This window comes from Mesoplodon mirus (assembly GCF_964341445.2).
Source record: "Mesoplodon mirus genome assembly, chromosome: 1".
NCBI lineage: Eukaryota > Metazoa > Chordata > Mammalia > Artiodactyla > Ziphiidae > Mesoplodon > Mesoplodon mirus.
In genome coordinates this window covers 220,108,729-220,397,086 of record NC_138976.1, presented here as the reverse complement: position 1 = coordinate 220,397,086, position 288,358 = coordinate 220,108,729, and the positions used below count along the sequence as shown (strand labels likewise).

The following is a 288,358-nucleotide window of genomic DNA, read 5'->3' as shown; positions in this document are numbered from 1 at the left end:
AATATGAAAACTGTAGAGTCCCTGTTGATGCTTGGTTTTAGGCTATAGCAGTAGATGGGTGTCCGGGGCAGCTATAAAAGGGTACAGCTAATTAGAGTCTCAAACAGCGACAGCCTCGCAATGTCCCTCAACTGTTGCTCCCCCAAAACCAGCCTCCTGGTGTCCTGCAGCTCAGACACAGCTTATCTCATCCACTGGGACAAGCTCCTTCGTCACCAAATCCCCCCTTCCCCTCCCCCTTCCCCACAAACACTTAAAGAAAAAATATACATATATCCCACCAAAAAAAACTGTCCGCTCCACAATTATTGAGGGGATGGGTCTTAACTACATCCAACTTGGCAAAGACGAAGAAGTGGCATGTGGGCGAGAGTGAAAATACAGGAGAAAGTATTCTTCAAGGTAAGGTCAACACTCCTGCAACTCATTTGTCAAAGGACACATGGTAACTGACTTCAGGAAATACAGGAACTGGTTGAAAAGAAGAAAAGACTATTCATTTCCAGATTTTGCTAGGAAAGGTCATTTGAAAACCCATGAGCCAGAAGGAACAGGCGTATGTAAACAAGAGACTGAATTGTATTCTAGATTCATTCATTATTGCTGTTTATCTTAAGAGTAACCCTCAGCCTCTTTGTAGCTCTCAGTATTTGTTTCTGAATATCCCAGGGAACAAAATGAACTAATAGTCTCTTTCTTCATTGCCAGATTAAGAAATCGAAGGGTTTTCTTTTTTTTTTAATAAAAATCTGTGAGGGCACAGAAAGCTTTGAAAATCTAATTTAGAGCCATTTAGACTTCAGGCTTTACAGCACTTATTTAATTAACATTTATTGGACACCTATTAGGCAGAGGGCACTGTAGAAGGATCAAAAGATGGTTAAGATACATTCCCCACCCTCCAGGAATTTTGCGGTCCAGTAGGGCAACAGTCTGGTAGGACCACTGGGGCACAGAGGGAAGAGTGTGGCCCAGTGAGCTTGCAGAGACCCCCATCTCCACATCTGCCTCCCCTCCCACTCACAATGGTCCAGTTCTGTTACCACTCAAGGCCTTGGTTTTGTCAGCTGTAAAACAGAACTGAGAATCTATACCCTACCTCCTTTCATGGGACTGTGATGGGGGGCAAATGAGATTCTGAGTTGCCTGAAAAAAGCTTACAGAGCTATACAAATAGAAGACGGTAACATTATCACTGTGAGATTCCTGATACCTACCACTCTTCAAAAATGTTGTAAAAGGGCTCTTATTTTTTTCCTTGTGGACATCATCTTCCTCTCAGGATGCTACTGAATGTAAGACTGTCACACCTGTGTGAAGAAGAGAATAAATGACATTTTACCTGTGACTATTTTCCCTCCTGAGTAGGTGTTGGTGTGTCCATCACCTTCTCTTTTATGAAAATGTCTTTTATTTTAAGAGTAAAGGAATTTACAAATCATCGACTTTGGTCCCTGGAGAAACTTCAACAAGGTGATTTAAGGAAGAAATTTTTGTGTCAGTTTCTTCTAAATGTCTCTTTCTGAAACTGAAAGGACTCAGTTCAAGGACATAACAGTGAAGTATTGACTGTTTACACAATTCAAAAATTGTTTGAAGATGGAGAAAAGTAGACTTATTAATTCAGTGGCTTATTGAAATTCCTCAAACATTCTATTTCACCTTACTGAAATCTGTAAGCTTAACTTTTTTCTTTGGGAACTTTGTGGTTGTTTTTAATAAAAATGCAGGATTGGGCTACATCAAGACAACCCAATTTCAACTTTCGTTTTTGGCTGTTCTGGTTTCTTTGTTTATGACTTGATTAGCATGTGGCTTGAGCTGATCAAGAAGAGATATGGCAATGTGAAAGGAAAATAGGGCTTTGGCCAGGTCTTGTTAAGGTTTGTATTCCTTAGCAGGACATTCTAAGCCCCGAACGTCAATCTCCCGTATCTCTCCGTCGTGGCCCCCATACAAACCCCACCACCAGCACCAACCCACCACTGGTCAGCAAATATGGCAGACGTTTTCTCTACCCCTGTGCATCCGCTTATTCTACCCTCTCTGCTTGTAACACCATTCTCCGCCACATTCACCTGTCAAAATCCTGCTGCAAGTCAAGGGCCAGCACAAATATCGCCTCCCCCATCTGGTCTTCCCAGATTACTCCAGATTATATGCCCTAAACTGTGTTCCCATCGCGCTTTCTCTGTAATTCTCGTATTAGTTATTGCATTCTGCCTAGTTTTAATTATTTCTTAATATGTGTAGCAGACCGTCCTGCTGAAGATATAACCTATGTTTTGCTTTTCACTACTTTAGCAAGAAGGGACCTCGAGATTATTCCTGCTCATTCTTTGGGGAGTGACTCATCCTGCAATAGAGAAGGCATTTCCCTCAAGTGAAAGGGAGCAGTGGTTTTGTGGTTCTGAGGTCTAGGAACATCTTAGAGGCAAGTCATCGATTAAAGGGCAATGGGGAGTGGGTGGAGAGATTAAGAACCTCCAGTGTTTTGGGGGTTGAAAAGAAAAGCAAGTGGAGTGAGTCCCCAGGACTGGAAAAAGGAAGGGTCTATGAGCCCAGCAGTATCTGAGTCCTGAACTTTCCTGGCAAAGGTCCTCTGAGGTGGGGAGGAGGACCGTGTAAAAAACCCAAAGGACTGGGCAGTGAGGCCTGTCAGCTAGAAACCCAATGAGGAGAAGAGGCCACAAGACATAACGCTTGAGAAGTGGAATCATCTGGGAATGACCCTCCTGAAAAAAGCCACTCTCGCCTCTGCCAGCACTCAACAGTGGCACCATGTGGCAGCAAGAAGCCATGGCTGGGGCAGGAACAGTAGCAAACCACGAACAGACCCGGGGGTCTTAGCTACCTACAGTAGGTGTCAGGAGGGCCTCCTTCGTTGGAGTAGTTTTCGATGCTTTCCAGGGACAGTGGGACCCTTCAGGGGATGATACTGGAGAATGTCAGTCAGGAATGGAGGGAAAGGGCAAGAGACAATTTTAATATAATTGGAAAAACGAACAGATGATGGGAGAGTCTTAAGTCCCCTACTAAACTGCAAGCTCCTTGAGGACAGACACCATTTTCCTCTCAGTGCTTTGGGTACCACAAGGCACTGAGTTGAGTATGTTACATAAAAATGTTTACTTTGCATATATTTGAAGACCAAATAAATGAGACCGTGAACCCCAGAGAGATGAAACAACTGACTTACTTAACCATTTTCAGCATGGGCTCTCCCAAAACTTGTCTACTTGCTTGAAAGTGACTGTTGGGCACGTCCTTGGATGAGCACCAAAAGGAAAAGTGTTTAATCAAAATATTAGCTAGTTGGTCTACACTGCTATTTTCCATGATCTTCTAGGATTTAACCTTCATAGAATTCTCTGGTGTTTACCCAAGACATAATTGTCATTTTTTGAAAACCTTCCCTGCAAAGTCATCCCTGACCCAGTACAGGTATCAAAGCAGAACCCACTCAGACTGCCTCAGGTCACAGGCAAGACAAGTCCCTGGATTTCTGGCACCTGCCATCCCTCACATATACTGTGTCAGACTCAACAGGACTCCCTTCTTCTTTATAAGGTACATCGATACGTACACTGGTACACACATCCACAGTCTTTCATAGTTACTTTTCACCCAGGATGGCATCCTTTTAGGCCATAATCCCCTCCTTCATTCTGCACTGCATACACTATTCCCCCTTAATTCATGGTCTCAAAACTATTTTCAAGTAGACGAGAGAAGTGGGGCTTGAAATATAGAATAGATCGTCATCTCCTCTCTCATGATAAATAGCTGTTATGATCATTTATTGTTCCCATGTTCCAAAATCTAAAACTGCTTTACAGATGTTCTTTGCCTAGCTTCCCAACATCTGTGTAAGGAAGGCAGGGCGCAGAGTTACCAGCTCCATTTTGCAGATGAGAATAGTTACGGGAGGCCCGAGGGACAACAGCTTGACATTTTTAGGACGCTGTGATTATAGTTTATTAGCTTTCCTCATAACAGGCTGAAACAGCCGGCGAACAGCATGTGTCAATGTCCAGCCCGAGGTCCTTCTATAAAGTCAAAAAGAGCTGGAAACAGAACCCAAGATGTGGGGACTTCCTAGCTCAAGTTGCAGTCGCTATTTTCCTATGTTAAAGAGGTATGTATAAATACACACACACAGACCCAGAAACAAGAACACATGTCATTCAATGCAACAGAGTGGTTCACTTTACTTTCAAGAAGCAAAGCAGCCCACTCTACCTCCCTGGACCCCTTCATGACAGCTGACCTCAATCCAGTGGGCCACCCAAAAGACATGGTCCCTAAGTAGGGACTATTTGTCTTTTGAGCTCCTAACGTCTCTAATGAGTATCAAGTAGGACTGCACTCCTGCCGCCTGTCATTGGAGTCTCTCCAAATAAGAATCAAGAGGAAAAAAAAAAAGGTAATAGAGCATTACACTGGGATTTCCACATCAACACTTCAGAGATAGTTAGACGTTCTCTCAATTTTTTCCTAAATGAGGTCTATTACCTCGAGGTATTTCCCGAGGTGCCAATATCTATTGCCTATGTGAGTACTGAGTACTTTAAAAAAAAGCCAGGGTTTGGGTTGCACTTAGCAGCTGGTTGGAAACTGCATTAACCTGTGTCCCCAGGTGAAAACAGCAAAGCTCCCTGGAAGCATTTGGGAAAAAGCCGCAGATCTAATGATTTCACCCTTCCTTCCTTCCTTGGTGGGGATACTCATACCACACACCGACTGAAGAAGCATTTCCAGCGAGGCATGGCTACCTCTGCCCACCCCACGTCCTAAACCTACCCAGCCTGGGACAGTTCTGCAGAGCAGGCCCCAGACATTCTCGTCTCCACAGGTTAGAGGCAGGGTACCAGCTGCAGCCTTGAGAAAATGCCCAAGTCCTTTATCCCCTCCTTAGTACCCTAATTTTAGATGTCGTGTTGCTGGTCTTCGGCACGGCAATAAGCTTATTAAGTTCTGGGTCTGTGACACTGCTTCCGAATCATCACTTTGGATTTGGAATTAAAGAAGCTACGTATTTCGTCCTTGATGGTTTGCCTGCAGCTAGGGTGTATGTCACCAAGTGAGCGGGGATGCCTTTTGTTACCCCGTAATCTGAATAGCGGACTTACTTTAAGCATGTTACACCCGACGTGAAAATATGAACATACGGGTCCACTCATGAGTCCCACTTTCCAGCTGTTACTAGAGCTCTCCAGTGTAGCCACGCTGAGGAATAAGATGCTTTAAAAGGACTTAAATGCATAAAGTGAGAACCACCCAGGTATAATGTGGCTCCTTTTCACACTTCCTTAACCATTCTCGGTGATTTAATCTCATCTTAATTTATCTACAGTTTCCATTAAAACGCTTATTTCCTGTCTTACCATAAAATGTTCTCTCCTAATGAAATCATGTCTAGGAAAGAAATGTATCAGGCTATGTGGTATCAAAGCCCTACGTGGTGCATGACGGCTACTGTCCGAGGTGTTCTCTGCCTCGCCCACGGTCCCCCGCTACCCGCTCAGCTGTTGAGAAAGTCAGTTTTGCCTGAGAGGATGGGCCCTGCCCTTGTGCCAGGGGCACTGTCACCTCCTGCAGGTGAGGAAGCAGAAGGACATGACCTTGCCTACCTGTGACATTATGAAAGTCTTCCTTTTTTTTTTTTTTTTTAAATAATCAAAAGGAGGTATTTTTCTGCTCTCAGGTTGAACAGATTTTCTAAGAGAACCCGACAGCGGTCCCCTGAAGCAAACATTTCAGAAAAGTTCCCTCTGGTTCTTTGTTAGTTGCAAAGCAAATGCCAGAGGTCGATTGCTTCTTCCTCTGGCAACCTCAGCACACAGATGCTCTTGGCCGGCACTTACCCACAAGGCTTTGGATGCGCGGGAGACTTCTGCGGTGGATCCTGTGAGTAGCCATCTTTGACTTTGCACAGGGGGGTGGTTTAAGAAGATTTCTATGTTACCTAAAAAAAAAAAAAAACAGCTTCATAAATCTATTTATCCTCTGTCGGGGAGAAAAACCTTCTGCTCCATAGCACTCAGAGAGAAGCCCTATTTCAAGCGTACAGCGGGGACCCAGGAATGTGATTCTGGGTCAGCTCCCATGTTCCCACGGTGTCCACACATCATACTCATTCACCCCAATCAGGCACGGCCCGTGGAGCACAGAGGGACGTGTAAGAAATGCTCCCGGTCATGAGGAAAAAACCTGGCACAGGAGAACCCAGTCTTCATACGATACAAATAACTGAGACACAAAATTATGCTGCCAAAATGTCCTTAATCCATTAAGATATTCGGTATCTTGGCAAAATGGCGGGGAGGGAAGGTCTCTAAGTGTCCTTGCTGTGCTGTCTGGTATTCCATTAGAAAGCAAAGATTGATTAGAGTCCTTGGTGTGAAAGAGATTAACATGGGGAAAAAAATAAAACAAAATAAAAGGGACTTCCCAGGGTCCTGTGATAAAAATGCTGTTGATTCTGTGTGAAAAACTGTTAAACTTAAGAGCCGAAAATGTTTCCCTCCGATTAGAAAAGATAACGCATCCAGCTCCCTCTTCTGTCTCACCCTACAGCCGCCAGGCAGGCTGGGGATCTGGGGACAACGCGGGGGCCAGGCAGAGCTCAACCTGGGCTTCAGGAGTCTGTGGAAGGAGATCTGACTTTGTCTTAAAGGGAAAAACTGTCCCACAGAACAAGGTCAAATTCTCCCTGTCATCCTTAGACATCTGCCCCATGGACGGATGATGTTCTACCCTCGGGTGTGGCCCTAAAGCATCGCTCTGGCCAGAAATGACATGAGAGAAGAGGGAGGGAACGAGACACATGGAAGGCACCAGGGTCTAATCTGAGGACTCCTAGATTTCCAAAAATAAATCCACTGTCCAGCCCAGATGGTGGAAGGGCTCTCAGTTAGAACACTGACACAATTTAGCTACTTCCCACCAAACAGCAGTAATGCAAGCATAGAGGTTTGCAAAATAAGTGTGAACAGACTCCTGGCTTCTTCTCTTGGAAACTTCTCTTTATCCAAGGGAAGGCCAAGCACTCCTGAAGGCAGCCTGCTGATTACCTCCTCTCTTCACAATTCTTTTTCTTTTTCCCTCTCCTTTTTCAATTTTTCTTCTACACTTCTCCCAATTCCCCTCTAAGCTTTGAGCTTCAGAGCCAGGAGAGAAGTCTGATAAGGTTTGGGAAGAAAACCTTTCCAATCTCTGGTCCTGGCCATGGAGCCTGAAGAATTTTTGAGGCATTAAGTCATTAACCTCTCAGCACCTTTGAGTGTTTAGAGACACGTGCTACCATTATCTCCCATTTTATAGCAGGCACAACAGAGGCTGACCACAGTTTAAAGACTTGCCCAAAATATCGGAGTCAATAAACTAGCGAGAGACGCACACACCCTTCCACACTCACTACTCACTTCCAATCGACTCATTTATTGTCAAACGCTCACTTGCTTTTAGTTTTAATCCCCCTGCCATTAACATGGGAGCCTGGAACATGCTGACTTCGTAGCAGCTGGCAGAACCACAATCATTTAGGATGGAAAGTAAACACCATCTTATCCTCAGAAGGGGAGACAGGAGGTCAGCGGAGAGGGAAACCGCAGTCGTGAACCGGCCAGCGTGAGGCGGGCTGAATGCAGCCCTGGGCACAGTCTAGGGCTCTGGTCTGAGATGCTCTGACTGATCTTTACATTATCTCCGTTCTCCAGGTCATCTCCTGGTACCAACGAGGGAGGTGTTGCTCAGACCCCAAGTCTCTAACTGTTCCTCATTTTTGCCATCGGGCAAACTCCCCTATGCCTCTTCTTTTTTTTTTTTTTTTTTTTTGCGGTACGCGGGCCTCTCACTGTTGTGGTCTCTCCCGTTGTGGAGCACAGGCTCCGGACACGCAGGCTCAGCGGCCATGGCTCACGGGCCCAGCCGCTGCGCGGCATGTGGGATCTTCCCGGACCAGGGCATGAACCCGTGTCCCCTGCATCGGCAGGCGGACTCTCAACCACTGCGCCACCAGGGAAACCCCCCTATGCCTCTTCTTAAATACCTATCTCCTATATTCCAAATGCTGGCCAAAGCTAACGCTTAATTGGGGGGGGGGGGCGGGGAAAGAATGCAACCAAGAAAAGACCGGATTTGGAGTTAGGCAGACCTGTCTGCAAATTCTGACTCCAGCACTCACTGTAGCTATACAGCTAGACGGAAAGTCACGGAGACTCTCAAAGACTCACTTCCTTGTCTGCCATGTGGGCATAGCAATGCCTAGCACAGAAAACCGCCCTATAGAAGAAAGGCTGAAAGGCGTGCGTAGAGTGGCTACCACATGCCTGGCACAGTCCAGGGACCCAGAGTTCCTTTTTATTTTTCTAGCTTGCACTGAAAACTCAAACATGATTAATTTTATCCAATGTCCCTGATACTTCACCGTGTTAACAGCTAAGACACAATATTCTACAAAAATAAAATTATAGAAAAGGAAGGAAGGATGGAAGGAAGGAAGGAGGGAAGGAGGGGAGGGAGGGAGAGAATGAGGGAGGAAAGGGGAAGGAAAGAATGGAGGGAGGGAAGGAGGGAGAAAGCTGCCAACCAGTACAGCCTCGAGCAGCAAAGCATGCTAGGATTGGGCGTGGAGTATGAAAACAGAGCTGGAAATCTTGTTTCCTTATACACACTACCTTGGTGACCTTGGGCAAGGTACTTGCCTTCTCTTTGGCTTTCTTCTCTTTAAAATAGGTTTATAATAATAATTCCTACCTCATAAGATTATTTTGAGCATTCATTGTAATAATGGACACAAAGGCATCTAGCACAGTATCTGGCACTTGACAAATGCAAAAAAAAAAAAGTGCTGATTGAATTTAAATGTCAATTCTAAGATTATTCACATCAGCCCTCCTAGGGAGGATAACTCAGTTTCCTCACCCGAAATAATCAGAAGAGCCGTGCTAGCTCCGAGTGCGTAGTGCAGAATGTCCTAGAGGGACACGAAAGCCTCACTGTATAGTTACAATGTTAAGTTGTTCTTATTAAAATAAGCTCACCAGACTGCGTGGGGACGGAATCAAATCCAATCCACCTACAGCAGGGCAAGAAGCAATGAGTCCGCTCCTCAGCAAGAAATGATAAATAATTCAACAAGATGGAGATGCTAGGAGTCTTCCAATTTTTCTTCTGCTGGTAACGAATCCTGCTCATATTTCCCCAAACAGTAATAGAATATAATCTCACAAACTGAGGGGGAAATAAAGCATGCTGGAAATGCAAGGACGTATGACAATTCTTTTCCTAATATCAGTCTTTGATCATCTTTTCCTTGATTTGAATTCCTTTAGCGTTGGGTTTACAATCTGCACAACATCATTACTGAATGAATTATCAAACGCCTTGGAATGATTCTCTTTCTCCCTTGAAATTGTTCTCTTAACAATTATAATGGTTACCATTTATTGAGCACTTACTCGGTGCCAGGCATCATTTTACCATTTCATTGTCACAGCAACCCTCTAAATCAGTGCTATCATTATGCTCATTTCAAGGGTAAGGACCGAGACCCAGAAAGGTTAAGCAGCTTGTCCAGTGCCACACGGCTAACAGTGACATGGCGAAGATCTGAATCCAGACAGTCTGATTCCAGTGCACAGACTCTTCATCCTGGTCTGGTGCATATTCCCAGGGTACAAGCATCTCGAGGACCAAGGGTGCACCTTCCACCGAATTTGCTTCCCCATACTTCCTACAATAGCTCTGATAATTAAAAGGTGCTGAGTAGATGACTGGAAAATCGAATTCCAAAAGCACATTCGGAGGCCTCCACTAAAAGACTTCACATGCACAAATCACCATCTAGGACCACTGCATACAACTACACTGGCCGCGCCCTGCACAACCCCAGGGGGCACCCTTCACAAAGACTGCAATACAAAGGAGCCTGCTAGAACCAGGAGCCATTTGTCTCTCGCCATTTCAAGCCAGAACCATTTCCCAAGCCCTCTTCAGTGCACTCTGGCCCAGACTCATCCCCGCGACCAAACAGGAACATTTAGATTTCTGGAAGTAAGCAGTGGTGTTGTGTGTATCTTTTATCCCTCAATGCTTTGCACGCAGAAGACACGTGATGAATATGTACTGCAGAAAACAAAAAAGGAACTTCTGGCTACTTCTCATTTTCTATATCAGAAAATAAGTTGAAGCTTTGAATGTGTCCTCCTGTGATCAGACATAAACACTATACTGATCAGGATCATGGATTTATTTTTATTCACATCAAACTTATCTAATTAGGTCATAATACTCGGTACCAGTACAAATGAGAGCTTTAAATCAGGACCACAGGTACACAACCCACTGTAGTGTGGAGTGGTGTGCCAGCACGTCTAGCGGGTAGGGACACAGGAAGGTTAGGTCACGTTGCATGACTGGCCAAAGCCTCTTCAGCATAACCACAAGAGATCAGGATTCCACCAAATACCAACTTAACTCTGTGGGTCAGGGTAGCCCAGGTGTGGGACTACCCCTGAGTAGACTTTAGGTAGTACTTGAGTGGTTTAAAAACACAGATGCACATGATAGGAAAAGTCTCATCCCCTTGGTTGCCTTTTAATAATTCTGATTAAATCAAGTGGGAAATCTGCTTTTACAACTTCTCCACCACTTGTTAATCAACTTTTTTCTAACAAAAAATAAATAAAATAAAAAACAGCAGGGCTCAACTTTAGAGCTTTCAGCACTCAAGTGAATCGGGCGAGAATTTAACAACGTTCTTTTTGTTAATAGTTACCTTCTATGTTGGCCAATGATACTGGTTACCAATATACGGTAGTGCTACAAAGGTTTTAAATAAATGTATGTAAGTTTAAAAAATTAGTTGATTTAAAGAAAATATAGCTGTATATAGCTATGGGGAAAAAATGTCAAAGTGGCAAATTAATGAATGAAGATGGGGAATCACAGCCAACAGCTTGTGAAGACAGAAGATGTTAATCCAGGCGACCCAAGGAGCTATGGAGAGTGGAGGAAGAGATAGGGACGCCAGCGCCCAAGCTTGGAGGATTAGTGACGTAAACAACTGCCCTGACCTCCTGCAGGTGAAATCTGGGCTCCTGGGTCAAGTGATTACAGGAGGGACAACTACAGAGTGTGAGCATTACCTGCAAACCTCGCGGGAGACAAGAGCTTCAGGTGCCCCAAGAGATGGCAGGAAAGTGGGGGAAAGATCCAATGTCTCGAGAAGTATAAAAACCCGGGGGCTCAGTTTCAGACAAGCGCGGTGTGAAGGTAATAAACACACAGAGGAAAAGCCCCAGGGCACCATCGCAAGACCACTAAACTGGGAACCAAGAGGACTGGTTTTAGTTCCAACCATGCTGTCTCTAACTGTGTGGCCAAGGCAGACCCCCTTTCTGGGCCTCAGTATCTTCAACTGTGAAACATTCCCACCCCCGCCAGTGCCTCCATCCTCTGGCTCTGTGTCCTTCCATAAGTACACGACCAACATTTCCAATCTGGTATCAGGGGACACCATTTAAAAGAGACAATATATTTGCTTTGAGAATACTCTCTCTTCCCCAACCAACCTCCCCCTGATGCGTGTACACACACACACACACACACACAATCACATTTAGAGTTATAATCATTTGACTGTTAATATAATCACTGGCAAATGTCGGTCATAAATACTCAGTACTAACGGTGTCGGATTCCCTGGTGGACGTTGAGGAATGCGCCTGGTGGGTGGTGGAGGGGAGCCACTTTTCCAGGGAAGTTCAGGAGGATTCACCACCCACCTAAACCTCCGTGGCCTTTCAAACAACACCAACACTCTCTTCTGGCCGGACTGGACAAGTCCCACTTTCCTTCAACTGGAATTTACCACTTACTATAGCCTCTTGGCAAAAGTACTCCGACTTGTAACGTTGGGAGATGCACAAGGCACAAAAAAATCATAACGCTTCTGTCTTGGGAATTAAGAAAGCAGGAAGGCAAAGGATGGACTTTTGTCGTGGTAAATTGAGGTTTCGATATTGCTTTCATGAGACCCAACCAGAATTCTCCCTCTGTTTACTGCCCACTGCAGGGCTACTGCACTGCCATAAGGTGTTGAAATGGCAAACTAAAAAGGAAGCAGCATAAAAATAAAATGAAACGACCACAAGTATTTACTGGGCATCTACTATCAACTGTGCACAGAGGGAAAAAATACGCTTCCTGGAATCAAGATGCTTGTAACTGGGCCGAAGAGTAAAGGCTAATAAATACAGAACAATGAAAGAGAGAAACGGTACACGACTGAGCACAAAATTAGGTGACTTCCATTGAAGACAACCTTCACTTTCACTGCTTGCTCCCTCATCCATTCTCCACATCTCGGGCACAGCCACTGTTCCAAATCATAAGTCTAACCGTGTTACTTCCTGTTTAAAGCATTTCAGCAGCTCCTCCTGCAGATGAAGTCCATATTCCTCACCTTGGTTTTAAAGGCCATTCAGGATTGGGCCTCTGCTTACCCTTGAGGTCTCGTTTCTCACCACTCTCCTTTCTCCCTGGTCCTCCATCTGTGCCTGGAAGTTTGCACGGCTCCCAAAACATTCGGGGATTACACATCACTCCCCATGCTTTGTTCCTTTCCCAGCATGCCTCTCTACTCACGCTGCTTCCTCTGCCTGGAATATGGACACACACACCCATCTTGCTGACCACTGCCCGTCCTTCAAGTCTTAGCTCGAACATCACTTACCCACTGGGGCCTCTCCCACTGTTCCCACAGCCTCCGATCCTCGTACACGCAGGATTTAGTGTGCCGTATTGTATTTGTTTAACTGGCTATTGCCACCATTCTGCTTTAAGATCTACAAGGCCAGGAACCATGATTGTCTTAATCAACATGGTAATCCCTCCTCAGCACAATGCACATTTTAGGACTTCCCTGACCGTCCAGTGGTTAAGACTCCATGCTTCTAATGCAGGGGGAGCGTGTTCAATCTCTGGTCGGGGAACTAAGATCCCACATGCCGTGTGGCACGGCCACAAAAAAAAGAAATAATGCACATTTTAAGTGTTCACTCAATATGTTTGAATGAATGAACGTGTGCCATTGATAGAGAAAATGAAGATTAATAAGGACCAGAATGCAAAGAAAGGAAGATGCCATGGAAAAGGCACTACTTAACTTGGACCTTATGGGTGCGTAGGATTTTGGACAGGGAGAAAGGAGATTAAATTATGGTCAATAGTATAGGTGAACTACTTTGAACTATATCCAACACATGGAGGGTGTTCAACTAATTGTCAACTAATGAATTTAAAAAATGAGTAAACAAATGGCTGTCTTTTTTTTTTTTTTTTATAAATTTTCTAATTTATTATTAGTTTTTGTCATTTATCTCTTACTGTTCCTAATTTATAAATTAAGCTTTATCATTAGGTAGGTATATAATGGAAGAAAACATTCTGCATATAAGATTCCATACTAAATGCAGATTCAGATATCCACAGGGGGTCTTTTTTTTTTTTTAATTTTATTTTTATTTTTTTTTTAAATTTTTTGCCTTATAACAAATTTAATCAGTTATACATATACATATGTTTCCATATCCCCTCCCTTTTGCGTCTCCCTCCCACCCTCCCTATCCCACCCCTCCAGGCGGTCACAAAGCACCAAGCTGATCTCCCTGTGCTATGCGGCTGCTTCCCACTAGCTATCTACCTTACGTTTGGTAGTGTATATATGTCCATGCCGCTCTTTCACTTTGTCACAGCTTGCCCTTCCCCCTCCCCATATCCTCAAGTCCATTCTCTAGTAGGTCTGTGTCTTTATTCCTGTCTTACCAAATGGCTGTCTTGATGAAAGGAACAAAAAATAACATGAATTAAAGTGTTTTTCTGAAAACATGCAACTAGTGCCCTTTATCAACATCCCCAAACATATGGGAACAGAGTATGTGAACGGAGGTGGAAGAGTTATCAAGAGATCACAAATAACCAGCACCTGTCATGTCCCATGTCATTTCTGACATCCTCCAACCCTACTCCACCTGGATGTTTCGTTACTATTTTTAAGAGGGCCAGGAATCTAGAAAAATGTCTTCTAGTTGCCTTTGGACTTTAACTGTATACGTTCGATGAGTTTTTTTCCATAATTCTCACCTTACAACAAAAAGAAATGCAGTCTTTCTAGAAAAAGTATATCCAGCACAGAGTACACTGACAGTTACTTCAAAGCCGATCTCGAGAACATTTGTCAGATGTGATAGGTTCCGAGCTTTACCCTCTTCTCAAATGCTGTGGATTATCCTGGAATTTTTTATTTGGTTTGCAGTTCTCCTGACCGCAAGTCCTGATTAATAGGGAACATGAAGCCCTGTTTAGAAAAATTCAATACATTATGCTCTAGTCTAATACCTCCTGAGCAACTCTTTTGCAAACCCACATTGCAGCGTTCACGTTGACTCTCTCCTCTGAGGGTTTGAGGGGCCAGGAGGCGGGGGACGTGAAGAGAAAGAAACCAGTTTCTTGGCAGTTTCTCAACAATAGCTCCAGCTCCCCATCCCCTCCAAAAAAAAATCTTTTACATAGTTGCTCTAACCAAGAAAATATGCACAGCTTCCTGACAGATTGGATAATGTGGAGATTTGAGAAAATTGTGCAATTCGCCTTATTTTCATTTCACCCCTAAATGCTTTCGGTGCAAGTACAACTTCCATCCACACATAATAGTAGTTTCATTTTCTTAAACTGACAAGTGGGGTCAGGGAGCAGTAGTCGAGCAGGGGCACTTTTTTTAAGGCAGGGGACATCACAATGACGCCCAATCTTGTTTGGGGCTGCCTCTCTTGGTCACTGCTCAACTGCAGTCCGATCTCTCTCAGCAGGAGCACCAGCTGACCCAGCTTCATTGAGATTAGATATTCCTGGACAACACAAGGAAACCTTCCAACTTGCACGTTGGAGAATCAGAAGGAACCAGAATCCTAGCTCATGGTTGCCAAGAAACTCTATATGATGCAGGTGCAAATCATTTTTCCCCCTTTTAAATTCAGACTCATTAAAATATGTATTTTGCAAGGGGATTAAATTCAAACATCTGGGAAAGGGGGAAAAGAATATCCACAACTCTTGAAATACTTTTTTTTACTTGGTTTCAGATTTTGATTGTCTCGTTTCTTTTAGGTTGCGGCTAAGAGGCTGCTTGCTGGTGGGATGACAGAAAAGGGCAAGGAGAGAGTTAGAAAATGACTTCGAAGGGCCCCCAACTTCATCAGCAGCCATAATTGTGGGAAAGTAACCCGAAGATGCCAAACAACAGGAAATTACCAGAAGAATCTGTCAGCACAATCAGCTGCTATTTTCATTGTTCTTTGGCAAATTTATACACAGTCGGGAACACCTGGGCTGGCCTGAAGCCCAGGTTTGACTAATTGCCAGGGGAGAGGAGTCGTCATTTGTCTTCCGAGGGATTTCCTCCGTTCGCTCCTCAAAACATGTGGTTTCACTTTTCCCCTCTCTCTGCAGGAAATGGCAGGACAGTGAGACGCAAAATAAATGAGTTCACTTCCAAGAGGTTGCCTCCTAAGAGGCCACTCCAAAAATAACTGTCTTGTGAGAGGCTGTTAATAACCAAGATTCTATATACTGTCCTCAGAAAACAACATTTCAAAGGCACAATGATTTCCACCCCCAGCCCCTTTCCTTCCAAATGCAGTGCACATTAAAAATAAAAGCCATGGGAGACTAGAGCAGTAATCAAGTGCTCCGTCTTCTGGAGTTTGCAAAGCCCCTCTCCTTGGAGTATAACTGCACCCGAAGCCTCTTCCCTGACAAGTGAAAGGTGACACTGGAATAGGAAGGGACGTCAGCCTCCCTGGGTCTTCCTTGCTGCCCATCACCCACTTCCCTGTGACACCCAGCATCTCAACCTCCCACTGGGGACCCAGGGAGATTCCTCTAAGGCATGGACTGAGCCCTGCTCACCTTGGCTGCCCTGTGCCTGGCAAGGGGTTGGTGCTAGGTCGGTATTTGTTGAATGAAGAATACTCAGGGGGTTGCACGAATCACCTGCTTTGCGGCAAGCTTCCTAGGAGTGGGTGGAGCTCTTTTTAAATTTCTTGAACTTCAAGAGATCACCTTTTTACGAGAACCACCTGCCAGAGAGACAGCCTTCTCCCCTAACCTCTCTCCATATTTTTATAGGTTAACATACCACTACACACACACACACACACACACACGCAACTTCTACCTCATACCCCTCACTTTATTACAAGCTCTGGCCAAGATATCCTACTTGGGTAGCAAAGTCATCTTTTATATTCCTTCTTGAAGCCAACAGAGCTTTCTAACTTAATTGCCTAGTATTTTAAATGTGCTGATTGGGAAATGTCACAGTGACAGTATGTTTCGCATTGAAATGTACATCCGCCTTTGGTATGGTTTCACCTGCGTTGTGTTCAACCTCTCCAGTGATTTAGGGGTTCTGGCAACACATCAGCAAAGAATCAACTGCTTTTCCTTTCTTCCCTTCTTTCTTTTTTAAGGCATTTAGAGCATGCGGCAGATCATTACTACCCTCAGTGAAGCCAGCAACATTTGGGTTTGATTTGGTTTCAGCCGCAGACCCCTTTCTCAAAGTCGAGCGGCACTGTAATTCTAAACTGACCCACCTTCCCCCTAGCAAAGGTGAAAAAATGTTATGGAGCGTTTTACAACCCACAGCCCATCATTTACGCCGAAACACTGGGAGAGTTCAGACTTGGCTTATTTTCGCTAACTCAGAGCTGTTTTGACATGTTTATTTGTTTAATTTGTTTATTTTGACTAGCTCTGATTATAATTGGCAGCAGTGTGTAGCATTAACATTAGACAGTGTCTTAGACTTGTCTGTTACAATAATGCAGAAAGAATGTGAAGGAAAATCGACCCACTGCATAACAATGGCAGGCATGCAGGAAAACTACAAGAGATTTCTTCCACAGAAAAAAACGCAACTTCAGTTTTCAACGTTGTTTAAAAATTTACACAACTGTGCAAATGATACTTGAACACTAATTATTTCCTTTATTCAATGAATCTGCCCCTCTGCTAAGATACTTGTACAACAGTTACTAAACGTGGAATTTAAAATAATCTAACCTTTGGAATTTATTTTTTGAGATTTTTAAATTCTTCTCTGGACTCTTTACAAATCAAGGTACAAGAATTACTCGGTAACATTGCACGGATGTTGGGAGGTTCACATGGTATCCGATGCAGTTTGTGGTTGAAAATGTACTTTCTGAATTCTTTGACTCAAAATCCCTGAACCATGATATCTGCACCACAAACAGACAAGTTTATCTGAGTTAGGTAACTTCCCCTGGATTTTTGTCATGTTTGCCAAAACAAGGGTCTATCACCTTAGCTTTCTTCTTGGTGCTTGCAAGGGTCTACATAAAGTCTGTTTCACAGGGTGGATCCACACTCCATATATATAAAAAATATATAATCCATTTTTATTTTTATTTTATTTTATTTTATTTATTTATTTTTTTGTGGTACGCGGGCCTCTCACTGTTGTGGCCTCTCCCGTTGCGGAGCACAGGCTCCGGACGCGCAGGCTCAGCGGCCATGGCTCACGGGCCCAGCCGCTCCGTGGCATGTGGGATCTTCCCGGACCGGGGCACGAACCCGTGTCCCCTGCATCGGCAGGCGGACTCTCAACCACTGCAGCCACCAGGGGAGCCCTATAATCCATTTTTAAAGGAAAAAAAAAAAATCTGTGTTCATTGTTCAGCCAGACCACACATGGAAGTCCCGGTGTCCTTTACAAGCATTAGTCCTAAGCCAGTTAACGCTGTCCTGTTCCCCCAGCCTCATCCCTTGCCCTGGAGCTGAGAACTGTTTGTGCTCCTAGGTGTGTGTGAAGGGGCATCTGGCCGCAGCTCCTTAAACAGGGAAAGAAGAAATCAGTTCATCTGCATGTTCTACTGGCGATTATGCACCGAGCACAAACACGGTTTGCTCACATTTATTATCCCATAAATATTTTCCCCATGTGCAGTATGGTATATTGCTGTGTGTGATCCTGACATGGAACGCCATATGTGCTCTGAGATGGGGGCCAAGTTCAGGTTGCCGAATCTGCGCCAAGCAGCCCAGAGGTCTCTGCTATGGAATATTTGCTCTAAGAAGCCTGGAGTCTCTGGACAATTGATCCCTCAGCTTCTATTTCCCTTTAGCTTAAATCAGACTTCTTTGGGGCAAGGAAACCTACCCTGAGAGCACAGGAACGGCCAGTTACACCGCGCTTTCCCTGAGGAGTTCCCTGTTGGGCTGTGTTTGAGGAACCAGCTCATGCTGTTGAAGGGAACTGGGAAGCCAGATTTCTCTTAGGAGGCACCAGAGTGTTCTTTTTAGGAGACTGAAAATGTTATTATTTTCCCCCCCAACTTCAATGACAAATAAAGGAATAGTGCAGGGCACAGGCTATGAGATCAGGCATCAGAATCAGTTTAAAAAATAAAATATGGATATAAACATCCAACTTGCTAAGAGACTAGATCTTAATTCTTCCCACCACAAAAAAGAACTGATAATTATGTGATGTGACAGAGGTGTTAGCTAACGCTCCAACGGCAATCATACTGCAATACATGAATGTGTCAGATCAACATGTTGTACGCCCTCAACTTATGCAATGTTATATGTCAAATATATTTCAATTAAAAGAGAAATGGAGAAAGAGCAAAGCGAAGTTCTGCCTTTCCCGAACTGCATTCTGAGTTTTCGCAGGAGGAGAACAGAGGGGGATACAGGAAGGACAGACATCCCAGATTTCTGAAGCACCCACCGCACTCTCAGACACAGTCCCCACCCCCCACGTGCCTCTCCACTATGCTGAACCCTTGTGGGATGAGAAGCCACCCAGCCAAGCCTCTGGAAGAACTGGATTCAGGGGAAGAGAGAAGAGGGGTCAAGGGACAGGTAAATATCAAACGCACAACGTTTCTCCAACATTTGGTGACGATACAGCCCAGGGGTACATAATGGAGATCAGAACATGGTCGTTCCTGCTTCTCAGGTTTGATGTATCAGCAAGTCTGACAAGGAAGAGCCACTATCTGGACGAAGAACTCGGAGAGCCTGCATCATCAAGGGGAGACTCAACCAGGGGCTCCCCACTTCAGAAGAACAGATAACAAGCATTGAAAAGGGAAGGGTTGGGCTTCCCTGGTGGCGCAGTGGTTGAGAGTCCGCCTGCCGATGCAGGGGACACGGGTTCGTGTCCCGGTCCGGGAAGATCCCACATGCCGCGGAGCGGCTGGGCCCGTGAGCCATGGCCGTTGAGCCTGAGCGTCCGGAGCCTGTGCTCCACAACGGGAGAGGCCACAACAGTGAGAGGCCTGCTTACCACAAAAAAAAAAAAAAAAAGGGAAGGGTTTACAATGTAACATTCACTTAGCTACTTGATTCAACAACTAAAACGCCTAACTCCCCACCACTGCCACGACCCCAAGTACTGGGTTAACTGGGACTTCACTACATATCATGTTTTGCCCTGTCTGCCAACATCTTAGGAGAATCAGCCAGGACATAAAGATTTCAACCTCACACCCAGACACAGAGGCAAGAGTGGGAGATTCTTCCAAGTAGATACGGATGTTTAGTCAAGAAAAAAACGAAACGGCCCAAGATTTGTAACAAGGAATAACAAAAGAAAGTCCCCTTCCACTTTTTAAAAATTTACCATCACCATACTTGTCACCAGTGTTAACGGAAGGGTAACGGGCGAGTCAGATATTCTATCTCTGATTTCCACTCTGCCCCCATTTTACTGGGTTACTTAAGACCAAGCACTTGCCTTACCTGTTCTTTATTTTCTCTGGTAGTTCAGTTGCTCAAATTACTTCAAGCTTCTTGGAAGAGAAATGTGTCATGCAGGCAAAGTGCTATTCCTATTACCTATCTCAAAGGGAGCACTTAAATTTGTTAATATGAAGTGGGGTGACTTTCTTTTTGGTTAAACTAAGTCATGAAGCATGGGCTTCATAAGTGTTTTTAAGCTCCTTAGATATAGACGTTATATAAATACAAAGCAATATTGAAATGAAACTTCTTTAGGGTGTTTGCCAAGGGACCCAGCGTTAGGAATATCTTACAGGAGAAGATTAAATGAGGGATAGTGTAATGAAGTCTTACTGCTGGAGGTTCCATTAGGGCCAGTTCCAAATCCCACTGGATGTCTGGGTGATTTAGAATACAGAGAGCAACCAAAGTGGCGAACTTGAAGAAGACTTTTAAAACCATTTCACGGGCCTCCCTGGTGGCGCAGTGGTTGAGAGTCCGCCTGCCGATGCAGGGGATACGGGTTCGTGCCCCGGTCTGGGAGGATCCCATATGCCGCGGAGCGGCTGGGCCCGTGAGCCATGGCCGCTGAGCCTGCGCGTCCGGAGCCTGCGCGTCCGGAGCCTGTGCTCCGCAACGGGAGAGGCCACAGCAGTGAGAGGCCCGCATACCGCAAAAAAAAAAAAAAAGAAAAAAAAAAAACCATTTCACTGTCTGCCAGTGTAGTTCTATGGCTTGGGAGATTTCCCAAACTCATTACACTGAAAATTATCAAAACGTAATCAAAGAAACCTTCAGAATGATAATACCTTATATATTTTCACCTTAAAAAAGTATCCCCTCTTCTAATCATCAGGTAAAAACCTCTCACTATGAGAAATCAGATTCCTTCGCTTGAGCAGAAGTTCTTTGAGTTCTTGAGTCATTTTAAGATACACAAAAGTTGTATCCAAGAGAAATAAACAATTCTCCTAGTAGAAGGAAAATAGCAAATACACACTGGCAAGGACTGTGAATGTTAAAGGGCTTGTTCCAGAACTCAGAGGATGGGGTCACCCTACAGTTTTCCCTTTGCCAAACTCCAGCCCTAAAATCTTCCCCACTCTCTACCTATCCCCTGCCACGCACACAGCCAAGGAAGGTAATGAGACATTATGATGCTTTTCCTGATATGTTCTGTTGTATGTTCTGTTGTCACTTTATAAAGAAAGTTGAGACTAGCGATGAAACCAACAAAGAAAAGAAAAATAAAGATATACTTAATAAAGCATCTTATAAACATAACTATAATATCTTATAAAATATTTTAAAAGAAAAATAACTGTCAAGCTAAAAAGTAAAACAAACACTAGATTGGGAGACCAGAAACCTGACTTGCACCCCATGCTTTTAGCACCTTACAGGTGGCCATAGATAAGTCACTTAATTCTTTCTGGGCTAAAACATCTGCACCTGGTGGATTAGGACTACTCCTCATGCCCTCCCTACCTCACAATTGCTATGTGGAGCAAAGCAGGTAGTGGACATGACCGTGCTTTGAAATATGTGAAGTCCCGTACGTATATATAGTCTTGTTTTTCCCAAGGGTTGAAGCCAACAAAAACAATTCAACAATCAAGTCAGAACTTTCAATTGGTCTGAGAAACTCAGTGTACATCCATACCCTGACCTCAATGTTGCTAGACATGAAATGAAGATGTTTTGGCAGCTAAACATTCAGGAAATCTAAAACGCTGCAAACATGATAGATGGGCATACACAGGCTTTGAAATAGAAAAATGGTTTCTTGTTTTAGCCAAGAGCAGAACCAAATGCTGTCACCTCTCAAGAGAAGGTCCCTCTCCCCTCTTTCCAATGTCCTGTTCGCCAAGAACCATCCTCTTTTGTATATTATATAAGGCTGTATCAGTACAACGTAGTGTTATTTGATTCAGGAGGAGATTACATTCAATGGGATTCACCAGATGTCACAGACAAGTCCAAGCCTGGAAGGATCTGGGCGTCCCCACCTAAGGGTCTCCTGAATAGTCACACTCCGGTGGTCAGGCAGCCTCCCTCAGCATCTTCTTTCTCCTTTTCTCTGTCCTTCACACAGGCCTCTTTGGCCCAGCCCCTCTGCAACTTGCACAATCCTGTTCAAGTTCTCCGCTAAACAGACACTGCCCTGGGGCGTGCTTTCTCTGACTCCCACTCTGAGCCACGGCCCAGGGGATCTGCCAGCTGTGCATCCATCAGCCTGTGGCCACCTTGCCTTCCCAGGGGTCAGAATCTGGCTCCTGATATGCCCTACACACGACCTGGGCAGAGAGCCGAGTGGGTGGCTGCTGACCCCAAAGCAGCAAGGCTCTGGGGGTTCCAGCGGGGGTTGTCTCAAACGGCGACCTACATCACAAGAATGTTCCATCAGTCTTCCTCCCTCTTCTTTCTAGTCTTCTTCTTCTAACTGAATTCTCTCTTCCCTTCTTTCCTTCCCCTAAGTGACAGGCAAGCCAGTGGCACCTACACATACCCACTGCGCTCACAGCCAAAGAGCTTTCTGACTATTTCAAACTTGCTACATGGCTACAGCAAGAAGCTGCTGTTTTCTCTCTTCCCCACACCCCGTCACGACTCCTCCTTGGCAATTTTTTTGTTCTTACAACACCGCCATTGATTGAGCCCCAGGAGAGCATCAGCCCCCGCAGGCCTTGGTGCTGGCCCTGTATAACCGAGGGTCTGTCTCCCGTGAGCAGGAAGCCCCTTGACCTTCCTCACTCTTCTCTCACACCTCCCACAAGACCTCACACTGCCCCCTTGCTGGTCAAACCAAGCCAGGAGGCAGTGACTTTCCCAAGGCCAGGGGACCAGGTCAAATTGTTGTTTGCAAGTAGGTGGGGAACAATTTCATACCCAGCAAGGCTGGCTACTTAGTTCTTCTCCATTTGAAGCAAACCAACACAAAAAGACTTTCAAAGAGCAGCAAACCCTCTCACATAAAAGAGAAAGGGGAAAATGTTGCTTGGCAGTCTTCCCCAGAGGCTAAAACATGAGTGACAGTATATACCCAAATCTCTGCTCCTTATAAGGAAAAATACAATTGGACTTGAAGATATAGGATAAGGGCAAAGGGTGAGAAGGTAGGGTCTAAACAGCCAACAATCAGACAGCTCTTAAGCAAAGTTCTTGGTATTGTTCCATGCAATAAAGAGAGGGGATTTTAAACTTCAGCAGCACGGAGGTGAAGTTCAGCCAGGAGCCGGGACAAAGGCATAGACGGCTCTCTGTTGCCATCCAGTGGATTAGCCCTGCGTGATCTCCAGACTCTTCGCTGAGCCAGTGCAGAAACTTCAGCCTGCATGAGATCATGTTATCTCCTCCAAAAAATTACTAAAGCTTCCAGAATGTCCCTCTCCTTCCTCCAGTCCTCCCACCTCCCTCATTAGCTGCCTTTGTTTATCTTTGAGATAAAGGGATCTTGGCTGGCCTCTCCTTGTTGACTGAAAAACTCAATACTCAAAAAAAACAAAAAAACAAAACAAAAAAAAACCCAGCTTTTGTGGCACTTGAACCGAATCTGCAGTTCCCCTAATTGGTTTAAAAGATGGGAAAGAGGAGCGTGGAGAGAGAATAAATGAGAACCAGGGAGAAAGTGTGAGACTGGCTTCAGCTGAGCGCCAAACGGTAAATAAGCCCTTTTATGGACTCATTTGGTCTCAGCCCTACAAAGGCTTCTAATTGAGGGAGGAAGCAGACAAAAAGGCAGTTTTAAGTGACATTCGATTCTTCCTGAGTAATGCTAAGGTTTGTCGTTGATCTGGAGAGAAGATAATAAGGATTCTCAAGTCACTCTTTAAACCAGGAATGAAGTGTTTAGTTCAAATTGTGCTGGAATTTTTGTTTCCAACACATACCTGGTTTTTCCCTCAGTGGGTCTCCCATCCTCCAGTTTATGCTCTGATGCAGCTGGTACAAGCCCAGGGGCCAGGGGTCTCTCTTTCTAAACTGACAGGTCCCCTGGAGGCGTGAGAGCCTCAGTATATATTTCAGGTCGTTTCAAACTGCATACCTGAACGCTAGGTTTCACTGGGGTCCCACAAATGTTTGATTCAAGTATCTTTAAAAATTACCTTTACCTAAAAAAACAGTAAAATACACTGTCAAATGCCTCAATATTAAATGTTAACACATCAGGACACCAATAAGTTAACTTGTGTGTCTGGACTTTTTACAAAACCTAGGCCCACGCGCATCTCCTCATGTACGGCTGTGCACTAATGTTCCTTTTGCATGCGTTGGCCGGCTCAGGCCGAGTCGGCCCAGGCTCACGCACATCTGCTGGGAGGATGAGCTCTCCCAGTGTGTGATAAGTTGTAGAGTAACCAGTAAAGAGATGACAAGACATGTGATAACAGCACATTACAAACAGTCTCAGCATTTATTCTACATTTTGGATGCTTTTTATTTAACATCTCTTTGTGATAAATGATATTAACAGATGTTAAATATTGGTAGTCATTCAACTTTTTTTTTTTTTTTAAGAATCCAACTATTCCTCTTTTGGGCTTTGAATCAATTTGTTTGCAGAGTATCTAGAGACTGCTGTATGAGCTCATTTAAAACTGTTACCATTTGCAAATACTTATCTGTATGAATTAGAATTTTCCCATTACTGTTCTACTCGAATAAAACAAATATTATATTAATAAAGCCAGGATAACATTTATCAGATTTCATTAACAAATACAACAGGAGACTTCTATTGTCTGAAAAGTGTATACAAAAGAACATAAGCTTTGGAGTCTGTTATGAGCTGAATTATATTCCCCAAAATTCACATGTTGAAGTGATAATACCCAGTAGCTTAGGCTATAACCATATTTGGAGATAAAGTCTCTAAAGAAGTGATTAAATTAAAATGAGATGATTAAGGTGGGTCTTAATCCAATCGGACCTGTGACTCTCTAAGAAGAGGGGATTTGCACACACAAGGAGACACCAGGGATGTGTATGAATAGAGGAGAGTCAGTGTTAAAACAGCCGCAGGAGAAGGCAGCCATCTACAAGCCAAGGAGAGAGGCCTCAGAAGAAACCAAACCTGCCAACACCTTGATCTCAGACTTCTAACCTCCACATCCGTGAGAAGATAAACACCTATTGTTTAATACCCAGTCTGTGGTATTTTGTTATGGCAGCCCTAGCAAACTAATACAGAGTCTAAAACAATCTGAAATTTCCCATTCTACCACATAATACCTGTGTGGTCTTTAAAAAAAAAAAAACTAATAGAAATATAATTTACATATCCTAGAATGTATCTATTTTAAGTACACAATTCAATGACCGTTTAGTATATTTACAGAGTTGTGCAACCATCACCACAATATGTGTGTAATCATGAGAAAGAGAGCTAACGTCTCTGGGCCTTAATTTCTTCATCTGTAAAATGGGGCTAATACCTTTTGCATGGCTGTTTCAAGAATTTAATGACACAACAAAAACACTGGGCACGTGTGTTTGTTTTCTTCCTTCTTTGATCATTCTTAAGACTTGGTGCCCTTCCACCCTAACTCAACTGAGTCTCAAATCCTTGTTGCCTGCCGGACCCAACTTTCTTGTCAAGGCTCCAGGACTTGCAAAACTTGGCACATAACACCCCTCACACCTACTTACTACCTCCTACCCTATGGGTATAATAGTTAACTTTGGGTCCCTAAATAGAGTCTTCCCCTGTGTGGTAGGCAGCCACTAAGACAGCCACCAATGATCCCCGCCTCCTGGTATTCACGTCCTTGTGCAGTTTCCTCCCCTTGAGTTTTAATGGCCCTAGTGACTCACTCCTCATGAACGGAATACAGCAGAAATGATGGGATGTCACTTCTGAGATGAGGTGACAAAAAAGCCTGTGGCATCCTCTCTGGCTCTCTCGTTTACCCACTCATTCTGAGGGAGGTGAGCTGCCATGTTGAGAATTGCAGAATAGAGACCATGGGACAGGGAACTTGTGCCTCTGGCAGCAGCCAGTGGGGACCCGAGCCCTGCCAACAGCCATGGACATGAGCTTGGATGCCGACCCTTCCCCAGGCAAGCCTTGATAACCACAGCCGTGACCAACAGCTTCACTGCAGCCTTCTGAGACACCCCGAGTCAGAGGTCCCCAGCTAAGCTGCGCCAGGATTCCTGACTCACAGAAACTTCGAGATGATAAATGTTTGATGTTTTAAGCTGCTTAAAGGGATAATGTGTTACACAGCAATAGATAACCAATACACCCATCTTCCAGTACTCCAGAAGAAAGAGAGCCAAGATCAGGCTGACCACTTCGGAACAGCCCCTCCTCTGCTCAGGGCCCAACACACTGTCAATGGCCAAGTAACTAACAATTAACATCAGCCCACACTTGGCCTCTAAAACTTTGCTAAAATAGCAGTTGCCTCTGGCCATTACCTCTTCTTCCCCTGCTCTGCGAAAAGCACAGCAGTTCCTCTGTGCCCGTCTCCTGGAAGTGCCTTACTACCCTTCCTACCCTGGAATTCCGCTGGGGTTGCCTTGTGACCTCAGCCTTCTCATGGGCTGAAAAAAAAGTTATGATTTTAGCGGTTACCCAGCTTTTTCTCATTGTTAGGGCAGAAGCAGTGTTCTCTTGTGGTTTTCTACGTCTTGAGTAGAAGTGGAATCCCAGACCGGATTTGAATTTTGATCTCTCTCTTCCTTTCCTTCTGATCAGATGCTGTGTCACAGGCTCCAGAAAGCCCACATGACCAAGACAAGGAGGCCTGGATTTATTCTTTGAGTCCCAGGTCTGCAGCTGACTGGACCCACGTATTCCATTAACCCCTAAGAGCAGATATGCCTACTGACCTGGAGGCAAGAGAAGAGGCTACCCTAGCAATGGGATTTTAAGACCTTCATTCATGGCTTGAATTTCCCACCATCAAAGCCATTGATGAGTTTGATAACAAATCTGTCGAAGGTAGGCTAACACAGCAAAAAACAGTAAACCTGGGGATTCGAGATTTGAGCTTTTTGCCCAGTTATTCACCAATTGGGCAATCTGCCTTGGGCAATTCACTTCAATTAAATGTGAATCCGTTTTCTTATCTATTAAAGAAGAACCTAAATGATATTCTTATGACAATATAAAAATGAAATTCCAAATGATCAGAAAGAGACTTCTTTTCTCTGACGTGCATTTGTATTACTCTGGGCTTCTTCAGAAGCGCCCACTGTTACGTTGGGCTCTAAGCAAACCAATTAAGCTTTAGGGAAGGTTAAGGAGAACTGCAGTAACTATTATTCTTAGCACGTTTCCCATGCCCTTTTTTTTTTTTTTTAATCTTTTATCATTCACATCCCCTAGAGTGGAGACATCCCGATGAGGGTCAGGATGGTCTTCAGACCACAAGTGACGCCCAGGAGGATGCCTGTGTCCAGGCGACCACCTACCATGACGGTGCGCTCCTGGTGGATGCCATACTCCTGGGACCCGCAGTGGCGGATGAAGCGGCCGGGCTTGGTGCTGGGCGGCGTCTCCACGGCTCAGACGAGACAGCCCAGCCGGTACCCGCGAGGAAGCGGCCGTTCTCAAGTGGGAGCCGGTGGTCCAGGTCGGTGCTCACGAGCAGGCGGCCGGGCTGCTGCAGGACGCGAACGGCCTTGGGGAGCTTCATGGAGCTGAAGGGCTGGTCGAAGCCCATCTCAACGGCACACACCTTGGGCTCGGGCGGCGCGTACAGCCAGGCACCGGGGCGGTTCACCCTGCAGCGGCTCGGGCCCCACGGCCTCGGCCTCCAGCTCCGAGCCCAGGGTCGCGCTGCCCAGCATGTAGGCCTTCGGCCCGGCGCTCTAGCAGGTGGAGCGCGGTGCAGTAGGCCGGGCTGACTCAGACCTTGCGGCTGCTGCCAGGCCCGCAAGGCGGCCAAAGCCCAGGCGCCGCAGCTCCGCGGCACAGGCCTCGCGGGTCTCACTGCTGTTGTTGGTGAGGAAGCCAAGACGCTCGCCCGCCTGCAGCGCCGTCAGGAGGCTCGGCGCGCAGGACTCCGCACTCTCGCTGCGCCCGAGCGCGCCGTCGCCGTTCCACGTCAGCCAGCGACGCCTGAGCCAGCTCGGCGCTCAGCACCACGCAGCGTGCGTCGCCGCCGCCGACCTCTACTTCCGGCTTCCCTGACACACCGGCTGCAGGAGTGGGCACGTGACCTAGACCTGGCCAATGCCAGTGCTTTAATCCTCAGAAAGCAATCCTTGAGACCTAGGAGAGCCCTTCTCTTCGATTATCGTAAAGATTCTGGAGCAGGTAGTGATCCTCGGTTTTTCCTAAGCTAGGAGGATGTGCGTTGGGGAATTCTGGCCACCACGTGGAGAAAAGCTTTCTGCAGGATGAAGCCAAGACAAGGAAAGGGGGAAGGGAGAGAGGGCGAGGTCGCTGGGAGGGCCTTGTTCCCGTTCCAGTTTCTCAGACTCTGATCCCTGCAGCTATTCTTTAGATTCTGTGAGCAAACCTAGCACCCTTCCCAGGTATGTGAATGCACGAAAAGAGCGGCTTTGAGTTGAGTTTCAATTACTTGCAACTCGAACAATCCTGATAAATACAGGGACGGTGTGGAGGTAATGAAAACAACCCCTACACGACGGGGCACAGAACAAAGGGCTTGGGGCTAAGGTGATGGGACTCTTCAACGCAGAGAATCCAGGGGATGCAGGTAGAACATCCAACTCGATTCCTTTCCAAATGTACATACTGGAGATTGCCAGCTACTCCTTAGAAAGTGGAGAAAGAATGGAGGCTTGTTTTTTGCAAGATCCTAGTCAGACTCTTAGGCAACAGGGTATCCTGGGCATGCTTTCTTTCAAGCTGTATTTGTCTGTGAAAATCAGTTGGTGGCACAACCTGTACCCATTGAAAGGACTAACAGAGCAGCCTATGCTGTCTCTAATGCAGGCAGCCTCTACTTTTTAAATGCAGTGAGGCTCTGGAGACAATGTCATTGATTAGATTGTCATCTTACAAAATTCCAACTGCCAGTGCACTCAGAGCAGAAGCACTGTGTTAGAGCGGAAAGCAGGGGTGTTGGAAAAGCTTTGAAAGTGGAGTCAGACATCATACTCTCTCACCCACACCCTGTGTGCAAGGGTGAAGGGTGTCACCTCGGTTCTGGAGCCATGAGATGCTAACAGCTCCTTTGAGGATAGAGCCAACAGCCTTGGCCTTGGTCTCATTAGTACCAAACTCTAGCCAGCTGAATTAATCATAGAAAGAACACTTGTCTATGTAACACATGTATTCCCAGGGCAATTAAGCTCTGGGTTTAAAGGGAAGTTACATTTATGGTAGCAATCCATATTTTGCTGAGTTTTTCCACCCTGCTTGCTGTCATGGAATAGCCAGCCCCCCTAACAAGTTTCCCCAAATTACGTCTTGCAACCTCGGGGTTAGGTGGGGAGTTTACAATGCACACACAAAAAAAGCCCTGACAATCACAGTATGGTCTCCACTTCCATACTCTTTTTACCATCCTCTCTTTCTCTGCCCCTTTACTGTCACCAAAAAAAGGACTGCCATTGTGTCCTTCAGACACCAGCAATGCACCAACACCATATTGCACTGACATAAGGAAAAATTCTCTTCTAATTCTTAATGCCCACCTATAAGAACCACCAACCACAAGCATTGCACCCTGTGAGCACGCAGAAACACACACACACACACACACACACACACCCCTTAGTGACAAGGTCTACCACAATGTTCCCAAAGAAATGGTGTGTTATACCCCAAATCTTAAAAGGATGTGTTGTACAAAGCTCCCTTTTCCATTCCCATTCTTTTCTTTTCCCGTGGCCCCAGATGTGAATCCAGGATGCTGACAGGTAACCAGCCTCCAAGACAACTAACTCCAAAGCTATCCTCCAGCCAGAGCCCCCCAGAGCCCAAGCACTTATTCCTGTCATCCAAAACATCCTGGGGTTCCAGAACCAATCCTTGTGCTTCACTTTGATGTTTTGGTTGCATGTGCATAATTTCTACTTCTGTGTCACATAATAGAACATACAACGGTTGCTGTTGAATCCAGGAATCTTGAGAAGGAAGGCTCGCCCCCCAGCTTGCCTCATAGAAGGAGAGTCACGCTGTAGTGCGCTTCACAGTATAGTGAAGAAGATGAATGTGATCAGGATCATCTGAAAATGACAGGCTGGAAGTTTTCTCTCTGTTCCTTGCCTGACATCTTTTTTTTTTTTAATTTACTTTATACAGCAGGTTCTTATTAGTTATCTATTTTATACATATTAGTGTATATATGTCAATCCCAGTCTCTCAATTCATCCCACCATTCCCCACCCCCGCTTTCCCCCTTTGGTGTCCATACGTTTGTTCTTTACATCTGTGACTCTATTTCTGCCTTGCAAACCAGTTCACCTGTACCATTTTTCTAGGTTCCACATATACGCATTAGTATACGATATTTGTTTTTCTCTTTCTGACTTACTTCACTCTGTATGACAGTTTTTAGGTCCATCCACGTCTCTACAAATGACCCAATTTCGTTCCTTTTTATGGCTGAGTAATATTCCATTGTATATATGTACCACATCTTCTTTATCCATCCGTCTGTCGATGGGCATTTAGGTTGCTTCCATGACCTAGCTATGTAAATAGTGCTGCAATGAACATTGGGGTGCATGTGTCTTTTTGAATTATGGTTTTCTCAGGGTATATGCCCAGTAGTGGGACTGCTGGATCATATGGTAATTCTATTTTTAGTTTTTTAAGGAACCTCCATACTGTTCTCCATAGTGACTGTATCAATTTACATTCCCACCAACAGTGCAAGAGTGTTTGTTCCCTTTTCTCCACACCCTCTCCAGCATTTATTGTTTGTTGATTTTCTGATGATGCCCATTCTAACCCATGTGAGGTGATACCTCATTGTAGTTTTGATTTGCATTTCTCTAATAACTAATGATGTTGAGCAGCTTTTCATGTGCCTCTTGGCCATCTGTATGTCTTGGAAAAATGTCTATTTAGTTTTTCTGCCCATTTTTTGATTGGGTTGTTTGTTTTTTTGATATCGAGCTGCATGAGCGGTTTGTATATTTTGGAGATTAATCCTTTGTCCGATGATTCATTTGCAAATATTTTCTCCCCTTCTGAGAGCTGTCTTTTCATCTTGTTTATAGTTTCCTTTGCTGTGCAAAACCTTTTAAGTTTCATTAGGTCCCATTTGTTTATTTTTGTTTTTATTTCCATTACTCTAGGAGGTGGATCAAAAAAGATCTTGCTGTGATTTATGTCAAAGAGTGTTCTTCCTATGTTTTCCTCTAAGAGTTTTATAGTGTCTGGCCTTACATTTAGGTCTCCAATCCATTTTGAGTTTATTTTTGTGTACGGTGTTAGGGAGTGTTCTAATTTCATTCTTTTACATGTAGCTGTCCAGTTTTCCCAGCACCACTTTTGAAGAGACTGTCTTTTCTCCATTGTATATCCTTGCCTCCTTTATCATAGATTAGTTGACCATACCTTGCCTGACATATTATGGAGAGATGTATGAGCCATTAAAATCGAAAGTCAAACTACAAAACAAAAGAAAGAGAGAGTGAGTTGGGACTCAGACAATCCACCAACTAGGTGAGTCTATCTTCTTTAATCCAGAGTGCTACAAGTTTGCAGACCACGTGGTAATTTTTTAGATTCAAATTCAAATCCTAGGTACCAAGGCCCCCTCATCTTTCTAATCCTGTGTTAGGGACTTTCTTATGTATTATCCCACTTAATCTCCACGATGAAACTGTGCTATCTATGATATTGGAAAAAATATATGTACTTTATCTTTTGTTCTCCAAGTAACACATATTTACTCTAGAAGAAAAAAATCTGATAAAAAGAGACATTTAAAAATCATCCATAATTCCCATGCCTAAAGAAAAGTATTTTAACATTTTGACATGTATGATATATATTATTCTACCATCTTTCCCTATGCATATATAACATATAATTTATAATATTACAACTTTTACATTTTTTCTGAACAAGATAATAGTGAATTTTATTCCATGACATGAAATGTAATTTTCTTCTACAACATGTTAAGGTTACATAAAGTTCCATCATACACCACACACCATGATATATTTAATGGATTCCCTTTTGTTGGAGATTTAAGCTGTTTCCAATTTTTAGTTATCATAAAAATGCTTTGATCAACATTCTAGTAGCGAAATCTTTGCATGTAACCATGATTATTTCTTTTGGATTGGTTCTTACAAGTAGAATTTTGGAGTCATAGTGCCTGTCAAATTTTAAAGGTTTGCTTCTGTTGTACCAAATGTCCCTCTAAGTAAGTTAGAGCACTTTAACGGCCACAAGTAGTATAAAAAAGTACTAATTTCCCTGCAGCACTGCCAGCATTTTTACTTTTATCTTTGCTGATTTTTTGGAAGAAAAATTAACTTTCATTTGTTTAAAATGTGCAATTCTTGACATTTACCAGGGAGGCTAAATAAATTTTTCATGGGTTTACTGGCCATTTACACTCCTTCTTATGTAAAGTGATGTTCATTTCTTCTGTGTCTTTGAATTTATTCCTCTTTTTCTTGTCAATTTCTAAATGCTTTATTATTAAGTATTCCATAAGCACCATAAATATCTTGTGATTAACTCTTCCATAAGGACCAAAAATAATGTCTCCCAGTTTGCCTTTTAATACATTTAGTATTTGGTATACCTAAGTTTTCATGATAAATTTTTATGGAGTCAAATTATTTCATATTTTTCTTTATAGTTTTTATATTTTCATGCATTGTTAGAAAAGCTTTCCAAGATTGTTATTTTTAAATTACTTCATTATCTTTTAGAACTATAAAGTTTTGTTTTCACAGGAACGTCTTTACTTTGGGTGTGGTCTGAAGGAGAAATCTACCTTTATTAAATGGCTAGCCATTATTAGGTAATCCTTTCTCTTCTCACTGAGTTGAAATGCCAGTCTTACCACATAAAAAAATTTTTCTGTTATTTTGAGTCGATTTTGGTTCCATTTCATTGATTTAGCACAGAGTGACTCTCCTCATTTTGTGACCTGCCTTTTCCATGTATCCTGCTCTACCACTGAGAAACTGATTCCTTTTCTACACAAAATGAACACTAGGCATCTGTTTTTAGACTTCCTTGAAAAGCAAAGAGTGAAAATAATGATTAGCCATGGATAGCTTTAAATCAAAGAGTGTCATTCAAAGCAAATCATTCCTAAAGTAATGGGCTTTACTCCTAGTGTTTTTGTTACTATTAGCCATTAGCAAGTGAAAGAGAAAAAAAAAAAAGTCCTGTTAAAACACTTGTTGCTCCCTTTATTAACCCTTGAATTACATGGAGATCCAGTTAAAGTCAGGTAGGAGTTGGCCAGAGTAGCTGTGCTTTACAATCCACATATATGAAGCGGAGAGCTGTGACCCATCCACATGGCCATTCTTCTCAGCCGCTGTTCCTTTAACATGCTAGAGTAAGAAGCCACTTATGATACTGGGTAGTGTAAATAGGCCTTTGACCCTGCACCAAAGACCTCTATCACTCACTGTTTTGAATCTGTTTCTGGTCAATTCAGTTGGCCCGAATGCAGCTCTAATGAGGCTGAGGTCACGGGTTCAATACCAGTGTGGTCTAATTACCAATAAGTCAACTGTTTCAGCGTCTCAGCTTGTACTTCTAAACCAAGCCAGCCACTTTTGCATAGTCCCAGGTTTGGACACACAGGGGACAAGGTGAGAGAGCAGAGATAAATCAGAACAAATCTCCCATCATACTGGGACGTGCACTCAATGCCCTGCTGTTGGCAGGTCAGTAGCAGGGTTTTGGAGACAAGCAATTGGAGCACGTTTTTCTATTGGCACCACGGCTGTCAGTAATTGGCATCTAATCCACCCCCACCCCCATCCTGCAGAAAGGCTGCCGAACTCCCCTCTCCAAGGACTCACTATTCTAATTTAGAGAATAGAGTTTGGGGAGGTGGCAGTGTGTCCGGCGCTTTAATGGGATTGTTTGCAGTAACCATGGATGCCTAGGGGAAACTCAGTCGAAAACTAAATGAAGATATAAGCTTTCTTTTTAATTTCATTAGGAAGTAAGTAAAACATGTTAAAGATAATTTGGAAAATAAGCAAGGAAGGAAAACATCCAGCCTCGCCAACATAACACATATACAATTAGAAACTTTAGACCCATTGTTTTACTTGTTCATCACCATTTTAAGGCATTACACAAATAACATTTTATAGGAGGAACAAACATTTTTCGAGAAAATGGAAATTACCTACTATCCGTTAACAAGGTGACTATTGAAAATTTTCCCAGAGATGCTCGGCGCTCACCCACGGAAGCCCTGTGTTTGGAGTGACTTCTCATAAATGCTGAGTCCTCAAAGATGCCGACCCACCAACCCCACAAAAGGCCCATCAGTTAAATTTCCCAGGAAATAGAAGATGCCTCAGTAATCTTGATACCACCTAACGCTTCAAACACTAAAGAAGTTTCTAATCACAAGTATTCAGCACAGTATCATTTGGAAAACATCAAGAGAGGAGGAAAAAGGCCTCCTACCTAATGTGAATGCAGCAGAACTGGCACTCTCCTTTAGAACGTACTGTAATTTCTCATGGAAACACTTTGTGAAAAGCCAGTCATATATCGTAGCCCCTAAGTATGAAACCACGGGTCCCTCTAACCACACAAAACAGCTGTGCCCTCGGAGGAAAGGTCATCTGCTGCAGTCATGTTTCTTTCTACTTTTAAAGAAATGTCAGACCATGTTTTATGCGGTCCTTATGACAGGGTGCTGTTTATTGTATCACCAAGCTGCCATAACTTCAGGACGAGGAAACTGCCATTATTTGGAGAGTATATATCTTTCTGACTTGCAGGAAAGATGAAAATTAAGAACGGCCCTCTTTTGGAGTGGGTCTAAGTATTCTTTGACAGTCACCTACAATATTTCAAACGTCTTCGTCAGGCCCATAAAACCCAACGCTCACCTCACTTGGCCCAGCTGAAGCTGTGGAGGAGTTAGGACATTTATCGCAAGTGTGGTGTGAATTCTGCCACTCGGCAGATGTTTCTGACTGAGAACTTGCAACCAGCTTGCTTGGTGCCCCCAAGGACAATGAAATGTACATAAAGAGATTGTACGACAGTAGGAAATAATAATGATAGCTAATGTTGATCAAGTGCCAGGTTTCTGTGCTAAGCCTTCTACACACATGACCTCAATTTGTCCTCATTTCTCTGGGGACACAATGAGACCCCTATGACACAAGACAAGAAAACTAAGATAGAAAGAAATCAAGGGACTTGCCTCAAGGTCATACTACTGCAAAGCAAGCGTGCCAGGGTTCAAACCTGGGTCTTGTCACCCAGAGCCACACATGTAATCAACATGTAATCAACATGTGTTGACCGCGTGATTTTCCCAGGCAGTGTGGTCCCACAGAATGATAAGGACCTTCTTCCCAGTGCTCATATGCTCCTATTACGATCTAAGTTGGAACTGAGAGAATAAGTTCCCTCCGCATGGTAACAACTGTGTGACAGCTTTCACTTGAAATCAGATCTGTATGACCTCCAACTCTATACTCAAGATGCCAAAGTTCTTGACCTGGAGAGTTTTCTAGAGATGAGAAGTAAAGGGAATGTGAAACATTTTCAAAAACCTGCTCCAGGTCTTAATTATCTAGGATCAACAGGGGAGGTGCTTTGATAAAGTCACTCGAATATTCTATTTAAACTCCTCATCGAATTCTGTTTCAAAGTGTGTTTCTGCTCTAGTGTAGGTGAAATTTTAGGAACACCAAGCTGCTTCAGAAATGAGTTTGGATCTGGACCAAGATTATGAGAGACAAGCGATTCACTAAACTAAGTGCAAGCTGAGTAAGTTAGTCAACCAGTACCTCGCTCGGGGTCACCAGCTAGTTGTGGCATTCGTACAGTCTAGGCAAGGTCCCTGCTGATTAGAGCTCGCCCTGGGGATGGGGAAACCACGAGGTTCAGACTGAGTAGGTGACGTGGCCAGGAAACATTTTTCTGCTTAAAGAAAAAATCACAAGGGAGGCTGACAGCTAATACACTAATTTACTTTCTCTCCTTCCCCCTGGCTTGCTTCCCACCCCGCATTCCCCTCCTTGCTCTTCTCCCTGGGGCTGCAGGAGGGGTGGTCCGAGCCTGTGGTGGGAAATCATGGGATAGGTGGGCTGGCTTCTAGCCCCTGCTCCGACACTCACTAGCTTTGTAACTCTAGACACTTCGCTTAACCTATGTCTTTTGACCTCAATTGCTTCATTTTTTTTTTCAGCAGATTTGTATTAAATGCCAAATGAAATGTCCATATTTCATTGGTGACATGAGGAGCTAGGCTAAATGGACCCTAGATCCTTTCGCATTTTAAAATGCTGGACTCTCTCCCTCTTATGTGATGCTCCTTTTTTTTTTACTTCCTTCCTTCCCTCCCTACTTCCTTCCTCTGGCACCTGCATTCCAGCCCACCTCTAAGTCTCTCTCTGACCCGGAAGCAGAGAAATAAAGATGGAGGAGAGAGATTCGGTAGGTACCTGTGGAATCTTTCTTCCTTTCTCTTTCTTTCCTCTCTTCTTTCTTTCTCTCTCGCTCTCTTTCTTTTCTTTCTTTCCTTCCTTCCTGACGCCATGGTACCTTTCTTTGACTTTTCAAGAACAGGTTTCAGGGACTAAAGAGACCACTCTTCGTTCATTTCCTCATTCAAGCAAACCTTTTGAGTGTCTGCAAGTGCCAGCATTTTGTGGAGCATGATCATTACAATGACCCTCAATGGGATCTGGGAAATACTCACTGCCATTCATTTGCAAACTGTGGTTCCTTGAAGAGCAAAGGAACTGATGTGCATTGTAATCACTTGCCTTTGCAGGAGTGTCTAAACCAAGCACCTAGACTACGTTAAAGGGGCAGCCGTAGGAGTCCACTGCCATAAAGCCCTCCGGACAAGGACCGTCAGTACGTGCCAACTCTGTCGAATGCATCCAGCCTTGCTGCTTGAGAAGAACTTCAGAGGGCTTGAGGAATAGCTAGACCAGGATTGTCCAAGAGAACTTTTATGATCAGGGAAATATTCTGTATCTGCATTGTCTGATATGGAAGCCACTAGCCACAGGGTTATTGAGCACTGGAAATGTCACGAGTGTGACTGAGGAACTAGATTTTAAATTTTGTTCTACTTTAAGTATTTAAATTTAGATAGCCACATGTGACTAGTGGTGACCACACAGGGCAGCTCAGAAATACAATATTAGACACATATGAAAGGACATAGGTCTCCTAGACAGGATACAGCAAACTATGTAAAATGGAAGTCAGGTAATATTGTATAAGATGATGAGATTAAGGGTAATCAAATCCTGAATCATGGGATTGTTAAGAGGAAAAATGCCAAAACAAGGAGAAGAGAGGGCTCTTACTCTTGGACAGTTTCAGGTGTCCCTGGTACATAGTAGCTCTCCAGAACTTCATTGGATGGATGAATGGTTCTGGTTAGGCTTGTTTGGTTATTATAAAGAAAGGGGACTCACCCACATTAGCTTAAGCAAATGATGGCAGTAACTGTAAGAAAACTGTACTTGTTCTACACAGGGGTTAGGATCTTTCAGACCTCCAAAATCAGGAGCTAAATAGAGCTAGGTCTCATGATGATTGGGTGGCTCTGGAATTTCAACCATTATGAAAAAAAAAAGCATGATATCAGACACCTATAAATACTGTATAAGCACATTTCTGGGTTTAGCTCTGTTAAGTGCCAGTGATAACAACAAAAAAGTCTTTTAAAGAGTATATCAAGAAAAAGAAAGATAAGTAAGTCTTCATGCTTGGGACAGAGGTTGCTATTAATTGATCATGGATAGAAATAGAACTACTTGGGTCCAGTTTATTTTTTTCCTCCTAGCTTATCTCAAGAAGATTGATCTTCATATTAGAAGAGATAATGCAAACATTTCAAGAGGGAAACCAGGGTTGGTTATAATACACCCCATTGCTCTCAGAAAGTTCAGGTCTCCAGATCTGCACAGATTATACTACCAGAGTCTTGTAGAACTAATGAAAGCTGAAATGCTATGGATACTTTCTGAACAACTACGAAGAATGAGAGAAGTCTTGGTAGGCTGGAGAGGATTGAATGTTTTCCCAGTTTTCAAGAAAGGGAAGAAAAAAGGTTCTATAAACTAAAGACCAAATAGACTTGATGATCATCTTGAGAGCAATTTCAAAGTGGGCTTTAACAGAAATGCTTTGTGGACATACTTTGAAAGGACAGCAGTGACCACCAAGAGTCAGTACAGGTTCACTCAGAATAAATCATGCCAGTCTAACCTTCATTCTGCTTTTGGCACAGAGAATTGCAAGACATATAAATCACACTTCAGCAAGGCATGTGACAGTGTCTCTCATTAGAACCTTATGGACAAGATGGAGAAATAAATGTAAGCTAAATATTGGAATTGTTAGATAGATTAATAAGCACTTGGATGGTTATCCTCACAGAGTTGTGTTTAATAGATGGTTGTCACCTGAAGGGAGGACTTTATACTGTGCCACAGAACTATTTGTCCTTGGCCTGCTCTGCTAAACATTTGCATGACTTAGATGAGGACAGTGATGGCATGTTTATTAAATCAGCAGATGACAGGAAACTAAGAGGGAGAGAGAACAGATTTCAGGCCCCAAATCTTCTTGGTCTGAGACAGACAATGGGCCAACTTTAATCAATTTCCACTGTGAGGACCCGCCCTAGTTCACTGACAAACACCCCCTCTGGCTTCTTGAAAGACCAGAAGAGGTGAAGCCATGAAAACCTTGCCTGAGTGATTAATAACTCAGCTTCCACCATCTTCCATGATCAGACCACCGGAAACAATTTGCCTTCCAGTCTTTTGGTCTGTTTTGTTTTGTGGTCAGTATAACAGGCACAACATCTCTTATCTCATCCCTTGGCTCTTGATAGGACTGACCCCTGGAATGACTCCTCAGTCCCTTGTCTTGGTGCCTTGCTCTCCAGGAAGAAATTTCCAAGTTTCAACGGACAGTTATGGCTCCCGGTGCTTGATTTCTCTTCCTGGTGAGGAACTTGCAAAGCCAAGTCTTGCAATTTGCCTTGTGATGGGGCTTCTGTCCAGAGAGTGACCATCCTGGGCTTGTTGTACAAAGCTGCACTATCCTGTGTCCAGAAGGCTCTGCTTGATCTCTGATGTCAGTAAAAGCTCCAGCCAACCCTGCTTTACCCCTTAACACTTTGGGACTACAGCCACTGTGACATATGATGGACAATTGAAGTTGGTTGTGTTCAAAAACCAGTTTTACAAGGGGCACAGTAGCTTGTGCTCAGTTGATGATGAACCCAAAAGCCAGTGTGATTCCAAGCTCTGCTATCAGAGATAATGAGTCCATCATAAGAGAAGTGAACATCTTTCTTCCCCTTGTGCTAATTAGACCATGATGGGTACCACATGGAGAAACATTAACAAATGGAAACTTCCTTGGAGAAGAATATCTAGGAGAGTTAAGAGGCTTGAAACTGACTAAATAAGCCAAAAGTTGGAAACTTTGGATGTTAACTTTGAAAAGACCATAATAGAAGCCAAGTTTTGGGTCTGGCAAGTGAAGAAGGATTGGAGTTATTCTACCAGACAAAGCAAGCATGATAGGTAAAAACTACAGAAAATCAGGTTTCTTACAACAATCTCTAACAACCAGAACTGTCCAAGACTGGCCCAGGCTATTTTAGGAAGTTTTGAGTTCCCTGTTGCTAGAAGTGCTCAAAAAGAGACAGTATGTTATCTGTAATGTTGCAGTCAAAATGCATGATCTCATATGTAGTTAACTAGAAAATATTCAAAGCCCCTTACACCCTAGGTCTATGATTTTATAACTATATATCTGATTTTAACTTGGGCTATTTTTTCCCAATTTTCCTTGTCTACTATTCTAAGAATATATTACAGAGAAGATATATGGCCTCTCTTTTTAAGTTTGCAAGGCCAGGCAGAGGGAAATTGGGGAAGACCAAGATTAATCCTTCTTTGAGGATACAGCTGGTAAATATCTGGTCTCCAAAATTCTCCTCGCCATTTGTGACAATCCTTGCCCCCACCCTAGCTCCCTTGGGTCCTTTGAAATATGACTTCAATCCCATCTTGTTATCAGACTCTGGACAGCAGGTCAGTTTCCCTCCCAAGCCTTCCTTGTCACAGATGGGAACCATTCCAGGACACTGTGGCCAAGCCTGATGGAGGGGGCCTTGCTTACTCAGTCATTGAAACCCACACAATGACCTGATTGGCTCCTTCTCATACCATGATAAGGAAGGGAACAGAGAAAGGAGGGAGTGATAATGTAGAAGAAGCTGACTAGGCTCATCCATTTTCCTGTGTCAACCCATGGCCATTCCATTTCTGGGACTCTTTCCATCCTGGACCTGTTTCTCCAGCTAAACAGCCTCAAGGTGACTCCCCAACTCTCTCCCATGCCTCTGGACCACCCTTCCCAGATGCGTGTCCTGTCTGCATCACTACCAGTCTCTGTCCAAACCCACACATCTTTCACATGGAAGAGGAAGATCTGGCTCAATTGCCTTCAGACAGGGAAGGTATAATTATTTTAAGTGTTATTGTTATCATCTCTATTTCCTGAAAACTTACGATGTCAATGCTGGAAGGTACTTCCTTTAACAGATAATGAAACAAGACAAGATAAAGAATATTGAATAATTGACTAGTATCAGAGCATGCTGTAGATGGAATCTAAAACATGTGGATGGGAAGAGAAACTAGGTGACAATAAGATAATCTTTTCAAATCTAATTGGAGAGAAAGGAAGAAAGAAAGAAAGGAAGGAAGGAAGGAAGAAAGGAAAGAAGGAAAGAAAGGAAGAAAGAAAGAAAGAAAGAAAAGGAAAGAAAGGAAGAAAGAAGGGAAGAAAGAGAAAGGAGCAAGGGAGGAGGAGGGAGGAAGGAGGAGGGAGGGACAGAGAAGAATGGTAGTGATTGCCAGGGGGTACGGAGTCATGGGGAGTTATTGTTTAATGGGTATAGAGTTTCAGATTGAGAAGATGAAGAGTTCTGCAGATGGATGGGGATGACAGCTGTACAAGAATGTGAGTGTATTTAATAACACTGAACTGTACACTTTAAAATGGTTACCATAGTAAATTTTATGTTAAGTGTATTTTAGCACAAGAAAAAAAATGGGAAAAGATTTTTTTCAAATAGATATGACTGTGATTTTCAATGAGAATGTCTAAGAATCAGCACATAGATAATATGGTAACAGCCTACAGGAACCTGAGACATGATGCCAAAGTAGGTGAGAAATACATCTAAGCTAGAAAGTCATAGTTCTCATGGACAAGAGAATGAATGTCCTCACTCAGAAATTTACCAACACTGAAGCCTTGGTGTTCTGGATTCCCAGCCAACAATAGATTCTGAGTAGCACATTCGAAGAGAAGAAGATGTGGCAGGGAAGAGATATTAGGGAAAGACACTGAGTCTAGAAAAGATATTGAATAATGATTAAGAGCATATACAAAACTAATAAAAGTCAACAGACTGAGGCCATTTAGTGTTGGAGCAAACAGCTCTTCACAGCTCAGTAGGCCCTGAGGGCCTGGAACAGTGACTGATGCACATAGTAAAGACATCAAGGCATCATTATAACAGTTAAATAACATTCAGTGTTCTTAGTTAATGAAAGAAGAAAAGTATCAAATACACTTTAGAAATACAGTCGGCCCTCCATATCTGTGTGTTCTACATCATGCATTCAACCAACTGCAGGTGGAAAATATTCAGAAAAAAAAATTCCAGAAAGTTCCAAAAAGCAAAACTTGAGTTTGCTGCATGCCCAGCAACTATTTACATTGTATGAGGTATTAAAAGTAATCTAGAGACGACTTAAAGTATACAGGAGTATACAAGCCTTGGTTCCGCTCTTAAGGCCTTTTGACTGATTGAATCAGTATCTAAGTATCTAAGATAATCTCCCTTACTTAAAGTCAACTGATTATGGGCTTTAATCACATCTACAAAATACCTCTAACACCTAGATTGGTGTTTGATTGGATAACTGGGAATGATAGCTTAGTCAAGTTGACACGTAAACTGACCATCACAGACGGGTCTGAGATTCAGCCAGCAGGCAGATGTGGCTGGACAGATGTGAACAAGCAAGAGAGTAGTAGGAGGTGAGTTCAGAGAAATAACGGAGGGCCTGAAATGTAGTGGGCTGAAGGCCACTGAGAAGAATACAAAATTTTGAAATCCTTAATTCAGAGAATCAGAGGGCCTAGTTAAGGCTGAAGAACATCAGTTCAGAGTACACCAACCTCTAGGATAATGTTAGTTTCTGTAGCCATGAAGCAGTTCAGGTTCAGGCAAGTTGAAGTCAGATGCTCAAAATGATCCAGGGTTTTCCAGTGGACATAACAGAAGAAGGAAATGGGGGCAAGAAAGTTAAGTGGCAAGAGAAATGTAGAAACCACAAACCATGAAGCCTAAACTGGGTAGGAAAGAAAGTGAACACTGGATTGGGGAAGAGCTGGGCTTCAAGAGGCTCAAGGAAGATGATAAAAACAAGGCCATGGGGCTTCCCTGGTGGCACAGTGGTTGAGAGTCTGCCTGCCGATGCAGGGGACACAGGTTCCTGCCCCGGTCCGGGAAGATCCCACATGCCGCGGAGCGGCTGGGTCCGTGAGCCATGGCCGCTGAGCCTGCGCGTCCGGAGCCTGTGCTCCACAACGGGAGAGGCCACAACAGTGAGAGGCCCGCGTACCGCAAAAAAAAACCAAAAAAAAACAAGGCCATGATCCAGCAATCCCACTCCTGCATATTCCCAGAAAAAAACGCTAATTCGAAAAGATACACGCACCCCTATGTTCACAGCAGCACTATTTACAATAACCAAGACACAGAAACACCTAAATGTCCATTGACAGATGAAAGGATAAAGAAGATGTGGTATTAGCAGATGCAAACTATTCTGTAAAGAATGGATAAACAAGGTCCTACTGTAGAGCACAGGGAACTATATTCAATATCCTATGATAAACCATAATGGAAAAGAGTATGGAAAAGAATATATATACACATAACTGAGTCACTTTGCTGTACAGCAGAAATGAACACAACATCGTAAATCAACTATACTCCAATAAAATTTTTAAAAACAAACAAAACCAAGACCATATGACCAAGGGACATGTATACTGGGTGTAAGTCCTACTGTCCTGCAGTGGTAGAGTTGAAGAAGATGTGGAACCCTATACACATGGCGGACCACTTGGAAATGATACTGTGAGTCCCTCAGGGATGAAGGTCAATGGAAAGAAAAGTCCAGCAGGCAGGTAAACCGTAGGACAAAGAGCCATAGTGATAGATACATACATACATTTAGATTTTTCTCATTGAATACTGTCAGTATTAGCATATAAATGAAAATTGAAGCTATGGATATAGAGGAGGACAAGGGCCATCTAGGGATGCGGTTAATCATCACAGTGACAATAATGATAGCAAACATTTATTGAGCACTGTCCCCATGCCAGCCACCACCCTAGCACATGCCATGTATCAGCTCAGTTAATCGTCTAAACTGCCCTATGAGTAGGTATTAATATTTTCCCCATTCTAAGAGATGGTGCCACAAAATTTATAATGATAACCCTAGGATTCAAACCTGGAGCCCACACTCTTAATCCCAATCTTATCCTATCAGAAAAAGAGAAAAGAACTGAAAGCATATCCCTGGAGAACATCAATAATTAAGAATATACTATATATAATATAAGCTATTATATAGAGAATGGAGAAACAAGGTCCTCCTGTATAGCACAGGGAACTATATTTAATATCCTGTGATAAACCATAATGGAAAAGAATATCCAAAAAAAGAATGTATAGATATGTATAACTGCATCACTTTGCTGTACAGCAGAAGTTTACACAACATTGTAAGACAACTATATTTCGATCTAAAAATATATATATATACTGCAGAGAACATGTAGAAAGTGTATGTGGTTGAGATATGTAAGGGACCCTACATTTGGTATTGAAAGGTGATTTTAGGATAAGCTCCTGACATGACAACATCATGTTTTCTTTGACTCTTTTTTTCTCCAAAGCGGAATGCGGCGGGGGGTGGGGGGCGGGGGGTGGAAAGGGAGGGAAGCGAGTTGAATGTAGTTGAGTTTCAATTAATGAAAGTTTTGTAGTATCTGCTTAGTAGCTTAATAAAAGCAGCTTTAGCCCTGGGAAAATTTCCTCCGGCCTTCCCGCATTCCCACAAGAAATTTTTATTTAAAAAATAATAATCACCAGAATAATAATACTTTTTTCTTGTTTTCTAAAGGGGACTCCTTGGACTCCACTAGCTACAGCAGTTACTGAGGAAGGATCAAGGGTTAATTTTAGTTCTCCTGGGTTATGAACACTGGCATGGGACTTAAGAAAAACCTTCATCCAATTTTTTTCCAAATTAAATCAAGAGCATTGATAATTAGTTTCTATCAAAGACATCTAGTGGGAAATGAAAGAACTGAAAAAGCCATAAGCTGCCTTTACTTCTTCATTAATATTTGCTCCCCAATGCAGGTCAAATAAACCACACTCACAGTTTTAAATGAATTGCTTTAAAGTTGATGAATTATTTTTCTCTTTGGATTTCTACCACCCATCGCGGCTAATTATTCCCACTACATTCCCTTCTCTGACTGGAGGTTTCAGTCGAACAAAGAAAACAAAGCGAGGCTCCCTAGAAATTGAACTCCGTTTTGCTTTAAAAATTTCTTTCACCACACATGCAATCCCACTTATGAATACTGAGAGGATTGTTCTCACAATCAAAACTCCTCCTGGCTCTCCCTGAGAGTTTGTGAGGTCAGCTGATTTTATGGCTTTTAGAATCCCCTGAACAGAAACATGATTTAGGAGACTGAAGCCCGCAGGAGGGGCAAGTGTAAATCCCACCAGGACCACCACCACCACGCCAGTTTTCCTTGGTTGAAGCTTTCTTTCACTCTCCTGTGCCTTCGTTTGCTCATCTCCAAGATAAGGACACTGGGGCAGAGACACCAAAATGCATGCTTCCCCTCTCCTGCAGAACTGTTGCTGGGAAGTAATCATTCAGCCGGAGACCACATCTCCCCAACCCCACTGTATCCAGGTGGAGCCGTAGGACCAGTTTTCACCAAGAGAAAGTCCGTGGGGGTGTGTGGGCCTAGGCTTTAAGAGAATGGCACTCTCCCACTTCTGGCAAAGATAGAGTAATGGGGACGAGATTTACCCTCGTGCCTGAAACCATGTACAAGCCCCTGTGTCCTTGGCTTTTGAAGTAAAACGCTGACTCAGGAGTAAAGATTGGGAAATGTGAAGATGGAGAAACAGAGAATAGCCGTTGGGCTGGGGAACCGGTAACAATTTAGACTGTAATTCTGCCACATCACAGAATCACCAAACTCCCAGTTCCCTGAAAATACAGAAAAAGGCCTGACTCACATTCCTCAGTTGTTTGTACAGGAAGCTGACCCACCAGATGAAGACTGCTGACCACAGGAGCATGGACCCCTAGACTGGTTGAAACCAGAAGGTTGATGATGCTTGAAATTTCACCTTGATGCCAACCAATCCGAGAATGGTCCACGAGCTGATCACGCCCTGCTCCTTGAACACTATAAAACTCCTCACTAACCCCCTCCAGGTGGGGGGTGGGGCACCGTTTTTGAGGCGCTAGCCTGCTGTGTTCCCTCTTTGCCTGGCAAAGAAATCAATCTAATCTTTCTCTTTCCTCCAAAACTCTGTCTCCGTAATTCTATTCGGCACTGGTGTATAGAGGACAAGATTTTGGCAACATGCCTGAAACAATCTATATGAAGCAATGATTCTCAAGACGTAAGACATCAGAAAATAAAGGGCAGAGAACCCTGAGTGGTGAGGAACAAATGAGGTGAGCCCACACTTATTGCCTGGAGAAAGCTTCCTGTCTGCAGGACGGAGAGGGGGAATCCAGGCAGAGCGCTGCAGTCTCCCAGAACTGAGGCTATGTTGCTGGGTGTCCGGGGAAGCCGAGCTAGCTAGAGTTCACAGGCCAGAGGAGGGGAAACAGAGAGAGGGGACTGCACAGTGAGAGAACCCTGGAGCTCTGCAGAGGGTCTCCATTGATGACTCAGTTCAATATTACTCCGTACCTGTGTGAGTAAACTACCTGAGGCCAGGAAAAGAACCAGTCAAAAAGGATCAGAGGGAACAAGGCCCAGAGCACACACAGGGCTGGAATAGTGCCTGTTCAGCCAGAGCGGAGCCTCTCACAGTACATGAGGCACCAGAGTACCTCACTACTGGAGACCGTTTAATCTTAGAATAAACACTGCTCTGGTCTCACCTAAAAAGGCTTGAAAGCAAGATCCAAAAGGATTGAACTGTTTTTAAGCAATTTAACTGCATCCCAGAACAAAGCTCAAGGCTATCTGTGAGCATACAAAAATATCCAGCTGACCACCAGAACATGTAAAACTCACAATGTCTGGCATCCAACAAAAATTGCCAGGCATACAAAGAAGGAGAAATATACAGCCCATAATGAGAAGAAAAAATCCATAGAAACTGACCCAGAAGTGACACAGATCATAGCATCAGTAGAAAAGGACACTGAAAGTTTCTATAACTGTATTCCACACATTCAAGATGCTAGAGGAAAAACAGAACAAGCTAAACAGAGACATGGGAGATATTTTAAAAGAACCAGGGCTTCCCTGGTGGCGCAGTGGTTGAGAGTCCGCCTGCCGATGCAGGGGATACGGGTTCGTGCCCCGATCCGGGAAGATCCCACATGCCGCGGAGAGGCTGGGCCCATGAGCCATGGCCACTGAGCCTGCGCGTCCGGAGCCTGTGCTCCGCAATGGGAGAGGCCACAACAGTGAGAGGCCCGCATACCGCAAAAAAAAAAAAAAATAAAATAAAATAAAAGAACCAAAGTGAGACAGTTATTAGAACAAATGCAAGAAAACTACTAGAACTGGTAAGTGATTTGGGCAAGGTTTCAGGATGAAAAATTAATATACAAAAATCAATTGTGGGGCTTCCTTGGTGGCGCAGTGGTTGAGAGTCCGCCTGCCGATGCAGGGGACGCGGGATCGTGCCCCGGTCCGGGAAGATCCCACATGCCGCAGAGCGGCTGGGCCCGTGAGCCATGGCCGCTGAGCCTATGCGTCCGGAGCCTGTGCTCCGCAGTGGGAGAGGCCACAGCAGTGAGAGGCCCGCGTACCGCAAAAAAAAAAAAAAAAAATCAATTGTGTATCTATACAGTAGCATGGGAAAAATCAAAACTTGAAATTAAAAACAATACCATTTATAATAGCAACAAAAGATATGCAACACTTAGGGGTAAATCTAACAAAATATATGCAAGACTTGTACAATGAAAAGAACTCTCAGAACATACTCATTGGGAATTCCCAGGCGGTTCAGTGGTTAGGACTCCACGCTTCCATTACAGGGGGCATGGGTTTGATCCCTAGTCAGGGAACTAAGATCCCACAAGCTAAAAAAACAAATACCCAATGACCAACTCAGTCAGCAGAAACATCTCCCCTGGACAGTCTCTCTCTTTCAATTCCCCCACTACTCCCTGATCTCATTGGGTCTTTGCTCTCCCGCAGCCCCCATCTCTTGTCTCCCAGCCTGAAGCCTCAAGGTCCCACCTCCTTTTGAGTCCTCTCCCACCACTGGAGCTAGAGGGGCCTCCAGCATCCCTCTCTCCCTGAAAACTCATGTCTTCAAAACCCCATCTCCTTTACACCCCAATGCCACCCCCGTCTTCTTTTTCCACCCCAAGATCTGTCTACTTGCTGCGTGATTGAAGATAGGAATTTTCACTTTCGGGGGAAACTCAGTCCCCTGGTCTCAAGGTAGCTTACCCTAAATCTCTCCCATCCGTCAGAGCCCAGTGATCCACTGTCATCACGGTGTGCGGGGCTGGATTACTTAGCTTGGAATGACATTCCTGCGGGCCTTCACATGTTGAGTTTTAAGCACCTGGTCTGGTCTCATTTCAGGGTCCCTCTATCAGCTCACCTGGAGCTTGTCCCTGATCTCCTGTGTGAGGAATGGCTTTATCAAGAACTAACAATCCTTTTTAGCTGAGGACTATCAAAATCCATATAGTGGGGCAAATGTTTCCTAAAAAAGAAAATAATCTGAGGAGGTACAACAACTTTGCCCACAAAGACATCCTTTTACATTACTCTGCAGAACAGTTTGTTCCCTTTAGAGACTCTAATTTATTTGTAAACGCTCCTTTCCAAGAAGGAAAGGATCTTTTATGTTTGCAAAAGCAAGGTTCCACTGAGTCGGTCTTCCTGCAACCAAGAAATATTTGTCCTAAAGTTCTTCAGGACCCAATCTTTTAAATATATTTTTCCCCAAAGTTTCCAAAATCCCAGGACTAATTCTGGCAGGGCTCAAGTTCATAGTATCTGTACTTGTCCTTTCCCAGCTGACACCCCAGCAGCTCATGCAAGAAGGAAATATTTCTACAACAGCAGCCTAAGATGGGAAGCTGGCCACTGACAGCAAACCCCAGGGATCGCAGCCTGTATCTTCTTATAGGACACACACACACACACACACACACACACACATAATATAGCAAATATACCTATATTACAGATAATATAGGATGTAACACCTATGTATTATGTTTGTTGACCTACAGCAGCCTATGCCTATGAATGGCTGCCCTTGCCTGTTCTCTGTACACTCAAGATTTCCCTCCAGAGACTCCGCTCCTAACAGTGAAACAAGGGCCCCTCTCCCCTACATTCATATTAGCAGATAAAATAGGATTTAAACAGATAGAGGGAAGAGTGAACCTACACCATCTGAATTAAAAGCATGTGTACATCTATCAGCATTGTAACACTGAAGAATAAGTCATTACCTGCATCCCACATTGCAAAAGATTTTCTGCAGGAAAATTCATTTTGCGTTCTAAACAAGTAACTTTGAACACAATTCTCTGTTCCTTTTCACATGCTTATAATATACTACATCCTATAACGTTCCAAAAATATGTTTTCTCTCTATACTTTCCTATGAAATAAATATTAATAACTAGCAGGCAACTTGCTAGCTCCATTTTACAGAAGGAAAGTTCAGAGGCTAGAGAGCTGATAAAACACAACAAATCTGCCTGAGGTCCAGAGCATATTTCCCTTCTACTAAGCAAGATTGCTTTGCCACCACAAATCGATCACCCAGATACATAAGTGAAGAACTGGAAAAGATAGAAAGAGGAGAGGAAGAGGGAACCTTGCCCAAAAGACAGCATTTTGACACCGGAGTTGAGCCCTGCAGGCCTAGGCATCTAAACTTTTTGAAATCTTCTGTTTTGGCCAATTGGAAAACTCAGTTATTATATTACGGCAGAGGAATAAAACAAACGCAAAGCCCAAAGGGATGTTTTGACTGTGCTTTGCTCCTATCCATCAACCAAGAACTTGCTAGCTGGAAACACAGTATCCCAAACCCTAAATTTTCCTTCCTGCCTCCCCACCCTGCCAGCTCTACAGAGAGGCCACCATGTTCCCTGGACGTGTTCCCTCCAGTGTCCTCTCACTGGGTAACATTTCGTTAGAACTCCAAAGAAATTGTTACTTCCACCCAATGGATTCCATTCCATTCTTTCATCATAATGCATCCCAGGCGGTGCATTTCAGGCTAGTATTTACGTGGCTATGTGGGCTATTTCCAGGCTCAGCTATTACCAGTGAATGCGGTGACATTAATATGAGTAAATGCAGGAAAAGGGATGAAATAAAACATATCCTATTGAAGGAAATGAGAGCTCCTTAAGCAAGGAAAACACACATAGGAAAAGACATGGGCATATCAGAATACAAATAGAGCCCTTGGGACCAGTGGATTCCACAGGCATGATGTTATTGAAGTATCTGATACTAGAGTAAAGCACCTGCAGATATGAATTACATCCTTGTTCAGACGACTAACGTTAGGGTACTGACATCTCCGGAAGCGCTTATGTTATATTTCAAATCCCCCTGCCCGCTGCACAAATATCCAATAAATCAATCACTGATCAAGGACACCAGCTAAAAGGGCTTAAAATGCTGAACAAGTCACCTCTCCCTCCTCAGAGACGCTGCCACCTGGGGGTTTCCCTAGTCACTCACACCTCAGCCTTGGGACGCAGGCGGGTGAGATGGGCTATTAACACCTTCCTGCTGGGATTGGGGAAACAGCAATTGGCTGGACATCTGGGGATGTTTCCCGAGGTGGGCATCGTCTGGGAGAGGGCGGCTGGAATTCCCTGATGTCCTTCAGGAATTGCTAACACCTCCCCCTACCCCAGCCCCACCCCCTTAACTTAGCCGCCAACTTCTCCCACCTCGGGGTGAGACCTAGGGTGGTAGGCCATGCTCATTTTATTTGCTTATAATAACAGTGTCTTTTATATATTCAAGGCAGTTTTTCTAATAATAACCATTATATAAGTGCAAAACCAGAGGCATAATGGACATTTTAGATAATTCCCTAAGGAAATCAGAAAAGAGACAACATGAAATCTCTAGTCCAATAGAACAGACGATTAAAAAATTGATCTTTGGTTCATTTACAAAAAAGATTAGAAAGAAACGTGTCAAAACTCTAATAATGGTTATCTTTGGGTGGCAGAATTTGGAGAGTTTTTTTTTCTTCCCTTCTTTCCTGCATTTCCCAAATATTCTATAATACTAATGCAATGGTTGATTTTATGTGTCAGCTTGACCAGCTGTTTGGTCAAATATTATTCTGGGTGTGTCTGTGAGGGTGTTTCTGGATGAGATTGATATTTGAATTGGTTGACTGAGTAAAGGAGATTGCCCATCTTAATGTGGGTGGGCCTTGTCCAATCAGGTGAAGGCCTGAATAGGATAACAAGGCTGGTGAGAGAGAGCCTCTCTGTCTTCAAGGTGGGACATTGGTTTTCTCCTGTCTTCAGACATAGACTCAAACTGGAACTACACCACTGGCTGTCCTGGGTCTCCAGCTTGCTAACTGGAGATCATGGGATTTCTCAGTTTCCATAATTGCATGAGCCAGTTCCTTATAATAAACCTCTTTATATATATAAAATATATATATATATATATATATACACATACATACATATATATGATATATCAGTTTAATATGTATACACATATATCCTATTAGTTATGTTTCTCTAAAGAACTCTAATATAACTAGTTTTGCATTTATACTTTTGCTATCTTCTATAATATTATTTCTATAATTAGAAAATAACTTTTAAAATTTATCTATGCAAATTTCAGAAGAACTGTGTACTGTGCAAAGATAGCCTAACAGAATTAATCCCACTGAGAGCATTAGTATTTCATTTCAGGTTTAATTTTGATATTTATTCTAACCACATACATCTGAAGGCACCTAGAGAGTATTCACCTCAATATTATTTACATAACATTACTCAAAGCCTTTACTGGTTTTTTTTTTTTTTTTTTTTTTCTTTTCGGTACTCGGGCCTCTCACTGCTGTGGCCTCTCTCGCTGTGGAGCACAGGCTCCGGACGCGCAGGCTCAGCGGCCATGGCTCACGGGCCCAGCCGCTCGGTGGCATGTGGGATCTTCCCAGACCGGGGCACGAACCCGTGTCCCCCGCATCGGCAGGCGGACTCTCAACCACTGCGCCACCAGGGAAGCCCCCTTTACTGGTTTTGAAAGCATTTTTGGTGTGTTTAAAATTGTGCATCGGAAATGAAATCAGTTTTAATTATATACCAGTAATCCTCTTCTTCAGTGCTTTTAAAATTGGTAATAGCAAAAGTCTTAGCTTTGTTCTGAAAACAGTCGGCATGCAGCAAAAACTTATTTAAGGTTGCATAGTGGCAAGGCTCTGGGGCAACACAATTAACAGTAATGAACATCCTTTTAAAATTTATCAAGTGCTGTGTTAATGATTATTTTCTTTAGTCCTCACAGTGACCCTGTATTTTGGGTACATCAGCCAGCTTTATGGTGGAGGAAAGCGTGGAGGGCAGAGATGCAGTGGCTCACCAAAGGTCACATGAGCTGGCAGGGCACAGAGCTGGGGCTTGAACCCAGGGCTCCTACTTCTAAATTTTATGCCCTTTCCTATGGAGTGTGACACTGTCCCCCTGCTTGAAGAGCTTGCTGTCAAGATGAGATGGATACACAGGAAAAGACATAAGAGTATACAATTAAGCATTAAATCTGAGTGGTATGTTCATCGACTTCCATCAATTATAGCAAGTCTCGCCTGACTTGTTCCATTTTAAAAACTGAAGTTCAAAGTTGGAAAATAATTCACCCACATAGTTAGTGGCAGCTCCAGAAAAAGAATCCTGGAATGATGGCTTATGCTTCAAATGAGGCATAAACATAGACATAACTACAGCCCAAGAAGCAGGGTTTTGAGGAGGCCCAAGTGAAGACAGAATTCCCCTCTGCCCAGATGTTCAGGAACAAGAGAATGTAATGATTCAGAGGGGAAAAACTTGTGTTTGATTGTTGACTTTTTGTTAAGCCTTTACAAAATCAGTGATTCTCTTTAGGGTCCTCAAAATCATGGATTTCTTCTACACAGAATGCCAAGAACCGGATGTTCTTTCATAATTAACATCTTCCTTCAGATCATCCAGAATAGGTCTGGGGGTGGGGGGGAGGGAGGGAGGAGGAATGGGGAGGGTGTGGGAAGAAGGAGGGAAAGAACAGGAAGCGAGAAAACAGCAGAGGAGAGAAAAAAACCAAAAACCAAAAAAAACTGGGTTTTGCCTCGCTCAAGTTTATTGTTATAGTCACCATTTTTTGATAATTTTTTAAGGGCCAGGGTCTAAACGAGGTGTTGTATTTACATTGTCTCACAAGAACATTTGAAAGGTAGATATTCCCATCATTTTAGACAATGAATTTGAGATTAACTTGCTCAGGGTCACGCGGAGCTGGGATCTGAATCCAGGTCAATCTGACTCATGAGTTCTCAACCTCTCGAAAGAATTGCTCCCCCATTTCCAAGCTCTATCGGCAGAGACCCCAAATATTTCCAGATGCTCTCTTTCAACTTGGCCAGACAATGGCTAACCAGTTGTTCCCAAGCTACTTGGAGTTCTTTGTCTATTAAGGTGCATGGTCTGGGAATTAAGATTTTTTTCCCATTGAGTTTTTAATGCAATTGAGAGCCAGGACTGCTGATTAAAGCACAGGATTTTATTTGAAGTAGAATTAATGCTGGTACCAGAAGGGTCCAGTCAGAGTCCCTCAGAACTAAACATCTCTAACGGATACGTCACCCCAGTGGATTGTGTCGTTATTATTTTTCTCTATGTTAAGGCGTAAGAGGGTTGAGCCAGACTGATAAGCTCCATGTCGCTGGGGAGTGAGAGAACAAATCCAGCTTTTGATTGCTTCTAGAGAGAGTCTCTGACCAGAGCAAAAGGCAAGCCCATAGATACATCTCCAGTTTCTCAAGTCCTATCCATTCAAACACATTAACAATATCATCTGCACTCCCTGGGAAAATAAATTTTCATTTCAGAAATTAACCTAACCAAAGGTATCTGGAGATAAAAGAGTTGGTTCCCAGCAAATCTGTACAAAAGGATTATGACCATTTTGAAGTCAAGTTCTGGAGCGCTCATCAGAGTGAGAGAGAACTGTAAAAACAAAACCCCTACAGCTTAGGCCACAGAAGCGTATGACAGCTGAGTGGAGACAGGAACACACACTGACCCAGGGGCCCCGGTAGAGTTGCTTCTTGTTTAGTTTTCTAATTTTTACAAAATTAGAATGTGGCCAGCCATCTAGAACAAAAACACCATTTTTTGTTAAGAGTGTTATTTTGGAAAGAACCCAGGATGTAAGATCTGGGTTCAAATCCCAGTTCTACCACTATCTAAGGTCCTTTGGGCAATTTACTAAGCACCTTGATTCTTAGTTACTAACTGGCCAATTTACTAACTAATAATACCTACTTCACGATGCTGATAAGAGAATTTATTGGAATGTTTTTCAAAGCATCCAGCATTATGCCTGGCACATAATCTGTGCTCCGTAAAAGTTGGTTGGATCATGATCTGAATTTGAGTCAGAGAAACACTGTGGAAGTACTTCAAACACTTCCATTACGATATCTTAATAAATACAGTCATCCTCCAAATCCTTGGTTCCAGGCCCCTCCACGGTTCCAAAATCTGCAGAAACTCAAGTCGCATATGTGTGATTCTGCATCTGCGAATTCAACCAACCACAAATCTTCCAGTGCTGTAGTTCATACTTACTGGAAAAAAAATCTGCTTATAAGTGTACCCAGGTAATTCAAACCTATGTTGTTGAACTGTAATCACTGTGATAAGTTGTTTTGTGTTCTTAGGAAATATACACTGAAGAATTTAGGGGTAAAGAGATATCATATCTGCAACTTTAATTATGTGTTGCAGAAAAAAATTTATATATATATATATATATATATATATATATATATATATATATACTTTATCTTTCTACATAGATATGCCTGTATCGATCTATCTCTATGGAGAGAAAGCAAGTACAATAAAATGCCAACATTAGGGGGATCTTAATGAAGTTATTCCTACTACTGCTGTTACTTTTCTGTAAGTCTGAAATTATGTCAAAATCAAAAGTAACATGTGGGACTTTGGTGGTGCAGTGGTTAAGTCTCCGTGCTCCCAATGCAGGGGGCCCAGGTTCGATCCCTGGTCAGGGAAATAGATCCCAGATGTGTGCCGCAACTAAGAGTTCACATGCCACAACTAAGGAGTCAGCGAGCCACAACTAAGACCCGGTGCAACCCCAAAAATAAATAATTTAAAAAAAAATAGCCCAAACACTCAACAGGAACTTTACACACATTATCACTGCCTAATTCAATGCCACCTCACACAATTGTAAGAGGCAACTACTACTATTATTCTCATTTTACAGATGTGGCAACTGAGAGAGGTTCAGAGAGGCGAAGTAATTTAGCCAACAGTGCAGTGATTGGGACACCAAGTTTCAAACTCAAGCCTGACTTCAGATTCTTTGCTCTTGACTCAGTCATCCCACTGGCTATGGGCATCAAAAGAACTAAGCAATTGACTGGGACTGACATATACACACTACCCTACATAAAACAGGTAACAAATAAGGACCTACTGTAGAGCACAGGGAACTCTACTCAATACTCTGTAATGGCCTACATGGGGAAAAAAATCTTAAAAAGAGTGGATATATGTATATGTATAACTGATTCACCTTGCTGTACACCTGAAATGAACACAACGTTAGTTAGTTTCATTGGAGTATAGTACAGTAACTATACTCCAATAAAAGTTACAAATTAAAAAAAAAAAGAACGAAGCAAAGTTGACAAAAGGATTAGGAAGCAGAGAGTTTTAAATGCTTGGGATCCATGTGTACCCAGGTCTAGGGGCTGCTTGAGGCAGTGGGTCAATGGGGGCACTGTCTTCAGGTAAAATGCTGACCTCAAAATGGGATAAGATTCTTGTCACCTGCCTTTTTTTTTTTTTCCTGGTACACGGGCCTCTCACCGCTGCGGCCTCTCCCGTTGCAGAGCACAGGCTCCAGACGCGCAGGCTCAGCGGCCATGGCTCACGGGCCCAGCTGCTCCGTGGCATGTGGGATCCTCCAGGACCGGGGCACGAACCCGTGTCCCCTGCATCGGCAGGCGGACTCTCAACCACTGCGCCACCAGGGAAGCACTCACCTGCATTTTTAGAAAGCTCCTTGACCAGTTTAAAGGGGATCACACTTCGAACAATACCGGAGTGATTGCCTGAGACTCCTTATCCAGCCCCTCCCCCTGAGTGCCCATCCCAAGGGTGTAGAATGCATTTGGATCATGGGCTTTTCCGATAGAAACAATGGTCACAGCACCGAACGCAGGTATATTACAGCATCGCACAGCTCCCTCATCCCCTCAGCAAGCATTTATTAAATAAGTTCTGTGTCCAGCAATGAGATGGTTGGTGTTGTTGCTACACAATAAATAGAAAGCCCAGCTGGCTGCCATTTCCAGGTTGGCAGCTGGTTAGGTGGTAGAATATCACATATCCCACACAAATAGCATGCAGAGGGGAGAGACAGAGGCCCTGCGATCACAAGACCTGGTCGTAGCCTTGCCTTTAGAAGCTGTGTGACCTCAGGCAAGTTACTCCAGCTCCCAGGCTGTCAGTTTCCTCACCTGCCAAGTGAGAAGTTTGGAAAAATAGTCCCTGACTTTTTTTGTCTTTTATCTCCCTCATTTTGTGATTTTATACATTGCTTTATACAATTGTATATCAAAAGTCTTCCAAATGACAAGTGCCAAATAACATACCCACAAATTTTATAATTGACATTTTACAGCATCCATGTCTGTGGCATAGAAACATGTTACAGGTAAAATGGGGTCATCATGACATATACGATACATCTTTTAGGGTACTCCCTGGTGGTCCAGTGGTTAGGACTTGGCACTTTCATTGCCTTAGGGCCCAGGTTCAATCCCTGGTCGGGGAAGAAAGATCCCTAAAGCCGCGCGGCAAGGCCAAAAACAATGACAACAACAATGTTATATATATGTATATAAATATATATATATATATATATATTTTTTTTTTTCGGTACATGGCCCTCTCACTGCTGTGGCCTCTCCCATTGCGGAGCACAGGCTCTGGACGTGCAGGCCCAGCGGCCATGGCTCACGGGCCCAGCCACTCCGCGGCACGTGGGATCTTCCCGGACCGGGTCATGAACCCGTGTCCCCTGCATCGGCAGGCGGACACTCAACCACTGCACCACCAGGGAAGCCCACGATGTTATATTTTTAAAAAGACCAATTCCCAGTGTTTTTTGCAGAAGCTATTGGGGAAAGTGGGGAAAGATTCCCCACATTTAGGCGCTAACTTCTTTAGAAGGGAGCTCCCATGCTCACCCCGAAATTTGTTGGTACCACTGTCTGAGCTAGAACCAGGAGCTGGCGGGACCCCTTAACTTTACCCAGCCTCTCAACGCTAGCACACCAACTAAATTTATGCTCGACTTTCTGGTAATTAATGATCATTTAATAAACATTTCTTTTGTCTCACAGAAGACCTGTGCCAGTTCTACCTCCTGGACCTCCAGAGAGAAACGGCAACAGCTGACCACAACTCAGATGGATTTCTTCCTGTGCTTGAGGTGCCTGTCAAGACGGAGAGGTGCCTAGCTCGAAATATCCCCAGAATTAGATTTAGGATGGACAAAAAAACCCTGATGGAGACTCTGCTCTTTTGCCAGACTCCCGTGAGAAGATTCTGGTAAGCTTCCCCAGTCCTTGGCTAATGTGTACACCCGTCCCCTTGCTGCAAAACTACAGGTGGATACATGTTGGGTGATGAAAAGATCCATATATTTGATTTCCATGGATAGGAAAACACTAGAGCAAGACTAACAGTTTTGAATAAGATGATATAAAACGTAGGCAAAAGCGAGTGTGCTCAGTAGAGGATGACACCACCAGTCACCTCACTGGTCACACATACGCCCCCATAATTTGTTAGAAATCCAACTAGGAGGGAGGAGTATAGTAGGTTGTACTGCGCTTGAGATTTACATACTGATGGGACTGATCTCCTTCTGGAGACAAGCAGGACGAGGCTACAGGCTAAGGACGTTGAAGCAAGACTAGAAGTGGGGAGATGCCCCCCAAAATGGAGCAAAGGAGCCGTTGTGTCTGGAATCAGGAGATAGAGGGCCGTAGCTCTCCATCAAGGGCATTTCTGAGGACAGTGGCAAGTCTCGCACAGAAGAAATCCTCATGTTCCCTGCATAACTTTATTTTCCTCTTTCCACAACCCCCAAATCTTTGCCTCTCTAGTTACAGCATTTTCATCAAAGGAAAATGGACTCTTAGAGTAGGACAGTCTCCTGATTCCAGCTCTACCATGTACCAGCTATCTGATCTCTTTTTTTCTTTTTTAATATTTATTTATTTATTTGGCTGTGCCGGGTCTTTAGTTGCAGCATGTGGGCTCTTAGTTGAGGATGCGGGATCTAGTTCCCTGACCAGGGATCGAACCCAGGCCCCCTGCATTGGGATCTTGGAGTCTTAACCGCTGGACCACCAGGGAAGTCCCCCAACTATCTGATCTTGAACGAGTCACATTACCTCTTAAAGGCTCAGCTTCCTTGTCTGTAATATGGACATAATAATGCGATCACATAAAATGAGGGCACATGGGAAAACGCCTACCACCGTGATTACACTGTAGATAAACGGTACCTGAGAAAGGAAATAGGCTTCTGTCACAAAGTGCAGAAGGATGCAGGTCTGTGAAAACAAGAGGCACCACATCTGTATTATCTGATTTTTCATAGCTGCGACACGTAAAGTAGGTATCACTAATATCCTTACTTGACAGACAAGGTAGCTGAGAATCACAGAGACTTTTATTGTTCTAAGCACTTTAGTTTCTTAAACTTTTTATTTTAAAATCATAATAGAGTCACAAGCAATTGCAAAAATAGTAGAGGTGTCCTGGTCCCTTTCGCCCAACGTCCCCCACGCTCGCATTTGACTGACTGTCCGACAGGCTGTTGCCATTTCCTGAGATGCACGCCTCAGAAGTAGAGCTGAACCCTCTGAGGCTGACAGTCGGGGGCATGATTGGGGCCACTGGAGGGCTTTTCTTGGGATAAGGAATACAGGAATCGGTTTCAGTGCCCTGGGGAGACCGTACTCATCCTCTGATGGGAGACTTATGAGATGAGACAATAATTGGGGCTCGCTGACGTGGTTAGAACACTTCTGCCTCAGAAATGGGAAGTGGCCCTGCCAATCCAGTTGTCAGAGATCCTGTCAGTGGAGATTGCCAACTCACTCCATGGTCCTCTACTGTTAACTAGGCCTTGGATACCAACCAGCTGGGCATTGGGTGACGAAACCTGGCTCTTTTATTACCAATTCCTCCGGTTCATTAGTCCTTCCATCCACTCTGCTCACCCTTCCAAGTTTGAAGTGTGAATCCAGCCAACGTATATACTGTCTGAATCCAGGCAACATATATACTGGCAACGTATATACTGCCAGTTCCACCCGCCCCTTCTCTACTCCAACGTGCGAACTTGGAAAAGAAAAGAGCTCCCACGTTTCTTACTGCACTCTCCATTGGGTGGGAGTTATTTCCTCGATCACTAACATCCTGCTTGGACAACGGGTTCCCAGGAAAGAGGAAACTTGAACCTTTTCTTCAGCGCACATGTTGCTTACAGGGGCCACTCTATCCTCGGGACAGACCGTGGTGATGTCTCCCAAATACTCCACAAGTGTGGCCTTCTGCTCTGTCAGCCACGATGCTCCAAAGGCCAAAAAACCCTAATGGAAAATTAACTACATCGAGCAGTTCCCCCAACCCACCTGTCCCCATTCTCACGGCCCAAGGGGAGGCCACACTTGTCCACTGAATGGGGAACACCCTTCAGCGGTGGCTGCATCCTAACCTGGTCTAGGGTCTGGGGGCAGCTCATGAAGCTGAGGAAGTCTGGGTAATGGTAAAAACAAAGAATACTTGTATTCCTTAAAAAAATAAAGGAGAAATGTTCTCTCTGACCCCCACCAAAACAAAAACCTTTGCTGCAAAAAAGCGCCCTGCTCAGCTGCAGTAAGGTGAAAGGTTAAATGTGGACAGAGTAGTCATATATAAGCAGTTTCTTAGTTTTCTGGTGGGAATACTTAACAACCTAAGTATGCTTCCCCAGGAGGTAATCTATTATATTTTGTCCAATTTCTTCCTCCAAAAACTGAATCAATTCATGATGTAATGCCCAGGGGAGAACAATCTTCTGGAAACTGAGTATCTTTCTGGGGACAAGGTTGAGGAAAACATCTTAATATTGTTACAGCTTTGGCCTGGCAGTAACAGCTCTTTGCTTGTGGCGATGGCAGGACAAGAACCGGGAAGGCAGCAAAATGTCAAAGGACACACGCCTCCAAACTGTTTGAGATTTGCCTAGAACTGTTTTCTCTCTTGGAGAAATACAGGCAATAAATCCGTTTGGACATTTACAGGACAGCTGCAGGACCCTGGGCACGCACTTCAGGGCCTGAGTTGAGAACGCTGCTTGTTCAAAGTGTTGGCATCTAAATGTAGATGTTGTCCTGATTTCTAGCTGAAGATGTATTTCTTCTGACTTCTTTCCTGCTCCCAATCCTCTCTCCCCCCAAAAATTAAATTAGAGAACAAAGGGTAAATCAACACTCATCATTCACTTCGTTTTAAGGAAATAGAGGCAACTTCTATTTGTGAGAGGTTCTGGATGACTTCAAAACCCCAAGTAGCTATTGACTTTAAGGGCTCCTCCAACTAAACTTTTACAAGAACAGCCAGCAAACACCCATATGGCCTGGGCTTCTTAGGCACCTCGGTGCTGGAGGGTAGATGGGGCAGCTGAAGCAAGTGAAATAAACAAAAGGCCCCCAGTCTCTTCCAGGCTTTATCGTTGCTGGCTGCCAAGCAGAGAAAATCACTTCCCTCTTGCTCATCTTATTTATAAGATAGAAATAATAGTATGTCTTGCTCTGTATGAGATATATGAGATATACATGACAGAGACATGAAAATACATGACAATAACATAGAAGGGTGTTTTGGATGTTTTCCTATCGTGCGGCTTGCCAAGACAAACAAAACAAAAAATCGGAGGGTCTGGGACTTCCCTGGTGGCGCAGTGGTCAAGAATCCGCCTGCCAATGCAGGGAACACGGGTTCGAGCCCTGGTCCGGGAAGATCCCACATGCCGTGAAGCAAAGAAGCCCCCACGTCACAACTACTGAGCCTGCACTCTAGAGCCCACGAGCCACAACTAGTGACCCATGTGCCACAACTACTGAAGCCCGTGTGCCTAGAGCCCGTGCTCCACAACAAGAGAATCCACTGCAATGAGAAGCCCGCACATCGCAATGAAGAGTAGCCCACACTCGCCGCAACTAGAGAAAGCCCGCACAGAGAAACAAAGACCCAATGCAGCCAAAAATAAATAAATAAATAAATAAATAAATTTATTTATAAAGGAAAAAAGAATTGGAGGGTCCAAGGCTAGATTAAGGGTTATGAGTATAGGTAGGTGGGCCTGGATTAGCTATTTAAAGGAAAGCTGGGCTGTTTGTCTCTATCTGAGGGGAAAGGCAGCCTCACTGGGAATTGAGAGACTCCAACTGGTTTGGGGAAGGTACGTTAGTTTTATTTTTTTTTATTTATTTTTTTTTTTCTTTTTGCGGTATGCGGGCCTCTCACTGTTGTGGCCTCTCCCGTTGCGGAGCACAGGCTCCGGATGCGCAGGCCCAGCGGCCATGGCTCATGGGCCCAGCCGCTCCGCGGCATATGGGATCCTCCCAGACCGGGGCACGAACCCGCGTCCCCTGCATCGGCAGGCGGACTCTCAACCACTGCGCCACCAGGGAGGCCCGGTACGTTAGTTTTAAATCTAAAAATAAATTTATTTAGGTAAAAAAAAGGAACCCTTCAGCACTCGCACAGGGTTAAAAAAAATGGGAAGAATTTAGATAAACCAGAGGGTCCAAAAATTCCTACCCTACCCAATGCAAGAAACTCAGGCACCCACCATATTTAAGTTTAAATACTAAGAAATTGGAAAACAGCATCTAAAATTGAAAAAATAAGAGCCTGCTTTTTTCTAAGAAGTTTGTTTCCGCCCCCATCTCCCCTCCCCTCTTGAACCTCACATTCACGTTTGCCCCTTGACAGCCTGAGAGCCATGGACCTCAGCAACACCCACCTACCCACTCACGGAGGTCTTCCTATTTCTCACCATCCAGACAGACTGCAAAAAACTAAGCATCTACTCCTTAAAATGATTTATACGTCCAGGACGTGCCAGTCATTCTAGTTGATAGGAGTATAACTGGACCTTGCAATGCTTGGGAAGTAGAAATCTTTGCGGTAACGTGCAATATTTCTAACTAAAATGCAAGATGCAGGCAGTGTTTTATCTGTAGTGTTTATTATATGAAAGGTTAACAGCCAATGAAATGATCCAATGGCTCATTTCCGTTCACACGGATGTCTGATATTGTTCAACAGGGCGGTCCATGAAAGTTAGAATTTTATATTTCGAAAGGAGGACCTGAAATGTGGATTGAAGTCAGCTCTACCATTCTGAGAGGCAGATTGCCTGGCTTAACAATTTACGTTTTCAGTATTTCTCAAGTAAGGCACAAACCAAGGGCCTGTTGGTCGTAGGTGACCATAAATTTAACGTTATTATTGTGACTAGTAAAAAATATATTTTGCCCGGGTCATGAAGCACAATGCGCATTACAAAATGAATTATCTTGATTGTGCAGAGTGATTCTCCCCACAGATCCAAAGGGTGGGAATACGTAACAACCTGGATGGGGGTGGCTGGAGCCAGTAAACAGTGTTGGAGGCATCATCATAAAGGAGTCGTTGATAACACTAGAGTGGGTGCTTTGGGGGGCCAGAGAAGGCTGCCATCAAGGGAGTTTTATGGCATATTTGCTGGGTCTGATATTCCTAGAATTATCAGATTCTTAATGGCCTTTCTAAATGTTTAAATACTTAAATTCAAGCATTTATCACTCTTCAGGGACTTCTGTAGAGTTTATTCACATTAGGACTTATTATTATTGAAGAGTTCATTTTAAAAATACTAGCCAAAAAAAGTAGTCCATTTAAAAGTATTACCACAAATGCAATTCTTTAAGACAAATATCTAACGTTTCAGAACAAATGCCACCTGCAAGCTGTAAATATGTGTATTAATTTTTCCCCACAGTATTTGCTTTGGCTGTGACCTCTCCTCACATTCAGTTGAACAAGGGCTAAAAATTGTCAAACCAAATTCTTGTTTGAGAGCTGAGCTCTAACTACTGCCAGTTTGAGAGAAACACACATCCAGGTTTAGGGAATATGTTTTGTTTGTTTTGGCTGTGACATAGGGCAGAACAGTTTCCATCCCATTCGAATGCATTCAAGAGAGTTTGAAATATTGCACAATAAAAGTCATTCATTATATCTGTCTCCTTTCCCTTCCAAAAACAAAAATGGCTGCCCAGTTCCAAGTCTACACAGGGGGCAGGAAGAAGGGGGTCACAGGGTCACTGGAAATCACCCAAGACTAACACCAGGTTTTTCAGGTTTGAGTTAGGGAATCCTTCTGAAATCTTCATTCCCCATGTACACTTCAAATAAGAAAAGACTAGTCACATTGGATTATTGCTTTGTTATGAACAATTGGAAAATGGACACATTGTACGTGTTCTCACATTAGGCATAGCAACATCCAAGAGCCTGGCAGCCAAACTAAACTTACTTGAACTGAAAAATCTTTTTACTCATTTTCCCTAGGAAGTTTCAACTGTTTGACACCAAATTTATACTCAAAAAAAAAAATTATTTCACTGTTTGGACCATACATTTGAAAGGACCTAGTTTTTCAAACGTCTGATGCTCCTTAGCAGTTACTTGATGTGTCTAAATAGAGAAAAAACTGACATTTACTTTGTGTTTACCAGCAAGCATCCGGGACATCAGAACACTGGAAATGCAGTTTGTTTTTAAATGTCAAAAATAAAGATGCCACTAACAGATCACTACACTTGACAGGACAAGACGCTGCCGAAGTGAATTTGTTTTTAAAAAGCAAATTTTAAGTGGGTGAATAAAGCTGTGAGAATAAAGAAATTATTAGATGTAATTGGATGTTAACTGTTATCTTTACATTTTGGAGCTTAAAAAACTCACATGCAAATAGAGTTAGAAATTTGGAACTTAGAACAAAATGATAAAATCTGAATTTTCTTGAATTACATCTAAAACCAAAAGCCAGCTGTTTGCTCCCCAGCAGGCTACTTGTATAATAGAGAAGTCAATTAAACCATTTAGTCAGACAACATTGTGCCATGGACAAATGAGAAAAGGGAAGATTTAAGAAGGCTGCTTTCAAACTGGTCATTGAAATTTTGGAACTCCCAAGCTACTCCTTAGAAAATGCAAACTTGTATTTGTTTTTTAATGTGCATGCTCATTTATTTTTCCTTTTCATATAAGTGATATAATGCTTAAAGTATCAAAAAATAGAAGCAGTTCCAAAAAATACTTGCTTCCCAATATCCTAAAATTTTCCAAAAACCTTTCTAATAAATCTTAAAAGTAAGGTCATAGCCAGGCTAAGTACGATCTTGGTTGAAGATGTAGGACAAAAATATGTATCACGAGAATGGCAGTAATTACTTATCTTCTTACTAAAGATTATTAGGTTATTCGTATCACGATTTCATAAAAAAACAGAAAAGCATCAAAGAATGCACAGAATTGAACACACCAGTGAAAAATCACACACACTTGAAATTGTTAGGCCACAGTACAACGAGTCCTTCTAGAGCCAAGTCAAGGCTCTAAGAATAATCTTCAAATAAATCTAAGACCAAGAAAAAAAAATTCACTATCTTTTTGTATGTGCAATTATTTATCGTAATTTAACTTCATCCTCTAAAGTCTGCTTACTTGATCTAAGAATCTAAGTCCAGAGTCAACCTTTCAGACATACTACAAAGAAATCTGGTAGCACAAAAGATAGAAATGCAGAAGGATTTAAGGAGAGAGATTTCTTTAAAACTTTGTTATGGACAATTCACAATCTTTAGTTGTTGCTTTTTTTTTTTTTTTTTTTTTTTTTTTTTTTTGTGGTACGCAGGTCTCTCACTGTTGTGGCCTCTCCCGTTGCGGAGCACAGGCTCCGGACGCGCAGGATCAGCGGCCATGACTCACGGGCCCAGCCGCTCCGCGGCATGTGGGATCTTCCCGGACCGGGGCACGAACCTGTGTCCCCTGCATCGGCAGGCGGACTCTCAACCACTGCGCCACCGGGGAAGCCCCACAATCTCTAGGTTTTGAATCAATGCTTCATCCAGATGTATTCATAGGTTAGAATATAATGGGAAGAAAGATACTTAAAAATGTCTATGAGATGAAGCCAACTTAACACTGCCTAGTCTCAGTAAATAATAAGGAAAAGACATTTGGAATAGGATGTTGCTTTGGGATCCCCATTTCTCTAAAACTCCTATAAGTGAACTCTGTTCAAGCATCACTTCTTCCAGAAAGAAACAAAACAAACTTACCTGAGCTGAAGTTGGTGCCACCTTGAGGGTGGTGTGGTCCAGGGCATTCCTTTATAATCATACCCTGTATTGTAATTCTGTACTCCCCCCCCCACCCCAAACCTTTAGAGAAAATTGAGCATCTTTAAGGCAGTGATCACATTTAGAAATTAATGCCTGGCACATGTACTAATGAATCTACGATCTGCTCACCTGGGATGACCTGGTGCAGGGAAGTTTTCCCATGTTAAGAAATAATTCTCAAATGCTAAGGCTACTTTCCAAGTAAGGATAGCAACAATTTTTATACTAAACCAAACTATAATAAAAATCTTAATTTATGAGAAGAATTGAATCAGACTTATTAGACAATTTAATTTTTAGCAAACAACTTTGAACCTTATTTTAATTCAACTCATTTCATTTTCTTACTGGTATATATTACACAGTGGTCAAGAGGAGAATTCTTTCTCAATGACTAAATCTTAGCATCTCAGGGTGACAATTTTAAATCATGAACTGTAGCAAAGCCGTTTATATGAGAAGATTGGGCTGAGTGTATAGGTACCCTAAGAAAGTTGGTTTCCTGCCCATATTTCTGATAGCTTATTATTACTGACTTCTTGCCCTAAATGATAATGCATGTCTGGGTGTAACTGTAGGCTCCACATAGAATTGGTTGGTCAATCTTTTGCTTCTACTGGCCTCCTCCTTCACAAAAAGAACTTTAAACAAAAACTACGGCACAGATTCACAGTAAAGGGGAAGACAAGCTTTCTTATAGTAATCAAGATGGTGTGATGCTGGTTTAAGAACAGACATAGAGATCAATAGAGCAGAATCAAGTCCAGAAATAGACCTACACATACAAGGTCGACTGATTTCAACACAGGTGCCACTGTAATTCAATAAGGAATGCAAAATCTTTTCAACAAATGGTGCTGAATGACTTCCACTAAAAAACCCAAAACAGGGCTTCCCTGGTGGCGCAGTGGTTGAGAGTCCGCCTGCCGATGCAGGGGACGCGGGTTTGTGCCCCGGTCCGAGAGGATCCCACGTGCTGCGGAGCGGCTGGGCCCGTGAGCCATGGCCGCTGAGCCTGCGCGTCCGGAGCCTGTGCTCCGCAACGGGAGAGGCCACAACAGTGAGAGGCCCGCGTAGCGCAAACCCCCCCCCCCCAAACCCAAAACAACTTCATCTCATACACTGTACAAAACTTAACTCAAAGTGGATCTAACACCTGAGAGCTAAAACTCTAAAACTTCTAGAAGAAATTCAGGAGAAAATCTTTGTACCCTAGAGTTAGTCAAAGATTTCTTAGGACACAAAAGTATGATCCATTAAAAAAAAAAGGATAGATTAGACTACATCAAAATTAAAATCTGCTTTTCAAAAGACACTCTAGGAAAAAACACAAGCCACAGACTGGGAAAAAATATTTGCAAGATACATATCCAATAAAGGCCTATATCCAAATATATACAGAACTCTTTCATCTCAAAAACAAGACAACAATATCAACAGAAGGAAACATAGGCAAGAGGTTTAAATGGATGCTTCAATGAAGAGGATATAAGAATGGCAAATAAGCACAGGAAAAAAAAAGATGTTCAACATCACTCGTCATTAGGGAAATACACACCAAAATCACGAGATACCACTGCACACCTACCAGAATGCCTACAAGGAACAAGGCTGACAACACCTTGTGATGATGAAATTGTGGAGCAACTGAAACAATATGTTGCAGGTGAGGATGCAAACTGGTGCAGCTGCTATGGAAAAGCTTGGCAGTTTCTTAAAAACTTAAACAGACCCCAGCCATACGTCCCAGGAATCCCACTTCTAGGTATTTACCCAAGATAAAGGAAAACATGTGTCTATAAAAAAGATCCATATGTGAATGTTTATAGCAGCTTTATTTATAATAGCCCCAAAACAGAAACAATCCAAATATCCATCAATTGGTGAATGGATACATCCATAAAATGGAATACTACTTAGCAACAAACAGGAACCAATTACTTATACAACATGGATGAACCTCAAAACCATTATGCGAAGTTTAAAAAGGCAGACACCAAAGGATACCCACTGTATGATTCCATTTATAGGACATTCTGGAAAAGGCAAGACTATAAGGATAGAACTCAGATGAGTGATTGTGAGGGGCTGGGGTTGGGGGAGAGGGACGGACTGCAAAGAGGCAGGAGGAAACTTCTTTCCGGATGATGAGGATGTTCTACTCCTTGACTGGGGGGCGGGGGTGTCATGGTTACATTCAAACTGCTAGGCTTAAAAGGGTAAACTTTACTGTAGGTGAATGACACCTCAATAAACCTGACTTTAAAAAGGAAAAGGAAAACAACAGCTCTTTCAATACAAATCAGGCATTATTAAGTATTTCCTCCTTGTTATGCCAGGTCTACAGCTGAAGTCTGGGCATTGGGGGGTGGAGGCAGTCAGTGAGAGAAAATGGAAGCAACGTGTTTGCCAGGTCAGATCCAGAGAAAAGAACCGAATAACCATTTAATTTTAATTTCAAGGAATTTATCTTACATCGTCACGCAAGCCCAGTGTGGCATAATTTTCAATTACAAAAAACTGGAGGCAACTAGCATCCATCAGTAGGGAGATGGCTAACTACATTATAGATATCCAAATTATATCATTCTATGCAGGGGTTAAAAAGACTGCAATGGCACCAGGGCTCTCCAAAATGGTATTATGTTGAATAAAAATTTTAACTTGCAAAATGGAACATCGAGTGATCCCATTAGAAAACAACAAAACCTATGTTTACACAGGCAAAGGGTCTGGAAGAGGTTTGCCTGCTGTTACTGGTGTTGACACCTAGAAAGGTGGGGAGAGAAAGGTGTAGCTGCAGGATGCTTGCATTAGGTGGGGGGAAGACACTTTTTCATTATGCACAGTTCTCTACATTTTTCAGTAGACACATAGTACTTTTGTAATAAAAATGAGTGAAAATAAAAGTTAAGGGGAAGCACCCTTAGCAACAGTGAAAAGCTGCCCTGGTTTAAGGTAGTGCACACAGGATGAGAACTTCAGATGTCATGCTGCCATCTTCTGGAACAAGCAAGAATCTATGGGAGCAGGAAAAGATACAAGTAGAAGCCATTCTAAGGCAAAATGTCAAGGGTTACTGCGGTAGAAATGATAAGGCAAATTTTTGATTTAGCCATTAATGAAAAGAAACAGTTAAAAACACACAAGCATGATGACATACAGAAATCATTGACTTTCCACAAATTTTATGATACAAGTGAGACGGTGGATCAAACTACCTCCAAGTTGTTTTGATTTCTCAAGACTTCTTTTTAGGAAAACAGCCCATTTGTTATTTACAGATAGCAATAAAATATTCATAGTGAAATACTTTAAAACGAGTAGAACTTGTAAAGTGTTTATCTTTCTAACTACAGATACTTGAAAATGAGAACAATTTTACATTTGAAAAACCAAGCCAAAAAAATCACAACCAAAAAAATCACAGACCAAAATGTCTCCTTCATCCTCACTAGCACTTTTTGGGAAATAAAACAAAGCACGTGAAATTCTGAAAATTCAAATACAATTGAGATCATATATCATACAGTAAAAATGGTAGAAAATCACAGTAATTTTAACCTTCCTATGAACAAACAACAAAAAATTTTAAAAAAACAAAACCCTCTAACATTGTATGTTTCTGAAAGTTTTTTTTTTTAATGACCAAAACCAAAAAGCTTCATAAGAAGTGTTTTTTGTTTGTTTTCAGTGGTAGACATTTGCCAACCGTACCAAACTATAAATGGGGGGAAAAGCCCATAAATAATTTACGTGTAAAGATAAAAGAATTTTTGAAACAATCCACCCTTTAGCAGGAGAAATTGGGGATCACTTTGAGTGTTAATGTAAAATACATTAGTCTTTAGCAGCAGGAGTTCCAGACCTATTGGTGCCAAGAAGGTAACAAATAGTCTCTATCTAAGGCAGGGGAAATGGGCGCCCAGCAGGAGCTTTCTTCCCTGTTGTGTTATTTATAGAGAGGCCTATTTGTTAACATGTTTCTGCTATCACAGGAGTAGGAGAGTTTAATGATTTAAAGGATTTCAAAGACAATGGTTTAATGATACAATGATTAACTTGCATTCACAAATTCTAAAAATACAGCAATTTAGATTTTCAAACCGCTGTCATCAAAATTGTGATAGGATACACTGCTGGAGCTTAACGGGACAAACCAAAACAAGTACTAGCTCTTGGTATGGTGAAATAAAAAGTCAGAAAGGCTGGAAAATGCCATGTTAAAAAAGAAATCAGCAACCTACCACCATGCTTCATGTTAGTAAACCAATTTTTTAGGGTCTTTTAAGTGAGTTTCTGGATTTTTTTTTTTAATGGAAAACCATGAATTCAATCCCAAATTACCTGTGACTAATCTGAATGATCTGGGAGATGAGTCTTCAACTAGACTGCTTATATTTTCACCAAAAACCAAACCCCTACTTCCTACCCCACAAAGCATACAAGAGTGTGGTGTGAAGGTCAAAATGCTTTCATGTTAGTTATTTCTAAATTATATATTCACTTTATAATGACAGATTTGCAATATTCTGGTTATTGAAAGAATTTTCCAAAATCCCATGTCTAAGATTTGATTTTAATCTATTAAAATAAAATTTTTATTTGAGACAAAGTAAATTATTAAAGCTTCTCTTAACTTGAACCCCAAAGGGAAAAAACCAAATTTTATCATTTCCATCTTTCCTAATTGTTAAAATTTTTAACCCGTTTTTTGGGGGCAATCTTTTAAAATAAAAACATACCTCACCCCACCTTCTTTAACACTTTCAACCTTATATTACCTTCAATTTTCATAAAGTTACATTAATTCTATCAATTTGTTAAAGACCAAAACAAAACACTCTTCTCATCCAGATATAACAAGTCAATTCTAAAAGATGCTTTTTTTTTTTTTTACAACAGAAACTCTAAACCTTCAGTGGTAAATATGTACTAACATGAAATAAAACTTAAGAGACATGCTGTTAGGTCTAAAAGCAATCCTTTTGAACAGAATACCAATAAAGCATTTATCATTTGGGGGGAGAACATGTTTAATACAATGCTTTCAGTTTGAAAGATGGAGAAATTCACTTATTTCTACTTATAAGTAGGTTCTACTCAATTTTATTTGAAACTTTTAAAACACTGAGGTTGAACAAAGGATGGGAACTGGGATGAAAGAATCTTTCAGGCATGAATGGTTGGTTACCTTCTCTCTTGCCAGAACGTTCTGCAGGGGAATGTCAGTTACTGCTTTAGTTCTCTGATATGTCTGATTCTCTCCAAGTTACTTGGAGAGCTTCCTTCTGGTTGAGAAAGGTGGTTCTTTTGTAGCCTCTCGACTGGGTGGTGTTTTTAGGATCTGTAAGTGTAGATGTACAAAAGCTCTTGCGTCTCCTCCCAGGTAAACTGGCAGCAGCAGCGGCAAAGCCCTCACTGTTTTCTTCACCTGGTGTGGAGGGCAGCACACAAGGATTTTGCCCGGAGGACCCGTTCTCAAAGCTTCTCCTGTCAAATGTACCTATTGTTCTCCTCTTGGTTCTCTGGGAAATGCCAGAAGCGGGAGGCAATGGAAGGGAAATCCACACAAGCCCTTCACTTTCCAAACCTTTTTGTAGCCTTGTGCTGCGTCTTACTTTGGTTTCACTCTTTGCTCTCTGAAAGGTTTGCTCAATGGAGTCAGATAAATCTTTATACAGTTGGGAATTTTCTAAACTAATTTCTACAGAGCTGCTCACACTGTTGGAAGGCTTGGGATTCTCGATTTTTTCCAAATGCAAACTTTGCCCATCAGAAAAAGTCATGGACTGTCTTCTGTATTTCCTTTCTCTGTGACTCACACCACGACTACTTGCTATGGAGTTTCTTCCCAAATCCTCACCTTGACTTTTACTTTCTTTCGTGTGGTCAATTAAGACATCTTCTGAACGATCACATTCTTTTTGTGAGTCGGGCACGAAATGCTTGGTCTGCAGTTTTCCTTCTGGAACGACTAAGAAGTCATCCTGGTTTTCACATTTGATGTTTATATCTTCTGAGATTTTAAAGATTTGAAAAAGGTTTTCCATATTTTGACCAGCGGCAGAAAGTTCTTGGGACCGCACGGTAAAATCAGGTTTTGGATTGTCTGATACGATGGGTGCTTCAGTCACAGAAGGACAAGAGATATGGCTGTTTGCATTCTCAGTCTCAGTTTTTAGTTCGTTTTCACTTTCCAACTTAATGGCTGCTTTTGGAGTATTTTTGTTTTCATTAGTTTCTATAGTACTTGTATTTGAACCTTGCTCAAAAGTAGCACTAATAAGTGATGAGGAACTTTTCATGTCAGAGCTGCAGAATTCAGACACATCGTATTTATTAAAGCCTTGAATCATCTGCCAATCCTCTGGGTTCTGAGGCAAAATATTGTTTCTCTTCGGAAGCTTCACTTCTTCAAGTTCATCATTTGAGTTGAAATCATCTATGGGCATGTAAATTAAGTTTAAATCGAATTAAGAAGTAACAGTGGAAATAAACGTTCACAAATCAAACAGGTGTCAAATTGTATTGTGAGTCAAGCTTTCAAAAAAATTGCAAGACCTACCAATGCTACCCTGTACGTGTCCCCACCTGTCATTGTTCTTTCTCTTTCAGTTCTTCCTCACCCCACAGGTTAAGAAAATATGTACTTAATGCATGAATCAATAAAGCATATAACCTGAGACCACGGAAATGAGAACTGTATCTGAAACTGCTTCCTCTATTCTAATGTGCTTCCCATTCTACAAGGTCAATTAGCATGAGGCAGACACACTTCCTATCTCCCGAAAAATGAATTACTGAAAATCGGCAACATCATGCTTCTGAAACTTTTCCATCAATGTTCCCCCTTGAAATAGAAGAGAGAAAACTTGGAATTCTGGGGGATTTGAGGACTTAGCTAAAAGGGTACTTCTGAAGACACTCAAGTCTTATGCCCAGTGTTTTAAAAATTAACATTAAACTGCACCAAACTCTCAAATAGAGCCCCGGTTGTTTCAATATTCTAGAAATCTCTCCCCTTCCATGCCAATCTCTGAATATAATTCACCCTCCAGGAAGACACGCTATGTGCGCCCTGCCATGTGTTTCTGGCACACGGTGTCACATCACAGGTGAAAAACACATCATCAAGGTTTTAAAGTCACATAACACAGCCTAAGTGAATCTAGGCTTTACGAGTTCTAAATCTCAGTACTATTAGAAGCCATCTCTCTGGTTATCTCACATAATAAAGTTTTTAATTGGTCAGTCAAAGGAGTATAAAAAATGTTTTAAACAAAATGAAAACTGGAAGATAAAACATAAGCTGAGCCAAAAATCTACAAAAAACATTTCAGTGTGAAAAGATATATATACATCTGGGATTTGGGTACCTACAATCATGTCACAGAAAGCTAGAGATTAACATAGGGCAGGGGCCCCTTGGTATCAACCAACCAATATGTCAACTGGGCTCTTTATACAACTTTAAAAATTGATATTCGTGTATTTTTCATGAAATTAACATACTAGAAAAGGAAGGTAGGGGAAAGGGATGGAGGGAGGAAGAGAGAGAGAAATAGAGAGGAAAGAAGGGAGAGAGAGAGAGAACGGCTTTAGACCCTCATAGCAGATGAAACCACTGGTTACTGATAAAAAGTGTTTCATGTATTTTTGAAAAGAAATTCTCTAATAAGACGCAAGATGGAAAATATACACTAACAGTCATTGTCCAAGTATCTTTGGAAAAAAAGGAAACCGTTAGGAACTACGGATATAACGAAAATAAGTCTCAAGGGAAAGGCAACTTGCAGGGTAGGGAGGTGGACAGATCATTATAAACCAGGTGGTAAAGGTGTAAGGTGAACAAAGAGTTTTCCTGGAAAGGCAGCCAGCATGGCTAAATCCTAAAGGCTAAGCAGCATCAGGCCAGATTTAAAAGAGGTGGGGTGGCTGACGTCCTGTCCCACGATGTAGCATAGAAAGCGGCTAGGGCAGAACAGCTCCGCCTCTGCTGGTGCCCCGGGGCCGGAGGAATATGTCTATGTGGGGTGGCTGTGTGTTTGTTTAAACTTTTGGGCTTTCCTGAAATAACAAGTAGGCAGAGGCCAAGAGTCTAAAATGGCATGTACCATATTCGTCCTTGAATCATATAGATCCTACATGCTACGCTGCGAATGGGACGCAGGCTATAAATATGTGGTGGTTGACAAAGGCAGCTATCTTAAGAATGATTACATACAAAATTCACACACGAAATGAACACATACTCCAGCTTTTCAGCATGATTTAGTCAATTTAAACTCAAGCATTACCAGCCAGATGCAACTCCAATCCAATTTTTATCTAATCAGGATACCAAAAGACTTAATCTTCCTTTTAAACAAAATTTTCCAAGTAATCAAGTTCAATTTATAAATGTTATTTCTAGAAGATGCTTAGCAGTGCCAACTCCTACTGAAACATCAGAGGGCGAGGTTTTTTTGTTTTAATTTTTATTCTTAATCCATGGAAGATATACCTATTACTGAGCCATCACCTTGTTGACTTTTAGTGATGGATTACAACACCAAACAATTCATTTTACTTTACCAAGACACTTTAAAAAGCAAAAAGAAACAGGGTGAAAGGAAATTCTTTCCCCTAAAATTATATGTAATATTTTGTGCCTGAGTTTTTCTGGGGGGGAGGATCCACAGTGTCCAACAGGTTCTGAAAAGGGTCTAGGTGACCTGAAAGTTACAAACCACAGATTCTTTTTTTTTTTTTTTGCGGTACGCAGGCCTCTCACTGTTGTGGCCTCTCCCGTTGCGGAGCACAGGCTCCGGACGCGCAGGCTCAGTGGCCACGGCTCACGGGCCCAGTCGCTCTGCGGCATGTGGGATCTTCCCAGACTGGGGCACGAACCCGTGTCCCCTGCATCAGCAGACGGACTCTCAACCACTGCGCCACCAGGGAAGCCCCCACAGCTTCTTTAACTTAAAATTCTTGTGGGAATAGGAGGGAAAGTTGCTATTTTAAATTTACGTACTCTTTACACAATGAATGAGAAGAAGGGAAAAAAGAGAATGAAACAGCAACAAAGAGGGAGGAGAGAAGAGATACAATATCGACAACAGGAAAAGGCCAGGCTACCTGAACACATCCTCCAGATGCCTGGAACCAGCGGCATCTCAGATACCTCGGGCAGCTCAGGAATAGGGCTCAGGAGCGGCTTCTTAGACGCAATGTCTCTTTCCCCATATAAAGACTTCTGAACGCTTTTTTTCTTTCCCTTTGCTTTCTTCCTTCTGCAACTTTTTGAAACCTGAGAAAATGTATTAAAACACTGTAACTGAGAAAGATGTAGCGCCATGTACAATGTTGACTCAAACTAATTTTTACAAAAAAACCTTAAGGACTAGTTATTCCATTCAAAATTGTAGGAATCTCAGTCAAGAGCTAAAGGGCTAGGTAGCTTACACAAAGTCAAATAAAATATGAAACAGAACTCAGTTTACAAATTGTAGAGTAATGGTCTATATTTCCACAAAGCATTTGCCAAAATAAGTTCTGGATAAGTGAAAATTAGGTGAGATGTTGTAGAACTGGACAGACTTAAGACATGAGGAATTTGTAACTAGGATGTGGTTACGATGACTCAGGGTTAACCTAGAATGACTTATCTATTGGAAACGATGGGAGACTGTTTTCTGTTCCTAGATCTGGATGAAGAAACCACAGGTGTGTACATAAAATTTGAAGATAACCCAAAGCTGCTTCAAACAACAGGTGATCTAATCAAGATGAAAATTACTAGGTCAAAATAAGATGGAGTTTAATAAGCACAAGTAGAAGATGAGGGACAGAGGTTTGGTAATAACTGATGGAAAACGTAGGTTTCTATAAAAATTAAAACTTTTAATAACATCTGGAATGCAGTATTCAATTCAATTCTGACTGCATGTCAGTAACTGAGCACTCATGTTCTATGTTAAAAAAAAGTTTCATATGGAGAAGCCTTGAGGGAAACTCAAACACTGTATTGAAATAATAGGTTGTTATGAGCAAAAATGAAATATACTCAAAGTCATAATATTGGAAAGAACCAGATTTTAGGTCAACATAAGGAACACAGTTAACAATTATAGCTTCTGGAAAATGGCATCCATTCAAAGATTTACTGAGAAACTGCTATGTGCAGGTAATAATTTGCTAGGCATGAGATATAAAAACAAACAGGAAGTGGTCTTTAGGGAACTCTTGGTCTAATTTTAATACATACAGACCAGGACAGGCTCTACACAGATTGAGAAAACGGAGACCTGGCCTATGGGAGGTTTTTAAGACAGGCTCTACAGGAAATGGAATGTCTAGGCCAAGTCTTCAACAAGTGAGAATTGTTTCTGTTGAGGATGGGAGTGGCACAGAAGGGCTTTTCAAAGGAAAGAGAATGGCATAAGGAACAGGTCTAAGGGAGGCGGCACAGAGCAAAGGGGGAACTGCAATTAGCTGCACGTGGTCAGTGAACCCACAGAGAAGTGGCAGAAGCGGCCAACAAAGCAAGCAGGGCCCTTCTCTGCAATAAGTATGAGCCTGACAGCCACGAGGGTTCACCGCACGGTGATTTAGAGAGTGACATCTGAGTTTGCATTTAAGAAAGACCGTTTGGGTGACAGCACAGAAACTAATGGTGTGGAAGATACTCAAGAGCACAGAAGTGGCACAAAACTGTAAGTTCCTTGAGATATTTATAGATATCCTGTAAAAACAAAACAAGAAAAAACATTCCATGGAAAAATAACTTTAGAACTCTACAAGATAAATGTTCCTCTTAGTGATTTACAATATACACTTAACGTTAAATCCTCTAAGAAGTCCTCGGTATAAATAACCTCTATATATGTTAGAAAAATGCTGGGTTAAATATTTTTCCATGAAACATTTTTTTCTGGGAACATCTGTTGACTTCCAAGAAACAGTTGGGAAAATAACAGCATGGACAATGGAAATGGAAGCAGAGAGAAAAATCTTGACTTGGGCTCCACAGATGAATTGCAAGAGAGAAACATTTGGCTTCGTGTTAGTCACCTTTGGTTCAAATCCTGACCCTGCCACTTTACGGCTTTATAATCTTAGGCAAGTTACCTCACCTCTCTGTACCTCATTCTTCTCATCTGCAAAATGGGAACCACAAAAGCACATACCACAGAAAGTTGTGGTGAGTATTAAATATGTTAATATATGTGAAATGAGTAAAGTATGGCTTGATTCATGGTAAGGGCTATGTGTTAGCTATTCTTTTTCTTTTAAATTCCTTCTTACTATTGAGTATTGATATGGAGAAAAATATTTTTAATACTAAATTATGCTCTTAGTATTACTGTGTGACCCAGGCCCTAGTAGGTTGGTTAACATACTATGATCAACGTCATCAGGTTATAGCCTCCAGAACAGTTTCTGATTCACAGCTCAGGTAAATCCCCTTTTAGCAGGATTTTGGAAACCTCTGTTTACATTAACTGCAAAAGCACTTGCAACAGCGCCTGGCACTTAGTGGCTTCTCAACAAACATACATGAACAAATGAATGAATGATTGTGAAACAAAAGGTACAGTTAAAACTTCATAAAATTTGCTAACCATGATGAAAGACTAATATTATTTTTTCATGGTCATGGGCCAGGAGGACACCACCCAAAAAGAAAAGAGTAAAGATGAAAGCACCTGTGGTCTGTCATGAAAATATATCTAGCAACACTCATCTTATCCACGAGAAGGTTTCATCTGCAAAGGCTAGAACCTTATCAACCTTACTGGAGTAAAATTTGAATTTACTCCAATACAAAAAGCCTTGCTTACACTGTAATAAACAAGAGAAGCCACATGTGACTGGAATCCTCGGGGAGCCCCGTGATCTAGAAATAATGAGACTGGTTTATGACTTGGAGGAGACAAAGGACAACTGAAGATATTATACCTAAAAGGATTCTATTTACTCCCAAATCACCAGTATTTCTTCTCACACAGTGGAGGAGGTCATGCAACAGAAGTAAATGCTTACTTCTCATGTTATTTGCACAATTAAGTCAAACTGTTTTCTGAGAGTAGCTTTAAAATTATTTAAAATAATTCATGTACATGGCAACACATCAAATTGAACAGGAAAGCTTCTGGTGAAAAGCAAACATTTCCCTGTCCCTGCCATTCACTTATTTAATGGTCCGTTTTTAGTTCTTGTGGCTGGCTCCATCTCTCCAAATAAGGGGCTGAGATTGTTGTATTTTTTAAAAATATATATATATAAACTTATTTATTTATTTTTGGCTGCATTGGGTCTTCGTTGCTGCGCATGGGCTTTTTCTAGCTGCGGTGAGTGGGGGCTACTCTTTGTTGCGGTGCGCGGGCTTCTCATTGCAGTGGCTTCTGTTGTTGTCGAGCACGGGCTCTAGGCGCGCAGGCTGCAGTAGTCGTGGCTCACGGGCTCTAGAGTGCAGGCTCAGTAGTTGTGGTGCACAGGCTCAGCTGCTCTGAGGCATGTGGGATCTTCCCAGACCAGGGCTCGAACCTGTGTCCCCTGCATTGGCAGGTGGATTCCCAACCAATGCGTCACCAGGGAAGTCCCAGATTGCTGTGTTTTTAATGTTTAATAATGGGAAATTTCCAAAACCCCAAAAACAGAGAGAATAGTATCTTGAACCCCACATACACAACAATTAGCTCTTATAATTACTAACACATGGAAACCATGATTCATTTATAACCCCCTTCCCTCAGATTTTTTTTTTTTTTTTTTTTTTCCGGTATGTGGGCCTCTCACTTTTGTGGCCTCTCCCGCTGCGGAGCACAGGCTCCGGATGCACAGGCTCAACGGCCATGGCTCACGGGCCCAGCCGCTCCGCGGCATGTGGGATCTTCCCGGACCGGGGCATGAATCCGTGTCCCCTGCATTGGCAGGCGGACTCCCAACCACTGCGCCACAAGGGAAGCCCCCTCAGATTATTTTAAAGCAAATCGCAGACATTACATCATCTCATCTGAAGATCCTACAGTATTTCTAAGAGATAAGGACTTTTTTTTTTCCACCAAAAAAATGAAACATTTTATTACCTGGCATTGTATTTTGTTGATTTTTTTCCTCTTTTACAATGGAGTTTTATTTCTTTTCCAGCTTTGAGATATAATTGACATATAACAGCATGTAAGTTTAAGGTACACAAGGTAATGACTTGGGATAGATAGATAGATAGTGAAATGATTACTTTTTTCTTTTTATAACAGTGACAAATACTAGTCAGCAATAAAAGGAACTACTGATACACACAAATCTGGGCACATCTCCAGAGAATGATGCTGAGTGAAAAAAGCCAGTCCCAAAAGGTTACACAGTGTGTGATTCCACTTACAAAATATTCTTGAAATGACAAAATGAAAGAAATGGAGAACAGATTAGTGATTGCCATGGGTTAAGGTGGGGGGTGACAGTGGGAAGTGGACACAGCTACAGACCAGAAGAGATCTTTGCAGCACTGGAAATGTCCTGCATCTCGACTGTATTTTGATATTGTACTAGTGATACTGTAGAATGGTTTTACAAGATGTCACCATTGTGGGGAGCTGGGCAAAGGGCGTCTGGGATCTTTCTAATTCTTCTTGCAATAGCATGCATCTTGAAAACGATCTCAAAATAAAAATTTAGATGCAAAAAAAAAAAAACAATGATAGGCAGTTTTCCCTAATATTTCCTCAGAGTTCAAACTTCTCTAATTGGTCCCTAAGTGTCTTTTTACAATTGTTCAAATCAGGATCCCAAAAAGGTCTCCACACATGCCATTTGGTTGATAAATTTCCTTTGATCTATGGTTCCTTTGTTCCCCCTTGTTATTTGGTGAATGTTCTGAGGCATTTATCCTGTAGTAGCTGGGAAGCTCTGGATTTGGGTAACTGCAATCATGTGTGGTTTTACGTTCTTCCACCCCCTGGTAGTTCCTACCCACTGGTCATTAGATCCAGGCGTGATTCAATTCAGCTTTCATGCTTGTTGGAAAGAGCATCTCATGGAAGGTTATCGACATCCTCACTGCACCAGGAGGCTCATATTCTCTCCTTGTGTGGTGTTATTAATGGCCAGTGCTCTCAGGTGTCCAGTCCCATCCATCCATTACCTTTGGCTCCACCATTGGCTTCCACCTAACATCCAACAGCTTTTGTGAACAGGTCTTTTTGATTAGTGAAAATTCTTCGATAAAGAATCTCCCCTTATCAGTTATTTGTTTACTTGAAATAGAGCTCAAATTTTATTTTCCACTTTCCGAGAAAAACAAAAACCCTGAAAATAAAAGAGTTGATGCCCTAGACAGCTTCTAAGGTGGCCTTTAAGTTTTGCTGTTAGTTTTTAATTATGAGGAAATTGTTTTTTCATATTTGATGCCAGTGTTTTAATCCATTGCAATCGTTATCTCTGATGGTCACACTGTCCTATCTTTGGTCAGCGGAAGCCCCTTTGGAATGATTTTGTGTCCTTTAACATGGCTTCCTTGCTTGCATACTGGCCCAGACCTGGGCTCATTTTCTACATTTGCCGTTGTAAATCTGAAAGCAGCCATTTCACTAAGGTAACGCTGATCCCTTTTAGTTGAAATGGTAGAGATGGTAACATAGGTACGAAGGATGCTCAGTGCTTCTATGCCTTACCAACTAGACAGAGCTAGGAAATTATTTTAAATGGGTAAAAGCACGTGTTCATGACATTTCCAATTCAAATTTAGCCTAACAAGGTTTTGAATTTGATTTCAATTTTATCTTGTCTCTAGTGAAGAGTCTTGATTCCTAATGACAGTAAAAAACATCCCCACAAAACCCTGCTTATTTGCTTCATTCTAGATTGAATTCTTCTATCAGTGAGTATTTCATAACTGTTTAAACTTTTTGTGCAGTTATTTTTGTCCTTAGGACACATCCCATTTGGACTTTGTAAACTTCTGATTTGAAAAAACTCTTTATGAGGTTAAGCCACCGACTTGATACAGTTACATGTTTCATTTTGTTTTCAGTTTTTTTAAATTGAGCTGTAATTGTTCCATAGTCATGCAGGACATTTACACAGTTCAAAGTCAAAAGTCAAAAACACATTCAAGGAAATCTAGCCTTCATTCCTTCCTGTTCCCTCCTCTGTCTCTTCTCCAGACAGGTAACCAGGTTTTATTTTGTCTTTGGCCTATTCTCCCTTTTTTGTAGTTGTTTAAGATTATACATATGTGTATTGATATATACATTTTTTAAAACGCTCCCTACTTCCTTAGATAAAAGGTAACAGATGTTTGCCATATTAGCTGCCATAACAAAACACCAGAGGCTGGGTGGCTTAAACAATATTCATTTATCTTCTCACAATTCTGGAGGCAGTTAAGTCCAAGATGGAGGTGCTGACAGGGTTGGTCTCCCCTGAGGCCTCTCCCATGCACAGACAGATGGCCACTCTCCTGAAGCCTCTTCTCCCTGTCTGTGCACCCCCCCAGGCGTCACCCTTTGTGTCCAAATTTCCTCTTATAAGGACACCAATCAGATTGGATTGGGGTTAGGAACCACCTAAGGGCCTCATGTATTAACCTAATCACCTCTGAAGAGGCCCTATCTCCAAACACAGTCACATTCTGAGATACTGGGGTGGCGGCTTCAACATACGCATTCTGAGAGAACACAATTTATCCCACACCAGGTAGCTTGCAACTTGTTTTTTTTCACTTAACAGTAAATACATCCTAGCATCACTGCATAGCGGTTTGGATCGTTTCTCTGCTATTTTCTACATCTACAAAAGGCTCATTTTGTGAACACACCAGCTTATTCAACAAGTCTCATGGACTTCTGATGGACATTTGGTTTGTTAATCTTTTGCATTACGGAGTGCTGCAATAACTAACTTTGTACATATGCCTTTTTGGTTTTTTGTCATTAGATCTTTGTGATAGATTCCTAGAAATGGAATTGCTGGGTCAAAGGGTAAATGAAAATATTTAATTTGGCTTGATATTGCCAAATTGCCCTCCACAGAGATTCACACTACCAGAAAATGTACAAGCGTGCCTATCTCTCCCCAGCCTCGCCAGCAAAGTATGCTGTCAAACTTCTGGATTTTTGCTAATCAAAAATGGTAAGAAACGGTATCTCAATGCATGTTAGACTTGCAGTTCTCTTATGATGAGTGAGTCTGAACATGTTTTCCATGTTTAAGGGCCCTTTCATTTCAATTTTGTGAACAAAAATCTCTTGTAGATTTTGATACGAACGGCAAAAACATTTTTCCAAGTTTGTCCTTTGTCTTTTAAATTTTCATAAGGAGCTTTTTCCCCATGCATGTTCCATGCTGTTTGGGTCAAATGGAGCAAAATTTATCAATCTTTGACCTCACTGTTTCTGGTTTTTGAGTCATATTTTGTAAACTTTTTCCATTTCTAGGTTATAAAGGAATTCATGCTTATGAATTCTACTGCTACTTCCAAGTTAGCAATTTTATTTTCAAAACTTTTCCAGCTTTATTATGACTGACAAATAAAAATTGTACTTATTTAGGTTTCACATGACTTAAGGTGCACATGATGACTTAATATATGTATACATTATAAAATGATTATCACAGTCAAGTTAATAAACACATCCATCACCTCACATAGTGACCACTTACTATGTGTGTGTGTGTGTGTCTGTGTGTGTGTGTGTGGTGAGAACACTGAAGATCTACTCTCTCAGCACATTTCAGCCTACGATACAGTACAGATCTCTGCTGCCTCCTTACCATAAACCATGAGGCTATCGCTTACTTAAACTAAACCTTCCTCTTCCCTATGTTAGTTTTGCTCCTTCTCTTGGTTACCTTTGAATTTACATTTCTATTTCTTTTTAAGAACTTAAAAAAAGTATATCTTGAACCCCTAATTTGCAAGATGATAATTTTAAAAACAGCCATAGTGCTTACTTACTTACCAGGCATTGTTTTAAGCATTTTACATGTATTAAAACTCGTTTAATATTTCCAGTAAGCTTAGAGAATAAGTACCATTGCTACCTCCATTTTAAAATCAATAGAGAAATGAAGAATCCTGCCCACCATTTTACTGCTGGAAGTGGCCAGACTAGGATTTAGACAGGGTGTCTGGCTCCAGCGCCTGAACTTTTTAAACCACCATACTGTTAGTTGTTAATACCCTCGCCTTTCACCTTTTACATTATTAGGTCCCTGTAAACATTTTTCACTGCTCTGCCAAGGACAGAGCTCTGATTCCTTCTCTTTCTTCTGGCGCCTCCTCTAGATGATTCCTAATACTACAAAATATCCTTTTACTTACACCCCATTGTTGCTTGAAATCACACTTACTAAAGTTTGCTTCACATTCGCTCCAAAACTCTTGCATTCAGACTTTTCTTTGGAATGGTATAGAATGACCTTTCTTTTTCTTCTGTTTTTTTTTTTTAATTAATTTATTTATTTGGCTGTGACGGGTCTTAGTTGCAGCACGCGGGATCTTTGTTGCTGCGTGCAGGATCTTTAGTTGCGGCATTCAAACTCTTAGTTGCAGCACGTGGGATCTAGTTCCCTGACCAGGGATCGAACCTGGGCCCCTGCATTGGGAGCATGGAGTCTTAGCCACTGGACCACCAGGGAAGTCCCTCTTTTTCTTCTCATATGGCACAACTTCCATTTGCTCAATCACAGGTCTTTTTGTTTTTCCCTCCAGAGACCTCCTCCCTGGAGCACCCTTCTCTTGCTCAAATTTGGCCTGATTGCTCTTCTAGGCTGACTGAACAGCTATAATCAGAGATTTCTGCAGCACTCCTCTCCGATGCTATTCGACCCACTGTGTCCTGGATTCTCAAGCTTACTTCCTCATTTTGCTAGAGTGTCTCTCCCTCCAGTAATATTAAAAAACAAAAAAACCAAAAAACACCTGTCTTGAGTGTCTTTCACAGTAACTGAATTTGGCTGGATAGAGAATATCGGGCTTAAATTAAGTTTCTTTCAAAGCTTTAAATGTCCTGTTGAATTCTCTTTCAGCATTCAGACTGCTGTTAAACTCGATACCACTCCGATCCTCGTTTCCTGGTAGGAGAAGTCCACTGTTCTCAGTATCCTTATTGTTCAGTTTCACACTGACATGTCGAAGTGGTGGTCTTTTCTCTTGGTCCTAGGAATTCAGTAGGACCTTTTAACTTGAAGACTCTTTTCTTCAGCTCTGGGAAACCCTCCCTTTTATTCTGATAACTTCCTTCCATTCCATTTTCTCGTTATGAGACTCCAATGAAGTCTCCTAGATCGGTCTTCTGTGTCTGTTCTTACTCGTCTGTCTTTCTCTTGTCCTTCCTTAACTTTATTCTCTAGTCCAACTACCAAGTTTTATATATTTTTACAAACCTTTCTTTCGCTGCTCTTTTTTCATAGCATCCCCCGCTTCTTAGTTTTCTGCAGATAATAGTTTCTGAAATCTGAGTATATCAGAATATTTACTTTCATGACGTTTCCTTCCATTTTCTGAATAACCTTTCTCTCTGGGGGTCAGTTTTTCAAACTTACTAACATTGGTCTTTGATGCTCTTGGTTCTACTCAGTTATCTGACTCTTACTTGAGAAGATACTGGCTAAACTGGCAATGGGTTTCCTCTGCTTTCCAGCTCAGCCTCTTTCTTGCATGGAAATTCTACCAGGAACTCTGTGCAATGCAGGGCAGGGCAGACGGAGAGGGTCAACTGCAGGCTTTGCTTTAGGGAAACGAGCTGGCTGTCCAGACTGTGGGACCTTCCAAATGCCAGAATGAGAACATTCAGGTGACAACCCGTTCTGAGCTTCAGGATGGGAGAGGGAGTGGGGGGCAAACTGGCGCAAATTGTTTCACATACAGGACTTCAGTTAATCCGTTTCCACTACCACTTCTCACTCTCAGCACCACTGGACCTGCCAATACTGGGCCCAGAGTTCCTCAGGATTCCCATAAGCAGGCTGGCTCTCCCTCCCTCCCAGTATATTCTGGGCTGCAAATCTTTCCCCCTCTTTTATCTGTCAACCTGCTCCCGTCTGCTTGTCTTCCAGAAATTCACGGAAGGCTGTTGTCGGTTGCTGAATACCCCTCCTCACTCCCTTCCTCTTCTCATCACTATTCTAAGCCTATTCCTTCTATTACATCAATTATTTTGGCTCAGTGGGGTCCTGGGAAGGGTTGGGGCAAAACTTAATGGTCAACCCTTCTTGAACTTTCTGGCTATTAGTTTCATGTGAAGAAGTAAGTGGATCTTCTTCATAACAGTGTTTTGTAGAGAGTAGGAAGGAACCCAGTCTCTAATGCCATGACCTAAGATGTATGCATATTTTCAACTGATGTGTATTCTTTTTCAGCAAGGGGATCTTTCAAAGGAGTGTGTGACCTAAAGAAGAAACTGAACCAGGACAATATCCGGTTTCTTCCGGCTCTGCCGACTTGGGGATGTTTGTGCAGTGTTTAAACCAAGTGAGGCCACACTTTTTGGTTCATGGATCAGGAGGGAAATTTGCTGTTTTGTGTGTGTGTGTGTGTGTGTGCTGGGGTGAAATGGATAAATTTGGTTTTGGAAATGTTGAGTTTTGAGATGTTTGCAGGGTGGTCTAAGAAAAGATGTCTAGTAGGTAGATGAACCCATGTTAACAGATGGGAAAGATTTGGGAGTTGTCAACCGTGCTGCATATGAAACCACCCAGAAAACAAAGCCATTTCGAAAGGCAAAGAGTAGAACTCTGGGTAACATAAACATTTAGAAATGGGCAGAAGAAAACAAACCTTTAACAGAGACCACATAGGACAATTCTCAGTTATGTCAAATGCTGCGAACAAGACCTCTAAGGATGCACTGGATTTTAGCCACCAGGTTATTAAATGCCTTGGAAAAATAATGAAAGTGAAGTGGCAAACTGGTGGCGAATGAGGCCAGACCTCTAATAGTATTTGAAACAGTGACTCTGTAGAAGCCTCTGTGGGTCTCTCCAGCAACAGTGTTGGATGGGAAAGGGGATAATGGTGCATTAATCCAGGGTGGGAGCAGAATGAAAGGGATGAAGACCCAAGATTATGGACAAGAGTGTTGAAAGCAGCTGAAGACAGCTTAGGATGAACAAGGAAACACAGGAGGTTAAAGGATCTCTGAAAGCTGAAGAGTTAATACTAGAAGGGGCATGAGTAAGATGGCATGAGACCACTGGATGGATAGGACGCTGGGGTCGGAGAGTGGGGGGACATATAAATGCGTATTATTAAAACTGGGAAGCTCTTGGATACCAACAAGCTGTAGGGTATGGCAGGGGAGGGTCCAGCTCAGTGAAGCGAAGGGCAACGCCAGGACCTGGGTCAAGGTGCTAGATCTGCTATCCACAAAGAGGCGGTGACGTCATGAGCCGGCACAGGCCTCTGAGTGTGGAGAAAGACAGAGCTAGTTTCTAAATTCTTCCTGCAATACGGGGAGATCATCCAACCAGCCACTGGCAGTAGCAAAGTCAAACACAGATGGCACATGCATCCCTAAGAAATCAGAGGATTCCCCAAAGAGGGTGAGGTTAGATTAGATCAGATTCAAAGATAAGAATCAATTCCACATTTGAGTGCCCATGATTCCCTGTGCTGGGTATATGTAACCCAATGAAGAAAATGCAAAAATGGCCCTCGGGTAATTCATAATTGAGTATATAATCTCTTATGGCCCTTTCGATTCTATGATAAGATGATTTTAATACTCTTGGTCCAAGGCCAACTAGGAAAAATTTTGTTTCTGGGTTTTCCTAACCATACAACAAAGAAATGCACCATTTCTACTCTTTATTACATCTTTAAACACACACTCACCTGATTCTTTCTAGGAAGTGCTCTGTCTGTGCGCTTGCTTTCTTGAGACTTCCTCCTATTAATTTTCTTTTCTTTACAAGGCTGCGCTTCTGTATTAAATAAGTTGCAAACACTCTCTTCTGAAAAACTGATCAACTGCTATAAAGAAAATTAAAAGCAGGGCTACCATAAAACACAGTCAGTTACATTTTCATGAGTGTCTCTCACATTTCTTTTCCCGTCCCTGCGGATTCTACCATTTTACAACCCATTTCCACTAATTCACAAATTCCATTAGAAGTATTTTAACCAAGTCCCATTCAAAAGAGGGAAATAGTAATTACTGATTTCTGATCAAACACTGACCCAGAAGCATATGTACTCTGTCCTGCTATTTTATGGAAGAGAAAAAAACAACTTAAGAATCGTTGTTTTAGGGGCAAACTATTATATATAGGATGGATAAACAACAAGGTCTTACTGTATAGCACAGGCAACTATATTCAATATCCTGAGATCAACCATAATGGAAAAGAATATGAAAAAATATACATATGTATAACTGAATCACTTTGCTGTACGTTGTAAATCAACTATACTTCAATAAAATTTTTGAAAATAAAAAATAAAAAAGAATCACTGTCTTATTCATTCATCAAATATTTATTGAATATCTACAATGTAGCACCTAACTACTGATGGGTTATGTGGGGAAAAATCATGAACCGTCAGATTATCTAAGTTTGACTTCTGGGTTTATCATCAACAGTATCAGTGAAAAACAATATCAGTATGCTATACGTTTATGCACTGTGATGCTACAGATAAAAATCCAAGTTCATCCAATTTAATAAAATCGCAAAAGACATTCATTCGATGGGAGTTATGCTCACACTGAAAACAAGTGAAGGTAGTTTTTGAAAAAGTTATATTTATGCCATTTTCTGACTGTTCATACATGTGACTCTAGAGAACAAATGTATGGACACCAAGGGGGGAAAGCCAGGGGGTGGTGGTGGAGGGGGTTGGGATGAATTGGGAGATTGGGATTGACATATATACACTAATATGTATAAAATAGATAACTAATAAGAACCTGCTGTATAAAAAAATAAAATTTAATTTAAAAATTTTTTAAAAAATGCAACTCTTCTCCACTTTGCACTTTGATATAACTCATAAAACCAAACAGATCCCAAATAAACTTCCTAAACAGATTACCTTCCACGTGAACACACACTCTGAAAGCACCTCGTTTATTATATTTTTCTTCTAACAGAATTAATTAAAATCAAATCAGGAAAACAGCATTATCCTGGCTTACATGATAGGTAGGATATGGTATTAGTTCTTAACACATTGATTAAACCAAGATTTAACTGATAAATCATTTGATCATGAAAACAGAGAAAAATCTAGTGCAAGATTTAAAAACAGATACACTGTGCCAAATACAAACACTTACACTTCTTCTGTTAGAGGTCCGCGTTGCTCTACCAACTTTACAGGAGGCTATTTTCTCGTGGTTATTTGAAGAGGCAAAGGTATCAGTGCCTGATGAGCAAGACACAGCAAAATTAGGGTAGCTAACAAGAAGTTGTAATATCCATCATCTATTGGACACACTGGATGCTCTTTTGGATACCAATTTTGCTTTTAGTATCCTACCATATCTGAACATAAATATTACCAGGAGAAATAAATTTTGAGATTCAAAACATTTTTAAAAACATGAAAATACTTTAATTTCACAAAGTTCAAAAAATTTTAATTTGGTCACTTTGAACGGTATAAATAAAAGGCAGTATAACCTGTCAAAGAGCATAAGCTCTGGAAGATGACAGGCTATGCTTCCAATTTAGCTCTAACTTAACACTCCATGTCTTGGATTCTGTGCTAATGGGCTTGGTTTGTGTCCTAGAGCCAACAAGAGGTGTTGGTGATCCATTAAAGGATTTCGACCAGGGGAGAAACGTGAATAATGGTTCCATTGTAAGTGCTTTGCCCATGACATTTGCTGGCCAAGTCCTGGTTTGTCAGGAAAGCACAGAGAGATCTTTGTTGCCTTGTCATGATCATAAAAAAAAACCTAGAGACCTCAGAAAGTACATATGCACAAAATGCCATGTTGATGTTGATGAACAATTTTATGTATTTAAAAATGACCCTTAGGATCCATATCATTTCAATTGTGCAACCTGAAAAGGAGCCTACTGTCAATCCTTAAGTGTTGAGAGGGCAACTCCACTACTTGTAGTGACTTGAAAAATGCGGCTACCCATCAGAGGAAGTTAAATGTGGGTGATTATAAAGTATGGACTTGGAATGGAAAGGGATGGATAAGAGACTTCTTGTAAGCTTTTCTACATGATTTGAGTTTTTGAAAAATCAAGTATGATCATAATAAAAATAAAAATTTTAAAATAAGGTGATTTTCATATATACACATATTTAAAATGACATTTATGATTTTTAGATAAGCCAAAGTTACTACCTGAAAGAGTCTCAGAGATTGAAGACTTACTAAGAGGACTGAGACCTGCAAATGATACCTGAAGAGGTTCTATGTTTTCCTAAACAAAGAAAAAAGTAGAAATTAGATATCTTTAAATCCAGTGGACATAGAAATGATGTACCCAAAAGAAAATAATACGTATTTATTTTTGTAGGAGGAACTGTAATAAGCATAAAGATGGGAAATAAAAGATTAACCAAAAAAAGTCAGAGCAAAAACAAGATACTGGATATAAAAATAAATGTTTTATAATATTTACCAATCATATTTAAGGAAACCATGCTTAATAACTACAACCTACCAAAATAATAATTAAAAATATAATAATACGGCTTCCCTGGTGGCGCAGTGGTTGAGAGTCCACCTGCCGATGCAGGGGACACGGGTTCGTGCCCCGGTCCGGGAAGATCCCACATGCCGCGGAGCAGCTGGGCCCGTGAGCCATGGCCGCTGAGCCTGCGCATCCGGAGCCTGTGCTCCGCAACAGGAGAGGCCACAACAGTGAGAGGCCCGCGTACCGCAAAAAAAAAAAATATATATATATATATATATATATATATATAAAATTTTTAAAAAGTGAAAGTAGTCATGATGATCCACTAATAAGTTACTTTTTGGTTTATTTAAAATCCCATACCCTGGGCTTCCCTGGTGGCGCAGTGATTGAGAATCCGCCTGCCGAGCAGGGGACACGGGTTCGTGCCCCGGTCCGGGAAGATCCCACATGCCGCGGAGCAGCTAGGCTCGTGAGCCATGGCCGCTGAGCCTGTGCGTCCAGAGCCTGTGCTCCGCAACGGGAGAGGCCACGACAGTGAGAGGCCCGCATACCACAAAAAAATAATAATAATAATAAAATAATAATAAAAAAAATAAAATCCCATACCCTAACCCAATAAAGTAAGAAAATTCATTAATAAACACAACCAAACATTACAGTATTATTCAGGAGGCCTTAAGGGTAAATATAAATGCAGATGTCAAATCTTTTCTTTCCCACAGCCAGTGTAATGGTAGCTGTTAATTTCTCATAGACAAAATCTGTCAGGTTGAAGAAATTCTTTTTTCTCACCAATTTGCTCAGAATTTTTATCCGAAATGAATGCTGGATTTTGTCAAATGCTTTTTCTCCATCTGCTGAGATGACCATAGAGTTTCTCTGTTTTACTCTGTTAATACGGTGAACTCTGCAGATTGTCTTTCAAATAAACCAACCTTGCATTTTGGGGGTAAAATCTCACTTGGTCATAATGTATTCTCTTTTTATATGTTAGTATGTTTGTGAGGATACTGCACTGTAGTTTTCTTCCCTCATAATGTCTGATTATGGTATCAGGCTACTGCTGACATTGATGAACTGGGAAGCATTCCCAACTCAATTTGTTTGCAAGAATGTATGCAGAATTAGTATTGTATCTTCCTTAAATGTTTGGTAGAATTCATTAGTAAAATCATCTGCACATGCAGTTTTCTTTGTGGGAAGGTTTAAACTACAATTTAAATTTCCTTAGTTGATATAGAGCGAATGAGACCACCTATTTCTTCTTGAGTGAGATTGATAGCTTGTGTCTTTCAAGGAATGTAGCTTAAGTTGTTGAATTTATTGGCATAAAATAGTTGTTCATAATATTCTTTTATGATCCTTTTAGTATTATTAAGATATGTAATTATATCACCTCCCTTATTCCTTATATTGCTAATGAGTATCCTCTCCTTTTATCCTGAACAGTCTGTTTAGAAGTTTACTATTATTTTCTGCAGCAAAACCTTCTGATTTCGGGACTTCCCTGGTGGCACAGTGGTTAAGAATCTGTCTGCCAATGCAGGGGACACAGGTTCGAGCCCTGGTCCGGGAAGATCCCACATGCCATGGAGCAACTAAGCCCGTGAGCCACAACTACTGAGCCCGCATGCCTAGAGCCCGTGAGCCACAACAGGAGAAGCCATCGCAATGAGAAGCCCACACACAGCAGTGCAACTAGAGAAAGCCCGCGCGCAGCAACGAAGACCCAACGCAGCCAAAAATAAATAAATTTATAAAAAAAACCCAAAAAACAAACCTTCTGATTTCAATGATTTGTCTCTATTGTTTTTCTGTTTTCTATTTCATTGATTCTTACACTTATCTTTATTACTTCCTTTCCTCTTCTTAGTTTGGTTTCAATTTGCTTTTCTTTTTCTAGTTGCTTAAAGTGGAAGCTGAGATCATTAATTGGAGACCTCTATTATTTTCAAATACAGGCTTTAATTTTTAAAAATTTTCCTCTAAGCACTGCTTTACCTGCATCCCACGCATCTTTTGTTACTTTATAGTGGCTTAGGGTTTACAGTACACATCTTTTAACTTATTCCACTTTGTTTATAGCCTAAGAACCCCTCCCAACCTTTATGCCATGTTAATTTGGTTGTATATTTTATTTACCTAGGTTATAAACCAAACAGAATATTGTTGTTACTCTTGCTTTGAATAATTATCCTTTATGGAGACTAATTAAAAAGAAGTCTGTTACATTTGCCCATATATTTAGCATTTTCAGTGCTCCTCATTCCTCTGTGTAGATGCAGATTTTCATGCAGAACTATTTTCCTTTTGACTAAAGGGCTTCCTTTTCAACACTTCTTCTAATGCTAACTTGTTATGGTAATGAATTATTTCAACTTCCATTATGTCTGAAAAAGCCTTTATTTCCACCTTTTCTTTTGAAAGATGGTCTCACTAGATAGAGAATTCTAGTTTGACAGGTATTTTGGGGTTTTTTTGCTCCAAGTACTTAAATACATCTTTAAAAGATGTTGTTGCTGCACTGTCTTCTGACTCGTTCGCAGAGTTTCCAACCAGAAATCTGCTTCCTCTCTTATATTTCTTTTTCTTATGTCACATGTCTTTTTCTCTCTGGCTCCTTTTAGGCCATTCATTGTTGATTTTAAGCTTTGTGTATTTTTCTTTATGTTTCTTGTGCTGGGAATGTGTTGACCTTTAGGATCAGTGGGTTAATAATTCTATCAAATTTGGACATTTTTCAGCCATTATTTTGCAAATATTTTTTTTCCTGTTCCTTCCAATCTCTCCTCTCCTTTGGGAACCCTAATTACAAGCACTTTTTACCACATGAAGTTGTCCCAGATCACGAATTGTCTGCTCATTCTTGTTCAGTCTTTTTCCTGTGTCATTGAGAATAATTTCTATTGCTACATCTTCAAAGTCACTAATCTTTTCTCTTGCATTCTCTAATATGCTATTAATCTCATCCAACATGTTTTTATTCCTGGAGATTATAATGTACAGAGTTTGATTTGGGTCTTTTCTTTATCTTCCATGTCCTTAAGAAGCTCAATCTTTTCTCACATTCTTGAACATATATGAAATATAGTTAAAATAACTCTTTCAATGTCTCTCTAGAAATTCTATCATATGTGTCATTTCTGGGTCTATTTCTATTGATTGATTTTTCTCTTCATTATGGGGCATCTTTTCCTACACAAGTATTAATTTTTAATTGAATGCCAGACATTTTGAGTTTAACATTATTTGTTGCTAGATTGTTTTGTTTTGGTTTGGTGGGAAGGATAAAACCATTTTACTGAGGGCCTTCAGGGGAGGGTTGAAGGGCTGGGAGGACAATGAGATCTAATGCCTTGGCCTCCCTGGGATCTCCCCACCTTCACAGCTGCCAAAAGCAGTTTTGATATTCTTGAAGTTCATTATGCAATGCAGTTACATGGGTATAAGTTAGATCCTTTCAAGACTTGCTTTTAAGCTTTGCCAGGCTTTTAGTTTAATTCTGCTCCATTAATGAAGCAATACTCTTCTGAGTACCTGACACCCTCTGAATTACAAAGTTTTTCTACGTGAGTTGGTGGGAACACAATTTCTGCCCTGTGTGAGCTCTAGGCATTTCCCTCTGCTCCATTTGGGCAGTTCCTCGCTGGCCTGGGGCAGTTTACTCATAAGGACATGGTGACCAGCACTCAGCTAGAGACGTGAGGAGACCCTTTGCAGATCTCCAGAGTTCTCCCTCCCTGCAGGTCTTTTCTCTCTGGTATTTTACCCTGTGAACTCCAGTCTCCTTCACTTTTCCAGACCCCAAATCCATCTTCTCAATTCATGGAGACTGCCAGGCTCCACCAACATAACCCCTCCCTGTGCTGCAGCCTGGAAATTCAGCCCAGGCAGTAAGTTGGGGCTCTCATAAGGCTTACCTCATTTGTTACCCCCCTCAGAGATTACTGTCTGTGCTTCCAGACAGTCGACGCCGGTGAACCACTGTTTCATATCTTTTTCTCTGGCTTTTTAGTTGTTTCTCATGGCAATGTAAATTAGGTCCCTCTTATTCCATCTCGGCCAAAAGCAGAATATTCTTATTTCAAAGTATAACAGCAAGAGAGAGATTGAATGATGGTCCCAATATAAAAATGGGTAAGTAAAATTAAGAGGCAGTTCTCAAGAGAAGAAATTCAAATAGCCTATAAACATGTGATAATGTTCAAACCTCACTAACAAACAATATTTTCCAGTCACCTTTTTCTCCTATTAAGCTGTTTAAAAAAAAAGTACCATTAAAACCCAGGGTTTAGGGGTTTCCCTGGTGGCGCAGTGGTTGAGAGTCTGCCTGCTGATGCAGGGGGCATGGGTTCGTGCCCCGGTCCGGGAAGAGCCCACATACCACAGAGCGGCTGGGCCCGTGAGCCACGGTCACTGGGCCTGCACGTCCGGAGCCTGTGCTCCGCAACGGGAGAGGCCACAACAGTGAGAGGCCCGCGTACCGCAAAAAAAAAAAAAAAAAAAAACCACCCAGGGTTTACAAAGGTATAATAGAATAAAATCATTTATAGTGCTGTGAGTTCAAATTAGTACATACTTTCTGAATAATTTAGCAGTATGTATCAAAAAGTTCAAAAAATGTTCATGTTCCTTAATCCAGTAATCCCACCTGCAGAAATTCATCTTAGGAGGAAGAACCATTTATATTTATAATATATCAATTCTAAGACTGCTGCTCTTTCAACATTTTAACACCTCTGAAATCTGAGTACATGGTGTGTATCAGTTTAACTTTCAGCATTTTTTCTTAGTGATAGATAAAACAATGGCACATCTTACAATCAATAGCAGTTAGGTTCCAGAAAATATGCTATGTACAAGGAGTCACGGAAGTATTGTTTTTAATAGGAGAAAACTGGTAATCATCTAGCTAGAAAATGCATTAATTTATACCATGACATATTGTTCAGTCCATCTCATTTCAAAGCACAATTATTGCTCATGCTAAATAGGTGAGGTCTGATGAAAATATAAACAAGATTGTTCCACACTTTTCACACTTACAAGATCCTCTCCCTTGTCATCAAAATTTGGTTGAAGTAACCCCTCAGGAGACGGGGACTGTTCAAGTAGCAGGGGACTGACGGTACTTAAATCCTTTTTACGAACCGGTGTTTCTCCTTTACGCAACGGAGTGTTTGCTGGCAAAGATTCATCAAACACTTCAGGGCTTAGGTCCTCTCCGAAAGTAACTCTCTTCCTCTTCCTCATATTTAGAGAGTCTGGTACTTTACAATTTTCTTGACCTTCTAGTAGATAATAAATGGGAATATATTTAAAAATTAAACTACATTTCTTATCTAAAAGACATACCCTAGAATCTTTTAACATGATTGGATCTGGCTTTTGTATAACACAAAACATAGTTTGTACAGAAAAAAAGTTCAAAGTGGAAAAGATAAGCAATATTTCTAATTAAAATATGGTCATGGATTTTAAAGTAAATTCTGCATGCCTGTCTTAAAAGATTACAAAATTGAATACCAATTTCCTTACAAGTTTCACCATTAAGCAAAAAGGGACAGATGATAGGGGTAGAACCAATTCTGAAACTTCGACAGAGAGTTCATCCCTCCCGACTCTTCTTCATTCCCATGTAATTTCAGAAGCATCAGGCATCAGTAGATCATTGAAGATACTACATACTACCTCAGATGTTTTTAATAACAAGCAAATGATATCTCAGGCTTCAAAATAAATCTGAATTTCTTACCTGCTTTTTGTTCTTTGCAACAGTTTGCAAGATTCAAGATTAAGTTTGGATGAGTCCCACCATCACAGAGGTTGTCACGGTGTTCCTAAATAAAATAAACACTGATGAATAATTTTACATAAATACATACACACAGACATTAAGAACGACAACTTCGAATTTTTTTCCTGCCAAGGGTAGACGCTACGTAGTATTGCAGATTACCTTTACTTTCATAGTTGATCTGACTTAAAATATCATGATATTAGCCACAACGAAAAACTGGGTTCCTTAGCTATCATAATACTTTAGTAAATAGTTTTAGGCTGAAATTAAAGAACAGAAATCCATAATGTGGGCTAAATTCATTCCCTCATTTTTGACCTGGCAAATGACTTTAAGGAAAATGAGAATGGCCAGAATTACAGTGTACTCTGGATGGTGTCAAATGAGATAGACTATACAAATGGTCTAAAGTATAAGAATTCCACTAAAACAAGAAAAAAACAAATATGTAAATGGCATAATAGGGTGTTTTGTCTTTTAGACATGGGAACCACACCTTTTAGAAGTGTATAAATCTCCAGTCTACGATACTATATTCCTGAGTTAGAACAAGGAAAGAAAGTAGCATTTGTCCTCCTGTGCTTCTCCAGAAGATTATAGAGTAGGCAAGTTGGTGAGGAAGGGACAATGTGAATCCCAAAGAACAGGAGGGGCAAGCCCAAACACAGGGCCAATGGAGCAAAGTGGGCAAAAGCCAGGGTTGTGGGTGGCTGAGAGGCACCTCCAAATCACCATCTGTTTGTCCCGTCTCATCCTAAGCCCTGACCAGCCCTTGTTCTCTAGAGCTGTTCATTTTCTCCAGCACATCCATCCCAAGAGCAGCACCTTCTCTAAGAAACAGTCCTGCCCTAAACAAACCTCTTTCATCAAGAATCTCCTGAGACTCAGCTTCATTTTCCCAACCAGGAAAATGCTCACATCAGTATTTGTGAAATAAGTGAACTTATACAACAAAGTTCATGTTAATGTTTAGATTTACTTTTCATTATTACCATGAAAGTTATCCAACAACTCAAACAGAATACACTTGCAAGCTTTGGGCAGTTTGGCAAGAAGACCATTAGTTGTGAAAGTATTAATATGATTTTAGTGGCAGGACTTGATGTTTCTGCTACATTAACACTGTTAAGTGATAAGAGTTACACAGATCAGGGCCTCCCTGGTGGCGCAGTGGTTGAGAGTCCGCCTGCCGATGCAGGGGATACGGGTTCGTGCCCCGGTCTGGGGGGATCCCATATGCCGCGGAGCGGCTGGGCCCGTGAGCCATGGCCGCTGGGCCTGCGCATCCGGAGCCTGTGCTCCGCAACGGGGGAGGCCACAGCAGTGAGAGGCCCGCATACCGCAAAAAGAGAAAAAAAAAAAAAAAAAAAAGAGTTACACAGATCATTAAGATGCTAAGTCTCTTCTTTGAGGAGAAGATAAAACAAATAAAAGATAAAAATGAGCAGTGCTGTATAGAAACCCAAATCAAGCTCTTTAACCAGAAAAATTGTTAAAACATTTAAAAATAACAACTGACCATATATCCATGTAGATAGAAGGTAGCCTAGTTCACTTTGGCTTTAAAGACAGATTTATAGGTATAGCCGTATGGCCAAGAACAACAACAAAAAAACAATGTGCACTTCTCATTTGCCAGGCACTGGCGCTAACTGCACGTTATTATTCTACTTTATGCTCAGAGTACCCTGTAAGGAAGTGACTGATATTGTCCTTTTATAGACAAGGAAACCAGGGTACAAAAAGGTTAACTAACCTACCTAGTTCTTAAACTTCAGCGTCAGCGTATGAAACCGGGCACTGTGACCCCAGAGCCGTCCTCTGAACCTCTCAGAGTGTTTACAGCCTGTCATGGATGTTTAACATCAGATTCGTCTGGGTTCACAGCTTCAAGCCTGAGTTTATGTCAAATGGGGCTAATACCTTTCTTGGATACTGCTGCTGCACGTACATCATATATTCCAGAACCTTCACTGGAAGTACTCAATAAATTCCAGCTAGTTCCCATCAACCTACTCTCTTCTCATACTAGCTCAACTTAAAGAGGCACGCCTGTAAGAGGTATCTTGAAGAGCAGATATTTTTGGTGGAAATAATCAACAAACTCACACATTAATAACTTATGAAACTCTTATAAAATATGGTCTACCTATATTAAATTCAACATACTATATTCCAAACTGAGTTAAAAAAAAAAAAGACATTTCCTGTTAGGCCAGTATTACATAACATTTCAGAGGTATTTCTTTGAACCAAAATGAATTTTTATTCATCTTGCTTTAGGAAATGTAGCTCTATACTGACCTGCAGGCTGTCTAGACACAGCTTTGCAGAAGGTTTCTTCAGCACAGAACGAAGTACAAAGGTCTCAGAGGATGGAACGTCCCTCTGGCACAGTGGAGTAACCAGTGACCTGGCTTCAGGAGCCATGTCTGTACTCACTTGTGTAAATTTGTCAACTGAAACGGCATCGCTGGATCTTTTGCCCTCTACAGAGTCAGCAACCTGGATTCCTTCAACATAGAGATGTAAACATGAGAGGTGGCAGACATCTGAGTCAGTCTGTTCTACAACAAAAGTAGTAAGTATTTACAAAAGGAATAACAACCTATTCAGAAATTCAACCCTAAGATATCCTGCTGGAGGAGTAGCATCTGGGATTTCACTTGGAGACATAAAACAAAGAGAAGCGGCACTGGCCACAGCTTTTATTTCAAATCTGACTACTGAGGGCAACAGTAAGTAAGGTGTCTTGGCTCCACGGAAATCTAAGGAGGCCCCCACGGCTCAGCTATTAACTGTTAATCTGCTTCCACTCACGACACCTACGGTTTACACCATGAAACTAACTTGAGCCAGACAATGAATCATGACTGATTTTATTGGTGGAGTCAGAGGCATTTTCAGCATGCAAGGGTAGTGGGAGGGAAAGGACAGAATGCTGAGGAGAACGACTGTCCAATAAAAAAATGAACATATTGTACGTGCCCCCAAGCAAGGCAAGGCTCCCCCCTGCAAATTCTCAGCATTGCCTGATGATTGACATTTAACAAATACATACTGGGTGCTTAAGGTGTGACAGGCACTTTGCGAGAGACATAAACACCACAGATAAAGCCCCCATGGCCTCAGAGGACAAACAGACAACATAAAATATAGTAACTGGGGGGCACAGAAGGAAGGAGGTAGCTGTGCCTGTGTAAAACGGTAGCATGAGGGACCGGGTGATGGGACTGTGATATATCTTGACTGTAGTGTGGTTATGTGAGTCTACACCTGTGATAAAATCATGGAACTAAATATACACACAAACGTCTGCATGTAACAGTGGTGAAATCTGGCCAAAAAGGTCAGTGGATTGTATCAGTGTTGATTTCCTGGTCGTGCACTGTATTACAGCTATGCAAGACGTCACCACTGGGGAAACTGGGGGGAAGGGTGGATAGGCTTTCTTCCTCTGGATTCATGCTTACACCTGCATGTGAATCTACAGTCATCTTAAAATAAAAAGTTAAAGAAATGTATATATAATAACAAGCAGTAACCCATGCCATTAAGGAGAATAAAGTAGAGATAGGGTTAGGGTATGGGAGGGGTGGGGGTGAGTTCAAGGACAGCCTCCTGAGCAGGCATCTGAACACAGTGAGGAAGCGAGCCGCACATGTGTCTAGGGAAGATTATACATGTGCTCAAAGCCAAGTGCAAAGACCAGTGACAGGAGTGACCCTGGCGTATAAGAGGTGGGGCAAGGCCAGAGTGACTGGAACAGAGCGAGCAAGAAGACAGCTAAGCCACAAGCTCAGAGTCAAGGCTAAGGACCAGGTCAGGTGCGGCCTAGTAGGAAGTGGATGGACTGGATTCTATCCTAAGTATGCTGGGAGGCCAGTGAGAGATTTTGAGGGGAGTGACATAGTGTGACTTGCATTTTATTTATTCTTTTGTTGTTGTTTCTGTTTGAAGGGGAACAGGTTTTTTTAATAGCCGTCAGTATTTAGAGGGGTTATTTTTCTTTCCTCCAGTTTTATTGAGATACAGGGTGTACAGCATAACGATCTGACTTACAGACACCATGAGGTGAGGACCACAATCAGTTTAGAGAACATCCATCACCTCATACAGATACAACATGAAAGAGAAAAAAAATTTTTCCCTTGTGATGAAGACCCCTAGGATTTGCTCTCGTAACACCTTTCATATATACCATACAGCAGTGTTCATTATATTTATCATGTTGTGCATGACATCCCTAGTACTTATTTATTTTATAACTGGAAGTCTTTACCTTTTACCTGCCTTCCTCCAATTCCCTATCCCCGGCCTCTGGTAGCCAGAAATCTGAGCTCTTTTTCTATGTGTGTGTTTGTTTTTGAAGTATCCCACTTTATAAGACCTCTTCCCTCTTCCTAAAGGTGCACCGTCTGAAATATAATAACCTCTGGGGTGCCACCAGATAACCAGTTTAAAATAAAACACTGGAATCAGCACTGGAGTCCTTTAATCAAGGCCCCACCGCCTACAGGAGATTTGTCTTTGCCTGCCTTATACAATGTTCCTGCTTAGGGCCTAGAGGGGCATTAAAATGGGATACGCTGGCCCTTGTTGGTATGTTCCCAAGAAGACAGATTGTACAGGGAGGTGTTAGGTATGATGACAGTTTTTAATGACCATACTTCATACATTCTATAACCACTGTCAAAGAATATGTCACTCCTAAGACAAAGTCCCATGAGAGTAAAGCAAGAGAATTGGTAAGAATTGCTGAAGGCAAAAGCATCCTATTTCATCCAGGTAACAAACTCATAACCCTGCTCTCTGCCCCATCTATCCATCCATCCATCCATCGCATGATTAAAATTAAGAAGTCAGAGCACATGTGCACCACAAGAAATGCTGAAGGAAGTTCTTTTTCAGGTTGAAAGGAAATGATACCAGACAGAAACTTAGATCTTCAGCAAGGAATGAAAAGCACCAGAAATGGTACCTATCTGGGTAACTATAAAAGGCTATTTCCAATATACACATATTTCCCAATACACATGGTTGTTTAAATCAAAAAAACCTTATCTTGTGGGGTTTAAAATGAATATAAATATAGTACAGATGACATCTATAGTGTAAAAGGACCATAAAAGACATGGGTGGGAGGAGAGGAAGTAGATCTATACAGTTTGTAAAATTTCTGTATTTCACCTGAAGTTGTACATTATTAGCTCTAAGAAGGCTGTGAAAATCTAAGGATGTATATACCAGTCCTTAGAGTAACCATTAAAAAAAAAGATGCAATGAGGTATAGTTTAGAAGGTAATGGATAAATAGATTTCTAAAATTTCAAATAAGCCCAGTAGACGAGAGGAGGGAAAACAAAAAATAGAACAGAAAATACATGAAAGAAACGGCAGATTTAGGGAATTCTCTGGTGGTCCAGTGGTTAGGACTTCACACTTTCACTGCTGAGGGAGTGGGTTCAATCCCTGGTCAGGGAACGAAGATTCTGCAAACCGTGTGGATAAAATATTTTTTAAATGGCAGATTTAAATAAAACTAGTTCAATAATGACTTGAAAGGTTAATGCACCAAATACGCCCATTAAAAGGCAGAAATTCTCAGGACTGACAAAAAAGCAAGGGCCAGCTATACATATACAAGAGTTTTACTTAAAGATAAAGACACAGGTATGTTGAAAGTAAACCTAATACCTTATGGTGACTTTCATTCAATACAAGCATATTGAATGCCAGTCCCTTTTCACATACTTAAAAACCAAAAAAATCATGTGTAGTGTTTTCTCTAACAAAATAAACTTGTTAAATGTTTAGAGATCCTATTCTTTCTTTTTATATTGAATGTAGCTCCCTGTGCTATACAGTAGGACCCCGTTGTTTCTCTATTTTATATATAGTACTGCATATCTGTTAATCCCATGCTCCTAATTTATCCCTCCTCCCACCCCTTTACACTTTGGTAACCATACATTTGTTTTCTATGACTGTGAATTTGTTTCTTTTTTGTTAATAAGTTCATTTGTATCCGTTTTTAGATTCCACATGTAAGTGATATTACATGGTATTTGTCTTTCTCTTTCTGACTTTATGATAATCTCTAGGCCCATCCACGTTGCTGCAAATGGCATTATTTCATTCTTTTTTATGGTTGAGTAATATTTCATTGTATACATATACCACATCTTTATCCATTCATCTGTTGATGGACATTTAGGTTGCTTCCATGTCTTGGCTATTATAAATAGTGCTGCTATGAACACTGGGGTGCCTGTATCTTTTCAAATTACAGTTTTTATGTTTTCTGGATATATGTCCAGGAGTGTCCAGGAGTGCAATTGCTGGATCACATGGTAGCTCTATTTTTAGTTTTTTAAGGAACCTCCATACTGTTCTCCATAGCTGCACCAATTTACATTCCCACCAACAATGTAGGAGGGTTCCCTTTTATCCACACCCTCTCCAGCATTTATTGTTTGTAAACTTTTTGATGATGGCCACTCTGACTGCTGTGAGGTGATACCTCATTGTAGTTCTGATTTGCATTTCTCTACTAATTAGCGATGCTGAGCATCTTTTCATGTACCTACTGGCCATCTGTATGTCTTCTTTGGAGAACTGTCTATTTAGGTCTTCTACCCATTTTTTGATAGGGTTGTTGTTTTTTTTGATGTTGAGCTGCATGAGCTATTGGTATAATCCTATCCTTTATAATAGATTCTATCAGCTTGGAAATATTTCACTAATTCTTATTGGTAGTATTTCAAAAAAGAAAATGTCATCTCTCACATAACAAGAATTCTAAAACATTTCTAATATACCATGAGTTCATAAAATGTAAGGAACGGTTTTAGTTTTCCCAAATATTAGCACATAGGTAAACCAAGCATAAATGTCTATTGAACAAACATTTCAATGGGTGAATGGGCACATGTACTAAGGAAAAATGAAATACTTACCACTTGAAGCCTCTGTGAGCTCTGAAAGTAGAGGATACTCTCCAACTAAACATCCAGACTGCAGATTTAAACCAGATTCAGAAGATTTCTTGGAGAAAAAAAAAGAGTAAAGAAGTATTAAATTTTATTACTTATAGGATTACTGATATTTTTATAAAGATTTCAGTAAGCATTATAGATTATCTGGAAATCTGATATTAAATCAATCAATCCATCGCCTTCATTATCTAGTTAATTCTTACAGAAGTATATAGGAATCCTGTATTAGGAACCTCCAAAACATCCTACCCAACAATTTTCAGTTCCCTAGGAAACATTTATAGGGCACATTTTTGCTGTCTTATTGTTTGAAGTCTAGAAAACTATGTTAACTGCTTTCTTTTTTTTCCTCTCTCTCTCTCTCTCTCTCTTTTTAAAGGCTAGTCAAGTGAAGCAGTGGGAGTGAAGAAGGAACAAAGAAATCTGCAACTGGCTGTGATCAATTAATTGTAAGCACCACTGCATTCGGACTAGCCAACGCTTTCTTTAAAGAGGAAATTCTCAAAATAACGAAAAATATAATGACTAATCAAACAACAGAAGGTATCAATAGTTAGAAAAGGAAAACCATCAATGGTCAGAATAGAAAACACACTCATATTAATGTAAAAACCACTTGTAAATCATGGTGTATGGCCAAAAATTAATGGAAGTTCTGATAAGAAAAATTACTGTCAGATGATGATTCCATATCTACTAGAATAGAGCAGAGGGAGTGGAGATTATAAGCGACTCTGAGATATACATGAAACCCACGGGGGCCCTGATGGTCAACCCTAATGACCATCAGGCATTTATTAAGCCAGTCCAGATACGGTCAACAGGACACGTACTGGATCTACATGACAGAGAATGTGCAGGAAAAAAGCTTCCACTCTACCGGCATTAGGTGTCTTCTCTCACTAAAAAAACAGAAACCTGCCATATCAAACCAGAACTAAAGCTCGTGCGAGAACTAGATCCCCGTTTACATTTGTGTGAAGGTCAAGGATCCTCAACAGTATGATTATTATTATTATTATTATATATATTTTTTTGGCCGTTCCGTGCAGCACGCAGGATCTTAGTTCCCCATCTAGGGATCGAACAAGCGCGCCCTGCAGTGGAAGCGAGGAGTCTTTTTTGTTTGTTTGTTTGTTTTTTTGCAGGCCTCTCACTGCCGTGGCCTCTCCCGTTGCGGAGCACAGGCTCTGGACGCGCAGGCTCAGCAGCCATGGCTCACAGGCCCAGCCGCTCCGCGGCATGTGGGATCTTCCCGGACCGGGGCACGAACCCGTGTCCCCTGCATCGGCAGGCGGACTCTCAACCACTGCACCACCAGGGAAGCCCGGAAGCAAGGAGTCTTAACCACTGGACCACCAGGGAGGTCACTTAACAGTATTATTTAGTTCACGTTGGTTATCATCTTTTGATGATGTTGACAGCCTCTAGGTAGTTATAAGGAACAAAAGAATCCCTACAGCTACTTGAACGCAGTGGGGAGAGCAAGGGAGAAATTGCTAAATGGCACCATGCCTTCCAGCCGGTATTAAACCAGTGAGGGGCAGCAAGGCAGAAATGCCAGACCTCCAGACCTGAGGGGTACAGCCCAGGTATAATCTTCACCTCATTTACCAGTTCTGTGTAAATTAGGTGCTCATATCTGTCTCCCCCAGCAGACAAAAAGCTGTTCAAGGGCAGGACTGTGACTTTCTCACCATTGGACCATTGGTATCTACAAAAATACCTCAAAAATAGAAGACCAGAGGGCTTCATCTTTTCATAAAGTCTTTTTCATATCAAAAGCAACATATTAATCAAAACTGTCTCTAATAACCAATAAGCTAACCAACCACAAAAAAAATTGAACAAGTAGGAAATCTCTCTCTCTCTCTCTCTCCCTCTCTCTCACACACACACACACACAATTTAAAACCCAGCTAAAATACCACAATACAATATACATAAGTACTATAATTGCAAAAGGGCCTTGACAGTCAGTCCTAAAACTGACTAGCCAGAAATCCAAAGCTTCACTTTCCTATGTTTCCAGTAAGTGAATTACCTCAGAGAGATATGCAGAAGTTTCAACAGCACACTGTCTATCTGTATTGGGAAAAGCAGCAACATTGTGTATCTGGAGACCGAAGGCAGCAGTTAGGTTTCCATCAGAGCTGCTCGGAGAGGATATTCTCTGTCGCTTGGATGACAAGTTTGCAGGGAACTCAAACTGTTGACATTCACCAAGATTTTCCTTTTTGGCTAGGTACACAAAACAAAATAAAAACAAAACAACACAGGCTTCAATATTTTATTTTACAGCATCATTTGAAAACTGTGTACATCCTAATTTTAGTAAAATTTAATGCTTGAGCCTGAATACTTTATCAATGAAAACTCTAGTAGTACATTTTTTATTCAAAAAAGGAAATCTAACTGAAAAGTAAAAGAACATGACTGCTAAAAAAGATAAAAATTTAATTATTAGAATTGACTTTTTTCAGACTTTAAAATGTACAAAGATACGCCAAGATACATTTGCAATTTTGATATAGTATCTCATTCTATTTTTAAGTTTAGAATGAACCTTTTCTTTTGAACATTTTAAAGGATGTGGTTATGTTCTAATATTGGTTCTGCTTTGACCGTGTATGATTTTATGAAAAATACAGCCACAGTTCTTCCTAGGTACAAAAAGGGAATTTAATTGTCTACAGAACTTTAGTAATGATGTAAATAAAGTATTTAAAAGCTCAGATAAAAACTGAAAAATAGGGGCTTCCCTGGTGGCACAGTGGTTGAGAGTCCGCCTGCCGATGCAGGGGACACAGGTTCGTGCCCCGGTCTGGGAAGATCCCACAGGCCGCGGAGCGGCTGTGCCCGTGAGCCATGGCTGCTAAGCCTGCGCGTCCGGAGCCTGTGCTCCCCAACGGGAGAGGCCGCAATAGTGACAGGCCCGCGTACCGCAAAAAAACAAAACAAACAAACAAAAAAACTGAAAAATAGGTAAGTTACAAATTACAGATAAAAATGAGTACATCGGAGCAGGTGATGCACTGCAGAGGTAGATGAACTGGATTTATCTTGAGTAATGATGCCCTGCACCCAAGGAGGTGTTGAAATGTACTTGAAGATAGTTCAAGGAATCAAACAAAACCATTTGGAACCTTAGGGTTATGGTGGTTACAGCAAGACCAAGATTTTGTCTAGTTCTGGTGTTTGAAATGCTTTGTGATTGGAAAATCAAAAGTGACCAAAAAAATTACCAAATAAATTACAATCTAAAAGTTATGGTAAAGAATATGGCAGGCTATTAAGATGTCAGACTGAACATATCTGTTTATACTATCAGGGTTGGAAGTTTGGTATTCATTTAAATGCTTGCCAAACAATAACAATCCTCTAAAAAATCAAGGTTTATGCACTCAAATCTGCCACATGCCTTATTCTAAAGATGAAATGAGCCCACTGGCTTTGACATTATAACACTTAGCACTTAATTGTGGCCACATGGATACGTAAGACGTAGGCTCAGGAATGCTTGATATCATATTTTTTCAAGAGAAACCAGAAATCCAGATTTTTGCGTGAAATGTCCCAAATTTTAAATGGTAGGCCCTATTGAAAAATACAGCTCTACTCAGAAAAGACTGTAGAACTAAATCTTTACACTGAGCATGGTCTGAATAAATACTAAAGCCCTTCTTTCTACTCACTTGAGCCTGTGGTCTTGAACTCTCCTTCCGTCTCTGACAATTCAGGGCAGTCAGTCATTTTCTCGTTTTCCTTTATGGAGTGAAAAGCTGACTGGAAGGCAGACATTTGTTCTCTTAAAGAATGAACATTTCGATACAAAACAGGGCTGCCCTGTTAAAATACAGAAGCACAGAGGACATTATAAATCAAACCAAAGATAGGCTTTTCGAAGAGCAGAGGTAATACGTTGATAGAGCAGAGCCTCTCCCGCCGTGAACCACACACTCTTAGTCTGAATATTCGGTGTACGGCCATCATCTTCGTTTCTCCTCTCTCCTCCTTAATCTGAGCAAAGAGCAATAGCTACATGGGAAGTATAAACGTGGAGCTATAGGCTGGCCAGTACTGATACTGACAAGCCCATGGACCAGACAGGAGAAGTCTGGAGGAGATGGAAAGCACTTTAAAAAGGTACCCAGGCAGGGCCTCCCTGGTGGCGCAGTGGTTGAGGGTCCGCCTGCCGATGCAGGGGATACGGGTTCGTGCCCCGGTCTGGGAGGATCCCATGTGCCGCGGAGCGGCTGGGCCCGTGAGCCATGGCCGCTGGGCCTGCGCGTCCGGAGCCTGTGCTCCGCGGCGGGAGAGGCCACAGCAGTGAGAGGCCCGCATACCGCAAAAAGAAAAAAAAAAAAAAAAAAAGGTACCCAGGCAAAACACATCCCAATTATCTGAGGGCTTGACAATCTTTAAAAGGATTCTTTCTGGGGGCAGGGGAGGGGTGGTTAAGGACGCTCTTTTATAACTGAGAGTCCATAACCTGAGATAGCCTCAGAGAATCAAATGTGAAAGGGAAAGAGGTTCCGCACAAAATGTTTGAGAGGCCAGTTTAAGAGACTATATGGGGCTTCCCTGGTGGTGCAGTGGTTGAGAGTCTGCCTGCCGATGCAGGGGACACAGGTTCGTGCCCCGGTCTGGGAAGATCCCACACACTGCGGAGTGGCTGGGCCTGTGAGCCATGGCCGCTGAGCCTGTGCTCCGCAACGGGAGAGGCCACAACAGTGAGAGGCCCGCGTACCGAGAAAAAAAAAAAAAAAAAAAAAAGAGACTATATGGATGTTGAGCTGTACGAGTTGTTTACATATGTTGGATATTAATCCCTTAAAAAATGGGCAGAAGAACTGAACAGACATTTTTCCAAAGAAGAAATGCAGATGGCCAGTAGGCACGTGAAAAGATGCTCAACATCGCTAATCATCAGGGAAACGCAAATCAGAACCACAATGAGATATCACCTCACAACTGTCAGGATGCTATCACCAAAAAGACCACAAATAGGGACTTCCCTGGTGGTCCAGTGGTTAAGACCCTGGACTTCCAACACAGGGGGTGCGGGTTCAATCCCTGATCTGGGAACTAAGATCCTGCATGCCCTGTGGCGTGGCCAAAAAAAAAAAAAAAAAAAAAAAAAAAAGACCACAAATAACAAACATTGGCGAGGATGTGGAGAAAAGGGAACCCTCGTACACTGTTGATGGGAATGTAAATTGGTGCAGTCACTGTGGAAAACAGTATGGAGGTTTCTCAAAAAACTAAAAATAGAACTACCATATGACCCAGCAATTCCACTCCTGGATATACACCTAAAAAAAACAAAAACACTAATTCAAAAAGATACACGCACCCACCAATGTTCATAGCAGTATTTATAATTGCCAAGATACGGAAGCAACCTAAGTGCCCATCAACAGATAAAGAAGATGTGGTATATGTATACAATGGAATACTACTCAGCCATAAAAAAGAATGACATTTTGCCATTTGCAGCAACACAGATGGACTTGGAGGGCATTATGCTAAGTGAAATAAGTCAGACAGAGAAAGACAAATACTGTATAACATCACTTATATGTGGAATCTGAAAAACACAATAAACTAGTGAATATAACACAAAAGAAACAGACTCACAGATATAGAGAACAAACTAGCTGTTACGGGGCTGGGGTGGGGCAATATAGGGGTGGGGGAATGGGAGGTACAAACTATTGGATGTAAGACACGTTACAAGGATGTACTGAACAAAACAGGGAATATAGCCAATATTTTGTAATAACTAAATGGAGTGTAACCTTTAAAAATTGTATACAACATAAAAATTAAAATCAGTAGTAAGAATTTTATGTCCGTACAGTTGGCAAAGAGTTTACCCAATAAGAACAAAAAAAAAAAAAAAAAAGAGAGAGAGAGAGAGAGACAGACTATACGGAGGTCACAAGAAAGCATCAAATCCTGGAGACGGCTAAGGAAGAAGGGATAGGAAGAACTTGTCTATTTGGAAATTTTACCAAAGTTTTCCAAAAACATCCTTAGAAAATGATCTGCATGGCACCTTTGTCACATGTAGGTCTCAGCATAACTAGTTCCATCCAACCTAGTCTCTATTCATTTCCATCCAGACACACCCTCTCCCCAGGCGCCAGAAAAATATACAGACGTTCTGAAGTAGCTTAGGCACCCACCCACATATACCCTCTCCCCTCTGGCACCACCCAGCTAAATCTTCCTGATGTCATGGGAGCTTACTTCCTTAGAGCTAAAAGCTAGCCATTCACTGAAACTACAAAGCCAAATAGTTAAAATGGTCTAAGCACAGGAGCTCTCTGGAAACTCTGCTAACAGGATTTCAACCAAAGAGTCATCAAATTAAATTGGTATTAGCAGGGATAGAAGTGCCAGACAAGTGTAAGCAATATACAGTTTAATAGTTCTGTGACCTATAAAATAAATTACTGGTTAGGTTCTCTAGGTTCTTTCCCCCTCCCCCTTTATTATTTAGACTAACATATTTCCACTGATGTGGAGCTTATACCAATTTAAAAAATTATGCTAACAGGCGAAAGTAAAGTAAAAAAAATTACCTCCCGGGCTTCCCTGGTGGCGCAGTGGTTGAGAGTCCGCCTGCCGATGCAGGGGACACAGGGTTCGTGCCCTGGTCCGGGAAGATCCCACATGCAGCGGAGCGGCTGGGCCCGTGAGCCATGGCCGCTGAGCCTGCGCATCCGGAGCCTGTGCTCCGCAACGGGAGAGGCCATGACAGTGAGAGGCCCGCGTACCGCAAAAAAAAAAAATTAAATAAAAAAATAAAAAAAATTACCTCCCTTTAAGATATCATATGGAGAAAAATCAGTTAAAATCTTGAAGCCATGTTTGATGGTGAATCTGCTCACACACTGGATTCTATTCCCAGTTAAATACCTTCATAAAGCAAACTCTGTTGCATAATAACACAACATTTAAAATTCAAATACGGTTGATGATGTAAACCTTTATGACATAAACAGCACATAACATTTATAAAAAGCTGGTGGTCAACTCTTAACCTAACTGAGATATAGAGAAAGAAAGGGTTTATCCCAAAGTCATACAATTTACGTTGAATGTACATTTTTTGTACTTATATTTGAACATGGGAGGGTTACGTTTAATGTGCTAGGAGTTTGGAGCATTTTGAAATACTGCTTTAAACAAATTAAAGGTTCCCCAGTCAAAATTGTTGTTTCTGGGCTTCCCTGGTGGCGCAGTGGTTGAGAATCTGCCTGCTAATGCAGGGGACATGGGTTCGAGCCCTGGTCTGGGAGGATCCCACAGGCCGCGGAGCAATTGGGCCCGTGAGCCACAGCTACTGAGCCTGCACGTCTGGAGCCTGTGCTCCGCAACAAGAGAGGCCGCGACAGTGAGAGGCCCGCGCACCGCGATGAAGAGTGGTCCCCACTTGCCCCAACTAGAGAAAGCCCTCGCACAGAAACGAAGACCCAACACAGCCATAAATAAATAAATAAATAAATGTATTTTTAAAAATTGTTGTTTCTCTGTTTCCTGACGGAGAAAGAGAACAATGTTCACATACAAAAAGTAAAGGAAGCATTCAAAAACGTACTGCTTTTTTGATGCTTTTGTCTTAGGAATTCTATCGGTCAGTCAACATTCTTTCCATGTACCAGAAACTATTCAAGGGGCTCCGGCTACAGGGGGAAATTACATTCTAGAATGAAACTCTGAAAACATATTAATATAGTCTCAGGTACAAGAGGTGCCACTGAGAAGGTAAAGAAGGAGTGAGATTCAGTAATAACTGTGCTGCTTTACTTGAGTCAGGAGTAACATCTGAGCTGGAACTGAAAAAGAAAGTGGTAGTTGAGGGAAGATACTGGGGGGGGGAGGCATTCGGCAAGAACGAGGCGCAACAAGAGCAAAGGCCCTGAGAAAGAAGGCCCGCGTGCCCAGAAAATGGCAGGAGGTAGGGAGCTGAGAATAGGGGTAGGCGGGGCTCAGATCAGGGAGGGCTCTCAAGGCTTCAAGATGGGGTTTGAGTTTAATTCAAGGCGTAACAGGAAGCCACGGGAAGGTTTTAAGAGGCAGAGTGAATGATCTGATTCATTCTTTAAAAGTATCTCTTTGACTGCTCTGTGGGATGGTGGACGGACCAGGGAAGGAGGGAAATAAGGAGATCAGTTATGAAGAAGCACTTGGTGATTCAGGTAGAAATCACATTGGGGTTGGAGCAGTGGAGCTGGGGGACATGAGGAATTACAGGTAGGTTTTTGAAATGAAGCCAAAAGGTAATAATGGGTTGGATGTGGGAGATGAAAAGGGAAAAAAAAGGAAGGAACTGAGGAAGACTGGTAGGTCGTTGGCCTGAGCGACTGGATGACAGCGTGTACTGAGATGAGGAAGTGGACCTGAGGATCTCGTGGGGAATGGAAACCTGGAGTTTGGCTGTGGCCATGTAACACTCGAAATGCTTACTGGAACACCTAAAGGGAGATGTTGAATAGGCAACTGGGTATCTAAATCTGGAGCTCTACAGAACTCTGGGCCAATGTTAGACATTTCAGTCATCAGCCTACAGATGATGTTCAAAGCCATGGGAAAGGATTAGTTTACCTAAGGAAAGCAAAGAAAAGGGGGCAGAGGAGAGCCCTGGGGAGCTCAAGCATTTGTGAGGGGAAAACTGGAAGGGCTGGAATAAGCAAATGAAACACAGGAACGGATGAGTGACACAGGAAGAAAATCAGGTCAGTGTGGTATCCCAGAAACAAAGCAAAGAAAGCGCTTCAAGGAGGGAGTAGCTAAACTCAGTCAAAAGCTGAGGCAAGGTTGCGTAGGATGCAAACTTAGACTTAATCTTTGTCTTGGCCAAGATGCGGGCCATTTGTGATCAACGGTGACAAGAGTCTTCTCAATGGAGTGGCAGAAACAAAAGTCCGATTGGAGTGGCTACAGCAGAGAGAATGGGAAGGAAGGAAGTGGAGCAAGACAGGACAGATGGCTGTTCAAGGAGCTTTGCTGTGATGGACAGGCATAGGAATGGGATGCCATGGGGGTCTAGGAAGAGTTAAAGGGACAGAGTAAGACAAATGCATAAGGAAAAACAGGTCAGAATAACATACATGGTCGTAATAATGTAAACATTTGAATATTGATGTAACCAATCTATTGGGAAGTTATAGAGGATGGGAAGTGCATACATACATTTACGATAAAAGGTATGAGGAAGAAAGAGGGCTAACTTTCCACTGAATACAACGGGAAGTCAATAACTAATGCCATAACACTTAAAGATCAACAAGTAGCAATTAGGCAAAAAAAAAAAAAAAAGAAAGAAAGAAAGAAAGAAAAAGAAAAGAAAAGGCATGCAAACTGGAAAGGGAAAAGTAAAACTGTCACTATTTGCAGATACATATTATATATAGAAAATGACTACCCCAAAAAACTGCTAGAATAAACAAATTCAGTAAAATTGCAGAATACAAAACAAGCAGACAAAAATGTTGTGTTTCTACACCCAAATAAAGAATTATCAGAAGGAGAAATTAAGAGAACAATCCCATTTACAACTTCATCAAAAAGAATAAAACACTTAGGAATAAATTTAACCAAGGAACTGAAAGACGTGCATCCTGAAAACTGTAAGACACTGATGAAAGGAACTGAAAAAGACACAAATAAATGGAAAGATATTTTGTGCTCATGGACTGGAAGAAATAGTATTGTTAAAATGTCCATACTACCCAAAGCAATCTACAGATTCACTGCAATCCCTGTCTAAATTCCAACAGTATTTATCACAGAAATGAAACAAACAATCCTAAAGCTTGTATGGAACCACAGAAGGCCCTGAATAGCCAAAGCAATTCTGAGAAAGAACAACACAGCCGGGGGCATCATGCACCCTGATTTCAAACTATAATACTGCAGTCATCAAAACAGAAAAAGATGCATAGATCAATGGAAGAGGATAGGGAGCCCAGAAATAAGCCAACCCATAGATGGTCAATTAATTTACAACAAAGGAATCAAGAATCTACAGGCATAACTTGGAGATACTGTGGGTTAGGTTCCAGGTCACCACAATAAAGTGAATATTGCAGTAAAGCAAGTCACAAATGTTTCGGTTTCCCAGTGCATATACAAGTTATGTTCACACCATACTGTATTCTATTAAGTGCACAACAGCATTATGTCTAACAGCGTACATACCTTAATTAAAAAACCTTATTGCTAAAAAATGCTAACCATCATCTGAGCCTTCAGTGAGCAGCAATCTTTTTGCTGGTGGAGGGTCTTGCCTCAAAGACTGATCAGGGTGGTGGCCGCTCAAAGTTAGGGTGTCTGTGGCAATTTCCTAAAATAAGACAACAATGAAGTTTGCCACAAAGACTGACTTTCTTTCACAAACGATTTCTCTGTAGCATGCAATGCTGTCTGACACCATTTTACCCACAGGAGAAATTCTTTCAGAATTAGAGCCAATCTTCTCAAACCCTGCAGCTGATTTATCAACTATGTTTATGTAATATTCTAAATCCTTTGTCATCATTTCAACAGTCTTCAAAGCATCTTTACCAGGAATAGATTTCATCTCAAGAAACCACTTTCTCTGCTCATTCATAAAAAGCAACTCCTCATCCATTAAAGTTTTATCATAAGATGGCAGCAATTCAGTCACATCTTCAGGCTCCACTTCTAATTCTCTATTTCTACCACATCTGCAGTTACTTCCTTGAACCCCTCAAATTCTTGGGCCCCACAAAGTCATCCATGAGGGTTGGAATCAACTTCTTCCAAACTCTTATTAATGTTGATATTTTGATCTCTGATCCCTTTCCATGAATCATGGATGTCCTTAATGGCATGTAGAACAATGAATCCTTTCCAGAATGTTTTCAATTTACTCTGCCCAGATCCAGAGGAACCACCATATATGGCAGCTATAGGCTTACAAAATGTATATCTTAAATAGTAAGACTTGAAAATCAAAATTATTCCTTGATCCATGGGCTGCAGAAGAGATGTTGTGTTAGCACGCGTGAAAACAACGTGAATCACATCGTACATCTCTATCAAAGCTCTTGGGTGACCAAGTGCACTGTCAATGAGCAGTAATATTTTGAAAGGAATCTTTTTACTGAGCAGTAGGTCTCAACAGAGGGCTTAAAATATTCAGTAAACCATACTGTAATCAGATATGCTGTCATCCAGACTTTGTTGTTCCATTTTTAGAGCACAGGCAGAATAGATTTAGCACAACTCTTAAGGGCCCTAGGATTTTCAGAATGGTAAATAAACTTTGAATTCAACTTCGAGTCACCAGCAGCATTAGCCCTTAACAAGAGAGGCAGCCCGTCCTTGAAGCTTTGAAGCCAGGCATTGACTTCTACTCTTTAGTTATGGAAGCCCTAGATGGCATCTTCTTCCAATGTAAAGCTGTTTCATCTATACTGAAAATCTGTTGTTTAGTGTAGCCGCTTTCATTAATTTTCTTAGCTAGATCTTTCGCCTGGATAACGTGCTGCTTCACCTTGCTTTTATGTTATGGAGACGGCTTCTTTCCTTAAACCTCATGAGCCAACCTCTGCTAGCTTCAAACTTTTCTTCTGCAGCTTCCTCATCTCTCTCAGGTTTCACAGAACTGAAGAGAATTAGGGCCCTCCTCTTGATTAGGCCCTGGCTTAAGTGAATGTCGTGGCTGGTTTGATCTTCTATCCAGACCACTGAAACTTTCTCCACATCTGCAGTAAGACTGTTCTGCTCTCTCATCATTCGTGTGTTCACTAGCGGAGAACTTTTAATTTCATTCGAGAGCTTTTCCTTTGCATTCACAACTTGGCTAACTGTTTGGTTAAGAGGCCTAGCTTTCAGCCTGTCTTAGCTTTTGACATGCCTTCCCCACTAAGCTTAATCATTTCTTGCTTTTGATTTAAAGTGAGAGATGTGCAACTCTTCCTTTCACTTGAACAGTTAGAGGCCTAATTTCAATAGTGTTATTCTCAGGGAATAGGAAGGCCTAAGGAGAGAGAGAGAGAGAGATGGGGGAACGGCAGGTGGGTGGAGCAGTTTGAACACACACACACACACACACACACACACACTGCATTTATCAATTAAGTTCGCCATCTTATATGGGTGCAGTTCGTGATGCCCTAAAATAATTACAATAGTAATATCAAATATCACTGATCACCCTAATAGTAATGATATGATATAATATAATAATAAAAGGTAATAATGAAAAAGTTTGAAATATTGCAAGAATTACCAAAATGTGACACAGAGATACAAAGTGAGCAAATACTGTTGGAAAAATGGTGCCAGTAGACTTGCTTGACTTAGAGTAGCCACAAACCTTCAATTTGTTAAAAAAAAAAAAAAGGGGGGTCTTTCCTGGTGGCGCAGTAGTTAAGAATCCGCCTGCTAATGCAGGGGACACGGGTTCGAGCCCTGGTCTGGGAAGATCCCACATGCTGTGGAGCAACTAAGCCCATGTGCGACAACTGCTGAGCCTGCGCTCTAGAGCCTGTGGAACACAACTACTGAAGCCCTTGAGCCTAGAGCCCGTGCTCCACGACAAGAGAGGCCGCTGCAGTGAGAGGCCCGCACGCACCGCAGCGAAGAGCGGCCCCCGCCTGCCCCAACTAGAGAAAGCCCGCGCGCAGAAACGAAGACCCAATGTGGCCAAAAATAAATAAATAAATTTATTTTTTAAAAATGCAAAGCACAATAAAAGGGGGTATGCCTATACAGTGAGAAAAGGACAGTCTCTTCTATAAACGGTGTTGGGAAAACTGAACAGATACAAGAAAGAATGAAACTGGACCACTATCTTACACCATACACAAAATGGATTAAAGATTTGAACATAAGACCTGAAACTGTAAAACTCCTAGATGAAAACAGGTGGTAAGCAACTTGACATAAGTCTTGATGATGATTTTTTGGATTTGACACCAAAAGCAAGAACGAACAAGTGCGACTGTATCAAACTAAAAAGCTTCTGCACAACAGAGAATCATCAACAAAATGAAAAGGCAACCTACCAAACGGGAGCAAATTTGCAAATCATATGTCTCATAAGGGGTTAATGTCCAAAATATAAAAAGAATTCATTTCAACTCAACAGCAGAAAACCAACCTGATTAAAAAATGGGCAGAGGATCTGAATACGCATTTTTCCAAAGACATACAGATGGTCAACAGGTACACGAAAAGGTGCTCAGCATTACTAATCAGCTGGAAAATACAAATCAAAACCGCAATGACATATCACCTCATACCTGTCAGAATGGTTATTATTGAAAACACACGAGAGAACAAGTGTTGGTGAAGATGTGGAGAAAAGGGAACCCTTGTGCACTGTTGGTCAGAATGCAAATTGGTGCAGCCACTGTGGAGAACGGTATGGAGGTTCCTCAAAAAATTAAGAAGTACTATATGATCCAGAAACTCTACTTCTGGGTACTTAATCAAAGGAAAACAGTAACTCAAAAAGATATATGTACGCCCATGTTCAACACAGTATTATTTACAACAGCCAAGATATGGAAACAACCTAATTGTTGCTTGATGAATGAATGGATAAAGAAATTGTGGTATATACACAATGGAATATTCTTCGGCCATAAGAATGAAACCTTGCCATTTGCAACAACATGTATGGATTTCGAGGGCCTTACGCTAAGTCAGTCAATCAGAGAAAGACAAATACCATATGATCTCACTTATCTGTGGAATCTAAGACAAACACACAAAAGAAAACAAAAAAATCAAACCGAACTCATAAATACAGAGAACAGATTGGTGGCTGGTTGTTGGGAGTGTGTAAAAAAATAGGTGAAGGGGGTCAAGAGGTATAAACTCTCAGTTATAAAATAAATAAGTCATGGATATAATGTACAGCATGGTGACTATAATTAATAATACTGTATTGCATATTTGAAAGTTGCTAAAAGAGTAGATCTTAAAAGTTCTCATCACAGGGGAAAAAAGAATTTGTAACTATGTGTGGTGATCATTTTGCAATATACATCCCTCACCTTTCCTCCACTACTCTTGTTTTCATTCTTGAATATCTCAAAGCTAGATACTACAACTATATATTCCAGCAATTCTTTTAATAAGTACAGTCATATGATATGTGTGGGGATGTGTTTATGTACATATGTGTATGTATATCCTTAAGAAAAAAAAAGAGAAAAATCAACAGCAGATATGGAATGTCACCAAACAAAAACTGACTTAGTCCAGAGAAAGCTGAAATGGACAGGGGCTCCTTAGGGTGGTCTGATAACAGGAAACAAGCAGACTTGCTAGAGACCCCCAGAAAGGCTCAGGTTATCTAAAGCATCAGATATTCAATATGTCTGAAACAAGGGTCCAGGGCAATGTTGAAGCTGTATCAGTAGCACTTGAACCCACAGGTATCTCCACAAATAGAAAAGAACCTTTATGTTTTGGAGGGAACACAGAGGTTTAGGACTCTATGAGATCGAAACAGCTAAGGATAGGAGGCCCTGTACTGAAAACAGTTTGTCTAAGTCTTCTCAATGACTTCCAGCCTCTTTCCACATTTGCCTTCCACGGTTCTAGGGCTCAGGTTTACAACCCCAGGAATTCCCTCAAAGAAAACAGATCTGCCAAAGAGAAAGTACCCACAGGATTCTAATATTTGGGAGTTCCTTCACTGAAAAAGTATCCCTGTTGTCCTACATGGAAATCCACCAGCCAACAGAGCCAGACCACACACAGTTAGCTCCCAGTCAGTTTTTAAAGTGTCACACCTTCAAATGTGAACAGAGTCAAGGATCACTAGGCATCTGAAGAAAGATTTGAGCATGAGCCAGAACCTAAAATAATTAGGTAGCAAAATGAGACCCCATGAAACAAGGAAGAAAACTTCAACAAAACTATAATGTCCTCGGGCTTCCCTGGTGGTGCGGTGGTTGAAAGTCCGCCTGCCGATGCAGGGGACACGGGTTCGTGCCCCGGTCTGGGAAGATCCCACATGCCGCGGAGTGGCTGGGCCCGTGAGCCACGGCCGCTGAGCCTGCGCGTCCGGAACCTGTGCTCCGCAGCGGGAGAGGCCACAACAGTGAGGCCCGCGTACCACAAAAAACAAACAAACAAACAAAAAACAAAACTATAATGTCCTCAACAATGCACAGTGAATGATAGTCCATCATGATAAATTAAAAGACTAAACCAAAAAAAAAAAAAAAAGGTACTTATTAATCACAGGAATAACAAAAGTCACGCAACAAAGGAAATATGGCCCTAACACACCATATGGCAATTCATGAAAAATATCTATAGGGTTAGATAATACATACTAAACCCTAATTTAAACACAAATTGTAACTGGTTGTACTGGTAGGAAGGCAGGAAGGGGAAAGTGTCAGGACAGCTATGGCTAGGAGATGTGAGAGCAAAATCCTCATTTTTCACAGAAATAACGATAGCATAAAACATACCATGTTCCAGGCACAGTTGTAAGTACTTCATATCTATTAATTTATTCAACCTCATAAAACCCTTGCTACTATTATCACCCCTGTTTTATACATGAGGAAACTGGAACAGAAAATTCAAGGAATTTGTCAAAAGTCACAATTAACTAATAATAAAGCCTAGACTCAAACGCCAACAATACAACTCCACAGGCCATGTTCCCATGTACTCTAACACAGTTCTCAATAAGTTTTTACACCCTAAAAAATTATTGAGCACACCAAAGCCTCTTAGCTCACGTTCGTTATATCTATGAAGAACATTTCAACAGCTTTTCCAGAATTGTGGATATCCTTTAATGCAACACAAAATTCAATGAAGATTTCTTAAACGTTAGTTGCAATGTCAAATATGAAATCTTATCAATGAACTTTTCATATTCTGTTATGTTAAAATCCATGGGCCTATCCTGCAACTTGAGGGTATAATTTGCAGGCACTGGTCACATAGAAAATACTGGTTCACTCAGTTATGTGTATCTTCCAAATGTTAACATATTTTACTGTGCAATATCCAAACGTCACATTAATATCCCCACTGATCCATCAGAAAAGTGCAGCCATTGGGAAGCTGTCAAGCAAGATCACAGTCGTGAATACAAGTTTTCCACAATCCTAATTTTCTCTCAAAAACTCGAATTTTTTTCATTGGTAAGAAATATCTGGCTTTCCTTGAAGTGGCAGGTTCACTGTTCATTTCTGAAAAAACGCCGGCCACATTCCCAAGTCTGACTAACCATGTCTGTCAGTCATTCTTTCAAATAAACACGATGTTCCATGAAAAAGTGGCGAGTTCAACTCACAGCTCAAACAATCATAACCATGACTTTTCTGGAAACATCCACCACACTTCGGTATATACTTTGGAAATGCCTGGTGTCTACTTCCCATTTCATCACACATAATATTCCAGGGTTAAAAATTAATAAAATGCATAATTTTTATTGCTTCATCAAGGATGTTAAGGGAAACTGGCCTTATTATTGTTTTCTGTAAACGATGAACAGGGTTGAAGGTAAAATGATTGCTTGATGCCATCAGTTTTAACCACCAGTGCTCTTACACCATGAGAGCAAACATCAACGCAGTGAAAAAGGGCAAATAACACCTTAGTGCTGTTTCAACAAATAGTTTGACCTCATGGACCTCTTGGATGGGACTCAGGGATTCCCAGGAATCTGCAGATAACTTCTGAGAAGCCCTGCACTGCACTAAACAGCCTCATGTATACACAGGGTCTAAAATGAAAAATAAAGAAGTGGCAATAAAAGTACCTTTTAAAGTAGGAAGGCCCATACCAGAAGAGCCAAACGAGCCAAAGAAGGGCAAGCCTGGGACTGTCTTTCATAGCAAGTCTTGTACTATTTGACTTTTTTAGAAGCATGTATTATTCTGATAAAAATCTGCAAAAATATCTAAATACTTCCCCATCAACAAACACTTCGCTCCTTTCCACAAGGTTATCCCAAATACATTTTGGCGGGGGTGCGGGCATCTCTTGCCCCTACATGCCAACACACAGTAGTCACAAAAGTATTAGACACTTACAGACAAAATATTAAAAGAAAAAGGTCGGAAAACACTGCCTCACCTCATTAGAGAAAAACAGACATGAACTAGACAAAAATGTGCAAAATAAAACAGAAAGCGCCTCCAGAACACCATTTCTATCCAGGATCTCATAACCTTTAAGAGATCCATGCTCAACATCAACATTTAAACTAAGCGCACAATCTCTGTAAGACACAGAGAAAATATTCTCTCTCCGGATCCAAAACAGATGAGGTGCACTGGAGAGTACCAACACTGTACACAAGCTTTCTAACAGAGCAAAACATACTCCTAGAAGAATTCATGACGGAGCTTAAAAAAGAAAACCATACCTGACAAGGGGAATTCTTGGTCAAAGAAGCATTCTTTAAATTCCGCTGCTGGGCAATGAAACGAATTAGATGGTTTGTTTCAGGAGAGCCCCGAACACCAACTGTAGAGCGTCGTCTGGATTTTTTAAGGTAGGATGATGACTTTCCTATAATGAAAACTCTCTTGTAAGTTGGAACAAAACAAGGCAATCAGTAATCAATCATGCCCTGAATACCCGTGATCCACCAGCCTGAGAGAGAATATGATGAACGCGTCGTACAGGGATCTAAGTGGAAAAGTACAGGCAAAATTGTGCACACATCATCAGATTGGGTAGGTACCTTTGTTTTGTCTATTGATTTATTCCATGCCACTGGAGCAGTGCTTGGCACATAGCAGGCGTTTATCGAAAAGTTGTGGAGCAAATGCATGAATACATTTGAATTAACAGGTCTCATTTTTGTTTCTTATTTCCTGCACAGAGTTGGTAATGGATTGCTTTGGACTAAAAATTTCTCTTTTTCTGATCCCCAAGGACGATCTCCCCCCAGGCACACACTCTCATGTCCTCTATTGTTCAAAATAATTTCTTTCTCTTAGATACCTGTCTACCTCCAGCACACTACCCTGAATTCCAACCAGTCTAGCTTTTTAAAGGTCTAAGAATGATGTTCTTGAGAAGGGAACACAGGTTGGCATCCACTTCCGTCTTGTCTCCATCAGGTATTACTAGTCTAGTGCCCTCTGACTTTCAAGTGCCCCATTACCCTCCATTTCTAAATTCTATTCTCTAATTCCATTCCCATTATTTGTTTCTTCAGCTAAATCAGACTTCACTGGTGAATTTCATTTCTACTCCATAAAGGAGATTAGCCTGAGTCACTTTTCTGTTTGAGATTTTGAAAGAGGTATACCCCAGTCTTTCAATGTCATATTTTCTTAATTGCCCTTCTACTTTCTCTCATTTTTACCATACATGACCATAAAATGTATTACTATTTTCACATACACACTCCTGTATCCCATGTGTCGGGTCAAAAAGTGCCTTGCACCCATGTCCTTTTCCAGTTTGGGCCTGGAGCGTAGCTGTGACTTAGGAACACTATCATGCTGGGTGCCCTGGGACCCTGATCTCCCTGATCCAGCAAGTCTGAGAGTCAATCAATTTAGATAAAGTAATAAGATAGACAGGGTAAGTGAACAAAATAGAGTCTAATTTTTCAACCTTTAAAGGCACTGCAATAGAAGAACAACATCTCTTACCTGAAGAGTTCTTTACAAAACTTTCAGGTGTAATTCCCAATTGCTCCACAGTTACTGTGGAAAAGTTCAAAGGTGACTGAAAAGCATCTGACATGCAACGATTAGGAGTCACTTCAGCTGCAGGCTTGTGAGGAGTTACAAGTTTCCCATTTCCCAAAATGAAAGAGGTATTTTCTGAAACAGACAACATGTAGGGTCTAAACATCATTATCAAGATAAACACCTAAACCTTAAATTTCACAAAGAAACAACAGGTCACTACATACCAGCGTTATTAATAGCAGACTCCTTGGTTTCAAGGGGCCTGCTGTCTTTTGAACTATCATCCATCTAAAAAAGAGAAGAAAAAAAAAGAAAAATAACCCCACCTCCAAAATTAATGTGATTTGATCGAGATCCTCTTTCAAGACTGAATTCTAATACAACCTATACTGGCACGAAAACAGATGACAAGAGACTACTTTTGAAGCTCAAATTAAATAGAAATGGAGGAAACTGCTGTTCGGGATGAAACAAAGCAGATCCCGTACTATAAAGCCAAGGCTTTCCAACCTTAGCGAACATCAGAATCATCTAGGCACCCTGTTGGAGAAGCAGCTTTGCGGATTCCCAAAAATTCTAATTCAGGAGGTCTGGCTAGGCCCCAGAAATCTGCGTTTCAAAAAGCACGCGGGTGACCCAGTAGAACACACTTCTGAGAAACACGTCGAAGAAACAGCTCTGCGGCACTACAGTCTCGGAAATCCCAACCAGGCCGCTTGCCTTACCTCCCTCTCGGGTTTATTTTGAACACTCCGCCGATGAGTGTCGTGGCTGTCGTGCCTTCTAGACCTCGGCTCTCTGGTCCTGATGGGCTCGCTCGAGAAAGTAACTGTCGGCCGCCAAGCCAGCCGCGGGGGGCTACCTGGTCCCGGGCCGCCGACCCCCAGACCCCACAGCCGGCGTTACCTACACCCTCCCCTCCGCCCGGCCGCGGCCCGCCGCCCGATTCAAATCGCCGGCCCCGCCTCCTCGGCGTCCCGGCGTTACTCTGCGAATCTCTACGCCCACGCCACTCGCACGTGTGCGCGCGCGCACCGAACCCTCCCAAACCTCTACCTCGCCTTCCCAGGAACAGGAGTGGCTTCGTGGGCTCGGAGAAACACCACCGCTAGCCGCAGTTGACACACTGTCCAGAGAGACCCACTGCTGACCTGCATCCGCGGGAACTATTTTTCGTGAGAGCCTCGCGGAGGAATCTTTTGGTTAGCCCTTTGGTTCCGTACCCGGCCTTTCGATTGGGTGCTGCGAACTTCGAAAAGAATCATTGAGCCAATCCTGACAGAACGACGGGCTGGCTCTTACCCAATCAGCCAGTCCCGACCGCAGCCGTTTCCTCGGTGGGTTGAGCGCGTGGGAGGGGTTAAAGTTGGGAGGCTCTGACTGGTTGTGGATCACTCCCAGCGCTCTGCCTCTTCACTCAAGCCCCGCCTCCGTATGCAGATGAGCCCTACCTGGTGTTGGCTACGCGCCTGCTCAGTAACGCTTTGAGCAGCCGTTCGGCTCCAGGTTCAGCTCTGATTGGCTGATAACCCTTCCCCGTCGGCTAGACAGCAGCCTCTCTTCCCTCCTTCCACCTGGGCTGGGTTAGTTAGAGCCCACCCAGTGCAGGGCGATGATTGGCTGAATTTTGGCCGGCACTGCCGGTGATTGGCGGAGCTTAGAGTCAGTCTGGGAGAGGTGGGGGAAGGGCCCCAGGCTGACTGAGGAGCCCAGGGGCGGGGTGGGAAGGAGGACCCGCCAACCTTGGGGTGTGGGTAGGAGAGTGCGTGCTTGTGTGTGTGCGTGTGCGTGTGCCTGTAAGGGAAGGAAGGTGGCGAAGGGAGGAGAGTCCGAGTGGGTGGAGGGAGGGGAAGGGCGGGAAAAGAAAAAGGTGGGAGGAGAGCCAGGTGGGAGGGTGGCGACTCACTCAGGACCCAGTGGGGGCAGCGCGATGAGGCGGGTGACCCTGTTCCTTAACGGCAGCCCCAAGAATGGAAAGGTAAGGGGGTCGGGAGGAGGCGAGGTGGGCCCGGCTGCTGGGGGCGAGGGCAGCGGAGTGCGGAGCGGGCGCACAGGGCTGAGGGCTGAAGTTGGGGAGAGGGGCTGGGAGCGGGGAGGTGGGCGTGCGCCGGGGTGGGGGGCGTCCAGGAGGAGGCGAACGTCGGGTCCCCGCGGCCTCCTCCCCACCCCTGGGATCCCTAGCCCGAGCCTGCTCTGGGACTCCCCAGCTGCTTTGGGGACCAGCGCGCAGGTCAACTTGTGCTCAGTCGTTCCCAAGTCCAGGTGTGGGTCCTGGAGAACAGAGGACTCGGAGGGCGTGGGGAGGGCCGCTGTCACCTGATGCTTCTGTTCCTCTTCCCACTTTCCCCAAGACCCCGCTGCCCCCCACCCCTGGCTACAGAAGGCGCCGGTTCCCACCTTCGTGCTGAGTAATGGTCTGCTCCAGAAAGTGGCTGTAACGAGTAAGGCGTGTAAGGTTGATCAGGTGAAAAGAATTTCAACTCTTTCTCTCCGTGGATGAGTAAAACACTCTCCCATCCTAGGGCCAATAGACGGATGGAAAATGAGTGACATTTTCTTGATGGTCCCCCTCCCTCCCCCACTTTAGGAGCCCCAAGCCCCGCCGCCGTCAAACTTTTGTACTCGCTTTAGTCTTTCGCCGTATTTTAGTTCTTTAGAGGACTAGGACAATAGACCAAAATGGGTTGATTGAACATTGCTCTTTGCTGTGTTAGGCCTTTGTTGAGTGTGTGGTGCTAAATATTTTTCCAACGCTGGAGTAAGCCAACATGAATCCTGTTCCTTCTCAGCCTCTTGCCCCACCCATGAAAGTTCGGCTTCTTTGGAAAATTTGACTGTTCAAGGCAGACGTTTATGGTGTGGCTAAATGACATTTAGAAATAATTAAGCCTTGTGAGTCTGAGATGAAGATAGATTGGGCTCCCTGTTTCATTTGCCGGACTGGTTTGTTTCCTGCATCTTTCGGAAACATTGTACATTTTTAAATAGCGTAATTGTGCCACGGTTTAAAAAAATGGCTTTCCAGCTACTCTGCAGTTTTGAGTAAACGTGCTGTAAAAATTTGAACTGCACTGTAGTGTGTTGACTAGCATGTTGCGTTTTTCTGGTTTTAGAGATTTAATACTCATATAAAAACAGAACTGGCATAAATTCAAGTTCTTGAATTTTCACAAATGCTGCCTCAAAATAGGCTTCCCAAGATTCACATTATTTCTGACCCTTACTAACTTTTTCTGTACCTGTTTTGTCTGTTGATTACTACTCATAATCTAAAACATACGTTGTTACGGGAAGAAAGATTTAGTAGATCCAAAGTTACAATTGCAGTACGTTCTCAAAAACAGATCTCTCACTGACCCTTTTATTTAACATCTCTGCTATGTTATTCCATGGAAGACAAGATGTTTAGACCCAGCCATAAACATTTAACTGTTTCTTCTGAAACTACTGAATTTTGTTCTTGTCAAAAGTTGGCTGGCTTAGTCTTGCCATATTTTTAATAAGGTGGCTTTTTTCTGAAAGCTACTTACTTTTTTTTTTTTTTTTTTTTTGCGGTATGCGGGCCTCTCACCGCTGTGGCCTCCCCCGTTGCGGAGCACAGGCTCCGGACGCGCAGGCCCAGCGGCCATGGCTCACGGGCCCAGCCGCTCCGCGGCATATGGGATCCTCCCAGACCGGGGCACGAACCCGTATCCCCTGCATCGGCAGGCGGACTCTCAACCACTGCGCCACCAGGGAGGCCCGAAAGCTACTTACTTTTGACTAGGTTTTTGGATTTGATTTTATTTACTTTAAAAATATTTTGCTAGAGAATCTTAGAGAATTGGAAAAAACTCATCTCAAATAGTTAAATGTGTTTATGTTACAAAGATTATAAAAACCCAAACTAGAGAATACGAGTATGATTCAATATTAAAAATAAGTCATGCCATAATCCTTGCTACTTAACTGGAAAACATTCTGTGCCAAACTTGTCAGTGTTTCCTCTCCTCTCCTTTAAGCTGATTAAAAAAAATAATATAATAATTACTCTTATTTGACCAAAGAGAGCAGAATAATACATAACAGCCTGCATTTTCTGTATAAATAAAGTGACTGTATTTTGTCAGGGTTGGCATTATCTTGACATGATTTTTCCTGGAGCTGAAACAAAGCACTACAGGAGATAGAGTTTGGTTTCCTATCCCCAGGTTGGAATGTCTGTGTCACTTTCATCATCTCCTTGTTTACCTAGCCTCTGTTTTTGTTCCCTGGCCATAAGAGTAATGCCTGTCTTTTTCAAATAAGTTTCCCTCCTTTAAAGCTTGTTCAGTGGTTGCCAGCCTGGGCCGTGAAGCCTGGGGTTAGGAAGACACAGAGTCACCGCAGGGGACTACATCATAGACTTTTGACTTTTCCGTACACTGAGTCAACATAAGTGTGACTACTAAATGTTTTGAAGAGGGTGCTGTGCCTTCTCTACAACAGTGCTTTCCAGAGTGAGAGGGTCCACCACAGGGGGCGTGCAAGAGGATCCAGTAGAGTTTAAGAAGAAATAGTACACCTTTTATTTATATCTTTTACTTAAAGATAGAAAATTATATTAAGACTTGGTTTGTCCAATCAGGAAAGACACAGGTGCTTTTAATGACTGAGAATGTCAGCTGGTCTCAGGTCTTCTGAGAGGAGGCCGGACGTTCACATGGGGTAAAGCTGACAGTCGCTTCTTCACCGCTTGGTTCCCTTTGGCATATTGTGATATGGTGAAGCTTACATGTGCCAGGTTAAGATGTGTATTATACCGTTTTCACTAAATTAACCCTCACCAAAATGCCAAGTGGCTTGACAAGATTCCTTCAAACAAGATGCAGATGGAAGACAGTACTAACTAGGCAAGCACAAGTAAGCCATGAGAAATGGCAGTGCTGCCATTTCTAATATAAACTCTCAGATTAAAAAAAAAAAACAAAAAAACAGGGACTGACGTGGTGGCGCAAAGGGGTTAAGAATCCTCCTGCCAATGCAGGGGACACGGGTTCGAGCCCTGGTCAGGGAAGATCCCGCTATTTGAAGTCCTATTTAATAACTGCTATTAACAGTAAACTGCTCCCCAAGTGTATATCATTCTTTGAGATATTAGCCAGTAATAGGATGAGGTCATCCCAATTAGCAAGACATTTCAAAATACTTTCCAGCACACAAAGACAGTTTCAGAGTTTTTTTTTTTCTTTTTCTGTATAAAGAAAAATGAACTATAATGTATAAAGTCAACCTTGAATTTGGCAGGAGTTCATTAAATTTAATGATAAATATTTACGGGGTTTTTACTGGTTGACTCATCGTCTTAAGTCAGTAAAAGTCCTCATCATTTGGGAAATTATATTCTTCCTGACAGTGGTATATACTTTATAAATAAGTAAATAAGTATACAAATGTTTGAGGCCATGCCCAAAAACGTTTTGCTTCAGGGGTACGTAGTGAAAAACATTTGAAGGCCATATTTCTAAAAAAAACGGGATCTTTACATTTTAGTTTAAGTTGCTCCAGAAGAGTCGGGTTTGAACCTTTTCATCCTCTCTCCCTATGCCTCAGAATTCCCGTTGTTCTCCTTTTAATATTCTGTGTAATAGTTGGCATCGAGGAATATGAAATGAGAACTTAGATCTCTGAATGTAGTGAGTGGCTTTTGAGCAACCCGATGTAAATTCAAAGTTTCTGTGCATCTTGGGCGAAGTTGCTTTTTTTTTAAATTGAGAATATTCAGTAATGCGCTGTGCCAGTTGGAGGCCTTTTGTATACCTTATTCATTCATTCAGTCAAGACTTAGACTGAGTTCCGTCTTGGAGGAGGAACCATGCCAGGCACTGCAGATATAGTGGGATATGAAATAGATTTTAATTCTGTACTGATGTTCACAGTCTTGGTCCCGGACCTGTTTTTTTCTGGCTTTGATATTAGGTCAGAAATGTGTTGTTGGTATTAACAGAGTTTCCAGAGTTGAATTCATTGTGTTGAGTTGAAGAAAGGTGAAAATCTATGTAAAGCTTTGTCTACTGAAATCTAAACATTAATAAGAAACTTGCTCTTCAAGTTTAAACGTTTTTAAAATGTATTTGATACATATAAAAGAATACAATAAAGAATATTAATATGCATACAAATTAAAAGGAAAATAATATAATGAATATCAGTAAACTTACCACACAGCTTAAGAAATAGCATATTATCAAAACTTAATGTGCTTGTCTACTTTCCGATATCCCATGAAGGCAGCCAATTTCATGAATTCTTTTTCAGTAAATAGTTTCGCCACGTATGTATGTATAAGTAAACTATATGTTTTGTCAGCTTTGGAATATATCATATCCTACATTGGTATCACATTGTACATAGTCTTTTTGGACGTGAGTTTTTCATTCAGTATAATATTTCTAAGATTTCATCTATATTGTCCCACATACTGATAGTTTAGTCATTTTCACTGCTTTATAATAATTATACAAAGTATATACAAATACAATCACAATTTATCCATTCTCCTCTGTCAGTGGACAGTTGGGTTGTTTATTTTCTTTATATTTTGCCATGAAATTGACAGTACTGCCATGAGTATTACTGTATATCCTGGTGCACACAAGTGCAGGCATCTTTCTAGGGCAAACTTTAGCATGCATTGGAATCACCTGGAGGAATTGAGCAACTATTGCTGGGCCTCATTCCCCAGAGCTTTAGATTCACTAGGTCTGGGGTGAGGCTAGGAGTCTGAATTTCTAATCTACTTCCAGGTGATCCTAATGGTGCTGGTCTAGAGACCCCACTTTTGAGAACCACTGCTCTAGGATATATATGGAAGTTGTAATTATTTGGGTATTAAGGTATGTGAATGTTTAACTTTTTAAAATAATGGCAAATTGTTTTTGAAAGTCATTGTGGTAATTTATATCCCACCAGCCTTGTATAAACCCTCTCATTGATCCATAACCTCTTCAACATTTGCTGTTGTCAGACTTTAAAATTTTTAAATATTTTAATATTTGTCTTCTTGATATAGTCATCTTTTTTAGGAATAAAATAATGTTAATTTTTTAAATGTATTAAACTAAAAGTGTAGGCAGAGTAAATTGATTCTACATTTAGTTATTTTGATTGGTGGGTCGGTTGGGTAAATTGGCCTGCATAAATTCAATGATTATTGATTGATTGTTTATTATGTAATAGTTATGGTGGGCATATTAAAAAATGTTTTAAATACATGTGCAGGTTTTACTTTTTAAATTTGAATAACATAGATTACAATTTGAAAACAGTGTTTAAAGACAGATTAAAACTTCATTAAACTGATATGTCCTGGTAGGCATAGTGTACCATTTACTTTCCCAATTGGCAGATAGCTTTCATTTGTCGTGGGATCTGAAATTTAGAAAGAATTAAGTTAAATAGTAGTATAACATAGTGGCCATAAACTTTATTTATTTATTTTTTGGCCATAAACTTTAATAGACATGCTTCTCAGTTTATTCCATAGAATGCTTCCATTCTAAGTATAGTGCTTAGGTTATTAAAATGGATAATCACAGTGGCATGGAAACTTCAAGTCCACACTAGAAAGTAGAACACACGTGAAGCAAATAGCCATTGTAAGTGTGATCATTTCGTAAATGCCTGGCCTCTCTGAGGACTAAAGTAAGCTTAGTAAATAATGGTTAGAGCTCACATCCATGATATACAAGATTTCCAATGTTGCTTTTTCCCAGCAGAGTTGATATATAATGAAGGGTACACGTGCCAGTCTGTTTGAGACTTTCTCACAAACTTAAAATCTTTTACAGGTATATCACATTTTAAAATCTGATATTCTCATTGGTTTATATCAAAGAGATTTAAAATATTAGGTCTGCAGTCTTATTTGTGAGTTATTTGTTAGTATGCTCAAGAGAGTCAGCTAAAGTGATCTTGTTGAAAACATGCTAAAAATGCCTTTCGAATGAAAAACAAGTATGTTGGCCCACCTTAAGGTAATTCAGATTTTCAGTGCTATAAGATTCTTTGCAGTAATTTCAGCGCTGTTTTCTCGAATTGATGGCCCTTTGGTTATTTCATTTAAAGAAAATTGTCCATTACCAGATTACTTGTCAACTGCTAAAATAATTCTTATTTGTAAATCTAGTATCTAGAGCTATGGAAACCCTAAGTTAAAACTTTTTTCCTTTAGTGCATGAATAATAGAAGTTCATTGTAACAAATCTGGAGGACAAAACAAACACTCATAAGTGAACCTTAATTCTATCCAGAGAGCCACTTACCGTACTCATATGAACTATATGAGCCTCACTTGAGAACTGCATTTCTACTGTGTACTTTGTTTTTTAACTTAATGTCAGTGGAAAAGACAAATATAACTGACTCACACACAGAAAAGGCATGTCCTCGTTTTACACTCTGAAAGCAATGAAAATTTCATCTGACATTCAAGAGACATTTATCCGAGACCTACTCTAAACCAGACACTGTGACACTTAAGAGGATCCTTCTTTTTTTTTTTTTTTTTTCTTTTTGCGGTATGCGGGCCTCTCACTGTTGTGGCCTCTCCCGTTGCGGAGCACAGGCTCCGGACGCGCAGGCCCAGCGGCCATGGCTCACGGGCCCAGCCGCTCCGCGGCACGTGGGATCCTCCCAGACCGGGGCACGAACCCGTATCCCCTGCATCGGCAGGCGGACTCTCAACCACTGCGCCACCAGGGAGGCCCGAGGATCCTTCTTTTTAAAATAGCTGCAGTTCTTTTCTGGATGTTAGAGGTTTGGGTAGTACAGGGATGTACTTCAGTGCTGCTCGTCAGCATTACAAGGGATTATTGGTTACCTAAATTCACCGAATGAATAACCACTTTGTACAAATTAAAAATTTATGATTAAACCTTTACAGTCTAGATAGGAAGTCAGGTTAGAAAATATTTGGGGTAGTGATAAATTGGGTTCAATACTATGTGAGGGCTTATTGAAGTGATAATAAAATAAAGGTGAACTCAATTTGTATCTAGAATGTGCGCCTTAGTATGGCAGCCTACAAGGAAACACCTGTTGTACTTTGATTGCCCTGAAATTGCCAAACTGTGTGATGTGTGGCTTTGTTTTTGTTTTTAATCTTATAATCAAATTTGACTTCAATGGGGAGAAAAGAAAGATGGTAACTACTCAACCTTCCATACAAAACAACAGGGTTTGAGTTGGACTCTACTACTTGGTTACTGTGAGTTGCTATGACATGGTCAAGCCTAACAGAATTAAAATAGTTGTTTCCTTGTTCCTGACTTTATTCCGCTCTTTGAAGCAGCAGTGTCCAATTGAATGCTCTGTGAGGAAGGAAATACTCCATATCTGTGCTGTGCAATATGGTAACTACTAGCCATTCTGGCTGTTGAGCAGTTCATATATGACTGTTGTAACTGATGAACTGACTTTTATTTTAATTAACAGCAATACATTAAAACTTAAATAGCCTCTTGTAGCTAGTAGCTTCCAAATTGGACAGCGCGGCTTTCGAACATGGCAGGTGGCCTGTATTTTCATTAGGAAACAACTGACCCACAGGAAAAATCAAGTCAATCGAATGGAAGTAGAAAACAATTTAATTTGATGTATTTTTGAAAAATAAGTTAGATAAAGTGGTATGCTCTAATATTTAAATTCAGGAGCATAATATAGAGAGATACATTGAATTTCCAACCATTTTATGATGCTTGAGGGAGAGAAGTGAAAAGAAATGGGGTGGAGAAAGTTAATGTTAGGGCAAGGAGCGGGTAATGTCAGACGAAAGAAAAGCATGTGACGCTATGCAAGAAGCAAAGAGCCAAGCGACTGACCAAAGCAAATGCAAAACACCTTTTACAGTCTGGGAACCGGGAGGGGAGAGTAAGAAGATCCTCCTTTCTAACAGCAGCGTTCTTGTCATAGTTGCTATCATACTAAGAATTTTCTAAATCTTTCTCCTCTGGAACTCGTATCTGCAGTAATGGTTAGAATTCCAGGCTCTGTTACAAAGGTGAAAACGATAGGGGACACATGTTCTTCAAGCTTCAATCATTTATGGCAGTGTCTGCTGGGTGTAAGACACTCTGCCGGTGCTTTGTGCTGTTATCTTTTTTATCATATGGTAAAATATACACAACATAAAAGTTACCCTTTTAGCCATTTTAAGTGTACATTTCGTTGGCATTAAGTACATTCACGTGTGTAACCTCACCACTTTTCATTTCCAAAACTTTTTCATCATCCCAAACAGGAACTCTGTACCCATTAGGCAGTAATTCTCCATTACACCTTCTGCCCCGGTAACCTTTCTTCTACTTTCTATCTCTATGAATTTGCCTGTTCTAAGTACCTCATACAAGTGGAATCACATGATATTTGTCCTTTTTTATGTCTGGCTAATTTCACTTAGCATAATGTTTTCAAGATTCATGCATGTTGTAGCATGTATCAGAATTGTATTCCTTTTTAGAGCTGAATGATATTGCATTGTATGGATATGCCACATTTTGTTTATCCATTCACACGTTTATGAGCACTTGGGTTGTGCATTATCTTTAATAATCCACGTAGTTCCCTTTAAACTCTGCTTGCCTACGCCTCTTCCCCAAAATGCCCCAGCTTGCAACACTTCTCACAGGTCATGATCCAAGAGAAAAGAGTTGGAATCTCTGTACTGTGCTGTTGAAACACTACACACTCCTATTGGCAAACAACTCGCTCCACACTTGACTGTTCACTTCATTTACTTAACGAAAAATTCTCTGTCTGCTGTACTCCAGTGACCAGTGAACAAAGGACTAGCCCCGGTTCCATTTCATATGGCACCTTTATCCAGTATCCTGTGGGAAGTCAGCTGGCTGCTCATGCTTCAGGTTCAGCTCCTCACCTGCTTTTTTATTCATAATTTTCAGAGATCTGACTGATAATGATACAACTATACACAGTTACAGTTATGGCTGGAGCAAAAAATTCACTACATGTACAGAGTCTCTACCCCTATCTAAGCAACTGCATGTATGTTGCACAAGTGTCAGACTGTGCCTGATTTAAAGCAGGACGGAGCAATTCATTGTAACCCAGGTCTACGCTGTACTTAGAATGTTAGCCAGAATCTGGCTTTTATACAGTATATAAATAGTTATTGAAGTTACATGAGGTGGGAAGTCGTTAACTGCTCATATGGTAGTTGACATGGTAAATGTTATAATAAACAGTAGATTTTTCCTGTTTAGAAAAATAAACCATTCCTTTAAGAAAGGAATAATGTAAAAGCAACATCTTAAAGACTTAATAGGTCTCAGGCACTTTGCGAAGCTCTTATCGTGCATTAACTCATTTCATCCTTGTGACAACCTTCTGGTACAGGTGTAACTGTTTTCCTCATTTCCAGTTAAAGCCACAGAATCATAAAGAGGTTAAATAATTTGTCTTGAGCTGACAGCTAGAAAATGCCAGAATCTAAATTCAAGTGCAGGTCTCTTTTGTATCAGAACTGGAGCACTATTTAACATACTGTAAGATTGTAGTTTGTTTTTAGAGATGATTTCTCTAGTCTTGGATTTCATCAGTGTTAGGCACTAAGTAAATATTTCAGTCATAAAAGAAAAAGAGAAACATTTAAGAACCTCTCAAAATCTCTTTTTATGTGATAATCTGATTTTTTAGACCTGTTTATAGTGTGGTGGTTTTTAATTTGTGAGTGACGAAATTGATTATGTAAGTTGTTCAAATTAATCTGGTGTGTTTACAGGTGGTCGCTGTATATGGAACTTTATCTGATTTGCTTTCTGTGGCCAGCAATAAACTCGGCATAAAAGCCACCAGTGTGTATAATGGGAAAGGTGGACTGATTGATGATATTGCTTTGATCAGGTAACCTTCACCTTTTTATAAGCTGTCTACAGTGTGCCCTCAGCTTCTTGGTGCTATACTGTTTCCCTTAAGCAGTATTTTATCACTGTTAAGAATACAGGATTTTGGCAAATGATTGCCTAGAATTTGCTCTTTGGAATTTAAGTAATTTGCACTTATGATGCATTGATCAGATAGAAAACCCTGAATACATTCCAATATATTCATAGTCTTTCTGCAGAGTTCATATATGGCTATGAGGAATCTCTACGTTACTAGAAACCGATCTAATAAGACATGAATTTTTAATACTAGAAACTTAATTGATCTCTTTTATATGCTACTGCTTATTGTTCAGTTCATTTCCTAAGAATGCTTTGAATTTTATAAGTGTTTACAGAGACCTACTTTGGTGAAAACTTGCTAAGTAAGATAGCATTTTAACTAGAGTTAACTCACCAGTGATCCACCACAGTAGTGGTTTTGGTTTGTTTGTTTGGGGTTTTGTTTTTTAAGTATGCCAGGCATATTTTAAAACCCATGTCCAGTTCACCTCATTCCATCCTCTTGGGATCATAGAATTTTGGAGCAGGAGGGGGCTCAAAGAAGATGGAATGGGAACACAAACTAAGTACTGACTCTGTGCCAGTTAAGTTGTATTTGCTTTGCCCAAGTTACCTCATTTAATCGGCAAAGCATGGACTTTTTTTTTTTTTTTTTTGCGGTATGCGGGCCTCTCACTGTTGTGGCCTCTCCCGTTGCGGAGCACAGGCTCCGGATGCGCAGGCTCAGCGGCCATGGCTCACGGGCCCAGCCGCTCCGCGGCATATGGGATCCTCCCGGACCGGGGCACGAACCCGTATCCCCTGCATCGGCAGGCGGACTCTCAACCACTGCGCCACCAGGGAGGCCCAAAGCATGGACTTTTTATTTATTTTTTTGGCCGCAAGGCATGTGGGATCTTAGTTCCCTGACCAGGGATCGAACCCACACCCCCTGCGTTGGAAGCGTGGAGTCTTAGCCACTGGACTGCCAGGGAAGTCCCTGCATGGGTTTTCTAAAATTGATGTTGTGAAGATAATGATGTTCTAAATTATGGTAGTATACAAAGTTTAATATTCACTTAAACCCAGGTCAGAATAACCTTTCAATATAACATACTGCCTTTAAACACTTCTAGTCCCTTTGTTTTATAAATGAGGAAACTAAACATCTGAGAAGTTAAATGACTTACCCAGGTCATACTTTTTTTTTTTTTTTTTTTTTTTTTTTTGCTGTACGCGGGCCTCTCACTGTTGTGGCCTCTCCCGTTGCGGAGCACAGGCTCCGGACGCACAGGCTCAGCGGCCATGGCTCACGGGCCCAGCCGCTCCGCGGCATATGGGATCCTCCCAGACCGGGGCACGAACCCGTATCCCCTGCATCGGCAGGCGGACTCTCAACCACTGCGCCACCAGGGAGGCCCCAGGTCATACATTTCATAGTTGATTTTTGTTAATTAGAGGAAAACAAATTTTCATATTAGTCTTAAAAAGTTAACTGGCATGGTGAACAAGTAGAAAAGATTATAGACATAAAAGATAAAGATTTTAATTCCAAATAAATTAGAAGAGTTTCTTAGTTTTTCAATATCTATCTCCCAGCTTCTATGTGTCTCTATGGATAATTGAATGATTTATATCAACCTAAATTTCTCCTTAACAAACACAGACTCTGCTTCCAAGAAAAATTCTATGTGTTCCTATGATGTCTTACAGAAATATAATTTATATTCTTATAGAAATAAAATTTTCTAGGGCTTCCCTGGTGGCGCAGTGGTTGAGAGTCCGCCTGCCGATGCAGGGGACACAGGTTCGTGCCCCGGTCCGGGAAGATCCCACATGCCGCAGAGCGGCTGGGCCAGTGAGCCATGGCCACTGAGCCTGTGCATCCAGAGCCTGTGCTCCGCAATGCGAGAGGCCACAGCGGTGAGAGGCCCGCATACCGCAAAAAAAAAAAAAAAGAAATAAAAATTTCTACAACATAGGCCATAATTGAAGAAGGTCATAACTGAAGCCTTCTGAACTACAAAATATCTACCTATTTAGAACTCAAACTGGTGGTTGCCAGAGGGGAGGGGACTGGCGGGGTTGGGTGAAATAGGTGAAGGGGCTTAAAGAGGTACAGACTTCCAGTTATAAAATGGATAATGAAGGGGCTTAAGAGGTACAGACTTCCGGGCTTCCCTGGTGGCACAGTGGTTGAGAGTCTGCCTGCCGATGCAGGGTACACGGGTTCATGCCCCGGTCCGGGAGGATCCCACATGCTGCAGAACGGCTAGGCCCGTGAGCTGTGGCCACTGAGCCTGAGCGTCTGGAGCCTGTGCTCCGTGGCGGGAGAGGCCACAACAGTGAGAGGCCCGCATATTGGGAAAAAAAAAAAAAAAAAGAGGTACAGACTTCCAGTTATAAAATAGATAAGTCACAGGAATGTAATTGGCAGCACAAAAAATACAATCAGTCACACTGTAATAATTTTGTATGGTGACAGATGGTTACTAGACTTATCGTGGTAATCATTTCATGTATTTTGATTGTCAAATCACTATGTTGTACACTTGAAACTAACATAATATTGTGTGTCAACTGTACTTCAATTAAAAAAGAGCTAGGACAAGAAATAGTATATATTTATATTATATCTAGCTATTTAATAATTTGTGGTTCACAGTACAAGCTCTGATCATTTATACTAATCGTGCAGTGGGGTGGAGCAGGGAAGGAGGATAATCCAGATTTTTGAATTATGGGTATTCATTGACATTTAGGTGAGTATAGTGGGTGAGTGTTTACAGCAGAGTTATGTCCAATTATATTCTTCTTAGATTTAATATGAAAATTTATTTTCATTTCCAAAGCACAAAAAGCAGCTGATGATGTGGCAGAAAACCCTAATAAATTACTTAGGGTTATAGAATTAAAGTGAAAAAAAAGAGTTGGCTATAGCTTTAATCATATCCTTTGAACATAACATTCTTCAGTAGTATATTCTTCAATTGATAAGAAAGCTGAATTCACATAGTTTGTATAGTGGGTTTCGTTTTTTTTTTTTCCATTTCAAAAGTACTTTCATGTGCAGGATCGTCTTTGAATTTAAATCCAGAGGCAGTTAAGTCAGGGGTTTAAGCACTTTGAATTTTATAAACGTCACAGAGACCTGCTTTGGTGAAAACTTGCTAAATAAAATAGAATGTTAAGTAGAGTTAATTCATCAGTGATCTACCACAATAGTGATTTTGGTGGGGTTTTTTTGGTTTTGGTTTTTACGTACCCTCGGCAGATTTATCTCTTTAAGACAAGTGTCTAGTTCACCTCATTCCATTCTCATCAGATCATAGAATTTTGGAGCAGGAAGAGGCTTAAACAACCTGGGTTTAAACAAAACACACTGGAACTTGGTCAACTTCTTTGCCACATAGATAGCAAAACGGATCTTCTACATTATTCTAAGGATTAGTTCCTCTAGTCAACAGATAATTAATGTGATTTCTGGATTTTGATGGTGGCTTTTTAAATTTTGATTTCCCCAGGGATGATGATGTTTTGTTTGTGTGTGAAGGAGAACCATTTATTGGTAAGTGACTTCCTTAAAAGCCAATTTTGTCTGCCGAAATAAAGATGAAATGGCAAATATTTTACATGGCTTTACTAAGCTTAACATTAAAAAGTGTCTTATAGCAGTATTCAGCTCTTCATACCTTTTTTGATTCTGCATTGGGGGTGGGTGTGAAAGTAAATTTCTAACTTGAATTAGATGATCATATTTTAGTATGGATACCTCATCTTTTACGTGCTGTTAAAAGGCTCTGGATGTGCACATATTCATTAATTATGACATGATAGGGTGGTTTTGATTTTAGAACTATAACTTTTGTTTTGAAATTTTCTCTTTGATAGTAGTTATCAAAATCTCTTATGTTACATATTTTTTAAGCATATATTGCTTGAAAAAGTAATGTTTGCCAGTCATTCACAGCAGTTAAATCAAATCAGTCAAAAATGACCTGGTAGCAACCACATACACGTGTGCACACCCACACACACACACACTACCCTTCAGTTTCGAAGAAAGCTTATACAGTGTATATCTCAAAAGAAAGAGCCTGAGGCTTAAATAAATGTTCTTTAACGAATATTTGATATATTTAGTTCCAGACAATCACACCCTGAATATTTAAGTATTTCTTTAAGCCTTCGCAATAATTGTATTTGGTGAGTGAAGGTAGTACTCAGGATCATCACACAGCAACTTAGAAGTAAATGCATATTCTCTGTTTCTGCCTTAAGACTGAACAAAAAATTTTTCTCATCTTTTCTTATCCATTAGCCTAACAGTGGGTTGGCAGGCAGTGGTCACTTAATTGGTTCATTGCATACATACAAACAACAAAACAAAAAGTGATTGATTAGTGTTTTTTGTTTTATCGTTATGAACTTTCAGAGTTAAAAATACTTGGTACGTTTTCATCCTCTGCATTTATCGATACCTAGATTATTTTACTTTTGGCCAGTGGAAGTCCCTTCATGTCCTTCTTTTAACACAACCCCATTAGTCTTTTCATTACTATCTGGAATAACAAAGTGTTCATCATATACTTCTCTTGTCCTAAACCCAAATCAGTGGTTTTTTTCTTGGAAGCCTTGATTTCTTTTAGTGGAAAATGTCATTTCAAGACCCATCCTGGGTGCTGGGGAGGCTTGCTGCTAATGGGTTCGTCATGATTACTAGGCTTTTTGGTGAATAGAGTTGGAAATACATAGCTAGCTAGAGGATAAAATTCATATATAATAAATATTATATAAAGCTTTATATCACATATAACATATAAATAGATAAAATATCTCATGGATTCATACTAATACTTTGGTTTATATTAGTATTATAAGATTTTTATTTAACATCTTCTATCTTACATCTTTGTCTCCTTTCTTGCATATCAGTAATCCTGGTTTCCAAGGACATAGGGAGTGAAGGAATTGTAATGTCACATAATTACTCATTTCCTTCATCCTACACAAAATACACATAAAAGTTTCAATAATAGGGCCTCCCTGGTGGCGCAGTGGTTGAGAGTCTGCCTGCCGATGCAGGGGACACAGGTTCGTGCCCTGGTCCGGGAAGATCCCACATGCTGCGGAGCGGCTGGGCCCGTGAGCCATGGCCACTGAGCCTGCGCGTCCGGAGCCTGTGCTCCACAACAGGAGAGGCCACAACAGTGAGAGGCCTGCGTACCCCAAAAAAAAAAAAAAAAAAAAAGTTTCAATAATAATCCCAATACTTTGAATACCAATGTGACTACTAAAGGCAGTTAAACATTTTTTAAATATGTTCATTCCTTTCTTTCCTTAAAAAATAGTCGTACTGTTTATCCATTGTCAAATATTATTATTATATACTATATACATACACACATATACACACATACCACTGTATACTATACTCTCTCCCTTAAAACCATCACTTAGTTTTACTCCTCCAGTCCTTAAACGGATGCCTTGAGTGGTTGTCTGAAACTTGTTCTCTAGTAGATTCTTTATAAAGAACTTGTGAGAACTATATTCTCTGACATCTTGCATGTGGCTTCTATACCTGAAAGTCAGTTTGACTGGTCATAAAATCATGTCAGAACTGAACAAATTGCAAACTTTAATGATATGTAGTTTATTGTATTTCAGTTATACCTCAATTAAGTTGTTAAAAAATCCTTGGTTCACATTATTTTTCTTTAAATATCTTGAATATGTTACTGCATTTTTTTCTGACATAGAGTTTTGGTGTCAAAAAAAATCTGATCTTTCTTAAGTGATTATTTTTCTCAGCTCGCCCAAAGGATTATTCTTTTTCTTTAAAGTACAGTAATTTTAGTATACTATTTCTGGGTGTTCTGAGCTGTTCTGGGTTGAATCTCTCAGATATGTGGTGGGCCCTTTCAATATGTAGTTTCACATCTTTTTTTTTTTTTAATTCAGAATAAGTTTTCTTGAACTTTATGTATTTATTTTGTTACCATGCTTTGATTTTCTCCTTTCAGGACTCCTATTGTATATGTGTTGGATCTTCTACACTTGTCTTCTATATTTGAAATCTTCTGTTAAATCCTTTTCATCTCTTTCTTCATTTCTTCTTGATTTTTAAAGCTTTCCTCTTTTCAATTTTTGTTTTCCTTAAGGCATTATCTGTGGTGTTCTTTCACTCCTGTGTTTCTTCTAGTTTAATCTTCATTTCTGAAATGGTTTTTATTTCTAATTCTCTCCTTAGTTCTCTTGCCTCATTTCTGAATTTTGTGATTCTGGTTTATGTTGCTTTTTCATACCTTGTATTATTTACTTCTTTTAGCACATTTGGAATATTATAGTTTACCTATTTTGTGGCCATTTCTTTCTGGAACATTTTCATTATCTGGCACATTTTCATTATCTATAGGGATGTAATTCTTCCTATTCTTTTAATAATCTTGTATGGGATTTTCTGTTGCTCATTTTTACATGAAATTAGTTTTCCTTAACTTGAGAAGGGAGCTGACTTAGGAAAGGTTTTGTAATTTCATGGCTCTAGGTGACCCTTTCATGTTGTTTTTATGAAATATTAAAAAAAATATGGAAGTCACCTTCTAATATATTTTGGTTCTGCTTGACCTTTTTTGACTTTTCTCTGGACTCCTTTTCCTTTTGTCTCTGTTGTCTCTGTTCTGTTCGACTTGGATTCTTTTCCCAACATCTTATCCTCAGTGTGGGACTTTGTCCTAGGTGGGAGCTTTGGCTGGGTGGGTTTTGAGAGTTCATTTTCAGCCTCTTCAGATCTTACTGCAGACTGCTTGAATCACCCATGGTTGGAGTGGGCACACCCCTCCCACTTCCATTTGGCTGTTCTCAAGTAGACTTGCTGAGTTTTGAAGTGAGTATTTATGGGTTACTTTGCAATTCTTAGGATCATCACATACCCTGTTGTTTCTGTCAAGGATGCTTCTTCTGTCAAGGATGCTTCTTCTGTCAAGGATGCTTCTTCCGTCAAGGATGCTTCTTCTGTCAAGGATGCTGATGCCATGCTGCTCTTCTAGTTGTCGGTGTTGGCGGGATACCTTATCACCTAGTTTTGTTTTAGATACTGTCTGTGGGTATAGAGCTTGCTCTCCTAGTAGCTCTGGCATGCTTTTATGTGTGTGTTTTAGTTAAAATATTATACTATTGTCATCTTCCCCAAACCCCCCCAACTTAATGTTTATTTTTTCTGCATGTCATCTCTAGACCCTCAGACAGATTCTAAAGTACCGGAAGGGTTGTCAGGATCTCACACAGACTGGCTAACATTAAATGTTGGAGGGCGGTACTTTACAACCACACGGTAGGTGCACATGTATGTGTGTGTTGAGTGGGTACTATGTACTGTTTGTTCTTTCCTTCAGTTTGCTGATTTCCTTAGAAGATATTCCAATGCTGCTTAAATATACTATGTGATTTGAAGCCAATATTTAGAAAATTTTTTCTAAGAGTAGAAAATGGTTCACAAGTCGTTCCAGAGAAGGCATGAAAAGCATGAATTTACTGTTTTTAGAATATGCTTTTAAAATATTGAGTAATATACATGCAACACAAGTAAAAAATTAACAGTATTGAAATTTTTAGACTACAACTGCTTATACTAAAGGCATAAGAAAAATGTAAATTTCGATCAAGAAAATTGTGATACAGTAGCTTGCTAGAAGGATAGATCAGCATTGAAATTAAAGGCAACGAAACCAATATTTAAATCAAAGGAAGTGCCAGATTAGAAGAGATTTTGATAAATGGCAACTTACTGCACATTTTTGTTTCCCAGCATCACTCCTCCCAGGTTAGAGCATGCATCTTTTTGAGAGAGCAGCTGGGATCAAGTATACTCTTGATTTAAATATGTTTGTTTATAAAGACAAATGGAGAAATCAATTTTTTTCCCTGAATTCTTAGGAGCACTTTAGTGAATAAAGAACCTGACAGTATGCTGGCCCACATGTTTAAGGACAAAGGTGAGTGCAGTGAGATCACATTTTGTGTGATGTGTTTGTAGTTGTATTGACTTTATAACTCCTGTCGTTCTGTACTTTTTAATGGAATCAGTAATAATTTTTACAAGAGTAAAAACTTACTGGTATGTTACGCAATTTTCCTTCTATAAATTTCTAACTTTGTTTTTTGTTTATGGGGGGCTTCCTTCATTTTAATGGTCCCACAGGTGTATGGGGAAATAAGCAAGATCATAGAGGAGCTTTCTTAATTGACCGAAGTCCTGAGTACTTTGAACCCATTTTGAACTACTTGCGTCACGGACAGCTCATTGTAAACGATGGGATTAATTTGTTGGGTGAGTTTTCAGTGTAATTCCTCACACTTTTTAGGATTTGTATTTTCTTTTCACTTGCTTAGTAATGTATATTTTCATAAAGTAAAAGTATCTTTTCCATTTTTAAAACTAAATGTTTTTACATGCATATGAGTGTAAATATACACTCATATATCTACACAGGTAGATAGTCTTTCAGGTATATATCTGCCCCATACATTCCAATTTTAGATTCTAAATAGATTTAGATTTCATCAGTAAGGACGCTAAGGGATTTTGTTGTTTGTTTGTTTGTTTGTTGTTTTTATAATTTTTTTTAATTTATTTTATTTATTTATTTTTGGCTGCTCTGGGTCTTCGTTGCTGCGTGTGGGCTTTCTCTAGTTGCGGCGAGCGGGGGTTACTCTTTGTTGTGGTGCACGGGCTTCTCATTGCGGTGGCTTCTCTTGTTGCGGAGCATGGGCTCTAGGTGCGCGGGCTTCAGTAGTTGTGGCACGTGGGCTCAGTAGTTGTGATGCACAGGTTTAGTTGCTCTGCAGCATGTGGAATCTTCCCGGGCCAGGGCTTGAACCTGTGTCCCCTGCATTAGCAGGCAGATTCTTAACCGCAGTGCCACCAGGGAAGCCCCACTGGAAGATTTTTAATTACAGTTTCATAATTACTTGTGATAGGTGTGTTTATATTTTCTGATTCTACCTGGTTCAGTCTTGGAAAATTTTACCTTCCAAGAATTTGCCCATTTCTTTGTGGTTGTCCATTTTGTTGGCGTATAACTGTTTGTAGTAGTCTCTTACAATCCTTTGTATTTCTGCAGTGTCAGTTGTGATTTCTCCTTTTTCATTTCTAATTTTACTGATTTGCATCCTCTCCCTTTTTTTTGCTTGATGAGTCTGGCTAAGGGTTAATCAATTTTGTTTATCTTCTCAAAGAACCAACTTTTAGTTTTATTTATTGTTGCTATTGTTTTCTTTTTTTCTATTTCATTTATTTCTGCTCTGATCTTTATGGTTTCTTTCCTTCTACTGACTGGGTTTTCTTTGTTCTTCTTTCTCTAGTTGCTTTAGGTGTAAGGTTAGATAGTTTGTTTTTTTTCTTTCTTTAGGTGAGATTGAATTGCTATAAACTTCCCTCTTAGAACTGCTTTTCTGCATCCCACAGGTTTTGGGCCATCATGTTTTCGTTGTCATTTGTTTCTATGCATTTGTTTATTTCTTCTTGGATTTCTTCAGTGATCTCTTGGTTATTTAGTAGCACACTGTTTAGTCTCCATGTATTTGTGTTTTTTACAGTTTTTTCCATGTAATTGATTTCCAGTCTCATAGCATGTGGTCAGAAAAGACGCTTGATATGATTTCAGTTTTCTTAAATTTTCCTAGGCTTGATTTGTGACCCAAGGTGTGATCTGTCCTGGAGAATGTTCCATGTGCACTTGAGAAGAAAGTGTATTCTGCCACTTTCAGGTGGAAAGCCCTATAGATGTCAATCAAATCTATCCAGTGTGTTGTGTCATTTAAAGCTTGTTTTTCCTTATTTATTTTCATTTGCATTGATCTGTCCATTTGTGAAAGTGGGTGTTAAAGTCTCCTACAATTATTGTGTTACTGTCGATTTCCTCTTTTATGGCTGTTAGCATTTGTCTTATGTATTGAGGTGCTCCTATGTTGGGTGCATAAGTGTTTATAATTGTTATATCTTCTTGGATTGATCCCTTGGTCATTATGTAGTGTCTTATCTCTTGTAACAGTCTTTATTTTAAAGTCTATTGTATCTGATAGAAGTATTGCTACTCCGGCTTTCTTTTGATTTCCATTTGCATGGAGTACCTTTTTCCATCCCTTCACCTTCAGTCTGTATGTGTCCCTAGGTCTGAAGTGGGTCTCTTGTAGACAGCATATAGATGGGTCTTGTTTTTGTATCCATTCCATTCAGCCAGTCTCTGTCTTTTTGTTTGGGCATTTAATCCATTTACATTCAAGGTTACTATGAATATGTATGTTCCTATTACCATTTTCTTAATTGTTTTGGGTTTGTTTTTGTGGGTCTTTTTCTTCTCTTGTGTTTCCACCTAGAGAATTTTCTTTAGCATTTGTTGTAAAGCTGGTTTGGTGGTGCTGAATTCTCTTAGCTTTTGCTTGTCTGTAAAACTTTTGATTTCTCTGTCAAATTTGAATGAGATGCTTGCTAGGTAAAGTAATCTTGGTTTTAGGTTTTTCTCTTTCATCATTTTAAGTATATCCTGCCACTCCTTCCTGGTCTGCAGAGTTTCTGCTGAAAAATCAGCTCGTAACCTTATGGGGATTCCTTTGCATGTTGTTTTTTGTTTTTCCCTTGCTGCTTTTAATATTTTTTCTTTGAATTTAATTTTTGTTAGTTTGATTAATATGTGTCTTGGTGTGTTTCTTCTCTGGTTTTTCCTGTATGGGAGTCTCTGCACTACCTGGACTTTGGTGACTCTTTCCTTTCCCATGTTAAGGAATTTTTCAACTATAATCTCTTCAAATGTTTTCTCAGACCCTTTCTTTTTCTCTTCTTCATCTGGGAGCCCTATAATTTGAATGTTGGTGTGTTTAGTGTTGTCCCACAGGTTTCTAATATTGTCTTCAATTCTTTTCATTCTTTTTTCTTCATTCTGCTCCTCCGCAGTTATTGCCACCATTCCATCTTCCAGCTCACTTATCCATTCTTCTGCCTCAGTTATTCTGCTGTTGATTCCTTCTAGTGTATTTTTCATTTCAGTTATTGCATTGTTCATCTATGTTTGTTTGTACTTTAGTTCTTCTGGATCTTTGTTAAACATTTTTTTTTTTTTTTTTACATCTTTACTGGAGTATAATTGCTTTACAGTGGTGTGTTAGTTTCTGCTTTATAACAAAGTGAATCAGTTATACATGTACATCTGTTCCCATATCCCTTCCCTCTTGCATCTCCCTCTCTCCCACCCTCCCTATCCCACCCCTCTAGGTGGTCACAAAGCACCAAGCTGATCTCCCTCTGCTATGCGGCTGCTTCCCACTAGCTATCTACCTTACATTTGGTAGTGTATATATGTCCACGCCTCTCTCTTGCTTTGTCACAGCTTACCCTTCTCCCTCCCCATATCCTCAAGTCCATTCTCTAGTAGGTCTGTGTCTTTATTCCTGTCTTACCCCTAGGTTCTTCATAACATTTTTTTTCTTAAATTCCATATATATGTGTTGGCATACGGTATTTGTCTTTCTCTTTCTGACTTACTTCACTCTGTATGACAGACTCTAGGTCTATCCACCTCATTACAAATAGCTCAATTTCGTTTCCTTTTATGGCCGAGTAATATTCCATTGTATATATGTGCCACATCTTCTTTATCCATTCATCCGATGATGGACACTTAGGTTGTTTCCAGCTCCGGGCTATTGTGAATAGAGCTGCAATGAACATTTTGGTACATGACTCTTTTTGAGTTATGGTTTTCTCAGGGTATATGCCCAGTAGTGGGATTGCTGGGTCATATGGTAGTTCTATTTGTAGTTTTTTTTTTTTTTTTTTTCTTTTTGCGGTATGCGGGCCTCTCACTGTTGTGGCCTCCCCCGTTGCGGAGCACAGGCTCCGGATGCGCAGGCCCAGCGGCCATGGCTCACGGGCCCAGCCGCTCCGCAGAATATGGGATCCTCCCAGACCGGGCCACGAACCCGTATCCCCTGCATCGGCAGGCGGACTCTCAACCACTGCGCCACCAGGGAGGCCCCTATTTATAGTTTTTTAAGGAACCTCCATACTGTTCTCCATAGTGGCTGTACCAATTCACATTCCCACCAGCAGTGCAAGAGTGTTCCCTATTCTCCACAGCCTCTCCAGCATTTATTGTTTCTAGATTTTTTGATGATGGCCATTCTGACTGGTGTGAGATGATATCTCATTGTAGTTTTGATTTGCATTTCTCTAATGATTAAAGATGTTGAGCATTCTTTCATGTGTTTGTTGGCACTCTGTATATCTTCTTTGGAGAAATGTCTATTTAGGTCTTCTGCCCATTTTTGGATTGGGTTGTTTGTTTTTTTGCTATTGAGCTGCATGAGCTGCTTATAAATTTTGGAGATTAATCTTTGTCAGTTGCTTCATTTGCAAATATTTTCTCCCATTCTGAGGGTTGTGTTGGTCTTGTTTATGGTTTCCTTTGCTGTGCAAAGGCTTTGAAGTTTCATTAGGTCCCACTTGTTTATTTTTGTTTTTATTTCCATTTCTCTAGGAGGTGGGTCCAAAAGGATCCTGCTGTGATTTATGTCATAGAGTGTTCTGCCTATGTTTTCCTCTAAGAGTTTGATAGTTTCTGGCCTTACATTTAGGTCCTTAATCCATTTTGAGCTTATGTTTGTGTGTGGTGTTAGGGAGTGATCTAATCTCCTACTTTTACATGTACCTGTCCAGTTTTCCCAGCAGCACTTATTGAAGAGGCTGTCCTTTCTCCACTGTACATTCTTGCCTCCTTTATCAAAAATAAGGTGACCATATGTGTGTGGGTTTATCTCTGGGCTTTCTATCCTGTTCCATTGATCTATCTTTCTGTTTTTGTGCCAGTACCATACTGTCTTGATTACTGTAGCTTTGTAGTATAGTCTGAAATCAGGGAGCCTGATTCCTCCAGATCCGTTTTTTGTTCTCAAGATGGCATTGGCTATCCGGGGTGTTTTGTGTTTCCATACAAATTGTGAAATTTTTTGTTCTAGTTCTGTGAAAAATGCCAGTGGTAGTTTGATAAGGATTGCATTGAATCTGTAGATTGCTTTGGGTAGTAGAGTCATTTTCACAATGTTGATTCTTCCAATCCAAGAACATGGTATATCTCTCCATCTATTTGTATCATCTTTAATTTCTTTCATCAGTGTCTTACAATTTTCTGCATACAGGTCTTTTGTCTCCTTAGGTAGGTTTATTCCTAGATATTTTATTCTTTTTGTTGCAATGGTAAATGGGAGTGTTTTCTTGATTTCACTTTCAGCTTTTTCATCATTAGTGTATAGGAATGCCAGAGATTTCTGTGCATTAATTTTGTATCCTGCAACTTTACCAGATTCATTGATTAGCTCTAGTAGTTTTCTGGTAGCATCTTTAGGATTCTGTATGTATAGTATCATGTCATCTGCAAACAGTGACAGCTTTACTTCTTCTTTTCCGATTTGGATTTCTTTTATTTCCTTTTCTTCTCTGATTGCTGTGGCTAAAACTTCCAAAACTAGGTTGAATAAGAGTGGTGAGAGTGGGCAACCTTGTCTTGTTCCTGATCTTAGTGGAAATGGTTTCAGTTTTTCACCATTGAGGACGATGTTGGCTGTGGGTTTGTCATATATGGTTTTTATTCTGTTGAGGAAAGTTCCCTCTGTGCCTACTTTCTGCACGGTTTTTATTATAAATGGGTGTTGAATTTTGTTGAAAGCTTTCTCTGCATCTATTGAGATGATCATATGGTTTTTCTCCTTCCATTTGTTAATATGGTGTATCACGTTGATTGATTTGTGTATCTTGAAGAATCCTTGCATTCCTGGAATAAACCCCACTTGATCATGGTGTATGATCCTTTTAATGTGCTGTTGGATTCTGTTTGCTAGTATTTTGTTGAGGATTTTTGCATCTATGTTCATCAGTGATATTGGCCTGTAGTTTTCTTTCTTTGTGACATCCTTGTCTGGTTTTGGTATCCAGGTGATGGTGGCCTCATAGAATGAGTTTGGGAGGGTTCCTCCCTCTGCTATATTTTGGAAGTGTTTGAGAATGATAGGTGTTAGCTCTTCTCTAAATGTTTGATAGAGTTCACCTGTGAAGCCATCTGGTCCTGGGCTTTTGTTTGTTGGAAGATTTTTAATCACAGTTTCAATTTCAGTGCTTGTGATTGGTCTGTTCATATTTTCTATTTCTTCCTGGTTCAGTCTTGGCAGGTTGTGCATTTCTATGAATTTGTCCATTTCTTCCAGGTTGTTCATTTTATTGGCATAGCGTTGCTTGTAATAATCTCTCATGATGTTTTGTATTTCTGCAGTGTCAGTTGTTACTTCTCCTTTTTCATTTCTAATTCTGTTGATTTGAGTCTTCTCCCTTTTTTACTTGATGAATCTGGCTAATGGTTTATCAATTTTGTTTATCTTCTCAAAGAACCAGCTCTTAGTTTTATTGATCTTCGCTATCGTTTCTTTCATTTCTTTTTCATTTATTTCTGGTCTGAGGCTTATGATTTCTTTCTTTCTGCTAACTTTGCGGTTTTTTTGTTTTTCTTTCTCTAACTGCTTTAGGTGCAAGGTTAGGTTGTTTATTCGAGATGTTTCCTTTTTCTTAAGGTAGGATTATATTCCTATAAACTTCCCTCTTAGAACTGCTTTTGCTGCATCCCATAGCTTTTGGGTCGTCGTGTCTCCATTGTCATTTATTTCTAGGTATTTTTTGATTTCCTCTTTGATTTCTTCAGTGATCACTTCATTATTAAGTAGTGTATTGTTTAGCCTCCATTTGTTTGTATTTTTTACAGGTCTTTTCCTGTAATTGGTATCTAGTCTCATACCACTGTGGTCGGATAAGATACTTGATACGATTTCAGTTTTCTTAAATTTACCAAGGCTTGATTTGTGACACAAGATATGTCCTATCCTGGAGAATGTTCCATGAGCACTTGAGAAAAATGTGTATTCTGTTGTTTTTGGATGGAATGTCCTATAAATATCAGTTAAGTCCATCTTGTTTAATGTATCATTTAAAGCTTGTGTTTCCTTATTTATTTTCATTTTGGATGATCTGTCCATTGGTGAAAGTGTTAAAGTCCCGTACTTTGAATGTGTTACTGTCAATTTCCCCTTTTATGGCTGTTACTATTTGCCTTATGTATTGAGGTGCTCCTATGTTGGGTGCATAAATATTTACAATTGTTATATCTTCTTCCTGGATGGATCCCTTGATCATTATGTAGTGTCCTTCTTTGTCCCTTCTGTTAGTCTTTATTTTAAAGTCTATTTTGTCTGATATGAGAATTGCTACTCCAGCTTTCTTTTGGTTTCCATTTGCATGGAATATCTTTTTCCATCCCCTTACTTTCAGTCTGTATGTGTCTCTAGGTCTGAAGTGGGTCTCTTGTAGACAGCATATATATGGGTCATGTTTTTGTATCCATTCAGCCAATCTGTGTCTTTTGGTGGGAGCATTTAGTCCATTTACATTTCAGGTAATTAGTGATATGTATGTTCCTATTCCCATTTTCTTAATTGTTTTGGGTTCGTTATTGTAGGTCTTTTCCTTCTCTTGTGTTTCTTGCCTTGAGAAGTTCCTTTAGCATTTGTTGTAAAGCTGGTTTGGTGGTGCTGAACTCTCAGCTTTTGCTTGTCTGTAAAGGTTTTAATTTCTCCATCAAATCTGAATGAGATCCTTGCTGGGTAGAGTAATCTTGGTTGCAGGTTTTTCTCCTTCATCACTTTAAATATGTCCTGCCAGTCCCTTCTGGCTTGCAGAGTTTCTGCTGAAAGATCAGCTCTTAACCTTATGGGGATTCCCTTGTGTGTTATTTGTTGTTTTTCCCTTGCTGCTTTTAATATGTTTTCTTTGTATTTGATTTTTGACAGTTTGATTAATATGTGTCTTGGTGTATATTTCTCCTTGGATTTATCCTGTATGGGACTCTCTGTGCTTCCTGGACTTGATTAACTATTTCCTTTCCCATATTAGGGAAGTTTTCAACTATAATCTCTTCAAATATTTTCTCAGTCCCTTTCTTTTTCTCTTCTTCTTCTGGAACCCCTATAATTCGAATGTTGGTGCATTTAATATTGTCCCACAGGTCTCTGAGACTGTTCTCAGTTCTTTTCATTCTTTTTTCTTTATTCTGCTCTGTAGCAGTTATTTCCACTATTTTATCTTCCAGGTCACTTATCCGTTCTTCTGCCTCAGTTATTCTGCTATTGATCCCTTCTAGAGTATTTTTAATTTCATTTATTGTGTTGTTCATTGTTGCTTGTTTCATCTTTAGTTCTTCTGGGTCCTTGTTGAATTTTTCTTGCATTTTGTCTCTTCTATTTCCAAGATTTTGGATCATCTTTACTATGATTATTCTGAATTCTTTTTCAGGTAGACTGCCTATTTCCTCTTCATTTGTTAGGTCTGGTGGGTTTTTATCTTGCTCCTTCTCCTGCTGTGTGTTTTTTTGTCTTCTCATTTTGCTTATCTTACTGTGTTTGGGGTCTCCTTTTTGCAGGCTGCAGGTTCGTAGTTCCCGTTGTTTTTGGTGTCTGTCCCCAGTGGCTAAGGTTGGTTCAGTGGGTTCTGTAGGTAGGCTTCCTGGTGGAGGGGACTAGTGCCTGTGTTCTGGTGGATGAGGCTGGATCTTGTCTTTCTGGTGGGCAGGTCCACGTCTGGTGTTGTGTTTTGGGTTGTCTTTGGACTTATTATGATTTTCGGCAGTGTCTCTGCTAATGGTTGTGTTCCTGTCTTGCTAGTTGTTTGGCATAGGGTGTCCAGCACTGTAGCCTGCTGGTCATTGAGTGAAGCTGGGTGCTGGTGTTGAGATGGAGATCTCCGGGAGATTTTTGCCCTTTGATATTATGTGGAGCTGGGAGGTCTCTTGTGGACTAGTGTCCTGAAGTTGGCTCTCTCACCTCAGAGGCACAGCACTGACTCCTGGCTGCAGCACAAAGAGCCTTTCATCCACATGGCTCAGAATAAAAGGGAGAAAAAGTAGAAAAAAATAATTAGTAGAAGAGAGAGAGAGAGGGAGGGAGGGAGGGAATGAGGGAGAGGGAGAGAGAGAGAGAGAGGGAGGGAGGGAGGGAAGGAAGGAAGAAAAGAAAGAAAGAAGATAAAGTAATATAAAGTAAGATAAAATAAATAAAGTTATTAAAATATAAATTAATTATTAAGAAAAAAAAAAAAGGATGGATAGACCCCTAGGAGAAATGGTGGAAGCAAAGCTATACAGACAGAATCACACACAGAAGCATACACATACAGACTCACAAAAAGAGGAAAAGGGGAAAAAAATCATAGATCTTGCTCTCAAAGTCCACCTCCTCAATTTGGGATGATTCGTTGTCTGTTCATGTATTCCACACATGCAGGGTACATCAAGTTGATTGTGGAGCTTTAATCTGCTGCTCCTGAGGCTGCTGGGAGAGATTTCCCTTTCTCTTCTTTGTTCTTACAGCTCCTGGGTCTCAGTTTTGGATTTGGCCCCACCTCTGTGTGTAGGTCGCCAGAGGGCATCTGTTCTTCACTCAGACAGGACGGGGTTAAAGGAGCAGCTGCTTCGGGGGCTCTGGCTCACTGAGGCCAGGGGGAGGGAAGGGTACGAGTGCGGGGTGAGCCTGCGGCGGCAGAGGCTGGCGTGACGTTGCACCAGCCTGAGGCTCGCCGTGCGCTCTTCCGGGGAAGTTGTCCCTGGATTCCGGGACCCTGGCAGTGGTGGGCTGCACAGGCTCCCCGGAAGCGGGATGTGGATAGTGACCTGTGCTCGCACACAGGCTTCTTGGTAGCGGCAGCAGCAGCCTTAGCGTCTTATGCCCGACTCTGGGGTCCGCACTTTTAGCCGCGGCTCGCACCCCCTCTGGAGCTCCTTTAAGCAGTGCTCTTTTTTTTTTTTTTTTTTTGCGGTACGCGGGCCTCTCACTGTCGTGGCCTCTCCCGCCGCGGAGCACAGGACCCGGACGTGCAGGCTTAGTGGCCATGGCTCACAGGCCCAGCCGCTCCGCGGCATGTGGGATCCTCCCCGACCGGGGCACAAACCCGCGTCCCCTGCATCGGCAGGCGGACTCTTCAACCACTGCGCCACCAGGGAAGGCCCTAAGCAGTGCTCTTAATCCCCTCTTCTCGCGCACCAGGAAGCAAAGAGGGAAGAAAAAGTCTCGTGCCTCTTCGGCAGGTCCAGACTTTTCCCCAGACTCCCTCCCGGCTAGCCGTGGCGCACTAACCCCCTGCAGGCTGTGTTCACACCGCCAGCCCCAGTCCTCTCCCTGCGCTCCGACTGAAGCCCGAGCCTCAGCTTCCAGCCCCGCCCGCCCTGGCGGGTGAGCAGACAAGCCTCTCGGGCTGGTGAGTGCCGGTCGGCCCCGATCCTCTCTGCGGGGATCTCTTCACTTTGCCCTCTGCATCCCTGTGGCTGCGCTGTCCTCCGCGGCGCCGAAGCTCCCCGCTCCGCCACCCATAGTCTCCGCCCGCGAAGGGGCTTCCTAGTGTGTGGAAACCTTTCCTCCTTCACGGCTCCCTCCCACTGGTGCAGGTCCCATCCCTATCCTTTTGTCTCTGTTTATTCTTTTCTCTTTTGCCCTACCCCGGTACATGGGGAGTTTCTTGCCTCTTGGGAGGTCTGAGGTCTTCTGCCAGCGTTCAGTAGGTGTTCTGTAGGAGTTGTTCTATGTGTGGATGTATTTCTGATGTATCTGTGGAGAGGAAGATGATCTCCACGTCTTACTCTTCCGCCATCTTCCCCTCATTCTCTATCTCTAGCTAAACATTTCTTGTATTTTCTCAGTGTGTGCCTCCAACTCTATTTCCGAGATTCTGGATCATCTTTACTATCATTACTGTGAATTCTTTTTCAGGTAGGTTGCATATTTCTTCTTCACTTATTTGGTCTTGTAGGTTTTTACCTTCTTCATCTGTGACATAATTTTTTGTCAACTCATTTTGTTTTTTGGGGTTTTTTTGATGGGTGGGATTGTGTTCCCATCCTACTGGTTGTTTGGCCTGAGGCTTCCAGCACTGGCATTTGTAGGCTGTTGGGTAGAGCTGAGTCTTGGTCCCGAGATGAGGACCTCTGGGAGACCTCACTCCTATGAATATTCCCTGGGGTCTGAGGTTCTCTGTTAGTCCAGTGGTTCAGACTCGGAGGTCCCACTACAGGATCTCTGGCCCGACCCCCAGCTCATGAACCAAGATCTTGCAAGCCGTGCGAGGCGCCAAAAAGACAAAAGAAAAGAAGGAGCAGAACAGTAAGAAAGAGTAAATAACAAGATTAGAAAACTAACAGCCATCTTAGAAAGAATTAAAAAATAAAGGGGCTTCCCTGGTGGTGCTGTGGTTGAGAGTCCGCCTGCCGATGCAGGGGACACGGGTTCGTGCCCCGGTCCGGGAAGATCCCACATGCCTCGGAGCGGCTGGGCCCGTGAGCCATGGCCACTGAGCCTGTGTGTCCGGACCTTGTGCTCCGCAATGGGAAAGGGCATAACAGAGGCCCGTGTACTGACAAAAAAAAAAATTTTTTTTAATAAATAAATAAAAATGTAGATGAAACAACAACTGGAGGGTAAAACAGAACCACAGTGGTAATAAAGAGGAGGGGGAAGAAAGGCAGAAAAGGCCTTGGCTGTGGGGGGTGCGGCTTAGGTAGGGGTGGGGTTTAGGTGGTGGACGGGGCCTGTGCTTAGGACCCACAGGGCCAGAAAATGCCCTGGAGCAGGGTCTTAGACTCAACACAGCAGGAGGGGCCCAGGAGTGCCTCTGGCCCTGGAGGGCAGATGACCAGGTCCAGGACCCCAGCATGCTCACTGAGCCCAAGTGGGTGGGGGAAGTCCCAGAGGGCCCCTCCCCATTGGCCTCTCTCCTTCTCCCTCCCATGTCCTCAGCACCCACGTGGCTAGAGGTGGCCCCAGAAGGCAAGGGACCATACCCGGAAGCCCAACAGGCTTCCTGGAGCTGAGTGGGCAGGGGAAACGCCTGGGTTGCTTCCCCTGATCCTCTGGCCCTGGAACGTCCCCTCGTCCCATCTGCCTCTCTTCTGCTTCCCACCTCCTCCCTCCCTCCTATCCTCCCAGGACCAGCGTGGCACAGAGGGGGCCTCGCAGGGTGAGGGACCTGGCTTGGGACCCCAGCAGGTCTCCCGGGTTGAGTGGTCTGGGGAAACACCCACCACACCTCCCCGATCCTCCGGTCCTTGAGGGTTCCCCCCACCACTGTCCACCTCTCCTCTTTCCCCCTTCTCCCTCCCATGCCCCTAGGACCCATGAGGCCAGAGGGGGCCTGGGAGAGAAGGGGGCCCAGGAAAACGGAGGACCAGGCCCGACAGCCCAGTAGGCTTCCCAGGCACAAGTGAGTAGGTGAAACAACCTCCGTGCCTCCCCTGGTCCTCCTATCACAGAGGGCCCCTCCCCCATCCACCTTTCCCCTTCACCACCCCCACCTCCCTCCTACGCCCCTAGAAACAACATGGCCCAGAGGGGGCCTTGGAGGGTCGAGGACCCTGCCTGGGAGCCCTGCATGCTTCCTGGCCGATTGGGCAGGGGAAACACCTGATTCTCCAAGCCCCTGAGGGTCCCTCCAGGTGTGGGAACCCCTCCCCCACCTTCCCAGTCACCCCTCAGGGGCGCCAGTCCTGTCCAGCCTCCACTTCTCCTCCTCCCTCATTCCCACCATGTCCTACCCAGTCACTCGGGGGTTCCTCCTGTCTCCTTGGGCATTGAGGTTCCCCACCAGCATCTGGTAGGCGCCTTAGTTGTGGGGAGACATGAAGTCTGCCTCCTGCCCCACCGCCATCTTCTGTAGGCTCTTGTTTTTTCAATCCACTCTGCCACTTTGTGTCTTTTGATTGGAGCATCTAGTCCATTGACATTTAAGGTAACTTTTGATAGATGAGTATTGCTATTGTAGAGCTTGTTTTCCAGTTGATTTTTGTATTTCTTCTTTGTTCCTTTTTCTTCTTGTTTTTCCTTTCATCGTTTAATGATTTCCTTTTGTATTATGCTTGTGTTCTCTTCCTTTTGTTTTTGTGCATCTATTGTATGTCTTTGATTTGGGGTCACCCTGTTTTTCAGGTATGTTAACCCCTTCCTATATGTACTTGCTTTAGAATCTATAGTGGTATAACCTCAAACACATTCTAAAAGATAACCTACATTGTCTTACTCTCTTCCCCCACTTTTTATGATTTTGATGTCCTCTTTTACATCTTCATGTTTATCCTTTTGCTGTTCATTGTGGTTATCATCACTTTCACAAAAAAATTATGTTTTAAAAATCTGCATACTGGCTTATTTATGTGATTTACTTTCCAATTGTGATTTTCTCTTTCCTGTAAATTCTTACTTCTTTTCTACTTAGAAAAGACCTTTCAATATTTCTTTTAGGGATAGATTTAGTATCGCTCTATTCCTTTAGTTTTTGCTTGTCTGAGAAATTCTTTCTTTCTCCTTCTAAGTGTTGATCTAGCTAGGTAGAGTATCCTAGGTTGCAGATTTTTCCCTTTAAGTACTTTGAATGTATCTTGCAGCTCGTTTGTGGCCTGCAACATTTCTGTAAAGAAATCAGCTGATAGCCTTATGGGGGGGTTTCCCTTGTAATTATCCCTTTGTTTTTTCTCTTGCTGCCTTTAGAATCCTCTCTTTAACTTTTACCATTTTAATTATAGTATATCTTGGTATAGATCTGTTTGGGTTCATCTTGTTTGTAACCCTCTGTACTTCCTATACTTGTGTATCTGTTTCCTTCTTTAAGTTTGGGATGTTTTCAGCCATAATTTCTTCAAATACATTTTCAATTCCCTTTTCTCTTTCTTCTCCTTCTGGGATGCCTGTTATGTGTAGATTGGTACACTTTACATTATCCCATAGGTCTTTTAAATTGCTTTCAATTTTTTTTTTTTTCCATTTGGCTTTCTGTCTGCTGTTCTGACTGGGGTATTTCCATTGTTCCGTCTTCCACATCACTTATTTATTCTTCTGCATTATTCAACCTGTTATTCATTGCCTTTATTTAGTTCAGCTTTCATCTCGGCGAATGAGTTTTCTCATTTTCCTTGGCTCCTCTTTACACTTTCTAGTTCCTTTTTACAGTAATCTACATTTGCATTGATAACCTTTCTTAGTTCCTTCAATATTTTCATTATATATTTTTTGAACTCAATGTCTATTAGACTGAGCAGATCTGTTTCATTGTTTGTTCCTTCCGGGGAATTCTCTTGATCTTTTCTGGGAGTGGTTTCTCTGCTTCTTCATTTTACTTACATTTCTCTTACTCTGAGTTTACAACAAACAATAATCTACTGTGGTCTTGGAGGGCTATTAGTATGTCGAAGTGTCCCTGTGTAGCTTGTGTGGGTTTATCATTTTTGGTGCAAGGTCTGTTTTCTGGATGTATACCTGCCACCTCTTTCCTCAGTGTGTGCTGGCCATTATCCCCTTGATAGAGGGTGTGACTGATGTTGTGGTGACCAAAGGCTACGCTGGATGTTGAGCGGGGCCTCCTCTTTGCTCTGTGGTTGTCACAGCCCTCTCAGTGGCAGGGTCTGCTCCCTAGTTATTGCAGTAGAAGCCCCCAGATCCGTTTCTGAGCTGTGGTGTGAGGTAGTTGGGATTGGAGTATGCCCAGGGAGAGGAGCCCCTGAGTATTCCTCCTCCAGAGCTCTCCACCAGGGAGTGCGTTCTGTGCTGTCACCCGTCACCCATTGTGTGGGCTCACAAAGTACACTGTTGTTGGCGCTGCGCTCGGTCCCGCCTCAACCGTGAGAATGCAGGCAGTAAGCCCTGGTGTCCCTCAGGCGCTGTGTTCACAAAGTCACCAGCATAGGTCTGCTGGCAATGATCCATTGAAGTGAGGTAGCAAGACCACAGTAGTCACACACCTGAACCTGCTGTTGGAGCTATTGAAGCAGCACAGACTCCAGCCCAGCCTCTGCATGCGTGCACCCGCAAACCACATAGCTGCTAAGGCCAGACTGGTCCCAGCCACGGGAGCACCCATTTTCCACTTGGATGTCCTGCAGGCGCTGAGTATACAAAGCCAGTGGCTGTGGGGTAGATCTGCACAGCAGTGGGCAGAGGGCTCAGATTTCAGCCCTGCCTCTGCATGTGGGCAGCCCGCTGGCATGCTCCCAGAGCTCCTACAGGTAGCGCTGAGTCAGCTGAAAGCGTGTGGAGAAGGAGGCTGCTATGGCAGGCCTGTCTCTCCCTTCCATGCTCCTTAACAAAAGGGCTTTGCTTCTATGGTGGGCCTGGGTTTCTTCTAAATACACCCCTGGTTGCAGCCCATACCATGCTCCAGCCCCTTCAGGCTTCCTCTGAGCAGCCAACCCTGGTCCTCTCCCTGGGTCTGTCCTCTGAAACCCAAGTTTCAGAACTGAGCTCCTGCCCACACCAGCGGTTGCACATCTCAGGCTGGGGAGCACAGGGCAGTGACCCAGACCATCTGTGCAGGTCTCTTTCTGATCTGCCTGCCATAAACTGGCTGCTGCACTTGCTTTGAGCCTCTAAAGCTCCATTTCTGTCCTGGCTGATCTCCCCACCTGTGAAGAGGCTTTCCAGGTTGTGGGAAACTTTTCTCTTTCACAACTCCCTCCCAGATGTGCAAGTCCCATCCCAATGCCTTTTTTTTTTTTTTTATTCTTATACTACCTGGTTATGAGGAGATCTTTCATGCGATTTTGGGTGTTTGAGATATTCTGCCAGCATTCAGAGGGTATTCTGTGAGAAATGTTCCAGATGTAGATGTATATTTGATGTATTTGTGGGAGGAGGTGAGCTCCACATCCTTCTATTCTGCCATCTTGTGTGAGCCCCCTGGAAATCCTTTATTTAAAATTGATTCTCCTATAAGAAAGGTTTCTGAATTATACTGCTGACTTTTGTTTTGAAGCTCTCTTACATTTATACACTTCTGTAACATTCTGATTCAGTAACTAAAAGATCTCTGACAAACTGATTCAGATCTGCTTCATTCACAAACTCAAGGGGCTTCCCTGGTGGCGCAGTGGTTAGGAATCCTCCTGCCAATTCAGAGGACACAGGTTCGAGCCCTGGTCCAGGAAGATCCCACATGCTGCGGAGCATCGAAGCCCATGCACTACAACTACTGAGCCTGCACTCTACAGCCTGCAAACCACAACTACTGAAGCCCATGTGCCTAGAGCCTGTGCTCCACAACAAGAGAAGCCACCGCAATGAGAAGTCCATGCACCACAACAAAGAGTAACCCCCGCTCGTAGCAACTAGAGAAAGCCCGCACACAGCAACAAAGATCCATCACAGCCAAAAATAAATAAATTAAATAAATTTATCTTAAAAGAAAAAAACAAAAAAAAACCATGATACTGTGACTGTGTTAAATATATTAAAAAAAAAAAAGTCAATGAAGGCCTTCCATGGTGGAGCACTGGTTAAGAACCTGCCTGCCAATGCAGGGGACACGGGTTTGAGCCCTGGTCCAGGAAGATCCCACATGCCACGGAGCAACTAAGCCTGTGTGCCGCAACTACTGAGCCCATGTGCCACAACTACTGAGCACTCTTAGAGCCCATGCTCCACAACAAGAGACACCACTGCAATGAGAAGCCAGCATATTGCAACGAAGAGTAGTCCCTGCTCGCCGCAACTAGAGGAAGCCTGCACGCAGCAACGAAAACCCAATGCAGCCAAAAATAAATAAATTTTTTTTAAAAAGTCAGTGAAATGTTAAGATTAGGTGAACTAATCATTTATTATTGGTCTTACAAATCACTATGTCAGTTATTTTAGGAATGTTTGATGTTAGGATTTTTTTGACTGTGGCCTATTTAATTTTCAGAAATAATTTTGTAATATGGAAAGCTTTCATTCTAATTCATGAGTCTTTTGCTGTATGTAAACTATTTAGAAAAACTTTGTTTACAAATATTTTAAAATATTCTATATATACATATATATGTTCTAAACATTAGTTATTTTTCTTCTATACTGATGGATAGCCTTCTTGTATTTCACTTCTGTTGTGAGAATTTAACTTTATAGAATTTTTTTATAAATGATTCTATAAATATTAAAATGAATAGCAGTCTATAAAAGTCAAATTGTTTTTATTATGATAGGTGTGTTAGAAGAAGCAAGATTTTTTGGTATTGACTCATTGATTGAACACCTAGAAGTGGCAATAAAGGTAAGGCTCTTTTTACATTAGCCAAGTATTACATGTATTGTAGTTATCTCCCAAAATGCTCCACTGATCTGTCAATATGCTTTTCAAGAATTCTCAACCACCAGAAGATCATTCACCAATATCTCGAAAGGAATTTGTCCGATTTCTGCTAGCCACTCCAACCAAATCAGAATTGCGTTGCCAGGTAATTAAAGCAGACTTTTACATGAGTTATTCTTGTAGGAAAATCTGTGAGTAAAGTTTTAAATTCTTCTGGGAATTTTTTTCTTGCCTTATTTTCTTTCTTCATGCAAGATATATTTTAATTATGGGTCATAGCATTGATTTAGTCCCAAAATGGTTAGACAGAAAAAGATGTAATAATCTTTTTTATTGTCTAATTATGCCTCATGCAGCAGTTTTTGAGTAATGCATAGGAATTGCATCAATAAAAATAAAAAGTTAATTGTACAGTTGTTATGTATGGTTAATCAGTGGAAGATACTTTTACTTTTATGTATTATAGCAGTAATGATTTTAAAAACCACAATACTCACTTTAAAAAAATGAAACGATCTTGAATTATTGAATTAATAAAATAATTTAAGTACAATCAGGTTTAATAAAAAAATAATACTTATCAACAGGTATGTGGCCAGCAGAGATCTCTCTTTAGAAACTTCACATAAATGAGGCATAGCCAGGATGCATTCTAATGTTATATGTAAGTTGAGTTCCATTAAGAACCCATTAAGGACACTAATTTTATATATCTAAGTTCCATTTGATCATGTTTTGTAATGAACTCCAAATGACGGAACTGCCAATTACTTCTAAAAAACATGGTGGTTAGCTATTGTAATTGAATATACAACAGATGGTTTAAATATTGTGACAGTTTGTGTTTTTTAATTTTAGGGTTTAAACTTCAGTGGTGCTGATCTTTCTCGTTTGGACCTTCGATACATTAACTTCAAAATGGCCAACTTAAGCCGCTGCAATCTTGCCCACGCTAATCTCTGCTGTGCAAATCTTGAACGAGCTGATCTCTCTGGATCAGTGCTTGACGTAAGAATCATTTTTGGTTACAAAAGAAAATTAAATTTTTAGTCTGTTGAACACTCAGAGCAGAAATTATATCTGTCCCTTACTGGAGCTTTTACTTGAAAACAGATAATTTACTAAGTTGACGATAAAACTGAAGGTTCTGAAAGTGAAATGGGTTGGTTTTGCAACTTTGGTATCCTTTATTAAACATAGGTCTGAAAAGTATAGCAACTAATAAGAAATGAAATCTTGAAATTAGATCCTGATCTCCTCAACACTCTATTTATCAGGACTTCTATTTTCAATGAATTAATAGGGTAAAGCTGGAAAGTATCTTTGAATTTTTCTATTCAGGTTCATTTCTGGAATAGGAAAATGTTATTGCTCCAGGGGATAAGTGGCAGGTTTTTTTGGGTTTTTTTGTGGCAGTTATTTTTAAATAAACATGGTATACAGCAATCTGTGTAAGTTAGCATCTCAGTAGCTGTCTCCCTCTACCTATATTCATATGTGTTTACATATATGTATGTGTATGTATGTGTGTGTGTACATATGTATATGCATGTATTTGTGTAGCAGTTACCTGTGTTAATTTGAGGTTAGAGGATATATGTAAAACCAGCCGTGAAATCTAATTTCTAAGAACTTTCAGTTCCTTAATATCAAGGACCATGTCTGTGTGCCTTTTGAGTTAATTACACCTAATATACTACCTTGCCTTTAGTAGTCACTGAATAAATGTTTATTGAATTTTATAATGTTGGCTTTGTTCCTTAGCTGCAGTGTATTTTTCCATGAAACTTGGATCTAATAACAAAATATGCCAACACATTTCCTTGTTCCATCTTAGGTTGAAGGATCAAATAAATAGCAAAATAAGCAAAACACTAACAGTACAAAGGAAAAATCTGAAGGACCTAATTTTTTTTTTTTTTTTTTTTTTTTTTTTGCTGCGGTACGCGGGCTTCTCACTGTTGTGGCCTCTCCCGCTGCGGAGCACAGGCTTCGGACGCGCAGGCTCAGCAGCCATGGCTCACGGGCCCAGCCACTCCGCGGCATGTGGGATCTTCCCAGACTGGGGCACGAACCCGTGTCCCCTGCATTGGCAGGCGGACTCTCAACCACTGCGCCACCAGGGAAGCCCACGAAGGACCTAATTTTTAAATAGTGAAATACTGAGAGGCAGCTTGGTTGGTTTCTGTTAAGGAATGAAGAAAAAAAAAGATAAGACAGATTGGATCATTGGATACAACTGGTTTTGAGTTCTATTTAATTATAGCATTACTGTGAGCCTGAACCATAATTTTCTTATCTTTAAATGCTTGTTCTACCCACATTGTATAATTGATGTGAAGGCCAATATGTATATATAATATACATGTGTATCTATTATATATATATAATTTTTTTATTGATGTGTAGTTGATTTACAATATGTTAGTTTCAGGTGTACAGCACAGTGATTCAGTTACATATGTGTGTGTGTGTGTGTGTGTATACATATATACACATGTACATATATATAGTCTTTCTCAGATTCTCTTCCCTTATAGGTTATTACAAAATATTGAGTATAATTCCCTCTGCTATACAGTAGGTCCTCGTTGGTTATCTATTTTACATATAGTAATATGTATATGTTAATCCCAACCTCCTAATTTATCCCTCTTCCTATCCCCTTTTCCCCCATTTGGTAACCACACATTTTTTTCCTATGTCTGTGAGTCTCCTCCTGTTTTGGAAACAAGTTCATTTGTATCTTTATGTTTTTTTAGATTCCACATATAAGCAATATCATATATTTATCTTTCTCTGTCTGGCTTACTTCACTTAGTATGATAATCTCTAGGTCCACCTATATTGCTGCAAATGGAATTATTTCATTCCTTTTTATGGCTGAATAATATTCCCTTGTGTATATATATACCACATGTTCTTTATCCATTCATCTGTCGATGGACATTTAGTTTGCTTCCATGTCTTGGCTGTTGTAAATAGTGCTGCAGTTAACATTGGGGTGCATGTGTCCTTCCAAATTATGGTTTTCTCCGGATACGTGCCCAGGAGTGGGATTGCTGGATGATATGGTAGCTCTCTTTTTAGTTTTTTAAGAAGCCTCCATACTGTTCTCCATAGTTGCTGTAGCAATTTCCATTCCCACCAACAGTGTAGGAGGGTTCCTTTTCCTAACCCCTCTCCAACATTTATTATTTGTAGACTTTTCGATAACGTCCATTCTGACCAGCGTGAGGTGATATTTCATTGCAGTTTTGATTTGCATTTCTCTAATAATTAGCAGTGTTGAGCATCTTTTCATGTGCTTTTTGGCCATCTGTATGTCTTCTTTGGGGAAATGTCTGTTTAGATCTTCTGCCCATTTTTTGATTGCATTGTTTGTTTTGTTGATATTGAGCCACAAGAGCTGTTTGTATATTTTGAAGATTAATCCCTTGTCAGTTGCATCGTTTGCAAATATTTTCTCCCATTCTGTAGATTGTCTTTTTGTTTTGTTTATGGTTTCCTTTGCTGTGCAGAAGCTTTTAAGTTTAATTAGTTCCCATTTGTTTATTTTTGTTTTTATTTTCATCACTCTAGGAGAAAAATCTAAAAAGATACTGCTGCAATTTGTGTCAAAGAGTGTTCTGCCTATATTTTCCTCTAGGTTTTGTAGTATCCGGCACTACATTTAGGTCTTTAATCGATTTTGTTTTTTGTTTGTTTGTTTTTGTTGTTTCTTTTTTTGGCCACACCACGTGGCCTGAGGGATCTTAGTTCCCAGACCAGGGATCAAACCCATGCCCCCTGCAATGGAAGCATGGAGTCTTAATCACTGGGTACCCAGGGAAGTCTTGAGTTTATTTTTGTGTATGGTGTTAGAGAATGTTCTAATTTCATTCTGTTTCATCTAGCTTTCTCGGTTTCCCAGCACCACATGGTAAAGAGACTGTCTTTTCTCCACTGTATATTCTTGCACCTTTGTCATAGATTAATTGACCCTAGGTGTGTAGGTTTATTTCTGGGCTTTCTATACTGTTCCACTGATCTATAGTTCTGTTTTTGTGCCAGTACCATCCTGTTTTGGTTACTATAGCTTTGTGTTATAGTCTGAAGTCAGGGAGCCAGATTCCTCCCATCTCCAGTTATCTTTCTCAAGATTGCTTTGGCTATTCGGGGTCTTTTGTGTTTCCATACAAATTAAAAAACTTTTTTGTTCTAGTTCTGTGAAAAATGGCATTGGTAATTTGACAGGGATTGCATTGAATCTGTAGATTGCCTTCGGTAGTATGGTCATCTTGACAATATTGATTCTTCCAATTCAAGAACACGGTATATCTTTCCATTTGTTTGTATCATCTTCGATTTCTTTCATTCGCATCTTATAGTTTTGGGAGTACAGGTCTTTTACCTCCTAAGGTAAATTTATTCCTAGGTATTTTATTCTTTTTGATGCAGTGGTAAATGGGATTGTTTCCTTAATTTTTCCCTCTGATCTTTCATTGTTAATGTGTAGAAATGCAACAGGTTTCTGTGTATTAATTTTGTATCCTGCAACTTAATCAAATTCATTGAAGAGCTCTAGCAGTTTTCTGGTAGCTTCTTTAGGATTTTCTATGTATAGTATCATATCATCTGCAGACAGTGATAGTTTTACTTCTTCTTTTTCAATTTGGATTTCTTTTTTTTTTTTTTTCTTTTTCTTCTCTGATTCCTGTGGCTAGGATTTCAAAACTGTTTTGAATAAAAGTGGTGAGAATGGATATCCTTGTCCTGTTCCTGATCTTAAAGGAAGTGCTTTCAGCTTTTCACCATTGAGTATGATGTTAGCTGTGAGTTTGTCACATATGGGCTTTATTATCTTGAACTGGGTTCCCTCTGTGCCCACTTTCAGGAGAGTTTTTATCATAAATGGATGTTGAATTTTTTTTTAATCTTTTTAACACAGACTTTATTGAAACATAATACTGATACAGAAAAATACACAAATTATAAATGTATAAGTCAATAAGTGTTCACAAAGTGAGCACATTTATATAGTCAGCACTGGATCAAGGAACAGACCATTACCCCAGAAGCCCTCATGTCCTCCTTCTAATCAAGGGTAACCAATATCCTGACTTCTTACAACACCATAGGTGAGTTCTATGTATCTTTGAAATTTAATAAATGGAATCATTTAGTAAATACTTTTTGTGTGTCTGGCTTTTGCTCAGCATTATATTTGTGAGGTGAATTCAGTGTAAGCATGTAATTTAAGTTTTTATTTTTGGATTTAATTTAATTTAATTTTTTATACATCAGGTTCTTATTACTCATCCATTTTATACACTCAGTATATATATGTCAATCCCAATCTCCCAATTCATCATACCACTACCACCACCACCCGCCGCTTTCCCCCCTTGGTGTCCATATGTTTGTTCTCTACATCTATGTCTCAATTTCTGTCCTGCAAACTGGTTCATCTGTACCATTTTTCTAGGTTCCACATATATGCGTTAATATATGATATTTGTTTTTCTCTTTCTGACTTACTTCACTCTGTATGACAGTCTCTAGATCTATCCACATCTCTACAAATGACCCAATTTCGTTCCCTTTTTATGGCTGAGTAATATTTCATCGTATATATGTACCACATCTTCTTTATCCATTCGTTTGTCATTGGGCATTTAGGTTGCTTCCGTGACCTGGCTATTGTAAATAGTGTTGCAGTGAACATTGGGGTGCATGTGTCTTTTTAAATTATGGTTTTCTCTGGGTATATGCCCAGTAGTGGAATTGCTGGGTCATATGGTAATTCTATTTTTAGTTTTTTAAGGAACCTCCATACTGTTCTCCATAGTGGCTGTATCAATTTACATTCCTACCAACAGTGCAAGAGGGTTCCCTTTTTTCCACACCCCCTCCAGCATTTGTTGCTTGTATATTTTCTGATGATGCCCATTCTAACCGCTGTGAGGTGATACCTCATTGTAGTTTTGATTTGCATTTCTCTAATAATTAGTGACGTTGAGCAGCTTTTCATGTACTTCTTGGCCATCTGTATGTCTTCTTTGGAGAAATGTCTATTTAGGTCTTCTGCCCATTTTTGGATTGGGTTGTTTGTTTCTTTAATATTGAGCTGCATGAGCAGCTTATATATTTTGGAGATTAATCCTTTGTCCGTTGATTCATTTACAAATATTTTCTCCCATTGTGAGGGTTTTCTTTTCGTCTAGTTTATGGTTTCTTTTGCTGTGCAAAAGCTTTCAAGTTTCATTAGGTCCCATTTGTTTGTTTGTATTTCCACTACTCTAGGAGGTGGATCAAAAAAGATCTTGCTGTGATTTATGTCGAAGAGTGTTCTTCCTATGTGTTCCTCTAAGAGTTTTATAGTGTCTGGTCTTACATTTAGGTCTCTAATTCATTTGAGTTTATTTTAGTGTATGGTGTTAGGGAGTGTTCTAATTTCATTCTCTTACATGTAGCTGTCCAGTTTTCCCAGCACCACTTATTGAAGAGACTGTCTTTTCTCCAGTATATATCCTTGCCTCCTTTGTCATAGATTAGTTGACCATAGGTGTATAGGTTTATCTCTGGGCTTTCTATCTTGTTCCATTGATCTATGTTTCTGTTTTTGTGCCAGTACCATATTGTCTTGATTACTGTAGCTTTGTAGTATAGTCTGAAGTCAGGGAGTCTGATTCCTCCAGCTCCATTTTTTTCCCTGAAGACTGCTTTGGCTATTCAAGGTCTTTTGTTTCTCCACACAAAGATTTTTTGTTCTAGTTCTGTAAAATATGCCATTGGTAATTTGATAGGGATTGTATTCAATCTGTGGATTGCATTCAATCTGTAGATTGCTTTGGGTAGTATAGTCATTTTCACAGTATTGATCCTTCCAAGAACATGGTATATCTCTCCATTTGTTTGTATCATCTTTAATTTCTTTCATCAGTGTCTTATAGTTTTCTGCATATAGGTCTTTTGTCTCCCTAAGTAGGTTTATTCCTAGGTATTTTATTCTTTCTGTTGCAATGGTAAATGGGAGTGTTTCCTTAATTTCTCTTTCAGATTTTTCATCATCAGTGTATAGGAATGCAAGAGATTTCTGTGCATTAATTTTGTAACCTGCAACTTTGCCAAATTCATTGATTAGCTTTACTAGTTTTCTGGTGGCACCTTTAGGATTCTCTGTGTATAGTATATCATCTGCAAACAGTGACAGTTTTACTTCTTCTTTTCCAATTTGTATTCCTTTTATTTCTTTTTCTTCTCTGATTACCATGGCTAGGACTTCCAAAACTATGTTGAATAATAGTGGTGAGAGTGGATATCCTTGTCTTGTTCCTGATCTTAGAGGAAATGCTTTCAGTTTTTCACCATTGAGAATGATGTTTGCTGTGGGTTTGTCATATATGGCCTTTATTATGTTGAGGTAGGTTCCCTCTATGCCCGCTTTCTGGAGAGTTTTTATCATAAATGGGTGTTGAATTTTGTTAAAAGGTTTTTCTGCATCTATTGAGATGATAATATGGTTTTTATTCTTCAATTTGTTAATATGGTGTATCACATTGATTGATTTGCATATATTGAAGAATCCTTGCATCCCTGGGATAAATCCCACTTGGTCATGGTGTATGATCCTTTTAATGTGTTGTTAGACTCTGTTTGCTAGTATTTTGTTGAGGATTTTTGCATCTGTATTCATCAGTGATATTGGTCTGTAATTTTCTTTTTTTGTAGTATCTTTGTCTGGGTTTGGTATCAGGGTGATGATGGCCTCATAGAATGAGTTTGGGAGTGTTCCTTCCTCTGCAGTTTTTTGGAAGAGTTTGAGAAGGATGGGTGTTAGCTCTTCTCTAAATGTTTGATAGAATTCACCTGTGAAGCCACCTGGTCCTGGACTTTCGTTTGTTGGAAGATGTTTAATCACAGTTTCAATTTCATTACTTGTGATTGGTCTGTTCATATTTTCTATTTCTTCCTGGTTCAATCTTGGGAGGTTATACCTTTCTAAGAATTTGTCCATTTCTTCCAGATTGTCCATTTTTTTGGCATAGAGTTGCTTGTGGTCGTTTCTTAGGATGCTTTGTATTTCTGTGGTGTCTGTTGTAACTTCTCCTTTTTCATTTCTAATCTTATTGATTTGAGTTCTCTGCCTCTTTTTCTTGATGAGTTTGGCTAATGGTTTATCAATTTTGTTTATCTTCTCAAAGAACCAGCTTTTAGTTTTATTGATCTTTGCTATTGTTTTCTTTGTTTCTGTTTCATTTATTTCTGCTCTGATCTTTATGATTTCTTCCCTTGTGCTAATTTTGGGTTTTGCTTTTTCTTCTTTCTCTAATTGCTTTAGGTGTAAGGTTAGATTGTTTATTTGTGATTTTTCTTTTTCTTGAGGTAGGCTTGTATAGCTATAAACTTCCCTCTTAGAAGTGCTTCTGCTGCATCCCATGGGTTTTGGATCGTCGTGTTTTCATTGTCATTTGTCTCTAGATATTTTTTTATTTTCTCTTTCAATTCTTCAGTGATCGCTTGGTGATTTAGTAACGTATTGTTTAGCCTCCACGTGTTTGTGTTTTTTCCTCTGTAATTGATTTCTAATCTCATAGCATTGTGGTCCAAAAAGTTGCTTGATATGATTTCAATTTTCTTAAATTTACTGAGGCTTGATTTGTGACCCAAGATGTGATCTATTCTGGAGAATGTTCTGTGCACACTTAAGAAGAAGGTGTAATCTGCTGTTTTTGGATGGAATGTCCTATAAATATCAAATCTGTCTGGTCTATTGTGTCATTTAAAGCTTGTGTTTCCTTATTAATTTTTTGTTTGGATGACCTGTCCATTGGTGTAAGTAAGGTGTTAAAAGTCCCCCACTGGGCTTCCCTGGTGGCGCAGTGGTTGAGAGTCCGCCTGCCGATGCAGGGGACACGGGTTCATGCCCCAGTCCGGAAGGATCCCACATGCCACGGAGTGGCTGGGCCCGTGAGCCATGGCCACTGAGCCTGCGCATCCGGAGCCTGTGCTCCACAACGGGAGAGGCCACGACAGTGAGAGGCCCGCGATGTACCACACACAAAAAAAAAAGTCCCCCACTATTATTGTGTCACTATCGATTTCCTCTTTTATAGCTATTAGCAGTTGCCTTATGTACTGAGGTACTCCTATGTTGGGTGCATATATATTTATAATTGTTACATCTTCTTGGATTGATCCCTTGATCATTATGTAGTGTCCTTCCTTGTCTCTTGTAACACTCTTTATTTTAAAGTCTATTTTATCTGATATGAGTATTGCTACGCCAGCTTTCTTTTGACTTCCATTTGCATGGAATATCTTTTTCTGTCTCCTCACTATCAGTCTGTATGTGTCCCTAGGTCTGAAGTGGGTCTCTTGTAGACAGCATATAGATGGGTCTTGTTTTTGTGTCCATTCAGCAAGCCTGTGTCTTTTGGTTGGAGCATTTAATCCTTTCACGTTTAAGGTAATTATCGATATGTATGTTCCTATTACCATTTTGTTCATCGTTTGGGGTTTGTTTTTGTAGGTCCTTTTCTTCTCTTGTGTTTCCCCCTTAGAGAAGTTCCTTCAGCATTTGTTGTAGAGCTGGTTTGGCCGTGCTGAGTTCTCTTAGCTTTTGCTTGTCTGTAAAGCTTTTGATTTCTCCATCGAATCTGAATGAGATCCTTGCTGGGTAGAGTAATCTTGGTTGTAGTTTCTTCCCTTTCATCACTTTAAGTATATCCTGCCACTCCCTTCTGCCTCATAGAGTTTGTGCTGAGAAATCAGCTGTTAACCTTATGGGAGTTCCCTTGTATGTTATTTGTCATTTTTCCCTTGCTGCTTTCAATAATTTTTGTCTTTGATTTTTCCAATTTGATTACCATGTGTCTCGGCGTGTTTCTCCTTGGGTTTAGCCTGTATGGGACTCTCTGTGCTTCCTGGACTTGGGTGGCTATTTCCTTTCCCATGTTAGGGAAGTTTTCGACTATAATGTCTTCAGATATTTTCTTGGGTCCTTTCTCTCTCTCTTCTCCTTCTGGGACCCCTATAATGCAAATTGTGTTGCGTTTAATGTTGTCCCAGAGTTCTCTTTGGCTGTCTTCATTTCTTTTCATTCTTTTTTCTTTATTCTGTTCTGCAGCAGTGAATTCCCCATTCTGTCTTCCAGGTCACTTATCCGTTCTTCTGCCTCAGTTATTCTATTGATTCCTTCTAGTGTAGTTTTCATTTCAATTTTGTATTGTTCATCTGTTTGTTTGTTCTTTAATTCTTTTAGGTCTTTGTTAAACATTTCTTGCATCTTCTCGATCTTTGCCTCCATTCGCTTTCTGAGGTCCTGGATCATCTTCACTATCATTATTCTGAATTCTATCTCCACTTCATTTAGTTGTTTTTCTGGGGTTTTATCTTGTTCCTTCATCTGGTACATAGCCCTCTGCCTTTTCATCTTGTCTTTCTATGAATGTGGCTTTTGTTCCACAGGCTGCAGGATTATAGTTCTTGCTTCAGCTGTCTGCCCTCTGGTGGATGAGGCTATCTAAGAGGCTTGTGCAAGTTTCCTGATGGGAGGGACTGGTGGTGGGGAGAGCTGGGTGTTGCTCTGGTGGGCAGAGTTCAGTAAAACTTTAATCTGCTTGTCTGCTAATGGGTGGGGCTGGGTTCCCTCCCTGCTGGTTGTTTGGCCTGAGGCGACCCAACACTGGAGCCTACCTGGGCTCTTTGGTGGGGCTAATGGCAGCCTCTGGGAGGGCTCAGGCCAAGGAGTACTTCCAAGAATTTCTGATGCCACTGTCCTTGTCCTCACAGTGAGACAGAGTCACCCCCCGCCTCTGCAGGAGACCCCCCAACACTAGCAGGTGGGCCTGGTTCAGTCTCTGTAGGGTCACCGCTCCTTCCCCTGGGTCCCGATGTGCACACTACTTTGTGTGTGCCCTCCAAGAGTGTAGTCTCTGTTTACCCCAGTCCTGTCGACATCCTGCAGTCAAATCCCGCTAGCCTTCAAAGTCTGATTTTCTAGGAATTCCTCCTCCTGCTGCCAGACCCCAGGTTCGGAAGCCTCACATAGGGCTCAGAACCTTCACTCCAGTGGATGGAATTCTGTGGTATAAGAGTTCTCCAGTTTGTGAGTCACCCACCCAGCAGTTATGGGATTTGATTTTATTGTGATTGTGCCCCTCTTACCATCTCATTGTGGCTTCTCCTTTGTCTTTGGATGTGGGGTATCTTTTTTGGTGAGTTCTAGAGTCTTCCTGTCGATGATTGTTCAGCAGTTAGTTGTGATTCCAGTGCTCTCGCAAGAGGGAGTGAGCGCACGTCCTTCTACTCAGCCATCTTGAACCAATCTGGATGTTGAATTTTATGAAAAGCTTTTTCTGCATCTATTGAGATTTTAATATGGTTTTTATTCTTCAGTTTGTTAATGGGATGTATCACACTGATCGGTTTGCAGATATTGAAAAATCCTTGCATCCCTGGGATAAATCCCACCTGATTATCATGTATGATTCTTTTAATGTATTGTTGGCTTCCGTTTGCTAGTATTTTGTTGAGGATTTTTGCCTGATAGTCTCCTGTAATTTTCTTTTTTTGTGGTATCTTCATCTGATTATGGTATCAGAGTGATGGTGGCCTCACGGAGTGAGTTTGGAAGTGCTTCTTCCTGTGCAAATTTTTAGAATAGTTTCAGAAGTGTAGGTGTTAACTATTCTCTAAATGTTTGATAGCATTCACCTGTGGAGCATTCTGGCCCTGGACTTTTGTTTGTTCGGAGTTTTTTTCATCACAGATTCAATTTCAGTACTTGTAATTGGTCTGTTCATATTTTCTATTTCTTCCCGGTTCAGTTTTGTGAGATTGTACCTTTCTAAGAATTTGTTCATTTGTTCTAGGTGCCCCACTTTATGGGCATATAGTTGCTTGTAGTAATCTCTCATTTTCCTCTGTATTTCTGCAATGTCAGTTGTGACTTCTCCTTTTTCATTTCTAATTTTATTGATTTGGGCCCTTCCCTTTAGTTTTATCTTCTCAGAGAACCAGCCTTTAGTTTCATTGATCTTTGCTATTGTTTTCTTAGTCTCAATTTCATTTATTTCTGCTCTGATTTTTATGATTTCTTTCTTTCTACTAACTTTGGGTTTTGTTTGTTCTTCTTCCTCTAGTTGCTTTAGGTGTAAGTTTAGCTTGTTTATTTGAGATTTTTCTTGCTTATTGAGGTAAGCTTTTATCAGTATAAACTTCCCTCTTAGAATTGGTATTGCTGCATCCCATAGGTTTTGGATCACTGTGTTTTCATCTTCATTTGTCTCTAGGTATTTTTTGTTTTGTTTAATTCCATATATATGTGTTCGCATACGGTATTTGTCTTTCTCTTTCTGACTTACTTCACTCTGTATGACACACTCTAGGTCTATCCACCTCATTACAAATAGCTCAATTTCATTTCTTTTTATGGCTGAGTAACGTTCCATTGTATATATGTGCCACATCTTCTTTATCCATTCTTCTGATGATGGACACTTAGGTTGTTTCCATTACCTTGCTATTGTAAACAGAGCTGCAATGAGCATTTTGGTACATGACTCTTTTTGAGTTATGGTTTTCTCAGGGTATATGCCCAGTAGTGGGATTGCTGGGTCATATGGTAGTTGTATTTGTAGTTGTTTAAGGAACCTCCATACTTTTCTCCATAGTGGTGGTACCAATTCACATTCCCACCAGCAGTGCAAGAGTGTTCCCTTTTCTCCACACCCTCTCCAGCATTTATTGTTTCTAGATTTTTTGATGATGGCCATTCTGAGTGGTGTGAGATGATATCTCATTGTAGTTTTGATTTGCATTTCTCTAATGATTAATGATGTTGAGCATTCCTTCATGTGTTTGTTGGCAGTCTGTATATCTTCTTTGGAGAAATGTCTATTTAGGTCTTCTGCCCATTTTTGGATTCGGTTCTTTGTTTTTTTGTTACTGAGCTGCATGAGCTCCATGTGTTTAGTCTCCATGTGTTTGTATTTTTTACAGCTCTTTTCCTGTAATTGGTATCTTTGGCTATCCGGGGTCTTTTGTGTTTCCATACAAATTGTGAAATTTTTTGTTCTAGTTCTGTGAAAAATGCCAGTGGTAGTTTGATAGGGATTGCATTGAATCTGTAGATTGCTTGGGTAGTAGAGTCATTTTCACAATGTTGCTTCTTCCAATCCAAGAACATGGTATATCTCTCCATCTATTTGTATCATCTTTAATTTCTTTCATCAGTGTCTTATAATTTTCTGCATACAGGTCTTTTGTCTCCTTAGGTAGGTTTATTCCTAGATATTTTATTCTTTTTGTTGCAGTGGTAAATGGGAGTATTTTCTTGATTTCACCTTCAGCTTTTTCATCATTAGTGTATAGGAATGCCAGAGATTTCTGTGCATTAATTTTGTATCCTGCTACTTTACCAAATTCATTGATTAGCTCTAGAAGTTTTCTGGTAGCATCTTTAGGATTCTCTATTTACAGTATCATGTCGTCTGCAAACAGTGACAGTTTTACTTCTTTTCTGATTTGGATTCCTTTTATTTCCTTTTCTTCTCTGATTGCTGTAGCTAAAACTTCCAAAACTATGTTGAATAAGAGTGGTGAGGGCTTCCCTGGTGGCGTGGTGGTTGAGAGTCCGCCTGCCAATGCAGGGAGATGGGTTCGTGCCCCGGTCCGGGAGGATCCCACGTGCCACGGAGCGGCTAGGCCCGTGCGCCGTGGCTGCTGAGCCTGCGCGTCCGTAGCCTGTGCTCCGCAACGGGAGAGGTCATGGCAGTGAGAGGCCCACGTACCACAAAAAAAAAAAAAAAAAGAGTGGTGAGAGTGGGCAACCTTGTCTTGTTCCTCATCTTAGTGGAAATGCTTTCAGTTTTTCACCATTGAGGACGATGTTGGCTGTGGGTTTGTCATATATGGCCTTTATTATGTTGAGGAAAGTTCCCTCTATGCCTACTTTCTGCAGGGTTTTTATCATAAGTGGGTGTTGAATTTTGTCGAAAGCTTTCTCTGCATCTATTGAGATGACCATATGGTTTTTCTCCTTCAATTTGTTAATATGGTGTATCACATTGATTGATTTGCGTATATTGAAAAACCCTTGCATTCCTGGAATAAACCCCACTTGGTCATGGTGTATGATCCTTTTAACGTGCTGTTGGATTCTGTTTGCTAGTATTTTGTTGAGGATTTTTGCATCTATGTTCATCAGTGATAGTTTTCTATCTTTGTGACATCCCTGTCTGGTTTGGTATCAAGGTGATGGTGGCCTCGTAGAATGAGTTTGGGAGTGTTCCTCCCTCTGCTATATTTTGGAAGAGTTTGAGAAGGATAGGTGTTAGCTCTTCTCTAAATGCTTGATAGAATTTGCCTGTGAAGCCATCTGGTCCTGGGCTTTTGTTTGTTGGAAGATTTTTTATCACAGTTTCAATTTCAGTGCTTGTGATTGGTCTGTTTATATTTTCTTTTTCTTCCTGATTCAGTCTTGGCAGGTTGTGCATTTCTAAGAATTTGTCCATTTCTTCCAGGTTGTCCATTTTATTGGCATAGAGTTGCTTGTAGTAATCTCTCATGATCTTTTGTATTTCTACACTGTCAGTTGTTACTTCTCCTTTTTCATTTCTAATTCTATTGATTTGAGTCTTCTCCCTTTTTTTCTTGATGAGTCTGGCTAATGGTTTATCAATTTTGTTTATCTTCTCAAAGAACCAGCTTTTACTTTTATTGATCTTTGCTATTGTTTCCTTCATTTCTTTTTCATTTATTTCTGATCTGGTTTTTATGATTTCTTTCCTTCTGCTAACTTTGGGGGGGTTTTGTTCTTCTTTCTCTAATTGCTTTAGGTGCAAGGTTAGGTTGTTTATTCGAGATGTTTCCTGTTTCTTAAGGTAGGATTTTATTGCTATAAACTTCCCTCTTAGAACTGCTTTTGCTGCATCCCATAGGTTTTGGGTCATCGTGTCTCCATTGTCATTTGTTTCTAGGTAATTTTTATTTCCTCTTCGATTTCTTCAGTTATCACTTCGTTATTAAGCAGTGTATTGTTTAGCCTCCATGTGTTTGTATTTTTTATAGATCTTTTCCTGTAACTGATATCTAGTCTCATAGCATTGTGGTCGGAAAAGATTCTTGATACAATTTCAATTTTCTTAAATTTACCACGGCTTGATTTGTGACCCAAGATATCCTGGAGAATGTTCCATGAGCACTTGAGAAAAATGTGTATTCTGTTGTTTTTGGATGGAATGTCCTATAAATATCAGTTAAGTCCATCTTGTTTAATGTATCATTTAAAGCTTGTGTTTCCTTATTTATTTTCATTTTAGATGATCTGTCCATTGGTGAAAGTGGGGTGTTAAAGTCCCCTACTATGAATGTGTTGCTGTCGATTTCCCCTTTTATGGCTGTTAGTATTTGCCTTATGTATTGAGGTGCTCCTATGTTGGGTGCATAAATATTTACATTTATATCTTCTTCAAATTATATCTTCTTCTTGGATCGATCCCTTGATCATTATGTAGTGTCCTTTTTCTCTTCTACTAGTCTTTATTTTAAAGTCTATTTTGTCTGATATGAGAATTGCTACTCCAGCTTTCTTTTGGTTTCCATTTGCGTGGAATATCTTTTTCCATCCCCTTACTTTCAGTCTGTATGTGTCTCTAGGTCTGAAGTGGGTCTCTTGTAGACAGCATATATATGGGTCTTGTTTTTGTATCCATTCAGCCAATCTGTGTCTTTTGGTGGGAGCATTTAGTCCATTTACATTTCAGGTAATTAGTGATATGTATGCTCCTATTCCCATTTTCTGAATTGTTTTGGGTTCGTTATTATAGGTCTTTTCCTTTCTTGTGTTTCTTGCCTAGAGAAGTTCCTTTAGCATTTGTTGTAAAGCTGGTTTGGTGGTGCTGAACTCTCTCAGCTTTTGCTTGTCTGTAAAGGTTTTAATTTCTCCATCAAATCTGAATGAGGTCCTTGCTGGGTACAGCAATCTTGGTTGCAGGTTTTTCTCCTTCATCACTTTAAATATGTCCTGCCAGTCCCTTCTGGCTTGCAGAGTTTCTGCTGAAAGATCAGCTTTTAACCTTATGGGGATTCCCTTGTGTGTTATTTGTTGTTTTTCCCTTGCTGCTTTTAATATGTTTTCTTTGTATTTGATTTTTGACAGTTTGATTAATATGTGTCTTGGCGTATTTCTCCTTGGATTTATCCTGTATGGGACTCTGTGCTTCCTGGACTTGATTAACTATTTCCTTTCCCATATTAGGGAAGTTTTCAACTATAATCTCTTCAAATATTTTCTCAGTCCCTTTCTTTATCTCTTCTTCTTCTGGAACCCCTATAATTCGAATGTTGGTGCGTTTAATGTTGTCCCAGAGGTCTCTGAGACTGTCCTCAGTTCTTTTCATTCTTTTTTCTTTATTCTGCTCTGCAGTATTTATTTCCACTATTTTATCTTCCAGGTCACTTATCCGTTCTTCTGCCTCAGTTATTCTCCTATTGATCCCATCTAGAGTATTTTTAATTTCATTTTTTGTGTTGTTCATCGTTGCTTGTTTCGTCTTTAGTTCTTCTAGGTCCTTGTTAAATGTTTCTTGCATTTTGGCTCTTCTATTTCCAAGATTTTGGATCATCTTTACTATCATTATTCTGAATTCTTTTTCAGGTAGACTGCCTATTTCCTCTTCATTTGTTAGGTCTGGTGGGTTTTTATCTTGCTCCTTCATCTGCTGTGTGTTTTTCTGTCTTCTCATTTTGCTTATCTTCCTGTGTTTGGGGTCTCCTTTTTGCAGGGTGCAGGTTCGTAGTTCCCGTTGTTTTTGGTATCTGTCCCCAGTGGCTAAGGTTGGTTCAGTGGGTTGTGTAGGCTTCCTGGTGGAGGGGACTAGTGCCTGTGTTCTGGTGGATGAGGCTGGATCTTGTCTTTCTGGGGGGCAGGTCCACGTCTGGTGGTGTGTTTTGGTGTGTCTGTGGACTTATTATGATTTTAGACAGCCTCTCTGCTAATGGGTGGGGTTGTGTTCCTGTCTTGCTAGTTGTTTGGCATAGGGTGTCCAGCACTGTAGCTTGCTGGTCGTTGAGTGAAGCTGGGTGCTGGTGTTGAGCTGGAGATCTATGGGAGATTTTTGCTGTTTGATATTATGTGGAGTTGGGAGGTCTCTTGTGGACCAGTGTCTTTAAGTTGGCTCTCCCACCTCAGAGGCACAGCACTGACTCCTGGCTGCAGCACCAAAAGCCTTTCCTCCACACGCTCGGACAAAAGGGAGAAAAAGTAGAAAGAGAGAATTAGGAGAAGAAAGAAAGGAAAGAAGAAGAAAAGGGAGGGAGGGAGGGAGGCAGGAAGGAGGAAAGGAAGGAAAATAAGAAAGAAAGAAGATAAAGTAAAATAAAGTAAGATAAAATAGTTATTAAAATAAAAGATAATCATTAAGAAAAAATAAACGGATGGATAGAACCCTAGGACAAATGGTGGAAGCAAAGCTATACAGACAAAATCTCACACAGAAGCATACACATACACACTCACAAAAAGAGGAAAAGGGGAAAAAATCATAGATCTTGCTCTCAAAGTCCACTTCCTCAATTTGGGATGATTCGTTGTCTATTCATGTATTCCACAGATGCAGGGTACATCAAGTTGATTGTGAAGCTTTAATCCGCCGCTTCTGAGGCTGCTGGGAGAGATTTCCCCTTCTCTTCCCTGTTCTCACAGCTCCTGGGGCTCAGCTTTGGATTTGGCCCCGCCTCTGCGTGTATGTCGCTGGAGGGCATCTGTTGTTCACTCAGACAGGACGGGGTTAACGAGCCGCTGATTCTGGGACTCTGGCTCACTCAGGCTGGGGGGAGGGAGGGGTATGGAGGCGGGGCGAGCCTGCGGCGTCAGAGTCCAATGTGACGTTGCAGCAGCCTGAGGCACGCCGTGCGTCCTCCCTGGGAAGTTGTCCCTGGATCCCAGGACCCTGGCAGTGGCGGGCTGCACAGACTCCCAGGAAGGGGGGTGTGGATAGTGACCTGTGCTTGCACACAGGCTTCTTGGTGGCGGCAGCAGCAGCCTTAGTGTCTTATACCCGACTCTGGGGTCTGTGCTTTTGGCTGCAGCTCGCACGCGTCTCTGGAGCTCCTTTAAGCAGCGCTCTTAATCCCCTCTCCTTGCGCACTCAGGTGGCTATGGGTAAGAGGCCTCAGTTACTTGCCACATGGATCTCTCCTTAGGGCTGCTTGAGTGTCCTCATGACACGGCAGCTGGCTTACCCCAGGATGAGTGATCTGGCCTGCCGTCCCCACGACTGTTGTAGCTTCGGCCACCGGGGCCCCTACAGAGCCGGATCCTCAGTGAGGCTCCGGGGCAGTTCTATCTATTTATCTCATACAGATAAGGGTCATTTTAAAAAGTCTTAACATCATTATCGTACTTTAAAGAAACAGTAATAACCTAACTGCTTTCATCAAAACCCAGTGCCCCTTGATATAGTAAATAGCCCGGTTCTTACAGCAGCAGGGCTGGTTTACTTAGTAGCTGAATTCTGAGGTCTCAGTGTTGGTGACCTGCTTTACCATTAGGCCAATAATGGGTACAATGCTGTTTATGGTTGGAGACAGAAAACTTAACTTGCATTTCTTATATATTTGTTTCTTTTTGAGATTCCATAGCATAGCCTTGAGTATAGAGCAGCACTTATATAATTACCTTGGAAACTTCTCATAATATTTACAGTCTGTTTTACCCGGGAGTGTAACATAGGGAACCAGAGACATGTATTTTCAAGTTATCGGCTTCCTGTCCTGTTATATTTTCAAGTACATAAAATCCAGTCATCTTTGAGGTAATGTTGGTCCTTCCAGGTCCTCATTGTCCTACCTGCCAGTGTGAGCTTCTGTACTACCTGGTATTAAAGCACAGGCATAGATGGAAATGCACGTGTGTTCATCAGTTATCTGTGATTTGAAATGGTCTGTAGCTTATCTCCCTTTCACTAGAATTGACTGTAGGGTGAATGGAATTACACTTAATGAAACAAGGATTTTTCTTGTTAGGTATAGCTGTCACATAACTTGATCAGCCTTTGGATTTTAGATTTCTTCACTGATCTAATTCATAGTAACTACCGTTATCATTTATGTAGTGCCTTACAGATTTTAAAACACCTTTATAGATAGCTTCCTGCCTTATCTAGTAGTTGTTCAGATCTGATGTTGAATCCTCCAAGGCAAACTAGCATAATTTACAATTCTAACATATATTTTCTGGCTTTTTCCTCTTTACATCTTGTACTGTGGCTTGGGTACTCAGGACTGACAATGTGATAGAGCAACAACATTGCTGGTTGGTACAGAAAGACCCTGCAAACAACTTGGTGGTGTTTGTAGCTAGACGATGCCTTTCATTACTGGCCTTAGCAGTCTGGCCTTTGAAAAGAAGGTAGTGGTAGCATTATTGAACATCAAGAATTTCATTGATTGATTCCTACAATAATAAGGAAGGAGAAAATCCATACCCCTAACAAATTTCTTCACACAGACATTTCAACTGTCACATTGTCATGTCCTGGGCTGTTTATAAAAACAGAAATAGGGATGTCATGGTCCAGACTCCTCAGCTTCTTTATCGAAACTCTTAAGTTTCATGTAAAGCAGGAATGCTATTGTTTATTTGCCTTTTGTTTCTTTTAAAACAACTATTTTTTAAAAGCATTTCTCAGTTTTTATTGGGTTCAATTGGAAAAGTCTTTATTGTAAACAGAAACTAATTGATTGTGAGTGTATCAAACTGAGCTTTTTTTTTTCCCTCCTTTTTTTTTTGTTTTACTGTTTGAGCCAATTTTTTCTATTCCAAACAAAATTCTGAACCTTAATACATGGACTTTTTTCTCTTTTCCTTTGCCAGTGTGCAAATCTCCAGGGAGTCAAGATGCTCTGTTCTAATGCAGAAGGAGCATCCCTGAAACTGTGCAATTTTGAAGATCCTTCTGGTCTTAAAGCCAATTTAGAAGGTGAGATTCTATCTATAATTACCTTCTCTAAGGTAAAAACACACTGTTAAGTAAAAAGCCCTGCAAAGTAATTGTTACGGGTAAAACATGATAACCATAGGGATGTAGATTTCTTCTTATACTTAGAGAATTTGCAAAGGGATAAGCCATTGCTTGGTCTCAGTCGTGGTACCAACATGCTGAACTCGGGAAATGTGGCCTCCAGTGTTTAAGGAGGCTTCCGTTGGAGAATTAAGTATCAACATCTTAAACTTTCAAACAGAACAGCATAGCCTTACACGGACCAAAATTAAGAAATTCAGTTTGCATATAGGCAGGCAGTTTTTTGTCATTTTTGGATCTAATGTTTTGTTTATGAATTCCTTATTGCTTTGTTGTGTCCATGAACTGGTCAATTCATTTATTTGTATATTTAGAAGACACAGTACTTATCTTCATTGCCATGAACTTTCCAGGGCATATTTAGAAGTGCTAATTATCATAAGACCAAATTTAATTCCTCCATCAAAAATACAGACTAAAACATGAATTCTTAATTCATAGTGTAAGCAAGCAAACAAATTGTTAACAAAGAACTCTTTATATATGTATGCTGGTTGAGAGGCAGATTTATAATTCACAGTCATTTCCAAAGGATCCAGAGGTCATCATTCACCTCTATTATAAGTCACCTTGCATCTTTTGAAGATAGATGACTATAAATATTTTCAAGTTCAACTATGCCTAAAATGTATTCCCTTTAGGTGCTAACCTGAAAGGTGTGGATATGGAAGGAAGTCAAATGACAGGAATTAACCTGAGAGTTGCTACCTTAAAAAATGCGAAGTTGAAGAACTGTAACCTCAGAGGAGCGACTCTGGCCGGAACTGATTTGGAGGTGAGTCAGCAAGTTGAAAGAGTTTTTATTCATCTAGAATTACTGAGTAGCTCCTGCAAAATGTATCAAGATCATAAACAAAGTAGTTGGCTGGTCAGAACTGCCAGGTAACATGCCAGCCCAGCTGAAGGGGATGCTTTCCTTTCAGTTGCTCATTTAAACAAATTTGAATTCCAGAGCAGGATCCGGTTACCTAAGTTACAGATGCCAGGTTCAGATTTGAAGACTCATCCGGCATTCAGTCTGAGCTGATTTCATTTCTCCTCTTTTCCTTGGGTCTCCCTCAAGTAGATACGTTTGATAGATGCTTTTTTAATCCAGTTGATTGTGGTTTCCTTAAATTTTAATTCCAAACAGAATTAAATGGGGCCGGATTATTTCTTGAACTACTTGAGAAATTGAAATGACATCTGTGTTTGGAAATCAGGTTCAGGGAAAGCCTGTTCTAAATCGGCGTCATATTCTTTCTTGAATCTCCACCTGAGATTTCCATTCTGCCCAGTCACCTTTTTCATCCGCATTGTCTTGTATGCATCATCTTGATTGGCAGATTTAGCGTGCAGACTCCACAGCTGTTACTAGGTCTGTTATCATCGCTCTCTGGTAGCTCTTTCTGCGACAGTGGGCATGTTCTGTGTCTGCTGTTCAGTCCAGCAACCACCAGCCACATATGGCTACTGAGCTTTTAAAACGTGGCCAGTGCCACTGAGAGATGGATTTTTTTAATTGTATTTCATTTTAATTCATTTAAATATAAGCTGCCATATGTGGCTGGGACTATCGTATTGAACAGTACAGCCCTATACAAGAAAACCTGGCATAGATTGGATTGTAGAGACTAGCACGTCAACGTTTAGCTTGCTGTTGATTTTTTTTAAACGCTTTCGCCTTGTTCTCTTGATAGGTCTTAGCAGCGTAGTAGCAGGCCCCATTAACGTTAAAGGCAAAAAGAACCAGCCTAAGACTGAAGGTATAAACCTATTATAAGCACCATTATTTAGTTTTTTATTATGTGTTAGTCACCTATGATGATGATTGTTTTTCCTTGGTTTCAGTTAGCATGTAGTCAATGCGGTTAAACAGCAAAAAGCTTCTCTTTATCCAGCTGATTGCAAAGACTAATCAGGTTGACTGTTGGGGCAGCTGCTGACAGGTTATGTGCAGTCACCCTTCTCTCTAACCATTGTCCCCACCATCCCCAGGGATGTAGGACTTATCCAAAATCCCTGTCTCATCTGTCACTCCCTGATCTCAAGGGAAATTTGAAAGCAGCTCCCACTTATGGTGGTGGTTACACTGCTGTATACATTTGTTAAAACTCATTGAACTGTACACATAATTTGGGGGTTACAAAGAGGTAATTCCTTGCTCTAAGAGTGGTAGGTTTGAAGGAGAATCTATTATGCGATTTAATGAAGTGAAATCCCTTTCTCTCATATTTTTTTTTTAACACAGTCTCCCCCACCCCCTCGCCCCCATGCCTTGCATTATTATTGGCCATGGATTGTTTAGATACTTTTTACTACATTGGAGTCCATTCTGGATTTTAAATGCCTAAAACACAGAAGGGACATGCTTCGTCATTAACTTTTGTTTATACATATTGACAGTGGTCAGCCTGAGCATCAACTAGAGAGAATAAATACAGAGAGAAGAAAATATGACTTTCTTCTCCTAAAATTTCTGGAAGTTTTCCAGAAATAACTGAGTTTTATTATATAGGAACCTTTTCCTAATATGCCCCAGGAATCACTTTGAGAGGGAACAGATAAGGCCTTAAATCTGTCTACTACTTCCAAGAATATTGTTTTTGTCCTACAGAACTGCGACCTGTCTGGGTGTGACCTTCAAGAAGCCAACCTGAGGGGTTCCAACGTGAAGGGCGCCATCTTTGAAGAGATGCTGACACCACTACATATGTCGCAAAGCGTCAGATGAGAATCCTGGGGTTGGAGGAAGATGCCGAAGACGAGAAATGCTCTCCTTATCACTTTTCTTTCTCCACCCACTCGGCTGTCTGGAAGAAATAACACTGGAAGGGCATTTAAACAAAAAAACATGTAGAGGATTATGCTTGTTCTCAGAGGTGCATAAGGGAAAAAAGTGACTTTTTTTCCACATTCTGATTTTAACAGAGAAGCACTCATTCAGTAGATGTAGGGAAGCTAGATTAGATTGCTGCCCTTTGAGTGGAGTTAGGGGGATTTGCCTGGCTTTGTGACCAGGAATAGTATCTATTATGTTTGCTTTTAAATAGGCATGATGTGGAACTGCCATCTTGGTTTGAAATGCATTTGAAGATTTTAAGTTATGAAAAGCACAACATATGCAACTATATTTATCGGATCTTTAGATGCAGTATGGATATTTAAATTGTTAAACTTTATGACAGTTTTGAAAAGGTTGTTCAGGTTTATAAGTATCAGTAGCTTTAGTGATGCCTCCCCTACTTTAAATACCTGTCACACCGTGCGAATATGGTGAGATCAGACTCCCCAAGGCTTTCAGGTTCATTTTTATAATTTTTTTCTTTAAGAACAAAACATCAGCTAAATTAAAGAAATCCTCTGTTACTGACTGAGACATTGTTGTACATCATTGTCAGCTTAAGTAACAGTGGAACTTTCCAAATGGAGGAAGGATTTACCCGCAGCTACAGCTTTTGAATGAACATTCCTTAGGATTTCATTCTTAGCAAGTTCCACTCAGCGCCAGACCAGGCAATTTTATCTATTTACACTGCTAGCCTAGCTTCCTCCTGTAGAGTCAAAACAAGCATAGGAAGATAGTTCTGAACCAAAAAACCAAGGTGCATAATCAACATTCATTTAATTCAAATGCTAAATAGTTTAAACAGGGCCAGCTCGGAAATAGGTATTAAATCCCAGTCCACTGCAGTCAGCTATAAAATATGAATGAATATGGTAAATTCATCTTTTAGAAGTCAACGTAGTATAATTGCAGCTCAAAACCCTACAACGGGGAATGAGGAATTTTAAACTGACAGTTTGACTATAGTGATCAAAAAACTTAAATGAAAATAAAGGCATTTGGTCCAAGATGTAATACCAATAAGTCAGCACCTGTGGTTCTTATATTTCTGGTTTCTTTTGTTTTAATAAATTTTAGCCTGGCTTTTTTGAGTCATTATCTCTGCAGCAGCAGGGGCAGGGCCTGCCTGTACTTCCTTACCAGTAAACGGGTGTCCTATGCCTACCCCAAGAGCAGGGACGTAAGCTGTGTCCACATGGGTTCTGAATTCTACAGACTCATCGGTTTGAGGCAAGGAATCATTAAAAACCACTTTGTCTCCTTTGGGAGAATGACATGTCTTCAATATTTACGTAGCTTATTCTTCTATATATACATATGCAAAGCTTTCCTTAACAGTAAAGGGTATATATGCATAGTGGGAGGAGATCAGACCTTTACAGGTGAAGGAAAGCAACTTCAGAAATGAATTATTTTCTTTGCTTTATTATTTTTACCAAGACAGAGAAGTATTGTATTGAGAGATATCTATTTTCTTAATCAATATGTGCCTAAATTATATTTAAATCATTTCACTCTGTACTATATTTTCAATAATTATAGAATGTGTTGTTCATCCACTTAAGGGTACATCTGTAGACATAACCTAAGACTGCAGAAGAATCTGAAAGATCCAAACACAGTATGCTTAGAAAATGCAGATTTTGGATCTAATGTATACTGCATTAATAAACGACATGAAGTGTTGAAAAGGAGTTTCTTGTCTTGCTTTTGAAAATCAGAACTTTCCAAATTTACTTACATTTCTTCAATATGTGTTGAAGGACCAGCTCCACGGGTCTGGGTGGAAAAGGAAGAAAGTGCCGTTGAAGTTATTTCTTTAAGCATGGTTATTTTATGACCCTCCTCTTAAAATCCACCATTCTAGACATTTCATTGGATTTTCATTGGACACAAAGACATTTCATTAATGCTTAACGAAAGAAAAGACTGTCTTCCAATAATTCAATTTTTGTGTTACTCTTTAGCTGATGAACATTATTACCAGCTAGCTTTTATTAGGATGGTTACGTATTGATACATTGCCCCTAAAATGTTCTTGCCTGACAACCAGAAGAAAGAAGTTTAAGGAGGAAGGGAAGTTTCAAAATAGTAAAACTTCCATTAACCCAAGCAATGAAACATGACTGTACACATAGGTTAAAAACACAATTGTTGGAGGAGGGGTGGGGAAGGGCTAGAAAAGGGTTTAAACCTAAATTAGCTAATTATCTACACTGAGAAAATTCAGAACTCATGTAACTGTTTAGAGCAATACATATTATGCTGTAATATAGTCTAGTCTTTTAACTATAATTTCAAAGCCATTTTAGTAGGAAATATTGTAGATTCATTTTCTTATGAAGTTTACCATCATAAATCAAGACTTGGGGTGTTTTCTCCAACTGTTCATTTCATGAATTGGAAATAAATCTACCGCAAGTCAACCTTAAATCATCTTTAATATATGAAAATCCCTAGAATTTTTTTAAATCTCCAAGGAAGTATTATCATCTTTAAAATGTACAACTCTAAAAGCAGTTACATTACTTTTGGTATAAAGTAGCTTATGCAAGGATTAATTCTCCAAAACCCTTTCACAACCTTAGATTGTCAGCAGGAGTTCATGAGTCCTTCCTGCTGAGATTTTACATTAGGACAAAGAAGGTTTCCATCTGTCATTCAGCAAGATTACTAAGCCATTATTGTTACATTTTAATAATTTTGAGGTTTTTTTTTTTTTTAATGCTAAAAATGGGGCCATTTTCCCTCTAAAGCCATACTTTAAAATTTAGGAAATTTCTAAATTTAGGGGGGAAAAAAGTATGATAACTATAAAATCCAAATATTTAAAACCCAGTTAACTAAATTCAGCTTCCTGGTAAATCGATCTATCCTTGGAACTGTGAAATGGATCAAAGTTTGTCACCAAACCTCCAAATTCCATTAATTGCATATTTGTTTGATACCCTATTTGGTGATGTAGAAAATAAATTTGGCCTTTGCCCTTGAGATCTATGACAATGCTAAGGCAGGCTTCAGGGACATGAAGCATATTGGATGAATTCACAGATCATGTGGCTGTGTTCATCTAAAAATTTCAAATCATTTTTCAAAGATTTAATACCAACTAATAGAAATAAGCTACCAGAAATGCAGGGATGCTTAACCAGAAATAAGTGATTAACATGACAATAAGGGTCAGAAGTCTCAACTCCGCTTTCATTACTCTTAACCAAAGACCACATCTGCTTCAGCAACACTGTTAGAAGCGTATCTCTTTCAGCAAACATGAAATCAATTGGACAATTTAAACAAATACCGTTCAAACATAATGGACTCTTGTTGAAAACTAGCCTCTCATTACCTTTACAGTGAGATAAGATTGCACTCCTCCGTGTCAGAATGGCGCTTAAATTATTCAGTGTCTAAATGAGATAAAATAATTTAAATGAGATAAAGTCAATCACTTATGTTCTATTTTTTAATGCCCCCTCTATTTGCAATTATACTTTAAAGTTTATCCTCTTCCTTACCCTATCACGGATCTGACCACCTCCACAGAGGTGGCTGGGCGAAGCAGCCACCTGGTACTGCGCCACCTGGTGGAACAACGTTGCTCTTCATGCCAAGATCCTTGCAGATGTAATTATTTCACAGGACACTGGGCAACAAATGACTGGTTTAGCATCCTACTCGAGGAGAAATGCCAATCCCGGCTCTAAAAAGAACACATATTCAGTTACTTTTAAACATTTTTCCGCTCAGCAAATGTAACAGGCCTTCCATCCAACTGTACATGAAGGTTTAATTCTGTGTCAGATAAAACATCTTTGGACAGCGTCTGTGCAATTGTGCTGGGAGATGTTTAACTAAGACCTTGAAAATAGTAGGGGAAGAGAGTTTAATGGTTTAAATCAAACTGCTGTAAAGCCACCCTACACTTTCTGTGGAGTGGGAACTGACGGCGAAGACTTAAATTTTCTGTAATTTAAGAAAGAAGTATTAAAAATTAAAAGTCCACTTCCTTTGGAAAAAAAACCCCACATATCTTTGATGCAGAAGTAGAGGAAACATTAGGTCTAATCTGGCTAAAAGGCCCTTACCTTTTATTCATTCATTCATACATTCATTCCAATCTATACTTATTGAATGCTGATTAAATGCTGGGGATTTTTAAATTATTTATTTATTTATTTGGCTGTGCCGGGTCTCAGCTGCGGCCCGTGGGATCTTCCTTGCCACGTGCAGTATCAGGTTCCCTCACCAGGGATCAAACCCAGCATGGAGTCTTAACCACTGGACCACAAGGGAAGTCCCTATATGCTGGGATTTATTAACAGACGTTTAAATAAGATGGGATCCTTGACCATCATGAGTTACAGCCCAGGGGTAAATTAGGAAAGACAATCATGTGTTCAAATAAATGTAATAAAGAGTAGTGGATCTCTCTCTTTTTTAAATGCTTGTACTGTGTAAATAAAATGTCCGAGGGCTCACCGCTGGGGTGAAACATATCTCTGTAAAATTTGGATCATGATATCCACTTTGCAGGACTGTAATAATGAAGCAGGTTAGTCTCATTCACATGCCAGATTATTTCTCATCTTTGTACTCCCATGACCTTTATTTAGCACAGGGATTTACATCTTTTAACTCAATAAGTATCTACTGAAATGAGTTGAACCATGGGCCTAAATCTGCTCTAGATGGTTTTGCATTTAGCGGATTCTAACTACAATGTTTCTCCTTACCTTTCTGATGCTGTACAAGGCTTTCAAGAAAGAAGATGTTGTATATATACACGATGGAATATTACTCAGCCATAACAAAGAATGAAATGCCATTTGCAGCAACATGGATGGACCTAGAGATGATCATACTAAGTGAAGTAAGCCAGACAGGGAAAGACAAACATCATATGATATTGCTTATATGTAGAACCTAAAAAAAAAAAATGATACAAATGAACTTATTTACAAAACAGAAATAGAATCACAGACATAGAAAATAAATTTACAGTTACAAAAGGGAAAAGGGAGGGGAGGGATAAATTAGGAGTTTGAAATTAGCAGATACACACTACTATATATAAAATAGATAAACAACAAGGTCCTACTGTATAGAACAGGGAACTATACTCAATATCTTGTAATAGCCTATAAGGGAAAAGATCTGAAAAAGAAGTTACACATATGTGTGTGTGTGTGTGTGTGTGTGTGTGTGTGAATCACTTTGTTGTACACCTGAAACAGAACATTGTAACTCAACTGTACTTCAATTTCAAAAACTAAATAAATTAAATAAATAAAAAATACGTCAAGGAGGAAACCTGGAGGGTAGCAGACTGGGGAATTTTCAAACTCACACCATCTACTTTAGAGATCCTATATGGGCTTGGAAGAGTACCAATAATCACTTACTGCCTATAAATCAGCTCCTTTTAACACACGAGGAATCTAAGAGCTGAGACCAGATCTCAGGCATCCTGACTCAACCTCTACAATTATTGCATGGCCTCCTCTGTGAAAGTTTTTATGTGTGCATTTAACATGACATTCTAAGACAGCTATTTTCCTTGAACTCTTGATAGGTCTGTCAGTTTCCTCAAGGGGATCCTACCTAGCTAGATTTTAATTGCTTTGAATTGTGGCCTCAGCTATAGTAGTCTTAGCTGAGGTTTTAACGGCCAAGGTTTAAGTAAATTTAACAGATACACCAGTGGGTGTTCCAATTACATACAGCATTAAGGGCTTTATGTGAGGCTTAAAAAATACTTACTATTAAAAAAAAAAGGTCCACGTGCTGTGCAATTAACCAGCAGGGAAGATTTCAGTGTTCTGGAAAAGTTTCATATAAAAAGGAAGCTAGAAAAATGAAAAGTCAGGTTCAACACACTCCAAAGGAAGCTTGGGATTTGGGGGAACTCTTTGCTCTGAAACAGGTAAACTGCTTTGTATTTCTAGCACTGTTTGTAGACTGCATGCTATTGTCTGTCTATAGGGCACTTTATAAGAGCTAAGGCCAGGTATGGTGTCTAAAGAAACCTTGGCCTTCCTGATCCCTGTCACCTCCAGCCACAGAGATCCAGACTTTGGGGAATCGCAGCAGCTCAACAACCAATATTTGATTTTGTCTTTGGCCTCTTCCCCACCAGTGAAAATTCCTTTGTGAGAATTCCACATGTAATTCAATAATTCAAGGCTGCCTTGGCCACGGAGGCAGCTGGTGTGGAACCCCCTGCTTTGAAAAGCGTGGACTCCTCTCTCACACTCACAGATGGTCCAGCCAGCGGCAATGTGTGTCAGACCAGAGGACATATACTCGGCAAAATGTAATTAGCACCATAGGGTAGCCATTTAATGTCAAGCAACTTATATTAGCCAGAGACTCCTAGTAGGAGCCCCTTTTCAGAGCAGATGGCCCGATTCTCTTTATCTCAGGACTGAAAACCAACCATGGGGTGGGGCTGGGGAATATGAAGACAAAAAGTGAATTTGATAAAGGAGGAATCCTGAGGTTTGGATAACCAAATAAATAATACACATTAAAATAGTTTAGTTCTAAAAAGCACTCAACATGTGAGTTTAAAGGAGTGATTTTGTCTCCAGTGGCTAGGAAACTCAAGGAAAGCAAGTACCTGCATGTGAAAACCATAGATGACTCCCACTTCCGTCTTCTGCCGGGTTAGTGACATCAGTGTTAGGCTTTTCACCAAAGAAGTCTTTGCTCAACCCAGTCTGGGTCTATTTTTATTGTCGCACTGATGTTCCTTAGAATGGAGCCGAGTTCAAAACTTCTAGCTGGACTTATTCTGCTGACTCTCTGTGTGGTGGGCTGCTCCAGCCAGCACTGGTCCTACGGGTTGCGCCCTGGAGGAAAGAGAAATGCTGAAAATGTGCTTGATTCTTTCCAAGAGGTAAGTTTCTCTCAGCTTCAAAATGAGACATGGCTTACGTGATCCAGCTGAACGATGCCAGCATCCTGTGTGCGTCCAACAGTGCTGCCGAGTCTTGGCTCCAACCTAGGTATTCTGGGGGAGATAGGGTGCTTCCAAAGTCAAGTCCCATTCCTGCTTTCAATTCAGACAGGGACTAATGGGACAAAGAGCAGGAATAATCCCTAGATGAACAAGCGCAAAGGGGTGTGTCGGACTCTGAGGATATAGATTTGCCAAAGGAATTAGAAACAAGTGGATGGAGCCAAGGTCTCTAGTACAAGATGATTCTTTGGGATTTGGAAAGAAAATCTTAGAACTCTGCCTATTTTTTTTTGTAATTTCATGTTTTAAAAATATCTGTGATATTAGGTCAGCAGTATATTTTTATAACATAAATAAGTATCCTTATCAAGGGTGCATGCTCTACAAATTTTTTTTTAAGATTTAATTTTATTTATTTTTGGCTGCATTGGGTCTTCGTTGCTGCGTGCGGGCTTTCTCCAGTGGCAGCGAGCGGTCATTGCGGTGCATGGGCTTCCAGTTGTGGTGGCTTTTCTTGTTGAGGAGCACTTGCTCTAGGCGTGCGGGCTTCAGTAGTTGTGGCGCATGGGCTCAGTAGTTGTGGCGCACGGGCTTAGTTGCTCCGCGGAATGTGGGATCTTCCCAGACCAGGGCTCGAACCCGTGTCCCCTGCATTGGCAGGCGGATTCTCAACCACTGCGCCACCAGGGAAGTCCCTACAATTTCTTTTTAATGATATGGGCACTCAAGCAAAGAAGTTGGAGGCCCCTAGAGGAGAGGAGTTAGCAAGCTCAAGGAGACAAAATACATTCTGGAAAATATGCTGGATTTGATTCCATAGAAACTAGTTTTCAGTTCTAGTACCAGAACTGACACAGGTACTTGGGTTTTTTAATCTATAAAATGTAACTTCTTGGGGCCATGTGAGGATCACATGAGCGAAGCCATATATCTTGGCTGCTTAATCCAAAGAAATGTTAGTGGATTAATGAAACACAGTTGTTATTGCTTTTTAAGTTAATGGGAAACGAACCAGGCCCTAAAGGATGAACGATTCAGGGCTGGACACTTAGTATAGAGCTGAGAATGGGAAACATAGCTAGAGAAACTTAAAACCATTTAGTTTTCACTGAAAAGAAATATCTCATTTTGGAGAAATAATAAAGATAATATAGTATGAAACAAAGAAGCCCAGAATCTGACATTCCCTCTTCACAGACCATATGTGAAGCAACTCTCTTCTAGCTAGGACATATTTAGTAAAAACTAGAAAATAAGATCAACCTCAGTCATAACTATAAGCTCTTGTATTTTTTTTGTATACCATCCCGTCACAAGGCTTGAAGTGCTTCATTCTCATCAACTGTAGGAATAAAAATATCCTCTCTCCTTATTATGGCCCATTTCCTCCAGAACTGCACACCAATCTTTAGAAGTGTCTGACAGCATTTCTATGATCTTTTAAAGTCTCCATCCCAATTCTCAGCTTTCTCAGTCCCACAACCCCCTTGACTTCACTTCCCACACACAGCTTTTGGTGGAAATGGAAAATACCATTTCATTTCTGTATCTCCATCTCCAAGAATCACATTCTTTTTTTTGCAGATAGCCAAAGAGGTTGACCAACCAGCAGAACCTCAGCGCTTTGAGTGCACCATTCACCAGCACCGTTCTCCACTCAGGGACCTGAAAGGAGCTCTGGTGAGTTACGGCATTAATAACATGGAGCTTTAGAGATGGATGGGTCCTGGGTACCACCGCTTTGGTCATCCACTTAGGACAAGCATCTCTAGCTACTGCAGGGCTGACTTTCCTGACTGACTGAATTCCTCCTGTACTGGGCCCTTGCCATTCCATAACACCCCTTTTCAGTGGTTAGACAGTACTAATGATTGGAACGCTTTTTCTTTCTTTTTTAAATTGAAATCTCTTTGCAACCTTTATCTACTAATCTCAGCTCTAGCCTATGGGATGACTGACAAAACAAGTTTCTTCCCACTGCCACAGGTCAGTTCTTCAAGTATGTTCATCAAACTCTCTAGACTTCTTCTCTCGGCTAATCCACACCTCTCCACTGGATTCTTCAACAGTTCTTGGTATAACATGGTTCTCCCTGGGAAATGCAGATATCAAAAATGGTGCTCTAATGAATTTTCTTTCTCTTTGGAATAAAAACTCCCAAACTAGTAAATTTATAATTCAGAGCCACAGATTTGACTTCCAGTTTTCTGATTGGACAATACTAATTTTTCAAATTCCCACCCAAAATGGAACTCCACTAAGCCAATGTAGGATTTTGATTTAAAAAAACGTATAAAGAGAATTGAATATAGAAATTGAAACCTGAATTCAATTCTGACGTTCTCTGAGCTCCATGGTCCACTTATTTACAGCAGTTAGAAGGCATTACAGTTAATTTTCAGCTATGCCCAGGAGCAGAAAAAGCCTGGATACGTCATATATGAAGATGAGCAATAGCTTTTATTTTCTCCACTGACTTCAATTTCTACACCCATAGGACAGAGAAAAAGTGGACAGACATATTTACTTCCTTTCTTTTTCTAATCCGGTTTACCTCATGATAAAACTAATAGCAAGCAGTGAAATTATCCAAACATGACATTAGAAAGACAGAATTGAGGCAAAGACTGGATTCATAACAGATGGATGGGGACTCCCCTGGTGTTCCAGTGGTAAAGAATCTGACTTACAATGCAGGGGACATGGGTTCAATCCCTGGTTGGGGAACTAAGATCCCACATGCCTCAGGGCAACTAAGCCCGCGTGTCACAGCTATTGAGCTCGCTTGCCTCAACTAGAGCCCACGTGCCGCAAACTACAGAGCCCACGTGCTCTGGAGCCTGCGCGCCACAACTAGAGAGAGAAAACCCACACACCACTAGAGAGAAGCCCACGCGCTGCAACTTAGATCCCATATACCACAACAAAGACCTGACACAGCCATTAAAAAAAAAAAGACCACAAACAAAAGGATCAGACCTTTCTTTCACCTCTGTCCTCACATCCTACCTTTAAACTATTAATGCAGATATTATGCTTATTAAACGACTTATAAAGACATGATCTAGCTCTCTAGCACCTTCTAGTGTGCAAAAACAAATGGATCTATTCTTTCTATATCAATATTTTAGACATTAAAATGTTCAAACATAATGAAACTCAGCTCAGAAAAATTAACCTTGATATATTTGCTACTCACATATTTTTCAGGAACGTCTGATCGAAGAGGAAACTGGGCAGAAGATATAAATCCACTGGACCAGAGAAACTGACAACACAAGTGTAATTCTGACTTTGAAATCTGTGACCCATTTAATGTCTGTAAATTGTGTGAATTTCAGAAATTCTTATGCCAGGTTGCACATGATGAAGTGCCGTGTTGGGAATAAAGTGGCATAAATGTGAAGTCTTTCTCTAACTCAGAACTCTGGTCGGGGTGGGACACTGTAAGCCCCCAAAGGGGGTCCCCCAAGTGTGTCGACAGGGTGCAGAGGACAGGAGAGATAACACAAAGGTACCGTTATTGTGGACTAAAGGAATCTCATGGCTCACTTCTACCACCACCAACCTGCACCCTGAACCCGCAGGACAATTGGTCCCTGGCCAATACTGAGTCAGTCCAGTTTTCTGTGGGGTGGTAGCTTTCTCTCTGACCATACCCTACAGAAGCAAGATGGGGCCGTGGCCAAAGCTTCGCCGCCAGATTGTCTCTAATCTCTTTGAAAGTCAACCGGCACCTGAGAGAGGCCTTGGGGAGAGGAGGCCTCGTCCAATGCTCCTTCCGGCTCCACGTGGTCCTTCCAAGGTCATCAGAGCAAGCGGTGCACACTGAGGTTTGGACCAAGGCCTAAAAGTAATAGCATTCACCTGTCTGAGCTTTTTGGTATCTCTCTTAAGAAACATATGGATTGCAGTCAGTTGAAGACAGGATTCAGGCGTTCCCGTGTCCCCTGGTCAAACAACACGGCCACCGCTCACTCATTCTCCAGAATGGGCTAGACAGATGCATAAATATTTTCATGAACGTTTGTATCAGCCTTGGAAAGTAGATATTGTCTTCCCTTTAACATGAGGAAACCAGAGCTCTGAGAGTTTATGAGACCCACCTGGTTCTGCTGGGTTCCAAGGTCAGTGCTCCTGTAGGGCACCATGATGAGTAGCCAGTGAGCTTGGACTTGGAAGCCATTATTTGGTTACTGGGGCTCATGTGTCAACTTAGTTTTCCTGGCGACCATTTCTCCATGAGGTCCCAGACACTATGACACTAGCTTTCTCATTTATTCTCATAATTCCCCAGTGGCTATGAGGCCCTTTGAAAAACCCAAATTTCAGATAACTTGCCTGAGGTCACAGCAACAAATTGTGCCTCTATTTGCTCGGCAAAGGTCTAAGCCTTTTTTCCTCTTTTAATCAGACAGATGGAGCCTTCGTCCACGCCTTCAAAAAAGGGCAGGACTTGTGCTAAGGAATTTGAACAGGGGTCAGAAAACATTCCACAGGGGAGAAAACCCTTCTTTTTAAAACATATATTTACTACCATACGACAGTAGATTTCCCAAGTATCTCCTATTGAGGAATCTCTAAAACTGAATCAAAGAACTACCTCAATTCCCTTTTAATAAAATTAGGCAGTAATGTGGTTTACAATCTACCTTATGTTTCTTTATGGAACAAAAGGCAAACCTGCATTATTTCATTAATCAATACTTACAAGGCAGAATAAGGGGCTTAAAGTCGCCAATCACTCAGGAACTATTTTTGTTTTTATAAAAACAATCTTTGGGGGCTTCCCTGGTGGCGCAGTGGTTGAGAGTCCGCCTGCCGATGCAGGGGACAGGGGTTCGTGCCCCGGTCCAGCAAGATCCCACATGCCGCGGAGTGGCTGGGCCCGTGAGCCATGGCCGCTGAGCCTGCGCGTCCAGAGCCTGTGCTCCGCAGAGGGAGAGGCCACAACAGTGAGACGCCCGCGTATCGCAAAAAAAAAAACCCCAAAAACAATCTTTGCGTTAGTTAACACATTACAAGAGGAAGGCCACACACCCATTTATTTAATACATCCTGTTGGGAACATCAGTTTTCCTTCACCAGAGCATGTCTTTGGGACAGTTTCTTCAGAGGTAGGTGTGGGCCTCTCTGACTGGGATGTAAAGATGATGCTCATCCAGCTCCCTGATGCTGAGGTTAGAGGCTCGGGATGAACATGTTGAGTATTTGATTCTCAAATGGCTCAAGTGACTAAGGGGAAGGAGAGAAAATGACCACTTTATTAAAATTATAAACACTTTCCTGAATCTGAATAACTTCTAAGTAGTCCGAAACTTTTCAAAATAAAAAATGGGGAAACATAGCCTCAAAAAAAGTCTGCAGCCTTTCAAAATAAAGGATGGGGAAACATACCAAATGATACATTGTAATGAGACGAGTTCTCAAACATACATCGCTTTAAATGATCAAGTAACAGAAAGAACAGCTTGAAGATAGACCATTTTTAGCAAAAGTTTTAGAAGTTGTAGTATCCTCAAGGTGACTGGAAAAAAAGCTAAGAATCACTGCACAAGATAACAGCACGTACACATCTTGACAGTGGAAGATGCTCTAAAGTAGTATTTCTCAATGGGAACCCTAGATTCAAAAAGATTCCCAAGGTTTATTTGACTCAGAGTCTCTGGGGTCCAAGCCATCTGCATTTTTAATAAGCGTTCTGGTGATTCTTATGTACACAGACAGTGGAGCATCATTGCTCTGAAAGGCAATAAATTGCACATGTTTTAAAGTACTAGGACACGTTCTTTAAAATAAAAAAAAATCTATGCACCCACCCAGGACTTAAGACAGTGGTGCTATTCTAACCAGAGTGAAGCTGCCCCCTTTCCAATGTGACTCACGACCAGCAGGGAGTTTAGGAAAAGCACCTTGAACACTGATTTGCTAAAGCTGTTATTTCCTCTAAGGCAATGGCTCTCAACCTTGGCCTGACATTGGGATAACATGGAGAGATTGAAAAGAAATACTAATGCCTGGGTCCCACTCCCTTCCCTTGGAAATTCTGATGTAAAATCCATTCCCATCCTTTCAATGTAAGTCATTTGATATACCTTTTAACCTCTTTATTTCCCTTTACCTCTGCCTAATTATCTGTGGTGAATGAGTGAAGAAACAGGCCTTATTTTATACTTATTTAATACTAATCGTATTAAATAAATTGTTGTAAACTGTCAGCTCAGATGCCAAGGGATGAATGGGGTGTGGGTGGAGGTGAAGTAAAAACCAAATAGTTTGCGGTTTTTATTGCTTCCAGGCAAAGATGACTCTATGATCCCACAGAACAAGTTTAAACAAATAGGACCAGTAATGAAATGAGACCAGAAGAGATGGTGGGTGTGACGTGTCAATAAGGAAAAGTCCAGGAATGAGTTCATTTCATTAATACAAGGGTAAGAATCAACTAAATACACAATAAACTTTAAAATACAGTTCCATTTTTAATTTAAAAAATAAATAACAGCAAATGTGAACAAAAGTTTTCTACTTCAACGCACATCTTAACTGTTCATGTTTGAAACCCGACTAGTTTTACAAAATCAAGGCAACTGAGCTTTTGACAAAGTTTGGGTGAACAACACACAAAATTTCGCTACTGGATGAATCTGGGCAGCATATAAAGGAGACGAGCCTTAGGCTGGATTGTAGGAATCAGCCTGAAGTCATCAACTTGAAAGGAAACCTTTTTCCTTTTGTAGATTAGAACGGATGGTTCCACTCTCAACCCACCCAAAGAGCAACTTACCTTTTCCAATTTAATTTCACAATCCGACTTAGTCATGGAGTATGGACCTAAAAGCCTTTGAAGAGAAACTTAGTTTTATTCTGACTCTCTTTTTCATTCACTTAGAATAAAAGCTAGGGCTGAAAGGATTCTAAAAATCATGTAACCTCAAATGTATATGATTTCATGAGGAAACTGAGGTCCAGGGACTGACTACAAATTGACCTGCCCAAAGGTACACCCGTCACAGTCTTGTTCTGTGTTGATGGTGGGGTTTTTCTCCCCTTTTCATTATAGCTGAGAAGTGAGGCCGTGTGAAGGGCCTTCTAAATACCTTTTATAAAATGACAGCATGGACACGAGGGAAACTTCTGTGGGGCTGGGAGTAGCCTGTGGATCTGAGAGGTGGTGACATGGGTAGACACTACTGTAAAAGTGCATCCACCTGTACATTAAGATTTGTGCCCTTAACTGTATGTAAGTTACGTCTTTTTTTTTTGGCTGCGCCGTGTGGCCTGTGGGATCTTACTTCCCTGACCAGGGATCGAACCCGTGCCCCCTGCAGTGGAAGTGCGGAGTCTTAACCACTGAACCGCCAGGGAAGTCCCAGTTATATCTTAATTTTAAAACAAGAAATCACCCCACGATCTGGAGGCAAGCAGAGGGGCAGGACCCTTGAAGCTTGGGAAGAGTTAGCAAAGAGAGATTGTTATCTCAGATCCTGCTTTATCGCTGGTTTTGTCTTAGGGATCTGAGGGTGGCAGTTGTTTTTTGTTTGTTTGTTTTTGTTTGTTTGTTTGTTTTTACGGTACACTGGCCTCTCACTGTTGTTGCCTCTCCCGTTGCGGAGCACAGGCTCCCAACGCGCAGGCTCAGTGGCCATGGCTCACGGGCCCAGCCGCTCCGCGGCATGTGGGATCTTCCCGAACCAGGGCACGAACCCGTGTCCCCTGCATCGGCAGGCAGACTCTCAACCACTGCGCCACCAGGGAAGCCCTGGCAGTTGTTTTTAAGGGGTCTCTATGACAGGGGAAAATGACTGTAATTCTGGAATCAAGGCATGACGGTAGAGGAGGGGGAGGGAACCCATGGCCCAGGAGCCTGATTTAGGGTTTCCCTTTCCTCTAACCCCACTCTCCTGCCAATCCAATGGCACACCGCAGTCCTTATATCCCTGGGCTGTTCCCTTAGAACACACTGGATCGCCACAGCCTGGGGGTCTAGGAAGGTGCCTGGCATTCAGTAAGAGCTTAATATATGTTGAATGAAAACAATTCTTGAAAAAAAAAAATCTCAAAGCAAGACAAGTCACCAGGACAGAGAGAGAGGAAAAAAAAGGATTAAAAAAAAAATCCCATAAACCAACATCCACAAAGGTTGTGACAATTTGGGGGTTACTTCAACACTTCACAGTTCTTATTAAGGAAGATAAAGACCAATTGTTTCCTTTTTTATGCCCTGCCCCTCATCTCTCCTACGTTTAAGGTAATCTTAAGGCATTTCTTTGCAGTTTTCCTCTTTGACTTCAGGACAGACATTCCTTAGGATCTTTTGTCAAATGTAACTCTTTCTGACCTAATAGTTTCCCAAGGAGATGAACTGTCCAGTGTCCCCTGTGACCTACTATTCACAACATTACCTGGAATCCTTTGTACTCAGGCAGGAGAGATCTAGGATTTCCATGGATGTGGAAAGGGAATCCTATGGGAAAATGTTACGTTAAAAAAGGGAAGATATTTGGGGGCTTCCCTGGTGGCGCAGTGGTTGAGAGTCTGCCTGCCAATGCAGGGGACACGGGTTCGTGCCCTGGTCCGGGAAGATCCCGCATGCCACGGAGCAGCTAGGCCCGTGAGCCATGGCCGCTGAGCCTGCGCGTCCGGAGCCTGTGCTCCACAACGGGAGAGGCCACAACAGTGTGAGGCCTGTGTACCGCAAAAAAAAAAAAAATAAAGGGAAGATATTTGGGCACCGGTGTATCCGATGCCCCCAGCCTCTGACCAAAGACCAGGCTCACAACTCATCCCTACAGCTCGGAAAGGACAGGCTTCAGGTTTATTTCTTTGGTGACCTAGTTTATGTCCTTCTGTTTTAACAGCAGCCTGGAAAGCAGGGTGAAGCCCACGAACCCCCTCCAGCCAGTCTGCCCAGCAACGTCTCAGAAGCTGCTCCAGGCACCACGTCAGCCCTGCAGACTGTCCCTTCCTGCTCTTTTCTTGCCACTTAAAACCCCCTCCAAGTCTTTTTTTTTTTTTTTTTTTTTTTTTTTTTTTTTTTTTTGGGCCGAGCTGCGCGGCATGCGGAATCTTAGTTCCCCAACCAGGGATCGAACCCACACCCCCTGCACTGGAAGCATGAAGTCCTAACCACTGGACTGGCAGGGAAGCCCCCCCCTCCAGGTCTTATTAACACTTCGTCTCTAGTCATACATAATTATATAAGAGGCCACCTTTCAGAAAGGGACGGTTGTGTGCAGAACTAACCTGCACGCACCTTCCAAATTATCTTTAAAAAAAAAAAAAAAAGGAACATCAATCATGCTCGTGGAGAGTTCCAGATCTTACCCAGGCCCAGCAGAGACAAGAAAGGCACATCTCGTGAGGACTTACATCACGTATTCGGTCTCACATGAACCCCAAGGCAGCTTGCATGGTAGGGACGGTCCCCATTTTGAAAGGTGAAGACATGAAAGCTCAAGACAATTTCAAATAATTTGAGGGAGTTTGCAAAGCTGAGAGAGGACATAGCTGGGTTGATTCAAACCCCAGTGGGTGACTTCCAGAGCCTGGGTTTCTTCCCATTTCATCACACTGCAGGTGCTCCTGCGTGGACTGAAGGAAAAGAAGGCAGCACTTTTTTGTTTTGTTTGGTTTGGTTTTTTTTTGCGGTACGCGGGCCTCTCACCGCTGTGGCCTCTCCCGTTGCGGACAGGCCCAGCGGCCATGGCCCACGGGCCCAGCCGCTCCACGGCATGTGGGATCCTCCCAGACCGGGGCACGAACCCGTGTCCCCTGCATCGGCAGGTGGACTCCCAACCACTGCGCCACCAGGGAAGCCCTGAATGCAGCACTTTTAAATATGCACATGCGTGTCTTGAGTAACCTTGGACACATCTCAGAGGTTTTTACTTCCCTGACCCTGTGATGAATTCACATGGCTCTCCTAAAAGGGGTGAAACAGACACACGAAGATGCAGGCAAGCAAACCCAAATTCTCAGACGTGAAATCTCTCTCTCTTTCTTGGAGAGGGGACCTGGCCAGGCTGTGGAAGAGCCCCTGGTAAGCACACCCACAGGTTGACCCAGGGCATCCACAGTCAAAAAGGCTTCTATTTTGCCATAAACACCCAAACAGTATAGAAACATCTGGGACATTTCCACTATTGTTCCAACTAGGGGTAGGGATTGAAGAATTTGTCAGGGTTGTCTTCTAGAGATGTTATCTGGGTATAACCTCAGTGAGCAAGCTGGGTTCTTAGAAAGAATCTGTAGTAGGATTTTCTGTGTTTAGCCTCAATTTCCTTATCTACAAAATGAGGGGGGGAGGGTGTCTGTATGAGCTTTAAGGCCCTTCCAGCTCAAAAGGTCTTTAACTTTGTGTGGCTGTTTGTGTATCTGGTGGTAATATTTGATCCTCTGAAGCACCCCACACTTTTTCTTCTGAAAAGAGGATTGACATGAGTACCATGAGCATGGCATCAAATTAATTCCACAATCAAGAGGAATAAATAATCAAAGCGAGATATTGCACTGTATTCTCCAGGGTAAAATCAGGTTGCCGAGCCATTCCAATGGGATCTGGAAGAGAAGCGGTTCAATCCGGACTTCTAAGTCCCTTATATCCAGTGATTTGAGCTCAGAGGAGGTAACAGGACAAGGAACTGTGTGCAAAAGACAGAGCCTCAGGAGTCCATGGTAGGAAGGAGTGACTGCCATGCAGTTAGGGCCAGTCGGGAGTGTGAGGGAACTCCTGGCGCGGGGCTGGGGGGAGGAGGGCAGCTTTTCCATGTCACAGGTGGGTGGGGGGACGCAGGTGCTCAGGGCTCACGACCGAGTCCATGTTCTTTCGATAATGAGAGCCATTCATCCTTGAAAGCAGCCAATCTCCATTAAAAAGATGTTCTTTTCCACAGAGGAGACACAGGAGACCTCAGAAAGATAGATGATTCCGGCTGCCAAAGTACTTGATGTTGGTCTCTTCCAATATGTTGTATGGAACAAGGTATGTCCACGTGAGAAAACTACGTCTTAAGCACAGCTTTTCAGAAGCAAAGCAAAAAATTCCTCCAAGGAATAGGTTACTGGGGTTTTCCCACCACCACTGAAGAACTTAACCAGGCTTTCGTAGACCCCAGTGGCACCGTGCTGGAGGCTGAAATGTAATAACGGGGAGGGAGAAACACGGGGCACGGCCGATTCCGGGATTCCTCATGGACTGGAGGAGATATGGCGTGGCCTCGGGCACCGATCAAAGAGAAGCTTTCTAAAGAATGAAACCAGTTTTGAGCTGGTGAACCTCAACCCCAGATGAGGAGAGGCAGCCAGCAGGGGACCCACGCGATGAGGACACTGCCTCCCGGAGGCCAGCTCCCAGGCATCAGAGTTCCAGAGAGAGGACCAGATCCTTACTGGGATCCAGGTTCAGAAGAAAGGATGCCCGACTTCCGAGCTTTTGGAGGTGGAGGGGGCGGGGCTTTGGCTTCTCTTCGGACAGGCAGGGGGGCTGCAATCTGGTGGAGCAGACATACGAAAGGAGAAATGAGTCTTACCTTTCTTCCTAATTCTGCCTTCTACTCCACATTTCCAACATTCTGCGTTAGCTTCTCACTGATCTGAGTTTATCTACACAGGCTTTGCAAGGTGAAAAGGGAAATTAGACTGATTCAATCTCCCCCTTTCCCTTGCATTAATCAGATATACACTAACACTGCTATATCCCCAATACTTGGCGTATATATAGTAGGGACTCAATAAATTTGTGTTGAATGAATGAAGGAACCCCAGCGGAGGCCCCTTCCAGAATGACTGTCACTCACTCAGAAGAAGTAAACTCCTCAGGTGTGAACGAGAACTCACTTCTTATTTCACTCCCCCCCAGGGCCCGGGGTGAGGTACCTTCAATCTGATGAAAGGTCTCCTTGCATATTTTTCCTTCCCATTGAAAATTCCCCTCTCTTTATGGTTTCAGGAATGAACCAAGAATCGATTAGAGGGACAAATTGATGGGAAAACCTGCCTACTAAACATCTTGAGAAATCCAATGCTGCATTCCCATGAGCGGTAGGCTCTCTCTGGCCCCAATGTCTGCGGTCACCCCCCTACCTCTGTGGAGTTCCTCTGGCTGCTCTCGTAGGGCTTGCTTTTGGGTGGAGGGGGAGGTGGGACTGTAGCCATCATCAGCCCATCTGTCGGCAAAGATGGAGAGCCTGGAAATGACACAAAGTAGATGAAGGCAGAGAGAAAAATTCACCAAGGGATCTCATGCCACTTCTGCTGGCCACGGTAACACCTAAACCCATCCGGTCAAGCAAATTGCTATGGTCACATTCTACAGTTTCTGTGGACAGAATCAAGAAGACCTCTTACGCCTTGGGATAGATGTAGCACCTTTCATTTATCTGAAAGCTTCACCAGAAGTTCTTAAGCAAAAATCTCACTTTTTTGTTGAAGGTTTTTACTCTTAAGCTGAAGATGAGACTATTTTCTAGAACTTAGGGTATTACTTTGTTCTCTGATATATCCCAAGTCCTTAGAAAAAGCATCTATCACATACCAGGTAGTCAATAAATATTGGTTAAATTGAACTGTCATAGTTTTATCATTTAAAGGGTGCAATATCCACTTCCTCCAGGAAAACTTGTCTGATTATCTCTGACACTCGGCTGACGACTGTCTCCCATTTGATTTGAAGATTCACCCCTCCATCATTCCTTTGTACTAAGCGGTCCTTGTAATTCTTCTCAGGCTTTGTGTATTGCTGAGTCCACAAGCCTGACTGTAAGTAGTCTATTGAATGGGTCTATTTCTTGTCCTTATTTTGGACCCTTCTCCATATAAAGTACACAGCTATCTGCCCAACAGTTCCAAAGTTACTCACTTCCTGTCTAGTCCTAGTCCAGATCCACCTCGTTTATACCATCACAGTTGAAAAGGGGCAGTGAAACCCTGTGGCCCCATGTGTAGAAAACTTTAATGAGTCTTAGCAACCTAAGGATTCCTTGCCAAACCCTAATCTAATTGAATGATACCCACTACCACTGAATTGAACCTACGTGACGATCATCTCATACACCTTGTGGCTGTCTTGGTTAAAAATGGCCCAGATTCATCGACATACACCATCCTCTAGTAAAATGAATAGAAGGGGTGTCTACAGGAAGACTTACTCAGGGTCCTGGTCGCTTTCGGAGTGAGTGGGGGTGGGCTCAGGGGTGTTGACTGAGGCGGGGAAGAGCCATGAAACGGTGTCAGCCGATTGTCCGACAGCTGGAGACTCTTTGGCCTTTGTGCTTTTCTGGCTGGGCTCTAGCAGCGGGGTTGGGGAGAAACACAGCAAAACATTCTCACAGGGAGGCACGCTGGGCCCATCCATGCTCAGAACAACTTTATCAGCAGAGCAGAAACTGTTAAAGGGCAGAATTCCAGGAGCCCTTTCTAAGCTTACCGCACTGGCACGCTGGGGGCACCAGGGCAGAGACACTAACAGGGAATCACTGGACCATAGACTATTTTCTGGCCGGCCACAGACTTGATTGTAATCACAGTTGGACTGTGCCACTTAGGCTGGAGATGAGCCACCCTGATTCTCAGGGAGAGCAGGTCCTGCCACACTTAACAACTTGATGTGGCTTATGGAAGAATTAAGTACCTTTTATTTTTTTAAGCTAAAAGAAGGGACGTGACAATGTTTGGATGGGGTCATGGACCACAGTGGTGAGAACCACAACTCCAACCGTTAATCCACGGGTTTATACTGTGCGTAAATCTTGTGCCATTATTGATTTAGAGGCTCCGATCTCTGTACGTGTTTTTCTTAGCACCATCTGAGATCTGACCCTACCCCAGGCTGCTGCGTCCTGAGAAACCATGCTAGGCTTCTGTCTGGTGACTCGTAGCTGTGAGGTAAATGGTGAAATACCTGGCTCCAGGGAAAGCAATGGCAAACTGGCAAATCTATGGTGTTTGTTTGTTTTTACCATCAGATCAGGTTCTGATGCTTTCTCTGCGATGACCTGGGACTTGCTCAGACTCCAGTCTTTCCTCTTGAACTTGCTCATCCGGTTCTCACTGTCCTCTTTGAGGGACAGATCTTCCACTCTGGCCCCTGACGAGGCCCTGCGCTCCAAAAGGGGCTCCAGGATGGACCTAGCAGCGGTGGGGGAGGGAAGGATGGGGAGTTTGGGATTAGCAGAGGCAAACTAGTAAATATAGGACAGATAAACAACAAGGTTCTACTGTACAGCACAGGGAACTATATTCAATATCCTGGGATAAACCATAATGGAAAAGAATATAAAAAAGAACATATATATGTATAACTGAGTCACTTTGCTATACAGCAGAAATTAACACAACATTGTAAATCAACTATACTTCAATAAATTTTTTTAAAAAAGGATTGACCTATCAGCCACGAACAAGGACAAAGTCAGGAAACACTGATCACCTGACAGTCAAAACCGATATATGTACAACTGATTCACTTTGCTGTAGACCTGAAACTAACACAACATTGTAAATCAAGTATACCCCAATAGGGCTTCCCTGGTGGCGCAGTGGTTGGGAGTCTGCCTGCCAATGCAGGGGACGCGGGTTCGAGCCCTGGTCTGGGAGGATCCCACATGCCGCGGAGCAGCTGGGCCCATGGGCCACGACTGCTGAGCCTGCGCTTCTGGAGCCTGTGCTCCGCAGCAAGAGAGGCCGCGGATAGTGTGAGGCCCGCGCACCGCGATGAAGAGTGGCCCCCGCTTGCCACAACTAGAGAAAGCCCTCGCAAAGAAACGAAGACCCAACACAGCCAATAAATAAATAAATAAATAAATAAATAAGCCAAGCATTAAAAAAAAAAAAAAAAAGTATACCCCAATAAACATTAAAACAAACAAACAAACAAACAAAAAATGGACTCCAAAAAGACCAGGGGACATGACTCTACAGCCGAACCTTGACCTGTGGCATTGTTCTCAGGTTGTAATCTGAATTTCCAACTGCCAGTTGAGTATCTCAAAGTCTACGTGTACAGAAATGAGGCCGTCCAAGTATGGAAAGAAAATACTAGTGAATATTTATCTTATCTCAGGAAGACAAGGTCTTATTAAACTTAGAGGGAAAGACAGAGTTCACACAGTAAAAGATATTCATAGGCAGCTTTATGTAGTGGATAATAGCACATTCTCTAGAGCCCTACAGCCTGGGTTCAAATTCTACCTACACTGACTTGGTGGGTGACCTTGGGCAGATAACCTTTTCATACCTCAGTTTCCTTATATGTGAAATGGGGATAATAATAGTACCTACCTCATAGGGTGATTACAGAATGCTTACAACAGTGCCTAGCATATAGGAGTACTCATCAAATGTTTTTTAATTACAGTGATAGATTTTCAAGCACCATAGTGAAAATGGATTCATTCAAGAACCATAATTAGATGTTAATACACAGAGGAGAAGAGTTTGATGAGAAACAGGAGAGTCTCAAAATATCTCCCCATAAATTCCTTATTAATTACAAAGGGAAAAATAGTAAGTACTATTTTAAAAACAGAAAAGAAAATGGACCAAATCTTAACCACAGGATCAATTAAATCACTAGTAAGGGACAAATGGGTAATGTGCTTCCAGATATGATACCTGAAAAGGACATATCACACAGAAATGTATCACCTGAATCCTAAGCACGAGGAAACATCAGACAAACCCAAATGAAAAAGAATTCTATAAAATAACTGGCCCATAATCTTCAAAAATGTCATTATGAAAGACAAGGAAAGGCTAAGGAAATGATTTCAAATTAAAGAATAGAGAGACATGGCTAAATACAATATGTGATCCTGATTGGATTCTGTACCACAAATTGCTATAAGACATTACTGGGACAACTGACAAAACTGGAATATGGGTTGTAGCTTTAAGTATTGGGTCAATGTCACATTTCCTGAATGTATAGGCTGTACTGAATGTAGTACGTGGTTACAATAAGACAATCTGCTTGCTCCATAGCCATGGCGTGTGCAGCCCACTCTCAAACGGCAGACTTGGGGTTGGGGGGAGAGACAGAGAGGAATGATGTGGCAAAATGTAAAAACAAGGGGAGAGGGGTTAAAAACCTACCTTTGTGATGTATAGATTGCTTATAGCTTCTAAATGGGTATTTAATAAGTTCTGGTTTAATTAAAAATTGGTAGATTTTACTCCATTAAAATGAAAAGTTTGGAGGGATAGGTCGGCAGAGCACAGAGGATTTTTAGGGCAGTGAAATTATTCTATATGATACTACAATGGTGAATATATTTATCAAAACTCACAATGTACACCAGCACGAGTGAACCCTAACGTAAACTATGGACTTTGGGTGATTGTGATGTGTCAATGTAGGTTCATCAAGTGTAACAAATGTATCACTTTGGTGCTGGATGCTTATGGTAGGGGAGGCTGGGCGTGTCCAGGGCAGAGGTACATGGGAACTCTCTGTACTTTCTGGTCATTCTTGCTGTGAACCTAAAACTGCTCTAAAAAATAAAGCCTACTTTTTTTTTTTTTTTTTAGAAAAAGCTTTGATATGAAATAAGACAACAGAAAAACAGCTATCAGCTTTTAGTATTTAAAAATTAAGGGCTTCCCTGGTGGCTCAGTGGTTGAGAGTCGGCCTGCCGATGCAGGGGAGGCAGGTTCGTGCCCCGGTCCGGGAAGATCCCACGTGCCGCAGAGCGGCTGGACCCGTGAGCCATGGCCAGGGCAAAAATATTTTGCCCTCTTCCGTGAAGATACAGGATGAGAAAGTACCAGGAAAGTCTGGTTAAAGAACCACTGGAGTCACAATGGAAGATGCTTCTAGACTACAATTCTTCTTCTTTCTTATTTCAAATTATTCTCTCCTTTTCTGAATATTCTGTTATTATTATTTTTTTTAAAGATTACATGCCTGAATTTGCAATTTTTTGGTATTTTCCAATTATTAGTATATTTAAGGGGAAGCCACTCACTATTATTTGTCTTGAATCTGTACTAATTAAAAAAAATCATAGAACTAAATTCCAAAACAGACGCTTATTATTCTTAAAACCAACCAAGCCAAATCAAACAAAAAGAATCACTTCAAACAGTAGTTGGTCAGGGAGGGAAAAAAAACCCAAAACAACAATCCAGTATTCTACTGGGTCTCCTATTACTTTACCTGTGAGATTGAGAAGGAAGGTAAGCGTCTGTGGGTCATTAGATCTACAGGCGAAGATCTAGGCCCTAATGTGAGTTTCAGTAGGGCCTAATTATGAACCAAACTAAACAGTAAAATAATGATAGTGTAGTCCCACAGTGCCTGTGTTATTTTTTTCTTACACTGACTATTTCAATGATTTTCCTGAAATACCAAAGAGTAATTTCTTTTCTAAAAAATTTTGGTTTGAGGCCCCTACTTTGCTGGAGCTCTGAACGTGTACTGAGTTGACCTGCTGTGCAAGCCTTTCCAGCTTCCCCTAACACGATGCACTGTGTTTCATAAAGTTATTCTCTTTCTGGGCCACAGCCTCCCATGTGCCAAACAGGTTGGATACACCCAGCCAAGAAAGAAGTGAGCCTCTGCAGACTGCACACCCAATAATTACCATGAAAGTTCTAATGAATACGGTGACATAACACTGCTAATAGGAGAACTGAGGTCATTGGGTGTGAATCAGTTTGAGATGCTTTAAAGAAACATCCTGAATAAATGTTAGAAAATAGTATCAATGATGTCATCTTACTGGGCAAACATGGGCAAGAGCAATAACCCACTTTGCCCGGGGTCCTGATATAAAGAGGACCCCAGTCACCTGCTCTCTGTTTACTGACCTAATGGATCAGCAATTACGGTGTCTCTGATTTTCAACAGCTGCCTGAAAACTTTTTTTTTTTGAAAGAGACAGAGTTTAAGAAAAGAGAACAGAACAGAACTTCTGTGCTTGCCACAAAGTAGGTAGTATCTCTTTACGGCATGCAAAAAACATAAATGGGGAAAAATAAACAAATGAATCAGGTATTATTTAATATTTTGAAATTCAAAAGATTAGAAATAGTCCAAATACCTAATATGGGTGACTATATTATGAAAAATTATATAGTCACTCATACATTGTATATGGCATTGCATATTGGCATTTGTGATATCAAGAATTGTAAAAAAATATTACTCCCTGAATAAGTAATATATGCTTTGGGGAAGTAAAGCCTACACTCCATCTTAACCTAAAGGCTGAAAAGTGATCTGAGACTATATCCTAAATAATCGTAAAGCTATATGGACACATGTTTGTTACAATTCTTAATAGTATAAATGCATTTTATATTGATACAACCTAATTTTCTTTCCTTTTTCTTTTTTTTTTTTAAATTTTGGCCATACTGAGGGGCTTGCAAGATCTCAGTTCCTCGACCAGGGATTGAACCTGGGCCACAGCAGTGAAAGCGCTGAATCCTAACCACTAGGCCACCAGGGTACTCCCTAAATGTCTTTATATTAAATTTATAATGAACTTTTATGATTATCTGTTTAGAAACAGTGACAAAGCTTAAACATTCTATAGTAGGGAGAAGAATTACTTATGGCACATTCATATGATGTAATGGTAGAGAGCCATCAAAAGTGATAATTAAAAACTAATAATAAAATTATATAGCAATATGGAAAATGCTTATAACAAAAAGACAAAGAGGAAAAGCAAATTACCAAACTAAATCTGTGCTATAATTGCAGCTGTGTAAAGATATCTATGTGAATGGTAAAGGGTAGATAAATAATTTAGAAAATAAAAAATATTTGAGGGCTTCCCTGGTGGCGCAGTGGTTAAGAATCTGCCTGCCAATGCACGGGACATGGGTTCAAGCTCTGGTCTGGGAAGATCCACATGCCACAGAGCAGCTAAGCCCATGCACCGCAACTGCTGAGCCTGTGCTCTAGAGCCCATGAGCCACAACTACTAAGCCCACGTGCCACAACTACCAAAGCTCACGTGCCTAGAGCCCATGCTCCGTAACAAAAGAAGCCACCGCAATGAGAAGCCCTCACATCTCAACAAAGAGTAGCCCCCGCTCGCTGCAACTAGAGAAAGCCTGCATGCAGCAGTGAAGACCCAATGCAGCCAATAAATAAATAAATAAATAAATAAATAAAATATTTGATTTCCAGGTAGAAGGCCATTTGGACAGGTTACTTTTGTGATTTGATTATTATAATATGGAATTACAAAATTATAAATAAGTGTTAAGTCAACTGACTTAACTTATATTCAACATTAAAACACACAGTGATGCTAAATACTCATCATGCATATAAAATTAAGCAATAGGTCACAAAATGGTACATGCCATGCTTTTCCACTTGAACACAATTATGAATTCACTCCTTTAAAATATTTTAAATTGTTCGGAAAGGCACTCTGTTTCTGGCAAGAAGGCTCAACATCAAAAAGCCCTAAATTCAATCCATAAATTTAACATATCCCAATAAAAATAACAGGATTCCAGACAAGATAATATGAAAATGAGCTACGTAAAACTAGCCAGGCAAATTCTGAAAAAAAAATTACTAGAACTTTTAAAACCTTTAAAATCTATAGTAATTAAAACTGCATTAGAACAAGTGCATGAACCACACAGGTAGATCTAAGAAATGGGGAAAAAGTCTACAAACAGACTAAAGAACATATTGGAATTTGATTTTTTTATAAGGCTGACATTTCAAATCAGTAGAGAAAAGATGATTTGCTCACTAAATGTTATAGGGAGAACTGGGTAGCCAAGTAGGGAAAAAAAATTGGCTCTATACCTTACACTTTATACTAAAATAAGTGCAAAGAATCACAGATTTTATTATAAATAGTGAAAACCTAAAATTAGGCTTTTTGTAGTCTTAAAGTGAGGAAGGCCTTTATGATACAAAATCCAGAAGCCATAAAATCAAATATTAACTTATTTGACTGCATAAAAAAATCAGCATAACTAAATAAAAAATTAGAAGCAAAGTCAGAAGACAAAGGAAAAATTGGAAATATGTCAACTCATATCACAAAGGGTCAATATCCAACAGAAAAATGTACACAAAATATCTGACCACAGTTCACAGAAAATAAAATACATACAAGCTAGTAAACAAATGAAAAGATGCTCACCCTCACACAAAACAAGAGGGATGAAAGAGAACCAATATGCAACCAAACAAAAGCCCTAGGCCAAGAAAATATTTTCCACCTATCAGACTGTTAAAAATTAAAAGGCCTGATACTACACAATTTGGTGGCAAGATGTGGGTGAACAGGCACCCTTGTGTGTTGCTGATGGGACTGTAAATGGGTATAATCTCTATGAAAGTCAGTTTAGGAATAATTTTGAAAACTGCAGCTATATATGTTTGACAGAGCAATTTCACATCTGGACTTTTTCTCATATTGATATACTTGAATATTAACAAAATAATATATTTTTAAGGTTACTCATTGCTATCACTACTGTGATAGTAAAAGGCTGAAATCAACCAAATCTCCATCAATAGACAATGATGGAGTGTATCACAGGTAGGGAAATCATGAGCTGTTTGCAACTCAAAGCAAAGAGGAGGCTCTCGCAGTTCTGAAATGGAATGATTTTCAAGATCTAGTCAGTGAAAATAGCAAGGCAGGACTTCCCTGGTGGCACAGTGGTTAAAAATCCACCCCCAAAGCAGGGGACACGGGTTCGAGCCCTGGTCAGGGAAGATCCCACATGCCGTGGAGCAACTAAGCCTGTGCGTCACAACTACTGAGCCTGTGCTCTACAGCCCGCGAGCCACAACTACTGAGCCCACGTGCCACAACTACTGAAGCCCACACGCCTAGAGCCTGTGCTCCGCAACAAGAGAAGCCACCGCAATGAGAAGCCCGCGCACTGCAACGAAGAGTAGCCCCCGCTCGCCAATGCAGCCAAAAATAAATAAATAAACTAATTAATTTTTTAAAAAGCAAGGCAAAGAGTATTATATGCTGTCATTTATAAATAAAAAACGTGTGACGAAGGATATATATTTAGGAACTGCTTCTGTACAGATAAAGAGCTGCTGGAAAGGCACCACGGACATGAACCTGAACGCTGACATCACTGGCCTCTGGAGAGTGGTACTCATGAGCTGCAAGTCGGGGACTGACAGGAGGCCTCTCATGATATGTCCTTTTGTACCTTTGAAATTTCATATGTGATTACATTGCCTACTCATAAAATAAACTTAAAAATTATTTTAAAAAATTAAAACAAAAAATATCAAGCAATAACTACAAATTATTCTGAAACAAACAAAATAGGATATGATTGGCTGGGTCATAGGGTGTGACAGCATTATGGGTGATTTTTTTTTCCATTTTTCATAACTGTTGCTACTATCAGATAAATAATGATATTCCTCATGATGAAGATGATGAGAAAGACCCAAAAACTAATAACCCAGGTACTGTGAATTATTTCCTTTACAAAGATGATGCATCCACACTGACCAAGTCTCACTTTGGGGACCAAAGGCAAACATTAGGAAGGAGCTAGCTCACCCCTCCTGGCAATTAAAGATCGAAGCCTTACCCATCAGATCCTGGTCTGGAAGGAGCATTATCAGATGAGTTAGAAGAGCTGGAGATCACAGAGGAAGTCACTGAGGTGATGGACAATCTCCGCAGTGTGGACGACATGATGTAGGGGAGCACCATAGACCCTGTGCGGTTCTGCTTCCTCTCTGTCAAGTTGGGCGGCTAAAGGAGACATGACCCCTCATGGTTAGCTGGCCTGGAATTCAGCCCTTAGGAACTGGCGCAGCCCCTGGTGGTTTGTGGTGAGTGCCCACCTGTATTGGGGTTGGCACCCCATTCTGACGGGTTGGTGCCTGTATTGCGTCAGTTGTTAAATATTGCAAATACTTGTAGTCTTTTTTTGTAGTTTGAAAGATTTTATTGACATATTATTTTGTTTATTATAATATGACATACGAGATATTTTGTAACTGCATATCACAACATCCTGACATTTAAGCATCTAGGTTGTGAGTTCATTTTCTGTATATTAAGCAACTCTCCATTTTGTAAAAATTTGTTTTATTGAAGTATAGTTGATTTACAATGCTGTTTTAGTTTCTGCTGTACAGCACAGTGATTCAGTTAAATATATATATATATTTTTCCTTTTCATATTCTTTTCCATAATGGTTTATCACAGGATTTGAATATAGTTCCCTGTGCTGTACAGTAGGACCTAGCTGTTTATCCATCCTACATATAATAGTTTACATCTGCTAATCCCAAACTCCCACTCCATCTGTGTCCCCCAATCCATCCCTTCTCCACCCTCCCTGTCCATCCCTCCCCGACCCGTTATATTCTTAGTTATAAACACAACTTCGGTTAAGCCTACCTTGTTTCTATAACTAGAGAAAAATTCACCCTAACTTTCTGCCAGCCTCATGAGAAAGGGAAACCAAGATGTTCATTACTCATCCATAAAATAGCAAACCCCTGTCTGCTTCTCCAGCTTAGCTTCTACTGGCCATTTAAAAAAATGGAATTATGGCCTACTAGAAAAGTTTTAGATTGAAACTGGACACCTGATGCTTATCCTGGTGAATCTTAAGAAATAAAGGAATACGGATATACTCTCATAAGAAATGTCTCCAGTAGGTCAACATATCAAATTCAAATGTTAATATTGGCCTGGGTCTAATAAAAACTAAACTCATTGAGTGAAAGCCAAGTCTTTGCCAGCTAGGAACTTGTGTAAAAGACAAATGTTCCTAAAAGAAAATTCTTCACTGGCAACAGGTTAGGAGGTAAATTCGTAGGAAGGCATGACTGAACACTTGGGTGACTAGGAGAGATGATCAGAAAGTTACTAGGGAGAAAAATGTAGCAGAGATGGAGGTATGGGAATAGGGCACAGGAATACATGAAAAGAAATGCAGAGCTTTGATTCGGAGGAAAGAGGATTTTTGAAAATCTGGGGTTCAAGAATACAACATTTGGGGCTTCCCTGGTGGCACAGTGGTTGAGAATCTGCCTGCTAATGCTAGGGGACACGGGTTCGAGCCCCGGTCTGGGAAGATCCCACATGCCGTGGAGCAACTAGGCCCAATGAGCCACAACTACTGAGCCTGCGCGTCTGGAGCCTGTGCTCCGCAACAAAGAGAGGCCGCGATAGTGAGAGGCCCGCGCACCGCGATGAAGAGTGGCCCCCACTTGCCACAACTAGAGAAAGCCCTCGCACAGAAACGAAGACCCAATACAGCCCTAAATAAATAAATTTAAAAAAAAGAATACAACATTTGGGCTTCCCTGGTGGCGCAGTGGTTGAGAGTCCGCCTGCCAATGCAGGGGACACGGGCTCATGCCCCAGTCCGGGAGGATCCCACATGCCGCGGAGCGGCTGGGCCCGTGAGCCGTGGCCGCTGAGCCTGCGCGTCCGGAGCCTGTGCTCCGCAACGGGAGAGGCCACAACAGTGAGAGGCCCGCGTACCTCAAAAAAAAAAAAAAAAAAAAAAAAAAGAATACAACATTTGGGCTTCCCTGGTGGCGCAGTGGTTGAGAGTCCGCCTGCCAATGCAGGGGACACGGGCTCATGCCCCGGTCCGGGAGGATCCCACATGCTGCGGAGCGGCTAGGCCCGTGAGCCGTGGCCGCTGAGCCTGCACGTCCGGAGCCTGTGCTCCGCAACGGGAGAGGCCACAACAGTGAGAGGCCCGTGTACCGCAAAAAAAAAAAAAAAAAAAAAAAAAAATAAGAGCAGCTAAATGAAGCTGGAACCAAGCATACCATCAACTGTGGGAGAGAAAAGGCTGACCCATGTATCACTCCACCCAACTTCTTGGGAGGAAAAAAAGAAAACGGTAGCTATGAGAAATGTTACAACTGTCCAAAAAAATCATGACATCAGCTACATGCATTGTCAAATGTAATTCATAATTCTCTGTCCCCTTCGAAGGTGTGATGACTAGGAACATTTCACCAAAATAAAAAATAAAGCTTAGGAAAAACTGTAGTAGTTGGGCTAGACAGGACAGGAATAACCAGTGCCTGGGATTAGGAAACCCCAATTTCTAGTAGTGTGGTTTTCACAGTGTGGTTCCTAGCCCCGCAGCACTACCTGGCAGCATGTTAGAAATGCAAATTCTTAGGCCCCACCACAGACCAAGTGAATCAGAAACCCTAAGGACGTTGTGGCCCAGCAATCTGTTTTCACAAGCCTTCCAGGTGGTTCTGGTGGACATTTAAGTTTAAGAGCCGCTGTCCAGCACAACAACAGTTGAAGGTTATCAAGAGTGGACCATGCCTTCTCCGAACGGCCCCAGAATTTGCATGCCATTCCTAGGCTACTTTGACTCATCTGGCATCTGAAAAATGGATCAATATCATAAACGGTAGAAGAGACTAGAAAAAGCTCATAGGCTGTTGAGACAAAGCCTACCAGTGTTATAACCCCATAGAGCTTTTCCACTTTCTCCTTGAGTTCCCGGAAGCAAGAAGACAACCGGTCGTGCAGTGGCTTCAGCTGCTCCGTCAGCTTCTCCCCATGAATGCGGATCCCCTCTGTCAGCAGAGGCATCTGGGAAGGAGGGCATGAAAGGAATAGGATATTGTTTAGGAAGAGGGATAGTTCAGATTTGGATGCTGGGGAAAGATGGAAGGTGGGGATGGACAGGTAAACCGGTAGACACAGCACGTTTCAAACGAACATACTGCTTCTCAGTGTAAAGCTTGGGAACTGGATGCTCTTGGGTCAAAGATGCAGAGGAATCTGCACACTGGGGATACAAGTAACCAGGGGAAGGGCTGACAGGCAAGGCAAATCCACGTGAGCCTGGGGGCCTTTCTATGCAGGAATAACTGATACGTTTCACCTTGGACTGAACTGTATGGCTGCGTTTCCTCCCACTGTTCACAGAAGTAGGGAGAGAGAGAGAAACTGAGGCCAACATCTCTCATCTGGAAACACAAGCCAGCAAACCAATTTGGGGACTTTAATCTCCCCTCTAAGAAGACCCCTCTCAACACTGTGCAGTCTAATGGAATGTTCTTCCTATGTTTCTTCGCCAAATGAATAGATAGGTTGTGATTCCAAGGGTTAAAAAAAAAAAAAAAAGTAACCCTAAACGTGCGCTTGGAGATGGATGCCCTAGAGAATATCTTGGTGGTGTGGGTGGTGGCCGCCCACAGAGCATGGAGAGCTGTCCAGCCACACCTCCCCTGGACATACCTGCAACGCTATTAGTCGCTTTAGCAGCTCGATCTTCTCCTGGTCTTCAGGATGCTCCTGCAAATACTTTTCTGTAAAAAAAGCCTGAAAGCAAAGCATCGGCAAGTATTGATTAGAACACATTCCTGTCTGTGTATCTGACCCTAAGAGGACGGGGAGGGAAGCCTAGGAGGGTGGAACACGTCTTCTGTTCTGTCTGATGAACCAGGAATGATTAAGTAAACGTTCGTTCCTTTCCTGGGAAGCTCTTAAACCACCGGAGTGGACAATTCAAAAAGGAAAGTTATTCTGTAGTCTTCCTGGAATCATGCAGTTCCTAGCAAGAGTACATTCTCAACTGCCACACACACACACACAAATCAAATCAGCAGCAGCAGAGCAGAATGTCATTCATTAAAAAGCTTCCCCAGAGAGCGAAGAAAAGGCCAAATGGCAATATCAAAAGGTTACTCATTAGAGTAAGTGCCTAGATCTTATCAAGGATAGAGCTAAAAATTAATAGGCTGAAGATGTGGCTGAGAGTTTTCCTGCCCAGCATTTTATAGGCTGTATCACAATTCCTGAAGATTCATATTGGCACCTTCTTACCAATCACCTATCCAAAAGGCTATTTTGAGGACAACAAGAGAAATGCTATAGATGCGAAAGTATTTTTTTTTTTTTTGCGGTACGCGGGCCTCTCACTGTTGTGGCCTCTCCCGTTGCGGAGCACAGGCTCCGGACGCGCAGGCTCATCAGCCATGGCTCACGGGCCCAGCCGCTCTGCGGCACGTGGCATGAACCCGCGTCCCCTGCATCGGCAGGTGGACTCTCAACCACTGCGCCACCAGGGAAGCCCTGTGAAAATCTTTTGAAAATATTAAATGCAGGTTGCATTTATTATGCTATGTCAAGACCATGTCACCCATAACATCAATAAACATTCGTGGAAAGGTCCTATAATAGGGACATAAAACTCAAACTATAAATACAGGTGTTCTATAGGAGACCAATTTAAAGACAGAATTCATTAGGATAGAAAAAGTAAACTCTGCAGTGAACATGTGAGCTCCAACAGAGTTCAAAATGGGAGTTATCTATTTTCTCCCTGTACCATAACCGTCATTTCTGAGAGTGCTTTTGAAGACCAGCCTTCAAAGTTCCCCTTCACTCTTTTGCTTCACTAGTAGGAAAACCACCCCATTACACGAAACCCAAGAGTTCCTGAAACTACAGGATACAGTTATAAAAGGGATCAGCCCATTTTGTGTGGAAAACAGAACATGTGCAAACTCTTTACTTTGTGGGAAGATGTTATGGGTTAAACTGTGTCCCCCCACCCCGAATTCCTAGGTTGAAGTCCTAAGCCCTGGGACCTCAGAATGTGACCCCAGATGGACACAGACTTATTGCAGAGGTAATTAGTTAAGATGAGGTCACATGAGAGTAGGACAGACCCCTAATCCAATCTGACCGGTGTCCTTGCAAAAAGGGGATATGAGGAGACAGACACATGTACACAGAGAGAACACCATGTGAAGAGCCAAGGAGATGACAGTCATCTACAAGGCAAGGGATACCAAAGGTTGCCAGCAACCCACAGAAGCCAGGAGAGAGGCAGGGAGCAGACTCTTCCTCAGAGGCCTCAGAGGGAATCAACACTGCTGACACCTTGATTTCAGACTACTGGACCCCAGAACTGTGAGACAACCAATTCCTATTGTTTTAAGTCACGCTGTTTGTGGTACTTTGTTATGGCAGCCCTAGAAAACGAGTACAACCGAGAATATAAATATATGGAATCCATGCATCACACAAAGGAAACAGGACAGCACATTTACAGAGCAGCTCATTCTGGCAGATTCATATTTATAGGGACTGTCAATATAAATGAAAACACAGGATTTGCTTAAATCTTCAGCCACCTTTACCTTTCAAAATACACGCAGTTTAAATTTGAAAGTTAAAAAAATTTTTTGACCTCTGATAAAACGCACTGAAATTCCCAAAGCATCAGATGAGTCAGGGAACATCAGAGCAGAGTCCCCTGAAATTAGTTTTTCTAGCAGAGTCCTGCCTCACAACAGAAAGGGCTGATGAATTACGGCACACACCTCCTGTGTTCCGATCACTCAGGCACTGATTAAAGAGCTGCCTTAAAATAGGTCGCCTGTATCAAGTAGGTAACGATGGATTCCCCACCTGATTGCAACAGTTCAAGGTGATCAACGAGTTTACCTTTTTCTTATGTTTAGAAATGTACAAAGTCATACATATTAATTAAAAGTAAAAACTAACAGTTTTTAAAAGTTGCTGAAATAAATTTGTTTATATATCCTTCTTTTCCTTCCCTTTTTCTTTTTCATTTTAATTAGAAGATGGTCACACTGGAAAAAACTTCATATAAAATTATATAATAGGGGCTTCCCTGGTGGTGCAGTGGTTGAGAGTCCGCCTGCCGATGCAGGGGACACGGGTTCGTGCCTCGGTCCGGGAAGATCCCACATGCTGCGGAGCGGCTGGGCCCGTGAGCCATGGCTGCTGAGCCTGCGCGTCCAGAGCCTGTGCTCCACAACGGGAGGGGCCGCAACAGTGAGAGGCCCGCGTACCGCAAAAAAAAAAAAAAAAAAAGTATATAATAGTCACAAATATTGGCATATATAAATCAGAGTTTTAGGAGCATTCTGAAAAAAAAAAAAGAATACTTGGAAAGACACATCAAAATTAGTACCAGATAGCTTATAGGAAAAAGCACACACTGAAATCATTATAGCATTAAAGAAGTACTGTATTCTGGGCCCTAGTATTGAATTCCATTATAACACTAGAAATTATTACTGAAACCTAACATGGGCAAACCAGAGTTCCTCTGGTGCTTTCCCAGCTGCTGAGACTAAGAAGACTAAAAAAGGTTGAAAGGTTGAAGAGACGACAGAAGAAAGAAGATCCCTGTAGCACTGGTAAGCCCCACGCATCAACAACACTCAAACTGGGACGTCCCTGGTGGTCCAGGGGTTGAGACTCCGTGCTTCCAAGGCAGGGGGCGCGGGTTCGATACCTGGTTGGGGAACTAAGATCCCTCATGCCAAAACAAATAAAAAAGAACACTCAAATCACACATTCTGTTCCAAGTAGACAGGAAGAAAACCGACCCTGATCAAGTCACCACTACATGGCAGGCGTCGTATGATGTTCCTCATATACAGGAGGTCTCCCTTAAGCCCCATGTCACTCCTGTCAGTTATGTATTTACCTTACTTTTTTCAAATATGAAAACTGGAGCTCAGAGAGATTAAGTATCTCCCCCAAAAGCACACAGTGGCCAATGGGAAGCCAGAACTGGGTCATACGAGTGACTGATTCTGAAGCCCCGGCTCTTCCCAGGACATTGTGTACAAATGGAAATAAGAGAATCAGCCCAGTCAACCTCCCTCATCTTTCCCATCCATCTCCTTTTCTTCCCACTCACTCTCCATGTTACTCACCAGGGGTGTAACTTGTTTATTTATACTCAAGAAGAGGACCCCCAAATTATTTAGCCACTGAAAGCATACCTAGCAATTAAAAATCCTGCTTCTATTGATTATATGTAACCAAATTCTACTGAATGCATTACCTCCACTTTAAGTGATGCTACATCCAAACCCTATGCAATGGAGTCCCATGTGATGAGCATTCCATTCATGTTTTTTCCAGAGTAACAGATACGACACTTAGCTGAATTAACTTAATTGTAGAGCCAGGGCCAGCGTTTGTCCATACAACCAATGGCACACCATGTCAGGGTTCCAAATAGAGCGTGGCTCTGTGTTTTCCACAGATGCTGTTTCCCTTCCAGGGCATCCTCGGATCTGGGGGTCCACTTGTATGCTTTCTACCTTCCAGGGGAGAGAGGGAATGGGAAGGGAATTCACAGCTGGTGAATCAACCAGAGGCCTATCAGATTGATCTTTCGGTGACTCTACCAGATAGTGGCCTAACCCTGGCTGGCTGGCTGATGGTGTCTAGCAGGTATGAGGTCAGGGAGAAGCCTGTCATTCATTTCATTTGCCCATTCACAAAGAGGGGAGAATGAAAATCTCTCAGAGAAGTTATAAGAAACGAATTCACCAGCTGCCACTGGAGAAGGCAGGAGAGACACGCCAGACCTGGTGGCCCCGCGGGGTTCTCGGGACGCAGCCCACCTTCTCATAGTTGGAGTAGCCCCCCATGACAGCCGGGTCCACGATGCCACTGAGCAGCATGGAGAGGGGATGCACGGAGAGGGACCGGTCCCAGGCGTGCTGCTGGACACAGTTGCTGATCTTCTCGTTGGTGAGCTCCATGGTTTCAATGGCATTCTCCAGAGGACTGATTTCCTCCTGTGACAGAGAGTATGGCAGAGGAGAGACGCTGAGCTCCACAGCCAAGACTGGAAAAAGCCTAGGTCTTCCCCTCCAAAGGCATACAATTCCCACCAAGCTACGGAGGAGTGATGTTTTGCTTGTCAAAGTCATGTTTCTTTTCTCTTTGGGGCCACACCAAGCGGCACATGGGATCTTAGTTCCCCGACCAGGGATAGAACCTGTGCCCCCTGCAGGGGAAGCGCGGAGTCCTAACCCCTGGACCGCCAGGCAAGTCCCGGGGTCATGTTTATTAATAAGGATAGCACACTTATTTGAAATGGTGTTGGTACGCTGCTAAATAAGCTATTTAAAATCTCAGAAAGTACAAGGATGATTTAAAAATTGGAGCTATGGTAATGATTATTTCTTGGAGCAAAGTGTCTATGGAAATTTGGAGAAGATAAAATTGGAGCTGTAATAATGATTGTTTCTTAGGCAAATCTTCCTTACGGATTTTTGAGAAGCTCAATAACAATAGAGAAGCAATATATCTGACCCAAGACATCTCTGCACACGAAAAACGTTCACTGCTAAGAGGTCTGATGCTCCTTCCATGAGAAAAGGTAAGTGATCTTGGAAGTCACACGTTCAAACCATCTATTAAGTCTGCTTAGTATGGGTTCTACGGTTTACGGAAGTCAGAAATAACAGGATGTATTAGAATATCCAAGCTGGATTCTGGATGTGAATGAAATAAGAAGCAATGCGGATTCAGAGAGAGCGTCTCCTGTGGAAAGGTCTTCCAAATCAGATTCGAGAAAAACTGTGTCCTTCCTCATCTAACTCTGATCAACCAGCATGATCCCCTACTCCAGACTTGATTCCAAAAGCCTCTGTCCAAAATCATATTCATACTTGAAGAAGAATAATTTATCACCAGTGGTATGGAACACATCAGACTTCAGAGTTGTTCAAGACATATCTCTCTTTTTTTTTTTTTTTTTTTCTTTTGCGGTACGCGGGCCTCTCACTGTTGTGGCCTCTCCTGTTGTGGAGCACAGGCTCCGGATGCACAGACTCAGCGGCCATGGCTCACAGGCCCAGCCGCTCCGCAGCATGTGGCATCTTCCTGGACCGGGGCACGAACCCGCGTCCCCTGCATCGGCAGGCGGACTCTCAACCACTGCGCCACCGGGGAGGCCCGAGACATATCTCTCGATTACTTACTTTAGGCAAGTACTGTGCTATGCACTATTGTTACAAAAGCGATTAAGATGTAATTCATGGCTGGAAGGAGCATACGGTTTTCACAGGGTCGGGGGGGGAGGTTTCAAGATATGTAAGCACGGTAGGTAACTCTTTAGAAATAAGCCAAGGTTGTGACGGGGCACAGAGAAAGGGCATCTAACCCAGCTTGGGAGTTTCAGAGATGGCTTCCTGGAGAAGCTGGTACCTAATCTAAATCTCAATGGGAGTTAGGTTGAGAAGTGGTCAGAGGGTATGCTGGGCAGAGAAAATGACCTAATGTCAGAGAGGGTTGACATAGCATGGAATAGAGCAATTTAGTTCCAGTAGATTCCACATTAGATGAAGTGGAAGAGCTTAGTCACACAGACCCTGTACGCATGTGCTAGGAGCATGGGCTTTCTAGTCTAGGCACTGGGGAGCCACAGCAAGGTTTTAAGTGTGAGAATGATACAGCCAGGTTTTCACTATGGAATTCACGGTCTGAGGCAGAGGAAAAGGGACCTAAGAAGCCAAGGCAGGGAGGCCAATCAGGAGGCTTTTTCAATGGCATCAACCAGAGATGAATGAGGGACTAGAAACAGGGTACCTCAGCAGGAGGGCTGGGGGAAAAAACACTAAAACAGATTTAATAAAGAAGTAAATTAAATTAATTAAAGAGGTAAAACAAACAGCTCTGGGGAGTGATGAAGATGGAAGAGTCTAGGATGAATGGTGATGTGACTAGCAGAAAATAAGAGGAAATGTTCTTGGAGAGAAGAATGTGATGGATAGGAAACTCAAAGGAGGAATTCCAAAAATGTTCTGGGGCACAGGCAGGATCCTTGAGGAGACAACACCCATTGGGACATAAAAGAGCCATTCACTGGGAGTAATCTTTAGGGTTGGTGTTGTAACATAAGTTTTACAAAGGAGTTCTATTCTACAAGCATGTCTTTTATTTCTCTTTTGGAAAATAATATGGGCCAGAGGAGCTAGTGCGAACTGGTGGGGGGATTTAACAAAGGCTCTCATTCTGTTTGGAGACAGAGTTTTCTGAGTTCCACGTTCAAATGACTTACTGTTGAAATCTGTTTGACTTCAAACCACTTGAGAATCCCAGGGAAGGTGTAGGCAGTCGTATACGTGGTCCTTTCAATCCACATGGTCTGGTGGAAGGAAGGAAAGTAGGAAATGTTGGTCAGTTCTCAGGCAAAACAAAAAAACTTCCAGGTTTATGAGATTCTCTTTTTTAAAATTTTTTTAAATAAATAAAAATTAAAATTATTTCATATCAGAGCATAGCTGATTGTTAGTTTCAGGTATACAGCAGAGTGATTCAGTTATACATATACATGTATCTATTCTTTGCCAAATTCTTTTCCCACTTAGGTTATTACAGAATATTGAGCAGAGTTCCCTGTGCTATACAGTAGGTCCTTGTTGGTTATCTAGAGATTTTATTTTCAATGCCTCCTTAGTGAATGGGCCATACTTTCTCCCAAACTTTAAGGATTCTAAGTGTTTAAAGCAGAAAGGAATTATCTATTGGGGCTCCCTCGCCCTTTTTGATGGGAAATTTGAGGTCCAGAGAGGTGTGACATGCTCAAATCAAGGTCATGGTGGTGGCAGACCCAGGAGTGGAGCCCAGTTCCTGGATCACTAGTCTAGAATATTCCACTGAAACAAGTCTGCTGACTAGGTAATAAGCACACGGAAACTCTATCTCAGGGCTGCCATCATTTCTGCTGTAGATGCTGGTTGAATGGAAGGCCTCCATTTTGGATGTCCATTACATCTTGTTTTAGAGGATCAACGTGGTGGACTCACAGCAAACTCATTGTCGGGATCCTTTTCTCCTTTCCGGAACGGCCGAGAATATCTGAACTGCTGTACTTCATTGGCTCTGTAGTAGCTGGGAAAGACACAGCCATATGCTTTCATTTCTTTCTTACAACAAGCACTGCTCCAACAAAACCTGAGACACATCTTACATGGACTGAGTCTTATCCACTAAACTACCTCAAAACTGACATAGTCTCCACAATGAAGGCTGGAGATGATGCAGAATTTAATTTTTTTTAACTTCTTTGGCTATGCCACATGGCATGGAGGATCTTAGTTCCCCAACCAGGGATTGAACCCGTGCCCCTCTGCAGTGGGAACATGAAGTCTTAACCACTGGACTGGCAGGGAAGTCCCCAGAATTTGATTTTATTGCACATCTTAGTTTTATTACTGATGAATCTATCTCATAGCTCACAATTTTGAAAGGCATATGGATTTATGTCCATGTTTGTGATCTCATTTGTATAGTTTTCTAACAGTTCTATCCATCCTACTAGCATTTTAGCTTCTCAGGAGAAGGAATTCAATCAAAGGGGAACTCACTAATTGAAGGCAAGGTGAGGTCAGTCGCTACTGGCCAGTGAATCCTTCTGAGTGGAAAAAAGAACTAGGGGATCTGAAACCTAAGAGTGAAATTCTCAATTTCCTTCCCTCTGCTTAAAAAAAAAGAAATCTCCAAATCCCTTGAGTTACCAAGCTCTTACCTTATACTGGAAATGGAAGGGACAGTTGTTATGGTCTGAATATTTGTCCCCCCCCAAATTCATATACTGAAATCCTAATGCCCAATGTGATGGTGTTAGGAGGTGGGCTTTTTGGGTGGTGATTAGCTCATGATGGTGGAGCCCTCATGAACGTGGTTAGTGCCCTTATTAAAAAAGAGACCCCACAGAACTCCCTCACCCCTCCCACCATGTGAGGACACAGCGAGAAGATGACCACCTACGAACCAGGAAGAAGGCCCTCACCAGACACTGAATCTGCCAGTGCCTTGATCTTGGACTTCCCAGCCTCCAAAAATGTGAGAAATCAATTTCTGTTGTTTGTAAGCCACTCAGTCTATGATCTTCTGTTACAGCAGACCAAATGGACGAAGACAACAGGAGGTCTTCCAAACTGTAATGAATTTTGATAGACTTCTATATAAAGAAGTGTGTGAGACACATGGTTTAAAAAACAAACAAAAAAACCCACTTACTTTAAGATCTGCTCTGGAACTGGTTTATCTTTGTAGCCGGGCGGCAGGCTCATCACTGGCTTTACAGTGAAACACTGCATGTCTGAGGAGCTCGTTAAGGAAGGAAACAGGCTGGGCCACTAAGCTGTCACAGCAAAAAAGGACCACCTGTTCCTCCTGCTTTACCGATGGAAATGGTACCAACACCGATCATTCCTTTGAACCAAATGCCAGGACTGCATTGAAAATGGGGTTCCCTCAGATATTGCCAAAATGCCTTATTAAGTCATAATCTTGGGACATTTTTTGGTCAGACACGTGGCAGGCAACCTTGTCTTAGGGAAACAAACATTAATGAAATTTCAGGAAAACAGGTGACTAGAAATTGTCTTAAATCATTTCTTTTGGACGAGCATCCCTCTGAATTAGCCAGATTCCAGAGCCCGAGCAATAGGAATTTCTTGTTATCTTTGGATACCATTTGTTTACCAAGTACCAGACCCAGGCACTGTAATAGGTGCTTTGAATATGTTATCTCCAATAAACACAACAATTTCCAGGTGGATGTTATTAATCCACTTTACAGATGAAGAATCTGAGGGTCTGAGAAAGCCCAGATCACACAACTGATAAATGAAGTCAGATGTCAAACCCAGCTCAGGGGTAAGGTCTCCCTCTCTCACTTAATGATCTGATCTTAGGCATGACTTTTTTTTGCCTTTACCAACAATGCTTCCAAATCTATAGCATTGAAACTAGAATTTAAGGCACTGGGTCTAGACCTAACATTCACTCCCAGTATTTCTCAACGTGAAGAGTGCCATCCACTGGCACCAGAATCACCTGGAGATTTACTCAAAATGCAGAATTAGAATTCACAGCTGCTGAAATAGAATCTCTCCATGGTGATTCTTAAGTATAATAAAATCTGAGAACCACTGGGCTATGCCTTAAGCTATTATAGCTTACAAAACGCTTTCACATAAATGATCTTTTAAATTTGATCTTTACAGAAATGCTATTAGATATTTGGGAGAAACAGAGCTCCCCTCACACTTTATAGATGAGAAAACCAAGGCCTGGAGAAACTAAGCAACTTGCCAAGGTAAGTTGGCTATGCAGACGTGACTCTGGGACTCCTATTTCTACATCCAATTCATGAAGACCTCTTCAGTCCCATCCCAAGGAGGCCCCACAAGCATTTTCTGAATCCCTACAACTGAAACAATTTTTCCCAGAAAACCTTTTTCCAAGCATCCACTGTGTTAAGAGGCCACTACACTCTCCTCTGAAAGGCAGGTCTGCCTACTGATCTATCATTGCTGTGTATCTTTCTATAGCTACTGACCATTCTATAATAATTAATACATACTGAACTTTTATTATGTATTTACCAGGCACCGTTCCTAGTATTTTACAGATACTCAATCTTTGCAAGAACTCCAAGGGGAAGAATGATCATCATCCCCACTTTACAGGTGAGAAAACTGAGGCACAGAGAAATTAAGTAAGTTGCCCAAAGTGACACAGTAAGTGACAGCACTGGGACTCAAACCCAGGCAATGTGCTCCAGAGCCCTTTTTCTTATTTATCTACCATGCCACACCAGCTCTGTCTTACCAACCTCTTAGAATACTGTTTACTTTTGTAACATCTTTATTTTTTAAAAAGCATGCGATTGGTTTTTCGATGACATTATATGTTACCAAAAAAGAGCTACACATCTTTATCCAGGATCCAGAATTCGGAACAGGAAGTCTATTCGCCTCAGGCTCCACTTGTGGCTATAACACACATCCCTTCCTATTCAACATTTGCTTCTCATCTCTCTCCTTTAGTTACGTCATAGCCCTGAGCTAAGGACATTAGGTTCCCAAAGCTTTTACACAGAATGGGACACTGAGTCAGGATGGTTAAATGAGTCTGAGGCCAGGACCTATCGGCACGCAGGGGTGGGATGGAACCCTCAGCTTCTCTGGCTGGCCTGGGGCTGCTGCAGGTTCAAGAGCCCCTCAGCCATGACCCCAGGATGAGGATACGCTGCTTGGGGGAGGACTTGATGTCCTCTCCTGGGGGCGTGGTGCTGGTCATCTTCTCGGCGTTGGGAAACTGGGTCAGCAGCCGCAGGCTGAAGTCCTCTCGCCTCTCGTACTCCTTTCCCCGGTAGATGAAGATCTTGTTCTGCAGGCCAGGAGAGCAAGGGAAAGAATTAAATATGAAGAGTGAAGGGGCAACTGGGAAGCCTGGTCCCGAGGAAGCCACTGTCCTCCCCAGACCAAGTGCAATACCCCCACCATGCCCTCAATGAGCACCTGCTATGTGCCCCACAGTAACCATCACATCCGAAAGAGCTCACAGTTTATCTGGGGAGTTAAGTCACAGGCATGAAAATGCTTCAGGCAGTGTTTCTCAGAGTATGGCCCAAGGATGACAACTGGTGTGCAAACAGCCTACACTGATCCACAAGGAGATAAGGAATTTGCACCCTAGTGGAAATCCAGGATGTTATCGGGCATGCTGTCTAGTTTAGCTGATACTTTTCATGGCAAGAAATTCTCAATGAAGGAAGTACATTCATTTACTTTGAGGTACAAGCTCCTTTCTCATCATGATCCAGTAACAGTTAGGGAAACAGCGCTTTGAGCGGCACTGCCTAGAGAACTCTAAAGTACAAAGCGAATCAACACAACAGGTGAGACAGGAACAGAGAACAGGATTAACCTACAGCCGTCCCAAGCCAATCCTGGAGATCACCGTGGATGGCCACATTGAAGTCTCATAGAAAATAACTGCCCTCAATACTATTCTCTCCATTCCAAACTGCAGCTTCTTCTCTTTAATAAAACTGGATGTTTTGAAAAGAAATTTTCTAGGCCCCAGGCATGGAAGAAATTCACCTCACAGCTGTTGCGAGTTCAAATGTCACCATGTTTTGAAGGTTCCTGCTCCTCTAATGGTCACTCAGATGAGTACTTAGTATCTAAAGCCCACACATGATCCATTTTTAACTAAAACCTGGGCCCATATTGTCCTGTAACATGTTTTCAAAAATCACTTGTCCATTCACACAACCAATATGTATCGAGCAAATGAGATATGCCAGACGCTAGGGACAGAAGAGTAACTCTGCTCTGGTGAAGAGAAATAGAAAACAAGTAAACAAACAAGTAAGATAATTTAGATAATTTAAGTACCTTGAAGGCAATATACCTTCTATGCTCAACACGGAGGGCAGTGAACATTGCCAGATCTTTTGCAATTGATGATAAAATGTTTCCAAGCCAGGAAAGATTTATGTGCCTGACGCATGCATTATGCAATTTCATCATTCAGGCAAAACTGTGGTGGGTTAAGGGACCGGAGTATAAGAAAACACTAAGTGTATGATGTGGACCATAACTGTGGAAGGAACCAGACAAGCAGAAGGCCAGTACAAAGCAGCTCAACCTGAAGGAAAGGGTTTCCAGGAGGACACGAGACTTGATTGGATGTAGATGGATGGATAGGGTCGGGAGGGGGAGGGGGAGGAGGAGGAGGAGGGGGAGAGGAAGACAGCCAGGCACGGAAGTGAAAAGAAGGATAAGGCCCAAGGCAGAAAGTGAGGAGTGCAGGTAGAAGAAACCTGCTTGGACGAGCCGGAATCTGAAAGGCCTGGAAAGGCAGGTCAATGGTCCAAAGGCCTGGAAATTCACTGGAGGTTCTAGAAGGAGGGAGCAATGTGATGAAGGAGGAAGTGTAGTCAACCTAATCTATCCAACTGTAGGGATCCTTGGCAAAACCCTGTGGGGGAAGGAGGAGCTACAGGGACTGGTTGAGTCTTTGGTGTTTGGTAAGGAGCAAAGGGATGGGAGAGTCGGTGAGGATTCTGAGGCAACGGCCTTGGAGCAGGAAGAACAGTGATGCCGCTGACAAAAACAGAAGAGACGGAGGCCTGCTTGGGGTCAGGGGAGAGGATATAATTTTATACTTTCTGAGTTTGGGGAAATAGTCCGTAACATGCAAGGGCATTTAGGTTACATAATTCACGTGGATTCTCTACTTTTCAGTACACGCTGACAACACGTAACATCTACAAACGCCTGTACAGTTTATAAAGCACTCCCATCTGCTATTCATTTCATTCTCAAACCAGCCCTGCAGTGTGGGCCTTATTTCCCTAACTTCAAGGTGAGAAAACCAAGACTTGGTGGTCATGTGATTTGGCCCAAATCACAGTCACTCAGCAGATGATTTAGACCCCAATGTTTCAACTTGAAAGTCTAGACTTCTTGTTTTCACTGAACCACTGCTGTCTTCCAGTTCATAACCATGATTCCATGTGACACAATAATCATATGTAACAAGTGTGGTAGCTGTCAATATCTTATCATGAACGAGAGCAAATTTAAGACCAGAACCTACTGCAGACCCTCTACTTCTATTACTCCAGTCTCCCTTGGCCACCTTATCTACAACCATTGTTAACGACACGTAAATAACCCAACGTTTATCTCCAGCCTAGAACTTTCCTTTGCATTCCAGACCCATAGAGCAAATGGTTGACTCACATTTTTTGGATGTTCCAAATCTACCTCACATTGAGTATGTCTAAAACCAAACAACCTATAAAGATCCCAAAGGCCCTCTTCAATCTGGTACCCATAGCTCTCTGAGCCCATTCTCTACCTGCCCTTTTGTTCATGCATCTCCAGCCTCGTGGCTTTTGCACCTGCTGTTCTCACTGTCTGGCCCCCGCTTGAGAGCTGCCTGGCTTATTCCCTCACGTCTTTCAGGGTTTTGCTCAGGTGTCATTTTCTTACCGAAGTCTTTCCTATTCACTCTGTTTAAAGTTGCAACTCCATCCCCACCATCTGCCTCTCCATTCACCTCCCCTGACGCATTTTTCTCTACAATACTTGCTGAGTGTCCACCCTGTATGAGGCGCTGTTCTAGGCCATCTGACACACTCAATATTTTACTTATTTATCTTAGTATTTATTTATTTATTTGTCTCTCCAAGCCAGAAGAGAAGCTCTACAATTTCAGGGATTTGGGTTTGTTTTAGACTCTGCCCCCAGGCCTATATTACAGCAAGGTCCATAAATATGGGTCTGCAGTAGGTTCTGGTCTTAAATTTGCTATCATTCATGATAAGATATGGATAAGAGCTCAATAAATATTTATTCAGTGAGTGGATTCATCCTCTCCTCCATGATCCTGTCCTTTCCCAGTGTCGCCATCTTAGTGGATGGCTCCACTGCCCCACCAATTATGCAGACCAGAGAGCTAGGGATCATTCTCACCACCTCCCTCTTGCTCATTGCCACATCCCATCAATCATCAAATACTCTTACTTCGTCTCCATCACACTAATCTTTCCCTTCCTCTCTAAAGCCACCTCCCTAGGCCAGCCGGTCATCTGTTCCCTGAACACCTGCCATGGTCTCTAGGGGCTTATCTACACGCACGTCCCATCCATTCTCCACACCGAAGCCAGACCACCTTGCCAACACAGAAAAATCTACAATGGCTCCCACTGCTCTCTGGATGCCAACAAAACACGCTATGTGACCCCAAAGCCCCGCATGCTCCTCCCACTCTTCCGGCCTCATCTTCCCTGCTCACCCCAGCTCCCTCTCTTCCCACAGCACTCGTCTTCCACTCCCAGCCCCTGCCATGCCCTTGCCTGCTGTTTCCTCTGCCTGGAACGCCTTTTCCTATCCCCTTAACCTTCTTGACTCCCAGTTCACCTTTCAAATCCCAGCTGAAGCATAAGTTCCCTGGGAAGTCTTTCCCAATTTTTTTTTTTTCGGTACTCGGGCCTCTCACTGTTGTGGCCTCTCCCATTGCGGAGCACAGGCTCCGGACGCGCAGGCTCAGTGGCCATGGCTCACGGGCCCAGCCGCTCTGTGGCATGTGGGGCACGAACCGGACCGGGGCACGAACCCGTGTCCCCTGCATCGGCAGGCGGACTCTCAACCACTGTACCACCAGGGAAGCCCCTTTCCCGATTCTTAAAAAATTCACGTATAATTGACACATAGTAAAAGTCTACCCCTTTCAGTGTAAAATTCTGCAAGTTTTGACAAACATAACCATGACCACAATTAAGATATAGCACAGTTTCCTCACCACTTAAAATCTCCCCATGTCTCTTTGTAGCCCAGCCTTCACCCTACCGGCTCCAATGACCAGATCCAATAACCACTGACCTGCTCTCCATCCCTATGGTAAGTGTTGGCTTGGCCAGAATGTCATATCAATAAAATCACAGAGTATGTAGCCTTTAAGGTCTAACTGCTTTTACTCAGCACGATACATCTGAGATTCATCCCTGTGGTTACGTGTATCAGGAGTTTATTCCTTTTTTTCCTGAGTAGTTTTCCACTGCATGGCTGTCCCACACTCTGCTGATCCCTTCACCAGCTGAGGGAGATGTGAGCTGTATCCAATCTTTAGTGATTATAAGTAACAGTGCTATAAACAATCACGTACAATTTTTACGTGAACACAGGTTTTAATTTTACTTGGATAAATACTCCTTGCTTAACCAACTCATCTAGCACAGAATTCCTGTCTTGGTCAGTTTCGATTTCATACTTGTTTGTGTGATTATTTAATTAACATCTCACCCATTAGGTTGTAAAGTCCATGAGAGCAAGGACCACATCTGATTATGATCAGCACTGTATCTCTATTGCCTGGCACACAGTAGGCCCTAAGCAAACAGTTATTGAATGAATGAATAAACTACTTCCTTACTATGCGCTGTAAGAAATGTATTTTCCTTTCCACTTTTTTCTTTCTTTTTTAATTAGGGGAAGGAAGATGGATAATATATATTTAAACATAGCTCAGCACTAAAAGAGGCTTCTTTTCTGTGGGAGAAAATAAGAGGGCTTTTTTTTGGGGGGGGTTGCTTTTTCGATTGTATAATCAGTATTACATTCTAAAAATTTTTGAGAAAGAAGATAAACATGGTCCTTCTCATTATTCCAACAAAACTGTTTTTATTTTTGTGAACCTTTTGCAGTCTTGTCCTGGGGATATTTGTTTTCAAACTAGCTCTAGCTGGAAATAAAATAAACAATTAGATACATCAATCCACACTCCCCCCCACCCCACCCCGGCTGACCCTCAGCAGCAGACCAGTGGAGGGAATGGTTTTGTTTTTCCCTTTTTCATTCCACCTGGGAGAAGTCATTTTACAAAAGAGCTGCCAGAATACCAGAGGCAGCTGGGGGGGTGAAGAGACCAGCCGCTCAGGCGGGGGGGGGGGGGGGGGGGGGTGAAGAGACCAGCCGCTCAGGAAGTGGTTTCCCTCCCTAACCTCCCACCGTGAGAACAGGGGTCTCCAGCTGCTAACACGCTAGACCCATCTGGAAAAGAAATGAAGACCTTCCCTCCTGCAGACCGCAGGGCTTAATGGCTGGGGAGACCACCCTCAGGCTCCTTACCCGTAGGAAAGAAGGAAAGCCCTGTCCGTAGTAGCCAACAGCAAAGTATTCAGGCTGAGGCCTCATTGCCTTAATGATGTTCTCATAAAATGAGGCTCTTTTTTTCTGGAAAACAAAACAAGACATTCCACAGGGAGGTTACAAGGGCACTGCTGGGAAAAAAAAAAAAAAAAGCTCAGACTATTTGCTTTGTTGTTTCCCACGTAACAGAGAGAAATGAAAGGTCTTTGTAAAATATCTTTTGGGCCAAAGAATGATCCTTTCCCTGGATCGGCGGTTTTGGACCTGCATCTACGAAGGGGCCTGGGAGGGTCTGGGAATCCTTGCAGTTATGTGCAGAAGGACAGATGTGTGTGCATTCACCTGTGGAGGGAAGGAGACGGTTTAGCTTTCACCAGTTTCTTGAAGTACGTTCAGGACCCCTAAAAGCTTAAGAAGCACTTTCTGAGATTCAGGTGGGTGGCTGCACTGGAACAGAGACATATGAGGAAAGAAAGAGAGAACCTTCCAGTTCATGCAGGTGGTTTCGATTCAAGGCCTCGGTTCAGCTACAGGTGCCCAGAAGGTGGTGGTGGTGTTCTATTTTTCAAATCCGGTACCACCCCTATTTTTTTTTTTTTTTTGGTAATTGAATTTTTATTTTATTTATTTTTGTACAGCAGGTTCTTATTAGTCATCCATTTTATACATATTAGTGTATACATGTCAATCCCAATCTCCCAAGTCATCCCACCACCACCACCCCCTGCCACTTTTCCCCCTTCGTGTCCATATGTTTGTTCTCTACATCTGTGTCTCTATTTCTGCCTTGCAAACTGGTTCATCTGTACCATTTTTCTAGGTTCCACATATATGTGTTAATATACGATATTTGTTTTCCTCTTTCTGACTTACTTCACTCTGTATGACAGTCTCTAGATCCATCCACGTCTCTACAAATGACCCAATTTCATTCCTTTTTATGGCTAATATTCCACTGTATATATTGGTACCACCCCTATCTTTAATGCTTCCTGTGGGGAGAGGTTTCCCAACCAGGGCATAGAGCATCAGCCTTAAAGGAAGCAAAATAGGTAGCCAGACCTGGGGGGCTTTGACAGCTGTCCCTCCCACAATGGTTAGCGCCAAGGTGATTACTACCCTACCTCAGTGAAGGTTTCTATCACAATGTTTTCTTAGAGAGGTAACTTGTTACACTGCTCATGCCTCAGCTCAATTTAGTTTGTGAAATTCATCTGTGACTTTTTGCATGATGGCAGGAGCTGGTACCATACAGGGGCAAATTCTTTTCAAAGTGATCTTGTCAACTATCTCCTCCAATTATTACATGACAATGGGTGACCTGACCTTTTGTGACTCCTCCACTGAAAATGACCCAATGTAATATTGTGTTGGCCCCCCACTGGGCATGGAAAAGGTTATTTTTGTTTCGATTTACTGTTTTGAAATAGGTGACCTGTGCCAACAGCCAGGTGTAATACACAAGGGCAGGATGACTGTAAGAGCAGAGAAGTCCAGGGACATTTTGAGCAGGAGGAAGGCAAAACTGGAGAATCAAGATGAAAAACAATAAAAAACAAAACAAAACAAAAAGACAAAAACCAAAACAACAGAAAAAGTAGAGCAGTCCAGGGACATTTGGAGCAGGAGGAAGGCAAAATTGGATAATCAAGATAAAAAACAATAAACAATAGAAAACAAACAAAAAAACAAACTAAAAACAAATTTTTTTAAACAAAAAAAAGATTTAAAATTGGAAAATAAGATAAAAAACAGAGCTCAACGATGAGCAGTTCATTCATTCAGCAGAGCCCTGAGGATGTGGCCCACAGGACAAGTAATTCTGATGAACAGATGTCAGAAAACATCTGAAACGTGGAAAGGCTCCCTGGAAGGCAGAGTAACTGAGAGGGAAAAGGGGTGCTGGGCCTGGGATATGGAGGGTCCACAGAGGAGACAGGGCTGTAGACGGGGATCCTGAGCCCCCATCAAAGATAATCTGGACAAATAGCGGTAACAGCTTTCAGACCTCATTTCTCTTCATTTTTATTCTAAGCAAGGTGTACTTTTCCATTGTAAAGAACATCAACTATCTTTTGTAAACGTACAAAACCATTTTCACAAACAGCACCCCTGCCAGAGGCTCGATGTCTTCTGACCCAGACTCACCAGGAGGTCACCCAGGCCCTCGTAGTCGAATACTTTGCTCTCATAATTCTCAGCCAGCTCTTTGCTCAGCTTGATTGCCTTCTCCCACATCTTCAGAAAAAGAAAAGGAGGGTTACCAGTGGAGAACAAAGCAGTCATTGATCCAGTTGCAAAAGACACTGGAGAGTCACTGGGCAATGACTAGGGAGTCAGGTGGGTTGAGTTTCTGCGGACACTCCCAACGTTCTTCACGGCTAGGATCAACTAACCCTGTTTTCTGACATCAAAAATCTACTGTACCTTAGCCGCTTTGCCAGGGGGCATTTTCTGTTAATTCTGTTTGTAAGAACATGAAGAACACCATGTGTCCTCAAACAAAGCAATGCTGAGTTTAAAGGGCAATGAACTAAAGACCATTGAAAGTGGAGTGGAACCAGTTCCAAAGACCTAGTCTTTGAGAGCATGAAAGGCTTGCTGGAGGGGAAAGAAAGTTGGTGTGGGCTCTTGTTCTGGTTTTGAGATGTGTGTGTGTGTTCCTTCTGAGTCAGGTTGTTTGGAAAGAGTGGAGGTATGAAAGAAAGTCTGATCGTACTGTTGTGTGGAATTTGGGAAAATATTTCTCCAAGTTAGGGCACTGATTTCCTATTTCTAACTAAACTATCTACATAGTCAAAGGGAGCTTCAGGAAATGAAATGCCTTACAGCATTTATGAACATGTAAATTACAGCTGAAGGCACATATCTGGCATCTGAGGCCAGCATCCCAGACTGATGAAACTCTGTTCATTTTGGTATTTCATAAAATGTCTCTTAGCTGGATACTGTTAATAACGCAACATCTGGTAATTTCCTACTTCAGTCTTGTTAGCCACATGCTAAGTCCCACTGTTTCTGGTTGCCGAAGGAACGTGTGTACAGTTCACATACAGCTGTAAAAACATTTTAAAATTAAATCTTCTAGGGGCTTCCCTGGTGGCATAGTGGTTGAGAGTCCGCCTGCCAATGCACGGGACACGGGTTCGTGCCCTGGTCTGGGAAGATCCCACATGCCATGGAGCGGCTGGGCCCGTGAGCCATGGCCGCTGAGCCTGTGCGTCCGGAGCCTGTGCTCCGCAACGGGAGAGGCCACAACAGTGAGAGGCCTGTGTACCGCAAAAAAAAAAAAAAAATTAAATCTTCTAATATCATTTGCCAAATTTGTCCCTTCTGAAATTTCTGGGCCTGGATCATGGAAAACTCTTTGAAATGTGCCACACGGGCCTCGGCTGGGCCTGGTGCAGGAGGCCAGTCAACAGCACCATGGGGCCCAGTTCACCCCTCATTCACCAAATGCTAACTCAGTGGAAGAGACAGGAAGACAGCCTAGCACAGAGGTTCTCCAAGTCTGGTCCCTGGTCTCTGGGAGTCCCCAGGACCCTTTCGAGGGGTCCATGAGGTCAAAACCATCTTCTTAATAATACTAATATTATTTGCCTTTTTTCAATGCTCATTCTCTCATGAGTCTACAGTGGAGTTTCCCAGGGGCTATAGGATGTGTAATGTCACAACACATTGGATGTAGAAGTGGATATTCGAATCCTGCTGTTTCTATGGAGCCAGATGATAAAGAGGTTTGCAAAAATGTCAAACAATGCCACTCATATTGCTCACTTTTTGAAAAATATGGTCACTGTTCATAAATAGATATGATTTATATGAACAGGTAATAAGCTTGTTATTGTTAAAAGAACAAGCAAGTAAATATTTAAAATTTTTGTTTTAATTTCTAAGACTAGAAATTAATAGCCATCAATAGACATAATCCATGTGAACAAAAGCTCTTGGGGGTCCTCAATAATTTTTAAGAGGGTAAAGGGATGCAGAGGCTAAAAAGTCTGAGTAAATATATTTGCTCTCTGGGCCTCAAGTTCTTCCTCAGTAAAACAGAGATAATATCTACCTTATAGGGTTATAGAGAGAATTAAATTAGAAAAGCAGCTTGAAAATCACCCAAAACAGTAACTTGCACTAAATCGATGGTAGCTATTTTATCATGATGATTATTTATTTAATCAACAGGTTCCACTGGTAAAACAGGAGTGGTGGCTGGAAGTGGCAGGCCCTTGAAAAAAGTCAAATCTGGAATCTGTTTTGTTTCAATAGCACACACTTCTTTTTTTCTCCCCCTACCCTTCCTATGCTTTTTTTCAATTTTAAATTTAAAAGTCTTCCAGCTGGACATGCTTTCTGCAGCTAATCACAGATTCCATGACTTGGTGGCAGAGTTTATATGTTTATTTTACTTTCTCTTCCTCATAGGCATTTAAGTTGCTTGTTACATACAGCCTAAGGTGTCAGGAAGGCAGCGACCTGGGGATGGGATGTGCCCCAGGTGTTAGCTAACAACCTCTAAAGAATGCGCTGAAAAGGATTATACTAGCTCCTGGCCATTAGCAAAATTTAAAAGGTACAATTACGGTTTTTGAGAGTGAGGCTCTGGGCTGCCCACTGTATTCTCCCTTGGGTTATGTGTCCTCAAGATAACTGATCTCTATTTATTGTCTTTCTTACCTTAATTAATCTATTCATTTTCTCTCCCATTAAAAATATCAGAATTCAAAGATACACATGGGAATAGTAAAGCATAAGTTATGAGTCACTGTTGCATAATAGAGAACTTGTCTGGTCTTTGTCCTAAGCTCCTGGGAGGCAGCTTCTAAACTCCTGGAATTTCCCCAGTGACAGGAGTGTCATTGTTATTCATGGTGGACCTCTCAGACCACATGGGAGTTGATACTAACGAGGTGACTCATGGTGGGCAGGATAGTCTTAGAATGGGGGCTCGCCTCTGCCAGGACCACCAGCCATTTGATTAGAGGGTTGGAGCCTTGAGCTATACAGTATCAGCCAGACCTCCAGGGAGGAGATGGGGGCTGGAGATGGAGTTTATTCATGTGGTTTATGATTCAATCAGTCCAGCCAATATAACGACACCCCAATAAAAATCCTGCACACAGGACTTCCCTGGCAGTCCACTGGTTAAGAGTCCACGCTTCCACTGCAAGGGGTGTGGGTTCGATCCCTGGTAGGGGAACTAAGATCCCGCATGTCGTGTGGTGCGGCAGAAAAAAACAAAAAAAATTAAAAATGCTGCACACAGAGCTCCAATGAGCTTCCTGGTTGGCGAACACATCAGTTCGCCAGGAGTGTGATGTGTCTGAATCCACAGGGAGAGGACACAGAAGCCATGCATCTGGGACCCTCCTAGACCTTGCCCTGTGTATTTCTTCATCTGGCTGGTTCTGATTTGTATCCTTTATAATAAAACTGTAATCATTAAGAACAGCATTATACCAAGTTTTGTTGGTTGTTCTAGTATAGTATCAAACCTGAGGGGGGGAACCATAGACACTCCCTCCCCAAATTTATAGTCAATTGGTCAGAAATGTGGGTGGCCTGGGGACCCCTGATCTTGCAGCTGGTGTCTGAAGTTTGGGCTGTCTTGTAGGGGTCTCTGCGCTAACTCTGGCTGGTGAAGATCAAAACTGCAGTGTATAAGTATTGCGGTCATTTCTTCCTTTGCCTTCATACAAAAACAAACTACCCAACACTCACCTTGCCTTTGTCAAAATACGATATGATTTCTTGATACAGCTTCTCTTTAAGCTCTTGCTGAGTATACACATAGTAAGTGTCCCTCTGAAGCAAATGGGGTACACAGGGCTTGTCAGACCACTGAAAAACACAAAAGCAACACAAGAGATTGATGCAACACATCAATTCATTTAAAGGAGATGAATGTAACAAATATTCAGCTGCAAAAATTCACAGAAATATTTGTATATATCTTTGACTCAATCATATATTTTTGATAATTTATTAAACACAAAAATTGCACACGCATATACATATACATGCCAGCTTCAAAACAAGTGCATGCCAAATGGACACTCAAGGCATTCCCATGAAGGTCAGGAATGAGGTGAGGCTGCCAACCATCATGACTGTGGTTGTACTGGTTACCACTCAGTACAGATAAAAGAGAGAAATCAGAAGTATAAAAATGCAAAAAAAGGGGTAGAACTATCATGTGAAAGCAATGATTGTATTCTTCATAATCAATCCATTCACAAAGGGTGCAATTGAAAACCTACCACAAATAATGAGAGAATTAAGTAGTGGGGTCAAAATTAACATATTTGGAAATAAATTACAGATAGATTTCATATAAATAATAACCATGCTGAAGATAACAGAAGAAATGACTCCTATAAGAATAAACCCAAAATGATCAGATACCGAGGCACAGCAATGTGAATATACTTAATGCCACTAAATTATACCCTTATAAATGCCTAGGATGGTAAATTTAATTTTATATGTACTTAAGCCATAATTAAATTAAAAAGAAAAGATATCTAGGTATAAACATAAAAAGGAATATCCAAGACTTCTGGGTTTCCCTGGTGGCACAGTGGTTGGGGGTCCGCCTGCCGATGCAGGGGATGCAGGTTTGTGCCCCGGTCTGGGAAGATCCCACATGCCGCGAAGCGGCTGGGCCCGTGAGCCGTGGCCCCTGAGCCTGCGCGTCCGGAGCCTGTGCTCCGCAATGGGAGAGGCCACAGCGGTGGGAGGCCTGCGTACCGCAAAAAAAAAAAAAATAAAAATAAATAAATAAAAGACTTCTACACAGAAAATGTTAATACACCACAAGAGGGCACAAAAGCAGCCTTGAACAAATGGAAAGTCATACCGTGCTTTTGGGTAAGAAAATGCTATTTTATAAACATGGAAATTCTCCCCTAAATTTATTTATTTATTTATTTATTTATTTTTTGCGGTACGCAGGCCTCTCACTGTTGTGGCCTCTCCTGTTGCGGAGCACAGGCTCCGGACGCGCAGGCTCAGCGGCCATGGCTCACGGGCCCAGCCGCTCTCCCCTAAATTAATTTTAAATTTCATGATTCAAGAGCCCATGTGGGGCTTCCCTGTTGGTTAAGAATCTGCCTGCCAATGCAGGGGACACGGGTTCGAGCCCCGGTCCGGGAAGATCCCACATGCCGCGGAGCGGCTAAGCCACAACTGCTGAGCCTGCGCGTCTGGAGCCTGTGCTCCGCAACAGGAGAGGCCGTGACAGTGAGAGGCCCACGCACCGCGATGAAGAGTGGCCCCCGCTCACCGCAACTGGAGAAAGCTGTTGCACAGAAACGAAGACCCAACACAGCCAAAAATACAATATAAAATAAATACATTTATTAAAAAAAAAAGTCCATGTGAAAAAAATAAACAAAAAGGAATAAGGTGGAAAACTCTGAAAAAGAAGAGGAATGAAGAGAAACTACTAGGTCATAAAACATACTGATAATTGAAACAGTGTGGTCCTGGGGCATGAATTGACAGAGATCCATGCAAAATATGTAAAATCTAGAAAGAGGTTCCCCCCGACCCTCCATACAGTGATTTAGTACATGATCAAGATGGGATCTCATACCAATGATGAAAATGTGGAAATGATGAAAATGTGGACTATACTTAATAAGCAGCATCCCTACTGAGTAGCTCTATGGGGAAAAAGTGGCATCCACACCTCATACCTTATGCCAGGATAGGAGAGCTGAATTTTCTGAGAAGCACAAACGAAAAGACCTACAGTCACTGACACTGTGGTTTCTTTTGGATCATCCCACAGTCAACAAGCCTTCCTCCCTAACCCATATACAGTAAGCTTTCTGGTGCCCCAATCGTGCGTATGAACTGTGAATGGCTGCCTTAGGGGAAGTGGTGAAGCAGAGAACTCCAGTTTTTAATTCCAAAGCTTAGAACAATATACATGTATTATTTAGGTATAAAATAAAGTTTAAATTATACAAGAAAATGAATTGCTAGGTACAAGAATGGAGGCAGAGAGATGTAGTAGGAGGCTAAAAATGATAACTTGGACCAAGATGGTAGCAATGGAGATAAAGAAAAGTGGATAGGGTAAGGCTATCAAAGAGACATCTGCACCCCCGTGTTCGCTGCAGCATTATTCACACTAGCCAAGATACAACCTAAGTGGCCATCAATGGATGAATGAGTAAAAATGTGGTATAGAGCTTCCCTGGTGGTGCAGTGGTTGAGAGTCCGCCTGCTGATGCAGGGGACACGGGTGTGTGCCCCGGTCCGGGAAGATCCCACATGCCGTGGAGCGGCTGGACCCGTGAGCCATGGCCGCTGGGCCTGCGCGTCCGGAGCCTGTGCTCCGCAACGGGAGAGGCCACAACAGTGAGAGGCCCGCGTACGGCAAAAAAAAAAAAAAAAAAAAAAAAAAAAGTGGTATATACATACAATGGAATATTATTCAGCCATGAGAAAGAAGGAAATCCTGCCATCTGCAACACCACGGATGGACCTTAAGGGTATTATTCAAAGTGAAGTAAGTTAGACAAGAAAGACAAACACTGTAGGACCTCACTTATATGTGGCATCTGAAAATTCCGGGCTTGTAAAAACAGAGAGTAGAACGGTGGTTACCAGGGGCTGCGGGGTGGGGGAATAGGAGGAAGATTGTTTAAGGGTATAAACTTGAAACTAGCAGATATATAAGCCCTGGAGAGCTTCCCTGGTGGTGCAGTGGTTAAGAATCCACCTGCCAATGCAGGGCACACGGGTTCAAGCCCTGGTCCGGGAAGATCCCACATGCCACGGAGCAACTAAGCCTGTGAGCCATAACTACTAAGCCTGTGCTCTAGAGTCCGCAAGCCACAACTACTGAGCCTGCGTGCCACAGCTACTGAAGCCCACACGCCTAGAGCCTGTGCTCCGCAACAGGAGAAGGCCCCACTCACCACAAACAGAGAAAGCCTACGCGCAGCAACGAAGACCCAATGCAGCCATAAATAAATAAATTTGTTTTAAAATAAATAAATAAATAAATAAGCCCTGTAGATCTAATGCTATAGCACAAACTTTCTCAATTTAAAAAAGAAAGAAAGAAAAGCGGATGGGGTGAGGGAGGGTTTTGGACAGAGGTCCACGATTCTTGTTTGTGCAGAATGTGGGAGGGGTAAGTAAAAGATGATGACGACCGGTATCTTTTATTAGATGCCAGTGCCCTTTAGTGAAATGGGGAGAAAGGAGAGGAAGGGAGGGACCCAGGAGGACAGTGGAGGGAACAGCTTCTGTTACTGTCACGCCAAGTGTGAGTTGTCTGCTAGTCATTCAGAGATTGATGTTGACAGAACAGTAAGTTGGAGGAGTCGTCAGAGCTGGAAATAATTATTTGGGATTGATGATGTAGAGCTGTATTTATATCCATGGCACAGTATAATTTCCTCAGTGAGACAGGATAAATAGGATAGTACTTCTACAGTTCTATATTTACTTACAGCTCACTTCTCTACAGTTCTACACACATTGATTGACGTGTATTTTGCTTTTTTAAAAATAAATAAATATATTTATTTTAATTAATTTAATTAATATTTAATTATTTAATTTAATTAATAACAGCTGCATTCGGTCTTCATTTCTGCGCGGGCTTTCTCTAGTTGTGGCGAGCGGGGGCTACTCTTCGTTGAGGTACGCACGCTTCTCACTGCGGTGGCTTCTCTTGTTGCAGAGTACGTGCTCTAGGCTCACTCGTGGGCTTCAGTAGTCGCAGCATGCAAGCTCAGTAGTTGTGGCTCGCGGGCTCTAGAGCGCAGGCTCAGTAGTTGTGGCGCACGGGGTTAGTTTTTCCGTGGCATGTGGGATCTTCCCTGACCGGGGCTCGAACCCGTGTCCCCTGCGCTGGTGCATTCTTAACCACGGCACCACCAGGGAAGTCCCTGTTTCTTCACTTAGAGCGTCAGTATTAGCAGCCTGTAAGTCGTGCTCTGCTTCCGCAGGATTCTTAAATAAATGATATGCACCCATATGTTCAAAGCAGCACTATTCACAAAAGCCAAGACATGGAAACAACCTAAGTGTCCATGGACAGATGAGTGAATAAAGATGTGGTACATATATAGTGGAATATTACTCAGCCATAAAAAAGAATGAAGTAAAAAAAAAAAAAAAAAAAAGAATGAAGTAATGCCATTTGCAGCAACATGGATGGACCTAGAGGTGATCATACTAAGTGAAGTAAGTCAGGAAGAGAAAGACAAATACCATATGACATCACTTACATGTGGAATCTAAAATACGACCCAAATGAACATATCTACAAAACAGAAACAGACTCACAGAGAGAGAACAGACTTGTGGTTGCCAATGGGAAGACGGAGCGGGGGATGGATGGATTGGGACTTTGGGATTAGAATGGATAAACAACAAGGTCCTAGTGTAGAGTACAGGGAGCTATATTTAATATCCTGTGGCAAACCATAATGGAAGATATGAAAAAAAGTATACATATGTACAACTGACTCACTTTGCTGTAAAGCAGAAATTAACACAACACTATCAGTCAACTATACTTCAATAAAATTTAAAAGTAAGTAAATAAGTAAATAAATAAATAATAATGGAAATGTTCCCAACCTTGGTCTAAAAACTAGCTGTGCCTATTTAGAAGGTATAAAAACATTCTTGGATAAAAGGGTCCTCCTTGAGTAGGGAACTTTCCCATCAAAATCATACAGGATGTGGCCCCAAAGGGCTGGACGGCTGAAAAATAGCATACCTGATCCACTTACCTGCAGGAGCTCAGCATGTAGGAGGAGCGTGTAGGCAGCTTCGGTGTAGTTCTCACAGTCCCGGTGCAAATCCCGCAGCTTGTACAAGTATCTGGTCAGAATGGGAGAAAGGAGGCATTCTGCTGCCAGGGAGTTGATGGGACATTTGGCTCATGTCACAGCCAGGCGGCAGGAATAAGTTACTTCCTGTTCCTTAAGTCTTTGTGCTGCTTCCTGCCTGTGTGTCTTTCCTACTCTACCTGTGCTACTTTGTACTCTTCGTTTAAGGCAGTGATGTTTAAAAACATTTTTTAACGTCACAGACCCCTTTGGGAAGCTCATGAGAGCTAAGGCATGTTTCCCCAGGAAAATGCACATAGTTGACATCCAACTTGCTTTCACGTTCAGGGCTTCCTGCACGCCGGGCTAACAGTCCTTGACAGAGGGTGAATTTCACGTCTTTCCTGTGCTGTTTTCCCTAGTTGCCTGGCCACAGCCCTCTATCCTTTCCTGGAATCCCGACACGATCCTCCCTCTACACTTCCTCGTATTGTACGTACTTGTGCATCTGTCTGAAGCGTTTACCCTTTTAGGAAGAAGGGAGCATATCACACACTTTCTGGTGTCTCTCGAAGCAGCAAGCACGGTGTTGGGGCTTATTGTTTTCATTTATTGGAGAAATAAATCATAAAGCCCTGACATAAACAGCAAAAGCAGACATTTCTTTCAGCTTACCTTATGTAGATGTCCTCTCTCTTCTTTTCTTTGTAAAAATTCTACAAAAAAAGTCACAAAATACCAACACAAAGCCATTATTGATGAGCTTGCCACAAAAACGGACAAACCACTACTTGCACTTTTCAAGTGTCACTTTTCCAAAGACTTTATTCTTTCCCTTTAACAAATACCCCTAAGAAAATAAGGAAGTGACAATTTATAAAGCAGAAAAGTTGAATTCTTTTAGGACCAGGCTTCTGGGAAATGTGAGGGAACCTTCTAGGTGAATAGACAGCTGGGTCATACCCACATCACCTGATATTCTGTTTTCTCAGGGACTCAGAGGCGGTAGGTTCTTGATTTATATGAAGAGGAGTGTATGGCAGCCTAAACCTCTGAGGTCTGTGGTCCCAGTTACAACTGTCTAAGGAAAGGCAAGACCACAGGGTTCTACCACCTAGAGGATTTCATGGACTAATTCTCTGCTCATGGTATATTGTTTTTAACGCATTTTCGTCTGTGTCGAATAATCCCAACAATAAAGCAACCACATAAAAACAAGACAGGCTGAGGATGGCCTTCGGTAAGAGAGTTGAGTCAAGAGCTTATGTTGCATTTTTCATCCGTTTCCACATTTATCCTCAAGGTCTGAGGCAGCTGGCATCTGTGAGTTCAAAGCTGAGTTGGCCATTCCAATTAGACTCAGCAGGACACGGACTCTGGAAAGGTGGTCCCAGGGGACCTTTTTGTCTGCCGGATCTATTTAGAGCTGCGCCATGGGGGGCAGGGGCAGCCGGGCACTGCCCTCTCACCATCCCAGGGGCATGGCACGTCCCAGGGGCGTGGCACGTACCAGCACGTTAACGGTACAGCTCATGCGGTTTTCCTTGCTCTCGTCATGCATGATAATGGTTCTGTAGTCCAAGAGATTCTCTAAGAGGCTGCTGACCAGGAGTGCGAATACTTCTCCGGAGCTGGAGAGGTATTTATGTTTCCGGCAATGTTCTAGAAGTCTGTGGGGCAGAGATAGAGACAAATGCCCATGTCCCACACGGTGACTCCAGCACCGCCTATGAGTGCTGTCCATGGTCCTGGCAGCAGGTGGCGCCAGACTAGGAGACATACACCCTTTCTTGTAACTCCAGTCTATGCTAGCCTGGGTCCTGCACTTACAAGGCTACTCGCTGTTACTCAAATTCTACGTTTTCTTTAGGTCTGTAGCTCAAACCCTATCATCACTGAGGATCCCAGCCCACTCTGCCCTTCTTTGAATTTCTATTTGTATTTGTTTTTGTCTTCTGTCAATACCACAGAATTGAGAACCTTTGCCCAAAAAGTTTTGTGTGTGCTATCTGATTGCTCTACTCATTGAAAGGACCATCTTTTCTCCGTCTTTATTCTCCCTAAGGCATCTTCAGGGCATCCTGAGGGAACTCTGGAGAATCTTGGACTGATGCCCAGCCTAGAGGAACCTAGGAACCTACTACACTGCTAGACATGTGGCTCTTTGGATGAAAGTGGGAGACGCCGGCTTCCCCGGTGGCGCAGTGGTTGAGAGTCCGCCTGCCAATGCAGGGGACGCGGGTTCGTGCCCCGGTCCGGGAAGATCCCACATGCTGCAGAGCGGCTGGGCCCGTGAGTCATGGCCACTGAGCCTGAGTCCGGAGCCTGTGCGCCGCAACGGGAGAGGCCACAACAGTGAGAGGCCCGCGTACCGCAAAAAAAAAAAAAAAAAAAACCAAAGTAGGAGACACAGGAGAGAGGAGATATGGGGATATATGTATATGTATAGCTGATTCACTTTGTTATAAAGCAGAAACTAACACACCACTGTAAAGCAGTTATACTCCAATAAAGATGTTTTAAAAAAAGTTATTTTCAGGAAAAAATGCACAGTTGTAAATAGGTAGATGGAGGTTAAACTTTTGGTCTAAATCCTCTCCCTCTGGATCCAAATAGAACAAAGCTTCTATAGGAGCTTCTCAGATTAGACAATTAGAAGAAAACTTTGGGAACAGGAGAAAAAATGGGTTCAAAGCATTAGTCCAGACTCTTGAATTATTCTTGAGCACTGGAAATTTGTGCAGTCATATTTTTTTGCATTCGTGATTCAAGAAGAATGAAGGAAAAATAAGATCTGTATGTGAAAAGTCAACTGTAGGATTTTTTTAAAGTGTAGTTTTATTATCACTTGTAAATGTGTGTGTAACACCTGCACTTCATTCCCGTATGAGATCAGAACTGCAGAAGTGATAAATTGAAAGGTCTGAATCTCAAACAGGCAGACCAAATGGATATGGGATGAAAAGATCAATAAACCATCTTATCATCCATTACAAACCAAATAAGACGGACTTCTGGTTCTTTACAATACAGACGAGTCATCAGTTCCATTTCTGAGTACCCTGTGTGCTAGTTCCTTAAAAAAAATCTTTGAAAAATGAAAAACAAAGTTGGGAGTGTCCCCGTCCTCAGCTCAGTCTAATGCCCACCACGTCCACGAAGCAGGTAAATCCCAGAAAGACTTAGGCACGTACCCAATCAACAGGTGACAGAGTTGGCCCATATCATAAAAGTTCAGAGAACATAAGAAATGAACAGTCTAGGGTAGTTACAACCCAGGATGCTGGGAAGATCTGCAGATAATAACAGTAATGAACACTAGAGCAGCCAACATTTGTCCAGCATGAGCTCTGTGACAGACACTGTGTTAATGCATCATCTCATTTAATCCTCACCAAAATACAGATCTTATCATTGTAGATGACCAAAAAAAAAAAAAAAAGGGGGGTGTTGTATAGGTTAGAGCATCTGTCCAAAGTCAAAATCCTAGTATGTGGAGAAAGGGGATTTGAAGCACAATCTCTCTCCCCAACATCTAAGTGTTTTTAACCACTCTTGTTATACTGTCATTCTATACATGCAAAGGAGAGTAAGAGGGACAGAGGGTGACAGGCAAAGGTCTGTCAGGGTATTGGATGGGGAACAGTGGGATAATGTGAGCACAGGGAGGGAATGAATGTGTTGGCCTGGGGTGTGCGGAGGGCAGTGAAAAGGGCTGGAGCTGTACCTGGTGTTCTCAGACATCCTTCACAGGGCTTAAGGTATTCTTAAATGTAAAGTGGACCTTGAAATGTTTTTCCCTTCTCCTTTAAATTATTGCTTCGAAGCCATAATTAAAGGTGCTAGCACTTTTGTCAAAGTTCAGCATTTCAAACACTGGGCAAAATGCCACTACTCTGTCCATCGCCCTCTCTCCTCAATCTGCTCTGTTCTCGAGGGCCGGGCTGGCCAGGAAAACATGAACATTTGACTCACAACAGATAAACAAATGTCAGCAGTGGATGGTGTAAACTCCATGACCCCCCCCCCCAACCGAGAACCATTCATGGTGGTGACCCCAGGGATGCTGAGACTACTCGATTGGTCTGTAAGGGCAGCAGAAGCCTGCTTTTCTCCATCACTAAATGATGCAATCAACGTGAGATTTTGTTTCTGAAGTACTCACAGTTTTTCCAGAAGGACTTTGTATTGTTCATCTCCTCTTCCCCCTTCCACCTCTTGGTCCAGCTTTGTGATCAACTCATTCTCAAACTGAAAGCAGAGGCGGAATTTCACAGGAGAATGCCACATTCTCAGAAGAGGACATGAAAGACATCCAGCCAAGTTTTCTAGATTGGACCCAACCCCTTTACTGAGTTGTAAACTAATTCCAACATACATAGAGGAAGACCCCACTTCACATCATCCATGAATATCAAAACTTCCTAAAGCAGCCTTGTGCTACTCTGTCTTTTGCTTTATATTTACAGAAAAAAATTACCCCAAACATTATTATCTAATCACAACTATGCATACAAAAATAGCTTAATGATTCTAATTTTCCATTTTATTTTTGGCTCTTGTCGAAGTCTTGACAATGGGATTGCTTTGGCAGAGCTTCATAGCTGCAAAATCTTCCATTCAATACTAATATACTGTATAGATAAGGAAATTGAAGCATAGGAAAAATATATCAGGCAGACTAAGGTCTCAAAGCTAAAGGCCCCTGCACCATTCCCTCAATCCACTGCAATATTTGCAAGAGATAGGATTAAACTGCATGAAGTCAAATTTTAATTATCCAGAGATAAGAGTGCTTCTTTAGGAAACACACGCAGCAGAAAAGGCTGCTCCTAGGGCCTTGGTTGGACTATCTGATCCTATGCCTAATCGCTTTACAAAATAAAACGCAAAAAAAGAAGTTTTTAGATCACCTTTGATTTGTTTTATTCAGGCTACTGCTTCTCTATATTGAAAGAAAATAAATAAGAGGTGACTCTACGTGCATTAGTAAGACGACAGGTCCACCACTCCTTACCATATGGAAATTGCCATTTCCACTGAAATTGAACTCACACTGCATCATATCAAAGAAAATGGGGATGGTGGCTTTCCGGAGCTCTACTTCGGGGGTCAGTGTGACCTCCAGAATGGGACCCACCATGGATGGGATGAATTTGATTTTGTGGGGACCTGAAATGAAAGTAAGTGAGGACATGAAAAAAAATAATTTCACCAGAAGTAAAGTGCTACAATCTTCCTCCACAGGGCCCATAAGAAAAGAAAAAGTTTATGTGGGTAAATCAATTCAGAAGTGAGTGACTAAGTATTGTTTTCTGTTAACATGTGATGTCGTAAGAGACCAACAAGTCAACTTGCACTTGCAGACACACAGAGAAATCCATCTCAGGATTCTTGGAATTAAAATGGAAAAGAATTCATCGTGGGATGCGTGTCACCCAGGAGTGGTGTGTGGGCCTGTTTGGGTTATACACTCACCCAGGTTATACCACATGTCCCGGATCCTAAAGCCGATTTCCTTTCTCATGTCCCCGTATCTAGGAAGAAGATCATAAACCAGGAGAAAGATGTGCAGTGGAAACGAGAACACATAATACAATGATGAGGGAGGTAAAAGAGCCTGTGTTCCTCTAGGTCACGATTAAGGTAGGTCTCGAGGCAAAATCACATTAAGAGATGTGGTCGAGGGACTTCCCTGGTGGTCCAGGGGTTAAGACTTGTGCTTCTACTGCAGGGGGTGAGGGTTCGATCCCTGGTCAGGGAACTAAGATCCCACAAGGAGATGTGGTCGATACCGAAAAAAGCCCCCAAGAACTGAGCCACAGAGAGGTGGGGGCGCTTTCACAGCAGGAGGAAGACCAAAGTAAGTGTCAAAAAATCACGGAGAAAATGAGATTAACAAATTTTATTGAAGAGCGAAGAGTGAGAAACACTCTGGTTGCTCTTAAGCGAAAAAATAAAATAAAACACAACAAACACTGAAGAAAAGGAAGACGAATGAGGGGTGACTTATACAGTAATGTGGCTGGCGTTTATATACTTATATTTGAGTAACCCTTATCCACACCAGGACGCTCTTCAAAGCACTCACATTGGGAATCTCTAGACATACATTCTCAGTGGGGGTGACAGTGTCCCTGAAGGGGTGAAAATTGGTCCATGGGGGCAAAAAAAAGCTTCCTGTTTTTATGTATAAAGTACAGATATACATTTAGTACATAAACTGATATATGGTATATCTGTGATATTAATATTTCATGGGGGGGTGATTAGAAAAACATTTGCTAAAAAGGTTCCTTACAGGAGTTGACAATGGAGGAAAAAAGAGTAGAGAAGCATTGATCTAGACAGTGGTTCTTGGGCAGAGGTGAATCAGAGTCACCTGAAAATCTCTTAAAGAATACATATGCCTAGGGCTACCCCACACCATATACCATATCAGAGGCTGGAGGCTTAGAAAATAGAAACAGGGTGGGTCCAAAGTAGATGCTGTAAATGTTCCCAAGGAGTTAGAATATGGACGTATGACCTACCCTGCCAGCACGGTTCTATGTTTTCTACTTATGATACTACTGCATCAAACATCTTTTTTTCAAATTCTTGCTTTGGAAGTGTCTTCAGAAGCCAGTATAAAAATATATTGAAAAATTTTTCTTACTATTCCTATTTAACAAAGGTACCTAAGCTAATTTTATTATTATTATACAAGCATATGTGGTCCATGTCTGGCACATAATAGATAATAAATGATAACTATTCTTATTGCTTATTAATACTACTGTGGATGCTTTTACTAAAAATTAGAGAAGTCTTGAAAAAAAATTCATTCACATTCCTATAAGCTTAATATAAATGTTTTTTATTTCCTAAGGTTGATCTTGGCCCATATGCATATATATTTTTACATGGATTGTACTTACAGTCCCACTTTCCTTTGACCAAAACCAGAATCATTAATCCTAACTAGCCACTTTATTTATCAGACTTGGTGCCAACTCATTTCACTTATGGTCATTTAACCAAAATCAAATACATCCTTGAATGAAGTTATGTCATTTAAGGTATTCTAAAGAATAAGATTAAGGTGTCGGGCTTCCCTGGTGGCGCAGTGGTTGGGAGTCCGCCTGCCGATGCAGGGGACGCGGGTTCGTGCCCCGGTCCGGGAGGATCCCGCGTCCCGCGGGGCGGCTGGGCCCGTGAGCCGTGGCCGCTGGGCCTGCGCGTCCGGAGCCTGTGCTCCGCAACGGGAGAGGCCACGGCAGTGAGAGGTCCGCGTACCGCAAAAAACAAAAACAAAAACAAAAAAAAAAAAAAAAAAAAAGATTAAGGTGTCCATCTTAAAAATCAAATATCTCTTGATACCCACCCCACAAGGAAATCTACAAAACAGGTTTTACTTTTATCTTTGGAAGTGCAATCACTAAATCTCAATCCCTTAGCCATCAATCTTAGTATTTTAGGGAGGAGCTGGAGGGAAGCTAAATAATTTGCCTAGAGTCCCAGACATGCTAGCAGGGGAACAGAACTAAAATTCACAGCTTTGAAATGATAAATTTCTCAAGTTCTATTTAATTACACAGCCTTTGAGTTCCCAGGCTCTCAATGAACTTCGAAACAGACTTGAGGTGAAAGCAATGAAAGTCTTCCCTAAATCTTTCATCACTCTTGCACACAGGTCCATTCTGAATTCTGAGCCAGGAATCTGGAGGCTGTTTTTAGGTGATGTGTTACTCTTGGCTTCTCTGCTGAAGTGACTGAAACTGGGAGGTAGACCAATGGTGCCAAAGGAGTCTGCTCTGTGAAGCATGAGACAGAGGCACTATGCCTGCAATTTGGACAAGCTGCCAGCAGATGGCAGCTGTTCCTGGTGATGGGAAGACTGGCTGGCTTCAGTGTCTCTTTATGTAGAGATTCTATAATAGAATGTGATGGTTGATTTGAAAATGAATGCGCCCCTGAGAAGAGATGTGAATCTGGGGAAACCTGAGGTCTATTAAATGATTATTTTAAGACCTATCTCACTAACAACACAGGTAGCCACTGAACAGTAATTTCTGTGATACCAAAACTCCTGCTCCAAATAGAAATGGAAGAATCGCCTTCCCAATCATAAGCAAGTTTAAGAGGACACTTACTTTTTTACAATTTTGTTGCGCTTGGCTTGTGAGAATGTTTCAAGCTGAAGGGACTCATGGGTGAGAAAAGCGACTGCCAAATGGAAGTAATTGTTCCAGAGCTGTTCAAAATTAATGATGTGGGTGAAAAGAAACAGAAAATAACATTAATATGGATCATAATAAAACAGTGTCACATGGTACAAATGCACTCGCCAGAAATTAATGGGAAAAAAATCCAAAATAAAATCCACAGGACTTCCTTTTCTCTCCTGTGTTTCAATTATTCATCCCTGAAAGTTTTAATGCTTTATTAAATATCAAGCTTTTAAAAATAATCCAAACTATTATATTTGTCTTTACTCCTGGGATAAAGGAAAATTGTTGCCAAGAAGTGTACCTATTTATAGTAAGTAGTTTGGCAATACTTATCAAAAGCCCTGACAATCTGCCAAATTTCTGACTAGTAAATACTTTAGGACTTTATCCTGATAACATATTTACGGGTATTTAAAAAAATATTTAAAACAAGGAAGGCCCTCACAGTGCTATTGAACATAATAACAGAAAATGGAAACAATCTAAATGCTCATAAGAATAATTTGGTTAAATAAACCATGGTCCAGCCATACAATGCACTGTATTCAGCCATTAAAAATACTGTGAAAATATTTATTATCATCGAAAATATCACAGAAAAAGTAAATAAAGTAGATTAACAGGTTACCAAAGAACTGTACAGCTTGATTCCATTTTGGCATAGGTACTTATGTGTGTGTGTGTGTATAAATACACACACGTATATAACCATTTTGATATATATACACACACACATATAAAAACATATGTATATACACACATAAACATGTATATGTATATGCAATATGTATATATAATCTCCTCTGCTTGTGACACTCTACTTCCAACGTTCCATAGATACAAACGCAGGCCATATCACAGCAAAAGCACATCACCAACAAAATGTACCCTGTAACAGAAGCAGGACCTTGTCTGCCTTCACCAGGGCCTAGAATAGTGCCCTGTACTCTCTAATATAACTCTCTAATATTTGTTGGATGAATGAATGAATGAATGAAGATGGAGCTAGTGATCACCAGTTTTGCTATCACTTTGGACTTTCAAACAGGTGTTTATACAAACTGCTCTTCGGACACTAAACCGTTTGTAGGTAGAGGAATACCTGCATGCTTACCTGCAAGCAGGTGTGTTTGTGTGTATCTGTGTTATGATAAAAAATCTGAGGCGATGTTTTCCAAAATGAAACGGTTCTCTTGATTTGGCTGAGAACTCAAGGAACTTCTAGGTGAGTCTCATGCTTACCTGAAGTTCAAAGCTTGCCTGATCCATGAAGAATCTTGTGAGAACCTCAGCAAACTGATTTATGGCACGGAGGAAAACCCTAGGGGAGGAAAAACACACTGGATAAAGAAGGCAACTTCATGCTCTTTGAAACATTTTCCATCTATGTTAAAAGCCAAAGCAAATCAAACCTGGACTTGGCAATCTAAGACCTTTAGATCTATCAAGGTCCTTAGAGATCAACAACAGCACATTCTACAGAGAAGGTCACTAAAGATCAGTTTCTTGAACTGACTACTAGCACAGCTCAAGGCTGCATCACAATTTAGCCAGTTCAGCGTACAGCTCAGAGGACAAGCCAGGGCTCCTGAGCCTCAGACCAAGGCTCCTTTTGCTCCATTGTGATGCTTACGCTTTAAAGTCTAGGACTTCAGATGCAATTGTTTCTCTAATCTGTACATAGTTGGGAAGGGTTTTTCTAATCAGGTATCAGGACCACGGAGAGTTAACAATAATGCTTATCATAATGATTTACTTTATTTAGCTCTTTAAAAATCCTGAATCTCTTTTAGTATCTGTATTCAGTCCATTTCACTTTCATTCAACAAGTCTTTGTTGAGGACCAGCAACTGCTAAGCACTGGCTTAGGTTCTGCCTTGAAAGAATGGTTCCTGGTCTTAAGAAATCTACAACTTGGATTGCAACCTGTAAATGGAACCATGACAACAAACAAAGAATATGGAAAATTCTAGGAGGGGGTATCAAAGAGGTATGCGAAAATCAAAAGAAGAGAAGATGACATCCAGATCAGAACGGCTTCCTTTGGAGATGGCATTTGAGAAGGACCTTAAGGAATGGGAGGCATGTTGATGGCCAGAGACAATGGGGCAGACACCGCAGGTGGAAGCAGCGGTGTGAGTGGAGGCACAGAACATGTTCAGGGTCAGGGTCAGGGTTAGGAGGGAAGAGGCCAGTTTGATTGGAGGGCAAGTTGTATATAGAGGGAAACAGTGGAAGACAAGGCTAGAAAAGCAGGGTGGGCCAGGATGCAGAGGCCTTGAATGTCAGGATGAGGAAGGCCATATGGAGACACTGAAAGACACCTTGCAGAGTTGATGCTGACAATCAACATGAAAGCAATGAGGAGGTTACAGCAGAAAGAAGAGAGTAGAGAGCCCAAGTCGGAGTGACCACAGTAGCCTGCATGGAATCAAGAACAGGAGCACGTAAACCAGGACCACGAAAGCGGGGGGAACCTTACTTTACAGATGGTGGACTTGAAGCAAAGAGATTTAACATGATTCACAAGGGTCAAAACATAGTTTCCAGACCCAAGTTTTCAAATGCCTCTGGCCCTGCGATGGTCGGTCTCACCTGTTCTGTGTCATATTCATGACCATCCAGTCTTTGGCGTAGACGTTCTTTCCAATTAGATCCTTAAACATGATAAAAGTTTCCATGAGGAAGTCCTGCAGAAAACAAAGGAGGAATGGTTGGGGGAAAAGTGGGTTACACTTCATAAGCCTTTCCTCCAGGACACTGACGTAAAGGAAGGAACACGATGGCCCAGGTCCCATAACAGTCTATCTTTTGAGTAAGGTTTATAGGGATAACAGAGTTGTGTTTTTTTAAATTTTCTTTTATATTGGAGTATAGTTGATTAACAATGTTGTGTTAGTTTCAGGTGTACAGCAAAGTGATTCAGTTACACATATACATGCATCTATTCTCTTTCAAATTATTTTCCCATTTAGGTCATTACGGAATATTGAGCAGAGTTCCCTGTGCTATACAGTAGTTTCTGGTTGGTCATCTCTTTTAAACATAGCAGTGTGTATGCAACAGAGCATTCTTACAGGGATCCTATGATTTGATGTTTACATCATATAATCTGATAAGGAAGAGAAAGATTAAAAAATTGTCTGTATTTTATAAATGATAAAACTGAGACTGTTGAAAAATGAAATGACTGGCTTAAGGCCATAGAAAGCAAGAAGCTGGAGAGCTGGGAAGAGACCTTGGGATTCTGGATCCCAAGTTTAGAGCCATAATATCTTCAGTCCTCGGCTGCCAATGTTGTCTGAATAGATCTACCATACTTCAAATGAATTTACCAACAACTGTGAGAAAACTGATACCTGTTTTTTTTTTTAACTTTTTGGTATCTTTTAAAAATTGAGTTACAATTAACATACTAACATATTATATTAGTTAATTAATATTAACATAATATTATATTAGTTTCAGGTGTACAACATGGTGATTCGATGGTTTTATACATGAGGAAATGATGCCCACGATAAGCCCAGTTACCATCTGTCACCGTACAAAGTTGTTACAACGTTGCTGACTGGATTCCCTCTGTGTACATTACATCCTGGGACTTCTTTACTTTACAGCTGGAAGTTAGGATCTCTTAATCCCCTTCACCTCTTTCATCCATCTCTCTACTCTCCCTCCCTCTAGCAACCACCAGTTTGTTCTCTGTATCTGAGTCTGAGAAAACTGATACTTCTAATAACTCTGCGTCCAATTCTCCCTTATTATTATTAGAACAGAACAAAAATGCTATAAATAAGAAGCAGAGACATGATTCTTCCTCTTCCAGGAACGTTACCATGCGTAGCCTGGGGGGAGGGTCCTAAATGGTCCTTAAAAAGAGATTATAGCAGTGGATCATCATGTCTGTAAAAACTAATAACAAAAGCCCAGTATTGAAAAAAAAAAAAAAAAACAGCTATTCGACTCAAAAGAGGGCTAAGAGGAAAAAGGAACTCAGAACAATCGGGCTAAAAATCAAAGCTAAAAAGTTTAGAAAGCTTTTTATTAGTTAGTTAAATTTAGACATTTTTCCACTCAGATTCCTGAAATGAAAATCCAGTCCAATTTCTCTGGCACTAAACCATGCAGTTCTAGTTCATGAATGACATCATATACAGAAAGAACACGGGGCTTGGGAGGCAGGGGGCCTGGGTTCTATTTCTAACAATATTCCTCTGAGACCCCAGTCCTGTTGGCTAACCACTACACTTCGGATGCCCAACAGCATAGGAATGGGAGCAATTCCAGCTCTCAAGTCTGTGCGACTTCCTTCTGGTTCAATGGAGAGTCAAACTTTTCTAGCCTCCATTCTGAAATCATAGACATAGTTCACAAGTTTTTCGGTTTTTCATCATCCATTTTAGGTGCATCCATTACTTATTAACTTTTTTCCTCAAGTCAACAGGAGTTGATGGTTTGTGAAACAAGGCTGTAGATGCCGGTCATCTATTCTGACGCCAACTCTATATTCAACTCTAGTGTTCTCAGTGAACTGTAAACAGTGATGATATAATAAAGGCAGTTCACAGATAACCCCAGGCCTCACTTTAGCTACCACTTCCCGAAGTCTTTCAAGTGATTTCTTCAGAAGCAGCAGGAGCGAGAGAAAGGACAGTCCACTGGAGGTCAAAGGGCTTAGCTGTACCCTGCAGTTCTGCCACTGATGACTACTGTTCCCTTGGGGACAATAATCCTCTTTTAATTAGATGACGCAGGAGAAGAGCTCACCACTGTCCTGGAAAATAGGAGTTAAATCTGGTTTGTTTTTTTTTCTTCTTCTTTTTGCTTACTTAAAGGAGCCAAATTGTCGAGAGTTTGAATTTAGTATAACTTTCTTTATTCTTCCTGCTTTCAGAAGGAAATCTGAAAAAAAGTCACTAAACTATTTTTATATTAATTTTATCTTACATAATAATAATATAATATTATATATGTAATGATAATGTAATATCATTATCATTATTATAAGTAGTTGGTTCTCATAGCTAGTAACACATGCCAGGCACAAAGTGAGGCATTTTCCACATGTCCACTCATCAATACATTAACTACCTCCTGCCCCCAGGTGGGTACCATCCTACAGAGAAGGAAATTGAGGTTTAGTGAGGTTAGAGAGCTTGCCCCAAATTTCATAGAGGGAAGCAGAATAGCCAGAATTCAAACCCAGGTCCAGCTGTTCTAAAGCCTGTGTTCTTAAACCCACTACAGAGGAGAAACACTGCTACCCTCGGCTTCCACCTCTCCCCTCTTCCTAATTCTCTCGCCCAGATCTCTGCAAACACAGCTACAGATCGCTACATATTCCTGTACCACGCTGCCAGCCAGAGCATGGCCTACGTGGAGGTCCACATAGGACTCCAGACTAAGCCCCATTAAGTCCTTTATTTTTGTCCAGGACAGTGCTCTGAGGGTTCATCATTGGATCGATTACAACTAATAATAATAAACAGTACAATTCCTTGTGTGTTTTTCCATCATGTAGACCTCACAGAAGGGAGAGTGACTGGCAGAGAAAGAGCTGGATATCCTTGGGTGTACTGGCCACATGCTATCAGTATAATAAAGGCAGAAAGTGGAAAATCTGGAGCATAAAGAAAACTGGAATATGCACGAATGATGCGACCAGAGCAAAGATGAGTGCAATGAGACCTTGCCTGTTAATACAGCTCCCTGTCCAGCCCACTACTTCACAAGATAAGACAATACCTTCAGGGATTTTTTTTTTTTTTTTTTGGCCATGCAGCTTGTTGTATCTTACGTCCCCGACAAGGGATTAAACCCAGGCTACGGCAGTGAAAGCACCAAGTCCTAACCACTGGACGGCCAGGGAATTCTAATCTTCAGGGATGTTTAACAGCCACTAACAATTCCCTGAAGGGAAGGATCCTGGGGAAGCAGCCAGAGATCTAACTCAGCCTGTTGGGCCACCTTTGGCTGTATGCTTAATTGTAACTAGGAGAACAATTTTCTTGTTTAAAACAGAAGAGAATGGAATATTTTCAACTGACAATAACTTACAACTGTTACCTGGGGCAGGTATTACCTCTTTTTGTTTCCCTCTCCAGGGAATACTGAAAAGGATGACATCAACCACATCTTAAAAGACCATGAACATCTCTGCCTCCTAAAATCCTTGCCAGGGCATGGGTGACTACTGTCCCTGAAAATGAGACACTGTCCTCTGCTGAGAGCAAAAGAGGTCACCCAAATGTTTCTAAATATGGGCTCTCTCTAAATCCAAGAGACGTAGGTGGCTGCGTGAGGACCTCCTGGTATATGGACTGTACTCTTCTTCAAATCCTGTGGCAGAGAAAAACTCTCCCTCTTGTAATCCCTGTGGAAAGCGCCACGGCACTCGGAGGTGTGTGGGAAGAGAACCCTAGACTCATGATGCTCAGTTCTGCCAAAATACGAGAAGTCTTAAAGTTACCAGGATCCAATGAAGACAACTTACAATAATGTCTTGTCTGGTCTTGAAAGTGCTGATGTAGTGACTGTAGTGGCTCTCGTCCATCTGCCGCAGGATGGCAATCATGCAAGCAATGAAACTCCCCTGGAAGGAGACCGAAAACACAAATCCCAGCTCCTTAGACCACCAACTGACGAAGCAAGATTTGGGTGCATGTACTTTGGTTTTCCCCACCCAATTAACTATGCAGGGACCCCAGCACGCTGGAAACATACTGCATTCTAAAGGTCCAAAGGCATGTGCTTTGCAGTTTCTGCTAAAAATAAGGTCCTTCCAGGTTTGAGTGAAGCAGTGTGGAGGGCTTCACTCATCCTATGAATAGCCATGACCTCTGAAATCCTGTAGGCCAGGGGATACTGACTGTAAGATCTCAGCTAGATGACTAGTTAAGCTATAACAACTTGCAGACCCTGAGTTGCTTGTTGAGACCGAGGTATAATAGAGACATCCAGGGAGAAACGTCCAAAGTATTTAGATCATTTAAATAAATTTGAGCTTGGAGGAAAGCGAAGAGGAAAAAGAGAGGTCGTAAAACCGACTGGACGAGCAGAAGAGAGGCTAGGAGAGCTCCCTGCTGGACCACTTCCATGTCATTCCACCAGCTCTAGAATCCTTTGGCCAGTGATTCCTAGCATGTTATGCTGTGTAATTGTGGACCTGGTTTGAAGAAAGGGATCGGATAATTAGATGGTTACCATCATTTCCATTGTTGAGGCCAGGAATTACATATTCAACTTGCTTTCCCCTAGTCCAACCATATTTGAGCCACAGACTTAATTTTCTAGCCAGAGGGCAAGTATCTAAGGTAGTATCCTCTTGTATTCATATAGTTATGAAAACAACACAAATTTAAGTGAACTTGGCACAGAGGAGATGAAAATACAGCTAGCTGTTCCTGGGATGGAGAGAATAACTTCCTAAACACAAAAACAGTGAAATACTATCCATGTACACCTCTCTCTGAATGAATGTCTGTCTTAGGTCTCTTTTGTTTAAAAAAGTTTATTTTTCTAATTATAAAGCGATGTAAATTTATTGTATTAAGGCTTTGATATATATTGCCAAACCGGCATATAGTTTGCATTACCATCAGCACCTAACACTATTTGTTTCTCCAGGCCTTTGCCAAGTGTTTGTCCAAATTTTACCCTTTCAGGAAAGCCTGTTTTTTATTCTGGCTGCACCACGCGGCTTGTGGGATTCTAGTTCCCTGACCAGGGATCGAACCTGGGTCCCTGGCAGTGAAAGTGTGGAGTCCTAACCACTGGACTGCCAGGGAAGACCCAGGAAAGCCATTCTTAATCAGCTTACATAAATTGTAACTCTTCTACCCTAACTCCCCTTATCCCACTCATTTTTTTCTCCATAGCACTTATAGCCTTCTAATACTCTGCCATTTATTTTTTTGTTAATGTTCTTGCTAGAATGTAAGCTTCTCTAAGGTAAGTGATTACTGTCTGTTTTGTTTCCTGATATACCCCCAGCATCTAGAACAGTGGCTGGCTTACAGTAGTTTCTTAATACATATCTGTTGAATAAATGGTTTTTATTTACCACAGCAATTTGGGATAGTTCTTTTTCTCTGTCCTCTGATTAAAATCTAATCAGAGATTTTAGCATCACAAAAGATGCACCTTTAGTAAAACATGCTTCATCTTAATGATGATACAACTCGGCCTTTCAACAGTTATCTCTGGTCTCAATCACACTTTTTATCTGACATTTAATAGACATAACAGGCGGAGAATAAGAGGCCAGGGCAACACTGGCATTTCTAACTGCATGCTAATCCCAAGTTCTTTAAACGGTTTTTCCTTGAATCACAAGGGCTGGATGGTACCACAGGGCACCAATTTATAAGCACACTAAATATCACGGGGAATATGATGCGAAGGGGAAAACTGACTTTATCAGAATTCCTCTCATGGTGACTACAGTGCATAGTTGGGAACATAACTTGGTGAGCTGCTGGGGGTGGGCATGGCTGACAGCATGCAAGGCGCTGCCTCCAGGCTGGTTGCCCAGGGCCAAAGCCCACCTCAGTCACCTGGTGGTTGTGTAACCTTGCTCAGGTTTTTGCACGTTTCCTCATTTGCAAAATGGAGATTAGTGTGACTTTCAATGAAATATAAAGTGCTTAAGATCGTTTCTAGCACACACACAAAAATGAGTTAACAGTGACTACTACCGTTATCATCACGCTGGCTGGACATACTGATACCGTTACTGTTATTCTAACAAAGGCAGATCCACACAAAGCATGCGTACATTGAGAATTACAACTGAACTGCTTGAGACAATAGAGGAAATGCTAAATGTAGTCAGCTAAACCCCTAATTTTCTGCTCACCAAGGCTCATATTTTCCTGAAATAAAATATTAAGCAAATATTTAAAGAGCATTAGGTTGAATGGGTCCCAAGTTCTCAGTCCACCTAGGGTGCCTGCACATCTCAGTGGGTCTCTGCTTTAATATATTATAAGAGGCTTTTGCTTCACCTTCCATATGAGCAATACTCCTTATGATTTGTATTGGCGAGATCCTTTAAAATTTTCCATTTGCCTCCCCTACCTCCCTGGTGGATAATTTTCCCTCAAGAGAAAATCAGCATCAGATTTACTCACAGTTATAACGAAGAGTCACTCATCCAGGGCGGGCTGTAAAGTTCTAGACCCCATTCATTTCCCGAGGGAGCTATGCCACCCAGCCCGCAGCGCACACTGGAAACTGGGATGGGAGGGGCCTACGTGAATTTGGTCTCAAGACACTGCTCCCCAAAGCCCCCCAGTGGGCAGGTGGGATGGGACACTAAGAAGCTGTGGTGGCTGTGTGGTCCCCTGGGCGACACTCACGATGTGGGGAGACTGTCGGCTCATCCCAATCACGGTCCGGTTGATCCTTCTCAGCAGCCGTTCCATTATCAGCTGTACGTGCAGCGCCGTGGGACCCTGAAGGGGAAACAAAGGGATGGACACCACTTCTTCTGATTCAGCTTCACTTTTAAAGAAACCTTGGATTGCTGAGAGTTCTCTTTAACTCTCATTCTGGCTCTTCAGTACAAAGCAATCTCTTGTCCAAAAGGGGGAAACATTGTCACAGAACGATTCATAATGTTATTAAGGAATCTGCTGAACATAATTGGTTCTAACATTTAAAAGATGAACGTGGAGATGCAGGGGAAGAAAGCTTCTCTAATGATCCAGGTCATCTGGGCTCGCTGAGAGCTCCCTGGAGCCAGCAACTCAACAGTTTATGGGGACTCCCACTAGCACGAGGTACTCGGTCCTGATGCTGAGTAGATCAGGTTACACAGGACAATTTGGCACATGAGTGGGAAGCAAAAGGCGAAAACATGAAGTTCTTGCTACCTCCTCTCTAGGATGTAAAAAAACGAGAAACTCAAGTCAAGGAGATTGTTATGGACTGATCATTCGCATTCAAAATTCCTGTGTTGAAGCTCTAACCCCTAACGTGATGGTATTTGGAGATGGGGCTTTTGGAGATAGATAATCAGGTCATGAAGGCAGGGCCTGGGACTGCTAGGTTACTATCCTTTATAAGGAGAGACACCTGAGAGCTTGCCCTACCAAGGAAAGGCCGTGTGAGGACACAACGAGAAGGTGGCCATCTGCAGGACAGGAAGAGGGCCTCACCAGGACCCAACCATGCAGGCACCCTGACCTTGAACTTCCAAGCCCCAAGAACTATGAGAAATAAATTTCTGTTGTTTAATCCACCCAGGCTGCAGTATTTTGTTTCGGCAGCTCGAGCAGACTAAGACGGGGATTTACTATTCTGACTCTGTCATGTGTGACCATGAGCAATTATTTAACTTTGTGGAGCTTCCATTTTCATAGCTGCGAGAAAAAAAAGAAAAGGTCCTGTACAGGAATTAGCTGGGCTGATGCACCCAACAGTGCCTCATGAATGCTCAGTCTTTCTTTCTCCTCCTTTTTTTTCTTGTGGTTTGATGCTATACTCCTTCAGCTCCAACTTATCAATATTCAAGTTGCCTTTTCAAAGCCTTTACCCACTATTGCTTCTTGACAGATATTCGAATCTCCTGCTTAATGCTTCAAACAACTAGATCACTGCTACTTATGTAATTTTATTAAAACACCAAGTATCGTTAGCGTCCCCTCTCTCCCACCCTTCCTTCTTTCCTTCCTTGCTTTTTATTATTTCTCTGCTTGCTTCCTATTTCTTTAAATGAAAGTGATTCATAACACCTGCCTCTCTGTAGGAACATGGGTGCCGTGTAGCCATCATGGCGGGTAGCGACTATGGTTTGTCTTCGACTGGAAACATTCTGCAAAGTTCTCCAGTCTCTTGAGTGGAGGTTATGACAGGTCTATCTCTAGAACATGGAAAATCCAGGCAGTGTGGCCCCAGGTTTTTTTGAGGGGGAGGAGATGAGGTGAGATTAAAAAAGAAAAAAACCACATCATTTCTACTAGGCTCCAGAAGGAAGGATCAGTTTCAGAGAGAACATAAAATGAGAACTTCTCAGAAGCTCCGGTACATCTACAATAGTGCTGTCAGGTATCGGAGGTATAAGAGGGTAGAGGTTTCTACCTAACAAGTCTAAACAGTGCTCTGGATCTGAAAAGTCCTCAGCAGGATCTCAGTGATGGGCAAACTGGGCCAATCAGGAACATCAGCCAGTAGCAGCCCCAGCAGTTAGGTGGATCTCCCTGGACCTAGATTTGCATGACAGATTCTAGTCAGAAGAAGCCTCTCTAAACACCTCTAAAATGGGTGCAGCCTGCCCCAGTGCCCAGGTTCTCAACTGCCTGGGACTAGCAGAGCCGTGCAGTGGTTCCTGTCCCAGGCCATGGGACCAGTGTACGCTCTGCTCTGCATCAGCAGCTCTTTGACTCACCACATCCTTCCTGTCCAGAACTTCCAGGAGGTAGCTCAGAAGCTGCGAGCTGGCTTCATGGTCAGGCTTGCTGGAGTTGTCGTCTAATTGGCCGCTGAGCTGGTCTATCAGCAGAGGCAACAACACGTCTCTGCACTCTGAGGGGGAAAATGCAGACCACTCACCAGCTGTAGGAGCGCCCCCCCAACTGCCTGGCTCCTTCCTGCAACTCCCTCTCTGCCTGACCCCCCAGCTCCCAGCTCTGCACTCAGCCCTGCAGGGGCTCCTCCAGGCCACTGAGGAGCATGTGGTTTTAGGCACGGAATGTTAGCCCTGTACCTTGACCTTAAAAACAAAGAAAATCCCACCTATTGTGGGTCCATGTAGGCAAATGTTTAAAGTATTTAACAATTTCTTTAGCTTTAAAAAAAAAAAAAGGCCAACTTGGGAATTCCCCGGCAGTCCAGTGGTTAGGACTCCGTGCTTCCACTGCAGGGGGCACGGGTTCTATCCCTGGTCAGGAAAGTAAGATCCCGCAAGCTGCACAGTGCACCCCCCCCCCAAAAAAAAGCTAACTTGATACTTGCAAGCTAAGTAATATGAAACTAATAAACTAAGCAAGGTATAGGATTTTAATTTTTTTGAAACGTTTCACTTAATGGAGAAAATGTACTCGAAAATTTCTATAAATACTGAGCTCCATCAGCACATCTCAGTGTTTCACAGACATTCTGTTCATACTTTCGCAGGCACGTGGACTTCATAAAGTAAGGTATTATCTTCCTTCTGAGATCTTCACATGATAAAATATCATTCTGATGAGTCCAGACATTCTGGGCACTAACAGAAACGACTGTGACTGGTGATAATACTTCCTCTGTTGGAATCTTCCAGGGCATCCTTGCTCTTCTGCTCAAAGAACGCATCTTTATTGTCTCATTTATGGTTTATGCATCCTTCGAGGCAGAGGGAATCACAGCGTAGTAAGAGGTTGACTAGTATTAAGTTTTCCACTTAAGAGCGCTCACTAGCTTTCTGCACTCCCCCTGACTGGGTCCTTGGAACAGCTGAAATGTCTAAGCACAAATTCTGAGGCTCAGAAAAGGTCAGAGCCAAAAGACATGCTGATATGATCTAGTTCAAGTCCATCCTTCCACAGAAACAGAAGCTGAGACTTAGAGAAGGGCCCTCATTCGTCCAAAGTTACATAACTAGCCAGGGGCAAGGCTAGAAGGGTTCTCCCACCAACAACCCCCTAAACTTTTCCTATTTCTGAGGTGTCCTGCCAGTCCTCAGACCCTCCAGCCAATACACACAGCATGAGTCACCCTTTGGGGCTCCCTGACCTGGTGGTGGCTTCAAAAGAAACTCTCACAGCTGCCCCACCCTACCAAGTCTTGGGTTTACTGGGAAAGAACCAGGTATTGGACCTCTTTCCCATGTCAACTTTGGGACAGGAACACAGTGATTTCCACCTGGTGGCTATGTGCTTGACTCTAATTACAAAATGAAGAGTCTTTTGTCAGTGTAAGAGTGTTCTCCTCTCTGCTCCTAGCAGTATGATGGTAGTCTGGCTCTCCTACAGCTCCTCACAAAACCTCTCTGATTTATAGTGATTGCCAATTTCCATGGTGTAATCCTTCTGCCACGGTCACTCTTCAGCCACTAAGATGACGTGACTGGGCATGGAGTCGAGAAGAGATGTGCATGACCAGCTCCGCTGAGCCAGTATAAGTGGCATGCAGTCCATCACTGCCCTACAGCATCATGGCATCACTGCCTGCCCCAGCCCCTGGTTACTGACGTTATACTCTAAGTCAAAGGAGATGCATTTGTTTAAAAGGACCGTCTTTACTGCTTGTCTATTACTTTATGGGGTTCCTATTTTGAGGACAAAGTTTGCTAATTAATGAAACACGACTTCAAATTAAAGATTAAAGAACACATGGGGGCTTCCCTGGTGGCGCAGTGGTTGAGAGTCCGCCTGCCGATGCAGGGGACACGGGTTCGTGCCCCAGTCTGGGAGGATCCCACGTGCTGCGGAGCAGCTGGGCCCGTGAGTCATGGCCGCTGGGTCTGCGTGTCTGGAGTCTGTGCTCCGCAACAGGAGAGGCCACAACGGTGAGAGGCCCGCGTACCGCAAAAAAAATAAAAATAAAAACAAGAAAGAACACATGATTTTGCTTTTTCAGGAACTATGGGAATGCTGAACTGATTTCACCTTCTCCTTAAAACTGGTTTCCCAGGAGGTCCTCAAGTACCAGCAAACGATTGGCAAGGACATTATTGACATTTAAAAAAAAAAAAAAAGGCAGTGTTGGCTGAAGAAGACAGAAGACTGGGATTTCTGTAAGCAGCAGTTTTTGGTGGAGACTCACCCGACTGCCGGAAAAGATGGCTCTCTACTATCTTGGTCATGCAGTTCAGTTTCTGGCGAACTAACTGGTTGTCGGGAATGCTCTGAATGAACTTGCAGAAGAGCACGCTGCAAGAGAAACCCCAGTAGTCACTGTTTTTATTCTGCCAAGTTCAAGGGAGCGTTACGCTCTTCCCCTCTACTGGGAAATTATTTGCGCGTGGACAGGTTTACCTGGAATTCTCTCCACAATGACCTGAGAGTCTGTCTCTAGGAAGCAAAGGAGAAGCTGTATTCTGTTCTCACTCCAGGGCTCAGCCCGGGAGCTAAGTCAGCCTCAACTGGCAAATTAGTCAGGTCCATCACTGCTTGGCAGACCTACCTTCACCCTCAATTTCTGCAGAAGTCTTTTCGGGCTACCTCCACCCCAGTGTCAATCACCATCTGACTCAGCATTTCGGGGGTACTTAGGTATAGGGCTGGAAGCATATTATTATGTACTTTTTTCTGTAGTTAATTTTACGTCTGTGTGTCTTGTTTCCCTGGAGAGAGTGCAAAACTCTCTGAGGGACTGGCTTTGTGTCTTCTTTTATGGCTTCCACAGAACTGAGCACAAAAAGGTGTTCGGTCAATACGTGTTAGAAGAATCACAGCATGTGTAGCCGCCTAAGCTCAAGCCAGCAGGGGAGCTGCTTCTCTGTTAAGAAACAAAAGTTTTTGGCTATTTACCTGAGCTCAACTGGATCGAACACGAGTTTGACGTCATTAATGATGCTAGGAAGGTACTTCAAGGCTGCCCCCTGCAAGAAAAACACCGAAGGCATATTCAGTTGCCAAGCAGGACAAATACAGAATTTCCTGCTTGATCCCAGGAAGAAACGACTGATGCTGGGATCCTGAACAGGGAACTGGACACAGACACTCTCGCAATGAAGAAGAAAGCTGATGTTGCTCTACACGATCTCCCAAGATCTTTTTCCTGAAAAGTCCAGAGGCACAGCTTTCTGCCCTCACCACCCAAGAGCCACTGTCCATTTAGAATTCAGTTTTCTACCCAAGGAAGTAGTTAAAATCTTGACATCTCCCTCACAAGGTCGCCCTAGAGAGCAAAAAATAAAGCTCGAACTTGAGTCTTTAGGGATTACATATTTTACCTCAAAAAACTGATAATGATGAAGAGGATGGGGACGATGGGCTTCTGGGAGGAAGGAGAGCCCTAAGAATAAAGCCTGTTGCTTGAATCATCATCAGGATCAACTGTCTGAATTCACAGGGTCCAGAAATGCCATTCAAGAGACGTCTAAAAGGGTAGTTGGTCATCTTTGGTGAAACGTCCATTTAGGTCTTCTGCCCATTTTTTGATTGGGGTGTTTGTTTTTCTGATATTGAGTTGTATGCGCTGTCTGTATATTTTGGAAATGAACCCCTTGTTGGTCGCACTGTTTGCAAATATTTTCTCCTAGTCTGTGGGTTATCTTTTCATTTTCTTTATGGTTTCCTTTGCTGTGAAAAAGCTTTTAAGTTTGATTAGGTCCCATTTGTTTATTTTTGCTTTTATTTCTTTTGCCTTGGGAGACTGATCTAAGAATTTATTGCTACAATTTATGTCAGAATGTTTGGGCTATGTTCTCTTCTAGGAGTTTTACGGTGTCATAGATTATATTTAGGTCTTTAAAAAAGGCACATGAAAAGATGCTCAACATCGCTAATTATTAGAGAAAACCAAATCAAAGCTACAATGAGGTATGACCTCACACCGGTCAGAATGGCCATGATCAAAGAGTTTACAAATAATAAATGCTGGAGAGGACGTGGAGAAAAGCGAACCCTCTTACACTGTTGGTGGGAATGTAAATTGGTGGAGCCAATTTTTATGGAAAACAGTACGGAGGTCCCTTAAAAAACTAAAAATAGAGTTACCATATGATCCAGCAATCCTAATCCTGGGCATATATCCAGAAAAGATGAAAACTCTAATTTAAAAGATACAGACACCCCAATGTTCAGAGCAGCACTATTTACAATAGCCAGGACATGGAAGCGACCTAAATGTCCATTGACAGGTGAATGGATAAAGATGTGGTATATATACACAATAGAACACTCCAGAGCAGTAAAAAAGAATGAAATAATGCCATGTGCAGCAACGTGGATAGACCCAGAGATTATCATACTAAGCAAAGTCAGGAAGAGAAAGACAAATACCATATGATATCACTTATACGTGGAATCTAAAAAATAATACAAATAAATTTATTTATAAAACAGAAACAGACTCACAGACATAGAAAACAACCTCATGGTTACTAAAGGGGAAGAGAAGGGAGGGATAAATTAGGAGGATGAGATTAACAGATATACACCACGGTGTATAAAATAGATAAACAACAAGGATTTACTGTATAGCACAGGGAACTATATTCGATATCTTGTAATAACTTATAATGAAAAGAATTTAATATATATATATATATACACACACACATATATATATTTGAATCACTTTGCTGTACACCAGGAACTAACACAGTATTGTATATCAAATGACTTCAAAAAAAATTAAATAAATAAATAAATAAATAAATAGCTTGTCTTTGGCAAACCAACATTTGAAAATACAAATGTACATAAAAGTTAAAACAAAGGGATTTCCCGTTACTTTCTATAAGTCATTCTAAAATTAACAAGTTTTCCACGAACTAACTAGGATTAATTTTCTTTTATGTCCCACCATGGCCAGTTCTATGTTGCCCCAGAACATCCTCACCGACAGCATTAAGAGTTACTCAAGCTGACCTTGATCTTGACAGCTTCCTCCAGAGGCCTGTCCATCAGCATATTGAAAGAGAGAAATAACTGGCGGATTGAATTACTAAATTCATCTCCATCTTCACTTTGGCCATAAAATCTTCAGAGAAAAAAGAGAAGGCGGGAAAAAAAAAAAAAAAGAGAAGGGGGTCAGATTCTCCATCTTTAAAAGAAGTTTTCCAACAGATCTGTTGCCTACACAATGCTGGAGGCCCGTGCCTCACTGGTCACCTCTTTACCCATGCCCAGAGGAGTCACACGTGCTCTTAGGTGGTTCAGGAAGGGGCCCAGTAGCTGGGAAGTTATCCCCACCTGGACAAAAGGAAGGTAGCGATTTGTACGTAGAGTCCTACAACAGAGCTCTCCCACTGGCCCCCTGAAGCTGTCTGAAGGCCAGTCTTGGTGATGTCCTCCATCCTAGTGGCGTGTGGGCATTTCTGGCACAGAGCGGGGAATGGCTGGAAGCAGCTTTGCCTCAAGTAGCAGATAAGTCCTGCATGCAAACCTACCATCCTCAGCTCATTAGCAGAATGTCCAGCAAGCAGCGGACTCCCCGCCCAGCTACCTTCCCTGACAGCCCAGTCCTGCCACCTCCACACCTCCCCTCCTGCCACTCCCTCCTCTTCTAATCTTTGTGTCTAATCCCTCTGCCATTTGAATCATTCTGTCTCACCGCAACAAGCCCTGATCATTTGCGTTCAAGTTTCAGACAAGGGGTAGAGAAGCTGCTCAACCCAGAAACGTTCTGAGCCCAACCCAGTCTGCAAGTCCAGTTAGCATCCTTCTATCCACTGAACTGGCCATGCTGGTGCCGACCTGCCTCTAGGACAGGGTCCTCCCAGGACACGGGCTGCCGTAGTCTTTGCTTATTCGTGCTTGTTTGATTAAAGTACGCTATCAACTGAAAGGTTGGTTCTTTCTCATAAGTAGAATTCAGAAGGTCTTTGGTCTATTTCTCAGAAACACAAAAGTTCCCAAATTGTAGTCCAAGTGCATTTACACTGGGTGGCAATCTTACCACCAACTGTCAAGAGTAGGGATGGTTTGAACTTAGAATTTTATACACACACTCAAATACATACCTACACGCATATACATATTTACATTAGTCTCCTCCGTTCACCTACAACTTATATGGTACTCATGGAATATGAACTTCTCAGAAAATTATTCAATCAGAGGGTTTCTGCTAATCCTCAATTCATCCATTTTGCAGAACTTAGAAAAGAACTTTATTTGCAATTTAGTCCACAAAGTATATCAAAATTAACATACCCAGAACAGAACTCACTTGATTTTCCTGTTCATCTTTAAATAGCCCACGTCTTGGCAAACAGCACCCCAAACCTAGAAGTTATTGACAGTTCTTCCCTTTCTCCCATTCTCCCACCAAATCTAACAGCAAGTCCTATTATCTCTTCCTGCTAAATCAGTCCACTCTCTGCATCTCCTCAGACAGAGCCACCATATCTCACATCTGAGCTATAACAGCCTATTAAGTGGTCACCCAGGTTTCACTCTTAACCCCTGATAATCCACTTTCCACTCAAGAGGTGAGATGATTATGTAAAATGTAAGCCAGATTCCACTACTTCTCTAACTGAAACCCTTCAGTGGCTTCCCATGACACCTGGAATGAAATCCGAACTCCTGGTTGTGACCTGGAAGGCCCCCATCACGCACCTGCCTGCCAGGCTCCGTCCTCCCATTCCCAGTCTCCACGGTCCAGCAACATTGGCTTCTCTTGATTCTTTAGCTGTTCCTGCTCACTGCACTTCTCTTCCCTGAGATCTTCAGAGGCCATCTCCTCATCTTTCAGTCTCAACTCAAACCCCAGCTCCTGGAGAGGCCTCTCCCACTAGCTCAGCTCAGGGAGCCTTCCCTGGTCACTGTCACATCAACATCTTCCCTCCTAGCTCTTATCCATCTGAGATGATCTTGTGGGTTTCTTTCTTTATTATATGCCTCCCTGGCCTCGATGTAACCCACAAGCACCATCAGAGCAGGAACCTTGTCTCATCTGCTAGATCCCCAGATCTCGGGCTAGGAGGGAAGGCGTTGATATGACAGTGACCAGAGAAGGTTGTTTGAGCTGAGCTGGTGGGAGAGGCCTCTCGGGAACTGGCATCTGAGTTGAGGCTGAAAGATGAGGAGGTGGCCTCTGAAGATCTCAGGGGAGAGAAGTGCAGTGAGCAGGAACAGCTAAGGCAAGCGCCCTGGGGGGGCACCGAAGGGTGTGTGGGAGGAATCAAGAGAAGCCAATATTGCTGGAGGGCCTAGAACAACACCTGGCACCCTATCGCTGTGACTTTAAAAAAGGGACTAATATGACTGAGCTTCTCAATGTCCTATTGTGTCTATCAAATCCGAGCAATCAGAGAATGCAGACTACCAGACTCTCTATCCCAGATCAAGCTCTTCTTTAGAATGAGAAAACATCAGGGGGAAAAATAACCGCAAACAGGCCATTAGGGACCAAGTTCAACACAGCCACTCTCTTAGTTCATCTCATGGGTTAATTCACTTGGCTTTTCCATTGTTACCATGCAATCTGACGGTGAAAATGATGGCCCAGATGCAACGCAACATCATGAAGGGTAAAAGAGATAGTGGATCGTAAGTGGACAATATTTTAAAATTTTCCTCAATTAAGGTTTTTTCTTTTTATGTTTTTTTGTTTGTTTGGCCATGCCCCGTGGCATGCAGGATCTTAGTTCCCCAACCAGGGATCGAACCCGTGCCCCCTGCAGTGGAAGCACAGAGTCTTAACCACTGGACTGCCAGGGAAGTCCCTCTTTCTATGTTTTTATGAGGATCTTTATTGCTGGACATCAGGGTTTGCTATACAAATTTTTAGGTAAGGGAATGTTCCCTCTGTAGGACACCCTAACTGAATATGTGGAAATTCAACATAATTACAAAACACAAAGATCCAACTATAAAAGACCCCCTGGAGAGAAGCGGAGACTACAGAGGCTGTGTATATGCTCTGAGTTGGGTGAACACTGCCTGCTTCTACTAGGGAAGGAGGAGCTGTCATTCGTCCAACTCAACTTTTAAGTCACTGAACATGTTTAAAAACCATAAAAATGTACAAATTCATTGTAGAAACTTTAAAAATGCAGAAAGGAGGGCTTCCCTGGTGGCACAGTGGTTGAGAGTCCGCCTGCCAATGCAGGGGACACGGGTTTGTGCCCCGGTCCGGGAGGATCCCACATGCCGCGGAGCAGCTAGGCCCGTGAGCCATGGCTGCTGAGCCTGTGCATCCGGAGCCTGTGCTCCGCAACGGGAGAGGCCACAACAGTGAGAGGCCCTCGTACCGCAAAAAAAAAAAAAAAAAAAAGCAGAAAGGAGAAAAACTAAACCACCTTAAAGCCCTCTTATCTACAGTTTACTCATATCTAACCAGTGTCCAATCCTGAAATATTTTTGAAATGAGATCAGATTACACTTATGTCTTCTACCTTAGTTTTATTATTTAAGAACCTATCAGGGTTATCCTACCTCGTTAACATACCCTACATTTGAAAGGGCTGAATGTACATACTTTAACATTCCTTTTTGTTTATACCTGATGGATTTTTTTCCATTAGATAGATTTTTAGATGGGGTTATTACTGGACAAATGTGATATCTTCCTTTGCTCTGTGTGTGTGTGTGTGTTTGATTTTTATTCACAGTGCCAAATTTCTGTCCTTAAGAATTTATCTTCCTATCAGCAATAGAACACAGGGCCAATTTTTGTCCAATCTCACCAAAGGATAAAGATTTTTCATCGTTAAATGTGCAGGTAAAGATGGTGTGTGTGTATTGCATTTTAATAGTATAAATTTCTTTTTAAATTTGAGCATTTGAAGTTTTCTTTTGTAAATTATGTTTTTATTTTGTAGTAAGGATATTTACCATTTTTAGTTGATTTTTAAGAGCCTTTAATTAGTAAATCTACTGACCTTTGAACTGTACTATAAGTTATAAGCTTTTTTTCCATGTTAATTGTTTGCCTTTAATTTTATGATTTTTTTAAAAACACAAAGTTAAAAAAATACACATGCTCAAATCACAGGCTTGAAATCCTCTTACCTACAGCTTTACTGGTGTTAACATATTAGCACGTTATCTATCTAGTTTCCAAACCTGCCTTAGAAAAATATTTTAACAGTTTGGAAATCCAGCTATTATTAAAGGGTAGAGATGGCACTGGAGTTGTGGGCATTCCCAGAAAAGTTATTTCCTCAATCTTGACTTCTATTGTTTTTGATGGAACGATTATTCTAGAAATCCAAACCGGGAATTATCGTATCTCTGGGGCTTAGTTTTCCCAGGTACCTAAGCCTGGTGTCAGCAAAGAAGCACACATCTCAGGAAACACCTCCTCCAAACAATTGTCACTACTGTCCATCTACTCCCAACAACAGCTCACGATCCTAGATGTATACACCCAACATCATCATGAAGCCCGTTGCTGTATTAAATACAATCTCATCACAGGAACCTGACTTCCTAGTTACTGTCACCAACAAAGACTTTCAGTAAGTTGCACATTGTAGTCACCTGCATCCCTAAGTCCTGCTGTCACTACTGCCCTAGAAATTCTGCTGATCCAGAAGGACGTCACATGAACCTTCTTTAACGGTTGCGTAGTCCACCCTCACCTTCACCCTGAAGTTCTGAAATTTGGCAGTTCCATGACCCAGCTGCTCACAGCTGAACATGAGCATAAGGATTAAGGAAAACTATGGGAAGAGAGGATGGACAGCGTCAACACTGCATTACAGTCACCATTACCTCAAGTAGAGTACTCTAGATTGGATGATGAACCTAAACAAGTACTTTAAGGCTTTCAAAGAAGCAAAACGCAATTCCGTCTTGCTGCAGTCATCTGCATTCGCCACGTAAAAGTTCAGTACCTTGGAGAGTTTCCTGAAAAGGACAAGAAGAAGAAAAATGTCAATGGGGCAAAGTGGTACTCTGGGGTTTGGGGTATGCTATATAGAAGGGAACTTGGCCTCCTGGGGAAGTAGAAATCACAACTATAGGAATTATTTCTTCTAGGATATGCCCTGAACAGGGACGTTAACTCCTTCGTAGTTTAGTTTTCTCATTGCGGTCTAGGCTTGGAGCTTCCCTTCTGCTTAGAAATAAGGGATGATTTCTTTCCCTTTGCAGGACTTTAAAAAATGATCAAGAAATCAAAGAGTTGAAGGGACTCGAATCATGAGTATATTTTAATCTCTAGCATGCTATACAGACATGTTCAGGTGTTTCTGTAAGGGAGGGACTGTCTGCCAAAGGTAGTCACCTTCAAAGCAGTCTAATTCCCTCCAGTCTGCCCCAGCTGTTTGGGATCCATAAACTGGAGCCAGATGGAAACTTTACTGAGTGTGGGAAGAAGAGGAACCCATGGTTCTGAGCATCTGAACACATGAAACTGCTCTGGGATTTTTAGGTTGTTCTCTGTGTCGTTCCAGAGTCTTTGGACTAGGCGTTGTCGTAACCTTGGGCGATCTCTCATTTTTGAGGGCACTGATATTTTGAACTTTCCTTCTGGGAATCTCTGAGTTTTCCTAATATTAAGAAAAATTCACAGGAATCATGTGGAATTGATCCATTCTTGCAAATAAACCCAGATTACCAGAAACACACCACCTGGAGTGTTGCGTCTGGCTCTGTGTAATAAAGACCCAATGATAGGATTTCATCTCTTGTAGCTGCTGCCGACTTAGAAAGTGAAGCTATAGGGTGGAAAGAGCCCTATCCCTGGTGTATCTGCTGCTTCCCACAACCCAGGGGGCATTACATCCATTGTGTTAATTGGGGATTATGCTACATGACACCTCTTCTAGGTCACTTATGTTTTATTACATTTCTGGACCTTTATGCAAATAAAACTGAGAACTTTCTTGTTTAGTTCAGAAAAAGCCACGAGGGATCAATAATCTGAATGACAGAACAGGTCAGCAGCCCTTGGCATGACCTGGCATAAGCCACTGTCAGAAAGATCTTTGCCATCTCAACTCTGTTCCAGTCACTGTCACCTCGCTCTGCACAAAAACCAGAATGCAAGGCGCGGGGTGACAGGCCACATCCAAGGGCATGAGGAGCTGAGCGCTGCAAGGCAAAGCTCAGAGTGAGCATTAGTCAGGGGCTCACAAACCAAAGACAGAAAGAAGGCTGCACTTTGGGGGCTTCTCTGGTGGCGCAGTGGTTGAGAGTCCGCCTGCCGATGCAGGGGACACGGGTTCGTGCCCCGGTCTGGGAGGATCCCATATGCTGCGGAGCGGCTGGGCCCGTGAGCCATGGCCGCTGAGCCTGCGCGTCCGGAGCGGGTGTTCCGCAACGGGAAAGGCCACAACAGTGAGAGGCCCGTGTACCGCAAAAAAAAAAGAAGGCTACACTTTGGAAAAGGTGGAGACCATCCCCTCTTACGTAAAAGAAAAAAAAATTAAATCTTCTCATAACCTGTAAGTAATAAATTCTACAAAGTACTTGCGGTGTACAGTTGAGGGAATGACCCTCAGTTCTATCACATGTCGTCCTGCTTCATCCTCTGTTTGATCCCACGGGGGCCTCATGCCGATCCCGCTGACACCCACCTCCGAAGATCCTGGATTGGGTCCCCCGTCCTGCACTGTGCTCCTAACAGCTTCAACGCCTCACCTATAGGTGCTCTGGATTCTTAAAGAAGTACAGCCTTATCTCTTCCGTAACTTCTCAGAAAGCAGGGCCTGAATGTAATCCCTTTGCCATGGTTAGAATAGTTAGATGGTTCCCACTTTCCCCGGGGTAGCTTGGAACAAGGTTCGAGGCAAGGGTACTCAGCTCACATCCCTCTGGTTTCTCAGCAACCTGGTCCCAAGAGCACAAACCCGACCATCCAGCCACAAGCCCTGCCCAGGCCTGGCACTTACACATAGGCCAGAGTGGCACTGAAGTGCTTGTAAATGTAGGTCTCCAGGACGGGGTTGAAATGCTGGAACTTGATGTCGCCTATCAGTGAAATAATAAACACCTGCCAAAGGTGAAAAACATAAATAGCAGCATAGCACAACCCCCGGCATTCTGTCAACAAGCTGGGGCTGAACGTCTGGAGCCTTCTTTTCCTTCTTGATCATTATGGGAGCATTCCCATGGTACTATTCCAGAGCTGAGGTCAAGTCTTGGGGTTTCTTTTTATTTAATACAACAGAGAGAGACGATTAAGTGTCAGGCACTGTGCTAAATGCTGTGAGGAAACCAGTACAAGCCAGCACCCCTAGCCTCGGAGAGCTGACGGCCTCAGAGAGAGGGCAGTGCACAGGTAACCAAGTCGGGGAAGAAAATGGGATGAGAGGGGGAAGGGTGTGGGGAAGGGTTTCCCATGGGAAGAGTAAGCACTAACCCAAGGGTGCAGCTAATGAAATACTCCAGGAAATGCTCCAGGACATCTGTCTCCTCAGTGCAGTGTGGGTGCCCCTAATAACTGAAGTCACCAGACTTTTGAGTCTCAATTTTCTGCTTATGTTAACTCTTGTCACTACCGGACACAGAATCTACTGATACAAATAACCACTTTGCACCTACTTGTGATAGAACAGAGCAAAAGAAGGGGCACCTGGGACTTCCACACATGCCCTCCCATGGGAATCTATCTCCAGACCTTCTCCCATGGAGTCATTACCATAGACTCTCTTGCCCATAAACCTGGCCAGGTGTGATCGCAGCTGGGGGCATTTCTCTCTTTGTCTTATATCCTTAAGTGTCAACATCCTAAACTCTTCTTGAGTCTACCAGTCTCTCCAAGTTGATGAATGACCTGAAGCTGCAATTTACCTTCCTCCTTCTTTGCTGCAACATTCAGGGAAAACTCTGCCCTGAACTTTAACCCCAACAATCAGAAAACGATGCTTAGTTTGGATGTGTCAGCTTCGCCACTCCACTGCCATCTCTGACCTTCCCAGAGTCCGATATCCCCTCTCCTTCTTTGGATTTCCAGTCTTGGAATGGGTTGCATGTTTTAGTACTTTGTGTGACCATTTGAATTGTCTGCTGAGTTGTGTATTGTACGTAATGAGACCAAGACTCATCTCTGACTTGCAAATTCACTCTCCCGGGCAAGAACGCACAAGGACACGCATACACAACAAACCACCATCGTCTTTGTTAACGGTACCTCCTGGTTTAGGACCAGACAATTTTAAAGCGAGTTAAAGGGATTCCTGATTTCAAATGTAATAAAACAGCTTGTTTTCCCTAATGAGAAGGAGAAAGCTTATCAAAAGGGAAGATATAACAGGACACAAAGCCATAAACGTCTTGACTCTAAGTCAATTGTATCTAATGTTACTTGTGGGAATGTAGCCTCGAGAAATCCTCAGAGAAATGTATACAAATACATATGCAGGAGCCTACGCATCACCATTATTTATAATACTGAACTATCAAAAACAACACAGTTGTGAGAACAAACACTAGATAATATGTGTAACTGCTTACCAGTGCATCAAACACAAGGAAGTCATATGTTTCATCGTCTGACATTTCCATCATTATGTTAAAAAGTGCGTCTAGCGTATCTTGCAAAAACTGAAGATAAGAAAAACAGAGAGGGGATAATTAGATTTCAACAGAATAGGTTTAAAAATAGCATTTTCCTAAAAGTAGGCACAACTGCTTCCCAATTTAGACAAGTTTTATGTTTACACTCATCGGTTTAATTTAAAACATTGAACTAAGGATGCAGTGGCTGTGGTCCTAACTGTGAACATATAAACGTACCTTGACAATTTCTCCTCCATCCACCTCCATTAACTTCTTTAAGTTGTGTTTAATGTTCTGAGGGTTCGAACGCCAATTCAACAAGCCTAACAGGTCAACTAGGAAGAACAACCACAAACCATAAACGTTAGACACGGATTAGCAGAGCAACGCACACCATTTCAGGACACAGTGACAGAGCTCTCTAGAAGAGATCATTGCCCCTAACGGTGGCGAATACCTTACACAGTCTTTTAGTTTACTGCCTCCTACCTAAAGCAGAGAAAACCTTGGGGTCTTCTTTCCTTCTTCAGAGGAAATAAACCAACCATGAGGGCTTCCCTGGTGGCACAGTGGTTGAGAGTCCGCCTGCCGATGCAGGGGACACAAGTTGGTGCCCCGGTCCAGGAAGAGCCCACATGCCGCGGAGCGGCTGGGCCCGTGAGCCATGGCCGCTGAGCCTGCACGTCCGGAGCCTGTGCTCCGCAATGGGAGAGGCCACAACAGTGAGAGGCCCGTGTACCGCAAAAAAAAAAAAAAAAAAAATCCCACGAATGTACAAAAACATAAAATGATGCCCGAATAGAACTCACGTCTCTCATCTAAGACATCACAGCCTTACCGATGAAACACTTAAATAACCTTCCTACCTTTAATTTGCTGCATTGCTTAATTTGTCCCTTGTCACTACGTGTGTCTCGGTGGATGCAGAGGGGGAAATAAAAACTTATATATGTGCATTGATTCATTTAAATATCATATCCACACTGTAGAGCAGACTTTATTTTTTACCTTAAAAGAATTTTTTGGGGCTTCCCTGGTGGCGCAGTGGTTGAGAGTCCGCCTGCCGATGCAGGGGACACGGGTTCGTGCCCCGATCCCGGAAGATCCCACATGCCGCGGAGCGGCTGGGCCCGCGAGCCATGGCCGCGGAGCCTGTGTGTCCGGAGCCTGTGCTCCGCAACGGGAGAGGCTACAACAGTGAGAGGCCCGCGTACAGCAAAAAAAAAAAATAATAAAAATAAAAAAATAAAATAAAAAAAAAAAAAAGAATTTTTTTTATATTGAAGTATAGTTGATTTACAATGTTGTATTAGTTTCAGGTGCACAGCCAAGTGACTTAGTTATACATATACAAATATCTATTCTTTTTCAGACTCTATTTCTCATATAGATTATTACAGAGTATTGAGTAGAGTTCCCTGTGCTATACAGTAGGACTTTGTTGGTTATCTGTTTTATATGTAGTAGTGTGTATATGTTAATCCCAACCTCCTAATTTATCCCTCCCCCTGACCTTCCCCCTTTGGTAACCATAGAGCAGATTTTATTTGTTCCATTTTTGAGATGAGGAAACTGAGGTTTTGTGAAATTAAATTACTTGTCTTAGGTCACACAACTGCCAGGGAGCGGTATGAATGGAATTAAATGAGATTTATCTGATTCCCAAAAACCATGTCCTTGCTACAGTCATACTGCCTCCACAGAGTTCTTCAAAGAAATAAACAGACGAGTAGATCAGATGGTTTGCTATCTTGAAAAGAAGGCAGAACAGATGAATGGTCCTTAAGGTAAGTCTGGGACAAAAGTCTTGAGGTGTTTTTGGATTTAAAAAATGCAGAGGGCTTCCCTGGTGGCGCAGTGGTTGAGAGTCCACCTGCCGATGCAGGGGACACGGGTTCGTGCCCCGGTCCGGGAAGATCCCACATGCCGCGGAGCGGCTGAGCCCATGAGCCATGGCCACTGGGCCTGCGCGTCCGGAGCCTGTGCTCCGCAACGGGAGAGGCCACAGCAGTGAGGCCCGCGTATCGCAAAAAAAAAATAAATAAAAATAAAAAATGCAGAATTTGGGATCTTTAAGTCCCTTTCAGCTTTAATGAATGTCTAGATAGTAAAAGTGAAATAACAGGGAAACAAAGCAGGCAGCTGGACTGTTACTACTTTATCATTTTGTTTAGTGCATCATTTTACTATTTACAGAGCATTATCTAGTAAAAGTAGCAATATGTACTTTTTAATCAATGGATTTGTATAAATATATATTTATAAGTGGCTGAAAATGTATTCTGTTCATTAGAACAGTCAATTTGCTTCAGTGTATTTGTTTTACTGGCTTGCAGACTGTTTAGTCCCTGGGAAGCCTCCAAAGCCTAGAGACTTGCCACTGTCAACAGAATTAAGTCCCAATGCCAGTCACAGAAGGCAGTAAGGCCCCTCCTATGACCCTCTTGCCAGCCCATCGCAGTCAGACAGATCAACTCAATACTCCCCAAGCTACGGCATGCTCTGAAATCGCTCCCTGTCTTTGCATATGTCTTCCCTTTGTCTGAAATGCCCAGAAATACTTACAATACTATGTATTCAGTCAGCTGCTACTTCTACTTCAAGAGCCATCTCAAACATTATTCCCTCTGGGAAGACATACCCAATGGTTCTCTGCTATCTGCACTCCTTGTCCACATACATACACATTAGGGCAAATAATTAACAACACACTTGGTATCTCTTTGGCTCTTCCCATACATTGAAACATTTCAGGGAAGGAACCTTATTGCATTCCTTCTTATACTGCATCATAGCACTAGCCACCTAGTAGGTATTCAATACATGCTGGATCAAAGATTGAATAGATGGGGCTTCCCTGGTGGCGCAGTGGTTGAGAGTCCGCCTGCCGATGCAGGGGACACGGGTTCGTGCCCCAGTCTGGGAAGATCCCACATGCCGTGGAGCGGCTGGGCCCGTGAGCCATGGCCGCTGAGCCTGCACGTCCGGAGCCTGTGCTCCGCAACGGGAGAGGCCGCAACAGTGAGAGGCCCGTGTACCGCAAAAAAAAAAAAAAGATTGAATAGATGGATGGAAACAGAACCAGGAGTCCCAAGGAATCTGGTAGTGTACTCAAGACAATTCTTCACTTTCTTCATTCCTTAAGTAAGTACTTAATAATAGGCACTGTGCTAGGCCTATCCACTGGGCACTGTCCACCTCCATCTTCCCATCTCCTATTTTTGCCACGTGCTAGTCAACCGTACCGTTCCACTTGTTACCTCACTCCACGCGTGGCTGCCTAAGGAAAAGGATTTGGATACTTCATCATGCTGAAGAGTCACGCAGCAGATTTAAGAATCTGCAAGGAACCCACTAATCAGTCTAGAGGTTTACTCCCTAGAGATATTTGCATGCCCCATCACTGCTAATATTAGGAATAGATTTGGCATCTGGTGAATCATAAGGTCTTAGGGCAAGAAATGTGGTGACACGGTGTTACAGAAACAGCCCTAGACTCACCGTGTTTCTGGGATTCATACAGGTTGATGAATAGCTCTGGTTAATTTCATTTGACTGCTGTAGAGTATCTATCCCATCGTATGGATGTACCAGAATTTATCCATTCTACTGTCGATAAACAACCAGTTGGGTTGTGGTTTTGAGCTGTCACAAACAATTCTGCTGCAAACATTCTCATATGCCTATCCGGTATCAGCAGCATTTTCTGAGGTATAAAACTAGACTACATTTCTGGATTATCAAGAATGCCCACCTCTAACCATATTAGATACTATCTAAACATTATCCAAAGTTGTCCCAATTTACATCACCATCAGAAGTGTGTAAGAATTGGGACTTCCCTGGTGGTCCAGTGGTTAGGACTCTGCGCTTCCACTGCAGGGGGCACAGGTTTGATCCTTGGCTGGGGAACTAAGATCCCACATGCCTCGAGGCCAAAAAAAAAAAAAAGTATATAAGAATTCACACTACTCTGAATGATAATCCCCAAATTTAGGGTAGTGATTATCTTTGGGAAACGGTTAGGGACCATAACGTTTAAAAAAGAAAAGAATGACAAAGAAAAACCCTAAGTTTTAGAGTTACAAATATCTGTTTTCGGACCCAAGTCCAGCACTTAAGAGTTTCGGCAAAATATTTCAGCACCTCAGCTCGGCGCTCTGATCAGTAAAGTGAGGTTAATAACAAAAACATTGGTGTCTTCCCGTGCTAGGCTGTCGGTGGGTAAAATGAGATGTCTGTGAATCTGGCACAGGTCCACACCTGCAGAGACTCGACTCCTCTCTCCCTCTCCTCTATCCTCACCCTTCATATGGGCCCAGCAACAGAATGACCCCATATACATCAGTCTGTTCTAATTTTGAAATAATTCATAAAATAATGAAGGTGCCTACAGGCTTTGTTTGTAACAAAGTCCAGTGGCTTTTAACTTTGGAGTCTGAAAAGCCCTCCAAAGGCTAAGGAGAAACGCCTTTGGTCATGGCCTCCGAGTGAAAGGAGAACAGCTACCCTCCTCTTGATCAACAAATGCCCTCATAGAGTTGATGATTTATTCATGTTCCTCAGCTTCTTCTTTCTCAGAAGACATTGAATTGGTTCATTATCACTCCCATCAAATTAGAAGAAAGCAAACACACTTATTATCTGTCACTGGGAATGCGCCATTTTCTCTGATGCTCACGATGTCACCTCATCTTCCCCAAATCCGTCCCCTCTTCCTACCCCCATCCAGGTTGACAGCAGGTCACCCCGCTCTGGTTTAGATGAGTTTTCCTCTTTAAGTCTTTTTTGGGACAGGATATTCTTGGAGACTTTTTTTTTTAAAGTATGTTGAGTGTTTCTGAGATCTAAACACTAGGAACGGGATGACAACAAATGGAAGAGGACAGTTCTACCCGATGGAAGTTTCTGTGATGATGGGAATGTTGCAACCTGTGCTGTCCAGTAGGAAAGTCACCAGACACAGAAAACCACTGAGCACTTGAAATGGGGCGAATGCAACCAAGGAACTGCAGTCATACCTTCACTTGACTTTAATTAACTTAAATTTCGCAAGCTACATAAGGCGCGGGACAGCACAGGTTTGGAACGTTTAGAAGATGAGTGATGTTGGTATCAGCGCATCAAGTTGAGTACTGCTACCTGTCAATAAGCTTCCTAAAGTTTTGCCTGGGAGATAATAAACAATGTAACAATATGGTTATCTCTAACCATTATCTCTAATAAGTTAATTTTACAAACTTTTATTACTTGTTTTCTTCAAACCTAGTCTCTAGGACGGATAATCTACTAGATGTTTGGTAAATGCTGTCTCTTTCGAATATCCCTTTAGAGCCCCAAAAGTACATTGATGCTTTCTCTCATCTACCATCAGAGCTAAAAAAAAAAAAATTAACACTTTGACATTTCATAGTTAAAAATTTGGAAAATACCAGAAAGAATAAAGAAAATAAGAACTATCATCCAAACTTTGAGTAATTATTTTTAGCCTTTTTCTGTGTACATATAATAATGATGATGATGACAACAGTTAATACTCATGTAGTGTTTACAATGGGCTACACATTGTTGCTTTGCTTCTACTTATTTTAATTTACTTCATTCTTTGAAATAAATACTATCATTACTCCCATTTTAAAACTGAGGAAACCAAGTCACAGACAGATCAAGTGACTTGCCCAAGGTGAACCAGCTAGTAAGGGGCAGAGCTGGGATCTGAACCCAGGCAAAAGGTTCCAAATTATCCTCATAAATTTAAACAAAACCGGGATTATACTCTACATAGTGTTAACATTTTCCCATGTCTTTAACTGTTTTGAAATATATTTCACAGCTGTACATATTTTATCATTTAATAACATTATATACTTTAACCTGACCCCAACTATTGGACATTTGGACTCTTTGCACTGTTCCCCTATGATGAATCATAGGGAAACATCCTCATATATAAATCTTTGTGCACATCTCCCATTGTCTATTTAGGTTCAATTTCTAGGGGTCACAGTACTGGGTCAAAGGGTCTGAATACGTTTAAGATCTTTTTTTTTTTTTTTTGCGGTATGCGGGCCTCTCACTGTTGTGGCCTCTCCCGCTGGGGAGCACAGGCTCCGGATGCACAGGCTCAGCGGCCATGGCTCACGGGCCCAGCTGCTCCGCGGCATGTGGGATCTTCCCGGACCAGGGCACGAACCCCTGTCCCCTGCATCGGCAGGAGGACTCTCAACCACTGCACCACCAGGGAAGCCCCGTTTAAGATCTTTGATACACCTTGTAAATCATTTCCCATAAACATACTACTTAACCTCGTATCAGCAGTTTATTTATGTTTACTTTTTCCCTAACAAGGGTTATATCACTGATATAGTTTTCTTGTGGCTTCCATAAAGCTCAGAATGCCTTCTGGCTTAACTTTTAGTGTTTGTTTTTTCTTTCTTTTTTTTTTTTTTTTTTACTAATTAATAGACTTTATTATTTTTCTGAGCAGTTTTAGGTTCACAGAAAAACTAAGCCCGAAGAACAGAGAGTTACCGTATACCCCTTCAAGGCTCCAGGGTTTCCCCTATTATTAACATCCTGCATTACTGTGGTACCTTTGTTACAAATGATGAGGCAACACTGATAAAGATTATTAACTGAAGTCCCTCGTTTCAGTTAGGGGTCGCTCTGTGCAGTATATTCTGTGGCTTTTGACAAATGTATAATGACGTGCATCCATGTACCCGTTAGGGTATCATTCAGTATACAGTTTTACTGCCCTAAAAATCCCCCAGGCTCTGGCTATTCATCCCTCCCTCTCTCCCCGAGCCCTTTGTAACCACGGATCTTTTCATGTCTCCAGAGTTCTGCCTTTTCTCTAGCTTAATTTTTGGTGCCTGCTTTTACTTTCCCATATGTAACAGCTCTGACCCTCACACTGTTGAGTCTAATCAACTGTCCAAGTTGAAATACTATCCATATTCTCTACGCAGCCAAGATTCATCAAAATAAACGATACTGGGCTTCTCTGGTGGTGCAGTAGTTGGGAGTCCGCCTGCCGATGCAGGGGACACGGGTTTGTGCCCTGGTCCAGTAAGATCCCACATGCCACGGAGCGGCTGGGCCCGTGAGCCATGGTCGCTGAGCCTGCGTGTCCAGAGCCTGTGCTCCGCAACGGGAGAGGCCACAACGGTGAGAGGCCCACGTACCGCAAAAAAATAAAAATAAAAATAAACAATACTAACCCGTTCTAAAGATCAACCACAAGCTATCTGATCCTTGAGTGTACCTTAGATCTCAGCTGTTTTGTCTACCTTATCACTTCCCTAAGGCAGAGCCCCCAAATCTTCTCAGAGGTCAAAGAGACTAATCCTCCACATAGCACAGGGGACAAAGAATTTCTAAAGCAAGTCCCCAAAGCAGCTATATTCAGCAGGACTCCTTACAAATTACACAGGTTAAATGAATAAGAAGCTGTTATTGGCTATCAACTGTCATGATATACACAAGAGAAGTGAAAATTGCTATCAGATTTCATGAGGGGACAAAATGAAGCCGCATTTGAACTCTTCAGCTGATGTTATGGAAAATCTGACTGCTTGGGGAAAAAAATCGAGAAAGAGGACTCTATATGGGGGACAGATGGAATGCTAACAGGAAACCCTCCCTGCTCTTTGCCATACCTGCTTGGACAGGAGACTGATGCTCCTCTGCCAGTATCCTCCCCTTACTACCAACAGTTCTTGTTCTATACATGATACAGAGCACAGTATTAGAGTTCTTTGCTGCCTTGAAGGAAGGAAACATAAGACTTTCGCAATTCACAGCCTCTGTTAATGAATACGTTTATAGATTTTACCATATTTAAAAACCACCAAAATGCTTTTCATTCTAGTGGAAAGATAGACAAAGAAGCCACAGGAAGAGCTTTAGCTATCTAATCAGTACTACCCAGAACATCATGTGAAGAGCAGAGAGCAGAATCCAGATAGCCCAGGACCCTACCTCAGAAGACACACAGCCCCACAGCGTCCAGTCCCCTGAGGCTAACAAAGAAGCCTAGGAGGACCAAATAGAAAACTCATTCTGGTGTCACCGAGGTCAGCACACCTACCGTTCTGAGTGAGCTTTGTGGAGCAGATAAGGGTGGCAATCTGAAAGCTATCTTTTGTGTTATCCTTGTTTGGCGTAAAGTTGGCCGGGGTTTTGGATGCTTGGAGCTCCTTTTCTTCCATCTCCACTTTGGTTCCAGGCAGGGTCAGGTAGAATTTAGCATCTTCCATTTTCTTGTTGTCACCCTGCAAAGGAAGCACGTTAGGGACACCAGGTGGTGGACAAAATCTCTGATGTGCAAATAAAATAGTATCTACCATGAGCACAGTGTACTTCCAACCCGAGAAAGGAAGTTTTATCAAAGTAGATCCCTTCCAACTCCGAGATACTGTGATACTGTCCCAGAGTTTGAGTCCAGAAATAATTTCAACATTGAATGAAGACAGAATAAGTTATGAACTAGAAGTCAACACTCTAGTCTCTGCTCTACGTACATACATAAAGAATAAGGTTGGATTTCATTTTCTTGAACAGGTAAATGGTCACAATGATACTTCACTGGGTCCTCTGAGAAGAAACAGCTTGCCATGGCTTCCAACCCTATTTTTGAGCTCAGGGGCTGCTAAGGGAAATACACATCAAGTGGATTCATCTCAAAAAAGCTACCAACCGTGTGAAAAGCCTCCTGGATATTGTTGGACAAAGGAGATCTTCCCAACATCTGCTTTCTGCTCTAAAATCTCAGTGGAAGCGATAGCTCTGCAGCAGTTAGAGGGGAGAAGAAGGACACAACTGATAGGAGAGGAAGGGAGGCCACAGAACGGAGAAACGGTGCCTGGCTCATGCTGATACGAAAACCACATCCTACCACGTCCACCACACTCTAACCCAGCCCAACAGTGCAACTATCGATGCTCCACATAGGCTGACGCAAAGAGCAGAAGAACAGCCCTCGACTGTTCAACCTCCACAGACGCCATTTGCACGAGAGGGAGGGACCATCACTTAAAAGACTAAAGGGATGGGAGACCATGCAGCTGGTGTGACCATGGTCCTCTGGGGTTCTAGACTTGAAGGGGCAAACGCGTACAGCCCAAGAGAAGTTTCTGATAGTTATACACCTAAGTCTGAAAGGAGCTTTCAGAACCAATGTCAGAGGGAGTAAATATGTCCTTAGCCACTTTCTGAGCCTCTTTCTTTAGCATTACCTTATAAAGCACCAGATCATGCCGCCCGTCCTGCAGAGTGGTGCCGTCCGGGTTCATCAGCTTCACGAAGGCCACCCCGAAGGCTCGCTCTGATTTATCTCTGGCTGAAAAGACAGGAATACATGTCTGAACAGGGCAGAAAGATACCAGGGGGTGATGGCTATGAGAGCTGATGGCACATTTTGCTCTGGGGTTTGGTGTTCAATCGTGCTATCATTGGGCTTCCCTGGTGGCGCAGTGGTTGAGAGTCTGCCTGCCGATGCAGGGGATGCGGGTTCGTGCCCCGGTTTGGGAAGATCCCACATGCCGCAGAGCGGCTGGGCCCGTGAGCCATGGCCGCTGAGCCTGCACATCCAGAGCCTGTGCTCCACAACGGGAGAGGCCACAGCAGTGAGAGGCCCACGTACCGCAAAAAAAAAAAAAAAAATCCTGCTATAAACAATACAGTTGAGCAAGCCCCAAAAAGCCATATGTACTGTCCACGTCACAGACTCCTTGAAGGAAATAGTTCACTAACGGAAATCTTCTGGTGCCCCCAAGTATGCTCCTTCTCCGATATTTGTGAATGAATGACATCAGTATCGACTCGGTCATCCAAATCAGAACTGTGGGTGTTGACACTGACCCCACCCCCATGCCAACTCCGCGTCCTGAGCGCCTCTGGAGGCTGTGCCTTTTCTCTCCATCCCTGCTGTTCCCACCTGAGGCCAGGCCACCCTCACCTCTTCCCTGTATTCCCACAAGATCTTCATAACACATCTGTCTCCAGCTCTTCTCCACCCTTTGGGGATCTCCAAAATCAAATCTAGGGCTTCCCTGGTGGCGCAGTGGTTGAGAGTCCGCCTGCGATGCAGGGGACGCGGGTTCCTGCCCTGGTCCGGGAGGATCCCACATGCCGCGGAGCGGCTGGGCCCGTGAGCCATGGCCGCTGGGCCTGCGCGTCCGGAGCCTGTGCTCCGCAATGGGAGAGGCCACGGCAGTGAGAGGTCCGCGTACCGCAAAAAAAAAAAATCTAATCTAATCAAGTCAACTGCCCTGCTCCAAAACCTTCCCATGACCTATCTCACTACTGCTGTTCTAAGACAGACTCATTAAGTATTTTGTTGATTATCTTCCAAGGTTTATGATGCCATCTAAGATTTCTGTTCCTCTCTTCTTTCCAAGATAGTAGCCCTGGTGCCAGGAGAAGTGGATATGTGTGTCCTGTGGCATTTGGGGGAGGAGGGTCCGGCCTCCTGAGAAAGCAAAGGGCCTCTCTCCTGGTCTTCAGCGGTTGGCCTCTGAGCTCACCATGTCCCCTGCTTAAATGTCTACTGCTGGGGTGACTCATGGCCTGTTCTCACCACAGGCACACCTCTAAGGTCTGCTGTGCCTCATGTTACCCAGATTGGCTGAGCATAGGATTATACTACAGTTTGTTCATCTGTTCTCCTATTGACGGCCAATTTGGGGGTACCGTGACTAAAGCTGTTATAAATATATACGAAATCACGATCACCAACACCACCCATATAGCATGCTTTAATGGCTCCTCCATAACAGACTTCAAAAGAACCTTCATCTTTCATGATCTGGCTCTAGCCTGTCTGGAATCAGACCACTGACATGTCAATCCAGAAACTTACTAGCCCTGTGACCTTGGGCACATACCTAACATCTCTGTGCCTCAGTTTCTTTACATATAAATGTGGATTAAAATGTGTATGGGTCTTATTGATTCCTGTAGATACTAAACAAGATGGTGTATAAGAGTTTCACAAAGTGTCTGGTACAAACTAAGAGCTTGATCAATGCTAGCTTAGTATGACGGAGAACTGTACGAAATTGCTGATAATTGACTATTTGCTGATACTTGACTATCTGATACTGACCTACAAAAATGGCAATTTCAGATGGTTCCATCTAATATCATGATGGCTCCCACATTAGCCCTACCGAGCTCACTTTGCTTTTCAAACACATTTCTCCACCAGCACCCTTCACTGGGCTAACTTCTGCTCACCTTCAAGTCTCAGCTAGGATGTAGGAAACCTTATGCAGAAATCCCCAGGCAGGGTTAGGTGCTGTGCTTACTCCCTGATGTTTGCTGCTGTAACACGTATCATGTTGATCTGAACTTCATCACCTGTTTTCTTGCTCCTCTTCCTAACTAGACCACAGAGACTTTGCAGAGCAGTGACTGTGTCCTATTTGCTGTTATCTACCCAGGGCCTGGCCTGCAGTCTGGTAGGTAGATGGCATTCAGAAAATTCAGTTTGGGAGGAAGGACTGCATTTTTATGCAGTGCTGAATGAGAACAACACTTCCAGAAATGTTATGATCAATCTGAAAATAATCAATATTCTCCTCTGTTCACACCTTAGGAAAGTCAACTCATAAACTGTGATCTAAGACTTGAAACAGTTCTTTCATGAAAAAAAAAATTGGGGAAACAACAGATTGAACAGTTTTCTTGCTTCAGGATTTCTCAGCAATGTGGCAACATACACGGTGGATGTCTAAGAGGGAGACATAATATACAAGTACTTTCTATCCCTATTCAACTGGGAAACACTTTTTGTCAGACAGCATCTATTAGCATTGTAGAACCTTACTATTCATAGAGCACATTTCAGGGAAATTCTGATACACAACGATAAACACAGATCTTGGAAGCCTAGAAAAATTCATTTTAAGATTTCCTTAGCTTCACTGGATCTTGGAATAAAGATGCCAAGTATCTCATTCTACAGACCCACAAAAGCACCGTCAAGCAAGAGTAAACACTGTTTTGATTGAAATATGTCGTAGACCTCCTAATACTCACATTCCTGAGATGACCGGTGTCGGAAGGTAAATCTTATATGGCAGCGAGCAACTTCTTCTATAGCAATGGATACCTGCACGATAAAAAGGAATATCAATACAGTCCCCTGCACTCATAGTTCATTTTATAAAATGAGGCACATTTTAGTATCTGATCACAGGAGTAATTCCTATAGAGTTAGATTTGGTGTAGGGTTTCATTCAAAGGAGATTTAGCTATTTTTCAAAACCAAAAGAATCTCAAGAGAAGATCATCTTTGCTGTTTATCATAGATTCTGAAAATGGAGATATTACAAATTTCTAGTGCTTTCTCAAGTGTGAAGCAGGAGATACTTCAGGGGGAAAAGACCAGTACTTTCAGGTCTGTGTGCAAGACTGCAAGGTGTACATGGATATGTTAATAGTTAGGGCCTGTAATAGAAGGAAAAGATAAAATACTGGGGACAAGGAAGCTTTTTTTTTTTTTTTTTTTTGCTGCTTACATATACAGAAGAGACAGGGGAAAGAGGCATGGAGCAATGTACAGAGCAGAGAATTTGTAGCAAGTAGTTAAATAAATTATGGCATGATTATATAATGGAATATTATGCAAGTATCTAAAAATATACTTCTGAAGGCTTTTTAATGCCTCAAGAGAGTTTGAAAAGGCACAATATAAATTTGTATGAATGGCATGATCCAAAACCTATGAAGTATATAAAATTGTGGAAAATGGTTACTTCTGAATTAAGATATTAGTACAACTTTTTTTTGTTTGTTTTTTTTAGTTTTCTATGGAGAGCTCATAAAACTTTGACAATCAGAAAAAGCCGATGTGGATAAAGAACAAGGTCCTACTGTATACTGTATATACAGGGAACTCTATTCAATATCCTGAAGTCAACCATAATGGAAAAGAATATAAAAAAATGTATAGATATGTATAACTGAATCACTTTGCTATACAGTAGAAATTAACACAACATTGTAAATCAACTATACTTCAGTAAAAAACCAGAACAACAAAAAAGGAAAGAGTTGATGGAGTCTGGGGCTCAGAAGAAGTGGAATCCAGCTTAGGCTCTGACACGAGCAGCTAGAGGAACTTGGTCACTTCACTTCTCTGAGCGTCAGTTATGTCATCAGAAAATGGGCTACTGCAACTCGGACCGTTTGTCGCAGAGCTACTGTGAGGCTCACACGAGTGGACTGATCTCAAGAGCACTTTGGGATCTGTAAGACACATATTTAAATTGAAAAGAAGCCCAGCTAACTTGGTTAGAGGCCAAGAAGGAAAGAAATGTTAGGAAACTGCTTGCAGAGTGTGAAAATTTCCATTTGGTTCTGGACCATCTTGGCAGCCTCTTACATCGTTACAACATCAAGTTTCTCTCTTCCAATTTCAACACGTTTACGAACGAGAATGTTACTTAAGATTTCTGAAGTTTACGAAAGAGAAACGAGCTTCTGCAGAGCTACGATGATCAATTCATTTCTGATTGCACACCACAGGCAACCTATCTAAAACTTCAGGATAAAGGAGGAGCGATTTGTGGGTAAAAGAAGAAAGGAATCTAAACGAGGTTTCATATATGATAGGGGTTACTAATGACACATTCTCACCTTGACAGTCTCATACCAACAGGGCTGCTTGACCTGGTAATAGACCACTGATTTGTACTCGGAAATGCCTTCGTATCCAGCACCAGGATGAATTGCTTTCTTCGGATGGAAAGAAAAAATTAGGAGGGGGCAGTAATATCTAGAACACTAAGGGTATTCCACATGGCCAGCACGTGCCTTAAACTGGCATACATAAGCTGATTACATCTGGGGGTGAACAGTAGAGTGAGAATGAGTTTCCAAGAAAATATGGTGTATATAGATATATGTACAATGGAACACTACTCAGCTATAAAAAAAAGAATGAAATAATGCCATTTGTAGCAACATGGATGGACCTAGAGATTACCATACTAAGTGAAGTAAGTCAGACAGAGAAAGACAAATATCATATGATATCATTTGTATGTGGAATCTTAAAGAAAATGACACAAATGAACAAAACATTCCTATTTACAAAACAGAAACAGACTCACAGACATAGAAAACAAACTTATGGTTACCAAAGGGGAAAGGTAGTGGGGAGGGATAATTAGGAAGTTGGCATTGACATATACACACTACTGTATATAAAATAGATACACAACAAGGACCTACTGTACAGCACAGGGAACTCTACTCAATATTTTTTAATGAGTTATATGGGAGAAGAATCTGAAAAATAATATAGATAGATAGATGGATGGATAACGGAACCACCTTGTTGTACACCTGAAACTAACACAACATTGTAAATCAACTACACTTCAATAAAAAAAAGAATTTAAAAAAAGAACGAGTTTCTAGCCCTTTGAGGGTCCAAGTGTCTCAATGGGAAGTAGCTAAGGCACCCAGCACAAGCTTAACCTTCCTCTTTGCTGGAACTTTTCTTCTCTCTTCCATCCCAGCCATACACTGTCCTTTCTTTCTTTCTTCTTTCCTATCTCAGGGAAGAGGCCTAGAGAGGGTGACCGGGAGCTCCAGCATGTGTGCAGACACACTGCTGTGTGAGGTCCTGTCTATACTCTGCTTTAAGGACCTGGTGTAGGTGTGGCATGTTCACTAGAACTTAGGGTTGTGTCTCTTCCTAGAAATGAACCACTTAGTTCAGTAGCATCAGGCCTCCATGGGGGCACTTCCAGGCTAGTTAGCAGAGCCATGAAGATGTGTACTTGAACTCCTGGGGCAAAAGGACTCTCTCTACAGCACAAAGAAATCACTCCCGTACCATGGCCCACAGCATTCTGCTTATCCCTCTATGCAGAAGACAACTTAGTCAACTGATTCCTTGGAAGATGATCGTATCTGTGGGAAAGTGCAGGGGTTGTGTACTCAGCGGTGCCCCCACCATGAGGGACTCAGTGAATGGAGTGCATTCCGAAGCAGGTAACTATGGCTCATACAAGAGGAGCCAGATGTCAGCTGGGACGATGAAAGACTCCCCCTGCCTCTCCTTCTCCTTGATGTCAGAATGAAGAGTCACTTCTGTTGGAGGAACAGTGGACCGGAAGGCAGGACACCTCTGTCTGTTCCCAGTGCCACCACTAAGTCCTGTGCTTCCCCGAGAAAACAGCTTATCCTTTCAGGGCTGCAGTTTCCTGATTCCTAAAACTAAAGAGCGTGGTAGTTGACCTCGAACCAAGAGCCTTTCTGGTGTAACAGCTCTAACAGGCACATCTCCGCTGGCTTAGCTTACCCAGGGGGAGGGCGTGTGCCCTCCACATGACCAGGGCAGGAATGCCACTCCATGCCAGCACCAGAGGACCTTATCAGTCTTGAAAGTGGCTAAATAACTTGAAAATGATACAGAATCTCTGCATCGGAAGTGTACACCTGAAATCCCTGGTGGCTTAAGGTCTTTCTCAGCACAGGAGAAATCATGAAAATAAGAGTCTACATGAATTTATTACTACAATTGGTGACTGCGAATCACAAATTGAACAGACTTCCTACTTTTTCCTTGTGAAACACCAAATGTACTCTACAGTGGAGAACAATTAACATCATGCCCCAAGTCCTGTGGTTGTAAAGGAGCATGTGATGGCAGCAGGACTGCTGGGGACACCACGTACCTCCAAGAGCCCGCCCTCCTCATCATACACAGACATGGTCACCTCCACGTTCTTCGGTGTCTTCTTTTTCCCTTTGTCAAACTCCCCATGGATCAGGGTAACGTAAATATCATTCCGAACATCTCCTGCAACACGACAACCCAGACTGTGAGTGGTGCTCTGTGGAGCCATTTTTAAATGTCAGGATGTAATAAGATGCAAATTATAAGTAAAATATAAAATGTTCTGACTTGGTAATAAACTATTCATAC

General features: G+C 41.9%; 4 protein-coding genes and 1 long non-coding RNA gene across 14 annotated transcripts in view; 2 read left to right on the top strand and 3 right to left on the bottom strand.

Moving 5' to 3' along the window:
• Positions 1-66,912: 66,912 nt before the first annotated feature.
• On the bottom strand, positions 66,913-121,433 carry CDCA2 (cell division cycle associated 2). 7 transcript variants are annotated; one of them, XM_082615981.1, is made up of 15 exons: positions 121,225-121,433; positions 120,393-120,456; positions 120,127-120,300; positions 118,884-119,029; positions 105,181-105,331; positions 103,530-103,726; positions 101,447-101,534; positions 96,793-97,055; positions 94,444-94,528; positions 93,735-93,979; positions 88,391-88,469; positions 87,362-87,450; positions 85,918-86,055; positions 74,217-74,388; positions 66,913-71,541 (listed from the first exon to the last, which is right to left on the bottom strand). In XM_082615981.1, exons 2-15 carry the CDS (start codon positions 120,454-120,456, stop codon positions 70,337-70,339), a joined length of 3,096 nt encoding a protein of 1,031 aa, XP_082472107.1. In that variant the 5' UTR covers positions 121,225-121,433; the 3' UTR covers positions 66,913-70,336. The 7 variants fall into 7 exon arrangements, with proteins under 7 accessions (XP_082472107.1, XP_082472106.1, XP_082472108.1 ...); XM_082615980.1 differs by lacking the exon at positions 121,225-121,433 and adding an exon at positions 120,894-121,127; XM_082615982.1 differs by lacking the exon at positions 121,225-121,433 and adding an exon at positions 120,894-121,127 and having other exon boundaries at positions 85,918-86,052.
• Positions 121,434-122,032: 599 nt separating this feature from the next.
• Positions 122,033-181,843, top strand: KCTD9 (potassium channel tetramerization domain containing 9). Of its 4 annotated transcripts, none has more exons than XM_082624888.1 (12): positions 122,033-122,146; positions 131,927-132,048; positions 135,596-135,639; positions 139,311-139,407; positions 140,010-140,068; positions 140,275-140,403; positions 157,154-157,221; positions 157,310-157,405; positions 158,119-158,268; positions 177,125-177,230; positions 177,974-178,107; positions 179,929-181,843. In XM_082624888.1, exons 1-12 carry the CDS (start codon positions 122,099-122,101, stop codon positions 180,043-180,045), a joined length of 1,170 nt encoding a protein of 389 aa, XP_082481014.1. In that variant the 5' UTR covers positions 122,033-122,098; the 3' UTR covers positions 180,046-181,843. The 4 variants fall into 4 exon arrangements, with proteins under 4 accessions (XP_082481014.1, XP_082481016.1, XP_082481015.1 ...); XM_082624887.1 differs by lacking the exon at positions 122,033-122,146 and adding an exon at positions 130,728-131,048; XM_082624889.1 differs by lacking the exon at positions 131,927-132,048 and having other exon boundaries at positions 122,077-122,146.
• A 56-nt stretch (positions 181,844-181,899) lies between these two features.
• On the bottom strand, positions 181,900-185,164 carry LOC309806247. The gene is made up of 4 exons (XR_014294360.1): positions 184,893-185,164; positions 183,675-183,859; positions 183,506-183,566; positions 181,900-181,938 (listed from the first exon to the last, which is right to left on the bottom strand). It is a non-coding gene; the product is annotated as an uncharacterized lncRNA (long non-coding RNA).
• A 1,620-nt stretch (positions 185,165-186,784) lies between these two features.
• Positions 186,785-191,585, top strand: GNRH1 (gonadotropin releasing hormone 1; the record flags this gene model as incomplete). Its single annotated transcript, XM_082626712.1, has 3 exons — positions 186,785-187,057; positions 188,705-188,800; positions 191,535-191,585. Exons 1-3 carry the CDS (start codon positions 186,905-186,907, stop codon positions 191,583-191,585), a joined length of 300 nt encoding a protein of 99 aa, XP_082482838.1. The 5' UTR covers positions 186,785-186,904.
• A 5,309-nt stretch (positions 191,586-196,894) lies between these two features.
• The window catches only part of DOCK5 (dedicator of cytokinesis 5), a 215,655-nt gene continuing 124,191 nt past the window's right edge, over positions 196,895-288,358 (bottom strand). Inside the window, exons 14-52 of the mRNA XM_082624873.1 lie at positions 288,108-288,232; positions 286,057-286,155; positions 284,455-284,527; positions 281,649-281,752; positions 280,502-280,685; positions 272,647-272,744; positions 272,365-272,454; positions 270,801-270,901; positions 268,678-268,812; positions 263,881-263,992; positions 261,814-261,884; positions 261,107-261,213; positions 258,750-258,886; positions 256,720-256,815; positions 253,854-253,952; positions 249,953-250,047; positions 248,600-248,678; positions 247,280-247,380; positions 244,623-244,681; positions 244,162-244,316; positions 243,310-243,395; positions 240,655-240,814; positions 239,820-239,860; positions 239,106-239,196; positions 234,061-234,180; positions 230,488-230,577; positions 228,319-228,423; positions 222,922-223,063; positions 220,904-220,985; positions 219,688-219,772; positions 218,940-219,026; positions 216,493-216,669; positions 212,330-212,413; positions 211,541-211,678; positions 208,676-208,842; positions 201,079-201,247; positions 200,269-200,407; positions 199,205-199,308; positions 196,895-198,612 (exon numbers count right to left, since the gene is read on the bottom strand). Coding sequence (XP_082480999.1) covers positions 198,508-198,612; positions 199,205-199,308; positions 200,269-200,407; positions 201,079-201,247; positions 208,676-208,842; positions 211,541-211,678; positions 212,330-212,413; positions 216,493-216,669; positions 218,940-219,026; positions 219,688-219,772; positions 220,904-220,985; positions 222,922-223,063; positions 228,319-228,423; positions 230,488-230,577; positions 234,061-234,180; positions 239,106-239,196; positions 239,820-239,860; positions 240,655-240,814; positions 243,310-243,395; positions 244,162-244,316; positions 244,623-244,681; positions 247,280-247,380; positions 248,600-248,678; positions 249,953-250,047; positions 253,854-253,952; positions 256,720-256,815; positions 258,750-258,886; positions 261,107-261,213; positions 261,814-261,884; positions 263,881-263,992; positions 268,678-268,812; positions 270,801-270,901; positions 272,365-272,454; positions 272,647-272,744; positions 280,502-280,685; positions 281,649-281,752; positions 284,455-284,527; positions 286,057-286,155; positions 288,108-288,232 — 4,292 coding nt within the window. The 3' untranslated portion in view covers positions 196,895-198,507. The remainder of the gene's footprint in view (positions 198,613-199,204; positions 199,309-200,268; positions 200,408-201,078; positions 201,248-208,675; positions 208,843-211,540; positions 211,679-212,329; positions 212,414-216,492; positions 216,670-218,939; positions 219,027-219,687; positions 219,773-220,903; positions 220,986-222,921; positions 223,064-228,318; positions 228,424-230,487; positions 230,578-234,060; positions 234,181-239,105; positions 239,197-239,819; positions 239,861-240,654; positions 240,815-243,309; positions 243,396-244,161; positions 244,317-244,622; positions 244,682-247,279; positions 247,381-248,599; positions 248,679-249,952; positions 250,048-253,853; positions 253,953-256,719; positions 256,816-258,749; positions 258,887-261,106; positions 261,214-261,813; positions 261,885-263,880; positions 263,993-268,677; positions 268,813-270,800; positions 270,902-272,364; positions 272,455-272,646; positions 272,745-280,501; positions 280,686-281,648; positions 281,753-284,454; positions 284,528-286,056; positions 286,156-288,107; positions 288,233-288,358) is intronic.

What these genes read in the sequence shown, in the direction of transcription:
- CDCA2 (XM_082615981.1), bottom strand. Translation starts at nt 120,456, where the DNA reads ATGGATGATAGTTCAAAAGACAGCAGGCCCCTTGAAACCAAGGAGTCT. An exon ending in TTTTGTAAAGAACTCTTCAG is followed by an intron (nt 119,030 to 120,126) that starts GTAAGAGATGTT and finishes TTTTCATTATAG; the next exon opens with GAAAGTCATCATCCTACCTT. An exon ending in CTTCTGCATATCTCTCTGAG is followed by an intron (nt 101,535 to 103,529) that starts GTAATTCACTTA and finishes TTTTTCTCCAAG; the next exon opens with AAATCTTCTGAATCTGGTTT.
- KCTD9 (XM_082624887.1), top strand. Translation starts at nt 130,995, where the DNA reads ATGGCACCTTTATCCAGTATCCTGTGGGAAGTCAGCTGGCTGCTCATG. An exon ending in GCTGGCTGCTCATGCTTCAG is followed by an intron (nt 131,049 to 131,926) that starts GTTCAGCTCCTC and finishes GTGTGTTTACAG; the next exon opens with GTGGTCGCTGTATATGGAAC. An exon ending in CGGTACTTTACAACCACACG is followed by an intron (nt 139,408 to 140,009) that starts GTAGGTGCACAT and finishes CTGAATTCTTAG; the next exon opens with GAGCACTTTAGTGAATAAAG.